Source organism: Erythrolamprus reginae, chromosome 4 (assembly GCF_031021105.1).
Source record: "Erythrolamprus reginae isolate rEryReg1 chromosome 4, rEryReg1.hap1, whole genome shotgun sequence".
Lineage (NCBI taxonomy): Eukaryota > Metazoa > Chordata > Lepidosauria > Squamata > Dipsadidae > Erythrolamprus > Erythrolamprus reginae.
Genome location: NC_091953.1, coordinates 127,985,129 through 128,273,486, shown reverse-complemented (window position 1 = coordinate 128,273,486; position 288,358 = coordinate 127,985,129). Strand labels below are relative to the sequence as shown.

The 288,358-nt window shown below is 39.1% G+C and overlaps 1 protein-coding gene across 2 annotated transcripts; it reads right to left on the bottom strand.

The window, feature by feature from the left end:
- Window positions 1-105,777: 105,777 nt before the first annotated feature.
- KLHL1 (kelch like family member 1) lies at window positions 105,778-270,536 on the bottom strand. 2 transcript variants are annotated; one of them, XM_070751364.1, is made up of 11 exons: window positions 270,016-270,536; window positions 231,131-231,313; window positions 222,724-222,860; window positions 206,191-206,387; window positions 176,873-177,085; window positions 157,744-157,930; window positions 145,824-146,051; window positions 131,320-131,482; window positions 111,109-111,321; window positions 108,103-108,274; window positions 105,778-107,667 (listed from the first exon to the last, which is right to left on the bottom strand). In XM_070751364.1, exons 1-11 carry the CDS (start codon window positions 270,534-270,536, stop codon window positions 107,608-107,610), a joined length of 2,274 nt encoding a protein of 757 aa, XP_070607465.1. In that variant the 3' UTR covers window positions 105,778-107,607. The 2 variants fall into 2 exon arrangements, with proteins under 2 accessions (XP_070607465.1, XP_070607466.1); XM_070751365.1 differs by having other exon boundaries at window positions 145,824-146,048.
- Between the last annotated feature and the right edge of the window lie 17,822 nt (window positions 270,537-288,358).

Genomic DNA, 288,358 nt, shown 5'->3' with positions numbered 1-288,358 from the left:
GACAAGTATATTGAGGCAAGGAGCTATAATTGTGAACAGGTTCTTTTTTTTTAAAAAAAACAGTACTTTCAACATGTAATTCATACTGAAATAATTCCATATAAAGTGTTCATATCCATCGCTATGAAGCCAAATATATCTATGTAAATATCTTGTTCCTTAAAAAAAAATCCACGCAAAAGGTGATATGATTCTGCCACACGAATCCCAGCGACCAGTTAGGTCCCACAGAGTTGGCCTTCTCCGGGTCCCGTCGACTAAACAATGTCGACTGGTGGGACCCAGGGGAAGAGCCTTCTCTGTGGTGACCCCGACCCTTTGGAACCAGTTCCCCTCGGAGATTAGGATTGTACCCACCCTCCTTGCCTTTCTTAAACTTCTTAAGACCCGTCTCTGCTGTCAGGCATAGGGGAATTGAGACATCTCCCCTGGCCTATATATTTTATGCATGGTATGTTTATGTATATGTTTTATTTTTAAATAAGTTTTTTTTTAGTTTCTTAATTATTAGATTTTTTTACCGTATATCGTTCTTATTATTGCTGTGAGCCGCCCCGAGACTACGGAGAGGGGTGGCATACAAATCTAATTAAATAAATAAATAAATAGATAAATTTACAATCCCTTCCTTCCTTCCTTCCTTCCTTCCTTCCTTCTTTCCTTCCTTCCTTCCTTCCTTTCTTCCTTCTTTCTTTCCTTCCTTCCTTCCTTCCTTCCATCCTTCCTTCCTTCCTTCCTTCCATCCTTCCTTCCTTCCTTCCTTCCTTCCTTCCATCCTTCCTTCCTTCCATCCTTCCTTCCTTCCTTCCTTTTTTTCACTGCCAAAACAATTTATTTATTTATTCTATTATCTTGGGGCAGGCAGCTGGAAAATGAAGACTATTTTCTAGATACGTTTTTTTTTCCTGTTTCAGCTTGTAAGTTTATTTGCTGTTTTACTTGGTCCCTAATAGAACTAGCTTGACTTTGTTTATGACCGCAGATGTTTTATCTGATTTGAATTCTGCTAGAGGTAAATTAATAAGATTGATGCAATGTCTCACTTTGGCTAGCCCTATTGGCAATTATGAAACAAATGCTTGCAAAACACTTTCAGATCATTCAACCAAAAGGTATTTACAGATTCCCAAGTTATTCTTGTATTGGAAACAAAGAGAATAAATAATATAAATGCAGAAATGCATTTCTGTCTAGATAACACATTTCAGGAACATCACAAATCAAAATATTTTCTTTTTTAAGTAAGCACTGGCTACTGACTAAGTAGCATCGATACATTGCAAAACAAAGTTATTTCTCCCTCAGTTGAGGAGAACCGAGGTATTCAATGCACAGTATTTCTTATTCAGTTGACTTCGCCTGAGGGGAGAAACACATCAATTGATTTCTCATTACTTGATTATTCAATAAATTGCTGAATACTTGATGATTTGCAGCAAAACTCTCTCAAAAAGTATTTGCATCTATAGGGCTCGATGTAAAAGTTTTGTCTGCAACATTTCAATCTTTGATTCTCAATTCATATGTTCAGGTCATGTACGCAGGCTTGGGGAAATCTATATGTCAGCAATCCCTTAATCATTATTACAAATACATTAGACAGAGGAACAAGTCAATCAATATATTCCTCATATAGGACTATGTTTAGAGATTTTCTCCAGGAAGAAAATCCTGAGGCTATAATTCCAGTTGCGTGCTGGCTGAAGGAAGCCACAATATTTGTTGTTTCTTTTGTTGTCCACTCACCCAGGCTTGTCTTTTAGTCTCTGAAATGCTTCCGTTGACCTTTTCACTCTAACGTATAATTCCTTAGGTGGCTTACAAAAATTGAATCTCAACTAGATAACAGATATAAGTATAAACATGATTATGAATACACGAGTTATTAACCTGATCCTACGTAGCTTCTGCTCTGGCAATCTCACACTACTCACAAGAGCCTACAAAACTTTTGCCAGCCCCATCCTTGCATACAGTTCATCTGTCTGGAACCCATACCACATCTCGGACATCAGCACCCTTGAAAACGTCCAAAGATATTTCACCAGAAGAGCCCTTCACTCCTCCACTCGAAATAGAATACCGTACGAAAATAGACTAACAATCCTGGGTATAGAAAGCTTAGAACTACGGTGCCTAAAACACGATTTAAGTATTGCCCACAAGATCATATGCTGCAACATCCTACCGCTCAATGACTACTTCAGCTTCAACCACAACAATACAAGAGCATGCAACAGATTCAAACTTAATATTAACCACTCCAAACTTGACTGTGAAAAATATGACTTTAACAATCGAGTTGTCGAAGTGTGGAACTCATTATCAGATAAATAGTGTCAACCCCTAACCCCCAACATTTCTCCCTTAGACTATCCACGATTGACCTCTCCAGGTTCCTAAGAGGTCAGTAAGGGGCGTACATAAGTGCACTAGTGTGCCTTTCGTCCCCTGTCCAATTGTCTTTCCTTTATCTCATATATCATATATATTTTCTTCATTTCATATATCTTCCTCTCTATTTTTACATATTATGTTTATATATGTTACTTCATGTCTATTCTCTTCCATATGTATTGGACAAATGAATAAATAAAATAAATAAATAAATAAATAAATAAATAAATAAATAAATAAAAAGGATATGAATAAAAGAGAATATTAGAACATGGACAGTAGGCATGCTGGTACACTTTTTGCACTTATGCACACTATGATCTGATTCAATTGATGAATTCTGTTGAAGGGAAAATATTCTGACCTTTGGTTGTTTCATTGCAACCTCTTTTCCATGGCAGTTGATGCAAGGAATCTCCTACTTGATTCAAAGGTCAATTCCCAATGGATCAATACTCCCAACAGAATTCATCAATTGAATCAGATCATAATGTGCATAAGTGCATAAGTGTACCAGCAAGCCTACTGTCCATGTTCTAACATTCCCTTTTATTCATATCCTTTTCATGTATTCATAATCATGTTGATACTTATATCTGTTATCTAATACATGATTGATGAAATAAAATAAACAAGTAAAATAAAATAGAGCCAATACACACAGGTACGATAGGATAGGATAGGATAGGATAGGATGGGATGGGATGGGATGGGATGGGATAGGATGGGATGGGACAGGATAGAACAGAACAGAACAGAGTAGAGTAGAGTAGAGTAGAATAGAATAGAATAGAATAGAATAGAATAGAATAGAATAGAATAGAATATATATTGTATTGGCCAAGTGTGATTGAATCCACAAAGAATTTGTCTTGGTGCATATGCTCTCAGTGAACATAAAAGAAAAAAAAATATGTTCATCAAGAATCATAAGGTACAGTACAACACCTAATGACAGTCCGGGTACAAATAAGCAATCAAATTATATTAGGAACCAGTAAATATAAATCATAAGGATACAAGCAACAAAATTGCAGTCATACAGTCTTTAGTGGGAGGAAATAGGTGATAGAAATGATGATAAAATTAATAGTAGTGCAGACTTGCATATATCACTTCTCACCCCCAATATTTTCTCAATTTCTTTTTTGTTAGAGGGGATAACATTTTTTTTTTGTTAGAGGAGATAACAATTCCAGAATATGTTTACCTGCTGGATTTATGTATCAGTGAGTGTCTCCGTCTGAAGACCTGTTTCACAGACCATAGCCTAGTCAGTAAGTTCCTGATCAAATCTAACATGTTTTGATATTTACATTGTATTGGTTTGTCTGGAAAGAGTAACTGCAGATTGGACTATGCAGCCTCAAAGCCAAAATGAAAGAATATAGGTTAAGATCAAAAAGCAAGATAGAAAGTTGGTAGCTGAATAATATAGAAATATGACAACACAGCCGGGGAAAATAAATGGTAGTAACTAATATCTCTATAAAAAATGAACCAGAGATGGAAAAATAAATATTAAATGTGTCATAAATTTGTTTTATAACCCCACAGTTAGTTACTGAGTTAACAAAAATATTTCCTTGTGTTCCGATAAGGGGAGCTGCCAGTAAGAAAAATCACTGTAGATAAAGTTGCAACAGGTCATACTATGAATTTAGAACATAAAAGCACAAGGGCAGGAAATATAGGATGCTGCAACATTTTTTAGCTGTTAAATAAAGTTAATAACATTCTCAGCTTGATAAGCTACCCTAGTGCTTTTAAGTAAAGATGTCTCAAATACCAGTGATTTTTCCCATTTTCATGGTGTAAATATCTCCATCTTGGCACTCACAGATAGAACCAGTACAAGTACCAGATTTTACAGTCCCAGAAGCAATTGTGCATATCATGCCCAACAGTGATTTGGACTGGCAGATGAAAGAATGAATGGAGATGAGTGCACAACTGTAGCAAACACATGGGAAGTAATTTCTAATTAAACAAAATATCTGGGCGATTAAATACAAAATGACACCAACTCTGTTCTTTTGAATGGATAACAACGTTAGTTGTTGCTGCCTTTCTCCAATTATTAGTTACTGGGAGACATGATAGCAGTATTCCAATATTTGAGGGTTGCCACAAAGAAGAGGGGACAAGACAAAAAACAATGGATGGAAACTAATGAAGGAAAGAAGCAACTCAGAATTCAGGAGAAATTTCCTAACAGAACAATTAGCCAGTGAAATGGCCTTTTTATTATATTTTTTTCCAACTTCGATCTGATTTTAAAAATAATAATAATGAGTTTTCAGCAGACAAAGAAGGAGAAAGGCATCTTTAGGCATTCTAATGAACTTATGAATGTGAATGTTCTCCCTAAAGCCATTATATGCAAGCTACATCTTTCCTTTATTTAGCATTGGAGCGTTATCAAAAATACCGATAAGGCAACACTTGGAATACTGCATCTAGTTTTGGTCGCCACGTTTTTTAAAAAAGGTGTGGAGACTCTAGAAAGAGTGCAGAGAAGAACAACAAAGATGATTAGGGGACTGGAGGCTAAAACATATGAAGAACGGTTGCTGGAACTGGGTGTATCTAGTTTAATGAAAAGAAGAACTAGAGATGACATGATAGCATGTTGCAATATCTCAGGGGTTGCCACAAGGAAGAGGGAGTCAAGCTATTCTCCAAAGCACCTGAGGATAGAAGAAGCAATGGATGGAAAGTAATCAAGGAGGGAAACAACTTAGAACTGTCAGGATAAATTTCCTGACAGTTAAAATAATTTGTCAGTGGGACAACATGCATCCAGAAGTTGTGAATGCTCCAACACTGGAAGTTTTTAAAAAGAGATTAGATAACCATTTGTCTGAAGTGGTTTTGGGTTTCCTGCCTAAGCAGGGAGTTGGGCTAGAAGATATCCAAGGTTACTTGTAACCTGTTATTCTATTCTATTCTATTCTATTCTATTCTGTTCTGTTCTATTCTATTTCCAAGTAGATTTGGCCAAGTTTCTATTTTCCCACTTCCTGGGGAATAGGCCATTTCAGCAGACTGAACTTTCTTTTGAAAATAGGTTTGTGTGCATAATATTTTTTTCCAGACAAATGTGCTTTATAGATGTTCGCTAACAGGTGTTTCAGCAGCTTGTGGGCAAATGGTTAAATATTCATTATTGCTGGAAAGGAAAATAAAAGGGCTTGTTGTTGTTGTTGTTTTAACTAGCTATGTGGGAAATTGCAAAGTTGCAGAAAACACCTTCTTCTGGGCTCTGTGGTTAATCAGATTGTCTAATAGGGAGAGCTGAGGAAGAAAAGTTGCTGTGAGAATGGTGTCCATCAAGATTTCTTTGTCTTGTGCTTTTAGAAAACAGCCTATGTAGTACCGAAGGAACCAGTGAAGGGCAGCAAAAAAAATTTACTACCAAACTCTGGGCGTGGTTTATTGTATGGGTATGGCTTGATGGTTACTTGATGTGACTGGGTAGGAGTGGCTTACCGACCAAGATATGTACTGTATTTGTACTGTATTATTGTTATGTTGTGAACTGCCCTGAGTCCTCGGAGAGGGGCGGCATACAAATCTAATTAATAATAATAATAATAATAATAATAATAATAATAATAATAATAATAATAATAGGTTGCTCTTAAAATCCCCATTTTTTCCCAGTTATTCAAGTTGTTTATTAATAAGATTTTTGGTCAACAATTATTTTTAACAATAGTTAAAAATAAATGGATTGTTTCTCTCATTTTTAACATTTTCCCCTTTTTGCTTATGATTTTTTGCCTTTCTTCAATTTTTTTTGTTTTTTTAATTATTATTATTATTATTATTATTATTATTATTATCATCATCATCATCATCATTATTATTATTATTATTATTATTATTATTATTATTATTAAGATAAGTTTTCAAATATGTGCTTGGACTCTTTTTCAGTTGATTAAGTCACATTATTTGAATAGCCACAAAAAGGACAAATGATTTTATTTGTTGAGGAGCACAGTAACATTTTAAGGTTTTGTACTGAACTCACAAGGCTCCGTATGATAACAGGTTAGGCAAGTAGCTCAGTTTTCTTTAATTGCTATAAAAATTCAATTCCAGATAATGCTTAAAATGATTAAAGCGTTCATACTATTTAATTATTTCCTATTTTAAAAGCAATTAAGGATCATACCAAGGTAATAGAGAAGGAAGGACAATAAAAAAATTATTAAGTATTCAATAAACAGTACATAAACTTACTGCACCTACTGCGTCTCACCCCCCTGGAGGCAGCAGCCCATCAAGGGAAGGGACTTAAATTCAGAGCAATAAATGGGGGTTGTCTCATGCTGAAATCAGAAGCAGAAAAGAAATGTAATTTGGAGTTTGTTTCGAAGGAAACTGCTTTAAAATGGAAGTCCAGGAGACTCTGAAATTTCAGAACTGGAAACTAACCAAGATGGATTGTTAGAATTTTCTTCTGCGGTCACTGTCAGAACTACCGCCCACTAAATCATAGAACCACGAATGTTATAGATGCCGTACATCATTGTGAAGAATAAAACTATATAATTAGACAACATGAGAAATAATTGGTTGGGACAATGGCACTTTGAACATTGGGAGTTAATCGTTCAAAATCCCAGTCAATTAGCCATCATATTAGCCATTAATTTGAACTGCCATTGATTCCTTCAGTAAGGGAGAGACAATGTATTAGAACTTAGAAGAAAAAAAAGTGGCATGGAATAGGGGCAAAATTTGAAGCTTTTGTGTTCATTGTTGGAATGGAATTAAGACATCTCCCCCAGGCTTTTATATTTTATGTTTGGTATGTATGTGCTGTCTGGTTTTTAATCGTTGGGGTTTTATATATCTTTTTATTATTATATTTGTTCTATTGCTATACTGCTTTTTATTGCTGTTGTGAGCCGCCCCGAGTCTTCGGAGAGGGGCGGCATACAAATCTAATAAATTATTATTATTAAATTATTATTATTGCTGCTTTTTCTTTGTTTCTTTTATGCTTATTTTGATTGCTGTTTTTTCTCATTATTTTCTACTTTATGCTTGTTTTAAGTTTAGTGTTTTGTGGTAAAAGGTTTTTTTAATGTTTATTACATGACTTTTTTTCAACATTTTAACAATGGTTTTGATTATTTTAGTCATCTCAATATTAGGGGTTTTTATATCTCTTTGGGAAAAATCTGAACACAAATGGTTTATATTTCTTCCCCTTTTTAAACTACTCAAGTATTAAAACTTGACAATACGTCTTTTTATTCCTTGTAATGTAAGTTGATTTAAAGCAAAACAAAATGGATCAATAGTATTTTTTTTTCTTGTTAATATCCCACCATTATAGTATTAGTCATTATCCAATGGCTAATACTGTAATGGTGGGATATTAACAAGAAAAAAAATACTATGGTCGAACCTATTTCTCTAATATTTGTAAATGAAAACATGGAAATATTTTTTTTTTCATACTGCATATTGAGCTACAAAAATAACCTTTTTGGGTGTGCATTAAGACGTGGAAAAGAAGCATGTTAATTTATTATCAACGTGAAAAATCTGATTTTTATTGGTAGAGAAAATGCTAACAAATATATATGGCATGAAATTGCCTCACGGGGCAATTGTTTTTTTCTAATTGGTATAATTATAACACTTTCATTTTGTAATATTTGTTCTGGTTCACCAGGACAGATTATATTAAAAACATAGCACATTGCTCTGAAGTGGTACCCAAATTTCAGGTCAGCCCAATGATTGAATCCATGACCTTAGATAAAATTAGATTTAATTGATGCGGATTACCGCTATTTCTAAATCACTGCCTAATAAATAACGATTTAAGCAAACAAACTGGGCAGATTGGAGCAGACTGAAACAGCCTACAGATGGATGGACTGGGGAAAAAACATAATAATTTTGGTCTTTTTATTTGTTTTCTCAAGCAATTCATGAAGTGAGAGTGCCATCTATAGGATTTCTTTAAAAAAAAAAAAACCCATACCTTTCTGCTGTTACTAAAATCTTGGCTTCTGTTAAAAAGAACCATTAAAGATTAATGGTGTTTACTTGTCTGGTTGCCCAGTGTTTTGCATTCTGTTTGTCTGATCTAACCAGTCTCTTTTAAAAAAGACTTCATTTCTCTCTCATTCTCTCATGGGAAGGCCCTTTGTCTATTCAGATGTTTAAACAGCCACCATAATTTGGAGTTCCAGGCAAACAAGGAACAACAGTTTCTTGTTAAAGTTCCACACAGAAAGCTTGTGCCAGCCAAACGACACAGATTTTGGAAACATTGACTGGTTCCCAGTAATACCTGGGGGCTACAAGGAAGTACGGTGGTTGCCATATTGCTCGGCTTGCCTGATTTATGCTAGTTGATTGTGGCAAAAAATAAAAATATAAAAACCAAAGGACAGAGTGGCTCAATGGCTAAGACGCTGAGCTTGTTGATCGAAAGGTTGGCAGTTCAGCGGTTTGAATTACTAATGCTGTAAAATGGGGTGAGCTCCTATTACTTGTCCCAGCTTCTGCTAACCAAGCACGTAACAAATGCAAGTAGAAAAACAGGGACCACCTTCCGAGAAGAAAGCAATGGAGAAAACTCTATGGAAGTTTCTATTATGCCATTAAGGTCAAGCTCTTCTCAAAGGAGGAGTGGTCTTTTTTAGTATTCATAATCAAACTTATTAATTTTTTGAAATGTCAGTTCCTGGACTTGCAGAGGAGTGAGTGGGGGAAGAGATGAAATATACATTGCCATGAAAACTCTGGCTCTTATAATCTTCTGTGCAAATATGAAACGATAGTGACTGCTGACACTAAAATGCAAGTCTTCAATTTTGGTGTCGTTGGGATCTTCCTTCCTTCCTTCCTTCCTTCCTTCCTTCCTCTTTATTCCTTTCTTTCTTTCTTTCTTCCTTTCTTTCTTACTTACTTACTTTCTTTCCTCTTTTTCTCTCACTCTTTCTTTTTCTTTCTTTCTTTCTCTCTCTTTCTTTCTTCTTTTCCTATTTCTTTATTTCTTTCTTTTCTTTTTTCCGTTCTCTCTCTTTCCTTTTCTTTCTTTCTCTCTCTTTCTCTTTCCTTTTCTTTCTTTCTTTCTTTCTGTCTGTCTCTCTCTCTCTCTCTTTCTTTCTTTCTCTCCCATTTAAAACAATAAGCAATGAATAGTGAACGAAGAAACAATTCTGTTTAGAATCTGCAGACAGAAAATTTAATGTTTTCTGGCATTTGATACTAACTAGGTAAAGGGAAGAAAACACCCCCAATCCTATCCTTTTGCATGTTAATCGGATGCAAATTTTAAGAGGGTGGAGCAAAGGGTTTCGTGGGCCATGATCAAATGACAGTGAAACGGAGCCAAGGTTTCCCACTTAGCTCATTGATATTCAGCAAGTTTCTTTGCATTCGGTGATGACATATAAAGCTGAGAAATGAAATATGGACATAATTTAGAAAGCAAATGTGCCTTTCTTTTTTTTATGTTAAATAAAAGCAATCAGTAAAGAAGGCAACATATTTCACAATCAAGAAAAGTATTTCCCAAATAATTATCATGAGACTTTAAGTAAACTGTCACAGATGAGGGTAATGACAATACTAACAAGAAATCTAAGAACTCGATGGTGTGTGCTAACTCTAAAATCTATAAACTGAAAATTCTGAAACCAGTATGAAAAAAAACCCCAGTTCAAACTTGTCTTTTTGGTAGATAGGTGATTGGTGCTCCCCTTTTAATTGCCTGAATAATTTTTCATGGTATTGACATTTCTTTTTGCATTTTTTAAAAATTACTCCTCGATGGTATACATCAATACGTATACCCTAACATCTTAAGTACTAACCTATATTTATACATTATCATAAAATAAGCAAATAATCTTACATAAGTCATTATCAATTTGCTTTTCTGTTTCCCCTATTCCAAATCATAGCACTCCCCTCTCTCACGCTTTCTTTCCTCTCCTGTCCTTTATTTATTTATTAGATTTTTTTATTTATTTGATTATTTTTATGCCGCCCTTCTCCTTAGACTCAAGGTGCTTACAACATGTTAGCAATAGCACTTTTTAACAGAGCCAGCACATTGCCCCCACAATCCGGGTCCTCGTTTTACCCACCTCGGAAGGATGGAAGGCTGAGTCAACCTTGAGCCGGTGATGAGATTTGAACCGCTGACCTACAGATCTAGCAGTCAGCTTTAGTAGCCTGCAGTACCGCACTCTACCCACTGCGCCACCTCGGCTCTTTCTTTTTCCTTCTTTTCCTTCTGCCTACTTCCTACTTCCTTCTTCTTCCTTCCTCTGACTTTCACCTCCTCTTTCTCAACCTCTCATCCCCTCCCTCTTCCTTTTCCTCCTCCTCCTTTTCCTCCTCCTCCCCCCTCCTCATCCTTCTTCCTTCTCACCTTCTAACTTCCTCCCTTCCTTTTCTCCTCTCCTCTCTTCTATCTCCTCTTTTTCCTTCTTATTTCCACCCCCAGAGTACAGTCATTCATACATATCTTGTGAGTAATGGTTTTTGACATCTTATGATGCTCCGAGTCTTTGGAGAGGGGCGGCATACAAATCTAAATAATAATAATAATAATAATAATAATAATAATAATAATAATAATAATAATAATAAATGTGGGACTTCCGACTTCCGACTGACTAAATTCTGAAGCATAACACACCAGACATTGTGATCGTGGAGAAAAAGAAAGTATGGATCATCGACATCGCAATCCCAGGAGGCAGCAGAATTGTAGAGAAACAGCTAGAGAAATTAGTGAAATACGAAGATCTAAAAATCGAGCTGCAACGACTCTGGCATAAGCCCGTGAAAGTGGTCCCAGTGGTACTTGGCACGCTGGGCGCAGTGCCAAAGGATCTCAGCAGACATTTGAAAACCATCGGAATTGACAAAATCTCCATCTGTCAATTGCAAAAGGCCACTTTACTGGGATCGGCAAACATAATTCGCCGCTACATCACGCAGTCCTAGGTGCTTGGGAAGCACCCAACTGGTGATGAAATACGAAATCCAGCATAGTGATCTCGTTTGCTGTGTTGTACTGACATAATAATAATAATAATAATAATAATAATAATAATAATAATAATATAATGATGATGTACATCACTCAGAGTACCTTGTTAAGATGGGTAGGTATCCATAGAGGGTCCCCACCACTATGGCTAATTGGGTGCAGCTCCCTGGCTCTGGTGCATGAGCGCACATTCAAGTGAAATTTTGCTTCCTGCAGCTGTGCAAGTAGCAAAATCTCACATGGGGACACATGTGCATGGGTGTTTTGGTGATGTTTTTTGCTCCTCACCAAAATATGTGCACATGTGCATCCCAGTGCAAGCTTTTGCTACCTGCACAGGTACAGGAAGCAAACTTTTGCTCAAATACACACTCTTGCACCAGAGTCACGGAGCTGCACCAAATTAGCCATACCCGTAAGAACCCACTACGGGTGACTATAGTAATCAATTATATAAACTCACAAAGGAACAATTTACTATTATCTCTACTCCAATTGCTTTTCTTGGTGTAGAACTGCTGGACACAGAAAAATAATGTGGATTGTAGAGATGCTGTGATTATTCAAGAGTGTACAAACAAGGGGGCATGTTCTCACATGCAGAATGGGGTGAAGAGCATCATCATTCTTCAAAAGCTTACAGCTTTGACATTTTAAAAAGTAACATATCTCATATCGGGTAAAATATCAGAAGCCAAGGGAATGGCTAAATATGATTTTGTTGTCTATAGAGCCAGAGTCCTTTGATATTAATCACAATGGAGAGTTGGGACGGTGGAGAAAGAAGATGTTTGATTTGCGCAAGTTGATTTTTATCATGGTTGAATTATCATATTTTTGTGGTTATGGATAGGTGAAAGTTTACTAAAAGAAGTTTCTACTTTGTTGCTGTTTTAAAAAGGATGGCAAATAGAAAGTTTAAATAGGGGGGAAATCCTATCAGAACAACTACGGGCCAAGCAAAGAGAGAGGAGAGGAGAGGAGAGGAGAGGAGAGGAGAAGAGAAGAGAAGAGAAGAGAAGAGAAGAGAAGAGAAGAGAAGAGAAGAGAAGAGAATTTTATTGCCCAAGTGTGATTGGAAACACAAGGAATTTGTCTTGGTGCATATGCTCTCAGTACACATAAAAGAAAAAATAACTTCATCAAGGATCATTCACCACAAGTGGTCAAAAGTCCAGAAAAGTCTAATGTTGTGCCAGAAAATTCAGCAAGTATGATGCATCTTGGCATTTCAAATCTACCAGGGAGGGAAAGATTCCAACTCCAGCATTCAATTCAGAAATCTTTCTTTAGTCCCTTCAAACATGTACTTTACTCTTTATAAGCCAAATTACTTTGAGAACATTTGCCTTTCAACCTTATCAAAATGTGTATTATGCTCTCACAGCAGACTCTTGAGCAAACACATTTTAATTCATTAAGCACTGTAAGATTTCACAATAAGTGCCACCACAGTATGGCTTGATAAGAAGAGTAGACTGTGAAAGAAGACACAGCTTATTGTTATGGAAATGTGCATTTCAAAAAGGTGGATAACTAGCTATTGACATAAGTTCCTAATTCTTAATTTTTGTGAAGAGTGGGTAGTTTTGTTCTATTAATCTGTCTATTCATTAAATGAACAGGTGTTTTTTTTTAATTGCAGAGCTGGACTGAAAGCTGATCTGTGATTTTCAAAGTAATAATATTTTGCCTCTCTCTTTCTTTTGTTCGGAATAGCTTTTCTTTTCTTTTTCTTTAATTTATGTGGTCTATAAAATACATTCACCTTTTTCCTCCCTCTTTTTTCTTTTTATTTGATGGCCTGGAGCCTTGAAGAGTTGAGTAATATTGAGAATTAATCAGGCTCTTTAATCAGGTAATTGATTTCTGTAGGAGATTGTGATGTTTAAAGGGTCATTCCTTGGAGTTTGGTCCCACATTTTAGAAGATGAATCAGAAACCTATACTTTTGAGGATGGTCTAATCCAGTGAAGGGCTACAAAAAGTTTTACTACCACACTCTGGGTGTGGCTTATTTTGTGGGAGTGGCTTGCTGATCATATGGCCAGGCGGATGGCTGAAAGGTCATGTGACTGACTTATAACAATTTTTTTATTATTTTTCATAAAAAGACAAACAAATACAAACAAACAATGAACATAAAGTGGGGGTGTATTTCCCCCGCTTCTTATGAAAGTATAAATTCAAATATAGAAAAAGAATACATATGTGTTAACTATTATAAAAAAAAAGAAAAGATTAATAAATTTGGATTGAAGTTTACAAATCTTAATGTGGGTATTAAGGTTAGTATAACATAGTTACCAGAAAGGAAAGATACCTTTAATATAATCCTAATTACTATAATAAAATAGTGTTAAACCTTCAATCTAAACAGTAAGACTAAATTCAACTATTATACTTCAAAAATCTTAATATATTGTTTATACTTATACATACATAGCTATATCATAATCATCAAAAAATCCTTTTAAACTAATATTACTATTACTATGTGACTGACTTAAAGGCGGCCAACGTGATGTCACTCAAATCAAGAGTTTGGGTTAGGGTGCCTGGCCACTCTTCCCCTCAAAGAGATACAATTTCCCTATCTATTTACTGTTACTGAACATCCAAAATATACTATTTAATTCTATGTATATATGCCATATGTGTACATACATATTACACACAGGCACACAAAAATATGCATTATCTACTATATAAACTGCATGTGTATGTACACACACATATGCACACACAGCTCTTCTAAAATTATACGCATTCAACCTCATTTACTGAGATAGGAAAAACGTACCCACAGCACAGAAAGGAAATTACTTAAGACCCACCTGTATCGCCAGGCATGGGGGAACTGAGACACCTCCCCCAGGCTTTTACATTTTATGTATGGTATGCGTGTGTTGCGTGGTTTTTTTTTTAAATGATGGGTTTTTTAACTCTTTTTTAATATTAGATTTGTTTTTCATTGTAACATTGTTATTATTGTTGTTGTGAGCCGCCCCGAGTCTTCAGATAGGGGCGGCATACAAATCTAATAAATTATTATTATTATTATTATTATTATTATTATTATTATTATTATTATTATATAAATAAAATGGAAGGAAAAAATCGCCCAAATCTCTTTCTCATGCACATCCCCTCACAAGATTCTGTTTCCATGCGCATAAGCAAAATCTCGCTCGGATGTATGCACACCAGAGATGTGGAGCTGTGTACACAGCACACCATTAGTGATGGGAGAAGCAACCCCCACCTGTATACGTTGTATAGTGCAGTGTTTCCCAACCTTGGCAACTTGAAGATATTTGGACTTCAACTCCCAGAGAATTCTGGGAGTTGAAGTCCAGATATCTTCAAGTTGCCAAGGTTGGGAAACACTGGTATAGTGAATATATGAGATTTGTGTTACTTTTCAGTTTTGAACGGGGGTGATAATACCAAGATGGTTGCACCATGTCCAACTTTTTTAACGGCAAAGATTTTAAAATTGGAAAAAACAAATAAGGGTTGTAAGATCACTGGAATTTGAAAAGACTGGCAATTCCAGGACAGTCCAACCCTGAAATTATTTAGCTTATTGTTTTGTACAGGTAATTTATTTTTACAGAAGTGCCTTTTTGTACAGATAATTTGTACAGGTTTTGTACAGATAATCCATTTACTTTTACAGAGTGTCTTTTTTTTGGGGGGGAGGTTTGTCAATTTGTGCTGAAGTAAGAGATTCATCTTTAGACCAAGAATGGGGGTGGGAGAAATGAAAGTGTCAAACTAAAGGCATTCAACTGGATTTCACAAAATCCTAAATAAAATGGGGGGGAAAAGTGATATGGTTAGAGATATATGTCACACTGACCAGCCTTTTCTGGAGAAGTATTGATTCTTTTAAGTCCCTGGAAATTTCAAATAAAGACGTTAAAGGTGTGGAAAGGTGTGAGAAGATTATTTTCTATTTCTGTCTGTCAGGCTTGGAAGAAAGCATGCTTTTTCATGAACAAAAATAGTTCTGTTATATTCTCAGACTGAGATTCAGTCAGATCATCCATTCTGGAGGGGAAAATACTAACTGCTAATTGGCTAGACTGTCTGACAGCTCCAGTGAAGTGCTGCAAACAATTTTACTACCACATTGTGGGTGTGGCTTATTTTGTGGGTGTGACTTGCTGGCCATGTGACCAGGTGGGAGTGGCTTGACAATCATGTGACCAGGGGGTGGCTTGAAGGTCATGTGACTGGCTTAAAGGTGGCCAACGTGACTTCATGTTGTTGTGGTTAGCTCTGGCCCAGCTCCTGCCCCAAGGACTGTGGATGTGGGGGAGACATCCACATGCTACAGGCCTGTTTGGCCCCGGTGGAATCTGATGATGAAGGCTCCTCTGACCAAGAAGACATGAGTGACAGGGAGGAGGAGAGTGTGGCAGACAGCTCAGAAGGAGATCAATTATCTAGCTCCTCCTTGGATTCAGAACAAGAGTTGATGATACAGCCACGCATGTGGAGAGCGATGCATAGACAACAACAACTGAGAGATTATTATCAAAGAAAATGAGGCCACCTGTGGTTGGGTGGGGCTGTGGTAATTAGTGAGGCTGCTAATTAGCAGCGTGTGGATTTGGCCATTGTGGAGGATTATCTGATCGTTATGTTTTGTGACTGCTTTACTAACTTTGACCTTTTGTGTGCTGATTTTTCCCCGCTTTGAAACTAAAGCAGAGCAAAGTGTGTTTCACTTTGTGAAAGAAGGACTGTGAATTGCCTCACAGCTGCAAGTTAAGTATCACAGAACTGATAAGGGACTTGTACAAATTACCAGTTTGTTTGGAGACGAGTGCTCTTTGCTATACCAAAAGAGGGCTTAATTTAAGTGAATTTTCATTATAAAGAACATTGTTTTGAATTTTCAAACGTGTGTGTGTGAAATTTGTATCTGTGCATTTTCGGGAGGAGTCTACCAGAGAGCCCGACAGAACACACGTCAAGGATAACTTCCTGATCAAACAAAGGAAGAGACATCTCCATTTCTCCCTCTCCCTCCCAAATACCTAACCTTCCCCCCACTCCCATTTCTATGGCAGAAAAGCTAGGAATCAGTGTGGAGGCTGACATTGTTATTGGTTGTCCATAGTATTCTCAAGAGTCTTCTCCAAATTGTTGTTGTTACTTGTGAAGTCAGGTCAGATCCATTGGGACCCCAAGGGCAACATTACTCCAACTCTCCCAGTCCTCTACCATCCCTCCAAGTCCGTTTAAGCTCTTCTCCATTATCAAAGTTCAAAAGCATTGATATTCCTACTATCCCACTTAAAAGTGGAGTCCAATCTCCACTTCCAGGCAGTGTTACAGGGAATACATAATTTGCAATGTTTTGATCTTTGTAGGTATGTCGTAATACATATGCATCTAAAAGTGCAGTTTTATAACACAGTGCAAACTTGCTTATCCTAGTAGAACAGGAGGCTTAAATTGTTCATCTCAGCAGAACCTCAATTCTCGTGTGTTCTTAGGCAATTTAGCAGCCTCTGCAGAACATTCCTAAATTAAGTTTGTCTCCCAATTCAATTGTATCTTTTCTGTCTCTCTAGTAGTAAATAGTGAAAGTTGGACAAAGAATCAACACAATTGCTGATTTAATTTAAACAATTTCTGACTTTTTATAACAGTTTATTTCCATTCCTTCTTTTCCTTCACGATGCCTTTCATCAGTAGCTTGGATAAAGATGGAAAAATAAATAGCTCAAGCCTGTAAATTAATATAGGATTAATAATTGAATAACACCAGTGATAATAATGATTGACACACAGATCTAAAATGCCAAAAATCTTTCCCATACTTTATTACTGAAAACTTTAAAATGCTTTAAATTAATGTGCTGTATAATTCACTATATAATTTATATACGGTAATCTATATTTGAGTCACTACATAATTTAGGCCATGTATTTGATAATGCTGGATGATGTGATTTAAGAAGTGATTTAAAAAAGATTGTGCATGTATGAGATCAGAATTTATTGCGTGTAAAAATCAATGACTATCACTGATTTGATGTCCTAGAATCAATGCAGCTTGTATTTTGAGGTCTTTATGGTTGACCAAAGAAATTACGTTTTCTCCATCTTTGAGTCCTAGATAAAGATTAATATTAACTAAAATGAAATTATTGGTAATTGTGAGTCTCTTCTTTCCCATGGATACTCTGTTAAGAATCTATTGCTAATGAAGAAGTTTCTACACATTTCGTAAAGTCCTTGAGTTCTTAGGCTATATTGGCCAGCTTATGTCACCAAAGTGAAGTCTCGAGATAAATGATTATCAGACTATTCATGAACTGGGAGAGCCAGTGGTAACAAAATCAGCCAGGCATAGCAACTAAGTCAGCCAATGGGAGAATCTGAGTCTGTGCAGATAATCGAAACTGAAACTAGAAGCTAGTAAGCCTTGCTCAGCCTACTCTGTAATCTCAGTCCACTCTGACCTGCTGAAATGAAACTAACTGTTATCCATAGTGGCTGGAGGATGGGAAGACAGTGCCTTTTAGCCAATCAGGGACCGAGTCTGAAGTATAAAAGAGCCCCTCTACTGTCACTCCCCCTCTTTTGACTCAGTCCTAGCCATAAAGGACTAGTTTCTCCCATCCTTGAAGGAATTCCACCCATCTTTCATTTATCAGTCTCTGGTTTTCTGTCATCTTATCAAGTGAGTTACCCCTCCCCCCCAGTGATAGCTATCATTCTATTGGGTAGAAGGATGTGGACCAGCCAAAGCAGAATGCAGTATTGCAAGCTAATTCTGCCCACTGCCAGAAGTTCAACCCCAATGGGCTCAAGGTTGACTCAGCTTTCCATCCTTCCCGGGTGGGTAAAATGAGGACCCAGATTGTTGGGCTCAATAGGCTGACTCTGTAAACCACTTAGAGAGTGCTGTAAAGCACTGTGTGTAAAGAAGTAGTATATAGGTCTAAGTTGAATTCCAGTCCCAGGACAGTTAAAAACATATCATTATAAATGTCGTCTCCCTTATTAATTTTCAGAACTGTAAAGTTTTGCAAGTTAAAGATCAACACACTAAGACTGATTTTCTCCATAAAACTCTTCACACTTTGCTAGTTTGCTAAATGTAACATTTGGGTGCATTCATTATACTTAGCAGGAAATAATTCTTGCTGACTGCATCTTAGTGAAGCCCATTATTTATAGATTTCAAATAAATATTCTGGCCATTACCTCATTGGAAAATAGTTAAGAAAGATGTATTGGATTTCAGCATCTGGAAATGTTTGGCAATGATTAGATTTTTTTTAAAAAAAAAAATCCATAGTAATGTGTGTTTTCCAGAATCGAAGGCAAAAAAAAAAGTCTTATAAATGAATCTCTGTAAAAAGAATACGGGGCCAAAGATGGGCTACAAAAATAGTGGAAGGTCTTAAGCATAAAATGTATCAGGAAAGACTTAATGAACTCAATCTGTATAGTCTGGAGGACAGAAGGGAAAGGGGGGACATGATAGAAACATTTAAATATGTTAAAGGGTTAAATAAGGTTCAGGAGGGAAGTGTTTTTAATAGGAAAGTGAACACAAGAATAAGGGGACACAATCTGAGGTTAGTTGGGGGAAAGATTAGAAGTAATGTGAGAAAATATTATTTTACTGAAAGAGTAGTAAATGCTTGGAACAAACTTCCAGCAGACGTGGTTGGTAAATCCACAGTTACTGAATGTAAACGTGCCTGGGATAAACATAGATCCATCCTAAGATAAAATACAAGAAATAGTATAAGGGCAGACCAGAAAATAAGGGACTGTACATAGGCATCAGCGGGCCACCATTCCTGGCACAACTGGAAAAGGCCAGGAGCATGGGAGCAAATGCGGGCACATGAGTGCCCAGACAGATTTCAGCTTCTGGGCATACGCAGAAGCTGAATTTTGTGCAAGGATGTACATGAGAGAGATTTCTGGGGGGGGGGGGGTTTGCTTCCAGGCATGCACAGAAGCAAAGGAGCCCAAAAGTCGGCCAAAATTGGTAATTGACCGCCACTGCTCGTCCGCCACCCACTTCACCGTGCCGCTCGCGGCGACTCCACCACAAGTAGAACACCAGCTCCGCCATGCTGCTCACGGCAGCTCTGTCACGAGCGGCTTGTCCACTCACACACACACCACCGCTCCTATGAATACAAAGATGCTGTTATCATAGCAACATAGTGTTCTGTCTGGGTCACTCCAGAAGCCAATACCAACCCAAAAAGAGAAGCCAGACACACTGGTAAAAGGCAAAGGCAGTTTTATAAAATTCAAGAAAAACACAGGTAACAGAAAATGTCCTTACAAACAGGAAAATGCTGTATCTTCAGATATATCCACGAAGGCAAAAGTCGATGCAGCAATAGAGAATTCTTGCTGCCAAGCCAAGGCTGTAGAGAGTAGACCCACACCTCCCATGGGTCTCCCAAAGCTGCTGGGCCACAAGCCAGGAACAGAGACGCTGAGAAACAAGACAGGATAACGCAACTCCAAACTGATAACACTCCACATGGCTTCAAGGCCTGCTTTTTAAACCCTGCTAAGGAGGACCACACCCAAACCCAGCTGTTCCTAATTCAGTGCTGATAATACTTCTTTAATTGCTCCTTTCTTTGATCTGACCGTCTCTGTCGCATGTCAATGACGGCTTGAGCTTCATCACCTAATGACTCCAAACTACTGGCTGGGGAGAGGGCCCCCCACCCCGGGGCTCTCATGCTGTTCTCCTTCATCCCATTCCTGATTTTCCTCTCCCCCGTCCGACTGTTCAGCCCCCTCCTCTTCGCTGTCATCCTCCTCCGGGCATGGAGCCAGCAGAGACACAGCCGGTCCCTGAGCAGCCTCAGGCTGAACCACAACACATAGTATCAAATTAAACAAAATAATTCACATTTTTCTACAGTTCCACACTCCATAATGTGCTAGAGAGGCTATATTAGATCAGTTCACTTGGGGACAGGCGAAAACACTGTAAGTTTCAATTGTGAATCATGCCAAACTCTTTTCATATAGGCACTTACTCCTCCGTTTTCCAACGTAGTACTGAATTTTCACCTTCTAATGATAATCCAAGGAGGGAATCTCTTCTGCTGCTTGATTACAGTGAACCTATTTAAACCCACAACTCTAATTTGCCAACAATATTTTTCACTTCATTTGCAGCAGCCTCACACAGTTAAATTACATGAAATCCATTTGCAATTTTTCTTCTTCTGGAAAATAATAGTGTTCATTACATTCCAAGCATGATAGATTCCTAGACATTCTAGGAAATTCATTAATACGGAGCATAAGCTAGGATTCTTTTTTTTTTCACATTTTCCTTAATACCGATATGCATATTTGACAATATATTAATATCTCTATATCATCTCTCATTTGCAGGAATAAAAATATAATTTTAACGGTATCATTTTCAAATGATAAAGCTGTACATAGAGTGAAGTCAGGCTAAAAAATAATAATAACCTAGTTTCATGTCAAGTAATTATAGGCAGCCTACAAGTCCTTGGTGCCGAATTTTTCATTTATACTACTGAAATTATATATCTTTTTTTTCCTTCTACCTATACCTGATTTTCACTTCCTCCTGCCTTGAAAATTTGACTTTGTAGTTAGGAAATACTAGTTAAGCTGTCACATTATTTAAAAAAATAAAATAATGATATCCTATTTCCATCGGAAAAAAAGCATAAAATTCAACAGTAGCTGTCATATGGGAAGAATTGATGTTACCAAAAATGGGGTGGGGGCAGTAATGGCCTGCTGCCCCCATAGGGAGGGGATGTAGTGGGGGTAGTAGGTTTATGCACTATCTATTGAATAAATAGGTTTTTTTATTGTCCTTCCTTCTCTAGTACCTTAGTATGTTCCTTAATTAGTTTTAAAATAGGAAATAATTAAATAGCATGTTTTTAATCATAAACACTTTAATCTTTTTAATCATTTTTCTAGAACTGAATTTTTATAGCAATGAAAGAAAACTGAGCTACTTGCCTAATCTGTTATCATACTGAACCTTGTGGGTTCAGTACAAAATCTTAAAATATTTTTGTGCTCCTCAACAAATAAAGCTGTCTATCATTTGTCCTTTTTGTGGCTATTCAAATAATGTGATATAATCAACTGAAAAAGAGTCCAAGCACCTATTTGAAAACTTATCTTGGTCGGTAAGCCACTCCCACCCAGTCACATGACCTTTAAGCGACTCCGGTCACTTGGTTGTCAAGCCACTCTTACCGGGTCACATGACCATCAAGCCACACCCACAAAATAAGTCACACCCACAGTGTGGCAAAAACAATTTTGGCAGCCCATCCCTGGTTCCATATCTTATTCCAAGATTCTTGCCTCCAGAAGTGTTCTGTCGAGCTCTCTGGTAGAATCCTCCCAAAAATGCACAGATACAATTTCAGACACATACAAAACAATGTTCTTTATAATGAAAATTCACTTAAACCAAGCCCTCCTTTGGGATAGCAAAGAGCACTTGTCTCCAAACAAACTGGTAATTTGTACAAGTCCCTTATCAGTTCTGTGATACTTAGCTTGCAGCTGTGAGGCAATTCACAGTCCTTCTTTTTTCACAAAGTGAAACACACTTTGCCCTGGTTTAGTTTCAAAGCGGGGGAAAATCAGCACACAAAAGGTCAAAGTCAGTAAAGCAGTCACGAAACACAACGATCAAATAATCCTCCACAATGGCCAAACCCACAGGCTGCTCTTTATAGCAGCCTCACTAATTACCACAGCCCCATCCAACCACAGGTGGCCTCATTTGCTTTGATAATAATCTCTCAGTTGTTGTTGCCTATTCATCGCTCTCCACATGCGTGGCTGTAACTCTTGTTCTGAATCCAAGGAGGAGCTAGATAATTGATCTCCTTCTGAGCTGTCTGCCACACTCTCCTCCTCCCTGTCATTCATATCTTCTTGGTCAGAGGAGCCTTCATCATCAGATTCCACTGGGGGCAAAACAGGCCTGCGGCATGTGGATGTCTCCCCCACATCCACAGTCCTTGGGGCAGGAGCTGGGCCAGAGCTAACCACAACACAGAAGTTATGAATGTTCCAACACTGGAAGTTTAGAAATGATTAGACAACTATTTGTCGCAAATTATATAAGGTTTCCAGCCTGAACAGGGGGTTTGGGTAGACTAGAAGACCTCCATGTTCTCTTCCAACTCTGTTATCCTTTAATTCTCCCTCTTCTATAAAAAGAAATTAATGAGACACTTGACTAAGGATTAGCTTGTACATCTATTCACTTCTACCCAGATTTAGAATAAGAATACTCTTAAATCTGAACTGAAACTGAGAATACAACACTGGATTTTTCTACCCTGGAACAAAAGAGCATAAAACTTCACAGCATTCCTAGTTATCCATTTTTTGTATGCTGAGCTATTTTTAAAAATAAATTCTCTCTGCCTTTTGAAAGATAGATTATGTATTTTAAAATGGTTTAAAATAAATCCAAATGTTTTTTTTTTCCCTTTGCCATACTTCTGAGGTGCCAAAAAAGATTAGTTACATCTAATTTAAATTGGGCTAAATCTATAAATATCCCTAATTGTCATATTTAGTACTGACAATGGGAGCACCTGTTTGAAATAATCTGACCTACACAACTAGTAGAATTTTTCATCTAGTCATTGGAAATATCATTCACAATTATAATAATCATCCTATGGAGACTCTAGACCAAAAATGAGTTATTGGAAACATCTGTTCAAGCTTCAAAGCTGCAAGTTGCTATTAATATAATATTTCTATATAAATTGGCTCTTTAGGCTACCCTTCTGTAAGCCATATTTGGAATAAATCTGGTTGTGCATGTCTGAGTAGACATAAAAAAGAGTTACCCTATTAGTTAGCAGAATAACAGAATAATATAGGGACTTTGGAGATCTTCTAGTCCAGCCCCTTGCTTAAGCAAGACACCCTATGCCATTTCAGACAAATGGTTATCCAATATCTTCTTAAAAACTTCCAGTGTTGGAGTACAGTGCTGGCTCATATTTAAGTTTCTTAAGAAATTGATCCTTTAATTACCTAACATTACAACATGTACACACAAACACACACACACACATACACACACTAATCAACACCTGGCTAATTGCCTTTGTTTCAAAAGTGGCAAGTATACTGTATATTCCTGCTCTATTGTAAGAAAAAGGAAAGAAGGGAGGGAGGGAGGGGAAGGAAGGAAGGAAGGAAAGAAATGAAGGAAGGAAGGAAGAAAAAGAAAGAAAGAAAGAAAAGAAAAGAAAGAGAGAGAGAGAAGCTAATTGCCTTTGTTTCAAAAGTGGCAAGTATACTGTATATTCCTGCTCTATTGTAAGAAAAAGGAAAGAAGGGAGGGAGGGAGGGGAAGGAAGGAAGGAAGGAAAGAAATGAAGGAAGGAAGGAAGAAAAAGAAAGAAAGAAAGAAAAGAAAGAGAGAGAGAGAAGCTAATTGCCTTTGTTTCAAAAGTGGCAAGTATACTGTATATTCCTGCTCTATTGTAAGAAAAAGGAAAGAAGGGAGGGAGGGAGGGGAAGGAAGGAAGGAAGGAAAGAAATGAAGGAAGGAAGGAAGAAAAAGAAAGAAAGAAAGAAAAGAAAGAGAGAGAGAGAAGCTAATTGCCTTTGTTTCAAAAGTGGCAAGTATACTGTATATTCCCTCTATATTGTAAGAAAAAGGAAAGAAGGGAGGGAGGGAGGGAAAAAAGGAAGGAGGGAAGGAAGGAAGGAAGGGAGGGAGGAAGGAAGGAAAAGGAAGGAAAGAGAATAGGGGAGAGGAGAGGTACAAAGGGAAGGGGAAGGAAGGGAAGGGGAAAAAAGAAAGAAAGAGAGAGAGAGAAGAAAAGAAAAGAGAAAAACAAAACAAAATAAAATAAAATAAAACAGCTTTAGCATTTTTTTTAGTTTTTATCCTCCATTGGTTTAACGTGCTCCTTCCATTCCTCAACTGAAAGATAACTCAAAGATATCTAAAGGTCTTGACTATGTTCTTTCCATATATATACAGTATATTCTATTGATGTTTACTCTGCATTGATCTTAGTTTTTGAGCAATTCATATTTAGCTGTTCCTCAGTTTCTCAGTACAATAAATTTCTATGGCCAAAATATTTCAAGTGTATTATAGTGCATGCATTATCAACGTATAAAGTCTCTGCAATTATATTGATCTGTCACTATCTGGATATGGGTTTGTCTTTTAATCATAGCAGCACTTCAAAGTTCACATTAACCTAATGTAAAGTATAATGAGCCAAACATATTTATTCCTATATATGAGGTTCAGTCAATAGATGGTCTTGATCACTATATCTAATTTGCATTGAAATATTTACTGTAACATCTTCCAGTGAGTATGAAACGTGTTTTTACTTATCCATTTTGCTAATCCCAGAGCTTTTGATATTGATTATGTTATGTACTGCCAACAAGTTTAAATAGAATTTCTCCCTTTCTTTCACTAAAATATTCTCTCTTTTGCAGAATGGATCTTAAAATGTCACATTAAAAATCAATGTGATTCTTAAAGGGTGGGGATTTTTTTTTTTGGGGGGGGGTGTCATTTAATGACCCCGTAATCCAGAGGTGGGCAATTAATTTTGCCATGGGGCCACATGAGAAATTGGGATTTATTTATTTTATTTATTTATTTATTTATTGGATTTGTATGCCGCCCCTCTCCGTAGACTCGGGGCGGCTAACAACAGTAGTACAAAACAGCATGTAAATCCAATACTAAAACTAATACTAAAACAATTAAAAAAAACCTTATATGTAAAACCAAACATACATAAAAACAAACACACCATGCATAAATTGTAAAGGCCTAGGGGGAAAGAATATCTCAGTTCCCCCATGCCTGACAGCAGAGGTGGGTTTTAAGGAGCTTACGAAAGGCAAGGAGGGTAGGGGCAATTCTAATCTCCGAGGGGAGTTGGTTCCAGAGGGCTGGGGCCACCACAGAGAAGGCTCTTCCCCTGGGCCCCGCCAAATGACATTGTTTTGTTGACAGGACCCAGAGAAGGCCAACTCTGTGGGACCTAACCGGTCGCTGGGATTCGTGCGGCAGAAGGTGGTCTCGTAGATACATTGGTCCAGTGCCATGAAGGGCTTTATAGGTCAAAAACAACACTTTGAATTGTGATCGGAAACTGATCGGCACTCAATGCAGACTGTGGAGTGTTGGTGTTACATGAGCATTTTTGGGAAAGCCCATGATAGCTCTCGCAGCTGCATTCTGCACGATCTGAAGTTTCCGAACACTTTTCAAAGGTAGCCCCATGTAGAGAGCATTACAGTAGTCGAGCCTCGAGGTGATGAGGGCATGAGTGACTGTGAGCATTGACCCCCGGTCCAAATAGGACCACAACTGGTGCACCAGGTGAACCTGGGCAAACGCCCCCCTCTCCACAGCTGAAAGATGTTTTTTTGGTGATGTTAGAGGGCTGGACTAATATAATTAACTCAGTTCTACCCAATACTTATATATGTTAGACCAAGGATAGGCAAAGTTGGCTCTTCTATGACACAGGGACTTTAATTCCCAGAATTTTTGAGCTAGCATAATTGGCTCAGGAATTCTGTGAGTTGAAGTCCACAAGTCACAGAAGAGCCAACTTTGCCTACCCCTGAGTTAGACCACAACTTCTTATGTGGAGACAACCTCTTTCATGTCATTGAAAGACAGACCCAAATTCTTTATGTTTTCCAGCACCCTTTCAGCACCAGCCCTCGAGATTCGACTACTGTAATGCTCTCTACATGGGGCTACCTTTGAAAAGTGTTCGGAAACTTCAGATCGTGCAGAATGCAGCTGCGAGAGCAATCATGGGCTTCCCATGTCACACCAACACTCCACAGTCTGCATTGGTTGCCGATCAATTTCTGGTCACAATTCAAAGTGTTGGTTATGACCTATAAAGCCATTCATGGCATCGAACCAGAATATCTCCAGGACTGCCTTCTGCCGCACGAATCCCAGCGACCGAATAGGTCCCACAGAGTTGGCCTTCTCCGGGTCCCATCGACCAAACAATGTTATCTGGCGGGTCCCAGGGGAAGAGTGGCCCCGACTCTCTGGAACCAGCTCCCACAAGAGATTAGAACTGACCCCACCCTCCTTGCCTTCCGTAAACTCCTTAAAACTCACCTCTGCCATTAGGCATGGGGGAATTGAGGCATTCACCCTCCCTCCCCCCGGGCCTATATAATTTATGTATGGTGTGTCTGTGTGTATGTCTGGTTTAATAATGGGGTTTTCTAATGTTTTTTAAATTAGATTTGTTATGAATTGTCTTATTGTACTTTGTGAGCCGTCCCGAGTCTACAGAGAGGGGCGGCATACAAATCTAATAAATAAATAAGGAAGGAAGGAAGGAAGGAAGGAAAGAAAGAAAGAAAGAAAGAAAGAAAGAAAGAAACCAACCAACCAACCAACCAACCAACCAACCAACCAACCAACCAACCAACCAACCAACCAACCAACCAACCAACCGTTGGTCCCAAGAGTCATGACCCCAAAAGTCCCCAAAAAGCCCAGGAAGGCGACCGTGAGGGGTGAGAGAAAGAGAGAGAAAGCTGTAGCTGGGCATAAAAATGAAGAAGCTACATCATTGCCAGGTCACAAGCGCAGGCCTCAGCCCAGCCCGCGCGGAGGGAAGAATGGCGCAGAATCCCAACTCTCTCGCTTCTACACGGGGTGAAGCACTCAGTCCCCTCCCCCCCCCCGCACACACATATACACCCGGGCTAGGCTCGACAGCTCACCTTCTGGATGGCAGCCGGCATTATCTCGCCTTTACTCCGCTGCCATGGGGCCACAAACACCACTGACATGTACTTAAAGCAATGTGCTTTGATAACTTTGTCTACTCAAGCCTGAAACTCCATGGTGAAACATCACAATATATATTTTGTACGAAAGCAAATATTTATAAGTTATAATTACAGCAGCAAGAAAGAATGTGTTGCATTTTAACACACATTTCAAAAACTGCTCATTGCTTTGGTGTTTTATTACAGGATAATGTATCTTGGCTATGATTTCCATCCACTGTGTAATTAAGGCATAGCTCCAGAAAGTGACAAATGATGCAAAGAGCGGGAGTATTTATACTTATTTATTTACATCAGGTTAGGAAGACAAATAGCAGTTATGATCCATATTGCTGCTTGCCAGGTAGTTAAGCAGGAGAAGGGATATCATAAATTAAAATTTATTTTTTCCCATTTATTTTATTTTATTTTTTCCCCTCTGCCCAGCATCAAATAAATATAAAAGGTTCCTAGGAGGATCTAATACTCTATTCACTGGAGGAAACAATTTACTTCTGATGGTACTATGTCAGTTCTTTTCAGGAAAATTACCCAAAGTTGCAGGTTTATTTAACACATAACCACAGACTACATAACCACAAACCACAGTTTTCCAAAATGTTCAGAACACACCTATTTTTAGAAATGGATACATTTCAGTTGTGAATATCTATCTATCTATCTATCTATCTATCTATCTATCTATCTATCTATCTATCTATCTATCTATCTATCTATCTATCTATCTATCTATCTGGCTTTGTTTTTGATATTAAAAAAAAATAGCTTATCTGTAAAGAAACACTTGCCATACTTTTTGGAGTATAAGATGCACCTTTTTCCTCTCTAAAAAAAGGAGGAATATTCAGGTGTGTCTTATACCCTGAATGTCGCTTTTTCTGAAGCTTTTTTTCCAACTCTAACTAGGTGCTAACAATCTCCCCAGCTCTTATATTGCAGGTTCTTTCATTGTTACTCTTTGGAATAATGTTTTCCAAGCCCTAAGTCTTCGCAGGGTATTTTTCATTGCTCTAACTTTCTCCAAATGTATCTTTTCAGCCCTAATCAGGTGCAAACAATGTTCCTAGCCATTACTCACTTGCAAGCTCTTTCATTGTTATTCTCTGTCAAGAATATTTTCCAAACCCTGCCATTGTAGGGTTTTTTAATTGCTCTACTTGCTCCAAATGTTTCTTTCCAGCCCTAACCAGGTGCTAATAATGTTCCCTGCTCTTACCTGCTTGCAAGCTCTTTCATTATTACTCTCTGCAAAGAATGTTTTCCAAGCCCTAAGTCATTGCAGGTTTTTTTCATTGCTCTACTTGCTCCAAATATTTCTTTCCAGCCCCAACCAGGTGCTAATGATTTTCCCAGCTCTTACGGACTTACAAGCTCTTTCATTGTTACTCGCGTTGAATATGTTTTTTTTTTTAAGCCCTAACCAGGGCATAAAATAATGTGCTGAAGCTGACCAGACTAAGGATGCTAGCCAGATGAGTATCTGGTAAGGAAATTATTTTCCCTATTTTCCTCCCCCAAAACTAGGGTGCATCTTATACTCTGAAAAATGCAATATTCAAACAAGCTTATGCTACTGCCACAGCTGGAAATTTTCACCTTGCTTTTAGCCAATAGCATTTATTTCAGGAGTTTATGCTTTTCAAAGAAAATGATTTATATACCGGAGCTAAGATATAACCATAAAGATTGTTTTTTTATTGATTGATTTTGTCCAATACACAATGTGGGTTTTAGTTGGTATACACATAGTAAAATACATAATGAAGGTTATAGAGGATATACTCATAGTAAAATATATAATAATAATAATAATAATAATAATAATAATAATAATAATTTATTAGATTTGTATGCTGCCCCTCTCCAAACACTCGGGGCGGCTCACAACAATAATAAAAACAATGTTACAGTGGAACAAATCTAATATTAAAAGAGAAAAAGACATATAAAACCCTATCATTTAAAACCAAACAACACATACATACCAAACATAAAGTATAAAAGCATGGGGAAGGTGTCTCAGTTCCCCCATGCCTGGTGATATAGGTGGGTCTTGAGTAATTTACGAAAGACAAGGAGGGTGGGGGCAGTTCTAATCTCCTGGGGGAGTTGATTCCAGAGGGCCGGGGCTGCCACAGAGAAGGCTCTTCCCCTGGGGTCTGGCAAACGACATTGTTTAGTCGACGGGACCCAGAGAAGGCCAACTCTGTGGGACCTTATTGGTCGCTGGGATTTATTTATTTATTTATTATTTATTTATTGGATTTGTATGCCACCCCTCTCCGCAGACTCGGGGCGGCTAACAACAATAGTAAAAGACAATATGTAAAAATCCAATTTAATAAAACAATTAAAAGCCCTAATTATAAAAAACCAGACATACACACAAACATACCATGCATAACTTGTAATGGCCTAGGGGAAGGAATATCTTAACTCCCCCATGCCTGGCGACAAAGGTGGGTCTTGACTAGTTTGCGAAAGACAAAGAGGGTGGGGGCCATTCTAATCTCTGGGGGGAGTTGATTCCAGAGGGACGGGGCCACCACAGAGAAGGCTCTTCCCCTTTTCATGCGGTAGCAGGCAGTTCCGGAGGTACTCTGGTCCAATGCCATGTAGGGCTTTAAAGGTCATAACCAACACTTTGAATTGTGACTGGAAACTGATCGGCAGCCAGTGCTGGCCACAGAGTGTTGTAGAAACATATCTAAGAAAGAATAGAAGAGAAGATATAGGAATAAAACATATCAATGAAAGAATAGAAGAAGAGATATAGGAATAGAAGAAAAGTATAGGAGATCTGACCACTTTTGCACACCGATCTCTGAAAGATGAGTATTCTGTTATTATATCCGTATGTCTGTCTATGGAGGTCATGTGATGTTTGATAACACAGTTGTTGTAATGTAACTAACTAACAGAACGATACTCAAAGGCATTTTCTGCTTCTAACCCATTCCACAAAATCCACAGCGCAATAATTCACTGGACCCCCTTCATTTGGCATCTATGCTATGGCGCCATAAAACAATTCAAGGTTGTTGTTGTTGTTGTTTCAATTTTACAGCTGCGTATAAATCCTCCTAATTTTGCCCAAGCCTGCCTTGTAATCACTAGCTAATCCAATTTGTATACTTCTGGGGTTAAAATGTAGAACAATGAGCCTCTTTGGGATATAAAGATTTAGATAAAACAAATGGAAGGTTTTTCACGATAAGCCATGGATCCACCAGCAGGATTTGTGCTGTTCTTTTATGAAAGACTTCCTCTTTTGCCTTGGAGGCAATCGTGTCGATAACCTTAAACCAAAACTAAGAAAGACAAATGCATCTTCCTGAACAGAGTGCACCATCTGGATGTTTTGGCCGGGTAACAGGTGCTGCTGGGGTTTGGAGTTGAATTCTTGGCCCAGATTCTTCACTATGATGGGTGACTCTGTAGCTTTGCGCAATTGTGCATTGCATTAATTGGAGAGATTGGAAGAGGAGAAGAATAGTAATTAGTCAGTTGGTCATGCAGAAAAGAGAACAGTGGCTTCAAGCCATAGAGCTGAAGACACAGATGTGCTGGGCTACCGGCTTCGGCTCTCCAAGGTATCTTACTAATCTATTGCAGATAAAGTAAACAGTCCATCTTCATCCAGGTCCTCAGACTGTTCAAATCAAAAAATATAAATTTCAGAAGCACGGGAGTTGAATGGCTTTAAAGAAAACACATATGAGCCTGATAAACAGGGCTGGCAAAATGCTAAATAAGCCACGATGGGTTTTTTCTTTCCTCCCCTAGATCAGTTCCTGAAGAGTTTTAAGGCCAAGAAGGGATAACGTGGGCATAATTTTAGTGGATCAACTTCAACAGTTCAATCTGGGATCATTCTCATGAATCTTGCAGTTGGTCAACTTCAAGGGTTCAATCCTGTACCATTCCAATGGTCCAGTGAAGGGCTGCAAATTTTTTTTACTATCACACTGTGACCATGGCTTATTTTGTGGATGTGGCTTGCTGGCCACGTGACTAGGTGGGAGTGGCATGATGATCATGTGAACAGGAGTGGCTTAGAGGTCATGTGACTGGCTTAAAGGTGGCCAATTGATGTCACTCACGTCAAGAGTTTGGGTTAGGGTGCCTGGCTCTCCTCGCCTCAAAGAGATCCAATTTCCCTGTCTATTTACTATTACGGAAGATCCAAAATATACTATTTAATTCTATGTATGTATGACATATGCGTACATACATATTACACATAGGCACACAAAATATACATTATCTACTTATATAAACTGTATGTGTATGTAAACACACACATGTATGCACAGCTCTTCTAAAATTATACCCATTCAACCTAATTTACTGCAATAGGAAAAACATACCCAGAGCCCAGAAGGGGGAAAAAGGGAGAAAACCCCCAATTTTTTTCAACCAGTTCTGTATATCTAACCATACCCATAGGAGCCCATCACTGCCATGGTCCCTCCAATTGCTCAACATCAAGGGTTGAGCAACTGGAGAATCCAAGACTGACAATAATAATAGTAATAATAGTAATTATAGTAATAATAATAATAATAATGATGATGATGATGATGATAATAATAATAATAATAATAATAATAATAATAATAAGAAGAAGAAGAAGAAGAAGAAGAAGAAGAAGAAGAAGAAGAAGAAGAAGAAGAAGAAGTAGTAGTTTAAGTTTAATCAGATTTGTATGCCGCCCCTCTCCGCAGACTCGGGGCGGCTCACAATAATAATTTAGATTTATATGCCGCCGCTCAGGGCGGCTCAAAACAACAATAACAATAGCACTTAGCAATAGCACTTAGACTTATATACTGCTTCATAATGCTTTACAGCCCTCTCTAAGCATATTGTCCCCAACGATCTGGATCCTCATTTTACTGACCCTCAGAAGGATGGAACTCTGAGCTGGTCAGAATCGAACTGCTGGCAGTCAGCAGAATTCATTTGCAATACTGCACTCTAACCTACTGTGTCACAATGGGAAGTGGGAGGCTGGGACATTGGAAGAAAAAAATGGCATTCTCCAGCAGAACAAAGTTGTAAGGCTTTTGTGTCTTGTCCTGTGCATAAAAAAACTGTTGATCAAGGGCCTTGAAGAGGTGCCACACCATAGATAATGGGATGTGAGACTCGTGGTGGGATTCATATATTTTCTTTTTACTACCGGTTCTGTGGGGATGGCTTGGTAGATGTTTGTTTATTTATTTATTTATTGTTAGAGTTGGAAGGGACCATGCGGGTCATCAAGTCCAACCCCCTGCCTAAGCAGGAACCCTATAGCATCTCAGCCAAATGGCAGTCCAATTTCCTCTTTAAAATGTCCAGAGTATTGGAGTTCACAACATCCGCTGGTAGGTTGTTCCACTGGTTCATCGTTCTGACCGTCAGGAAGTTCTTCCTTATTTCCAGGTTGAATCTCTCCTTGGTCAGCTTCCAGCCGTTGTTCCTCGTCCGGTCCTCCAGTGCCCTGGAGAATAAAGTGATCCCCTCCTCTCTGTGGCAACCCCTCGTATACCTGTAGGCTGCTATGATGTCCACTCTGGCCCTCCTTTTCTCTAGGCTATCCATGCCCAGTTCCCGCAGTCTCTTTTTGTAAGTCTTGATCATTTTGGTTGCTCTTTTCTGCACCTTCTCCAGAGTTTCAATGTCTTTTTTGAAGTGTGGTGACCAGAACTGATGTAATAGGGAAATGATACTGTAAAATCTCCATTCCCATCCCACTCCAGGGAAAAGTTACTGCAAAATCTCCATTTTTCCCGATTAGCTGGGATTCGAGAGGCAGGGAATAGATAGGGGCAGGGGCAGTCAGAGGTGTTATTTACCAGTTCTCTGAACTACTCAAAATTTCTGCTACCGGTTTTCCAGAACTTGTCAAAACCTGCTGAATCCCATCTCTGTGTGAGACCCATTTTGTGAAGCTGAGCTAAAGAGACTTGATGAGTTCTTACCTGTATTCCATTCCCCTCAACGCATCGCAACATTGTTCCTACACCTAGTTGGCCTCACTGCAGAAGTGGCGATGGAGTTCTCCAACTTTTAGCTTTGGGGAACTTCAACCAACTTTCCCTTAGAAAGGAAGAATGAACTGGTCCAACTGCACCAAATAGAACTACAGCCATTGACGTGACCCAGTAGGTCAGTATAAAATTCATTCTATTATTATTATTATTTGGGACAGGTGTGGTGGAGTTGAATCACACCTGTATACAAAAACAGGTGCACATCTGACACAATAGGGCATAAATGTATTTCCTGGATTAGGGATGTGGCAGATAATTTTGATATTTTAGGTAAACGTCAAAAAGCCAAGTCACCCAGAACACACATTGCCTAATGTCAAGTTGTTCCTCTTTATTTCTCATGTCGACATGTCTCTTATTGTTAGCAATGGACCCGATACTCAAGGATTAGGAAGGAGGCCCATCAAGGAAGAAGAAAGAGAGCATATTATTTTCTGTGCTTCCAAATAGAGCCTAAAATTGCATTTATTGTCTTGCCAGCGACATCAGCTTGCTGACTCATATCCAGTTGGCAATCAAGTGCTACTCCAAACACTTTGCCCAATTACTGTTACAGTAGCCCCATAGCTGCGCATTCGATTTGTCCTTCCTGAGTGAGAAGGTCTGAAGTTTAACCCAGGCAGGTGCAATCAGTTATTTTCAACCCATTTCTCGGGGAGATTATGGCTTAATTTTTTTTTTTACTTCTGTTTTCTACAATGGCCTACTCGATTCTGCAATCTTGATGCCACGTTGAAGATGGAGAGCCTACATGTGAATTACACGTTACAGTGGTACCTCTACCTAAGAACGCCTCTACTTACAAACTTTTCTAGATAAGAACCAGGTATTGGAGATTTTTTTTTGCCTCTTCTCAAGAAACATTTTCCACTCACAAACCTGAGCCTCTGAAACTGTAACTGGAAAAGGCAGGGAGAAGCCTCCATGGGGCCTCTCTAGGAATCTCCTGGGAGGAAACAGAGCCGGAAAAGGCGGGGAGAAGCCTCCGTGGGGCCTCTCTAGAAATCTCCTGGGAGGAAACAGGGCTGGAAAAGACCTGGAGAAGCCTCCGTGGGGCCTCTCTAGGAATCTCCTGGGAGGAAACAGGGCCAGAAAAGGCAGGGAGAGGCCTCTGTAAGGCCTCTCTAGGAATCTCCTGGGAGGAAACAGGGCCTCCACCCTTCCTGTGGTTTCCCCAATCGCACACTATTTGCTTTTACATTGATTCCTATGGGAAAAATTGCTTCTTCTTACAAACTTTTCTACTTAAGAATCTAGTCAAGGAATGAATTAAGTTCTTAAGTAGAGGTACCCAAACCCCTAACACTTTACCCTTAGATTATCTACGGTTGACCTATCCAGATTCCTAAGAGGTCAGTAAGGGGTGAGTACAAGTGCACAAGAGTGCCTTCCGTCCCCTGTCCTATTGCTCTCCTATATCTCCTTTACCTTTCTTCCATTCCTATATCTCTTCTTCTATTCTTTCATTGATATGTTCTATTACTATACCTTCTTTTCTATTCTTTCTTAGATATATTTTACTATGAGTATCTCCTCTATAACCTTCATCATGTATTTATATATATACCCACTAAAACTCTCATTGTGTATTGGACAAAATAAATAAATAAAATAAAATAAATAAATAGGTGTGATTATTATTATTATTATTTTGTAGTCAGCTTTGCATTTATCTAATTAATATGCCACCCAGGCCAGATGTAAGCAGCATATTAATCAGTAAATGTCATGAGATACTTCTCCAGCATTCCTTCAATTTATTAAGATGTTCTCTGATCAAAACAATGCCTGCAATCTGTAAAGATGTGTTGTTTAACAAATCCATGTTGAGTTCTAGTAATTATTGAAATGTTTTCAGCCTGGGTTCCCTTTAAGGTATGCTGTGGTCTTCGAGGTATTGGCATGAGTCTGATTGACCTGTTGTAGATGGAGACATTTACATCTGTGTATTGCGTGAATTCCAGCAACCGAGTATTTAAACAATGGAACTAAATCTCATTCAAATTAATCTTCATAACATTAATATGATTCAATTTATTTTCAGCAGAGAAATTAATTACTTTCCATAAATACATTAGTACATTATCATGTATAATTGGGGGGTTTAATTATGATTAATTGCACTGGGAATTATCTGCTTATTCTTGTGCAAAACCAATACAGGGACAATGGAAATACAGATGTAGGGATTTATGCACAGTTATTAAAGTTTGTCTAGTGATTTGTGTGTGAAGGTGATGGCCTGGTTTGGAAAAGGTCTTCAGCCTTCAATGAGCCCAACAGTTATCTGAGTTTTGCAGAAGTGACATTTGGTGGATTGTGATATGAAAGAAAATAGAAGAAGGACCGAAATATGCTTTGTATGAAATATGCTGCCTCTGGAGTCAACAACCCATCAGCTGTGAAGCAGTATCAGATTTGGTGATCATTGTTGGCCTGGCCAGTTCTCATGTTGCTTTCTTTTATTTATTTATTTATTTTATTTATTTGTTTGTTTGTTTTGTCAATTATGTATAGATATAATAGTTTTTATATACATGATGCTAGTAAGAGAGAAACACTAGGACAGGGGATGGAAGGCACTCTGGTGCACTTATGCACGCCCCTTACTAACCTCTTAGGAATCGGGAGAGGTCAACAGTGGATAGTCTAAGGGTAAAGTTTTGTGGGTTAGGTGATGATACTACAGAGTCAGGTAGTGAGTTCCATGCATAAACTACTTGGTTACTAAAGTATTTGCTCCAATCGCGTTTGGTGTGTTTTACTTTAAGTTTGTATCTGTTGTGCGCTCGTGTGTTGTGGTTGAAGCTGAACTAGTTGTTGACAGGAAGGCATTGTAGCAGAAAATTTTATGGACTATGCTTAGGTTGTGTTTAAGGCGATGTACTGTAGTTCTAAGCTTTCTAAACCTAGAATTGTAAGTGTAGCTGTGAAGGATATTCTGTTGCGAGTGGAGGAGTGGAGGGCTCTTCTAGTAAAGTATCTCTGGACATTTTCTAGAATGTTTATGTCCAAAATGCGGTGTGGGTTCCAGACAGATGAGTTTTTATTCAAGTGTTGGTCTGGCGAAAGATTTGTATGCTCTGGTTAGTAGTGTGAGATTACCAGAGCAGAAGTTACATAGGATTAGGTTAACAACTCTTGAAGCCTTTTTGGCAATGTTGTTGCAGTGGGCTTTGGCACTTAGGTCATTTGACATGAGTATTCCAAGGTCTTTTATGGAGTGAGGGTTGTCTGTAAGGTCTTGTTTGTTCAGGTTGTATTTGGTGTTCTGATTCTTTTTGCCAATATGTAGGACAGAGCATTTTTTGGTTGAGATTTAGAGTTGCCAGATGTTTGATAATTCAGACACAAAGTCAAGGTCTTTTTGGAAAGTAGCTGTGTTATTGGTGGTCCTGGGTTCTTTTTCTCTTTGTGAAGGATCAAAGGGAAAAAGAAAAAAAACCCACCTTAGTTGGGCTGCAAAAGTCCAGAAAAACCACTGGATGGCAACAAAGAAATATCCCAAAAGTGCTTTTTCAAGAGGCAACTTGACTTTGCTTTATTTTCTTTGAAAATGTTTCACTTCTCATCCAAGAAGCTTCCTCAGTTCTGGAGGATGAGAGCTTGGATGAGAAGTGAAACATCTTCAAAGAAAATAAAACAAAGTCAAGTTGCCTCTTTGTCAAGTGTTAAGGAGTGTGCAGAGTGATATTCATTACATTATTGTATTGAGAGAGGCTTATAATATTGTATATGTATTGTGAGTATTGACTGATGTAGTTTTGTATGCCTAGGATTATTCTTGACTAAGCTATTTGCCAAAGTAAATAATATTTATACACTTAATATATCTAGTTATCTCACTTACTACTTGTATCTCTGGGCTATCAGCTGGATATCTCCCACTTCCACGATTCCTCTGTGCATCCAGTGTTACACTGATAGCAGTGTCCAAATATCTCAGGGATAACCACAAAGAAGAGGGAGTCAAGCTATTATCCAAAGTAACTGAGGGCAAGACAAGAATTAATAGATGGAAACTAATCCAGAAGAGAAGCAACCTACAACTAACTAACTAACTAACAGTTAGAACAATTAATCAGTGGAACAATTTGCCACCAGAAGTTTTGAATGCTCCAACAATGGATGTTTTAACAAGGGATTGGACAATCATTTGTCTGAAAAGGTATAAGGTTTCGTGCCAGAGCAGGGGGTTTGATTACAAGACTTCCAAAGTCCCTTCCAACTCAATCTATTCTACTCTACTCTACTCTACTCTACTCAATTTTTATTTACTTATTTAACAATAAATAATGGCCACCTAACCTCATTCAATGTGAGTATGGACAGAGATTAAAAGAATATTATAGCTGCTAAAAACAAACTTTAAAATAGTGCAGGGGAAGAGCATCCATCTAAACACACACATATACAAAAATCATGAAATTTAATTTTAGGAGGCTTTTGGGAAGCTGTTGCATGAAATTGCTGAGTTATGTCCAAGACCTGAAGTGACTTCAATAGATTGCCACTGCCTACTCTATTACGAGGAAATACAAAAACCTTGATTAAATGGAAAATCAGATACTATTCTCCGTAATGATAATAATTGTAAAGAACAGTTATTTTTAATTCCCAGGAACTGTTTACAAAGAAATAAGAGCGATGTTGATTTTTCTCAGTATTCATCATTTTTGCACAGGTGCTAAAGAGTAAAATATGAATACCAGGAACCATTTAGGATGGAATCTTTCAGTTGTTGTTCTGGTTGTTTTAAAAGATCACATTTTTAAAAGGTTTTATTTTTCCAACAAATCTGATCTTGTTTTTCTCCAGTCTTCATCATAATAGACTGACTCACAAACTATTTCAGTGGCTCAAAGGATAGATTTCTCTCCTTCCCTCAATTTATGTGAAGGTTGCAAAGATGGCTCACTTTAGTCTAATAACAGTTTAGGCAAATAAACAACTTATGAATGATCCAACACTGGAGGTTTTTAAGATGTTGGATAACCATTGGTCTGAAGTAGTGTAGGGTTTTCTGCCTAAGCAGGTGGTTGGATTAGAAGACCTCTAATGTTAATTCCAACTCTTCTGTTCTGTTCTGTTCGTTCTCTTCTACCCTACCCTACTGTTATGTATTAGATGATAATATTAGGAATTGTTCCTGGTTAGAATATGACACTTGTTGTTAAGCAGAACTCAGTAGAAGTACTGTAAATGTTTACCTGTTGCTGATTGGCTGTTGTATTCTGGCGCCAAGAATAAGGAGCTGTCAGCCGCCGCTGTTGCTGGGCGAGTTCATATAAATAGCGCGGCTCCCGGTCTTACGCGTCTTCTGTTAGTGAAAGTGCGGCTGAGAGAAAGTGTTACAGCCGCTTGTTAACGCCTGTAGAAATAAAGAGAAATTCATTGGAACCGTGTATTTGCATCTATTACATTGGCGACGAGGGTCTCGAGGTCATTTTTTTTTCTTCGATCATACAGCCTCCTGAGCTCTTTGACCCCGAGAGGTCTACCTGGACAGCCTATATGGCGAAATTTGACATTTTTCTGGAAGCAGCAGGCATGCGTGATGCTGAAGACAGCAGAAAAAGGGCTCTCTTTTTGAATTATTGTGGAACTCAAATTTTTGAATTAGCGGGCACTTTAACAGATCCTGAGCCCGCTAACTCTGTACAGTGGGATATTTTAAAAGAAAAACTGGCGTCTCATTTTAAGCCAACGAAGCCTGCTCGAGTTTACAGGCATCAATTCTCGCGCACAGCACAGGCTGAAGGCGAGTCAATTAATCAATTTGCAACTCGCCTCAGGACAATTTTAGCGAAGTGCCAGTTTGAAAATCCTGAGGCGAGATTGACAGATGCAATAATTTTTGGAATGCGAAATGTTACTATTCGCAATAAACTGCTGGCAACTGAAGAATCAACACTTCAAGATGTCATCAAAGCGGCGCAAACGGCTGAGGTGGCCGAAGCCGCTGCAGCCGATCTTAAAACTAATGACAAACTACCGACGGTCATACCAGCCGTGTGCCGGATGCCGAGGACAACATCCAAGATCCCGGTGCCCTTTCAAGGACGCCTTCTGCCGACGCTGTGACAAGCGGGGACACATCGCTCCTGTTTGCCGGGCCGTCCTTCCAGATGACTTCTCGGGCTCTCAAGATCTCCTGCCTACATTTTCTTCCCAGCGCTTTTCTCGACCCCCGAGACTGCAAGGCAGAGGGAATCGGCGTCCATGGAATCCTCGAGGTAACATTTACTGCCCAAACTCTGGCTCTTCTTTCTCCCCCATTAATAAAATTGTTGTCCCCATTCTACTTAATCACAAGCCATGTCCCATGGAGCTGGACACTGGCTCAAAATATACATTAATGCCTTGGCACAAGTTGCACCTTTATGTGCCAGCCCTCTCTCGGGACTCCTTGCAACCTCTGGACATTTCTATAAATGACTTTCAGGGACACCCTATTCGGGTATTAGGCAGAACCAATGTGCCAGTCACTTTTAAAAATGTACATGTCATTCTTCCATTGCTAGTTGTAGAAGGAGCAAATCACTCATTGTTAGGATTGGAGTGGATGGCCCCGTTAGGCTTAGCTGTCACTGGCCTCCACAAGATTACTGCACAAGGAACACAGGGGGTGCCTAATTTTGTTTGCGAGTTTCCTGAGGTGTTTCAGGAGGGTTTGGGCACCTACAAGGGACCCCCTATCTCTTTTTCTTTGGATCCTAATGTCCCCCCCCTTCGGCTAAAGCCGCGAAGGGTGCCACTTCCATTACTTGAGAAGTTGGATGCACAACTGCAAAAGCTGCAACATCAAGGCATCTTAGTGCCAGTTGAACACGCACCCTGGGAGACTCCTATAGTGACACCATTGAAGCCAGATGGCACACTCAGAGTGTGTGCAGACTATAAATCTACATTGAACAAAGCTTTGCAACATAATTCCTACCCCATACCCGTTGTCCAACAGCTGCTGCACACCCTGGGCTCGGGGTCCCTATTTGCACGCTTGGACCTAGCCCAGGCATATCAGCAGTTAACCGTAGATGATGCCACAGCAATGGCTCAGACAATTGTCACTCACCGAGGGGCATTCAAATGTACTCGTTTACAGTTTGGGGTCAGTGTGGCTCCAGGTATCTTTCAACGATTAATGGAAAGACTTCTCATGGGTCTCAAGGGGGTGGTCCCTTATTTCGACGACATATTAATTTGTGGGGACACCCCTAACCAACTTCATAACCGCATTAGACAAGTCCTCTCCAGGTTACGTGATAAGGGATTGCGCTTAAAGCCTGAGAAATGTGTATGGGAAACTTCCTCTATTGACTTTTTGGGGTTCCGCATAGATTCGCAGGGTATTCACCCCACGGATGATAAAGTGAAGGCCATCAAAGATGCCCCTGCCCCCACTTGCAAAGCTGAGCTACAAGCCTTTTTGGGACTTTTAAATTTCTATTCAGTTTTCTTGCGTCAAAAGGCTTCTGCAGCTGAGCCGCTTCATCGCCTTCTCCACAAGGGGGCAGTGTGGACATGGGGACACACGGAACAAGAAGCATTCCAAGCTGTCAAAAATCTCCTGTCTTCAAACAGTGTTGTCATTCAGTATAGCTCAACCCTTCCACTCAGGCTCACCTGCGATGCTTCGCCCTACGGCGTGGGCGGTGTTTTAGCCCATGTTTTACCTAATGGACAAGAAGCCCCAGTGGCTTATTTCTCAAGAACTTTATCCTTAGCTGAAAGGAACTATGCACAGATAGATAGAGAGGCACTATCACTAGTGGCTGGGGTGAAAAAATTTCACCATTATTTATTAGGACGCCCCTTCCAATTAATTACAGACCACAAGCCTCTATTGGGTCTCTTAGCCACCGGTCGCCCTACCCCTCCATTCATGTCTCCACGAATGTCCAGGTGGGCAATATTCTTAGCGGGGTATGACTATGTCCTTGTCCATAAGGGGGGTTCATTAATCAACCACGCAGACGGACTTAGCCGCTGCCCTTTCGGTTTGCGAGTTGAAGACCCCGCTCCGGTAGCTGATGTCCTGCTTATAGACTTACAAACTGACCCCTTAGTGACTGCACATGAAGTAGCCATTGAAACAAGGAAAGATCCATTATTGCATAAAATATTACAATTTATTCTACAAGGATGGCCACCTAATGGAGAAGACCATGGTGTTTCAGAGTACAAAACCAAACGCTTAGAACTCTCTGTAATGCATGATTGTGTTCTGTGGGGAGACAGAGTAATCATTCCCCCCAACCTCAGGTTACAGGTTATGAAAATGTTACACAAAGGTCACCCAGGAGTGGTCAGGATGAAGGCCCTGGCCAGGGGATATGTATGGTGGCCTGGAATGGATAAGGCTATTGAAGATTGGGTGGCCACATGCCCACAATGTCAGGAATCTCGGCCAAATCCTCCTAAAACCTCCCCTGCAGAGTGGGACTTGCCTAAAAGCCCTTGGTCCCGAGTGCATATAGACTTAGCAGGGCCAGTGGGAAATAATATGTTCCTCATTGTAGTAGATGCGTACTCCAAATGGCTGGAGGTTATGGTATTGGGGTCCACTACATCACATGCGGTTATAAGGGTTTTAAGAAAATTGTTTGCAACTCACGGGTGCCCAGGCGTCCTGGTATCGGACAATGGGCCCCAATTCACGTCATCAGAATTCAGGGAGTTCCTAGCACACTTGGGGGTCAGGCAAGCATTAACATCAGTCCATGCAGCATGGGCTAACGGTATGGCTGAAAGGTATGTCCGAGTGGCCAAAGAGGCCATTAAAAGGTCTGCACCAGGGGAAATACAAGAGAGGTTGGACACCTTCCTTCTGGCTCAACACATTACACCTAGTGTTTCTACCAACAAGAGTCCAGCTGAGCTATTGATGGGAAGGAGATTGAGGTCCCCTCTGGACAGACTGCACCCCTCTCATGTGCAAAATAAAAGTGTTATTATATCTATGCCAGAAAGAGAAGTATACATTGGCCAGCACGTGTTTGTCAAAAATTTTGACAGGGGAAAGCAATGGGAACGTGGCACAGTAATTGACAAAACTGGACCAAAAACCTACAAAATCACTTTACTAGATGGTCGTCTCTGGCAACGTCATATAGACCATATTAGGGGCAGGCAAGAGACACCAGGGACTCCACAACAGGGGGACAATAATAATAATGGGATCTCTACTCATTCACTCCCTGCAGGGAGTTATAACAGGCTGAGCAGGAATCGGGCAGAAACCGAACAAATAGACTGGGACTTACCTGGACCTACTGCCCACTCCAGCGCAGCCCCTTCTGTGCAGCATGCCAGCCGTGGAGATTCGTATTCCTCTGGACAGGAAGAGCCGTCCTCTTCCGTTGATTCACAAGTCTACCAGGAGCCTCGTCGGTCTGACAGAACACCCAGAAGACCTGCGCGGTTAAATGATTACATTACCTATTTGTCTGAATAAATCGTTATACAATAAAGTAACCAGAAGGGGAGGGGTGTTATGTATTAGATGATAATATTAGGAATTGTTCCTGGTTAGAATATGACACTTGTTGTTAAGCAGAACTCAGTAGAAGTACTGTAAATGTTTACCTGTTGCTGATTGGCTGTTGTATTCTGGCGCCAAGAATAAGGAGCTGTCAGCCGCCGCTGTTGCTGGGCGAGTTCATATAAATAGCGCGGCTCCCGGTCTTACGCGTCTTCTGTTAGTGAAAGTGCGGCTGAGAGAAAGTGTTACAGCCGCTTGTTAACGCCTGTAGAAATAAAGAGAAATTCATTGGAACCGTGTATTTGCATCTATTACACCTACCCTACCCTACCCTACCCTACCCTACCCTAGAACTTGGAATAAGCAAATATTGTTCGATAGTATTAAAGGCATCATCCCAAGATGGATGCTGTCCAATTAAAGCTACCTTTTGCAAGGTTTCTAATGGGGATTTTGTCAATTGCCAGTAGTGTTTAAATTGTTCTATGGAAGTTTTGAGATGGCACCCAAGACTATGGCACCCTATGCTTTCTTTAGCCACAATTGTCCTACTTCTATTTGCTAGTCTTTGTATTTTGTTATTTCATCTAGTTCTTATTCTTCTATTTTGTTGTCTCCAGGCAGGCAATAATTGAACAGCAAAGTCCTAGCCTTCAAACTTAAGTGTTTGAGTAGTTGATTGTTGAGAAAAATATGAATTATGTCCCGGTTCTTTTGTTAGCCTATAGAGAAATAGATAATAAATATGTCTAGAGACGATTTCTTTATTTTAATATGTGAATCTAAACACTGTTCTGAAAAGCAAATCACATCTATGAAAAGAACTAAAAATAATATGGTGATTGATAATTATTATCACATTTCCATGATCAGCATGTAAACAGTGTTTAATTTTGAGACTTTCTCTATGTTTTTACAATAGCTCCCTCTAGTGGCAAACAGAATAATTTTGCTAGCAGACTGCCTGTATTTCTATAGGACAAGTTTGTAGGGAAAAACTCTAATTCAAAACCTGACTATATAACTAAAGTCATTCAGTTGCAATCCTAAAGCACGCATTCAAATCCAAAAAAGGAAAGTCCATGGATTTCATTGATCTGGCCTAGTTCTAAAAAAAGCACTAGACTGTTTAACAACCGTGGGAACATAAAACACTTGCATTTTTCACACTTGGAATACTGCATTCTATTTTTGTCACCATAATATGTTTCTATGTTTCAATGTTTCAATGTTTCAATGTTTCAATGTTTCAATGTTTCAATGTTTCAATGTTTCTATGTTTCTATGTTTCTATGTTTCTATGTTTCTATGTTTCTATGTTTCTATGTTTCTATGTTTCTATGTTTCTATGTTTCTATGTTTCTATGTTTCTATGTTTCTATGTTTCTATGTTTCTATGTTTCTATGTTTCTATGTTTCTATGTTTCTATGTTTCTATGTTTCTATGTTTCTATGTTTCTATGTTTCTATGTTTCTATGTTTCTATGTTTCTATGTTTCTATGTTTCTATGTTTCTATGTTTCTATGTTTCTATGTTTCTATGTTTCTATGTTTCTATGTTTCTATGTTTCTATGTTTCTATGTTTCTATGTTTCTATGTTTCTATGTTTCTATGTTTCTATGTTTCTATGTTTCTATGTTTCTATGTTTCTATGTTTCTATGTTTCTATGTTTCTATGTTTCTATGTTTCTATGTTTCTATGTTTCTATGTTTCTATGTTTCTATGTTTCTATGTTTCTATGTTTCTATGTTTCTATGTTTCTATGTTTCTATGTTTCTATGTTTCTATGTTTCTATGTTTCTATGTTTCTATGTTTCTATGTTTCTATGTCAGAGCTGACATGATAGCTGTTTTCCAATATTTGAGAGGCTGCCACAGAGAGAAAGAGGGAGGGAGAAATAGAGGGAGGGGGAGGGAAGGGGAGAGAGAGAGAAATGTGGGGGGGTTGTCAACTTATTCTCCAAAGCATTTGAAAGCAGGACAAGGAATTCTAGATGAAACTAATGAAGGAGAGAAGCAACCTAAAACTATGGAGAATCTCCTGTTAGTAAGAAGAATTCGTCAGTGGAATGGCTTGCCTCCAAAAATTGTGGGTGCTCCATCATTGGAGGTGTTCTGGTCCAAGCTTAGTGTTTTTCTCAGTCAGATAAAACTCCATGCAAATGAGTAAAACATACAGATTACATTTGTTGTCTGGTACCTTCACATCATAGAAGTTACTAAGGAGGTGAAATTCTTTAGGCTGTCTGTCCATAATCTGTCCCATATATGTAGTAATCCTTCAATACACCAGGGTGATTCGACACAAAAATATGTAACCCTTCCCTGGTGCAGAGCTGAAGGGATTGGATACTGTAGCCTAGAGGATAATTCTCTACCTTACAAGGCAAAGGTTGCAGGTTCAAGTCCCAGTGGGTATGGCTAGCTGATGAGGCCAAAATAAGGCCGAAATAGATCTATCCTAGTCTCCCTTAATTTTCAAATTCAGCAAAAAAAAAACATGACACACACACACACACACACACACACACACACACACACACACACACACACACATATATATATATATATATATATATATATATATATATATATATATATATATATATGGTGGTCTTGGTATATTCAGGTTTCTTCCCGTGGCGACGTTTCGACGAGGTCTCACTCGTCATCTTCAGGCTGGTGTTTCTGTACTTGTTCTAGGGCAATTAATCATAATTAAACTCCCCAATTATACATGATAATGTATTTATGGAATGGAATTTACTAATGTATTTATGGAAAGTAATTCATTCATTCATTCATTCATTCATTCATTCATTCGATTTTTATTTATTTATTTATTTTTATTTATTTTATTACTTAGATTTGTATGCCGCCCCTCTCCGAAGACTCGGGGCGGCTCACAACACGTGGAAACAAATCATAAATAATCTAACAAATTTAAAATTAAAAGATTTAAAAGACCCCATATACTAACAGACATACACACAAGCATACCATATATAAATTAAACATGCCCAGGGGAAGATGTTTCAGTTCCCCCATGCCTGACGGCAAAGGTGGGTTTTAAGGAGTTTACGGAAGGCAGGAAGAGTAGGGGCAGTTCTAATCTCCGGGGGGAGTTGGTTCCAGAGGCCCGGTGCCGCCACAGAGAAGGCTCTTCCCCTGGGGCCCGCCAACCGACATTGTTTAGTTGACGGGACCCGGAGAAGGCCCACTCTGTGGGACCTGATCGGTCGCTGGGATTCGTGCGGCAGGAGGCGGTCTCGGAGATATTCTGGTCCAGTGCCATGAAGGGCTTTAAAGGTCATAACCAACACTTTGAATTGTGACCGGAAACTGATCGGCAACCAATGCAGACTGCGGAGTGATGGTGAAACATGGGCATACCTAGGTAAGCCCATGACTGCTCTCGCAGCTGCATTCTGCACGATCTGAAGTTTCCGAACACTTTTCAAAGGTAGCCCCATGTAGAGAGCGTTACAGTAGTCGAACCTCGAGGTGATGAGGTGATTAGACTCAGGGCAGCTTACAACATGTTAGCAATAGCGCTTTTTTAACAGAGCTAGGCTATTGCCCCCACAATCCTGGTCCTCATTTTACCCACCTTGGAAGGATGGAAAGCTGAGTCAACCTTGAGCTGGTGATGAGATTTGAACCGCTGACCTTCAGATCTACAAGTCAGCTTCAGTGGCCTGCAGTACAGCACTCTACCTGCTGCGCCACCCCGGCTCATCCTGTTGTTGGGCACATTCAACTTTGTACAGAACAAAGTATTCCATGAGAATATTTCATTCATTCAGCTGTAGGACGAGTTCTTTGAGCGTTCCCTTAATTTTGTTTTGAGGAGTGTACTTCCTTCTTCTCTCTCTTCTTATAGAACAGTGTTTCCCAACCTTGTCCACTTGAAGATATTTTGACTTCAACTCCCAGAATTCCCCAGCCAGCGTTCACTGGCTGGGGAATTCTGGGAGTTGAAGTCCAAATATCTTCAAGTGGACAAGGTTGGGAAACACTGTTATAGAATATAGAATATAGAATTTTACAAATGAATCACATGAGGATGATTTTAGGATATTTTTCTTTTACAAGTGAAAATAAAAAAAATACTCAGACATGTGACAAATAGTCTAAGAACAATAGAGAAACAAGGAAACATCTAATCAGAAAAGGGCACACTTTTCTTCCAAATAATGTTATATTCAAAGAGCAACTTAAAGTAATTTGCTGAATAGGCCTTAATTATGTGTGTGCAGTTGTCAAAAGTAATTATTTTTGCTAATATACATTTATCCACACGATGGCAGTACAAGCTTAAAAAACATTCTTTGCTCATTCTTTGTACTTGGAGGAAGATATTCTATGTTTAAACATCTCATTGTATATACATCTCATTGTATATACATGAATGAAGCTTTAACAGATTAATAGAGATGGAAAGGATCATGCAGATAATCTAATCCAACCTCCTGCCCAAGCAGAAGACCTTACATCTGCCTCTACCTGGGATTGAACTAACAGCCTTGAGCCACCCCGAGTCTACGGAGAGGGGCGGCATATAAATCCAATAAATCTAATCTAATCTAACCTTCTGTTTGAGAGTTCCCCCATAAGCCACAGCAGGTCTCACTCACATAGAGGGAGAGGGAGAGGGAGAGAGAAAAAGGAAGGAAGGAAGGAAGGAAGGAAGGAAGGAAGAAAGAAAGAAAGAAAGAAAGAAAGAAAGAAAGAAAGAAAGAAAGAAAGAAAGAATATAGACAGCAATCAGATAGGTATAATAAAGCCTTGGTATAGTAAGTTTAAATTTTGCATAGCATATTTTGTCCCAGGTACCACTTCTCTAAATTTCTAACATTCTTTTAAAAATGAAGAAAAGTGAAAACTGGTAAAATAATATAAATTTATCAGAAAATTGTGAAGATTGTTGGAAAGGAGATGGCCCAGGCTATATTAGCATGTATAACATATACTTTGAAAGTATTAAATACAGAGGAAATCATCACATCAATATTCTTAAAAATCATCATCAACTCAGAGTTTTCCAAACCTGCCCAGAAGCCAAGAGGGAAAGAGTGAGAGGGAAGGAGAGAGAGAGGAAGAGAGGAAGAGAGAGAAACAGATAGAAAAAAGAGAGGAAGGAAGAGAGAAAGAAAATCGAAATCTAGTTTGAAACTAGCTCAACTATTTAAGTGGCATTTTGATATTGATAGAGTTGCCCTATTATGAGCTCACTGTTATAGACACACAGTACAGTATTTTATTTTGAAATTCTCTTTATTTATTTATCTATTTATTTATTTATTTATTTATTCATTCATTCATTCATTTATTTATTTATTTATTTTGTCCAATACACAATGAGGGTTTTAGTGGGTATACAGTGTTCCTTTGATTTTCGCGGGTTCGAACTTCACGAAAAGTCTATACCATGGTTTTTCAAAAATATTAATTAAAAATACTTCGCGGGTTTTTTTCCCTATACCATGGTTTTTCCTGCCTGATGACATCATGTGTCATTGCCAAACTTTCATCTGCCTTTAATAATTTTTTTTTAAATAAACATTAATAAATAAACATGGTGAGTAATAATCTAAATGGTTTCTAAGGGAATGGGAAATTGCAATTTAGGGGTTTAAAGTGCTAAGGGAAGGCTTGTGACATTGTTCATAGCCAAAAATAGTGTATTTACTTCCGCATCTCTACTTCGTGGAAATTCGACTTTCGCGGGCGGTCTCGGAACGCATCCCCGCGAAAATCGAGGGAACACTGTATATCTATATACACATAGTAAAATACATGATGAAGGTTATAGAGGAGATACTCATAGTAAAATATATCTAAGAAATAATAGAAAAGAAGATAAAGTAATAGAACATATCAATGAAAGAATAGAAGAAGAGATATAAGAATAGAAGAAAGGTATAGGAGATATAGGAGAGCAATAGGACAGGGGACGGAAGGCACTCTAGTGCACTTGTACTTGCCCCTTACTGACCTCTTAGGAATCTGGATAGGTCAACGGTAGATAATCTAAGGGTAAAGTGTTTCGGGTTTGGGGATGACACTATGGAGTCCGGTAATGAGTTCCACGCTTCGACAACTCGATTACTGAAGTCTTATTTTTTTCAGTCAAGTTTGGAGCAGTTAATATTAAGTTTCAATCTGTTGTGTGCTATTGTGTTGTTGTGGTTGAAGCTGAAGTAGTCGCCGACAGGCAGGACGTTGCAGCATATGATCTTGTGGGCAATACTTAGATCTTGTTTAAGGCGTCTTAGTTCTAAACTTTCTAGGCCCAGGATTGAAAGTCTAGTCTCATAGGGTATTCTGTTTCGAGTGGAGGAGTGAAGGGCTCTTCTGGTGAAGTATCTTTGGACATTTTCAAGGGTGTTAATGTCTGAGATGCGATATGGGTTCCAAACAGATGAGCTGTATTCAAGGATGGGTCTGGCAAAAGTTTTGTAAGCTCTGGTAAGTAGTGTGAGATTGCCAGAGCAGAAGCTACGTAGGATTAGGTTTACAACTCTTGAAGCCTTCTTGGCTATATTGTTGCAGTGGGCTTTGGCACTTAAATCTTTTGTTATTAGTATACCAAGGTCTTTAACCGAGTGGGGATTATCTGTGATAATTTGATTATTCAGTTCGTATTTACAATTTGATTATTCAGTTCGTATTTATATCACAGAATGGCAGGTGCATGGTTAAAATACTTTGATAGCCATCTTAATAGTCCCCTTTTCTAACAAATTGGCAGAGTTCAAACATGAACCAGAGAAAAAAATAGAAACAGCTTCCAGGTCAGTTCTCCCTCTTTAGACTAATTTGCTATTGAAAACCTAAAGAGAAAGACTTGAAGATTGAGAATAATATAAAGTAGGTAGAGATACAAAGTATAAGTAGGTGGAAGTACAAAGAAGGCATAGAAACATAGAAACATAGAAACATAGAAGTCTGACGGCAGAAAAAGACCTCATGGTCCATCTAGTCTGCCCTTATACTATTTTCTGTATTTTATCTTAGGATGGATATATGTTTATCCCAGGCATGTTTAAATTCAGTTACTGTGGATTTATCTACCACATCTGCTGGAAGTTTGTTCCAAGGATCTACTACTCTTTCAGTAAAATAATATTTTCTCATGTTGCTTTTGATCTTTCCCCCAACTAACTTCAGATTGTGTCCCCTTGTTCTTGTGTTCACTTTCCTATTAAAAACACTTCCCTCCTGGACCTTATTTAACCCTTTAATATATTTAAATGTTTCGATCATGTCCCCCCTTTTCCTTCTGTCCTCCAGACTATACAGACTGAGTTCATTAAGTCTTTCCTGATACGTTTTATGCTTAAGACCTTCCATCATTCTTGTAGCCCGTCTTTGGACCCGTTCAATTTTGTAAATATCTTTTTGTAGGTGAGGTCTCCAGAACTGAACACAGTATTACAAATGTGGTCTCACCAGCATTCTATATAGTGGGATCATAATCTCCCTCTTCCTGCTTGTTATACCTCTAGCTATGCAGCCAAGCATCCTACTTGCTTTCCCTACCGCCTGATTGCACTGTTCACCCATTTTGAGACTGTCAGAAATCACTACCCCTAAATCCTTTTCTTTTGAAGTATTTGCCAACACTGAACTGCCAATACAATACTCAGATTGAGGATTCCTTTTCCCCAAGTGCATTACAGACGCCTCCAGGAATATCAACCCTATTGCACACTTTAGAGTCATCGGCAAATATATTAAAAAGAATAGGACCCAGAACAGATCCTTGTGGCACACCGCTTGTAACCTGACTCTGCTCAGAATACTCGCCATTAACAATAACTCTTTGATGTCTACGCTTCAGCCAGCTGCAAATCCATTGAACTATCCAGGGATTAAGTCCAATCTTCACTAATTTATCTATCAGCTCTTTATGTGGAACCGTATCAAAGGCTTTGCTGAAGTCCAGGTAGGCAATATCCATGGCACCACCTTCATCCAACACCTTTGTGACATAGTCAAAGAAATCAATGAGATTAGTCTGACATGATTTGCCTTCAGTAAAGCCATGCTGATTTGGGTCTAATAAGTTATTGTTTTTTAGGTGCTGATTTATCCTCTTTTTGAGTAGAGTCTCCATCATTTTAACTACAACTGATGTCAAGCTAACTGGCCTGTAGTTACCAGCTTCTTCTCTACTGCCCTTCTTGTGAATAGGCACAACACTGGCCATTCTCCAATCCTCAGGAACTTCTCCTGTTAACAAGGATTGGTTAAACAAATCAGTCAGGGGGGTAGCAATGACAGATCTGAGTTCTTTAAGAACTCTGGGGTGGATGCCATCTGGACCCATTGCCTTATTTATCTTTAATCGTTCAAGTTCTTCTAAGACATCGGCTTCTAAGATCACTGGAGCTGAATCCGTACAGCTGGAAGCAATGCTATATCCCTCTATAGTATTATTTTGTAAGGTGTCTTTTGAGAAAACTGAACAGAAGTAGCTATTGAAATGGTCAGCGATCTCCTTATTCCCATTAATGCATGTATTATTCCCGGTACTAAGCTTCGTGATGCCGCAGTGATATTGTAGGGAAAATTAATATTAGACAAACAGAGAGATTTTTTTTGCCAAAACCCACAAATTGCTTTTAAAAAAATAGAGACTTGTAAATAGATTTTCCTGATTTGATCAAAAACTTCAATAGCCTGTGGTATTTAGAAAAGGTGAAATGCACTGTAATGTTTCAGACAGAAAAAATATATATTCTCAGACAAATACACAAAGACACACATTCCTAAATTTAATCAACCCAAATATAAACAATAATAAATGTATTGGCCTTTAAAGGTTCAGTAGACTCTTGGATATTTGTTGCCCTGGACTAATGCTATAAGCCCAGAAAAAAATTCTGAGTTTGATCACTAAAGGAATCAAGAAGAGCAGTTGAACATTTAAGAAAAAAATAATAATCAGTAGAATCTATTATGGTGGTGTCCTTGGCAGTGTTCCCTCTAATTTTTTTTTTATTTTTTTGGGGGGGGGAAGTATAGTGTCTGAGCTGCAGTCCCTTCGGGACTGGGCGGCACAGAAATAATAAATAAATAAACAAACAAACAAACAAACAAATAAAAAACCCACCCTGTTTTGCCTCAGAGAATTTCAAAATAAAATACTGTACTGTGTGTCTATAACAGTGAGCTCATAATAGGGCAACTCTATCAATATCAAAATGCCACTTAAATAGTTGAGCTGGTTTCAAACTAGATTTTGATTTTCTTTCTCTCTTCCTTACTCCCATTCTTTTTCTTTTTCTTCCTCTCTTTTTTCTATCTGTTTCTCTCTCTTCCTCTCTTCCTCTCTCTCTCCTTCCCTCTCACTCTTTCCCTCTTGGCTTCTGGGCAGGTTTGGAAAACTCTGAGTTGATGATGATTTTTAAGTGAGCGATTGCTCACTGCTCAGCTTAGAGGGAACTAAGGTCCTTGGTATTCTTTGATTTTGCTTGTTTTCTTGTGGATGTTTCATTACTCAATTAGGTGACATCTCCAAAGCACCTGAAGGTAAGAAAAGAAGCAATGGGTGGAAATTAATCACGGAGAGAGAAGCAAGTTAGAACTAAGGAGAAATTTCCTGACAATTAGAATATTTATTTATTTATTTATCTATCTATCTATCTATCTATCTATCTATCTATCTATCTATCTATCTATCTATCTATCTATCTATCTATTGTTAGAGTTGAAAGGGATCATGCAGGCCATGAAGTCCAACCCCCTGCCTGAGAGGGAATCCTAAAGCACCCCAGCCAAATGGCAGTCCAATCTCCTCTTGAAAGTGTCCAGAATCAGTGGAACAGCTTGCCTCCAGAAGGTGTGAATGCTCCAACACTGGAAGTTTTAAAGAAGTTTTAAAGTTTTGAAGAAGATGTTGGTTAACCATCTGTCTGAAGTAGTGAAGGGTCTCCTGCCTAAGCAGGGAGTTGGACTAGAAGACCTCCAAGGTCCCTTCCTGTTCTATTCTATTCTAATTGCTAAGATCTCAAAGTTGCTTTTTCAGAAGACAGCTGGACTTTTCTTTGAGGAAAGTTTTGGTCAGATACACAGAACCGATAGAAAAAGTTTGATTTTTTCCCCCTTCTGGGCTCTGGGTATGTTTTTCCTATCTCAATAAATGAGGGTGAATGTGTATAATTTTAGAAGACCTGTGTGTGCATATGTGTGTGTACATACACATACAGTTTATATAGTAGATGATGTATATTTTTGTGTGCCTGTGTGTAATATGTATGTACACATATGGCATAGAAACATAGAAGACTGACGGCAGAAAAAGACCTCATGGTCCATCTAGTCTGCCCTTATACTATTTCCTATATTTTATCTTAGGATGGATATATGTTTATCCCAGGCATGTTTAAATTCAGTTACTGTGGATTTATCAACCACGTCTGCTGGAAGTTTGTTCCAAGCATCTGCTACTTTTTCAGTAAAATAATATTTTCTCATGTTGTTTTTGATCTTTCCCCCAACTAACCTCAGATTTTGTCCTCTTGTTCTTGTGTTCACTTTCCTATTAAAAACACTTCCCTCCTGGACCTTATTTAACCCTTTAACATATTTAAATGTTTCAATCATGTCCCCCCTTTCCCTTCTGTCTTCCAGACTATACAGATTGAGTTCATTAATATATACATAGAATTAAATAGAGTTACTGACTCCCTTAAAAATTTCTATTTCTTTTTTAGGGGAAATTTAAAAAATTAAAAATATTTGCTAAAGTATTACATTCTTCCAGGAGAGGGATAGGTGCTAACTTTCTACATCGTTCTCAGGAAATCTTGCAAGCATTTCTTGTAAATCTGCTTTTCAAAGTAAACTAAAAGATTTGTACTTTGAGGACCAATATAAGGATCAAAAAAGGACCATTCCACAGATTTTTATACTCCTCCAAAGGACAAAGTTATGTCAGGACAAAACCCACAGCAATTAAACAAAAAAACCAGAATGGCCATAAAATGTTTAGGATAAGACATATTCAGAAATGTGTGTTTGGGGACAAATGTGCACTTTACGAGGAAACAGCGTTTAAAAGGACATTCTGTCTGTGAATGTTTTAAATTGCTCATCTGTAATTTGTAAATGAGGATTGTGGATGTGCCAGTGTGTACATACAAGCTCTTAGTGTTAACTCAGGAGAGATTAATGCCCTGGTCAGACCACATCTGGAGTACTGCATCCAGTTCTGGTCACCACACTTCAAAAGAGACATTGAAACTCTGGAGAAGGTGCAGAAAAGAGCAACCAAAATGATTAGGGGACTTGAAACCAAGACTTACGAAGAGAGATTGCGGGAACTGGGCATGGATAGCGTAGAGAAAAGGAGAGCCAGAGGGGACATGATAGCTGTATACAGGTATACGAGGGGTTGCCACAGAGAGGAGGGGGTTACTCTATTCTCCAGAGCACCAGAGGGCCGGATGAGGAACAATGGCTGGAAGCTGACCAAGGAGAGATTCAACCTAGAAGTAAGGAAGAACTTCCTGACGGTCAGAACGATCAACCAGTGGAACAACCTGCCTGCGGAGGTCGTGAACTCTCCAACTCTGGACACTTTCAGGAGGAGATTGGACTGTCACTTGGCTGGGGTGCTTTAGGATTCCTGCTCAGGCAGGGGGTTGGACTTGATGACCTGCATGGTCCCTTTCAACTCTAACAATAAATAAATGAATGAATGAATGAATGAATGAATGAATGAATGAATGAAAAAATACATTTTCACTTGCTGATGAAAAGTTCTAAAGGGGCACCTGAATGCAAGACTGAACTGGATAAACAGAAGCTTTGAAAATGGTAGCCACTTCAAGGAAGTTCTTCTAAGGGTTGGAAAAGGGAAATCAGCATTAATCCCTCTTTTCAGTTCTGCACAGCCTTTAAGGCTGTTTGAAATGGCTCAATTATTGAAATCACAGTAATTGTGATCTAGTTATTAAGCAAATATATATATACGCATGTTGTCAACGCCCCAAATAGCATCTGAGAAATAAATCAGAATCTACTCCAATTCTCGCACAAAAGGTTTGATTTATTAGCAGAGCCATGTTGGTTATGTTTCGTCCATTCCTATACTAATTTCTCTCCAATACTCCACCCAAGTTAAGGTTCATCTCACATCCCCACACCCACAAGTGCAATCACGAGGACCAGTCCGGTGCAGGGATTCACCTACTTCCTCTTTCGTACAGTTGACGCAGAACAAAAGATGACCTTGGACTCTGAGATTCCCCATGCCTGGCTACAGAGATGAGTTTTCAATAACTTACGAAAGGTGAGGAGGGGGGGCAGTTCTAATCTCCGGGGGGGGGAGTTGATTCCAGAGGGCTGGGGCCACCACAGAGAAGGCTCTTCCCCCGGGTCCTGCCAGGTGACATTGTTTAGTCGACGGGACCCGGAGAAGGCCAACTCTGTGGGACCTAATCGGCCACTGGGATTCGTGCGGCAGAAGGCGGTCCTAGAGTTATTCTGGTCTGATACCATGTAGGGCTTTATAGGTCATAACCAACTACCATAAATGACCTCTAGAGGAAGGCTTTGTTTGCCTTATATCCCACTTTTTTGGACAACAGTGTTATCAAAGTTTTGAACATTTCCATACCTATTTTCTCCAGCGGTAAAGCATCATCATTATTTTCACCAGTAGGGGGCGAGGAAGGAAAACATTTGAAGCTTCTTTTCCATCCATGAGGAGCATACAATATATACTTCATTACAGCAAAACTGTAATGAATTTTGAATGAATAAAGACAGACCCTGAAGAAATAAAGGTCGGAATTTAATATTGGACTGACATGTTTTCCTGCAGCTCCTGAAGTCTAAAATAAATAAAAAAAACAAAGTTATTGTATTTGAAAAGAACAGATTTAAAAATAAAGAGTTATTAAAGAGTCAGGAAGCAAGGATATGTTTCTTAGGGACATCTCTTTATTTTTATTTTTTATTTCTTTATTTTGTCCAATACACAATGAGGGTTTTAGTGGATATATATATATATATATATATATGTATGTATGTATGTATGTATGTATGTATGTATGTATGGTAAAATACATGATGAAAGTTATAGAGAAGATACTCATAGTAAAATATATCTAAGAAAGAATAGAAAAGAAGATATAGTAATAGAACATATAAATGAAAGAATAGAAGAAGAGATATAGGAATAGAAGAAAGGAATAGGAGATATAGGAGAGCAATAGGACAGGGGACGGAAGGCACTCTAGTGCACTTGTACTCGCCCCTTACTGACCTCTTAGGAATCTGGATAGGTCAATTGTAGATAATCTGAGGGTAAAGTGTTGGGGGTTTGGGGATGACACTATGGAGTTTGTTAATGTGTTCCACGCTTCGACAACTCGGTTACTGAAGTCATATTTTTTACAGTCAAGTTTGGAGCGGTTAATATTAAGTTTAAATCTGTTGTGTGCTCTTGTGTTGTTGTGGTTGAAGCAGAAGTAGTCGCCGACAGGCAGGACATTGCAGCATATGATCTTGTTGGCTCTTGTATGCTCATCTTGAAGTTTTGCCAAAGAGAGAATGCAGGGGGTAACTCTCCCTGTTTTTTGTGGTACTTGAGCAAGAAAATGACAATGAGTTGTCTTAAATACCACCCCTCACATATCTTATGTGTTACAGTTACACCGATACAACATTTGAAAGAAATGTAAATATTTACCTTTAGAAGAGAATAAAATAACAGAGTTGGAAGGGACCTTGGAGGTCTTCTAGTCCAACCCCTTGCTTAGGCAGGAAACCCTACATTACTTCAGACAGATGGTTATCCAACATCTGCTTTAAAAGTTTCCAGTGTTGGAGCATTCACAACTTCTGGAGAAAAGCTGTTCCATTGATTAATTGTTCTGTTAGCAAATTTCTCCTTAGTTATAAGAGGTTTCTCTCCTTGTTGAGCTTTCATCCATTGCTTTTTGTTCTACCCTCAGGTGCTTTGGAGAATACAGGTTGACTCCTTCTCTTCCCTTCCCTTCCCTTCCCTTCTCTTCTCTTACTTATCTTATTTTTGACAAACAAGTATAGTATTATAGTATGTATTAACATAACATAACATAACATAACATAACATAATTAGAACGTAGTAATAGAAAGGATAATAGGACAGTAGGACAGAGAAAACCCCCTTTTATTTTTTTATTTTTTATTTTCTTTGTGGCAACCCCTGAGATATTGGAACACTGCTATCCAGTCTCCCCTGGTCCTTCTCTTCATCAAACTAACCATGCCCAGTTCTTGCAACCGTTCTTCATATGTTCTAGCCTCTAGTCCCCTAATCATCTTTGTTGCTCTTCTCAGCACTTTTTCTAGAGTCTCAACATCCTTCTTGCATAGTGGCAACCAAAACTGAATGTAGTATTCCAGGTATGGCCTTACCAAGGTCTTACACAGTGGTATTAACACTTCATGTGATCTTGATTCTATCCCTTTGTTAATGCAGCCTAGAACTGTGTGCTACACTGCTGGCTAGGTGGGTGGATGGACAGATGGATGGACAGACAGATGGACGGACAGACAGACAGACGTTGACGCTAATCATCCACCATGAGAAAGAGTTGGCAAAACAGCTGGCTCGGTTCAAATTGGATCTGGCCGAGGAGGAGGCTCAGAAGAAGCCCCTCACTACAAGTATAGGCTTTCCAAGCAGAGAGACGTCCTGTAAGAGTGCAAGGCCAGGTGACAACATCTGGAGGCTCATGGTCAGCCAGTTCCAGTCCATGATACCACCCCACTGGAACAAAGTCCTCTAGTTCTTTGCCATCAGCAGCGCTTTCCTCCAGCCTTCACCCAAAGCCCCAAACACCAAGTTGGAATGTCTGTCCCCCTGTGACTTACACAAAAAGACCCCAAAGGGGGAGATTCTCTGCAGCAATACAAGCATTCATTGCACCTATCTGGCCCAGGGGGTGTAGTTTGAGAACCCCTGATTTAGTGCAATATAAAAAATGCAAATATTCTTTTCTGTGGACCACCAAAATTTTCTATGGGCCCACCAGTGATCCACACACCACCAGTTGGTGATTACTGCTCTAAAACATTGCTTGGAGCATCAAAAACATCTCACATCAAGCCTTATAGTATATTTTCTTTCATGTACACTGAGATCATATGCACCAAAGACAAATTCCTTGTGTGTCCAATCACACTTGGCCAATAAATAATTGTTTCTATTCCATTCCATTCCATTCCATTCCATTTTATTCTATTCTATTCTATTCTATTCTACCCAACTCTATTTTATTCTATCAAGCCTTATAGTCTTCACTATGGAAAACATTTTACTTAATCAATGCTTCCTTACCAAAAGAAAAAAAAAGGTATTACTTTCAAAGATTGGCAGGTGGAATAAGTTATTGAAAGTTTCTCTTTGTATTTTCCCAATTAAACCTGCTCTCTATTGCTATACTTCCACCGCTATATTTCACGTTTTAAATTGGTACTTTATTCCTAGTTTAGTCTTTCCTTGAAGACCTTTAAGAAGATTTCAAATGACATCTCTTGGGGTGGTTATGCACATCAGAAGACCATATGTCTGATGATTCCCCAAAACGACAAACTACCTATCAGTGGACAATATAAGTGAAAGCACCACACAGGACACATATGGTAAAAATAGACATTTCTCAGGACATAAAGGAACATCTGTATTCTATCCGATCTGAAGGTTTAATCTAAGGAAGGGGGAATTATGCATACCCTTCTAAAGAAATATTCAAAAAAGTACCTTTTCTTCTGTGCTCTTCAATGAAACATTTAATTCAAAGTCTCATTTGACTCTCATTTGAAATGGAACGTTTTGACATTTTTGTCACACAAGCATTTAGTTTGCTTTCCATTCTTTACTCAATTGTAAACTTTGAAATAAACCTTAAACTTGAGGATTCAGGACACTTAACAAGACTGGCCCTTTTATTCATCTTGTTTTCTTAAGCTTCACTTGCTTTTCAAAAGAGGCGAACCTTTTAGGGGTATTCCTTCTATGTTCCTTTTCTTGTTACCTTTTGTTCTGTCGGGCTCTCTGGTAGAATCCTCCTAAAAATTCAAAGGTACAAATTTCAGACACACACACGTTTGAAAATTCAAAACAATGTTCTTTATAATGAAAATTCACTTAAACCAAGCCCTCTTTTGGGATAGCCAAGAGCACTCGTCTCCAAACAAACTGGTAATTTGTACAAGTCCCTTATCAGTTCTGTGATACTTAGCTTGCAGCTGTGAGTCAATTCATAGTCCTTCTTCTTCCACAAAGTAAAACACACTTTGCTCTGGTTTAGTTTCAAAGCGGGGAAAAATCAGCACACAAAAAGTCAAAGTCAGTAAAGCAGTCACGAAACAGAACGATCAGATAATCCTTCACAATGGCCAAATCCACAGGCTGCTATTTATAGCAGCCTCACTAATTACCACAGCCCCACCCAACCACAGGTGGCCTCATTTTCTTTGATAATTATCTCTCAGTTGTTGTTGCCTATGCGTCGCTCTCCGCATGCGTGGCTGTATCATTAACTCTTGTTCTGAATCGAAGGAGGAGCTAGATAATTGATCTCCTTCTGAGCTGTCTGCCACACTCTCCTCCTCCATGTCACTCATGTCTTCTTGGTCAGAGCTTCATCAGCAGATTCCACTGGGGGCAAAATAGGCCTGCAGCATGTGGATGTCTCCCCCACATCCACAGTCCTTGGGGCAGGAGCAGGGCCAGAGCTAACCACAACACCTTTTAGAAAACACTAAAATCTTAAGTTGCTCCATCTTCATTCTTGGATTTTACTGACCATATTTTCTTTCCCCATTTAAAACAGTTATTTTTGCTTTCACTGAGCAATCAGAGTTACAGAATGCTAATGACTAGATAATTGCAAGGAATATAAATCCGTCCACCTTTCACCATTCAATCAAAACTGAAGAAGCTTTTTTGGAATAGAAGCAAAATGTTTTCAAGCAAAACAAAGAAAGTCCAGTTGCCTTTTGAAAAAGCATCTTCGGGACGTGACTTGGAAGACTGACAATCTCAATGTTATAGTCTTACATTGATAATTTCTGGCCTCCAAAAGCAGAAAATATACAAATTTTGCTATTAATAATAAAAGCAGTAGTAGCAAGACAGGAAAAAAATACTTCATTCTTAATCTTTTTGTTCAATAAGTACTTAAATAATATATCCCTAAGAAACCATGTATGAAAAAAGGAAAGTATTAATTAGATTTGCTCAGTAGCAAGAAAATTACAGGTTCATTATTTTATAGCAAAAAAAAAAATCCTTCTTGTGGCTAATTGCCAGGAAATGACATATGTGAATGTTTATCATACTGGGATATATTTATGAAATGCCTGTAGGATAGAAATTCTAGACAGTATAAAACTGCATCAAGAGGACCAGTCTGTTAAATTAAATATTACTCTACTGACATGCCAAGCTAAACTGAGATGAGAATGTAGATGCGTCCCTGGATGTTTTGAAAGATTCTAAAGCCCCAGTCTTCAAAGAGATGAATTGACAAAGTGTTTTGTTCAGAATATCATTAAGGAAACTAACGTAGTGGTTTGGGACGATGGCCCGAGATGGAAGTAAACATGGGCTTTGTATCTCCTAACCTACTATTCAAAGCAGAGGTGGGTTCCAATTGACCTCGCTACCACTTCGATTCCTCCTATGCCGTGTGGCCATGCTTTGTGGCTGTGCATGCAGAGTGCAACCCCCCCCCCCAAAATATTATTTTTTAAAAAATAAAAATGACCAAAACAAGATGGCAACCACATGTGCAGTGCCAGAATCTCAGCTTCTGCTCATGCGCAGAAGTCCACTGCATATAAATCTAGTTAAATAAAAATAAATTAAAAACATTGAAAATATATTTGTTTTTAAAAAGATGGCAGCTCCCACAGACCAGTGCCAACCAAAGTGGGTCAGTGACATCATTGTGATGTCACCAACAGGTCACTACAGGTTCGGGTAAACTGGTTCAAACCGGAAGAAACCATCCCTGATTCAGAGTCACTCTCTTCTGAGACTAATTTAAGAGCCGTGGTGGTGCAGTGCTTAAAATATTCTAAAATATGCTAATTCTGCTCACTGCCAGGAGTTCGATTCTGATTGGCTCAAGGTTGACTCAGCCTTCCATCCTTCCTGTGTATTTATTTATTTTATTTTATTTATTTATTTGTCAAACAAGTATAGTATTATAGTACATATTAACATAACATTACATAAGTAGAACGTAGTAATAGAAAGGATAATAAGGCAGTAGGGCAGGGACATTAGGTACATAAGTGCACTTATGCATGCCCCTTACAGACCTCTTAGAAAAGGGGAGAGGTCAATTGTAGATAATGTAAGGTTGAAGATTTTGGGGTTGGGGGAAGCAACAACAGAGTCAGGTAATGAGTTCCAGGTGGTGACCACTCTATTGCTGAAATCGTATTTTCTGCAGTCAAGTTTGGAGCGATTTACATTCAGTTTGTATCTATTATGTGCTCTTGTGTTGTTCTTCTTCTTTATTTCTCTGGGGTGGGGGTGGGGGGAATAAGGAATGTTTCATGAAGTATGTGGCTTTTTCTATTGGCCAAATCTAAACTTTTAAGACTTTGGCCTGCAATTTCTTCCATCACCATGAAGGAACTGTAGTGGTGCAGTAGAAAGAGTGATGGGGGTGCAGTGGTTAGAATGCAGTATTGAAGGCTAATTCCACTCATTGCTAAAAGTTTGATACTCACTGGATCAAGGCTGACTCAATCTCCCATCCCATCTATTCTATTCTATTTTATTCTATTCTATTCTATTTATATGATTGATGGTAGCAATAAGAGTATTGGACATGTAAATATGCCAAGTCAAATCTTCTTTTCCCTTCCAACAGCAGGTTCTAAGAACATAAGAAGAACATAAGAAGAACATAAGAAGAGCCATGCTGAATCAGGCCAGAGCCTATCTAAATTAGATGTTGGGTTCTCTTAAACTATGACTAATTATTTTTATTTTATTTATTAGATTTGTATGCCGCCCCTATCCATAGATTTAAATAAATTTATCTTCCTAATTTTGGTTGAGAATCCTCCCTTATCAAGATTCCTATTTGCAGACCAACCATGAGTATGGCCAACTAAAAATATTAACCGATATCACCTCACATTAAAGATATAAATATGTTGCAAGCAGCAACGGTGGTCCCAACACAGCGCATTTACAACATGCCCCCAACTACCTAAATATTATGGGTAATATTTTGACCTATATCATTCTTTAGTTCTCTGTTTTAGCCTAACTTACTTTATAAAGGACAGGGAAAATTATATTTCTTGCGGCGCACTTTGGAAATGGAGTAGAATTCCTTTCCCAAGGAAGCCCATTCAATCTTCCTTTCCAGAAGTAAGAAACCGAGAAAGAGAACATTGTTTTTCCTCAAGAAAGTAAATTCCAACCTGCTTTAATGTCTGCTTCTTGCAAACAGTCATAAAGACAAATAATGATGACTCTGTGGACAATGTAATATCCACATTGGACCAACTTGGAATAATAATAAAAAATGCCCTCTGCACTTATATGTAAAATAATGCCATCTGGCTATTCAGAAGGAGACAACCCCCTGCAGGAACACAACTGTGTGCCTTTATTTACTGCTTACTGGGGAACAAATGAGACACTGCATCCAAAATGTATAGCACTAAAGGGGGAAAATGTAGGAGGATTGGGGATTGCTTGGATAAAGAATGGAGGTGTGAAAACAGACTATCCAGAGGGTATTAGGATGCAAAGTCAAACTCTTCAAGGGAAGAGTTCTTCTAAGACAACTAAGAAAAGAATTAATTTATAGAAGAGATAATAATTTATTCCAATACGTTCCATTCTGACTATGAAATTCAACTGGGTTTGTAACTCATCCTCTCTTTCTTATCTCCTATAGGTTAAAATTGTAACAAAAAATTGGAAATACAGTAGTCCCTCACCTATCGCTGGTGTTACGTTCCAGACCCGGCCGCGATAGGTGAAATCCGCGATGGGGAATTTATCGACTGATAGTACTTATTTAAGTATTTATATTGTAATTGTTTGGTAAGTTTTCATTGTTTTAAGTGTTTATAAACCCTTCCCACACAGTATTTATTTTAGATACAGTATTTAAATACAGTATTTACAATTTTAGATATATATTTTTTTTGAAAAACCTGCCGATCGAGTTCGGCGGGCTGTTTAAATCTGCCGATCGACTTCCTCAGAAACCCGCGAACCAGCAAAGATCCGCGAATGATTTTTCTCATTAATATTTCTTGAAAACCCGCGATGAAGTGAAGCCGCAGTAGGTGAAGCGCGGTATAGCGAGGGACTACTGTAGACTAAACTAGACTAGAGAATAGGAAATAGAGATTGGAGAATGGAGAATGGAGAATGAAGTAGAATAAAGTAGAGTAGAGTAGAGTAGGGTAGGGTAGGGTAGAATAGAATAGAATAGAATAGAATAGAATAGAATAGAAGAAGCACTACATTGGCCAAACAAGAAGAAAACCACTAAAACTATCAAAGCACAAACACTACCTGGCCATCGAGACATATGACCCTCTATCCCTCATGTCTATCCAGAAAGACTCCAAAGGACACAAATTTGATCTAACTAGAATCACAGTCGTAATCCAGGTGAAGTCAAGGAGGGAAAGAGAATTCCTAGATACCTGGTTTTCCACCAATAAATCAATAAGCAGACACAATGACGTTGATCCAATCTACCAACCACTTAGAATGAAAGGACAACATTAACTACAATCCCAAAGATAGCATTTAAAGACAAACAATCAGTCACCGTGTAAACAAAGTTATAACTCGACAGATCAGAAGAAATTGGATGACATCACATATAACCAATCAAATCAACCCAAAACCAGACCATGACACCATCAGAAGACATACAAACACCAACACCAACATTAATTTACATTCACACGCAAGGTATTTAATGCTGACTATAACTCGGCAACTACAGCCAGCTAATTACACGAAGCGAAATCAGACCAGGACTCAGAAAGGAATTTAAAGGCCAGCATTCTCCCAGACAAGCACAATCCAATTGAAGATATCTCCTCAAGTGGAGATGAAAAGCTTGCAGCCAATTTGCCAAGCTCAAAGCTCAAACCACCCACATAATTACCAACCCAAGCTACTAATATTCAAAGACATTTCAGATAATGAACTGCTGAGTCCTCCACCTGGTGTTTGATGATTGGTCAGCAATCAAGGTATAAATAAAAACCACCACCCCAAATATATCCTAGTTTGGGCCATGAAATATTCAATCTAAAATGGTGCCTCTGTTGAGTTAATTCTCTAGCAGTACAAAAGCCATAATTTGCATCCCACTTACCAATGCCCAACCTTTCTTCTGCAATCTCCAGATAACCCAATGTTAAGCCCCTTTTTTATTAAGGGATCCCCTTAGACTTGAGGAATGTCCTACTTTCAAAGGGTGAGCCAATGGAATTTAAAGTGATCGTTTTTTGGTGAATTCCTGTCTTACGGCTCCACTTGATTTTTCTACTAACTCAGGACAATTCAACACAAAAATAGTTTATCATGAAGCAGTATGTTCTATCCCATAATAGGGTAGACAGGGTTGCCCTGACAGATATGTCGCACCAGAAAATAGCAATGGCAATAGCATTTAGACTTATATACCACGTCAAGGTGCTTTTACAGCCCTCTCTAAGTGGTTTACAGAGTCAGCCTCTTTCCCCCAACAATCTGGGTCCTCATTTTACCCACCTCAGAAGGATGGAAGCCTGAGTCAACCTTGAGCCTGGTGGGATTTGAACTGCCAAATTGTAGACAGTTCAAACCACTCTTGCCATTAGCAAAAGTGGCCTGCAGTACTGCACTCTAACCACTGCATCACAAAAGCACAAAAGAAGAAGACCAATGGCATGGATGGACCGAAAGGAGGACGCCTTCTTAAATAGTCTTTAACCCCCCGGGTTAGGAAGAGGAGGTGGTTGGGGGGGAGAAGGAGGAGGAGGAAGAGGAGGAGGAGAGGAAGAGGAGGAAGAAGAAGAAGAAGAGGAAGAGGAAGAGGAAGAAGAGGAGGAAGAAGAAGAAGAGGAGGAAGAGGAAGAAGAAGAAGAAGAAGAAGAAGAAGAAGAAGAAGAAGAAGAAGAAGAAGAAGAAGAAGAAGAAGAAGAAGAAGAAGAAGAAAGAAGTCTCATTGTAATTGCCTCACAGCTGCAAGCTAAGTATCTCAGAACTGATAAGGGACTTGTACAAATTACCAGTTTGTTTGGAGCCGAGTGCTCTTTGCTATACCAAAAGAGGGCTTAGCTCCAAATTCCATTCCTCATTGATGGTAAGCAGAAATCTACCAGTTTTTGAACAGATACACTTTGCAATGCTGGAATTAGAATGAAAAGTGCTTGGATGCCTTAAAAATTAAAGGCTAAGTTATATAAGACAACTTATTATATATTAATCTTGTATTACAGACCTTGAAAATAGCTCACGAGGTGAGAATATGCATTCTTCCTATAATATTTTTTTTAAAAATGTGACTCTGAACTATTAGATTGAAACAGGAAATAGAACTTGATTTATCAACTCAAAAAGTTGTCATAGCCAGAAAAAAAGAATATTGATTCTGCTCTCGCAACCTTCTATTCCAAAAGATTTCTCTTTTATGAAGAACACTAATTTATATTATCTGTTCAAGCCCAGTATTTTGGCATTCTGATTCCTTGCATGACTTGTATAGAAGGAACTATTGATTTTTTTACTTTGGTGTTATAGATTTGAAGATTGCTCTTTAAAAACTTTCTTTTTATCTTGCTCACCATAGATAGAATACACACACACACACACAAACACACATATGCACAAATACAGCAACTGAGAACTGTGCATTTAGCTATGCAGAATAGTGTAAGTTGCAAGTCTCAAAGGAGGAACTGAATAGATACAGAGAACTTGTTTTGAAAATGATTCCTTTAGGATTTACGTTATGTAAATATAATACAAGCTATCCTAGAATTGTATGCTTAAGAGACACTGTCTTCAAAGATTTCTCTAGATATTTTTTTCAGCTGTATACATTAGGAAGAAACATGGAGGGTTTTTTTTCCCCTTTAAGAAAATAAGTATCCAATGCCATATATAATTTTTTAAGCGGCATTTTCACAACCTGCGTTCCCAGATTTTCTATGATATAAAACAGAACCCAAGAACCTGATATGTATGAAGGGCTTGAAAATATTAAGTTCCCCCACCTACAAGAGAGTAATGGTTGGTGAGGATGACAGAATTGGTAGAAATGGCCAAATGGATTTGATTGATTAGGGAAAAGATGACAACTACATTTGTTAGTGACTGGAAACCATTAAATGGATTTTTTGTTTTTTAAAAGAATACTTGCGACTTGTGGATTTGACAGTTAGAATGGATTGAATATGGAAAGAAAATAGCCACACTACAGCTATAGAGACAAAGGATAAAGTATAAATGCATCTATGTATTTATCGTAAAGTTTCTTTCTTGGGTTTTTCCCCCCATTTTTTTTATATTTACTTATTACTTTCCTTTACATTTTTTTCTATAAATATCTATTCTTTTAGTTTGCTGGGAGTTGAAGTCCACATATCTTCAATCTTCAAATTGTTAAGGTTGAGAAACATTATCTTAAAATATAGAAATTTAGATTTTTGGAAGCTTGACCTCAGTTTACATAAATAAAGGAAGCATCCCTTACAAGCTAAAACATCTTTAGCTTTTGACTGGTTCAGAAAAAAGAGTGATTAAAACTACTTAAAACAAACCTGATCCAAATACTTAAAACTGGTTGATTCATAGATAATGCTGATAAAAATCAAGGCAAGTAAAAGAAAATTATTTTGGTTAATAAACCCAGATTAATCTTAAGTCTATCTATTTAACTCTTTGCCCTTGTCTTCAAAGGTCTTCTGAGATTGTGTCTTAGACTCCTAAACCTAACCCTTGATCCATGCATGTATTTTTTTTGCTTGTTTGTTTGTTTATATTTGTCAAACAATTATAGGATGGAAATTTGTATAAATAAAGGTAATGATAAAAAGTAATGATAGAAGACAATAGAACAGTAGGACAGGGACAGTAGGCACAATGGTGCTCTTATACACTCCCCTTACTTATATTCATCATTTTTAGGGAACTCTAATAATATTTTAGGAAAGAGAGGTATATATAAAAAAATCTCAGAAAAACCTAACTTTTGGTACAAAGCAAAACATTCATCTTTGTATCAATTCACCTAGAAATTATTGGCCACCTGCAAGTTTTTTAAAGTATCTTCGAATCATAAACATGTTTCTCTGTGATAGAAATCAGTCTGACAGATTCACTGTCTTCAAGCATGAAAAGCACATTAATTTGAATCCTTGGCGGACTGATGACAAGGCATACAAAGTGAGAAACCTACCACAAAAATGCAAAAGTGCATAGGTCTGTTTTGTTCAAGTTTTCAACCCACCATAGTCAGCAACTTTATTCAGGAAAGCTGCTAGGACATTTATCCAAAGGCAGTTTCCTGTTATCTGATTTTATTCAATTTATTGAGTGATTACTGATCATGACAGAAGCTGACCAGCTTCTCTAATGCCTTGAAATGTTTTCCCCTTTTGACAGTTGAGCCACAAGATTTCTGCCTCTTACAAACTCCATGCGAAATAGTAGATAATTATAGTAGGTAATTGAACCAGTTGAACTGAGATTCCAAGTTACCTTCACCATATCTAGGCTGCAAGAAATGCAGCTGGACAATTTTCTGGGTCTTGTTTTTGTTTCACCTAACTCATGATTTGCCTGAATTTCTGTAGGAGAAACATAGCATCCATAGTTGGAACAGATTGGAATAAAGTGAACCTGATTTAAGAATAGATTTTACACACAGAGAGACACACACAAAATAGCGGCGATTTAATGTGTTTCACTCCAGACAATATGCCCACCCAAATTCTATTTCAACTTCCTTTCAAGTAATTTACATGAAACATTATTTCCTGGGTCAGGATAGGATAGGATAGGATAGAGTGGAGTGGAGTGGAGTGGAATGGAATGGAATGGAATGGAATAGAATAGAATAGAATAGAATAGAATTCTTTATTGGCCAAGTGTGATTGGACACACAAGGAATTTGTCTTGGTGCATATACTCTCAATATACATAAAAGAAAAGATACATTTGTCAAGAATCATAAGTTACAACACTTAATTTTTGACATAGGGTACAAATAAGCAATCAGGAAACAATCAATATTAATATAAATCATAATGATACAAGCAACAAGTTACAGTCATAAATAGGAGGAGCTGGGTGATAGGAAGCAGTAGCGGATTGCTACTGGAATGGTAAAGGATGCCACACCAGTAGCACCTTTTTGAGGTTGAGCTGTGTGTGCAGCTTTGGGTATCCTGTTCAAGTTTGGAAGACTCCCTCCAGCTTTCTGGAAGAGAATTTAAAAATCACAATTACAATTACTACAAATAGAATACCTTCCCGTGACTTGCTAGGGGTAGCACACAGCTATATAAAATATAATTAAAATCGTTAGCCTTAAATAATACAGAGATTTGTGTTGGCATGTTTGCATGCACACACACACACACACACACACACACATACACTGCTCAGAGATTGCTTGAGATGGATGTTCTCTGATGTCAAGCAAATGTGAAAGATTTTCCAAAGGTCCTAGAAATTTCCTAAAAGCTGAAGAAGTTATCCCTAAGATAGATAGACTGACCTAGCTAAAGGCTGATCTGTCTAACTACATAATATTTTTCTCCAAAGAGACTTTCTTAATGTTGAAAACCTGTTCTGTCTGTGTCCCTCCAGAAGCAAACACCAACCCAAAAAGTGAAGCCAGACACACTGGTAAAAAGCAAAGGCAGTTTATATAATTCAAAGCAAACGCAGGTAACAGAAAATGTCCTTACAAACAGGAACACGCTGGAACTTCAAAGAGGTTTCATGAATGCCATGAAGTAAAACAGGATTCTTGCTGTCAAAAACAACGCTGGATATAACAAACATACGCCTCCCCCAAGTCTTCCAGACTGCTAGGCCACAAGCCAAGATCAGAGACGCCGAGAAGCAAAGCAGGGTCACAGAACTTCCAGTTGATAATGCTCCACAAGACTGCAAGGGCGGGCCTGCCTTTTAAACCCTGCTGAGGAGAACCACACCCAAACCCAGCTGTTGCCAATTCAGTGATGCCAATACCTTTCTAATTGGTCCCGTCTCTGAGCTGCACGTCGCTGTCTCATGTCAATTATAGCCTGTGCGTCCTCATCCAATGAGGCCAGGCTACTGGCTGGGGAGAGCCCCCCCCCTGGGGCTCTCAGGCTGCTCTCCCTCCTCCTCTTCCTGACTTTCCTCTCCCCCGTCTGCCTGTTCCTCCCCCTCCTGTTCACTGTCCTCCTCCTCCGGGCATGGATCCAGCAGAGACGCAGCCGGTCCCTGAGGAGCCTCAGGCTGAATCACAACAAAACCTAGGTTGCCTTGTGATTTTCTGCTCTTTCTGCCCCTAGATATCCAATATAGAGTCTCTTTCAAACTTTCTTAAAACTTGACACTTCCTAGACCACAAACAAATAAAGAAAATAGAGTTTTGATCATTCCATATCCTTTCCTTCTTCCCCCTCCCCTCTAAAATACCATGGTTGTGACTCCTCCTGCCTCTATAATTTGTTTTACTTTGGAAGTTTTTATTTCCAGAAGTCCTGTATTCAGGGATGTCCTTTAATTTCAGCTGCAGCAAAATTGGGGAACCAATTTGAAATAGAACACCTGTTGTGGTTCTGCTGGGTATATTTTTATAGACACAGTCAAATACATGGTGAGCTTTGTGAGAGAAATAAAGCATAGGAAGAGACAGCAAATGCCTTCTTTTTTTTCCCTTTGAATTTCCAACATTTCATCTTCTGTGACATTATTGCACCAAATTGCTGTTTGTTTCATTCTATGTAGATTAACTACACTTAAAACATAGAACTGAAGAACTCCAAATACTACATTGTATCATTTATTTTTGTCTTATTGCAAAGGCCTCAAGGAAGGGGGAAAAAACCATTTGATTTTCTCAAATTCCATCAATTATTTCAGACATTGCCTTTCAAATATGTCTTAGAGTCACAATAGAGCTGAGACAACTTGCCACTTTAAATCAGTTAAACAGCATTTACCATTTAGACTTATAGACTTATTCACAGTGCTTTTACAGCCCTCCCTAAGTGGTTTACAGAATCAACATATTCCTCCAACAATCTGGGTCCTCATTTTACTCACCTTGGAAATCAACCTTGAGCCGATTATAAGATTTGAACTGCTGAACTAAAACTAACAGTTAGCTGAAGTAGCCTGCAATGCTTCACTCTAAACAATGCGCCACCCCGGCTCTTAAATGTCTGTTAGAATGAAAATGCAAATCAGGAAGGAAGGAAGGAAGGAAGGAAGGTGGGGGAGGAAAGGATAGGGAGGAAGGAAGGAAAGAAGGAAGGGAGGGAGGAAGAAGGGGAGGAAGGGAGGGAGGGAGGGAGGAAGGAAGGTGGGGGAAGAAAGGATAGGGAGGAAGGAAAGAAAGAAGGGTGGGAGGGAGGGAGGAAGGAGGGGAGGAAGGAATGAAGGAAGGTGGAGGAAGAAAGGATAGGGAGGAAGGAAGGAAAGAAAGAAGGGAGGGAGGAGAGAAGGGAGGAAGGGAGGGAGGGAGGAAGGAAGGTGGGGGAAGAAAGGATAAGGAGGAAGGAAGGAAAGAAGGGAGGGAGTGAGGGAGGAAGGAGGGGAGGAAGGAAGGAAGGAAGGTGGAGGAAGAAAGGATAGGGAGGAAGGAAGGAAAGAAAGAAGGGAGGGAGGAGAGAAGGAAGGAAGGGAGGGAGGAAGGAAGGAAGGAAGTGAGGGAGGGAGGGAGGGAGGAAGGTGGGGGAAGGAAGGATAGGGAGGAAGGAAGGAAAGAAGGGAGGGAGGAGGGGAAGGGAGGGAAGGGAGGAAGGGAGGGAGGGAGGAAGGGATGGAGGGAGGGAGGGCAGGAAGAAGGAAGGAAGGAAGGTGGGGGAAGAAAGGATAGGGAGAAAGGAAGGAAAGAAGGAAGGGAGGGAAGAAGGTGGGGGAAGGAAGGATAGGGAGGAAGGAAGGAAGGGAGGGAGGGAGGAAGGGAGGGTGAAAGAAGGATTAGTTTGCTTTGCTTTTTGCTTGTTTTATGCTGGCGTTTATGTTATGACTTAACATGCTCATTTGAAGTCTACTATGATGGTAATATAATTGTGAAATATAACAAAAAAAAGGATGGTTGATCAAGTCAAATGAACTGAAATAGAAAACCCAATTTACATGTTTTAAACTTCTATTAGCAACAGAATAATTAGAAAGGAAAAAGAGAATTGAAACCAGCCTGATAAACATCTGTTCCTGATATCGTTGTACGTTCGGTGTCGTAAGATGCTGGTTTTCTTTATATCTGTCATGACTTTTTCTCTGAATAAGTTACTGAGCTGGTGCAGGCTACAATCTGCATTCTGAGGCAGATCTTCTACCATAATCTTATGGATGAAATAGATGGACTAGTTAGAAACTGCTATTTCTCCAGTTCCTCTTTTAATACTATCCTACCTGATTATCACTTCAAGAAGTATTTAGTTACTCTTTTGTGTTGAATTACTCTTAGTGAAGATGTAAAGCACTTATAGATTTTTCATTACTCCCTCAACATACATAGGCCAGTATTGTGGCAATTACTTTTGGATTGAAAACACCTACATATTGTTGAGATCAGTAATGGGCTGCTGGGGAGGGAGGGGTTAGATGCAGTTAGGGTATTAAGTTTATGCACTATTTATTGAATTGTTAATAGTTTTTTTTATTGCCCTTCCTTCTCTAGTACCTTAATATGATCCTTCATTACTTTTAAATTAGGAAATAATTAAACAGTATGTTTTTACCCATAAATCAATTTAATCATCATCTCAAACTGAACTTTTATAGCAATTCAAGAAAATTGAGCCACTTGCCTAATCTGTTATCATACTGGACCTTGTGGGTTCAGGACAAAACCATAAAATGTTAATGTGTTCCTCAACAAATAATGCTGTTTATCATGGGTCCTTTTTGTGGCTATTTCAATAATGTTACTTAATCAACTGAAAAAGAGTCCAAGCACCTATTTGAAAACTTATCTTGGTCGGAATGCCACTCCCACTCAGTCACATGACCTTTAAGCCACACCCGGTCACATGATTGTCAAGCCACTCCCATATGGTCACATGATGATCAAGCCACACGCACAAAACAAGCCACACCCACAGTGTTGCAGTAAAAAAATTGACAGCCCATCACTGGTTGGGATGAACATTATGGAATCCTATCAATACTCATATTGGGTTTCCAGGCAGCAGCTTTTTGTGTCTGTTGCAATGTTCAAAGTTGATTAGATGTCTAGAGTCCAACACCTAAAAACTAATTATCTAAACTTACAACAAAATATGGTCTGGTCTAAAATTGTGGCAATATTGGCCTCTGGAGCCTTTGGGTCATGAGTGAAATGCTACCAGTTCAGCATGGTTTGGGTGTACTGGTAGAAGCGGCCATTTACTTGCACAGGCGCAAAACATTCTGTGGATGAAAAAATATGCCCATGACCCACACAGGGGGAAAAAAACCCCACACCATGTGTGCACTTTTGAACCAGTAGGAAGGGTAAGTAGATTTCATTGCTGCTTTAGAAATCTGGAGAAATCCAAGATCATTTATGAAAAGCTAAATCTGCCAATATTGAAAATATGGAGTAGGATGCATCTGTAACTTATTTCAGAACTCCCATTTGGTCAGCTCTTAACTATGAAAAAAAAAATCTAACAACACATTAGTTCCAGATTTTTTTTAAAAAAATCCTACCATATTTTTCACAGTATAAGATGCACCTTTTTCCTTCCTAAAAGAGGCTGAAATTTTGGGTGTGTTGTTGTGGTTAGCTCTGGCCCAGCTCCTGCCCCAAGGACTGTGGATGTGGGGGAGACATCCACATGCTGCAGGCCTGTTTTGCCCCCCCACCCGGTGGAATCTGCTGATGAAGGCTCCTCTGACCAAGAAGACATGAGTGACAGGGAGGAGGAGAGTGGGGCAGACAGCTCAGAAGGAGATCAATTATCTAGCTCCTCCTTGGATTCAGAACAAGAGTTAATGATACAGCCACGCATGTGGAGAGCGATGCATAGGCAGCAACAACTGAGAGATTATTATCAAAGAAAATGAGGCCACCTCTGGTTGGGTGGGGCTGTAGTAATTAGTGAGGCTGCTATAAATAGCAGCCTGTGGGTTTGGCCATTGTGGAGGATTATCTGATTGTTGTGTTTCGTGACTGCTTTACTGACTTTGACCTTTTGTGTGCTGCTTTTTCCCCATTTTGAAACTAAACAAGAGCAAAGTGTGTTTCACTTTGTGAAAGAAGAAGGACTGTGAATTGCCTCACAGAACTGATAAGGGACTTGTACAAATTACCAGTTTGTTTGGAGACCAGTGCTCTTTGCTATACCAAAAGAGGGCTTGGTTTATGTGAATTTTCATTATAAAGAACATTGTTTTGAATTTTCAAACATGTGTGTGTCTGAAATTTGTACCTGTGAATTTTTGGGAGGAGTCTACCAGAGAGCCCGACAGAACAGTGTGTATACTCTGAATGTAGCTTTTTTGAAGCTTTTTTCCAGCCTTAACAAGGTGCTTATGATCATCCTGGCTCTCAAGCTTGTTTTCAGAAGACTTTTTTTTAGCCCTAATGAGGTGCTAATGATTTTCCCATCTTGCAGGATTTTTTTCATTGCTACTCCAAAGAAGGGGTTTTTTTCAGTCCGAACCAGGGGATAACACTGCAAAAACTGACCAGACTAAGGACACTGAATATCTGGTAGGTAGATTTTTCCCCTATTTTCCTCTCCCAATACTAAGGTGTGTCTTATACTCCGAAAAATAAGAATAGCTTAAGATTTAAGAGCAGTAGACTACAAGGCGATTCCAGTGGCAATTTCTATTCATAAATATAACATCATAGCTTCATTACTTGATTCCGTGCCATACAGAAAAAGAAATCTTTGTTCTGAAGTAGATTTCTCTTATGTCTATTTTGGACATAGGAATTTTAGGAGAAAGCTAATGAGAATTGCCACTGAGTTTTGCCTATAGCAAATCTTGAACTTAATGTGAAGTGTCTTGGTTATACAAAAAGTCTGAAAGAATTCTAAGGGAAGCATCAAAGAATTTCAATGAGATGTATAGGCTGTGGGTGTATGGGTAGGTCTTTATGTTCCGCAATGAAAGTTGAGAAAATGTCCATTGGTTTGGGGTCCCAATTTAGAGTCCTTCATGAATCATGATCAAACATCTGAAAAGTAGAGCCATCCATTTTATCATTTATCTCCTTTGAAAAATCTTCCAGGGGCATGGTTGACAAATGATCCCAGGGTCAATAAAGAAAGAAAAGTGAGCACAATGAAAGTTTGGGTTTAAATTTTGTTTCTGTTTTTATGGTGGCTCAGAGTTCCTTCCTGGGCGATATCGCATGCTGCTTTAGAAGCTGTTCCTATGAAGACAAAGGGGGATCAAACTGTTTTCCAAAGCATCAAAAGGCAAAATAAAGAAGCAATGGATGGAAACTGTTGTGTTTGGGCCTGGGCCAGCTGTTGCTCCCACAGATGGGAGAGACGTGGCACAAAGTGAGCGCGAAAGCCTGGCTGACAGCCAGGAAGACGTGGCAGACAGCCAGGAGGATGAGGCCACTGGTTCGCAGGATTCAGCAGACAGCCCAGGGGATTTGGCATGGAGTCCCTCAGACAGTCTTTCGTCCTTGGATTCTTCTGTAGATCAATATATTGATCTGCATAGCCAAAGAGCTATGCAAAGAAGGGATCGATTGAAGGAGTATTACAAGTCATCAGAGTAGCACCTGGGCTGGGTGTGGTTCTTATACTGAGGGCTGGGTGTGGTTCCCTTAATGGGGGCTAAAGGTATAAAAGGGAACAAAGGCACAAGGCAAACTGTGGCTGTTTATCTGTGTTATTTTGTGGTTCCTTCTCTGAAGTTTCTGTGCCGTGCCTTTGGAGTTTTCAACCCAGCTTTTTCAGACACATGGGAGGTGAAACCTCTGGGGCTTGCTGTTTGCTCCAAAGATTCAAAAGGACTCCTGAAACATCTTTGCTCATTCCAGGTTGTCTTTGTTTGTTTTTTCCTGTGTTTTTGTATGCGGCTGAAGTAAGCCTTGCACTATCATTGTTTCCGGAAATAAGGACTGTTTTGAGTAACCCTTTTTTGTTTATTTATTACAAGTTTGCTGATTAGCAGAGCACGTGTGTGTTTGATTTCTTTTCCTTGGACTGTTACGCATTGCCTGAGCCCAGTCAGGCAGAACAGAAACTAAACAAGGACAGTTGCAATCTAGAACTAAGGATAAATTTCCTAAGGGTGAGAGCAGCTTGGCTTCAAAAGTTGTAGGTGTTTCACCTCTCAAGGCTTTCAAAAAAGAGACTGGACAACCTGAAGCAGTGTAGGGCCGTGATGGTGAACCTATGGCATGCCAGCTGATTTTTGGAATGCATGGGAGGGCTTGTGGGAGACTTGCGCATATTTGTGGGGTCCTGCACAATTGATAATCAATTTCACATGCTGTTGTGCATATTCAACTTTGTACAGAGCAAAGTATTCAATGAGAATATTTCATTCATTCAGATCTAGGATGTGTTCTTTGAGTGTTCCCTTTATTTATTTTTTTGAGCAGTATATATAATATGGGTATTACTGTAAACCGTAGTCTTTAGCGAATGATGATAAATATACAAATGAATAAATACTCTCTTAAGCATTCAACCTAAATGTGCAGGCAGCTACAGCACAAATCACATTTATGTGTTTTTAAAAATGTCCTTTAAAATATGAACAATATCACTATTTGGAATGAGATTAAGGTCAAAACATGTGAATAAATTTATGACTTATCACAGTATGCCTCTCCCTTGTGCCAAAACACACAATTCACATTTTTGTTTTAAAATTCCAAAGAACCTAAGGTGCTTTGAAATTCAAAAGGACAGTGAGATTGTGCAGTTAATATTCCTTATTAGCACAAGTCTACTAGAGCAAAATATGCTTTTTTATTTGCTTGATTACTTCTTGATTGTGCTATTACATCTAGGTCAGCAGTTTTTAAAGATATTTGCACTGACAGCTGTCAGGTGAGTATAGCTACCTGTATGCAAGCTCAGGAAGGATTCAATAGTTTTGAGTCTCACATACTTCATAAAAATCCTTTCAGATTGATTCTAAAAGATGGCTTTCCCTCCAATTTGCTCTGATCCAGGCAACTATGAAAATGAGAAATCTTGAGAAATGAATATCTCCTGTTTTCCAAGGTATCCATGTAGCCTTCAGAATACATGAATTAAAGAATCAAAAACAACTGGCAATAACTTATATATGATCAGGCGTGAAATCCAGCAGATTCTGACAGGTTCTGGAGAACCAGTAGCAGACATTTTGAATAGTTTGGAGAACCTCTGGCTGCCCCCAAAGTGGGGTGGAATGGAGATTTTGCAATATCCTTCCCCCAGGAATGGAGATTTTACAGTGTTCTTTCCCTGGAGTGGGGAGAGAATGGAGATTTTGCAGTGTCCTTCCCCAGGATTGAGGAGGGAATGGAGAATCTGTAGTATCCTTCCCCTGGAGTGGGAAAGGAATGGAGATTTTGCAGTATCCTTCCCCTGGAGTGGCGAGGGAATGGAGATTTTGGAGTATCCTTCCCCTGGAGTGGGGAGGGAATGGAAATTTTGCAATATCCTTCCCCTGGAGTGGGGAGGGAATGGAAATTTTGCAATATCCTTCCCTTGGAGTGGGGAGGGAATGGAGATTTTGCAGTGTCCTTCCCCTGGAGTGGGGAGGGAATGGAGAATTTAGAGTATCCTTCCCCTGGAGTGGGGAGGAAATGGAAATTTTGCAGTATCCTTCCCCTGGAATGGGGAGGGAATGGGAGGGAAGAATTTTGCAATATCCTTCCCTTGGAGTGGGGAGGGAATGGAGATTTTGCAGTGTCCTTCCCCTGGAGTGGGGAGGGAATGGAGAATTTAGAGTATCCTTCCCCTGGAGTGTGGAGGGAATGGAAAGATTGCTATATCCTCCCCCTGGAGTCGGGTGGTAAGAGACACATCTCTTATCTATCTATCTATCTATCTATCTATCTATCTATCTATCTATCTATCTATCTATCTATCTATCTATCTATCTATCTATCTATCATCGTCTATCTATCTATCTATCTATCTATCTATCTATCTATCATCTATCTATCTATCTATCATCTGTCTATCTATCTATCTATCTATCATCGTCTGTCTATCTATCTATCATCTGTCTATCTATCTATCTATCTATCTATCTATCTATCTATCTATCTATCTATCTATCTATCATCTATCCTCAAGAGAGGTTTGAGAAGCCCTTTTAAAACAACAATAACATAAATTTCAGACTACTTGCTAGGTATTGCTACTGAAGCTTCTTCCAATAATAACCCTATCTTAATGAAGAGAGACAATATGGAGAGAAGCAATCACATTCATCTTTTCTTGGCTATTTGGGGTTCTAACTATAGATGACATGATTTACTTAAAACGACCCCATTGTTTTCTCTTTCACACCCTAGCAGTTACTCAACCTATTTCATGTGATGCCTGCATGTCTCCAGAAATTGATAAATTGAATTAATGATGCTGAATTGTTTGCTACCTTCACTATTCTGTTGCTGGTTCAATGATTCAGAGAATTTAAGACCTCAATCTTCTTTTTTTCTCTAATAGCACAAAATCTACAGAGACTACCCAATAAAAGAAAGATTAAAAGATTAAGGATTCTTTTCCACAAGTTCACACTGTCTAAAATTCATTTATATATTTTTTAAAAAATAGGAAGATTAAAAGATTAGATATTCTGTTGCAAAGCATCAGACAATCCTGTTCATTTATTTTCTATTGAATATGATACCTTCTAGATGTATATTTCCCCAAATAGAATCTAGTCCCCAAGGGTTAGAATACAATCAAAGATTTCCCCTCACCCAAACTTTTAACATTCCTTGCAGAAGTGCATCAAGAGTAAACCTGACATGAACACTGGATTTGCCTGAGGCAAACATTAGAACCTGGGCATTTTTTTCTGCTATTTTTATAGCATTCTCTTCTTGTTGTTTGATACCTCTTCAGAAGAAATCCAGCATCATTTGTCTGGTTATGCAGCAAAGTCTCCATGGAATGCTTTCATTTTATCAAAAAGATTTTTTTTTAAAAAAAACTGTGTTATTTAACTTTGGGGCACTTCAGAAGTAGAGTTTCATAGTTAGAATTACAATCAATTCAATTTCTAACAGTTTCTCCAGCTGAAATGTGGATAGGATAGGACAGGACACGTCTGGTTATGTTATGTTATGTTGTGTTGTGTTGTGTTGCGTTGCGTTGCATTGCATTAGGTTAGGTTAGGGTAGGGTAGGGTAGGGTAGGGTAGGGTAGGTTTGACTTGACTTGACTTCTTTATTGGCCAAGTGTGATTGGACACACAAGGAATGTGTCTTTGGTGCATAAGCTCTCAGTGTACATAAAAGAATACATTCATCAAGAATCATAAGATTCAACACTTAGTGATAGTCATAGGATACTAAATAAGCCATCAAAATCATACTAGAAAACTAAACAAAACAATTCTGTACTGTTTTCACACTTAACAATTTAGAGAATAGGGAAAAAAGTAACCTAGAACTGAACAGAAATTTCCTGAAAGTTAGAACAATTAATCAGTGGAACAAGTTTCCTCCAGAAGTTGTGAATAATAGAGCTGTTTTAATAATAAAAGAGTTTTAATAATAAAACTTCCAGCACTGGAAGTTTTTAAGAAGTTGAATAACCGTTTGTCTGAAATAGTGTAGGGTTTCCTGCATGGTGTTGGACTAAAATACCTCCAAGTTCCCTTCCAGCACTATTATTCTGTTTTTATGTTTCCTGGTAAACTCCAAATATGCTCTGTGAATATGGCCTTCAGGATGAAGGGAGATCTTTTTCTTCACCATGGAAGTCCTGATGGCATTGATAGGAGTAGAGGAAAACTATCTAAAACTATATTTGCTACTTGATTTTTTTCTTCTTCAGATGGTAGATGTTGATAGAATAGAATAGAATAGAATAGAATAGAATTTTATTGGCCAAGTGTGATTGGACACACAAGGAATTTGTCTTGGTGCATATGCTCTCAGCATACATAAAATAAAATATACATTTGTCAAGAATCATGTGGTGCAACACTTAATGATTGTCATAGGGGTCAAATAAGCAATGAAGAAGCAATATTAATAAAAATCTTAGGATATAAGCAACAAGTTACAGTCATACAGTCAACATGGGAGGAAATGGGTGATAGGAATGATGAGAAAAACTAGTATAATAGAAGTGCAGATTTAGTAGAAAGTCTGACAGTGTTGAGGGAATTATTTGTTTAGTAGAGTGATGGCGTTCGGAAAAAATCTGTTCTTGTGTCTAGGTGTCTTGGTGTGCAGTGCTCTGTAGCAACGTTTTGAGGGTAGGAGTTGAAACAATTTGTGTCCAGGATGTGAGGGGTCAGTAAATATTTTCTCCGCCCTCTTTTTGACTCGTGCAGTATACAGGTCCTCAATGAAAGGCAGGTTGGCAGCAATTGTTTTTTCTACAGTTCTGATTATCCTCTGAAGTCTGTGTCGGTCCTGTTGGGTTGCAGCACCAAACCAGACAGTTATAGAGTGCAGATGACAGACTCAATGATTCCTCTGTAGAACTGTATCAGCAGCTCCTTGGGCAGTTTGAGCTTCCTGAGCTGGCGCAGAAAGAACATTCTTTGTTGTGCTTTTTTGATGATGTTTTTGATGTTAGGTGACCATTTTAGGTCTTGAAATATGATAGAACCTAGAAATTTGAAAGTCTATACTGTTGATATTGTGTTGTCTAGTATTGTGAGAGGTGGAAGGGTTTCTCCTAAAGTCTACCACCATTTCTACCGTTTTGAGTGTGTTCAGTTCTAGATTGTTCTGGTCACACCACAAGGATAGTTGTTCAACTTCCTGTCTGTATGCGGATTCATCATTGTCTCGAATGATGAGTCTGATCACTGTTGTATCATCTGAAAACTTCAGTAGTTTAACAGATGGATCGTTTGAGATGCAGTCATTAGTGTATAGAGAGAAGAGAAGTGGTGAGAGTACACAGCCTTGGGGTGCATCTGTGCTAATTGTACATGTATCTCATGTGATTTTTCCTAGCTTCACCTGCTGCTTCCTGTCTGTTAGGGATGATGATGATGATGATGATGATGATGATGATGATGATGATGATGATGGGAAAAGAGAGCAAAGGAGCAAAAGTGAATCATATAACACCAAGCTGCTGGCATTTTTTTCTTTTTCAAGAGTAATATTTGATTGTACCCTACTTAACAGAATCACAAGTCAAGCATCTGAGTTGTTGGAGCATGTTGCAAGCATACCTTAGTAGCTAAGCAGGCAAGGCAATGCTGAACTGACATTTTAGTGGAAATCATAGATTTATCTACTCTTGTTATCATTTTAATTAAGCAAGTTTCAGCTGAGTGAATATGAATGGGAAGAAAATTGAGTAAATCTTTTGTCAAAAGACAGATTTACTACCAGGAAAAAAGCAGACATGAATAATCAGGATAACAAGAAGGTAGTTAAAATCCTGTTTGATGAGTTATTTAATAGCCATTGACTTCATGGCATTAGTCATCAAGAATTCTACTCATGAAAGAGGGAGTGGGGAAATATCCTATAGGAGCACATTTAGTTATTGTATTTATTTATTTATTTTTCAAATTTATAGGTCACCCTTCTCCTAAGGCACTCAAGGCGGCTTAAAACAATAAACCATGCCTTTATAAGGAAGGTGTATGAACTATTTTTTTTACATTTTAATTATTTTTTAAACAATACAAACACATGAAAGACATTAACAAATCATTCAAATAACTGTTCACTTGCATTTCTGTAGCATCAGCATAACCATTGTTATGCATTGTTACCCAATGATCTTATCACTATTTATGTATTGACCTTTACATAATATTTACAAATTCTTATAGCTACTAATTTCTAATGTCTAATTATTTATATGCATTATTATTATTATTATTATTATTATTATTATTATTATTATTATTATTATTATTATTTTCAAGCCATGTATACAATTTTTCCCAACACAATATAAAATTCTTTCCTTTGCTCGTTCTGCAATTATATAGTAAGCCTGCTCCTTTTTGTACAATCCAACATTTTCTTTATAACTATTATCTCTGTACGGGAATTTTTCATTCTTCCATGTTTGTGCAAGTGCTAACCTGGCAGCCATTAATATATGTGTTATAAGTAATAATTCATTTTTGTATGTTGTCCTCTCATGATTCCTAGCTTTAGTTCTAATTCTTATCCTAACATTTCCTTTACCCATTTGCTAATCATGTTCCCACATTTCTTAACTATTGGGCATGACCACCATAGGTGGTAATATGTTCCATGATCAATGGAAGGTATATGGATTATTAAGTCTTCTATTGAGATACTTCAGGAATCCCCACTTCCTATCTTGCCTCAAGAAAAAAAAATAACTTGTTGAAATGGAAAAGCATTCATGAGTTCTCTGCTAAGAAATTAAGAAAGATAAACTGGGAAAGGAACAAGGAAATAGTATAGTTATGGTCTCTTTGTGCTCAAAAAAGAAGGAGAAAAATATATCTTATGCAGCTAGCTACTTACCAACCAACCAACCAATCTTCTAATTCTACTGGCTTTGATTAAAAAAAAAACCCACCCAACAACAGCATGAAGCTGCTCCAGAAATATTCTGGAACTTCCTTTCCAGAATTCATTACCATCACCCTGAGAGTCTATAAAACCATAGACAATGGGTTGCCTTTTTTAAAAAAAGGCAATTATATGTGTTATTTACTCAGGGTTGCTGAATTTTTCCATTAAAATTCACCTTCGGGGGGAAAATAAAGCATGATAAGAAAAGGCATGTGTTGCAGATATAGTAGACAGGAGATTGATTGATTGATTCACATGCTTAACATATAACATATAAGTCACCCTGAGTCCCATGGGATTGGGCGGCATATAGGTCAAATAAATCAAACTGCCCAAGGAGCTACTGATACAGTTCTACAGAGGAATCATTGCACCTCTATAACTGTCTGGTTTGGTTCTACCCAACAAAACAAACATAGACTTCAGAGGATAATCAGAACTGCAGAAAAAACAATTGCTGCCAACCTGCCTTCCATTGAGGACCTGTATACTGCATGAGTCAAAAAGAGGGCGGGGAAAATATTTACTGATCCCTCACATCCTGGACACAAACTGTTTCAACTCCTACACTCAAAACCTCGTTATAGAGCCCTGCACACCAAGACAACTAGACACAAGAACAGTTTTTTCCCCCAAAACGCCATCACTCTGCTAAACAAATAATTCCCACAACACTGTAAAACTACACCACTATTACTACTAGTTTTTTCTCATCATTCCTATCACCCATCTCCTCCCACTTATGATTGCATGATTGTAACTTGTTGCTTGTATCCTTAAGATTTCTACTAATATTTGTAGTTTCCTGATTCCTATGACAATAATTAAGTGTTGTACCTTATGATTCTTGACAAATGTATCTTTTCTTTTAGGTACACTGAGAGCATATGCACCAAAGACAAATTCCTTCTGTGTCCAATCACACTTGGCCAATAAAGAATTCTATTTTATTCTAAAATTTAAATTAAATTAAATCTGAGTTTGAATTTTCATGTAGACAAGAAATGCTTTGAAAAGTTCTGGACTGAGCTCAAATTATTTTATTCATTCTCTCTCTCTCTCCCCCCCCCACACACACATATGGGGGAGGGGGGATAAAGGAGGAAGGAGAGAGGGTAGGAAGGAAGGAGTGAATTCCAGTCATCTGAAGCAGGAGAGAATGCTGCTACTATCTGCACAAAAATGAAAAAAAGAAGTTGTAGTACAATTAACTCCATTATCATTCTTCTTGTTCTTATTAGTGCACCACGAAAGCGCACCACATAATAAATCCTTGTCAAAATTTATTGAAGCAGATTGCATACACATTTTAAACAAGCACACACTAATGACTGTGTCACTTTTTTCATTCTTCTGGTGTAAGATCACACAATTCTAATACATTTTCTTTAAACTATGAGCCTGAAAATTAAGTCACCTACTCAATCAGCTTGGCTGAAAGATTTAACGTACAATAGCTGTAAATCCTGGCTAGGTTCATCATTTCTCAAAAACATTGGCATATTTTTTTCTCTCCTGGTGGTTCTGTCCAGTTCCTTCTGTAGTGTCAGAGGCAAACTCAAAAGTATAACAATAATTATTCCTCATTATTCCTCTTATCAATGGTTTCTTGACTCTCTTATCATTTCCTCCCCTTTTCCTCTCCTTTTCTTTCTTTCTTTCTTTCTCTTTCTCTCTCTCTCTTTCTCTCTCCCTCTTCCTCTCCCATTCTTTCTTTCTTTCTTTCTTTTTCTCTCTCTCTTTCTCTCTCCCTCTTCCTCTCACTTTCTTTCTTTCTTTCTTTTTTCTTTCTTTTTTTCTTTCTTTCTTTCTTTCACTTTTTCTCTCTCTCTTTCTCTCTCTCTCTCCCTCTTCCTCTCCCATTCTTTCTTTCTTTCTTTCTCTTTCTCTCTCTCTCTTTCTCTCTCCCTCTTCCTCTCCCATTCTTTCTTTCTTTCTCTCTCTCTTTCCCTCTCCCTCTTCCTCTCCCTTTCTTTTTTTCTTTCTTTTTTCTTTCTTTCTTTCTCTTTTTCTCTCTCTTTCTCTCTCCCTCTCCCTCCCTCTCACTTTCTTTCTTTCTTTCTTTCTCTTTTTCTCTCTCTCTTTCTCTCTCCCTCTTCCTCTCCCATTCTTTCTTTCTTTCTTTCTCTTTTTCTCTCTCTTTCTCTCTCCCTCTTCCTCTCCCATTCTTTCTTTCTTTCTTTCTTTCTCTTTTCTCTCTCTCTTTCTCTCTCCCTCTTCCTCTCCCATTCTTTCTTTTTTCTTTCTTTCTTTCTTTCTCTTTTTCTCTCTCTCTTTCTCCCTCCCTCTTCCTCTCCCATTCTTTCTTTCTTTCTTTCTTTCTTTCTTTCTTTCTTTCTTTCTTTCTTTCTCTTTTTCTCTCTCCCTCTTCATCTCCCTTTCTTTCTTTTTTCTTTCTTTCTTTCTTTCTTTCTTTCTTTCTTTTGTATTTATTTAAATTTGTTGTATTTAAATTTTATTGCCATCTGTTTCAAACCAGACACTAACGATTGTGTCCTTTTTTTTCATTTCTACGGTTTTTCAGATCATATAACTGTAATATATTTTCTTTAAACTCCAAGCCTGAAAATAAGACATCGGCTCAGTCAGCTTATTTGAAAGATTTAATGTACAGTAGCTGTAAATCCTGGCTAGTTTCACCACTTCTCTAAATCATAAACAAGACATTATTTCTTCAAGTTTCTATCCAGTTTCTTCTGTGGTGTCAGAGGCAAAAACAATGGGTTGCAATGATTATTCCTCATTACTCCTCTTATCAATGGTGTTCCTAGTCTCTCCTGTCTCCCCCCCCTCTTCTTTGTCTTCTTCCTTTTCTTTCTTTCTTTCTTTCTTTCTTTCATTCTTTCTCTCTCTCTCTCCCTTCCCTCCTTCCTTTCCTTCCTTCCTTCCTTTCCAGCCATCCTTCCTTCCTTCTTCCCTTTCCATCCTTCCTTCCTTCCTTCCTTCCTTCTTTCTTTCTTTCTTTCTTTCTTTCTTTCTCTCTCTCTCTTCTCTCTCTCTCCCTCCCTTCCCTCCTTCCTTTCCTTCCTTCTTTCCTTCTTTCCTTCCTCCCTTTCCATCCTTCCTTCTTTCTTTCTTTCTCTCTCTCTCCCTTCCCTCCTTCCTTTCCTTCCTTCCTTCTTTACTTCCTTCCTTCCATTCCATCCTTCCTTCCTCCCTCCCTCCCTTTCCCTCCATCCTTCCTTCCTTCTTTCTTTCTTTCTTTCTTTCTTTCTTTCTTTCTCTCTTTCTCTCTCTCTCTTTTGTTGTCACCTGCTTGAAATCAACTCGGTAGGCTCATAGAGCAAAGGTGTTTTGTTTTTTTTTAAAGCCACCCTGGAACGTAGAATCTACTGCATTCATTAAGGCCAAGGTTCTATGAGCACTGTTTATTTTTATCAAATTGCATCTAACATTTAATGTGTTGCCTGTCTTCCCGAACCAATTCACAAATAATGAAATGAAATGAAATGCATTTAAAATGCAAAACTTTTTTTTTACTTACCAGTTAAAACCGAAGAAATTGAATTTCACTGGGGGAAAAAAATAGCCTTAACATTATAGAATCAGCAGGCAACAAAGACAACAGAATCTGCCAGCTCTCATTAAACCAAGGATAGCAGAAATGCTTTAGAAAATATTATGCTTTTCACTTGCTGGCAGAATTCAGCAGTGCATTCCAAATGAGAATATTATGACCATTCTGAGTAAGAAAAAGGTTTTCTAATCTTTTACCAACAGAATAAAATTGCTAATGGAGCATAATCAGATGTTAAGTACATTGCAGATAAGGAAGTTTAGGCTGGAATCTGCCTACAGGAACAGATGGGGGAGGGGAGGAAACAAGAGGATTAATTTTTTTAAAAAAGGTGGCCCAGAACCATGCAACAGACATGGCCACATTAACATTTTTTGTCTCTTCTCTGTCTTCATCCAAACTATTTAAGCGCCATAGTGGTTAGAATGTAGTACTGCAGGCTACTTCTGCTGCCTTCTGGCTACTTCTGCTGCCTGCCTACTGCCTGCGATTTGGCAGATCTCACCAGGTTCAAGGTTGAATTGTCCACTGGTGAGATTTTGCGTCCTGCACATGCAAAGAAGCAAAAACACCCTGGAACATGTGCACATGCAGGAGAACAGTTCTGGTCACCGTACCTCAAGAAGGATATAATGGAACTGGAAAAGGTGCAAAAAAGGGCAACAAGTATGATCAAGGAAATGGAGCACCTCCCTTATGAAACCAGGTTGCAACGCCTTGGTCTCTTCATCCTTGAAAGACGGTGTTTAAGAGGTGACTGAATCAAAGTGTATAAAATTATGCATGGGATAGAAAAGGTGGATAGAGAAAAATTCTTTTCTCTATCACACAATACTAGGACGAGGGGGCATTCCCTAAAGCTCATAGGTAAGAAAGTGTGGACAAATCAAGGGAAATATTTATTCACCCAGAGGGTTGTTGGTTTATGGAATTCACTTCCAGAAGAGGTCGTGACAGCTGTCAGCCTTAATAGCTTCAAGGCAGGATTGGACAGATTCATGGATGCCAAGTGTATCGGTGGTTATTGAAATGGATGTCCATGTGCCGCCTCTATGTTGGTTGAAGCAGGCAGGATTCCCTTGAGTATCATTTGTTGGGGGTCAAGGGAAAGGGAGGGTCTTGCCTCCTCTTTCTGCTCAAGATCCCCATGTACAATTGGTGGGTCACTGTGTGACACAGAATGCTGGACTCGATGGGCTTTGGCCTGATTCAGCCTGGCTCTTCTAATGTTCTTGTGTTCTAACAGAAGTTGCACATGCAGCGCACCAGTAGCAGCAGTAATGGGAATCCCCCCCCTGGTCCACTTGTGCAATTTTTTCCCCATGCATGCTCAATAGCTGGAATCGACCCAAAACACAGCTGAGGAGCTGATCCGCTGTGCTTTGGGTGAAGTAATAAAGGTCAGTATTAACCTGGGGGCAGGTGGGAGGGCCCTTTTTCAAGCAGTGAAAGAGGAGAAGCCATCCAAACAGGGAAAAATTCAGATTTTTTTAAAAAAAGATAATAATAATAATAATAATAATAATAATAATAATAATAATAATAATAATAAACTGTAACTCAATGCCGTATGGACAGTTGGCAAAACAAAGCATTGCATGGCCAGTTCTTGGAGAAGATTGAAGGCAAAGTGGATAAGGAAAAGACCTGGTCATGGCTTACAAGTGGAACACTAAAAAAGGAGACAGAAGGACTAATACTGGCGGCACAAGAACAGGCTATTAGAACAAATGCTGTCAAAGCCAGAATTGAAAAATCAACAGATGATCCAAAGTGCAGACTCTGTAAAGAAACAGATGAAACAATCGATCACATACTCGGCTGCTGCAAAAAGATTGCACAGACTGACTACAAGCATAGACATGATGCTGTGGCACAGATGATCCACTGGAACTTGTGCCGGAACTACCATTTACCAGTGGCAAATAACTGGTGGGATCATGAGCCTGAAAAAGTGGTCGAAAATGAGCAAGCAAAACTACTATGGGACTTCCGACTTCAGACTGACTGAATTCTGAAGCATGACACACCAGACATTGTGATCGTGGAGAAAAAGAAAGTATGGATCATCGACATCGCAATCCCAGGAGACAGCAGAATTGAGGAGAAGCAGCTAGAGAAATTAGTGAAATACGAAGATCTAAAAATCAAGCTGCAATGACTCTGGCATAAGCCAGTGAAAGTGGTCCCAGTGGTACTTGGCACGCTGGGTGCAGTACCAAAGGATCTCAGCGGACATTTGAAAACCATCGGAATTGACAAAATCTCCATCTGTCAATTGCAAAAGGCCGCTTTACTGGGATGAGCAAACATAATTCGCCGCTACATCACGCAGTCCTAGGTGCTTGGGAAGCGCCCGACTGGTGATGAAATACGAAATCCAGCATAGTGATCTTGTTTCTGTGTTGTACTGACATAATAATAATAATAATAATAATAATAATAATAATAATAATAATAATAATAATAATTTATTAGATTTGTATACCACCCCTCTCCGCAGACTCGATGGCGGCATTCATGGACCGGCACCAACTTTGTGACTACTTCACCAGCTGGTCACTACTAGTTTGGGAGGTCCAGTCTGAACTGGGAGGAGCACACTCCTACTCCTGATACATATTCAACCATGCAGGATATGCTTAAGATCCAAAATATATTTTCATTTCTCCTAGTTAAATCAGTTTTTTAGGTGACTGTTATTATCCCATGATCTTGACTTTCTGGTGTTTTTCCTTTTGATTCCACGTGTAATGTTTGAAAATTGGTCATGTTGCTATGCTTGTTCACCACCCAAAGTCAGGCTACATGAGATGGGTGGCCAGATCCATTGGCAAAAATTAATTAGTTAGTTAATGAATCACCCTAAGTTGCTTTCACAGTGTGCATTACTATAAATGTCCGTGACTTTATTTAGCTCCATTGCTACATTACAAGAGCTGAGAAATAATAAGCTATGATAAAAGATAAAGCCCTGGATCCCTGCTTTATCCTACGTCATGTTGAGAGTGGTCTCTTGCTGGTTTTATAGCTGTGTTCACAGGAAACGAATAGAACTTCCCACAAGGGGGAAAGAAACCCACTGAGTTTTTATGAGCAAAGCTCCCTTTAGGAAATTATGCAATCTTTTAGCATACAGGAAGACTAAATAAGGAAGGGAAACCTCATAGTTCACAGGAACTAAAGCCAGCAGTCTGCAGCACCAGCCAAAAAAGCCAATGCAGTCCTAAGTTGCAATTACAGAGGACTGCAAAAAGTTTTACTACCATACTGTGGGTGTGGCTTATTTTGTGGATGTGGCTTGCTGCCCATGTGACCAGGTGGGAGTGGCTTGACGATCATGTGAGTGGGTGTGGCTTAAAGGTCAGGTGACTGGCTTAAAGGTGACCTACTCATGTCAAGGGTTTGAGTTAGGGTTAGGATGCCTGGCCTCTCCTCACCTCAAAGAGATACAATTTCCCTATCTATTTATTTACTATTACTGAACATCCAAAATATGCTATCTAATTCTATATATGTCACATCCTAGACACAAATTGTTTCAACTCCTACCCTCAAAACGTTGCTACAGAGCATTGCACACCAAGACAACTAGACGCAAGAACAGTTTTTTTCTGAACGCCATCACTCTCCTAAACAAATAATTCCCTCAACACTGTCAGACTTTCTACTAAATCTGCACTTCTATTCTACTAGTTTTTCTCATCATTCCTATCACCCATTTCCTCCCATGTTGACTGTATGACTGTAACTTGTTGCTTGTATCCTAAGATTTTTATTAATATTGCTTCTTCATTGCTTATTTGACCCCTATGACAATCATTAAGTGTTATACCACATGATTCTTGACAAATGTATATTTTATTTTATGTACGCTGAGAGCATATGCACCAAGACACACTTGGCCAATAAAATTCTATTCTATTCTATTCTATTCCATTCCATTCCATTCCATTCCATTCTATTCTATTCTATTCTATATGTATGCCATATGTGTACATACATATTACACAAAGGCACATAAAAATAGACATTATCTACTATATAAACACACACGGACAGCACTTCTAAAATTATACACATTGATTTACTGCGATAGGAAAAACATACCCAGAGCCCAGAAGGGAAAAAAAATCAAAATATTTCTACCCATTTTGTGTACCTGACCGTACCTGTAGGAGCCCATTACCCTTCCTAATACCACATGGCTACCTAGAATTGAACTCTCAACCTTCCTAGTGAAAGGCAACCTTCTTCACCACTAGACCACCTGTTATGTCGGGCTCTCTGGTAGACCCAAAAATTCACAGGTACAAATTTCAGACACACACACACGTTTGAAAATTCAAAACAATGTTCTTTATAAGGAAAATTCACTTAACCTAAGCCCTCTTTTGGTATAGCAAAGAGCACTGGTCTCCAAACAAACTGGTAATTTGTACAAGTCCCTTATCAGTTCTGTGATACTTAGCTTGCAGCTATGAGGCAATTCACAGTCCTTCTTCTTTCACAAAGTGAAACACACTTTGCTCTGGTTTAGTTTCAAAGCAGGGAAAAAATCAGCACACAAAAGGTCAAAGTCAGTAAAGCAGTCACGAAACACAAGGATCAGATAATCCTCCACAATGGCCAAACCCACAGGCTTCTATTTATAGCAGCCTCACTAATTACCACAGCCCCACCCAACCACAGGTGGCCTCATTTCCTTTGATAATAATCTCTCAGTTGTTGTTGCCTATGCATCGCTCTCCGCATGTGTGGCTGTATCATTAACTCTTGTTCTGAATCAAAGGAGGAGCTAGATAATTGATCTCCTTCTGAGCTGTCTGCCACACTCTCGTCCTCCCTGTCACTCATGTCTTCTTGGTCAGAGGAGCCTTCATCAGCAGATTCCACCGGGGGCAAAACAGGCCTGCAGCATGTGGATGTCTCCCCCACATCCACAGTCCTTGGGGCAGGAGCTGGGCCAGAGCTAACCACAACAACCACCACACCTCTGTTGTGAATGTGTGAGTCCACAAGGATTTACTACAGACACAACATACACATCCCTTTGCTTAGTAATTACTTAGTAATTACTCACAGGCATAAACATACATACGATATTTGCATCATAACAAGTGATAGGATGTAAAAAATACAACATTGCTCCCAAGCAGACCTTCTTTTAATTCAGAATAATTTTCCCATTTACAAGATAAACAATCTGCTGCTGTCCATAAGGAGAGTCTCTCTTTCCCCGTTTCCTGCTTTCTTTTTTCTAAGATGGACTTTGATGGGTCCATGTAGTCTTGTCCAGCTGGCAACACATTTAATGTCTACCTTCAGTGGGCTCTGACTTTTCATCGTGAGCCACATCTGGATTCTGTTCAAAGGGAATGAAATGGCTCTAGCTGACAGCTGAATTAAACCCTGCTTCATTCGGTTATATTAGTTATATTGTTCTATAGGCAATAACCATTTGTTCAACTTTTCACTGTGAAACAGACTTCATGGGTAGATTTTTTTTTTTAAATTTGGAAAGTTATGTGAGAAACCATGTTCACCTCCTCTCCTCTCTCTTTTTCATCTCTCTTCTGCTGCCTCCTTTTCTTAATTCTCTTTTTTCCTCTAAAGTTGAAAGCTATCTTTAGAATAAATTAAGAATTCACTTAGGAACTAACAAAGCCAAAGCCTGAATTACAGCTGAGGCTCTAGAATAAAACTTTTTAGTAAAGCATTTTTCAATATAATCAATGTTAATCCTTACTTGTAATACAGAAAGCAGAGTTAAAATGATATCTGTCTGTCTGTCAATTATGTACCTACCTACCTACCTACCTACATCTCTCTCTCCCTAGCTCCCTACCCACTTACCTACATCTATCTGTCTGTCTGTCTGTCTGTCTGTCTGTCTGTCTGTCTGTCTGTCTGTCTGTTTGTCCGTCCGTCCATCCATCCATCCATCCATCCATCCATCCATCCACCCACCCACCCACCCACCCACCCACCCACCCACCCAACCCACCCACCCACCCACCCACCCACATACCTACCTACCTGTTTCCCTGAAAATGAAATCCTGTCTTATATTTTTTTAAAACCCTGAAATAAGTGCTTGGCCTTATTGCCATAAATGCAAAAGCCCAATTGGGCTTATTATCAGGGGATGTCTTATTCGGAGGAAAACAAGGTATCTATCTACCTAGCTAGCTATCTACATCTCTCTCTCTCTTTTCCTCTCTCTCCCTACATCTACTGTCTGTCCGTCCATCCATCCATCCGTCCATCTGTCCATCCATCCATCCGTCCATCCGTCCATCCGTCCATCCGTCCATCCGTCCATCCGTCCATCCGTCCATCCGTCCATCCGTCCATCCGTCCATCCGTCCATCCGTCCATCCGTCCATCCGTCCATCCGTCCATCCGTCCATCCGTCCATCCGTCCATCCATTGATTCATCTACTTATCTATCTATCTATCTATCTATCTATCTATCTATCTATCTATCTATCTATCTATCTATCTATCTATCCCTAGGTACCTACCTACCATCTCCATGTGTGTATATGTATCTCCAACTCTATTTGGAGAATATTCCTTTAGTAAAGATAACTGTAAATCCTTTGGTCATAAAAATCCTGCTGCAAGGAAGTTAACGAGGCCTGCCCAACTTATGTGCCTTTAAGTTGAACATAGTTCACCATCCGTGTATGATAACCTGAGAGGTCCTGACATCTTTGTTATCTTTGCAGTTGATTTGATGCCAGACCATCAGATATCTTGCAAACGGATGGGCTTCTGAGGAGACGATCTCAATGTCATTTATAAATCTAAATCTTAGATTTAACAGACCTTCCATTGATGAATAGAACAATTTATTGCTGAATAGAACAATTTAACCGACCTTCCACTGCTAAATAGAACAACCCACCCCTAGGAATTCTACTAAGCTTATTAAAAATAATCTCTTTCAAAATATTTTTGCATGTACCAAAATATCTCCTTTGGCTTTCATTTTCATTCATTTAAATTCATTAATAGTTGTACTACACCTGGCCTCTTGTTTAAAGATCTCTCTCTCTCTCTCTGCCTCCCTACTTCCCTCCCCCCTTTCTCTTTCTCTCTCAACAAGATATATGCTTGAGGATATGAAATCAGATTCAGTTCAAAGAGTAACAGAATGATCTGACTGGAATACCACATAAGCAGGGGTGGGCTACTGCCCAGACGATGGGGAACGCAGTGGGGTAGCAAAAATGGAGCTCCACCCCCCAGAACACCCAATTTCAGATCGTGCAGAACATAGCCACGAGAGTCATCGTGGGGCTTCCAAGATTCACCCACGTTTCTTCAACACTCCGTGGCTTGCATTGCCTGCAGATCAGTTTCCGGTCACAATTCAAAGTGTTGGTCATGACCTTTAAAGCCCTACATGGCAATGGACCAGATTACCTCCAGAACCACCTGCTACCGCACAAATCCCAGCGACCGATAAGGTCCCACAGAGTTGGCCTTCTCTGGGTCCCGTTGACTGAACAATGTCGTTTGGCGGGCCCCAGGGGAAGATCCTTCTCTGTGGCGGCCCCGGCCCTCTGGAACCAACTCCCCCCGGAGATTAGAACTGCCCCCACCCTCCCAGTCTTTCATAAACTACTCAAGACTCACTTATGCCGCCAGGCATGGGGGAGTTGAGATAGCTCTTCCCCCTAGGCCATTACAAGTTATGCATGGTATGTTTGTGTGTATGTTTGGTTTTATAATAGGGGTTTTTAGTTGTTTTTTTATTATTGGATTGTACATGTTGTGTTTATTATTGTTGTTAGCCGCCCCGAGTCTGCGGAGAGGGGCGGCATACAAATCCAATAAATTATTATTATTATTATTATTATTATTATTATTATTATTATTATTTGCATTAAAAGATGAAAGAAAATGCAGGGAATCCGGCATAAACCACACCCACAGTGTGGTAGTAAAACTTTCGGTACCCCTTCACTGCATGTAAGATTTGCAAATTATACATTGCTTCTGTTCTAATAATATGCTATTTCCCATGCAGTATTGCTAATTCCTAACAATATGAAGGAGGAAACTGACTTTTCCTTAGAACTAACAATTCATCTCTACTGAACACAGAAACACACACTGTATTCTTAAATTTGGAGGCACTCCCCAAAATGCTTTCTATCTTCTTCTTCACACAATTGGGTTGCATTGTAATTACTTGATTCAGCCTAGCAGTAAGACCTCCCCAAATTAAGAAAATAAAGAAGTCGTATTTTCATTCTTGAGATTCATCTGCCACACTTAGAATAATACAATGATAGGTAGAATCTCTGCGGGTGTTTTTAGAACTAAATAAAGAGTAGGACATTGACTTCAAGAAATAAGTGATAAGTCATGAGGATGGAAAATGTGATTTTCTGGACGACAGTGACTGGCAGCCCACACTATTGATAGCCCCTGGAGAACTGTTAGCCTTTTACCTGTGTTAGAGGCCATAAATGTTTTGTGTTTTTTTTTAAAGGACTATGCCAAATTGTTCTTAAAGTTTTTCAAATGCCATCACTCTGCTGAACAAATAATTTCCTCACCACTGTCAAACTATTCAATAAGGCTACGTTATCATTACTATTAGTCTTCTCATCATTGCTATCACCCATTTCCTCCCACTTATGAATGTATGAGTGGAACTTGTTGCTTGTCTCCTTACGATTTTTATTGATACTGATTGTTCCTGCTTGCTTATTTGTATCCTATGACAATCAGTAAATGTAGTATCTCATGATTCTTGACAAATATATTGTTTCTTTTATTTACACTGAGAGCATATACACCAAAGTCATATTCCTTGTGTGTCCAATCATACTTGGCCAATAAAAAAATATCTCCTCTCCTCTCCTCTCCTCTCCTCTCCTCTCCCCTCCCCTCCCCTCCCCTCCCCTCCCCCTCCCTTCCCTTTCATTCCATTCCATTCTATTCTATTCTATTCTATTCTAGAGTGGGTATGTGCTGAATATTAATAAAGTATATCATGAAGGCAGGTGACAAATAAAATCCAAAAGATTTACATTTCCAAATTGTTTGCCCTGATTAGCTTAAAGCACCACCAAATGCTAACACTCCCAATACCTGAGCCTCCTCTTTTCCATTTTTATCATTATCCCAAAGAAAGAACAAAGTAGGAAATTCCGTAGAGCGCATTCAGGTTATCCTGCAGGGTTATTGCATTAGCAGTTGTTTGGGTAGGTTATGCATAATATATGCCACTATGCATTTTCCATCCAGAGTATTTGTTTAAAACCATAGATCATTACGAAGACTTTCAAGGTTGCTTTCATAGGCATTTCTATAAAAGTGCAATAAAAATGTAAATAAACCTGCTTGTTCAGCAACACATTTCAATTAAAAAATACAGCATCATAAAAGTCCACCTCCAGACTTCTAAAATAGATAGTGATCGTGGCAAAGGACAGAAGTTGATTGCCCATTCTTTTCCCATTCTGCGGGAACTACTTTTTTTTATAAGGGATGTTTTCATCTTGATTTCAAGGGACATAAATCTTTACATGATTGGGAGACAGTAATAAAATGCCTGCTCCTCAACCTCCACCCTCAATTATTCCATCAAAGATATTAATTTTCAGCTTTGATTTTTTTTTTAATAGACCAAAATCTGCAGAGGCATCATTCGTCTTGTCCTTGTTTACATACAGTTGAATATTCGATCAGTTAAGAAAAATAAAACAACAATGAAGACCCAAAAGTTATGGAAGAGGTGTTTCTTGACTAAGCAACCATGGAGAATGTTGGACCAAGAAGCCCTGAGAACAATAGAATAGAATAGAGTAGAGTAGAGTAGAGTAGAGTAGAGTAGAGTAGAGTAGAATAGAATAGAATAGAATAGAATAGAATAGAATAGAATTATTAATTGGCCAAGTGTGATTGGACACACAATAAATTTGTCTTTGGTGCATTTGTTCTTAGTGTACATAAAGAAAATATATACATTGAGAGCTGAAGAAGATTTTAAGAATTAAAGTTTTGTATATAAAAATGTGTAACCATTGTATGAACTCTGCTTTGGTGACTGATTAAAAGTTTTTCCAGTGACCTTTGCAACAAGAGCAGAAAAGTAAAACAAATAGTTAAAGTATTGTTGAAACTTGTGATAAATGGTAAGCAAAAATATACGATCTATTATTGTTTGTGTTCCTTCTTGAAAGACAGGAAACCAAAAATACCTGCACATAGCTTTTTTAGACAAGGATAAGGGGATAGGAGAAATGCACGTATCGGGAGATGAGTTTAGTTTGTGTTCGGTTCTGGAGACCTCACCTACAAAAAGATATTGACAAAATTGAACGGGTCCAAAGACGGGCTACAAGAATGGTGGAAGGTCTTAAGCATAAAACGTATCAGGAAAGACTTAATGAACTCCATCTGTATAGTCTGGAGGACAGAAGGAAAAGGGGGGGGGGCATGATTTAAATATGTTAAAGGGTTAAATAAGGTTCAGGAGGGAAGTGTTTTTAATAGGAAAGTGAACACAAGAACAAGGGGACACAATCTGAAGTTAGTTGGGGGAAAGATCAAAAGCAACATGAGAAAATATTATTTTACTGAAAGAGTAGTAGATCCTTGGAACAAACTTCCAGCATACGTGGTTGGTAAATCCACAGTAACTGAATTTAAACATGCCTGGGATAAACATATATCCATTGTAAGATAAAATACAGGAAATAGTATAAGTGCAGACTAGATGGACCATGAGGTCTTTTTCTGCCGTCAGTCTTCTATGTTTCTATGTTTGTAACCCAGTACATCAGATTAGATGGAATATCTGGGAGGAGTTTGTTAGGGTATAACTAACCTGCATTTTGTTCCTGTAAGTGTGCATCCTCAGGATGGCACTGCATTTTGCAAATCGCTTGGGGCAGTAGAGAGATTACTGTACCCAAATATACCTTGTTTTCTTACTCCGAAGCCTTCTTTGTCTGATTATTTTTTAAAAGGAATTTCAGCAAACATATATGTCAAGAATCATTAGGTACAACATTTAATGATTGTTTCAAGCCGATGCCCCATTAATATTATTTTATATGATAATATTATATAGATACAATCTTTCTTACATAAGTGCACTAGTGTGCCTTTCGTACCCTGCCCAATTGTCTCTCCTTTATCTCATATATCATATATATTTTCTTCCTTTTCTTTCTATATATTTTTTTCCTGTCATATATCTTCTCCTCTATTTTTATATCTTTTCTTCTATCCTTTTCTTTATATATATATTACTACATGTCTATTCTCTTCTATATGTATTGTGTATTGGACAAAATAAAAAAAATTAAAAAAAAATCTTTTCCTCACTGGTTGCTATGAGTAATTTTCAGACTGGTCCCGAAGACCTAGCCACGCAACAGTTTGGGTTTTTTTTTGCTGAAACAAGTGAAAAATCAAAGCTCCTTTGAGGCTGTCAGACACACTGAAATAAGGTATTAAATAAATGTACAGTTGATAGACTGATGATAATCCCATGCCCACATCTTTCTAAATGTCTCCATATAAATAGCACGGCAGCCATGGGGAAGGAATTCATAGGAAAGGAGAACATATATCTCTCCATGTATGAGCCATGGTGATGTATTGATTAGAGTGCAGTACTTCAGGCTACTTCTGCTGCCTGCTGGCTGCCTGCAATTTGGCAGTTCAAATCTCACCAGGCTCAAGGTTGACTCAGCTTTCCATCCTTCTGAGGTGGGTAAAGTAGAGACCTTCAAATTTCTAGGTTCTATCATATCTCAAGACCTAAAATGGTCACCTAACATCAAAAACATCATCAAAAAAGCATAACAAAGAATGTTCTTCCTGCGCCAGCTCAGGAAGCTCAAACTGCCCAAGGAGCTGCTGATACAGTTCTACAGAGGAATCATTGAGTCTGTCATCTGCACCTCTATAACTGTCTGGTTTGATGCTGCAACCCAACAGGACCGACACAGACTTCAGAGGATAATCAGAACTGCAGAAAAAGCAATTGCTGCCAACCTGCCTTCCATTGAGGACCTGTATACTGCACGGGTCAAAAAGAGGGCGGGGAAAATATTTATTGACCCCTTACATCCTGGACACAAATTGTTTCAACTCCTACCCTCAAAACGTCGCTACAGAGCACTGCACACCAAGACAACTAGACACAAGAACAGTTTTTTCCCTAACACCATCACTCTACTAAACAAATAATTCCCTCAACACTGTCAGACTTTCTACTAAGTCTGCACTTCTATTCTACTAGTTTTTCTCATAATTCCTATCACCCATTTCCTCCCATGTTGACTGTATGACTGTAACTTGTTGCCTATATCCTAAGATTTTTATTAATATTGCTTCTTCATTGCTTATTTGACCCCTATTACAATCATTAAGTGTTGTACCACATGATTCTTGACAAACGTATATTTTATTTTATGTACGCTGAGAGCATATGCACCAAGACAAATTCCTTGTGTGTCCAATCACACTTGGCCAATAAAAATTCTATTCTATTCTAAAATAAGGTCACAACTTGTTTGGGGCAATACACTGACCCTGTAAACCACTTAAGAGAGGGCTGTAAAGTCCTGTAAAGTATATATAAGTCTAAGTGCTATTGCTCTATAAAGGTAAAGGTTCCCCTTGCACATATGTGCTAGTCATTCCTGACTCTAGGCGGCAGTACTCATCTCAATTTCAAAACCAAAGAGCCAGTGCTGTCTGAAGACAATTCCATGGTCATGTGGCCAACATGACTAAATGCCAAAGGCACGGGGAATGCTGTTACCTTCTCACCAAGGTGGTCCCTATTTTTCTACTTGCATTTTTACATGCTTTTGAACTTCTAGGTTGGCAGAAGCTGAGACAAGTAACAGGAGCTCACTCAGTTATGCGGCACTAGGGATTTGAACTGCCGAACAGCCAACTTTCTGATCGACAAGCTCAATGTCTTAGCCACTGAGCCATCATATCCCTTATAGAGCATCGCTAAATGTCTATGGAGATCATCAGTCATCCTGGCAAGTGCTTTTTCAAAAGACAAATGGACTTGGATGAGAAGCAAAATGTCTTCAAAGAAAAACAAGAAAGTCCAGTTGCCTCGTGAAAAAGAAACTCTCTCCATATAGGTTGTTTGGAAATACATTGTCAGCCTCCACACTGCCTACTTGCTTCGGCTGCCAAACAGGAGTGGGGGTGGGAGAAAGTAAACGTATTTGGAAGGGGGAAGAGGAAGTGTGTTGGAGATGTCTCTACTTGTGTTTGATTAGGAAGTTAGGGAAGAAAATTCTCATCATGTACTGCCAAGGTACTGTTGTGAGTGGTCCACGACTGGTCAGTTAGTCACAGATTCTGAGAAGGATGAACTGGGTCCATCTTGGTACCCTCGGTCAGTGTTCTTGACAACTGAGTCAGACAGTGAGAGTGAAGGAGAGTTGGAACCTGAGAAACCTAAGGAACCCCCCGAGACTGTAGAAACCCCAATGATGTTAATGTCCGAGTCCGAGGAGGAGGGAGATAATAATAATAATAATAATAATAATAATAATAATAATAATAATAATAATAATAATAATAATAATTTATTAGACTTGTATGCCGCCCCTCTCCGTGGCTCACAACAATATATGGGAGATATGGGAGATCAGGAGTCCCTATTAGATGCCCGGGTCAGAAGATCAAGAAGACAGGAATATCTTTATGGGGAAAAGTTCAGAAGATGAGTCTTTGAAAGAAACTCTAGACAGTTATATCTCTAGGAAATAGTTGACCATACCCAGGCAGTATATAAAGGAGGATTTCTGGGTAAAGGGGTGTGGTGTTCCAACGTTCGTAATGATGGCAATCCTAGATTTGGGGTTCCAAAAATGCCTCGCTGGCAACCTGCTATTCTTCTTCTAAACTTGTCAGATAGAGATGCATCTGTATGAGCAAAATCTGTAGAATCATGAGTGTGTATGTGTTACCGAAGAAACATTATCTCACTGAGGAATGTGTTAATTATCTTTGACTCTCAGCGGCTGCCTGGACTTTCATATCTTAGCCAATTTAACATGGAAAGCAGCCAAGATGAACTGGAATGCCTGAATTTGCTTGTATAAATACTGCTTCTCATATAAAAGTGTTTTATTTCAAATCTCAGCACGTCAATTCTCCCTTTGTTCTGATTGCGCAGGCCAGAGTAGAACAGGTCCATGGGCATGTTTATAGCCTACTCAAGGTCAATGGCTTCGACGGACAAGATGTGGAAGCCCAAGCAGTTAGCACACCTAGATGACATCTTGGGACATGGGGATTGGATGGTTTGCCCAGGAGGGTTATGAGGGTTTGGGGATTCTTTGTATAGATTTATATTTATATACATGCACCTTTATATTTATGCATCTTTTGCCTTAGAACTTTTGTCACTATTAGTTCTTGTCTAGTAAAAGTACTCATCTCTATCAAAGGGAGTTGGGCTTTTTCTTTATGACAGAGAAGGCAGCCCTGAAGACTACAGAAATATCCAGGTATTTGAATGCATACAAAAGCTGTTATGTATTGAAAAATGTATAGGAGAAAAGTGTTAGGGTAGCCTGAAGCTTGTCTAATGGGATTTAATCAGCATACATTAGCCTGGGAATTCTCTTGCTTGAGAATAACTGAAGACAACTGAGACCCCAGGCAGAGTATTGAATATATTTCTAATTGTATATCCATGTTTTCAGTATTAAAGCAGAGTAACTTTTCTTTGAGTTTCTCTGACCATTTAGCTCTCGGATCTCTTTTTGACTTCTGCTGAGACACCTACTCTTCAGAGTATATCTGGTGGAGCAGATCGTGCTGACAAAGCTAATGTACACCACATCATTGATTTTAGATGCCACTTCAGAGAAACCTAATTTTAACAAATGATTTCTAGTGTAAAGAGAGAGAAATGTGCTACGTTAAGCAAAGATACTTTAGGGGATGTTCCTGTGCAAGTTATAATGTCCCGTTGACACATTTCTCTTGATAAATTGATCACAGCCTCACCCAACAGAAACATACAAGAGGCCGGGAACTGAAACTATATCCTCTAGGGATCATTTGGGGAATCATTCCATAGCAGCATGCATAGTTTTTCTACGTACTGTACATGGACCCATTCAACCCCAAAGGATGTGTGTTATATTAGTTCTGAACCATAATTTCTTTCACCCATCATGGCTCTGATCTACCGCTTTTAGAGGACCAAATCCAAGCCTTTTCAAGGTCCTCCAGCTATTTGAAATACCTGTGCAGAATTTGGCCACAGTTATGTTGAGTACTTAATTTTCACAGTACAGTCTTATGTCGAAGTATATTACCCATGTAGTATGGCTATATTACTTTTACGCTTCTCATCAGTTGCACTACATTCTCTATTGGTATCATTATGATAATTATTATTACTTCTTGTTATTGTGATGTGGGTTTTTTTTAGATGTACACTAAGAACTTATGTACTGAAGACAAATTCCTTGTGTTTCCAATCACACTAAGCCAATAAATGTTCTGTTCTGTTCTGTTCTGTTCCATTTCATCCCATCCCATCCCATCCGGTCTCAACCCATCCTGTTCTATTCCATTCTATGTGTTGTGGTTGGCTCGCATCTGGCTCCTTTGATTATCTCCGGGACCGCCTTCTGCCGCACGAATCCCAGCGACTGGTTAGGTCCCACAGAGTTGGCCTTCTCCGGGTCACGTCAACTAAACAATGTCATTTGGCGGGACCCAGGAGAAGAGCCTTCTCTGTGGCAGCCCCGACCCTCTGGAACCAGCTCCCCCCAGATATCAGAGTTGCCCCCACCCTCCTTGCCTTTCGCAAGCTCCTTAAAACCCACCTCTGTCGTCAGGCATGGGGGAATTGAAATTTTCCCCCTTGCCCCTAGGCTTATAGAATTTATACATGGTATGCTTGTTTGTATGATTGGTCTCTTAAATTGGGTTTTTTTAAGATTATTTTTTAATATTAGATTTGTTACATTGTCTTTTTTATTGTTGTTAGCCACCCCGAGTCTTTGGAGAGGGGCGGCATACAAATCAAATAAATGAATGAATGAATGAATGAATGAATGAATGAATGAATGAATGAGTAAATTTGATGAGAATGAACTGGATATCATAGGCCAGTGTGTTTATCAGAGGAATCAGAAAGTGAGAATGAGGGAGGGTTAGGGTTTGGGGACCTAGCTGGTTTGAGTTAGAAATGATGCTTAACTATCAGGCACTACCCAACATTTGGGGTAAAGAATAGTTGGGATGTAGCTCCATAAACCCCATCTAGTAGCAAAGTAGGATCGCCAGAGAGAACAGAAGTTATTTTGAAATCTACAAAGAAATCTCCAGATCAGTTTCAACTCTGTTTTTCCATCCAAAACAATAAAAAACAGTTATGAATGATGTTCAAATCTATGGAAAATTGCTTTGAGCCATATACTGTTGCAGTGAATGGCTCTGTAGAGCCTAACTGTTATGAATATAACAGTACGGAAGTTTAGAGAATCCGACAGTAAAAAGTGTTTCATTCAAATATGGTCTCTATTTTATTTTATTGATCAAATTATATGCCTCCCATCACATTCACAACGACTTTAATTCCAAGAACACAGTTTTTCTTAGTCTTTCTTTTAAACAAATATTTTTATGGATAGAAATAGCTTACATAAATGTTCGCTTTTTCAGTATCACACATATATTCACGTACCAATAACCTTGAATTCTGTATTTGCTCTTGTTTGCGTAAAGCAAATATATTATAATAATAAGTAGCAGAAGTAGAATTATTCTTCTATGCATATAAACTGAAATTGAAGTATTTTTTTATTAATGCACAGTAGAATACATGGAAGTTCTCTTAACATTTTAAAAATTAATTCCAAGGCTGGATAATGTTTTAATCTGAGCGTTTGACTTTCAAATGCACTTAAGTTAATAGTACCTGCAAGAAGAAAAACAAAGTAAAACTTGGTTTCAGTCTCATTGTTGGTCTTGTTGTGGGCTTCCGTGTACATTGAATAGTTCAATGAAGGAGCTCTTTGGGTTATATTGTTGTATTAGTAGCTACCCATGCTTCACTACAAAACCATGTAATCGGGCTTGATAAATTGACATTTAAAACTTGAAAGTTTATGTGTAACTCCTTAGCATAAGGCAACTGACAGTTGGAACAAAGTTCTCTTCAGGTGTGGGGGGATTAGAACGACTAGCTCCTTAGCACCAGAGTGTCTTAATTAATATAATATTGTATAAAAAATATTAATGATCCAATAATCATTTCAATAAATCCTTTCTTAGCAAGCACTTAGAAGCCAAGAGGAACATACATTCCAAGTATCAACTTTGTAGGCTTTACAGTTCTGGAGATTTCATGATGAGTGAGTGGCAATTTTCCTTACCGGTTCTGTGGACGTGGTTTGGTGGACATGATTTGGTGGGCATGGCTTGGTGGGTGTGGCTTGGTGGGCATGTGACTGGGTGGGCATGGCCAACTTGAAAAATATGGTGAAACTCACTTAACAATGCTCTTGCTTAGCAACCAAATTTTGGGGCTTAATTACGGTCATAACTTTTTTCTTTCTTTCTTTCTTTCTTTCTTTCTTTCTTTCTTTCTTTCTTTCTTTCTTTCTTTCCTTCTTTTTTCTCTTTCTCTCTTTCTCCCTTTCTTCTTTTTTCCTCTTTTTTCTTGTCTATGTCTCTCTTCCATTTCTCTCTCTTTTTTCCTCCCTCTTACTGCTTCCTTTTGGCTTTCAGCACCACTCAAGGGACCATACAGGCTACAAGCCATATTTTCAAATCAATCAATCAATCAATCAATCAATCAATCAATCAATCAATCAATCAGTCCATCCATCCATCCATCATATATATATATGTATGTATGTATCAAATGTTTTTAGCTGAAATTTTAAAATTAAGGGAGACTAGGATGGCACCATTTCGGCCTTGTTATGGCCTCATCAGCTAGCCACATATATATAACATGGGTTTTTTTTGCTGAATTTGAAAATTAAGGGAGACTAGGATAGATCTATTTCAGCCTTATTGTTATTATTATTTATTCGATTTGTATGCCGCCCCTCTCCGAAGACTCATTTTCAGCAAATCTCTCTCTCTCTCACACACACACACACACACACGTGTGTGTGTGTGTGTATCATATGTTTTTGCTGACTTTTTAAAATTAGGGGAGACTAGGATAGCACTATTTCGGCCTTATTTTGGCCTCATCATCTAGCCATACTCTTACTGGGATTTGATCATGTGATACATACCCACCAGTATTTATAGAGGGGAGGCAGCTCAAGTCACGCTATGTTCACCCTAGCACAAAGCCAAAAGCACCAGCCTGAAGATGACAAGTGGGACCTCATCGAAATGTCACCAGGTATCTCTGAAACCTACACTGGAAGAAACCTGAATATGCCAAGACCTTCATATACCGTGTTTCCCCGATAGTAAGGCAGTGTCTTACTATCTTTTTACCCCCAAAAGCCCCACTGTGTCTTACTTTGGGGGTATGTCTTATATTGTCCCGGGCACCGGGGCCGGCTCGTCTTCAGGCTTCGGCCCGGGCGAGGCCTCTTCTCCTCCGGGCGGGCGGCGTTAGGCGGTGTTGCGCGGCAGGCGCGGCTGCCCATTGGGCCCGGCCTCCATCCCTCCTGCGCCGCGGCGGGGCCGGTCCGCGATGCATGTCCTGGGGGCGCCCGGCTGGCTGGCTCCGGAGGCTGCGGCTCATCTTCGGGCTTCGGCCCGGGCGAGGCCTCTTCTCCTCCGGGCGGGCGGCGTTAGGCGGCGTTGCGCGGCAGGCACGGCTGCCCATCAGGCCCGGCCTCCATCCCTCCTGCGCCGCGGCGGGGCCGGTCCGCGATGCACGTCCTGGGGGCGCCAGGCTGGCCGGCTCCGGAGGCTGCGGCTCGTCTTCGGGCTTCGGCCCGGGCGAGGCCTCTTCTCCTACGGGTGGGCGGCGTTAGGCGGCGTTGCACGGCAGGCGCGGCTGCCCGACAGGCCCGGCCTCCATCCCTCCTGCGCCGCGGCGGGTCCGGTCCGCGATGCGCGTCCTGGGGGTGCCTGGCTGGCCGGCTCCGGAGGCTGCGGCTCCTCCCGCTGCTGCCCAACGCCGAGGATGCCCCACGCCCAGCCCGGCTACGGCAACAGGCAGGCAGGCAGCCCCAGGCGCGGCGGGGAGAGCAAAGCTGGCGGCGAGAGCGGCGGCGAGACCGGCGGCAAAGCGGCGGGGTCCAGCCCTCTCGCCACCTATCCGCCGCTTCTTTCTTCTCCGGAGCCTGCCGCTGCCGCCATGCTTCCTCCGCCGGCCGAGGAGTCCTTATCCGCGCCGGGTTTGGGAGACTCTCCTGGGCGCGAAGCTCCCTCGCCAGCGCCACGAACTGCTCCGATGCCTCCCTCGCTTTTAGTACCATGTTTCCCGGAAAGTAAGACATATGTCTTACTTTCGGGGTATGGCTTATATTAGCCAACCCCCCTGAAACCCCCCATATGTCTTACAATCGGGGGGGGGTCTTACTATCGGGTCCCGTCGACTAAACAATGCCATCTGGCAGGACCCAAGGGAAAAGCCTTCTCTGTGTGTGTATGTGTGTGTGTGTGTGTGTGTGTGTGTGTTTGTGTGTGTATCTGAGTTGGTACCTCATAAAGACTTCTTGGCAAGTATTTCCTTGTACAGCATCACACCTGGAAGCTATTGACCTGGCAATGTCCAAGGACTGAAAAGGTCTGTTGTTGCAATTCACCATTGAAAGACTATTTGCCGGGACTTTGCTGACTGTGAATATTAGAAATTCACATTAGCCAAATAAAAAGAGGATTTTCTGGACAAGGAGTCTGTTTCATGATTTGGTGAAGCCTAAATCAGAACACATGGGAAAATATTTTACTTCTTTTAATGCATTTGGTAAATATAATGCATTTCATTTTAATTTTTTTAAAGTTATTTTTAAAATTATAGCATTTAAAGTTTTTTTAAATTCTAATTTAATTCTAATCTTGGTTCTTAGAACAACCCTTAAAGGATGATGATGTAGAAATGGTAAGTTTGTTCTATGCACACCTACAAAATGGGGACATCTTACTTGTATATTGAATTAAATGATGACTCTACATATCAAGTTTTTCTATGTTTTCCTACATGAGTTCTTTGCATTAGTTTCCTTAATTTGTTAATGTTTTATATTTTAAAGAAAAAAAGTAAAAAACTTCTAAGCAGTAAAGATATCCCTACAATCACAAATTATTCATCTGTGTGGAATCAAATTGATGGTTTTATCATCCAAGTTTATGTTCTCCTTACAATGACTAAAGCAAATTTTTTTTAATCCTGAAACCCAGAGCCAATCCACAGTTCACTTCCCTGAGCCCTAAAATGCAATTTTATTTCCCATTTGCTTCTCATTAATTCATGGCATTCAAATTATGGATAGATCATAGAATTCACACCAAGCTACCAATTATAACTGAGGACGAAATGAAAAGGCTGAAAGATCCAAGTCATTTGGACACCAATGTTTTATTTAATTAGCAAATTAGTCTGGATGGGGAAAGGCAAGCCAAAAAAAGGACTCCACATTAGCCAAAATTTTATTCTTGCTCCAGTTGAAAATACCCTTGAAATCAGATTCTTCTCCCTCCCAAGTAGCCGTGGAAATCAACATCATTTTGGTACCTTAATAAGAAAGTTCAACCATGCTTAGGATATAATACAGCCAAGAGTTACACCCATTTATGATCCAGGGCACTGACCACAAAGATGACTTCTGCCTCTCATTCGTATACAAAGCAGAATTTTTACAAAGGCAACATGACTCATTGACATATTTTTTTTCCATACATGCAAAGCAGATGCTCTGCTGGCAGGGCACATCATTATGGTAAAACATCTGGGCTCCCGCTCCTCTGGTATATGAATGTTTCATTCCTTACAGCCAAAACAGATATCACACAGCAGCCTTATGCAAAAAGCTCCCCAAAGTTATTTTTAAGTTTATTTTTAAATTAAAGATCAGATATATATATAAAAAAACTATCAACTCAATCTGAAGAGAGATTGGCTTCTTAACACATTTCTTGCATGTTAATTCTTGCCAACTTCAAGCGTCTTTCTTGCTTTCAATCCTTCCACATTTTGCTGTTGGTAGAGAAAGCAATTTGGAAGTATCTTAACCATGTGCCTGGACATTCTTTCTCCCAATAAACAAGCCAATCTCTCTGATTTTTTTCCAAATGAACAAGCCAATCCCTCTTATTATTATTTTTAAGCAAGAGGGCTAGGTCTCCCTTTGAAAAATTGGGTTAGCCCTTGTGTTCAATGATCATCAGCAGTAAGAGTAATACAAGTTAAAGTAAATCCCAGCACAGCAAATATGCCTTCTGAAAACATAAAAGGCATTAGACCCTCCTTATCTCTCTTACTACACACCTAGGTCCCATTGAGTCTCTTCCTCGCAATGATATCTCTTAGACGATGCAATGGTGGACAAACTGCCATTTTCCCCATCTTCTACATACATTTCACATGCAGGAGAAGTTCAAAAGCTTTGAAAGAAAGAAGGCTTTGCATGCTCGAGTAGGGTAAATTTGGGGTCGTATTCCTTTGGCTCTCCTTTACGGCGTCGAACCTCAATTGTCTGAAGGGTCATTCTTTTTTTCTCTGACAAACATTTGCTCCACAACACTCGACAGAAACACAATTCCATCCAAGCCATTCAGGGGAAGGACCAGTCATTGATTAGAAAAACAATCATGGTTTAATGTCAAACCGTTTTCAATGATGAAAAAGAACTGTGCCTTTGTACTTTATTACAGGAGGAATTTTGTCCTGTCTCATTATTGTCTGTGTCGGTAGCAAAGTGCTAAAATGTTTGAAGATAAGGCCTTAAGCGAAAAAGAAGAATGCAAATAAATAAAATAGAACTTTTTAAGAAAAAAGCTATGTTTTACAAAGTGACAGTGTGCTGTGATGGGGTTAAAATATCAAGTGCTATGAAAACCATCCATTTCTTTAAAAAAAATTGGTCTTTTGCTTGGTTTTTTTTAAAATAGCCAATAGATCGGTAACTGAATTTCTTCTTTTTCACATAAACAGATTGGCTTCTAAAACAGATATTTTTTTTCTTCCTTGTTAAACCATAAAGCAGTATCTACTGATAAGAAAGGGCATTGAATCCTCATTTCATTCTCTTCATTTTAATGTTTGTGAGTTGTGATCAACAGAAAGCTGAGGGTATCTATTGACCTTGTGGCTTGACAAAATTTTCGTTCTTGTTTGGCAGAAAAATCCTGCTTAGAAGTCAATAAAATCCATTACAGATCGTGTCATGGCTGCTTTATGACCACGACACAGGCCCCAGCTCTTCCAATATTTAGAGATGCCATCTGCAGAAAATAAATAAATATTAAGTTTAAGTTCCAAAGTTGAAGATGAAATGCTAATAGTTTGTGGTACTGTATGTACTTCTGAAGAGTTTAAATGGATTTGCTCATAAATTCATAATTCATGAACTTTCTAAAGTTGATAAAATATTAGCAGTAGTCAAATTCACCCTATCCAGAATTTCCACATGGATATTAAATCATGACAAGCTTATTCAAACATCCCTCCCTCTCTTCTTTTCCTTTCCTTTCCTTCCCTTCCCTTCTCTCCCCTGATATCAGTATCCCTAGGGCCGAATGTGAGCCATGGGCCTTGAGTTTGACACCCCTGCTATAGAGTAAATCATTGCCATAATTGCAGTGCTGTGAAATCTCAGCTTTCCACCAATCCCTCCAAGCCTATTATCAGCAGCATGCAAAGTACACAACGAGGGGTACCTGTGTCCATTCGTTGGTCTGTGGATCATAGGACTCCATTGTGTTTAGGTATGTCTGGCCATCATAGCCACCCACCGCGTATAACTTATCGCCAAGGATGCAAACGCCAACAGCATCCCGAGGCATGCTCAATGGGGCCACCATCGTCCAGGTATCAGTTTTGGGGTCATACCTATACAACAAAAGACAAAGTATACCATATGAGAATATGTTTAGGAATCAAAACGACTTCTAAAATAGTACATCTTTCTGTCCCAGAAGTCTAATAGTTTCCTTGGAGACATATTCCCAAAATCAGTTTGTTTAGCCATAAAAAGTATGGCATTGGGTAGGAGCCTGGGAAGGGCGAAAACGGCCTCTGGGGGCCCTCCAGAGGCCAGAAATCGCCCAGGTCAAGTTGAGAAAAGGGCCGTTGCCTTCAGAAAATTCTTTTCATTCATCAGGGTGCTTAATAACATAGCTATTTTCTTCTTAGACCAAGCTGAAATATGCTTTGAGTATTGTCTTGCAGGGTGAAGTAGAAACATATAATTGAAGCATTCATGCTGTAGAGATGTCATGCCTATATGTGAATATATGTGTTTATGTTTTAACTGCTTAGTAAAACATTGTTTTACTATGAACAATGCGATTAGAATATAAGGCAATATTTACAGTGTAACCATTTCAGGTTTTTTATTCGGTTTTACATATCTATGTATCTGTATATCTATATATCTATATAGATATATAACTATATATCTGTATATCAATTCTGCTCAAAAAAATAAAGGGAAGCACTCAAATAACACATCCTAGATCAGAATGAATGAAATATTCTCATTGAATACTTTGTTCTGTACAAAGTTGAATGTGCACAACAGCATGTGAAATTGATTGTCAACCAGTGTTGCTTCCTAAGTGGACAGTTTGATTTCACAGAAGTTTGATTTATTTGGAGTTATATTGTGTTGTTTAAGTGGTCCCTTTATTTTTGTGAGCATATCTATAGATAGATTATCTATCTATCTATCTATCTATCTATCTATCTATCTATCTATCTATCTATCTATCTATCTATCTATCATCTCCACCCACCCATCCATCCATCCATCCATCTCCATCCATCCATCCATCCATCCATCCATCCATCCATCCATCCATCCATCCATCCATCCATCTATCTATCTATCTATCTATCTATCATCTTGGATTTAATTTTATTATGTAAAAAGAAGTAAAACCTCTCTTCATTTTTAACTGTATTATATCTTAAGAGAATATTGAACAGTATTATCAGTCCCACTGATTCAAAATGCATATTTTTTTCACACAACACAGCAATTATTTCACTCTGGCTGAGGTTAAAAGGCTTTAGGTGATGGAAAGCTGAAAAGCTTTTCTTCCTAACTTCAGCTCAGGACTAGCACATTGATTTCTTTTTGTATGCAAAAAAACTTTATGGTATCTCCTGGTTCACCTTGGGGCACATCACGTTATTATGAAGATTAAGCACATGGCCGGGGTTTTTTTAGGAGATGAAATAAAACTATAAAATGAAGGCAGCTTTTCAGTCTGTTTGTTCATTTCTTTCTAGGTCTGTCTGGGGTAGTTTTAAGTATTCTATTACTCCCCTGCTACTCCTTTAGAAAACAAAAACAAAGAAAAACGAAATACAATTTCTATTCACTATGGCTGTGTTTTGTTTTCTGTGCGGTGATGGGCATTCATCCAGATTCTTTGAGTGAAAAAGAAAATAAGGACAATTTTGATGCGAATACTATACTGGGGTTTATTGTCCTAAAGCCTGTGAAATAAAGCTTACGCTTGCTAGGTATGCTTGTAAAATAAAACACATTTATCCACACAAATCCATCATCCACAGGCTCACAGTTGTCTTGAATCTATGATCTTTCACCAGGTTTGAAAAGAATAGGACTTATGGAAAAGCTGATTAAGGTGGAATCTATTTAGTATTTGGTAGGGAGGTAACTTCAAAGATTGATTGTAAAGTCAGACAAATATCCCAGATGAAGACAGTGCAAGCTATGTTGTTGTCTCTGCCCAGGCACCTACCCATGATGTAATCAACAATTCAGTTCAAGGGAGACCGGAACATTGGAACATTGCAACATTTTTAATTTGAAATATAAGACAACAAAGACACAGAAAAGATGTGAGTCAAGGAGAGAGGAGAGAGGCACAACTTTTAACATTTTAAACTTGAACTCCCAAAATGAATCGAAAATATATTTATGTCAGCGTTTCAATTAGTGTCCGAATAATAAATTAGAGTCCAAACCTTGGCCTTCTTCCAAGTCCTAATTTACAGAACCACGTTGGTTCCAAACTGTAGCCAACCAGAAATTAACTTTTCCTACATTTCTCCACCCAAGGGAAGGTTCATCCGTCATCCCCACACCCACAAGTTCATCACATGGACCACTCCCATTTTCTTAATGTCCATGATCCTCTCCTGTACTTCCGGTTGGTGCTGAACAAAGGATGACCTTGAATCCCTGGAAATAATTTGTTGTTTATTTTTTCCTCTCATCAAACCACCCCTTTCCAATTCCCACAGTACTATTCTACTTGTAGCTCTAACGCAAAACAATGGCTTCAGCCTGACAATTTTGATTAGAATGGCCCCCACCCTCCTTGTCTTTTGCAAATTACTTAAGACCCACCTTTGTCGCCAGGCATGGGGGAGTTAAGTTATCCTTTCCCCCTAGGCTATTACAAGTTATGCATGGTATGTTTGTGTGTATGTTTTGTTTTTTATAATAAGGATTTTTTAGTTGTTTTTATTAATTGGATTGTTCATGTTGTTTTACCACTGTTCTTAGCTGCCCCGAGTCTGCGGAGAGGGGCGGCATACAAATCTAATAAATAAATAAATAAATAATAATAATAATAATTTCTATACCTCTAAAACCCATGCATTTTTTGTGTTGATAAGAATATATCAAATCAATGGTTTTGTTTGCCTTCAGACCCATTGAAAGTAAACTCATAGAAGATGGATACCTCTCAACATAATCCAAGAGTCTGGAGCAATGATTAGAGGCAGGGGCATCATGGCCTCCGACAGCATAGAGAAAACCATCACAGGTGGCCACTCCAACTCCTCCTCTTCTTTTGCACATGGGAGCACACATGTTCCACTTATTGGTGTGAGGATCATAATACTCCATAGAACTCAAGCAGGAACTTCCGTCTCGGCCGCCAACTGAGTATAACCTAAAATAAACAGCATAGAATTGTTAAGCATGAAAAAAAAACCCTTAGTCTTAGTTACATTACCCTGCTTGTATTCCCATCTGTATTCTGGTAAGGTCAATATATAACATACAGACACTCTTGAATAGATTTTGAACACTAAAGCACTTAATCTGCTGACAAATCATTTCATAGAAAGTATCTAATCTCATTTTTATACCCAATTTATATAGCCAACCATTTGTTTTTGCTGAATTTGAAAATTAAGGGAGACTAGGATAGATATATTTTGGCCTTGTTCTGGCCTCATCAGCTAGCCATACCCTCACTGGGATTTGAACTTGCAGCCTTGGCCTTGTAAGGCAGAGAATTAACCTCTAGGCTACAGTATCCAATCCCTTCAGCTCTGTACCAGGGAAGTGTTACATGTTTGTTTTTTTTAATCGAATCACCCTGGTATATTGAAGAAGCATCACAGCTTCCTATTTGCCTCTCAGCCCAACCCAGGGCCATTTCCAAGGCAGTTAATTTATTAATAGCCGACAAACTATATTCTTTATGTGTATTTCAAAAAATCATGTATCACATATTTTTTTGCTTAATTTTTAAAATTAAGGGAGACTAGGATGGCATCATTTCGGCCTTGTTCTGGCCTCATCAGCTAGCCACACCATTACTGGGATTTGATCCGGCAGAGAATTAACCTCTAGGCCGCCAGATCTGATCCCTTTCAGCTCTGTACCAGGGAGAGGCTATATGTTTTTTATGTTGGATCACCCTGGTATATTGAAGGAACGTCACAGTTCCCTTTTGCCTCTAGGCCATTTTTGCTATGAATAAATTAACTGCCTTGAAATGGCCCTGGGTTGGGCCTAGAGGCAAAAAGGAACTATGATGTTCCTTCAATATACCAGGGTGATCTGACATTAAAAACACACACACACACACACACACACACACGCACACACACACACAAACACACACATACATATTCATTATCAGCAAAAATATGTTACACACACACACACACATACACACACAGTATCATCTCATGTGTCATCAACTTCAAATTGTAAATAATGAGGCATGTGTAGCATATATCATGTATTATTAAAATTGTTGAACGCCTCCTCTTCTTCCTCCTCCTCCTCCTCCCACCCAAATTCCAAGCTTTTATTTCTTTCCTAATGGGTTTGCACGCATTATTTGCTTTTACATTGATTCTTATGGGAAAAATTGCTTCTACTTATAAATTTTTCTACTTAAGAACCTGGTCACGGAATGAATTAAGTTCTTAAGTAGAGGTACCATTAGACTCTATTGCACTTCTCCTAGGTGATATTTGAATTTTTGCGAATATCTTAGTTTTAATAACTTTGTGAATATTTCCAAACATGCAAATATCTCTTCACAGTGGAAGCTTTCTTTCTTTCTTTCTTTCTTTCTTTCTTTCTTTCTTTCTTTCTTTCTTTCTTTCTTTCTTTCTTTCTCTCTTTCTTTATTTTCATGCCGCCCTTCTCCTTAGACTCAGGGCGGCTTACAACATGTTAGCAATAGCACTTTGGTTCTCTTTCTTCAGTCAAATCTAAAGGACAATATTTTGAGACACACACTCTCTCATCATCTCATCCTCTTTTAATGATGCCAAATCCCTTGCAAGGTAGAGCCTGGCCAAATGAACAGAGCTGAGTGTTCACTGGCTGGATGCCCTTCCTGTCACCAACGCGGAGGTTTTTTCCCCAGCAGATATATTCTCAGTGTGCACAGAGAGATAAATATCTGCCTCTACCTAGAGGTATAACAAGCAGGAAGAGGGAGATTATGATCCCGCTATGTAGAGTGCTGGTGAGGCCACATTTGGAATACTGTGTTCAGTTCTGGAGACCTCACCTACAAAAAGATATTGACAAAATGGAATGGGTCCAAAGATGGGCTACAAGAATGGTGGAAGGTCTTAAGCATAAAACATATCAGGAAAGACTTAATGAACTCAATCTGTATAGTCTGGAGGACCGAAGGAAAAGGGGGGACATGATCAAAACATTTAAATATGTTAAAGGGTTAAATAAGGTCCAAGAGGGAAGTGTTTTTAATAGGAAAGTGAACACAAGAACAAGGGGACACAATCTGAAGTTAGTTGGGGGAAAGATCAAAAGCAACATGAGAAAATATTATTTTACTGAAAGAGTAGTAGATCCTTGGAACAAACTTCCAGCAGACGTGGCTGGTAAATCCACAGTCACTGAATTTAAACATGCCTGGGATAAACATATATCCGTCCTAAGATAAAATACAGACAATAGTATAAGGGCAGACTAGATGGACCATGAGGTCTTTTTCTGCCGTCAGACTTCTATGTTTCTATGTTTCTACCTAGGATCAAATCCACACCCTTCTGATTGTGAGATGAGAGTTCCACCTCTAGGCCACTGCACCAGTCTTGAGACACACTGTCTAATGGGGCTTTTTCAACTTGAAGGATGGTGGTAAGATATTCACAGAAGAGAATTGTAACCACACCATCTATTCACTTAAAAAATACAATAAGATTAGAAGCAACACATGGTTAAGGTTACAGATCTGTACCTGGCTTAATCCTCCTTGACAAAATTGATTTCTCTAAGGAAAAAAAAACCCCTTGATTTAGTCCCTGGTAGATTCTCATCTGATGTTTTGATAAGCTCAAGGTCTGAAAGTATTTACAAAAGGTGAAGGAACTTGTCCAGGATTTACACTGGCAGGATGGCAGGAACTGAAATTCTGCTGCGCTATTACATCAGCCTTTGAAATGGATCTTTTTTCTTTTCCATATTTTCTATAAAATATTCACTATCCATCACAGATGGGTATTTACAGTAATCTGGCTAATCTTGATGTTCTACCAACAACAGTTAATGAAGGAAGGCAAAGGACGTCCCTGTCCAAGATGAGATCAGCCTGGTGCACAAGCTGTAACAGGGGTCCCTAAATTTGGCAACTTTAAGACTTGTGGACTTCTTGAAGTCCACAAGTCTTAAAGTTGCCAAGTTTGACATAATGACATAGTGTAACATAATCAGCATAGATTGTCATTGGGAGCTGTCCATGGTACCAAACATGGCACTATGAACTACCCCATCCATCCTCATTTCTAAGCCTAGCAGAGAAATATTTGGAAATTTAGGGGGGGAAATGAACCAAAAAGGTCACAAAATATTGCCCAGTCATGATCTTTTCTTTAAAATGACAATTACTTAGAATCTAATAGAATATCCCAATGCTACAGAGCAATTAACTTTGTATTTAAAATTTTGATAGTTTAATTTAGTTCCCTGGCTCTATCTTTTATTGCAGTCACTGGTCAGAGTTAAAATTTTAAATGTTAAAATAAAATTAAGGAGAGAAAAAGCAAAGCAAAAAATAATATTCTATTACAGTTAGTGGTGAGGTTACCAATGGGTGACCAAACTTTTACAGAAATCTAGCAAAATTTTGCTGTATTTCAAGAAATTGTATTATACTGATCTGACAGCAACAGCTATATGTAAAAGAGGTAAGAATTTCCTGGATATTTTATCAAGTGAGGAATCATATAATGAGTTGGTGAATCTTGATAGAAGAAAAAATATAAGAAAAGCTGGAGTTTCAGTGGCTCTTTGTCTACAGAGACAAAAATCTCACTCATTTTATATATTGACTCTCTAGACCTGCTATAAGAAATTTACTCACTCATATAAAATCTATATAAAATCTCACACATTTTATATATTGACTCTCTAGACCTGCTCTAGACCTGCTATAATTACTTGTTTTATATTGTTGTTTATATAGAAAATATTATGATACATCAATCAATCTGATACACACCAAGTACAGAAAAAAAATCTAAATAATATCTATGTTACTTCCTACTGTACAAGTGTAAAAAAGTGGAATACTTTAATTTGCAATGCATTTATTTATATAAGTTAATTTATTATATATTGTAACTTCCCCAGTCCCTTAGAATGCTGAAATAAGTGATATATTTCAACTATTCAGGAACATGCTCACTGCTCACAGTCACTCAAGCCCTCATCACCTCGAGGCTCGACTACTGTAATTCTCTCTACATGGGGCTACCTTTGAAGAGTGTTCGGAAACTTCAGATCATGCAGAATGTAGCTGCGAGAGCAATCATGGGCTTTCCTAAATATGCCCAGGTTACACCAACACTCCACAATCTGCATTGGTTGCCGATCAGTTTCCGGTCACAATTCAAAGTGTTGGTTATGACCTATAAAGCCCTTCATGGCATTGGACCAGAATATCTCCGGAACGTCCTTCTGCCACACGAATCTCAGCGGCCAGTTAGGTCCCACAGAGTCGGCCTTCTCCAGGTCCCGTCAACTAAACAATGTCGCTTGGCGGGGCCCAGGGGAAGAGCCTTCTCTGTGGTGGCCCCAGCCCTCTGGAACCAACTCCCCCCAGAGATCAGAATTGCCCTCCCCTCCTCGCCTTTCGTAAGCTCCTTAAAACCCATCTCTGTCGTCAGGCATAGGGGAATTGAGATATACCTTCCCCCTAGGCCTATACAATTTATGCATGGTATGTTTGTGTGTATGCTTGGTTTTTAATAAGGGCTTTTAGTAATTAGATATTAGATTTGTTTTTATGCTGTTTGTTATTATTGTTGCTAGCTGCCCCGAGTCTACGGAGAGGGGCGGCATACAAATCTAATAAAAGAATGAATGAATGAATGAATGAATGAATGAATGAATGAATGAATGAGTGAGTGAGTGAGTGAGTGAGTAAGTAAATAAACAAACAAACAAACAAACAAACAAACATCATGTTCACCTCTGCAGAATTAGAGCTAATGCAAGAACAGCTACACCATAAATATTGTGTCACCAAAAGAGAGTTAATGAAAAATGCTTCTGTTTTAGATAATATAACTACTGAAGCATGGCATTCTATATGCAGCTAACAAATTATATTATGTTTGCTGGCCACAAATTGTACAAACCGGCATTCCAATTTACTGATAGATACATAAGCTGATTTATGTAGGATTTGTCTAAGAGATACACGAATTACCATCCAGAAACTTAAGATAATAAAACAATAGTAAAATGTGGTCTTTGATGTGATTCAGTTCTTTCTAGGCATATATGTACTTTGTCAGGATAATGACTATTAGTAAGGATGTAAATCATTACTGTAAATGATGACTACATTTGACTTCACAATAATGGGCTCTTACAAATGTGCATTTAGAAATAAATATTTCTGTACCTTCATAAACAGAATCAGTTGGGTCTAATGCAGGAGTGTCAAACTCAAGTCCCAGGGCCCAGATCTGACCCATGGGGTGTTTAGATCTGGCCCGTGGGACCATCAAGAAAACAGTAAAGGACCGACTCACAGTGTCTCAGCCAGTGAAAATAGAGCTCAGAGGGGCCACATGCCTCCTGAGCTCCATTTTCACTGGAAGAGGGTTGCAGGAGGCATTTGTAGCTGAAAACAGAGCTCAGGAGGGAAGTTTTCTCTGGCAGGGGGATTGCAGAAAGCCTTCACAGCCAAAAATGCAGCTCGGGAGCCTATTCTTTCTGGTTGAGTACTCAGGCCACCACAGAGCCCCCTGACATGAGTGATGTCAAGTGAGCCACCCCCACCGCCACCCCCGAGATCAAACCAACCTTGATGCAGGCCTCAATGAAATCAAAATTGACACCCCTGGTTTAATAGTTGAGGCATTAGGCTAAAAAATGGAAGACTGAGTTCTAGTCCCACCTTAGCATTAAAGCCTGCTGGGTGACCTTGGGTCAGTTACTCTCTCTCAGCCCACCTCATTTAATAGGATAGTTGTTGTGTGGAAAACAAGAGAATGAAGGGAGGACGAGATATGTTTGCCATCTTGGGCTTTTTGATAACAATATTTACGGGATTGCCTTCTGCCGCATATGACTGATGAGGGCCCACAGGGTTGGCTTTCTCCGGGGTCCCATCAGCTAGTCATTGTCATTTGATGGGCCCATTTGATGGGGTGGAACCAGCTACATCCAGAGGTCTGTACGGCCCCCACCCTACTGGACTTCTGGAAGGCAGTGAAAACCTGGCTTTGCCAGCAGGCCTGGGGCTGTTGAGCAATAGGTTACCATCTAGATCCGGCCAAAAAGATATGAATGTTTTTTTAAAAAAATTACGGGTTTTTAACTGTCTTTTATATTGTTTTTAATTGTTGTACGCTGCCCAGAGTCTGGAAGGAATTGGCCAGCCTATACATTTGATAAATAAATAATGACTAATGAATATAGTTTATAGTTTATAGTTTATAGTTTATAGATTATAGTTTATAGTTTATAGTTTATAGTTAATTAATTTATAATAAATTCATAATTAATTTATAATTTATTAAATTTATAATAATTTATAATTTAACTTATAACATCTAATTTATTAGATTTGTATGTCGCCCCTCCCTCTCCGGAGACTCGGGGTGGCTGTTTAACTATTTATAATTATTTATAATTTATAATTATTTATCATTATTTATAATTTATAATTTTAGGATATAAATAACACAGCAAATAGATAGATAGATAGATAGATAGATAGATAGATAGATAGATAGATAGATAGATAGATAGATAGATAGACAAACAAATAAATAAAACAAATAAAAGAGGAGGAGCAGAACACCAGTGCGATTCATAAAATGATTGAGAATTCAGAGGATGAAAAGATCAATCATTTTCTTCAGTCCGGGATCTGTCTCTTTGCTGGTGGAACCAAAGCAACTGGAGATAGATCCAATGTAGTATTTTTTTTAAAATTGCTCCATACAAATTATAGCAGTTATGAGGCTCCTTGCCAAAAAATGAAAAAAGCTCCAACAAACCAAGGTTACAAGTTTTATGCGTACAGTTTGTTTTCGTTACATCGGAAAGAGGAAGGAAACACTTTAAATCACTGTATAACCTCCAAATCTGAATAGCTTTGACAAAACATTGTGGGTGACCTGGCAAGACCTCCCACATAACATTCTGTATGATTCTTCCTGTGAGATGCTAAAAGTCAGTTCTACAAACAATAGCAGTTATTTGGTCCCTATATTTCCTCCTTTTATACCATCCTGTTCACATGCTAAAGAAGGACAAAGGTCTTTCCCCCCATCTTTTCCTGAATCTATTCCAAGGTTGCGTATATGTGGTTTTACTACAGTCCTGCTTTCACCAAGGTGTAAACCAGAGATGGGATTCAGCAGGTTCTAACCAGTTCTGGAGAACTGGTAGCAGAAATTTTGAGTAGTTCAGAGAACCGGTAAATACCACCTCTGACTGGTTCTGCCTCCCTCTATTCTCTGCCTCCCCAGTCCCAGCTGATCGGGAGGAAATGGAGATTTTTCAGTATCTTTCCCAGGAGTGGGGAACACAGCAAAAATGGAGCTCCAACCCAGAGCACCCAATTTGCACCGAAAGATGTTGAAAGAAAATGCAGGGCGTCCTGCATAAACCACACCTACAGTGTGATAGTAACAATTTTGGTAGCCCTTCACCGATCCTTCCCCTCCTACGCTCACCGCCACATCCATCAAGCCACACCCACAGAACTGGTAGTTTAAAAAAATTGAATCCCACCACTGGTGTAAACTATCCCCAAGCAAGGAATAAAATTCTAGCTACAATAAAATGAAGCATCAAGCAAATGAAATCTCCTCCATGCAAAGATTCATTTGGCAAAATTCTGGTCTTGTTAGACAACCCACTGTTGTAAGCAAGCATACCAAAAGGTAAACTACCTAAAGGATTACTATTCAGTGGATTATTTTCTTACCCCACTCTGCTAAGTGTACTTAACGGCGGCATTTTTCTCCATCTCGTTTCACGAGACATAATTAACTCAGAACATTTTGTCGCACAAGACTTGAGATTTCATGATATTTATTTTTTTAAATTTATTTTATTTATTGGATTTGTATGCCGCCCCTCTCCGTAGACTCGGGGCGGCTAACAACAGTAATAAAAAACATCATATAAATCCAATATTAAAACAACTAAAAAACCCTTATTGTAAAACCAAACATCCCTACAAACAAAACATAACATGCCTAAATTGTAAAGGCCTAGGGGGAAAGAATATCTCAATTCCCCCATGCCTGACGGCAGAGGTGGGTTTTAAGGAGCTTATGAAAGGCAAGGAGGGTGGGGGCAATTCTAATCTCCGGGGGGAGTTGGTTCCAGAGGGCTGGGGCTGCCACAGAGAAGGCTTTTCTCCTGGGCCCCGCCAAACAACATTGTTTTGTTGACGGGACCCGGAGAAGGCCCACTCTGTGGGACCTAACCGGTCGCTGGGATTCATGCGGCAGAAGGCGGTCTCGTAGATACCCTGATCCGGTGCCATGAAGGGCTTTATAGGTGATGACCAACACTTTGAATTGTGCCCGGGGAACTGATCGGCAACCAATGGAGACTGTGGAGTGTTGGTGTTACATGGGCATTATCCTCACCATATTGATCATTAGGGGAAAAAAATAGTATCCACTATGTTAATTCAGCAATTATTAATCAACATTTTTCTTCAGAAACTGAGCATACACTTCTCTGGAAACTACAGCAGCCTTTGAATTGATTTTCATAAAATGTTTCTTTTTTTCTTTGCTTTTTAATCGTTCCATTGAAATAGTGGAACAGATCTATAATGTGGTGAGACATATCCATAATGAATTTCAGGACTTCTCTTTACTTTTCAAAGAATTGGTGTTGGACAAACAAAGGCTTTTACCTACTTTAATATCTTATCCGGTTTAATATTTGTTACATTTAAGTACAATTCTCTGTAGCTGTAGTGTTCCGAATGTATTCACTCTTCAATTAATTACTTTTGGGGGAATAGAATGAATCAACCTTGCAATGGCCAAACTGGTACATTTTGGGAGAAAAATGGAACATTGCTCATTGGTTCCTCTCATTTTATACACAATTAATCATGGTGTCATCATGACAAGATGAAAGGACACAACAGATCTAGGCATGTTGACTTTAATTCTATTGAACACAATGTGACTAATTTCCTGAAACCTACAATGACGACAACTTAACAGCTAACAAAAGATGGATAAAGGAAATGTTAAAATATTAAAGATGAAATATATTTTTCATTCTGTAAAACAAACAAGCCTCCACAAAACTGGTATTTAAAACAAATGAAAAACAGATTTCCAATTATTCTATTTGCTGTTGCTATGTAAAAAGCTCTATGTGCAATGATTTGCAAGTTTTACTTCTACACAAAATGTTCTTAAACCTTCCTTCTTTTCTTCCTCCCTCTGTCTCTCCCCTGCCAACCTTCCTTCCCTCCTTCTTTCCTCCCTCCCTTCTTCCCTCCCTCCCTCCTCCCTCCTTCTTTTTCCTTCCTTCCTCCTTCCATCCTTCCTTCCTTCCTTCCTTTTTCTTTCTACTGAGTTGCTAAATATATACACACCAGTCTGTGCTCATGCACTGATGACCAATAAAGCTTTTTGGGAGCTTTACAATTATGAGAATAGGTGTCGAAAGATCAGGCTCACATACTGAATTATGAATGAAGTCCCAATGACTCAGTAGGAAATAAATGTCAACTCAAGCTTCAGCGCGTTATGTATTTAAACCTCACATTTAAAGAAAAAAGCAAAAGTCTTTAGGGAGCTAAATTCATCCTGAATGAATGTGCTTATAAATATACCCTGGTTTTCTTTAATTAGTACAGCTAAAAAAATCTACAGTGATTTCCAAATGTGGCTGCATGAGATCTCTAACAAAAAACCTGAAATGGAATAATAAAATAATAAAATAAAATTAAAAAATGAAATGAAATGAAATTGTAATGTAAAATAAAATAAAATGACGAGATGATAAAAAATAATAAGATAAGATCAGATGGTGATAAGTTTTTATTCTATTCTATTCGATAGGATAAGATAAGATAAGATAATTATTTCATTTCATTTCATTTTATTGGATTTGTATGCCGCCCCTCTCGTAGACTCGGGGCGGCTAACAACAGTGGTAAAAAACAACATACAACAATCCAATACTAAAGAAGCTAAAAACCGTTATTTTAAAACCAATCGTACATACAAACATACCAGACATAAATTGTAGAAACCTAGGGGGAAAGAATATCTTAATTCCCCCATGCCTGACAACAGAGGTGGGTTTTAAGAAGCTTACTAAAGGCAAGAAGGGTGGGCGCTACTCTAATCTCTGGGGGGAGTTAGTTCCAGAGGGCTGGGGCTGCCACAGAGAAGGCTCTTCCCCTGGGCCCCGCCAAACAACATGGTTTAGTTGACGGGACCCGGAGAAGGCCTACTCTGTGGGACCTAATTGGTCGCTGGGATTCGTGCAGCAGAAGGCGGTCCCGGAGATAACCTGGCCGGGTGCCATGAAGGGCTTTATAGGTCATAACCAACACTTTGAATTGTGACCGGAAACTGATCGGCAACCAATGCAGACTATTCTATAAGTTAAGACAAGATAATAAAATAATAAAAATCAAATCAAAGAATAAAACTCTTGTTTTCAGGTACAAAGACTCCAGAAAGGGGAAAAAAAGGAATCTCTTTCTATAACATTGAACTTTGTTGTTTGAAGAAAAAGAAAGCAGGATTTGATATTACACCTACAATTACTGTAACTGGATCAGATAGAAGAGAATACTCGTAGCTCAGGGCAAGCCACAAGTTTATAAACCACAGAGTGGACAAGCCATTAGTATATAAAAAGAAAGCAGACCTTACTCCTTCCCAGTGAAACTTTTTGCAAGAAAACACACTGAGAGGACCAAGGATGCTTTCCATCACATCAACGTCTTGTTTAGGATCTTGATGGAAATGATATCAAGACGGAAAAGCCATCATGCAGAGCTGGACAGCGACAACTTGTAAGACAATTCTGGGGAGCCATTCCAACAGGACTAATGCTTCAGGGCTTTGAGGAAGAAGCTTCATTTTAGACCACTGTGCCTTGAAATGCACCTAAAATACAATTACATGACCACAATGTGTGTGTGTATATCTATCTCTCTCTCTCTCTCTCTCGAGTGTGGGCCTATTATGCGTGCAATGACTAAATTGATTGGCATTACATAACAGTAAGCTTCTCCTCAATGGGGATTTTATACTCTGACAAACTCAGTAGAGATGATGAAATCTTAGTACTCTTTTAGTAGTTTTAAATAAATTTTTAAATGTTTTGGAGATTGTGATGACTTCCATTTATCTGTCTGTCTGTCTGTCTGTCTGTCTGTCTATCTATCTATCTATCACAGAGAGAGAGAGAGAGAGAGAGAAAGCAAAAAAGGAGAGAGAGGGAGGGAGAGAAAGAGAGAGAAAAGATAGAGAGAGAAGAAATAGACTACATGTCAATGAATGACAGAAGATATATTGTCATTCTGCTAAATAGACATACAGCTATCGAATCATGGGAAAAATAGGAATATATAATATATGAAAAGTAAAAATAAAGTTTATTTTGATATAAACTAGACTGCTAACGATTTTCATGGACGCCACCAAGCTAGGCAAAATACCTAACATATACAAAAACACTAAAAATGAGTTTATTGCTGAGATTATTCATGAGTTTCTGACAATAAATATATGCATATATGCAGACATAAACAAGAATGTTTAAGCAGTATAAAAATTAACAGCTTGATTCTAGCATACATCACAATAAATCTGTCCTCCATGTGCTAAAGGCCCATTTTTATAGCTTACATTTTCTGTATAAATGAGGGTCAAACCTAGGTTACATTAAATATGTAGCATGCAGCTGAACCTTGAAGGAGATACTGTAGTTATAAGAGAAAATATTAATAATAATAATAATAATAATAATAATAATAATAATAATAATAATAATTGAAATATTAAGTAATACCCCCCAAAATACAAATAGAAATGGCATCCCATTGGTTGAAAATATTGGGAAGATTTTAAGTAATGCAAAAGAGAATGAAAATATTGGTGAAATAAGCTTGACAGCCAAAGATCTAAATAATTCAAAAGGGAGCAATGAGTCATTGTCTAAAGAATAAATCCCAATGGACCATGTCATGCCATCTTCAGAATCAGGGTTGGGAGATAGCTTGAAAATTGAACTCATCCTTGTTAGCACAGCTTTCTCTTTATGTTATCAGTTAGCATAGCATAAAGAATAAATGAATAGCTTCAGTCCCTTCCTCTAAATCAGTTGTCTAGGTGGGTGACCTTTGCTTGAATAAATCAAATTGCATTGTAATTTTAACTTGATAAGGCTGCCAGAATGAGAACATGGATGAAGAATTGGACAATTCATCCGAAATTTAGCAGTTCACTGGTTGGTCAACTATTGGGACCGACATTTTAAGATTATGGTCATGGACAGTATAAATCCTCCATTTGGAATAAGTTTTAAAGTTTAATTATAACTATTTGTCGCTGTGTTATGTAAAGGCATGATAATATATTAGAGTTTTGACATATCTTTCAGCATTTAGCCATTAAAAAAATGTTTAATATTGGATATATTTGGTGTTTGGGGTTGGAGTTGTGGGATTTTTTTTTGTACACATGGTTTTCCTCTTTTATGTTGTTAGTGTTAGATGTTTGTTAGCTTGCTTTTTTCTCATTTTCTGTGTTTTATTTGCTGATAAAAATAAATAAACATGTTGGAGCAAGTTTTAAATTGCAGCCACTAAATATTTCCTTCTCTGTATTTATCCCTGTAATCTCCCTCCCTCTCTCTCTCTCTCTCCCCCAACATAATCTATCTATCTATGCATAAGTGCACCAGTGTGCCTTCCGTCCCTTGTCTTTATTCTTTATTTTTGCTAGTTGCATTTCTAATACTCCTTTTTTCAATTTTTTTACTTTTACTAGTATCATGTATCTTAATATTATCATATATTCACACACTTGGCAAAACAAACAAATCTATCTATCTATCTATCTATCTATCTATCTATCTATCTATCTATCTATCTATCTATCTATCTATCTATCTATCTATCTACTACCTATCTATCATCTATCCATCCATGTATCTATGTATCTATCAATCATTTATCTATCTAGCATATTTAGGAAAAGTAATCTAAGTTATAAGATTTTCACACTTGTTTTATTCAGAAATAAATCTAACATTTCTGTTGTGGTTAACTCTGGCCCTGCTCCTGCCCCAAGGACTGTGGATGTGGGGGAGACATCCACATGCTGCAGGCCTGTTTTGCCCCTGGTGGAATCTGCTGATGAAGGTTCCTCTGACCAAGAAGACATGAGTGACAGGGAGGAGGAGAGTGTGGCAGACAGCTCAGAAGGAGATCAATTATCTAGCTCCTCCTTGGATTAAGAACAAGAGTTAATGATACAGCCACACATGCGGAGAGCGATGCATAGGCAGCAACAACTGAGAGATTATTATCAAAGAAAATGAGGCCACCTGTGGTTGGGTGGGGCTGTGGTAATTAGTGAGGCTGCTCTAAAGAGCAGCCTGTGGGTTTGGCCATTGTGGAGGATTAACTGATCATTGTGTTTGGTGACTGCTTTACTGACTTTGACCTTTTGTGTGCTGATTTTTCCCTGCTTTGAAACTCAACCAGAGCAAAGTGTGTTTCACTTTGTGAAAGAAAAAGGACTGTGAATTGCCTCACAGCTGCAAGCTTTAAGTGAATTTTCATTATAAAGAACATTGTTTTGAATTTTCAAACGTGTGTGTGTGTGTGAAATTTGTACCTGTGAATTTTTGGGAGGATTCTACCAGAGAGCCCGACAGAACAATTTCCACACAATTGTACAATTACTACCCATGTTAAGTATCTACTCCTGTTCAGATGTTCTTCACATTTAGTAAATGAATGAATGAATGAATGAATGAATGAATGAATGTTCAAACACCGAAGGAAGTTTTCTCTGTCTCCATGTCACTTACTCACATACACATACACTCCTTAATACACACACACACACACACACACATACAGAGAGAGAGAGAGAGAGAGAGAAAGAGAGAGTTACACACACACTTATATCTACACAAAGCTATTTCTCCACTTTGCACACCATCTGTCAAGGGCTAATGAGTTTCTGCATAATTGTGGCACTTTGCAATCCACTTATCTTTAGAAGCATCATAAAGAGATTTCTTTTTCAAAAGTGACAAAAGGTTGGTTTCACAATCCCAAAATATCTGTTATAGAATATTAGTCTGCTATGCTGAAATAACGTTCCCAAAACTGTCATATAACAGCTCAGCTTGTGGTATTACATTCCGTGCAACAGTTGGTGTGCACCGTAGCCTTGGTATTTAGAGAGTGTTAAAGCCTATTTCCAGTGAACAACTTCTACCAAGGCGAGCCAAATGGAGGTTCCCAAGACTCAACTGAAAATTGCGGAAGATATGAGGATCTGTTGTTTGGTTTCTCAAGACGATATACAATGTGGAACTATGATGCTTTAAAACTTCCCGTGTGCAGATAATATTAATTCTTCCAAAGGAAAAAGAAAAAAAGAAAACTGACAACATTTTATAATGTTCTCCATTAAAGCCACAACTAGCAAACAGATGTTATGTTACAGGGCCATAATTCACTGTGATCAGTTGGGCAGGAATTATCTGTCCTCAAATATCTATTAAGAAAATAAGCCAATGGACAGCAATGCTACATTCAGGTTTGTTTTTAGTGGATTAGCTCTTCATGCTAGACCCTAAACCAGTGATGGCGAACCTATGGCACAAGTTCCACAGGTGGCACGCAGAGCCGTATCTGCTGGCACATGAGCTGTTGCCTTAGCTCATCTCCAACATGCATGTGTATGACGGCTAGCTGATTTCAGGCTAGCACAGGAGCTCTGGGAGGGCACTTTTGGCTTCCAGAGAGCCTGGGGGGGGATTTTACCCACCCCTGGCTCCAAGGAAGCCTTGGGAGTCTGGGGAGGGCAAAGTACGAGCCTACTGGGCCCAACAGAAGTTGGGAAACAGGCCATTATCCGACTTCCAGAGGGCCTCTGGGAGGTGGGGAAAGCTATTTTTGCACACTCCTAGGCATTGAATTATGGGTGTGGGCACACACGTATGCGCTATCTATCTATCTATCTATCTATCTATCTATCTATCTATCTATCTATCTACCTACCTACCTACCTACCTACCTACCTACCTACCTACCTACCTATTTATTTATTTATTTATTTATTGGATTTATATGCCGCCCCTCTCTGAAAATTCAGGGTGGCTAACAGCAATCATAAACAGCGTACAATAATAATCCAATACTAAAAGAGAATTAAAAACCCCTTAATATAAAAAACCAAACATACTTACAAACATACCATGCATAAAATTGTAAAGGCCTAGGGGGAGAAGGAATCTTAATTCCCCCATGCCTGGCGGCAGAGGTGGGTCTTAAGGAGCTTACGAAAGGCAAGGAGGGTGGGGGCAATTCTAATCTCTGGGGGGAGTTGGTTCCAGAGGGACATGGCCGCCACAGAGAAGGCTCTTCCCCTGGGTCCCACCAAGTGGCATTGTTTAGTTGACGGGACCCGGAGAAGACCCACTCTGTGGGACCTAATTGGTTGCTGGGATTCGTGCCGCAGAAGGCGGTCCCTGAGGTAATCTGGTCCGGTGCCATGAAGGGCTTTATAGGTCATAACCAACCCTTTGAATTGTGACCGGAAACTGATCGGCAACCAATGCAGACTGCAGAGTGTTGGTGGGACATGGGCATATTTAGGGAAGCCCATGATTGCTCTCGCAGCTGCATTCTGCACGATCTGAAGTTTTCGAACACTTTTCAAAGGTAGCCCCCTGTAGAGAGCGTTACAGTAGTCGAGCCTCGAGGTGATGAGGGCATGAGTGACTGTGAGCAGTGACTCCCGGTCCAAATAGGGCCGCAACTGGTGCACCGGGCAAACCTGGGCGAACGCCCCCCTCACCACAGCTGAAAGATGTTTCTCTAATGTGAGCTGTGGATCGAGGAGGACGCCCAAGTTGTGAACCCTCTCTGAGGGGGTCAATGATTCTCCCCCCAGGGTAATGGATGGACAGATGGAATTGTCCTTGGGAGGCAAGACCCACAGCCACTCTGGCTTGTCTGGGTGCATGCCCATGCTCTCTTGGCACCTGAGGAAAAAAAGGTTCACCATCACTGCCCTAAACCATGCTTTTTAAGTCCCATATAATGGGGACAAGAACACTGACCAAAGTACATATTGCCATAACAAATATTCAGAATTTTTAAACTGGATAAGTTATTGGGTGAGCTTAAACAGATTAATCTGTATTTAAAAAGTACCATAAAAATACGCCTTATTGTGCTCAAAAAGCGAACTATGGGGATAAACTGATGCTTACTAATTTAGAAACAATCTTTGCCTAATATAACTTGGCTTCAGAGGAAGTTTTCTTAAAATGCTTGCTTTTATTTCAAATTCCTCAACATTCTGCTTGAAGCCTTTAATTGGTTTGGCAATTAAAACTACCAAATGGTTGCATCAATGCTTCACAGCTTGTAGGCTCTCAAACTCATTCGAGGGACAGAATAAATAAGTATACAGTGATCTCTCGATTAGCGCGGGGGTTACGTTCCAAGACCTCCCGCGCTAACCGATTTCCGTGTTATACTGGATGCGGAAGTAAAAACCACCATCTGCGCATGTGCGCCATTTTTTCATGGCCGCACATGCGCAGATGGTGGAGTTTGCATGTGGGCGGCGGGGAAGACCAAGGGAAGGTTCCTTCAGCCGCCCAACAGCTGATCTGCTCCGCAGCGCGGAAGCAGCGAGGATCCGAAGATGGGGTTTCCCCGTTGCCGCGCTGCGGAGCGGATCAGGTGTTGGGCGGCTGAAGGAACCTTCCCTTGGTCTTCCCGCCGCCCAGGCAAAGGGGAAACCCCTGGGTGGTGCTGGGGCCATGCGGAGCCACTCATCTAGGGGGGCGTGGACCGGCAAGGTGCCCTCCGCTCTCTCTCTTTCTCTCCCTGTTACCGGTGTGGTATAAGAGAGAGAAAGAAAGAGAAAGGAGGGCGACTTGCCAGTCCACGCCCCCCTGGATGAGCGGCCCCGCATGGCCCCAGCGCCGGACTCCGTTGCCGAACGCCGAAACCGGAAGGGGCGAGGTGGGGGGGGGGAGAACGGGAGGCTCAGCATTCCGTCAGTCGCAGCGCTGGCTGTCAACTTTTCTTTTTAGCACTGGGGAGGCAAGTCAGCTCCTGCCCAGTTTTAAAAAGAAAAGTTGACAGCCAGCACTGCGGCTGACGGAATGCTGAGCTTCCCGTTCTCTCTCCGCCCCCTCACCCCTTCGCCCCCCTGTGTTCCTAGGAGGAGTGCTGGTGAGGAGCAGAAGGTCTGTCTTGCCTCAATCCCCAGCACTTCTCCTAGGAACACAGGGAGGCGAAGGGGCGAGGGGGGGAGAGAAAACGGGAGGCTCAGGAAGGGAGCTCAGGAAGGAGCCCACGGTCATTCGGCTGCGGGCGGGAGGAAGGCGATTGTTCCGCTGCCGCCAGCATGGCCTGGCTGGCAGCGGAAGATGTAACGGAGCCCACGGGGGATTCGCCTTCCTCCCACCCGCAGCCGAGACTGATCGTGGGCTCCTTCGCAACCTCGGAGAGCTTCCAGGGCATGAAAGCTCACGAAAACCAGGAAGCTCTCCGAGGTTGCGAAGGAGCCCACGATCAGTCGGCTGCGGGCGGGAGGAAAGCGAATGCCACGGGGCTGGGCTCGGCTCCCCCCTCGGCTCCCCCCCTTACCAGCCCCGCCGCGGAAGGCTCCATTCTGTTCCCTGCCAGCCCGATTGAGCGGCCGGCCCCCCCTCCTCGGTGTCCCTGGCACCCAGCGTCCCCACGCCGCCTCCACCTCCCGGTAATGCGCCCGACCTCTGCCTCTCTCTCTTTCTCTCTCATATACCACGCCGGCAACAGGGAGAGAAAGAGAGAGAGAACTAGCGTGGACTTATTTTTTATTTTTTAATATTTTATTTTAATATTTTATTTTTTTAATTAATATTTTTTGAAAAACCGCGTTGCAGCGTTTCGCGCTAATCGAGACCGTGCTAATCGAGGGATCACTGTATTATCTATGACCCATAGTGGCACAGTGGTTACAGTGCAATATTAGAGTTTGACTCTGCCCACAGTTTGGAGTTTGATCATGACTGGCTCAAGGTTGACTCAGCCTTCCATCCTTCTAAAATTTGGACCCATACTGTTGAGGGTAACATATTGTTATTTGTAAATTGCCTAGAGAGGATTGCAAAGAACTATCAAGCAGTATATAAGTCTAAGTGGTATAGTTATTGCTATTGCCATATTATAGAATATAGAAGTACAGTGTTCCCTCGATTTTCGCGGGTTCGAACTTCGCGGATAGCCTATACCACGGTTTTTCAAAAAATATAAATTAAAAAAATACTTTGCGGTTTTTTTCCTATACCACGGTTTTTCCCACCCGATGATGTCATATGTCATCGCCAAACTAATAATTTTTGCAAATAAATAACAAAAAAAATAATTATTGTTAATAAATAATTATGTTTATAAATATCAGGATCACTAAGTGACTTATTCAATGGTGAGTACCAGTAATAATGGTAAGTAAATGGTTGTTAAGGGAATGGGAAATGGTAATTTAGGGGTTTAAAGTGTTAAGGGAAGGCTTGTGATACTGTCCATAGCCAAAAATGGTGTATTTACTTCCGCATCTCTACTTCGCGGAAATTCGACTTTCGCGGGCGGTCTCGGAACGTATCCCCTGCGGAAATCGAGGGAACACTGTACTAATAATTGGGCATTACTAGCCAAATGTCTTTAACCAACTCTTCAAATTTTATACAACTCCCCATGCCTGACTGTGATTTTAAATCGGTAGCAATAATAGAAAGGAAAGGGGAGAATTTTAAAGAGAAATAGGTCTAGAATAGGTCTCCAGGTCCCGTCAACTAGAGGTCAGTTGGCATGGTCTAGGGGAAGAACCTTACTTGTGGGGACCCTGTCCCTCTGGAATCAATTCCGGGGTGGCGCAGCAGGTAGAGTGCTGTATTGCAGGCCACTGAAGCTGACTTGTAGATCTGAAGGTCAGTGGTTCAAATCTCATCACCGGCTCAAGGTTGACTCAGCCTTCCATCCTTCCAAGGTGGGTAAAATGAGGACCCGGATTGTGGGGGCAATATGCTGGCTGTTTTAAAAAGTGCTATTGCTAACATATTATAAGCCGCCCTGAGTCTAAGGAGAAGGGCGGCATAAATATCAAATGAATGAATGAATGAATGGAAAGAATGAATGAATGAATGAATAAATAAATTCCCCCTGGAAATTTGTACTGTCCCCACACTCTTTGCCTTCTGTAAGAATCTTAAGTGAATCTCATCATTCCTATCATCCTTTTCCTCCCACCTAGGACTGTATGACTGTAACTTGTTGCTTGTATCCTAAGATTTTTATTCATATTGATTGTTTCTTCATTCCTTATTTGACCCCTATGACAATCATTAAGTGTTGTACCTCATGATTCTTGACAAATGTATCTTTTTCTTTTATGTACACTGAGAGCATATGCACCAAGACAAGTTCCTTGTGGGTCCAATCGCACTTGGCCAATAAAATTCTATTCTGTTCTATTCTATTCTATTCTATTTTATTCTACTCACTTATGTCACCAAGCTTGGGTCCATTAGATTCTTGCCCCCTGGATGATGAATGGACTGAGAGAAACTGATTTAATGGGAATGACTGGTTTTTTATGGTTTTTAGTTTTAGATTTTATATTTAATTAATTGGACCCAAAATGTTATATATTGCTTTATTATATGTTGTGAGCATAAAAGTCCAATTAATAAATAATAAATAAATAAAAATTGTAAGGAGAAAATCATTGGGTTAAAAAAAAAGTAATAGTCCATCACTTGCCTTTCTCATTGATGTTTAAACAGCTTGGGAGGAAAAGCTACATGCAACATGTAGAGTGTTCTTGCAGATAGCCATTCTAGCATGCTGATGCCCAAAACTCTGCATGTCTCCCAGTTGCTATTCTCAAGTCCCCCTACTCACTTGCCATTTAAAGCTGCTACCCCAACGGTGCTTCTGGCAATGGACATATTGGCCACAAAGGTCCACTGTTGACTTTGTGGATCCCACCTCTCGACTGTATTCAAATAGCTCCAGCCATCATGACCTCCTACTGCATAAATGGGCCCTTCAAGAACAGTAACTCCTAAAAAGAAGAGGCAGAGAAAGAACGTGAGAACAGAACTAGCAACAGAAGGAAAGACTTCTAAAGGCTTAACGAGAGGTCCTTGGTGCTCTCTGAGCTTGGTTGTTTTCTTACAGATGTTTTGTGACCCTAACTGGGTAACATGATCAGTAAAAAAATAGAGTAGGATTTTTCGGAAAGAGGAGGAGGAGGAGGAAGAAGAAGAAGAAGGAGAAGGAGGAAAAGAAGGAGAAGGAGAAGAAGGAGAAGGAGGAGAAGAAGGAGAAGGAGAAGAAGGAGAAGAGGAGAAGGAGAAGAGGAGGAGGAGTAGGAAGAAGAAGAAGGAGAAGGGGGAGAAGAAGGAGAAGGAGAAGAAGAAGGAGAAGAAGGAGAAGAGGAGAAGGAGGAGGAGAAAAGGAGGAGGAGGAGGAGGAGGAGGAAGAAGGAGAAGGAGAAGAAGGAGAAGGAGGAGAAGGAGAAGGAGGAGAAGGAGAAGGAGAAGAGGAGAAGGAGAAGAGGAGAAGGAGAAGAGGAGGAGGCGGAGGAGGAGGGGAGGAGGAGGAGGAAGATAAGACAACTGGTGCTCTCTGAGCTTGGTTGCTTTCTTACAGGTGTTTCATCACCCAAATGAGGTAACATCATCAAAGCTAAGGAGAAATGCAAAATATATCATAAGCCAATGTGGGGGAACATGGAATACTGGCCATCATCCACCCAGAGTTTTAAAGAAGGAAGGAGTTAAACATTAAATCTTTCCTTCCTGAAATTTTACCATCAAGCCAGCAGCGGGGCAGAAGGATGGGTGGAAGGAAAGGGAGTGATAAAGTTGTGTGGTCTCAACTGGGGCACAAAGCTGGACCGTTTCCTTCCTCTGTGCATTTTCAACATCTGGATATGAACATAGAAAATACACTCAACTCTCTTGGCTCCTAACATTGGGATGGTTTATCCTGCTTTTCCAGGCTACCAAAATCAAGCTCAGTGGAATAGTTGTAAAGCCGGATGGCATCTCCCCCAGTAGACCACCTGTCCGCTAAATGACAGCTTTTCATTCTTCACTATTGCTCACATGGGGACCATTAGATCAGCAGACAGAATGAATCCTGAAACTATATGGCTTATTTTCAGACTTCAGATCTCTTAATCATCTTAAGGAATTCTAAGCTTTATGCCGTTAATGGAACACGTCATTTTAAGGGGCTCTTATATCTTGTTGAGATGACTGAAGATGGATACTTCTCAGATAGAACAGAAAGATTAAAGAGATAACTAGTCCAAACGTACCTAAAGCTAAAATATTTTTTCCTCCAGTGACTATTTAACTTCCTTCTTTTAAACTTTGTTTAATTCAAGCAACATCTTTCTCTCTCCCTCTCTACCCCCCTCTCTCTTTCATCTATCTATCTTTCTTTCCTGTATCCCTCCATCTATCTATCATCTATGCAACTATCCTTTCTTCTTTAACCATGAGGATCAAACTAGCTTAACCATAAGTGGTATTCAGCTGGTTCCGGCAACCGGTAATAGCAACTCTACAGGTGAGCCCAACCCCACTCACCACCCCAGCACTATGTCATCCTATTTAGGCATGTTTTGAAGCTGTGTGTAAGCAGAGAGTATGCACGAGTAGAGAAAGTAAGTGAAAACTATGTCTGAACCTAAGCACAGAGCTTTGACTTTCTGACAATAGAGCGCCCATTCTCTCTCTCTCTCTCTCTCTCTTTAAATTGACTTTTATTAAACATTTTTAAAATTAAAAAAAGTACAAAACACACACAAAGAAAAAATGTAAAACACACAAACAAGTTTTGCTCATTGCAGTGAGTTCGTACCAGCATCACTGATAGCAGTTACTTATCTATGTTCTCGTTTTTAATATATTCTACTCTATTGTTATTTTATTATTTACATTATTACTATTTACACACATATTCCTTTTTGCATTTTCTTACATATGTATGTATAACTATCATATGTTATTATCTAATTTTCATTTCTATTTTCTAACCATATATACTACTTTGTATATATATATTCATCTCTTTTGTGTAGCTCCATTATCAATTTGTCTATTTTGGTGCATTTCAGTATTTTACTAATAATCTTTACATCTGATGGGCAGTCAACCTATTTCCAATATTGTGCCAAGATAATTCTAGCAGCTGTCAGTATATGCAGTATTATATACTGCTCAAAAAAATGAAGGGAACACTCAAATAACACATCCTAGATCTGAATGAATGAAATATTCTCATTGAATACTTTGTTGTGTACAAAGTTGAATGTGCACAACAGCATGTGAAATTGATTGTCAATCCATGTTGCTTCCTAAGTGGACAGTTTGATTTCACAGAACTTTGATTTACTTGGAGTTACATTGTGTTTTTTAAATGTTCCCTTTATTTTTTTTGCACAGTGTATATTGGATTTCTTCATCCATTTTCACCTCTAGGATACCATGATGGAATAATTCTGGTTTAATCTGTATTTTTTGTCCTGTTATTTCTTCCATCCATCTCTTTATTTTGCACCAACACTTCTTTGATTTTGGACAGGTCCAGCACTTATGGTAATAGGTGCCCTGCTTATAGCCACATAACCAACATTGTTGGGGCACCCATTCACATAGGTATGAAGAAGTCTTCAGATAATACAAGATTAGACTTCAATTTACAACCAAAATTGGGACCATAATTTCAGTTGCTAAGTGAAAAAAATGAAAAAAAAATCAGCTTTTTGGATATTCTTGTATGTTTTAGATATCTAAAGGAAAATTTTTCAATTAATACAAAAAGATAGTAATCCAACAAAATAATCTAATTGTGTATACAAATTCCTGCAAGATACTGCATATACACATACATACATACATACATACATACATACATACATACATACATATGTTTTTGTAGATTTTCACGGGTACAGGTATGACGGTTTTGGTATATTCGGGTTTCTTCCTATGTAGGATTTGGAAATTTCTGGCGACGTTTCAACGAGGTCCCACTCATCATCTTCAGGCTGGTGTTTCTGTCCTTGTTCTAAGGCGAACACTGCCTTAGAACAAGGACAGACAAGCAGTGTTCGCCTTAGAACAAGGACAGAAACACCAGCCTGAAGATGATGAGTGGGACCTCATCGAAACGTCGCCAGAAATTTCCAAATCCTACACGGGAAGAAACCCGAATATACCAAGACCGTCATACATATATATGTAAATATTTAAATATGTAAATATTTACAGCAGCACGAAGCTTACAACTTCAGCCTGATGATGGTGAATGTGATTTCACCGAAACGTCACATAGACACTCAAAATATTACACGGGGCAAAACCCGAACTCAGAACAATCTACACACACACACACACATACATATATAGGGATTGGATACTGTAGCCTAGAGGATAATTCTCTGCCTTACAAGGCAAAGGTTGCAGGTTCAAGTCCCAGTGGGTATGGCTAGCTGATGAGGCCAAAATAAGGCCGAAATAGATCTATCCTAGTCTCCCTTAATTTTCAAATTCAGCAAAAAAAACATGTGACATATATATATATATATATGTAGATTGTTCTGAGTTCGGGTTTTGCCCTGTGTAATATTTTGCATGTCTATGCGACGTTTCGGTGAAATCACATTCACCATCATCAGGCTGAAGTATATATATATATAAACACGGGAAAAATTTTAAAACTACAATCCTAATCCAACAAATAGAATTTTTTTTTAAAAAAGGAACGACACTCCAACGATTAATACGAACTTTACGTCGTAAGGAAACGATACACTAGCCTATTGCTGGTCTCATCTTCTGTCTTTTTTCTATATGTTCTTGCTCTTTTCTTTTCTCACCTAGCTGTTTTATTTCTTTTCCTTCTTCATTTCTTTCTTTTTGTTCTTCTCTCTTCTCTTCCTCCTTTTACCCCCTCTCTCTCCTCCCCTCCTGCTCTAACTTTTCTTCTCCCTTTTCCTCCCCCATGTAAATATGTATATTATTTTAAAATTGCATACTTTAAAACCACACAAATTTGTACCAATGTCTAAATAGACCTTTTGTTTTTTGTATTCCCTTCCCCCATTTATTTGAAATAAATATTATATTTTTTTTTTAAAAAAACACTAGATATCTAAAGCAAAGTCATTAAGCAACTCATCGCATGACCAGATCTGATTTTTTAACCATCATTTTTATCATGGGCATTAAGTAAATCACATGGTTAAATCTGGATCCCACCCATTCACTTTGCTAATCAGAAGCTGGTTGGGAAGATTGCAAATCACGATTCTATGACCTCAGGATTGCTGCAACCATTGTGAAAGCCAGCTGGTTACTAAGATTCAAATTGTAATCATGGGACCACGGGTCCACGGGAGTGATACAATAGTTATAAGTTCAAGAATAAGTTAAAAGTATTTTTCCCTATTGTTAAACAATTGGTCATAAGTTGAGAATAGCACTTACACAACTTCCATGATAAGATGAAAGTGTTGGTTATGACCTATAAAGCCCTTCATGGAACCGGACCAGATTATCTCAGGGACCGCCTTCTGCTGCACGAATCCCAGCGACCAGTTAGGTCCAACAGAGTGGGTCTTCTCCGGGTCCCGTCAACTAAACAATGCCGCTTGGCGGGACCCAGGGGAAGAGCCTTCTCTGTGGCGGCCCCGGCCCTCTGGAACCAACTCCCCCCAGAGATTAAAATTGCTCCCACCCTCCTTGCCTTTCGTAAGCTACTTAAAATCCACCTCTGCTGCCAGGCATGAGGGAACTGAGATACTCTTTCCCCCTCGGCCGTTACAATTTTCTGCATGGTATGTCTGTATGTATGTTTGGTTTTTATAATAATGGGTTTTTAATTGTTTTTAGTATTGGATTATTATTGTACACTCTCTTGTTATTGCTGTTAGCCGCCCCGAGTCTCCGGAGAGGGGCGGCATACAAATCCAATAAATAATAATAATAATAATAATAATAATAATAATAATAATAATAATAATAATAATGGCATCAGAATTAACTGAACTTTCTTTCTTCGGTCCAGGAAGAAAGTTATTCTTTGTTTCCAACCTAATTCTGCCAATGTATGCGCATATATCCAATACTTGGCCCAATAAACAGACAGTGTGAATCTATTTGATGCATTTTACAGCCTGGATGTGCAGAGAATATAATATAAGACACCACAAAGCCCTTTTGTTGAAAGGAAATAATAATAAACAGGGGGATCGTGTTTATTTCTTTAGCCGAGGAGTCTCATTATAGAATTTCCAAAATCTTACTTTCTATCAGTCCTTTTGAATCCATTTTTAAAGGATATTACTAGCATGTATAAAGGAATATTTGAATTTTAGGGTCCTGTTTAATTTAAAATAAATGAATCTCCGGTAAAAATGTAAATGTGTTTTTGATTGTCAATAGAAATACATACTCTCATTCTCTCTCGCTCTCTCTCCTGCTCTTTCTCTCCTTCACTACTTTCACTCTCCCTTCTCTCCTTCTCACTCTCTCTTATACACACAAAGACACACAAACTCAAATAAAAGTTCATTAATGGTACCTGAATGTATCTGAGAATTGGGAAAAGCAATATTTTTTTATATAAAATGACTATGGGACCCTCAGGGCACTGAAAATAAATTGAAAAAGTACCACCGTTACTTAGAAAGTAATAAAGCTGTGGAAGGGGTACATAAAAATCATCAACTCTTTCAAATATACTAACCAATTTTTTTTTTACACACCCTTGGAGCTGATCAATTGGACATTTAGCTTTACTGCTATGTTTTTATATAAGATATAAAATATAGAAATTGAAGGGGTACTTAGGATGTTTGTCTATAATCTCTGACAAAGTGTTGCCAAGGTCCGACAAGAGAAAAGTCTCCTTCCGCAAATCTCTATTGGAGAGATATCATCTCAAGGGTGATCTTTTTAATGCCACATTTTGGTGGTTATTATCTCTTTGATATAAAGATTTCACGTGGTTAGAGCTAAAAGAGAGAGAAGGTGTCAACAGAATCCAAAACTACTTCTGAAAATACTGTAATGGTACTCTATTTAACCATTACTATTTAAGTGTTAATTGTAAACTAAACTATTAAGTTTATTAAGAGATCAAAGACCAATTAAGTATAGCCCTTTAAAGTTATTTAATTGAGGGTTGCCTGGTGCTCTACGAGCTTGGTTGTTTTCCTGTAGATATTTCATTACTTAAACTAAGAGCCATTGAGATGATTAAAGGCATGGAGACTAAATAGATAGATAGATAGATAGATAGATAGATAGATAGATAGATAGATAGATAGATAGATAGATGATAGATAGACAGACAGACAGACAGACCGTCCATCCATCCATCCATCCATCCATCCATCCATCCATCCATCCATCCATCCATCCATCCATCCATCTATCTATCTATCTATCTATCTATCTATCTATCTAACTATCTTAGTTCAGCTAAGCATAAATCCCTAACTCACAATGAAATATCAGCCACTAATAAAAAGACTTTGTAAGTCTCCTGGAGTAAATAGTCATAACAGCAGCAGCAATAATGTTATGTCTACTTCAGTAAATACTCGTATCTCTGAAAACACTATAGTTCCATATATCATAACTAGGTTCTGTTAGGTTAAGTGGGGATCAAATTCACATAAGTGAAGTTGGATAGAATCTTCACTTAAGATACAATACTTATGCAGCACAAGAATTATGTAGCACCTTTCTCTCTGCAATGTTGGGTGATAAATACCATCAGACAATTTTTGAACTATCCCTCCTATTAGAAGATATCCCTTTCTCCCTAGTGAAAATAAAAAAAAACAACCTTAGAATATGCCTTCTTCAAGTCTGGATTTTACAAGAAATGCTATCCTTAAAAAAATAAAAATATAAGCATCCTGAAATACCAATACAAGAATTAAATTTTGTGCCCAAACAATAAGACTTCCTTATGTCAGATCCAACATACTTACTAGGTTGTTTACTGAATTGAAAAAATCCAATCACATTTTAAAATCGCATTAAGTTGTTTTAACTTTTCTGATTGACCTTAAAAAAAATAGATGTTTCTTGGTGTCTTTCTGTATTCATTCTTCCTTCTGGTCTAAAGACTCCTTTAACCAATAGTTTTAAATTATTATCATGGGAAGTTGGGAAATTATTTTTCTGCCTCTAGATATAAAACAGTGGAAACCTTCTCTTCTTTTAAACAGTACCTATCTCCTATTTACCATGTGGAGCTACACACCTTAAGCCAAAATCCAATATTTTCTATCACAGTGTTTCCCACCCTTGGCAAGTTAAAGATATCTGAACTTCAACTCCCAGAATTCCCCAGCCAGCATTTGCTGGCTGGGGAATTCTGGGAGTTGAAGTCCAAATATCTTCAACTTGCCAAGGGTGGGAAACACTGCTCTATCATATATATTCTCATGTTGTAGGTCTGTGATGATGAACCTTTTTTTCCTCGGGTGCCAAAAGATTGGGTGTGTGTGCTATCGCGCATGTGCGATTGCCCACCACCCATAATTCAATGCTTGGGGAGGGTGAAAACAGTTTCCCCATGCCCCTGAGGCCCTCTGGAAGCCGGAAACGGCCTGTTTCTCAACTTCCGATGGGCCCAGTAGGCTCATGTTTCATCCTCCTCAGACTCCAAAGGCTTCCCTGGAACTGGGGGACAGTAAAAACGCTCACCCCTGTCTCCTCGGAGGCTCTCTGGAAGCCAAAAATGTCCTCCAAGAGCCTCTGTATGAGCCAAAAATCAGCTGGCCAGCACACACATGCACGTTGGAGCTGAGCTAGGGCAACAGCTCATGTGCCAGCAGATATGGCTCCATGTGCCAGCTGTATCACCCGTGCCATAGGTTCGCCATCACTGTTCTAGCTGGTACAATAATTAGTCTCATGAAATCACTATGATATGTGTTTCAGTGAGGTTCTTTTATTTTTCTTGGTTAAAGTTCACAATCTGTAATAGTTGAGTCAGTTTAATGAACCAGGATTATACTCTCACGTCTGTTTTTTTTCTTTTAAAGTTTATTTAAGCTTTTATTATTTAAAACAGAAAGTCAAATCGTTGTTCTTACAGATCCAATACCGCTTCTGTTATCTCATATTTATTACAATTCCTTTCATTGTGTCATGTGCAAACCAAATACTGTACAGTACAAATAAAATCCTTATATCAATATACAGTGATCCCCCGATTATCACGAGGGTTCCGTTCCAAGACCCCTCGCGATAATCGTAAACTCGCGATGTAGCGGCACGGAAGTAAAAACACCATCTGCGCATGCGCGTCCTGTTTTCCATGGCCGCACATGCGCAGATGGTGGAGTTTGCGTGTGGGCGGCGGGGAAGACCCCTTCGGCCGCCCAACAGCTGATCTGCTCCGCAGCGCGGCAGCAGCGAGGAGCCGAAGATGGAGTTTCCCCGTTGCCCAGGCAACGGGGAAACCCCAAGATCGCTTGCCGCTTGCCCGTTTGCCCGCCCGCCCGGCTGCTCGCTTGCAGCGCCGCAGCAGCGAGGAGCCGAAGATGGGGTTTCCCCATCGCTGGAGAGCAAGAGGGGGAGAGATAGAGAAAGAGAGAGAAGGAAAGAAAGAGATGAGAGAGGGAGGAAGAGAGTGTGAGAGAGGAAGAAGCAAGATAGAGAAAGAGAGAGAGAAAGAAAGATGAGAAAGGAAGGGAGTGACGTCATCGGGTGGAAAAATCGCGATATAGCGATTTGCAATGATCGGGATCGCGAAACTCGGGGGATCACTGTATAACAAAATGTTGATATTTCTTAGTCTTTTTCATTTACACCTATACTCTATATTGTCAATTTTGGTTTTTTATTGCGGATCCATCTATACCATTTTTCCCATATTTCTTTATTTCTTACTCCTTTTATTTTGTTTGTCATTATGTCCATTTCGGCACAACTGAATTTTTTTTCAATAATTAAGTTTTCAGATGGGGTATATTCTTTCTTCCATACTTGTGCTATTGAGATTCTGACCGCGGTAACTATGTGCGTCTGTTTTATTTTATTTCTTTATTATTCAGATTTTTATGCCGCCCAACTCCCAAGGGACTCTTGGCAGAACACTGCTGAACTTTAAAGGAATTGCTGATGAAAATGGGAAAGATTAGATTTTGTATCACTTCCCTGTAATTTAATCCACTGCAAACATTGACAGACCCCATTGTTAAACTGCTCTAGACAATGAACAAAAGGGTATAAAGAAAAGAAATAAGAATGCTGGTAATGAAAATTACACCTTGATTTAAAATGCAATGAAAATCCATCTTCCACAATGCAAAGGTTATCCATTGCTGTTTTCACTGAAGTAGACTTACAATGGGAAGAAATTGATGAGATAGATAAAAAAAATTGTTCCACGGTTATTCTGGAAGACTTCAAACAGCTCTAACCCTTTGCCAAACATAGCTTATACTCATATGAATGCTGAAAAAATGGTGCAAAACTATGAATGCCATGCCTTTTAAAATTGTGTTTATTAAAAAGCATCACACAATAAATTGGTTAATGTCCTATGCATAGTCCTTCAGATCTGTCACTCTCATCTAGCAAAACCTCTCAAATTTGAACCACTTAGAGAACATCTGCCATGCATTCAAGCTGAGCTGTTTGGTTCACATCTGACAAGTTCTGAGCTTGAAAAAAAACTTTCCTTGAAATCTGAAGCCTTGTGTTTCAAACACGAAGTGATCCAAAGATCATTGAAACAGCATGTTCCAAGTTCAGGTAAGAACTAGTGTTGGGCAAACCCAACAAAGTTCAGGCTCGGCGATCTCACCCGAACTTTGCCGTGAAGTTCGGGTGAGTTCGCCGAAGCCAAACCCGGACAGCAGCAAGCCGCTGTGGTGCCCTTTTCTGTAAAAATAAACAAGGAGGTGGGGAATTCCTCACCTCCTTTTGCTTCCTTTTATTTTTACAGAAAAGGATGCTGCAGCGGCGCTGCAAACAAAAGTAGGTGGGGAATCCCACGATTGGATTCCGGGGGCAGGGCTTTGATGTCACGGAGACTTCTTCCTCCCTGTTTCGGCTGGCCAGGAAGTAGTTTCTGTGACATCAAAGCCACGCCCCTGGAATTCCGTCGCGGGATTTCCCACCTCCTTTTGCTTGCAGCGCCACAAGCAAAAGGAGGTGGGGAATCCCCACTCTCCTCCCGGGAGGCAGCGTTTTGCAGTATTCAAGCGAATGCCGAACTCGAACTTTACCTGAACTTTTTAAATAATTCGGGTTCGGGTTTGACATGCTGAACACTGCAAAGTTTGGCATGAACCCGAACTTTGCAAGTTCAGTTCGCCCTACACTAGTCAGAACATTTCAAATTTTAAACATTTGCTCTGTGTCGCCAAACAGGCAAACTTTCTGTTTAGAAGATCTATGTAAATGAAAAAGAAACAATCTGTTGTTATTACCTCGAATCTCTACTTATTAGGGATACATCAAGCTCCCTACATTTCTCTTGACTCATCAGTTCTGATGTATTCTACGTGACAAGAGTAAAGTGTCATCCATAGAAAAGAAACTATTGTTGTGCTCTACTGAAACAAAAATCTATTCTCATTTAAGAATGGAATGTAGAAAAGCCAGGAAGGATAATTTTGCTACCACCACCTTATTAGTTCTAATGTTAGCTACTTTTAAGGAAAAAAAATTATGATGTTCATCTATTGTTTTTGAAGAGGATTTCTTGGGGAGGATTTCAAGACTTCCACATGAATTGGATTAAAAGGAGAGAGAAGTACGCATAGTCAGCCTCATTCTCTCTTCCCATATTCCATCTTGCTCCAATTGCAGGATAGAGTCAAGAAAATTGGAGATGGGCTGGGCACAGTGGTTGACCAGGGCGTTTTTCATGTCTTGCCATGCTGTTAGTATACCACTTCGCTTGCAGAAACTGGCTTCATGACTATTGTCCTAATCTACTAGATTTCATCTGCTCAGTCCATCAAAATCTGTCTTCATATACTTGAGATAGACAAGTCCCTATCTCACTTAAGGTTAATAATAGTGATGGGCGAACCGAACTCGCACAATTGGGGTCCGTACTGAATTTTGCAGTGTTCAATATGCTGAACATGAACCCGAAAGTTTTTGAAACTTCGGGCAAAGTTCGGCATCGCGTTCAGCATTCGGTTGCCTCGGCTGGCCAGGAAGTGATGTCTCTGTGACGTCAAAGTGCCGGCAGCGACCATCTCGTAAAAATAAACATGGTTTATTTTTACGAGAAAGGACTGCCCTTTGCTTGCAGCACCGGTGCGGTGTCCTTTTTCGTAAAAATAAAGATGTTTATTTTTACCTAAAAGGACACCGCAGCAGTGCTGCAAGCAAAGGGTGATCCTTTCACGTAAAAATAAACATGTTTATTTTTATGTGAAAGGACCGCCCTTTGCTTGCAGTGCCGCTGCGGCATCCTTTTTCATAAAAATAAAAATAAATAAAAATAAAAAATCTGTATAATTAAAAAACGATGGGATTCCAGGGGTGGAGCTTTGACGTCAGCATTTGGAGTTCGAGTTCAGGTTCAGTTCGGGTTCGGCCAAATTTTGCGTAAAGTTCAGCTGAACTTGCCGAACCCGAACACCGTTGGGTTCGCCCATCACTAGTCAATAACCTAACAGCTATTCTCAACCTAGTTTGGCCAGCCTGTTGGAGGTGTTACCCAGGGTGTGGTCACTGTGTATGCTACAGCTACTGGGAGCCACAGGTGAGAGCTGAGTGACAGGTGGGGACCAAAGGTGAGGGAGCAGCCCTACAATGAGCTGCCCTAAAAGGACATGACATGCTCCTACACCAGAGATGCTACCCCTCCCTGAACACCCCATATGAATACTCCAGATACAAATGCATTCTAATTCAGAAGACATGGAAACTTTGGGAGAGGAAGACAAAGGTTTAATGGTTTTAAAAACATTACTTTACATTATAGAGGAAGAGCTAAATTCATTTTCAGGGTAAGGAGTTATGACAAAATATTGATTGAATCTTGATGAAAAACAATTTTGTCTTCAATTTCTTTCTCTTTTAGCTTACCATTTCATTAAAAAGTAGAGGATTCTTGTTGTTGTTTTATGCTTTAAAATCAGTGTTAATTGCTCTCAGGTAAGAAAAATATTAGCATGGCCACCTTCCAAATATGGTTTGAAACATCTAAAGGCTCATCTGAAGAACCAGTATGATACAACTTGCTATGGCAGGTTGCCACGGCTAACTCGTTACAACCAAGTTGCTATGGGACAACTCACAATAGCCAACTCACCATGAGATAACTCTCCCCAGGACAATTGGACAAATAGAAAAGTTAAATTAATTTCAACAGAAGCATGGTCAACGATAGCTTAATAAAGAAATTTATTAAGCTAATAAATTTAAGATAAACTAATTCACTCCAGAATTACAAGAGTTGCAAGAATTACAATCGTTTTTGACAAAATCATGGTCACCAGTAATAAAAGTAATTGAATGAAACAATTAATACAGGATTGAATTGTCCAGCAGCAAGTTTTTCTTTGGGAAGTTGGCTGTAGTAAGTTGTTCTGTGGTGAATTGGCCATGATGTGTTGACCATGATAGGTTAGCCAAGGCAAGCTGTCCTAGAGTCCAGGGGTAGGCAAAGTTGGCTCTTCTATGACATGTGGACTTCAACTCCCAGAATTCCTGAGCTAGCATGATTGGCTCAGGAATTCTGGGAATTGAAGTCCATGTCCTAGAAGAGCCAACTTTGCCTATCCCTATCCTAGACCCCTGAAGAAAAGATCAGGACATAGTCATAAGATCACTACTCTATCCTGAACACTACTAACCTTCAAACAACAAAGCAGGAGCTCACTTCAAACATTTCCTGTTATGAAAAACTGTGGAACCTCTTGCAATTTGGAGACTGAAATGATGATGTCTCTATATGAGTGGATTCAGTCACTATATTATAATTACAAGTACGGTTCTTGCGGGGGTGGATATGATACGTTTGTTGCTAGTTGAAAATGAAAGAAGTGTATTCTGAAGTTTATTTACAAATCATATGATATGTTACTTGGTGGTGCAATAGTTAGAATGCGGTACTCCAGGCCTACTTCTGCTGACTGCTGGCTGCCAGTAATTTGGCAGTTCGAATCTCACCAGGCTCTAGGTTGACGCAGCCTTCCATCCTTCTGAGGTTGGTAATATGAGAGCCACTGTAAACCATTTAGAAAGGGCTGTAAAGCACTGTACAGTGGCATATAAGTCTAAGTGCTTTTGCTATGGCTATTTTAAAATCATAATAAAGTGCAGATTTTCAATCACTCTTTGTGCTCTGTTGATATTTCCTACCTCTATGAATAAAGTAATGTTACATTTACTCAATTTACTCTTAACTTACATTTTCTCTAAGTTACAGTAGATATGGAAGCTACTCTAAGTTTCAATGTCCTTTTGTTGATGGACCAGTTTAAGAATAGAGAATTATTTTCCAAAGACAGGCTACAAGAATGGTGGAAGGTCTTAAGCATAAAACGTATCAGGAAAGACTTCATGAACTCAATCTGTAGAGTCTGGAGGACAGAAGGAAAAGGGGGGACATGATTGAAACATATTATTATTATTATTATTATTATTATTATTATTATTATTATTATTATTATTATTATTATTATTATTTTAATTGGATTTGTATGCCGCCCCTCTCCGTAGATTGGGGGCGGCTAACAACAGTGATAAAAATAACATGCAACAATCCAATACTAAAACAGCTAAAAACCCTTATTTTAAAACCAATCATACATACAAACATACCATACATAAATTGTAGAAGCCTAGGGGGAAAGAATATCTTAGTTCCCCCATGCCTGATGACATAGGTGGGTTTTAAGAAGCTTACGAAAGAAAAGAAGGGTGGGGTTTATTCTAATCTCGGGGGGGGGGGTTGGTTCCAGAGGGCCGGGGCTGCCACAGAGAAATAAGTTAAAGGGTTAAAGGGTTAAATAAGGTCCAGGAAGGAAGTGTTTTTAATAGGAAAGTGAACACAAGAACAAGGGGACACAATCTGAGGTTAGTTGGGGGAAAGATCAAAAGCAACATGAGAAAATATTATTTTACTGAAAGAGTAGTAGACCCTTGGAACAAACTTCCAGCAGACGTGGTAGATAAATCCACAGTAACTGAATATAAAACATGTCTGGGATAAACATATATCCATCCTAAGATAAAATACAGAAAATAAAATAAGGGCAGACTAGATAGATCATGAGGTCTTTTTCTGCCATCAGTCTTCTATGTTTCTATGTTTTGACACATTAATTTACTTGCGATATTTTTTTAATCGCTTTTGAGACAGACATATTTCATAAAGGAAATGCTTACCTAAGCCATGTCTGTGAGTAGCCATTGGAGGCAAGACCGTCCAAGCTTTTGTCTTTGGATTATAACATTCGACCGTGTTTAATGTCTTTAAGCCATCACGCCCTCCAATAACAAAGAGCTTGTCATCAATAACAGCCACACCAAACTGTAGCCTCCTTCCATTCATTACTCCAGCCTGGATCCATATATTGGTCCTAAGATCGTACTTCTCAATGGTTGTAGCGCCTGCTGAGAAACATCAATAATGAAATTAGTGAGAGCACAGAAGGACTTGCATGATTAATAGCATATATATGGTGTTACATTACACACACACACATGTTTACCCCACCCCCATTATTTATCAGCAAACACATTCATTCAACACATTTCTTTCCATTGTTGCTAAAAACAAAAGCCCAGTGATCTTGGCAAACGTGCAGATCCTTGAATCCAGTTACTAAGACAGAGTGTATCTGTGTAATTCTCACTGTTCCTAAGCAGCCGTTGCAGGTTTTACTTTCCTATTATTTTGGCAGCTTATCATATAGTAAGCCCAGGGGAACAAATTAATTATTTTACCATTCAGATGAGAGAATTCACACCTCATTAAAATGCTCGGTTACTGCATGTTGTGTAAGTTTGCGTTGGAATTTCTCTTACTGCTAGTTGGATCCACATATTGTGTGGCTTAGATGTAAGGATTATTCTTCCTGTATTTTCCATCAGGTTTTTGTCTTCCATAGGGTTTCTTACCCATAGGATACAGAATGAAAACTATACCATGTTCAACTTCTTTTCAATGTAGGATTCCAAGCTGAAGCATACTGGATAAAGCCTTCAACAACCTACCAAAGAGGAGTGATCTTCCAGTCTGTGTTAATGATCCCTAATTATTTACTTATTTATTTATTTATTTATTTGGTTATTTATTTGTTTGTTTGTTTGTTTGTTTGTTTGTTTGTTTATTCGATTCGATTCGATTCGATTTGTATGCCGCCCCTCTCCGAAGACTCAGGGCAGCTAACAACAATAAAGAAGACAATGTAAACAAATCTAATATTAAAAATAATCTAAAAAACCCCAATTTAAGAAACCAATCATACAAACAAGCATACCATGTATAAATTCTATAAGCCTAGGGGGAAGGTAAAAATTTCAATTCCCCCATGCCTGACGAATCAATGCCTTGCATCCCCTGTCCAATTGTCTCTCTTGTCTCTCCTATATTTTATATATCTTTTCTCCCATCCATATATCCTTTCCTCTACTCTTCATTGACGTATTCTATTCTCATATCTTTTCTTCTGTCCTTTCCCTGATATTTACTACTACATGTTTTTATTCTCTTTAACTTTCAATTTGTACTGGATAGACAAACAAACAAACAAACAAACAAACAAACAAACAAACAAACACTTGGATGGATGGATGGACGGATGGACGGATGGACGGATGGATGATCCTCTACATTGAACTGGTGTCATTCTTAGAATAGAAGATTGTAGGAAGTGGCTCATAGAAATATATACTTGCGGGATCGTCTTCTGCTGTTTGAATCCCAGTGACCGGTTAGGTCCCAAAGAGTTGGCCTTCTCCAGGTCCCGTCAACCTGACAATGTTGCTTGGTGGGGCCAAGGGGAAGAACCTTCTCTGTGGGGGGGCCGGCCCTCTGGAATAATCTCTCCCCAGAGATTTGCACTGTCCCCACCCTCGTTGCTTTCTGCAAGAGTCTTAAGTCTCACTTAGGTCACCAGACTTGGGGCAATTAGATCTAGACGTCCTGGCCAATAATTATAATAATTACAATTGTAATTATTATAATTGTGATGTATGGCTACAATTTGAATTTGTTTGATTGATTTTTAATATATTGGGGTTTTTAGCTTACGTAGTTTTTAATTAATTAGATTTGTCTCTGTATTCACTGCTTTATATTGTATACTATGAGCCACCCAAAGTCTTTGTAGAGCGGCGGCATACAAATCTAATAAGAAAAAAAGAAAAAAGAAAAAAAAGAGTTGCTTTAACCAACAGAATACAAAACAATGCAGCTCTGTTTTGCTTTTTATTCTAATTCAAAATCAGAGTGAAAGAAAGTTTATTATTTTTAACCTTTAAATATTTTTATTTTATTTCTCTATAGTTATGCTGTTTTGGTAAAACTGTTTCAAACTAAAGGTTTTTCTGAAATGAAATAGCTACTCTCCTATTAAAAAAAACCCAAAGAAAATACACATTAAACTCAGTTGAAATGAAAGTGTTTAATAATAAAAGTCATTGTATAATTTGAATTCTATTTGAATCTCAGTATAACAGAATAATTATAATTAATGCAACCGTAGATATTAAATTTTCTTCTAATTTGCTCCTTAGTACAAGAAATATGAGCTAATGCCTGCATTCAATTATATTTAAATGTTTTTTCCCGTACTTGTTAATTCAGAACAACTTATACAAATGAATTAACCCTCTAATTAGAATGAGTTACATTCAACATTCTTTCTCCTGTATTACCAAGCATATTGCTTGAAAATATCACGGATTTTGGATTGGATTGTGGTTGTAACTTGTGGTTGTAACTTGGCTAATGAGTTTAAAAAGCTTTGGGACTAATTTTGCAATAAAAGTTGATACTAGAATCTTTTAGAAATTGCTAGAAAGAAATTCCCTGAAGATGGGCTCCACTATGAATCTGAAATCTTGGAAGACAAAATCTCTGGTCCTGGGATGGGTTCTAACATACCTCACTGAATGTTTTGTTTTTCTGAGAGTAAACAATAAAAGCCTTAAATGACAGTGGATTCTTTGGTACCCAAAAATCTATCTTTGGATATCTGTATATTCATTTTTTAAAATTTGGCAAGAGGTTATTATTTTTACTGGACACATGATTTCAGGCAAGCAGTCCGGTCTGTTCAACATTGTTTAGTACTATTTCTCACATATCTTCCTATAAAATTATTTTTAATGTAAATCAAACTGAAAATTGTAGAAATGAGAGCTGCCATTCAAATTTTACGTAAGTTCAAAGGGAACTGGAAATTTCTGTTGTAGAAGCATTGGGTTAAATAAAGGATTCCTAAATTAATTTTTTTGTAACAGTAGATAGGATTAGAAAATATGTCTCTATGGAACTCTGTAATTAAGTGTACGCTTCTGTGCTACAGATAAGCAGTTTATGAGATTTTACATATTTAACAGTGAGTTTGCTCTTAATTCTTTGCATAGATGTCACCAAATTACCCACTGTTTTCCTAAGGTAAAACTCTTATTGGTTAGAGACTCCATAAGAACATAAGAAGAGCCATGCTGAATCGAGCCAAAACCCATTGAGTCCAGCATTCTGTGTCACACAGTGGCCCACCAATTGTATATGGAGATATTATTATTATTTATTAGATGTATATGCTGTCCCTCTCCGAGGACTTTCTTGAGCAGAAAGAAAAGAAAGATAAATGGATAAAGATAAAAGCAATAGAAACTGCAGTTTAATGTTTCCAAAGGTAAAATAATGCACTTGGGGAAAAGGAATCCTCAATCTGAGTATTGCATTGGCATTTCTGTGTTAGCAAAAATGTCAGAAGAGAAGGATTTAGGGGTAGTGATTTCTGACAGTCTCAAAATGGGTAAGCAGTGTGGTCGGGCAGTAGGAAAAGCAAGTAGGATGCTTGGCTACATAGCTAGAAGTATAACAAGCAGGAAGAGGGAGATTGTGATCCCCTTATATAGAGCGCTGGTGAGACCACATTTGGAATATTGTGTTCAATTCTGGAGAGCTCACCTACAAAAAGATATTGACAAAATTGAACGGGTCCAAAGACGGGCTACAAGAATGGTGGAAGGTCTTAAGCATAAAATGTATCAGGAAAGACTTAATGAACTCAATCTGGAGGACAGAAGGAAAAGGGGGGACATGATCGAAACATTTAAATATCTTAAAGGGTTAAATAAGGTTCAGAAGGGAAGTGTTTTTAATAGGAAAGTGAACACAAGAACAAGGGGACACAATCTGAAGTTAGTTGGGGGAAGGATCAAAAGCAACGTGAGAAAATATTATTTCACTGAAAGAGTAGTAGATCCTTGAAACAAACTTCCAGCAGACGTGGTTGGTAAATCCACAGTAACTGAATTTAAACATGGGATAAACATATATCCATTGTAAGATGAAATACAGTAAATAGTATAAGGGCAGACTAGATGGACCATGAGGTCTTTTTCTGCCGTCAGCCTTTTATGTTTCTATGTTTCTATTTTCAATGAAAATTTTAAATAAGAATGAACTGCTACACATTTGAACATCTCTGTGGAGGAAATGCCAGATAAATATTCCTATCCTTTCTGCTGCCTAGGTTATTTTCTACCTTCTAATGGAATTCTCCTTGATATCTGTGTCAATAACTCAGTTTAATAACATTTGTTCCACTTCAATAGATTCATTTTTAAAATTTCAATACATACAGTTGCAGGCCAAGGTCATTAGCTTACACCTACTTGAAGCAACATTACTAAATCTTGAGCAAGTGGTCAAGATATATGTCAGCAGCAGCTTCAATAGGACAAGAATCAGCCAAAAGAATTTTCCAGGAAATATGATTAGCAGGCTTACTGCAATAACAAGATAACCTCAAAGAGGGTTTAATATTAACATATGTCTATAACTTTGGGTTCAGACTTAGTCATGTTAAATTAATCAGGTTTAGCTTAAGTCTGATGAATATACATCTATCTCATAGGTTCTTTGCAAAAGAATAGTAAAATATGGCAGGATTAATTGACAACTAACATAATAAACTTACAGTACATATTCTAATAATATATGCATTTAAATGCAAACTATATGATGATGTTCGTCCATCGTGTTTGAAGAGAACCTTGATGTGGGTGTGGTGAGACCACACTTGGAGTACTGTGTACAGTTCTGGTCACCACACTTCAAGAAGGTTATAATGGAACTGGAAAAGGTGCAAAAAATGGCAACAAGGATGATCAAGGAAATGGAGCACCTCCCTTATGAAACCAGGTTGCAACACCTTGGTCTCTTCAGCTTTGAAAGACAGTGTTTAAGGGGTGACTTGATCGAAGTGTATAAAATCATGCATGGGATAGAAAAGATGGACAGAGATAAAAATCTTTTCTCTATCACACAATACTAGGACAAGGGGGCACTCCCTAAAGCTCATAGGTAAGAAAGTGAGGACAAATCAAGGGAAATGTTTCTTCACCCAGAGGGTCATTGGTTTATGGAATTCACTTCCAGAAGAGGTCATGACAGCTGTCAGTCTGGATAGCTTCAAGGCAAGATTGGACAGATTCATGGAGGCCAAGTGTATCTGTGGTTATTGAAAAGGATGTACAAGTGCTACCTCTATGTTGGTTGAGGCAGGTAGGATTCCCTTGGGTACCATTTGTTGGGGGTCAAGGGAAAGGGAGGGTTTTGCCTTCTCTTTCTGCTCAAGATCCCCATGTACAATTGGTGACACAGAATGCTGGACTCGATGGGCTTTGGCCTGATTCAGCATGGCTCTTCTTATGTTCTTATGTTCTTATGTGAGCCTTTTACAATAGGTACACAGGTGGATGGTAAGGCCTATATGGTCACGAAATGTTCTGCCACATGTTGGGCAGACGTGTGGGCACCATTGTCACAGTATTTGCAGCTCTGGCTTTGCTGTTATTCTGTCCTCAGATATCTGGCAGCCTTGGTGGATCAGCATGTGCCATGTTGATCAATCTTGTGCCAGGGTTTCCCAGGATGTGGTATCAATATTGAGGGACTTGAAGGGGGCTTTCAATGGGTCTTTGTATCACTCCCTTTGTCTCCCGTGAGTTTTGTTTCCTTGAGATAGTTCAGCATAGAGGAGGTGTTTAGGGATGCGAAATTCGGGCATCCATGCAACGTGGCCTGCCCAGCATGTCTGGGCTTTCAACAGAAGAGTGGGAATTGATGGCAGGGCTGCTCTACAAACTATATACAGTACATAGTAATGTAAGCAATATAAATATACTGCACGAATCCCAGTGGCCAATAAGGTCCCACAGAGTTGGCCTTCTCCAGGTCCCGTCGACCAAACAATGTCGTTTGGTGGGCCCCAGGGGAAGAGCCTTCTCTGTGATGGCCCCGGCCCTCTGGAATCAACTCCCCCCAGAGATTAGAACGGCCCCCACCCTCCTTGTCTTTCGCAAATTACTCAAGACCCACCTTTGTCACCAGGCATGGGGGAGTTAAGATATTCCTACCCCTAGGCCATTACAAGTTATGCATGGTATGTTTGTATGTATGTTTGTTTGTTTTTATAATAAGGTTTTTTAGTTGTTTTATTAAATTGGATTGTTACATGTTGTTTTTTATCATTGTTGTTAGCCACCCCGAGTCTCTGGAGAGGGATGGCATACAAATCCAATAAATAATAATAATGATAATAATGATAATAATAATAATAATAATAATAATAATAATAATAATAATAATAATAATAATAATAATAATATACTAATACAGGCAATATACTTATTATATATAAATAATATAGGTAGTCGTTGTGTTAGATCGGGAACACAAGCTGGACACGTTGTAGTTGAATTGGTTTTATTAGCAATTAATTGGAACGGCAACAAGTGAACACTAACAGGCTATGTAACAAAAGACACGCATAAAATAAACAGCACTCTATTTATATACATTTCAACTGGGCAGGCGCGGCTTTGACAGCTGTTTAAAACTGGCGGCAGCTGCTGTTATCCAATCAGTGGCCAGTATGCAAATTCCTGGGACAGAACACCTTGGGCTTACAACAGTTTATTTAGTGACCGGTCAAAGTTATAGTGCCACAGAAAAATAGCCATTAGAGCTTTATAGGTAATAACCAACACCTTGAATTGTGTCCAGAGACTTATTGGCAGCTCACGGAGTATCGGTGTTATGTGAGTGTACATAAGCACATCCACTATGGCTCTCGCCTAAGCTTAAGACGTTGTAACTGTGCAAACCCCGTGTTTATTAAAATTGTAAATATATCCCAATGGCTCTTACTTTTATTGTTGTGTAACTTTAATTGGTGTTTAACTTTTATTACTATTATTATTCTTTATGGTGGTCGGACTATCCCCCAAAGGAGAGTGTGTTATAAACAAACAGTTTGTCGTGTTGAAAAGAAAATTAAAATTTCCTGAATTATGTGTGCCACACTGTTCTTTATCCAGAAGATATGCACTTATTTATCCAAGCAATAAAGAAAATCCGAATCCAAACACAATTAACTTGTTTTTCCTGGATAGGTCAGCATTTTGATTGTACTTTGCTGTTCCAAATTCTGTCTTGTTTTTTGGTCATAAAAGTTACTAAATCTGGTCCAGAATTTTTTATTTTTAAAAAAAACCCCACCAACTTTTATCAAAGTTCAAAGCTCTTCCTTTTTCAGAACTTTCTTCTCTGGGGAGAAATTTGGGATTATCGCCAACGTTCCTGCTGAAACTTTGCAAAGCTCTAATATTTAGTACTTTGTCAGGAAAATATGTATGGTTTTATTACTTATTTTTATATTGAGCTGGTTCAGAGAGCCCTTTAGAGTTTCTTCTTTTTTTCTTTTTCATTCTTTCATGCCTGTGAAACACCATACTGTAATTCTTTTGGTCTTCGTTTTCAAACAGTGAGCATATCAGGATGTCATTCCGAGGAGTTTTTAAAAGGATACCAGATTTAAAAAGCAAAATACAGTGATACCTTGTCTTACAAACTTAATTGGTTCCGGGACGAGGTTCTTAAGGTGAAAAGTTTGTAAGACGAAACAATGTTTCCCATAGGAATCAATGGAAAAGCAATTAATGCGTGCAAGCCCAAAATTTACCCCTTTTGCCAGCCGAAGTGGCCGTTTTTGCACTGCTTAGATTCTCCTGAGGCTCCCCTCCATGGGGAACCCCACCTCTGGACTTCTGTGTTTTTGCGATGTTGCAGGGTAATCCCAGCAGGGGAATCCCAGCATCGCAAAAATGAGTGCTTCGCTGGCAACGGAAGTCCGGAGGTGGGGTTTCCCAGTGAAGGGAGCATCAGTGAAATTGCAGCATTGCAAAAAACACCGAAGTCCTCAATACCCCACCTCCGGACCTCTGTGTTTTTGCGATGCTGCGATTTCACTGAGGCTCCCCTTGCTGGGAAACCCCACCTCCGGACCTCCGTTGCCAGCGAAGCGCCCATTTTTGCGCTGCTGGGATTCCCCTGCTGGGATTCCCCTGCAACATCACAAAAACACAGAAGTCCGGAGGTGGGATTTCCCATGGAGGGGAGCCTTAGGGGAATCCCAGCAGCGCAAAAACAGGTGTTTCGCTGGCAACGGAAGTCTGGAGGCAGGGCATCCCAGTGGCAGCAGTGGGTTTGTAAGGTGAAAATAGTTTGTAAGATGAGGCAAAAAAATCTTAAACCCCGAGTTTGTATCTCGAAAAGTTTGTATAACGAGGCGTTTGTAACGAGGTATCACTGTAGTTTCTTCAGTTAAATCACATTTTTTTTTCTGTGGGATCATCACTTTTGATCCACAAGGGGCAAATTGTCTTCAAACATGTCACTAGTTTTATCAACTTTCCTGGAAACCTTCCCAAGATTATCCTTAGTCGAGCTTCAAGGTGAATTTATTCTCAGCGCCCATAAACACTAGTGCATTATTAATGTTTATGTAACTGTTAATTTTATATCAGCATGAAAGCAGATTGTTGATTTCTTTCTGTATAGGAAGAATTGACAGTCTAATAATAAAAACTGGAAATACATTAGCAACTATTGCTTGGCAGTTTTTCCGTCTCGGCGTCTGATTCAAAGACCATAGGGGTTCACCAAAATATTTATTTCACAACTACATAAAGAAGTTTTTTAATTTTCACAGGGCATAATATGTAGGAACAGGTCAAATCTGCCAAAATGTAAACCACATGTGTACTTAAAGCAAAAAGAAGTAAATTAACCTAAGGTGCCATAAACATCAAACACTGTTCTTTTTTCTTTTTTTTTTTGTCCAACGGACTGTACTTTTTCACGATCAGATTTAGAAGAATACACTTTAAAAATGTCAATTTTAATTATTGTAGAGAAAATATAATATATGTAAATTACAGTGCAATTATAAATTCAAAGCCGTTGGCTAGAAATGCTAGCTGTTTTTAAAGTGTTTTGTCTAACGTTCAAAAGAAAGAAGACAATTATGCCTCTGAAAATTGTTTAGCAATCTATATGAGCGTGAAGCTGATATGTTACATATTTTTAATTTAAATGTTCCATGCTGTGGCATTTTTCTACAGGAAACCCATAATAGCTCCAACTTGGATTACTGTCCAAGCAGAACACCACAAGAGAATTTGGTTTTTGACTATGTTCTTTCTGGTCTTCTGATCAACAATGGTTACTGGCTTCAAAATGGCAGGTAAGACAGCCAAAGCAAAGTCCCACCCCTTTTCACATGTATTTATTGTGTGCAACTCACATTGCTTTGTATATACATTGCATGTATTGCTTTGTATATACCCAAGGATGGGCAGCAAGCAGGACGAGGTGGAACACAGTTCCACCAGTGGAAATGAAGATGCGTGTGCAGCTCCAGCTGATCGGCGGCTGTCACTTCCTGGATTACTGGTCCCAGCTCGGCTCCCCCTTTCCCCCCCTGCTGCTACTGCTGCTGCTGCGCTCCTTGCTTTTTTCCTCTTTCCTCCTTCCTGTTGTGGTTAGCTCTGGCCCAGCTCCCGCCCCAAGAACTGTGGATGTGGGGGAGACATCCACATGCTGCAGGCCTGTTTTGCCCCTGGTGGAATCTGCTGATGAAGGCTCCTCTGACCAAGAAGACATGAGTGACAGGGAGGAGGAGAGTGTGGCAGACAGCTTAGAAGGAGATCAATTATCTAGCTCCTCCTTGGATTCAGAACAAGAGTTAATGATACAGCCACGCATGCGGAGAGCGATGCATAGGCAACAACAACTGAGAGATTATTATCAAAGAAAATGAGGCCACCTGTGGTTGGGTGGGGCTGTAGTAATTAGTGAGGCTGCTATAAATAGCAGCCTGTGTGTTTGGCTATTGTGGAGGATTATCTGATCGTTGTGTTTCGTGACTGCTTTACTGACTTTGACTTTTTGTGTGCTGATTTTTTCCCGCTTTGAAACTAAACCAGAGCAAAGTGTGTTTCACTTTGTGAAAGAAGAAGGACTGTGAATTGCCTCACAGCTGCAAGCTAAGTATCACAGAACTGATAAGGGACTTGTACAAATTCCCAGTTTGTTTGGAGACGAGTGCTCTTTGCTATACCAAAAGAGGGCTTGGTTTAAGTGAATTTACATTATAAAGAACATTGTTTTGAATTTTCAAACGTGTGTGTGTGTGAAAGTTGTACCTATGAATTTTGGGGAGGAGTCTACCAGAGAGCCTGACAGAACACTACCTGACCTCGAACGAGCTTCCCTCTCTTCTGCCCAGCTCCCCTCCAGCCTCATGTGGCCACCTCCCGCCTGAGGTGCAAGCAGAATGTGTGGGTGGAAGTGGCACTGGCAGCATTTAGACTTCTGGCAGCCCCTGTTCGCCTAGCTACCCCACCTGAGGTGAGGGGACGACCCAGGAAGGAGAACGCGGGAAACACGAAACAAATTGTCAGCCCAGCGAGTGACACTGGTAAGATTGTAAGTCGAGGACTTAACAGTTCACTTGAAAGATGATGATTGTTCAATCCATTACCACCGGATCACATGGCCGGCAAGCCACTCCTACCCAGTCACATGACCATTAAGCCACACCCACCAAAATAAGCCACACATCCAGTGTGCCAGTAAAATTTTTGGCTGCCCATTACGGCATATATCCATTTTCGGATGCTCGTAGCTGTCACTGCAGATGTCACTGGTAAACACTTTAGATTTCTGTGGTTCAACAAATGACCTATGGGATATTTATTCAGCTTTCTTTCAGGGCTCCACCTGCCAGAAACTATTTTCGACAATCTAGATAAGACAAGTTTACTGAACAAATAAGCTGAAGATTTTGGTCAAAGGGAACACTTTGTTTAAAATCACAACAAGAGAGATTGAATTGAAAGCAATAGGAGATGAGTAGATATATTTTTCCCTTCCATCAATTTGCTACAACTGTCAACAACAGTAAAAAACCACAAGATATTTAGACGGTCATTCACTCAGCACATTGTGGTCAACTTTGAACTCTTTATTTGTTATTTCTTTATGTAGTTATTTCTTTATGTAGTTGTAGGGTAATTGATTAGGGTAATGATTAGGGTAATTTATAATACAATCTTGCAGACACTATGGCAGTGATGGCGAACCTTTTTTTCCCCAGGTGGGGAAAGAGCATACAGGTGTGCTATCGCGCATGCACAAGTGTCCACACCCAAAATTCAATGCCTGGGGAGAGTGAAAACAGCTTCTCCTGCCCTCCTGGAAGCCCTTTGGAGGCCAAAAATGGCCTATTTCCCAACTTCTGGTGGGCTCAGTAGGCTCGTGTTTTTCCCTCCCCAGGCTCAAAGGCTTCCCCATCACCCCCAAAGCCTCCATGCAAGCCAAAATTCAGCTAGTTTTATATTATTGCTGTTTTACTATGTTGTTTATTATTGCTTCTCTGTATTGTATTATTTTATTTATGACTGTATGCCACCCAGAATCCGCAAGGAATTGGGCGGCTTAAAAGTTATATAAATTAAATTAAATATATTATTATTATTATTATTATTATTATTATTATTATTATTATTATCATTATCATCATCATCATCATCATCATCATCATCATCATTACCATTATTTGATTGATTGATTGATTGATTGATTGATTTGTATGTCACCCCTCTCCGAAGACTCGGGGCGGCTCTATTTTATTATTTATTAGATATAGGTAGTAAATGAAAGAAAAGTAAACCTTTCCCATTGCCTCTCTAGAAAACAACTATTAACTGGTACCTTTATTGTTGTCCATTCCTCCAACTGCATACAAGGTCCCAACCGTAGATTTCCTTGGCTTTGTCCTTGGACTTTGCATAAGTGTTCGTCTTTCTGGCAAAAGATGGTACTTCATGGCTTCCAGAATCAGCTTCTGACATTCCAAGTCATCTTTAAAAAGTGCATGGTTTTCAAGGTCCGCTAAAATCTGTAAATTATACGAGTTGCGATTTAATAGTGGTGTTCTACTTTTTATGGCCTGATCCTCATATCTCCTTGCACAAGCTTCAGTGGTGTTGAAAACGTGGACTTACAAAAGGACATTGAGGAGGCCTCTTGTTTAAGTAAATAAAAAGGATAAAAATCCACAAGAACAACAACCCAGATGAACAGACAACAAGATGGCCATAGACTTATTTGGAGCAGTAATCGGTGAAAGAGTTATACACATTTTAGATTTATTGGATTTATATGCCGCCCCTCTCCGTAGACTCGGAGATGGGCGGCATATAACTTTTACAATATAACATAACTGTTACTCATCCTTCTTCTCAAAGAAAGCAGTACATTACCATGAAATTGTGAGAATAGGAGACAGAACAATACTTTTGTGCATGGGTAAACATTCCTTTCAATAGAAGTCCTAGAAAGTATAATATTCATTCCCATTTATTTTTTCCTCAATAAATCCCAGTATTTCAAGAGTTGATTTTCCCCTCTTTTCTCTATGTAAACATCTTTTTCCCTATGAAAAGATCCCTAAATCAGAAATGATACCTAGTTTTTCTTCGCCAATTCCATGAAAAGAAATGTCTAAATCCAAAATCTCTCTAAGTTTTTTTCTTTTTTTCCCTGAGGGAAAAATCTTGTTTTTATGTGAAGTTCTCATTCTTTACTCCTCACAAAATCTGCAGGACAAACACAGGATTAGAGAGCTCTGTAACAATTGGGATATATGATTTGTTTTTAAACAATGCTATATTGACTGAGGCATGTATACAAGTAGCCTGCTTAATATGTTCCATAGCCATGTCTCCAAATAGTGGTTGACATTCAAATGGCCATAATCAACTCCAACCAATAGCCAGCTTGGACAATGCAAGACCAAGGAAACTTTAAAGACTTGTAAAGAATCCTGTCTGGAAATAAGAAAATTAACATTGTCATAAAGTTTGTAAGTTGTTATGCAATAGCAAATGGCACTTAGACTAATACAGTGTTCCCTCGATTTTCGCAGGGGATGCGTCCCAAGACCGCCCACGAAAGTCGAATTTCCGCGAAGTAGAGATGCGGAAGTAAATACACTATTTTTGGCTATGAACAGTATCACAAGCCATCCCTTAACACTTTAAACCCCTAAACTGCAATTTCTCATTCCCTTAGCAACCATTTAGATTATTACTCACCATGTTTATTTATTAAAGTTTATTTTAAAAAAATATTTATTAAAGGTGGACGAAAGTTTGGCGATGACGTATGATGTCATCGGGCGGGAAAAACCATGTTATAGGGGAAAAACCCGCAAGGTATTTTTTTTTGTGAGTAACGGTTCTTTATTAACGAGTAGTAACAGTTTACAGAACTGAACAAAGCAAGGTATTTTTTAATTAATACTTTTGAAAAACCGTGGTATAGCCGTTTCGTGAAGTTCGAACCCGCGAAAATTGAGGGACCACTGTATACCATTTCACAGTGCTTTTACAGCCCTCTCTATTGCCCCCAACAATCTGGGTCCTCATTTTACCCACTTTGGAAGGTTGGAAGGTTGAGTCAACCTTGATCCTGGTGAGATTCAAACTGCCAAATTGCAGTCAGCCGGCAGTCAGCAGAAGTAGCCTGCAGTACTGCACTCTAACCACTGTGCCACCTCGACTTGGCAATCACATAAAAATGGTGATGACCATTTATTAAACTTGAAAATGGTTAATGGAAAGGGGCTTTCTTAAATATCAGGAATCAAAATGACACTTGCTAAGATTTCTTTGATCACTACATTCTGAAACATCTGTTCACTTTATAAGTAACTTCACAAAGAAGAAGAAACTGTGACAGATGCAAACAGATGCTTCTGGCCACCTTCTAAAAAGATGATAGAGAGAGCACCACAAGGGAAATGTTTTAGGAAGATGAGTTCCAGAGATAATGATTACGATCATAAAAGTGAAAAGGGGAAGACTGGATGGGAATTATATTCTTAAAGTTCCCACAATGGGAATGCCTTTATATATAAGAAAGAAAATGGAGGCATGCGATGAGATGCTAATAACTTCAATAGAAATAAGTTTACCCTTGACTGAAAAGGAAACAAAAGGTAAAACCGAGGAGACTATAATAAGAAATAATTCCAATTGACCAAATATTCTGTAGATATCTGAGCAAAAATTAAAGACATGGATAGAAAGATAACCAATTTCAGAAATTGCAAGTTGTAGATAAAATATTATTTTTTAGAATGTACCTTATAGTTTAAAGCTTCCCTTTCGAACAATATTTTAGGTGAAGTTTTGTTTATTTTGTCTTTTGTCTGTAGCTTTTTCAGGAACTTTTAATATGGTAGACTTGACCCTAACCCAGTGAATTTAAATTTCTTTTTTTAAAAAAAATATATTTTTTATTAAGTTGCAAAGACAGACAAAACATACATTACATGTAACATTTAGTGGAGCAACAATTGCTCCTCTCAAAGTAGAAGTCATCTTTATATTTATAATAAGTAAAAAAGGGGGAAAAAACTAACTCTATCATTGTTTATAAGATACTTAGAAATATTAATTGTAAGATGATAAGCAAAAACACCCCATGCCCAGTCAACGAAGTGGTGGAAGTGATGTGCCGGTGCCTGGAGGCTGTTGGGACCTGGATGGGTGTCAACAGACTCAAGCTCAACCCGGATAAGACGGAGTGGTTGTGGGTTTTGCCTCCCAAGGACAATTCCATCTGTCCGTCCATTACCCTGGGGGTAATTATTGACCCCCTCAGAGAGGGTCTGCAACTTGGGCGTCCTCCTCGATCCACAGCTCACATTAGAAAACCATCTCTCAGCTGTGGCGAGGGGGGCGTTTGCCCAGGTTCGCCTGGTGCACCAGTTGCGGCCCTATCTGGACCGGGATTCATTACTCACAGTCACTCACGCCCTCATCACCTCGAGATTCGACTACTGTAACGCTCTCTACATGGGGCTACCTTTGAAAAGTGTTCGGAAACTTCAGATCGTGCAGAATGCAGCTGCGAGAGCAGTCATGGGCTTACCTAGGTATGCCCATGTTTCACCATCACTCCGCAGTCTGCATTGGCTGCCGATCAATTTCCGGTCACAATTCAAAGTGTTGGTTATGACCTTTAAAGCCCTTCATGGCATCGGACCAGAATATCTCCGAGACCGCCTTCTGCCGCACGAATCCCAGCGACCGATTAGGTACCACAGAGTGGGCCTTCTCCGGGTCCCGTCAACTAAACAATGTCAGTTGGCGGGCCCCAGGGGAAGAGCCTTCTCTTTGGCAGCCCCGGCTCTCTGGAACCAACTCCCCCCGGAGATTAGAACTGCCCCTACTCTCCCTGCCTTCCGTAAAGTTCTTAAAACCCACCTTTGTCATCAGGCATGGGGGAACTGAAACACCTCCCCCGGCCACGTACAATTTATGTATGGTATGTTTGTGTGTGTGCTTGTTAATATAGTGGGGTTCTTTTTAAAACTATTTTAAATACTTAAATTTATTGAATCTATTTGGATTTGTACGATTGTTTATATTTTTGTTGTGAGCCGCCCTGAGTTCGCAGAGAGGGGCGGCATACAAATCTAAATAATAAATAAATAAATAAATAAATAAATAAATAAATAAATAAATAAAACATTTAAAAATATATAGAAATTTTAAGATTATAACTTAAAATGAACTATGAAGAAAAAAAGAGAGAAATAGTAGAACAGGAAAGAAGGAGTTTATCTTTATATTGTAAATAATCACTATCTAATACAATATAACTATTTGGTACAAATATATTTAAAGTAGTGTAAAAATAAGGTTATCTCTGTTTCTTTGTATCCCACCAGATATATACCTTTTGCCAAACCTCATAAAATTCTGATTCTTCTTGGTTTTTCAAGTGAATTTAAATTTCAAAGAAACCCATGAGATGGTAAACCTGAGACAAAAGCAAACTAGATTCTCATTTTACAGGGTAGACTGAATGCTCTAGCTGATGTATCAAAGTCCTCGGATGACCGAAAGAATTTATGATTGCACCAAATTCAGAAATCCTATCTCTCAAAATCGCATCCAGCATTGATTAAACTGATATAAATAATGTCACTCGATATATCCTGGAGATTTATCCGGGAACTAATGTCTAATGTCAGTTTAAACAACAATAATAGCAATAAAAAAGCTTAAATATATTCTTGGATAACAGTCAAAATATATAACTAGTTTTACTGTCTAACGGGGATGAATTTAGAAATTATGGCAGTTGCTGATGTTGTAAAAATCTCCCATATAGTAAATTAACCCATAACATTGGTTCAATAAGTCTGCAAAGCAAACATTAAGCTTGTGTCCCTGTGCATTTCATCTTCCCAAAGTGTTACACAGAATAACTAAAATTTAATTAGCTGCTGCCCTTGTGCTATCATAAAACTTACTTCCCTGCCATGCATCCCCAGGGGAATTGTACCGGAGTTTGTTCAGAAATAAATAATGCATCTTATGTATCTGTGACAGTTTCTCCATCAAGGGACAGGCAATATTTTCCGTAACATCTTTCCGTAACATCTAAGCAACATATGCACGGCCTGACATCACAATTTTATGTGTTTGCCAACACAACCTGTGTGTGGAGACAATCTGTTTGCTAGGAAAACGGCCCAGAAAAATGTTAAGGATGTTGGAAAGTTGTTGCGACAATAGCAAAGAAGAAGTAGAATATAAGGCTGTCTTTGATACGCCAACCCTAGCTTTAGTTTGTAGTTCAGCCTCAGCGAGTGTTATGTCATCACTATTATTTTAAATAGAAACATAGAAGATTGATGGCAAAAAACGCCAACCCTCATGGTCCATCTAGTCTGCCCTTAAACAGTTTGAGTTCATTTCTGATACGTTTTATGCTTAAGACCTTCCACCATTTTTGTATCCCATCTTTGGACCCGTTCAATTTTATCAATATCTTTTTGTAGGTGAAGTCTCCAGATAGAAACATAGAAACATAGAAGACTGACAGCAGAAAAAGACCTCATGATCCATCTAGTCTCCCTTATAATATTTTTTATATTTTATCTTAGGATGGATCTATGTTTATCCCAGGCATGTTTAAATTCAGTTACTGTGGATTTACCAGCCACGTCTGCTGGAAGTTTGTTCCAAGGATCTACTACTCTTTCAGTAAAATAATATTTTCTCATGTTGCTTTTGATCTTTTCCCCAACTAACTTCAGATTGTGTCCCCTTGTTCTTGTGTTCACTTTCCTATTAAAAACACTTCCCTCCTGAACCTTATTTAACCCTTTGACATATTTAAATGTTTCGATCATATCCCCCCTTTTCCTTCTGTCCTCCAGACTATACAGATTGAGTTCATTAAGTCTTTCCTGATATGTTCAATTTTGTCAATATCTTTTTGTAGGTGAGGTCTCCAGAACTGAACACAGTATTCCAAATGTGGTCTCACCAGTGCTCTATATAGCAGGATCACAATCTCCCTCTTCCTGCTTTGATTCATTGAAGATGCAGGTACCTGATTTTGGTTCTAACCAAAAGAGATGCCTAGGAAAAGACAGAGATGGATTTGGGGATGATGAATGTTAGAGGGTTGAGATTGACTGAAAGATAAGGTTGACTTCATACAAGCCCAAATTCAGAATTAGAAAGCTGAGTCCACAACAATATTAATTGGCACACAAATCCAATAAATAAATGAATAAAATAAATAAATATGGCGAGGTGAATTGGGCTGAATGAGACTGGCTGGCCAAAAGTCACCCAGCTTTTTGTGGCTAAGACATAACTACAACTCATAGTCTCCTTGTTTTCAGCCATTAGACCAAACTGGCTCTCAAATAGCACAGGTTAGAAGAAAACACAAATGTTTTCTTCTAATCTTTTTGATTACATGATACTCAGTCTTCTGTCTTTCTGGATCTTAAAGCCTGACCATTGTTAAAAGGATACTAGCTCATGCTCTTACTGGGACATTTGGCCTGGTATAAAAAGAGGGTAATTTAATTGCAAATTTTCAAATTGACCATAGAATTACCGTATTTTTCAGAGTATAAGATGCACCAGAATATAAGACACATCTTAGTTTTGGGGGGACGAAAATGTGCGTAAAAATCTACCTATCTGATATTTATCTGGCTAGCATTCTTAGTTTGATCAGCTTCAGCACATTATTTTATTCCCTAGTTAGGGCTGAAAAAAAACTTCTTCGGAGGGAGTAGCAATGAAAACAAGCCCGCAAAGACTTAGGGCTGGGAAAAAAACCCTCTTTGGAGTAGCAATAAAAAGAAGCCTGCAAACTGGGAAGAGCTGGGAAGACGATTAGCGATTTGTTAGGGCTTTGAAAAAGCTACATTCGGAGTATAAGATGCACCCAAAATTTTAGCCTCTTGAGGGAAAAGGTGCATCTTATACTCCGAAAAATACGGCAATTTTAAGAATAACCTCTGACCAGTCTCTCTGTTCAGTCCAACTTACCTCAAGCTGTGGAAATACACAGGTAGTCAGGCTGAAAGAGAGGATTGGCTCAAAGTCACCTACTGAACGTCTGCAGTTGAGGATGAACTTGAACCCATCTCTCCCCAGTCCTAGTCCACTGCCACATTGATGATGGAGATGAGGATGGAGATGATGATTTTGAATCAACCTGATGCAAGAAAGGGAGAATTGATTAACCTAAGCAAGATTTCAATAATTGAATTTTTCAGAGTATAAGATGCAGCCCCCCTCAAAGAGGGTGGAAATGTTGGTGTGTCTTATAGACTAAATACAGCCATTTTTGGCCTCCCAAAACCCTGCCCTATCTCATTTTTTGTGAAAAACAGCCTCTTTTTTAAAAAAAAATATGGGGTTTTTTTGCCTTTTCCCAGCCCCCTGAAGCACTCTACAGGCCTCCCAAACCCTCTGTGTGCCCTATTTTCTGCAAAAGGCCCCATTTTTCACCTATTTTGCAAAAAACAGGATACACAGAGCAGAGATGAAATTCTCCTGGTTCGCTTGTGCCTGTTGGTCTTTAGAGGGCCAGTCACAAAGGGAGTGCCCAGCTGCCCTGCGGCAGAAGGCGGCCCCTGATATATTCTGGTCCAATGCCATGAAGGGCTTATGTCCTCCCCAGGCTTCAAAGGCTTCTCTGGAGCCAGGGGAGGGTAAAAATGCTCTCTCTATCCCTTTGGAGTCTCTATGGAAGCCAAAAATGCTCTCCTAAAGCCTCTATGCAAGCCAAAAATCAGCTGGTCAAAAATCACATGAACATTGGAGCTGAGCTAGGGCAAAGACTCACGTGACAACCAATATGGCTCCGTGTGCCACATGTGGCACCCATGCCATAGTTTCGACATCGCTGTCCTATACAGTACAGGGGGAGTAGTAGTTATTCAAATTCCAGGATTTCCACACGTTAACTCAATTCATTCATTTTTCACAAAGCATTCTGTGCATGAGCAGGGGATAAAAGAACCCAAATGGTGGTCTCCGGGCAGGTGGGCGAATCCTCACGCTGCCTTCACAATTGGCTCTCTGATGACCGATAGGCACACCTACACAAGGAGCATTTCACCCATGGGGCAGAGGATTTGGGAGGCCTAAAGTGTGTTCCTGGGGATCAGATAAGACAAACACATTTTTTCTTACTTATCTCTTCAGAACCTTGGTGCGGCTTATACATTGGTGCGTGTTATATCCCGAAAAATACAGTAATAAAGGGATTCTATTAAAAAAAAACCTGAAGAAAGATGTCCTGCTTTCTTCCCCTTAGGGAAGTGATGGCGAACCTATGGCATAGGTGCCACAGATGGCACATGGAGCCATATCTGCTGGCACGTGAGCCATTGCCCTAGCGCAGCTCCAACATGCATGTGTGTGCCGGCCACTGATGTTTGGCTCACACAGAGGCTGTGGGAGGGTGTTTATGGCTTACAGAGAGTCTCCAGGGGGATGGGGGAGGGTGTTTTTATCCTCTTCCGGCTGCAGGGAAGGCTTTGGAGCCTAGGGAGGGTGAAAAACACAAGCCTACTGGATCCATCAGAAGCTGGGAAACAGGCCATTTCTGGCCTCCAGAGGTCCTCCTGGGGGCCAGGGCAAACTGTTTTCACCCTCCCCAGGCATTGAATTATAGGTGTGGGCACTTGTGCATGTGCAATAGCGTGTGCACACACTCTTTCGGCACCCGAGGGCAAAAGGGTTCGCCATCACTGCCCTAGTGTCCCATGATATGCTGTAATCATAATCATAGTAACACTCTCTACATGGGGCTACCTTTGAAAAATGTTTGGAAACTTCACATCGTGCAGAATGCAGCTGCGAGAGCAATCATGGGCTTTCCCAAATATGCCCATGTCACACCAACACTCCGCAGTCTGCACTGGTTGCCGATCAGTTTCCGGTCACAATTCAAAGTGTTGGTTATGACCTATAAAGCCCTTCATGGTACTGGACCAGATTATCTCAGGGACCGCCTTCTGCTGCACGAATCCCAGCAACCAGTTAGGTCCCACAGAGTGGATCTTCTCCGGGTCCCGTCAACTAAGCAATGTCGCCTGGTGGGACTCTGGGGGGAGTTGGTTCCAGAGGGCTGTGGCGGCCCCGGCCCTCTGGAACCAACTCCCCCCAGAGATTTGAATTGCCCCCACCCTCCTTGCCTTTCGTAAACAACTTAAAACCCACCTCTGCCGCCAGGTATGTATGTATGTATGTTTGGTTTTTATATTAATGGATTTTTAATCATTTCTAATACCAAATTACTATTGTACACTGTTTTATTGTCGCTGTTAGCCGCCCCGAGTCTCCGGAGAGGGGCGGCATACAAATCCAATAAATTCATGATCATGATCATGATCATGATCATGATCATAATCATAATCATAATCATAATCATAATCATAATCATAATCATAATCATAATCATAATCATAATCATAATCATAATCATAATCATAATCATAATCATAATCATAATCATAATCATAATCATAATCATAATCATAATCATAATCATAATCATAATCATAATCATAATCATAATCATTTATTAGACTTGTATGCCACCCCTCTCCAAAGACTGTAATGTAATTTCTTCAATTTTAATATCTAAATGTGCTAGCGACAAAATCTCGATTACCATTTTATGCATTCTCATTCTCAGACCAATATAGATGTTTGGTCTCTGCTAAATGGGAATTTAACCAGCTTTATGCTTCTTGGGGGAAAAAAAATTATATGACACAAGCAGTGATATTAGAAAGCGGGTGAGAAATTAAGTTATTAGTTTCTAAACTCAAACGAGTTGAGCTATCTAATGTTGCGTGAGAATGCATATAGAGATTTCAGATTATAAATACACACACAAACACATACCACACATATATATGTGAAAACATATGAAATTAAAATACAGTTTAGCAGCCTAAGACACTTAATGAATAAAGAAAGAATCTGCAGTTGTAGAATAATTGCTGGTCCATTGACCATGAAAGCTTTCTACTATTAGAGGTTGAAGACATTTTCTTTGGCTTCAGTCTGGATATTATACCTTTCAAACATTTTTCAAATAGTGTGAAGGGTTTATCTCTATATCTTAATTCACTATATATGCAAACTATGAAACCAGGAGATTGTAATGAGAATAGGTCATTAATTTAGGCCATTGAGTCTCTTCTTAACTGTGGTTATTGAAATAATTATATAATTATTATTTTACTTATGGTAACCTCACTGTAAGGCATGTATTACAGTAGATATATTTCTGAATGCTTGAAAGAAAGATCAGAGTGTATCTATCTCTTTAGACCAAATTATTAAAACCATGAGAAGTAAAAATGACACCAGTTCACATTGAACATGCATTTCAAATTTAAATAATTCATTCTGTAATCATTTTACTAAGTCTTTAACCAAATTCAACCACTTGCAGACATAAATGTAATTACACTGTCTCATTTAACTTCCTCCCCAGACAGAGGTAGTCCTGAAAACCATCAAACCATCGAAAAATGATAGCTATGCTCTTAGTACATTCTACAGTTTAGTAACAGATAATTATCCTGTTAAGAAAATATGTTGTATTATTTTATTCATTGCAATGAAGTTTAGAGAGGCAGAATATTAATTCAAGAGTGGAACGTGATTTAATCTTTTGGAGTAAAAAAGTAAAACGATAACAAATATGTAATAATATATTACCCTTATTTTTGTTGTATAATGTTTAAAAAGATTTATTTTTACTTCTACCTGTCAAAGACTAGCTTCTTGATTAAAGAACAGGGTTTATTAATAGGTTTAACAACCCATAGTACTAGTTATTTTTGATTTTAAAAACTTGAATGATAACATGTCCCTAATTTGATCCTGTAGGTCAGCGGTTGGCAACCTTAAATATTCAAAGAGCCACAAAGTTCCTAAAAAATTCTTCATTTCTGAAGCTGGGCAGAATTCCGGTTACTCTACCATAGAGTCTTCTCCTGGCATGGCATCCTTTTTACTCTGCCAACTGAAAGTCCAGTTCCCTCACCTTAGAGTCTCCTCCTAGTCATTGATGGGCTACCAAAACGTTTACTGCCCACTGTTGGCGTGGCTCATTTTGTGGGTGTGGCCTGATGGTCATGTGACCAGGTAGGAGTGGCTTACGAGCCATGTGACAAGGTGGGAGTGGCTTGACAATCATGTGACCGGGCTGGCTTAAAAGGTCATGTGACTGGGTGGCAGTGGCTTACCGATCAAGATAAGTTTTCAAATACTGGCTTGCAAGCTTTACTGGCTTGCAAGCTCTTTCATTGTTACTCTTTCAGAATAAAAGTTTTTTAAGCCCTAACCAGGGGATAAAATAATGTCCTGAAGCTGACCAGACTGAGGACGCTAGCCAGATGAATATCTGATAAGCAGATTCATTTCCCTATTTTCTTCCTCAAAAACTAAGGTGCGTCTTATATTCTGGTGCATCTTGTACTCTGAAAAATGTGGTACTTTCAAGTGAATATAAGATTGTATATTCTACATGTTCTATCTTACCTATTTCTCCTATTGCCCCACAGCTTTCATGAAATGCAGAAGATTCTCCCAGCAACCAATATACAGTATTTGGTAGAACTTTGTTGATTTAACAAGAAGTGCAACAAATATGGAAAGGACCTCCCCAAGACCTTTGCTTTATGTTCTTGAACTTGGCTGCATATCAGTAATCTTTCTTTTAATTCTCCAATTCTCTTTTAAATCTCTTTCTTTCTTTCTTTCTTTCTTTCTTTCTTTCTTTCTTTCTTTCTTTCATTCATTCATTCATTTATTGGATTTGTATGCCACCCCTTTCCGTAGACTCGGGGCGGCTAACAACAATGATAAAAAACAACATGTAACAATCCAATTATTAAAACAACTAAAAACCCTTATAATAAAACCAAACATATACACAAACATACCATGCATAACTTGTAATGGCCTAGGGGGAAGGAATATCTCAACTCCCCCATGCCTGGTGGCATAAGTGAGTCTTGAGTAGTTTACGAAAGACAGGGAGGGTGGGGGCAGTTCTAATCTTTGGGGGGAGTTGGTTCCAGAGGGCTGGGGCTGCCACAGAGAAGGCTCTTCCCCTGGGGCCCGCCAAATGACATTGTTTAGTCGATGGGACCCGGAGAAAGCCAACTCTGTGGGACCTTATCGGTCGCTGGGATTCGTGCGGTAGCAGGCGGTTCTGGAGGTAATCTAATCCAATGCCATGTAGGGCTTTAAAGGTCATGACCAACACTTTGAATTGTGACCGGAAACTGATCGGCAGCCAATGCCAATTTTAAGGAAGTTCTGTCCTTCCAGAATTGTGCTGCCATATTGTTATTTCTTATTTTAAAACTCTGTTCTGGGTTGTTATTTTTTTTTAATGTGCCAGTCAATTTTGCTTTTAAGAAGTTGGATGTGAATTGTCCCAAGAGCACATAGCATTGACAGATTTACTGTGAAACTGCTGCTTCTGAGGGTTTTTTTTTCCAAGACAGCATATTATTCTTAAAAGGCTTTTACAATTTTTAAATTCACAATAATGCCAATGCCACGAGAGCCTCTATTCCAGACAAGTTGAAAGATCCATACAAGCCAATCTTTGCCCAATGATTAGACATGCATTAGAAATGCAAATTACCTTCACTATCCTAATTGATCCAGTCTTACCTTAACCAATATCCTGATTTAGTTTGCTAGCTGTAAAATAAATCCAGTGTAATTATTCTTAAACCCTGCCTGAATCTATTTTAATTAAAACCTGGCACTTTTCCACTGAAAGCTTTAAGCGGTTTTATCTTGGATAAGGTTTTAAAATGTAACACTTTACATATGTAATCTCACATAAAAGTAAATCTGTTAAAATTAGAACAATAATTTATCTGGCTTAGCTCTAGGGTTTTCATTTCCACTGATCTATTTTGCATTCTGTTTCCTTGCTTGTAAACAAAATATATCAAGGGAAGCCACTCCAAGTCACAAAGCAGGAGTCATCAGAAAGAAAGGAGAGAAATTAATTCTACTTTGCTCATCAAAAACGAATGTCATGAGGGCAGTGAGCTGATTAGGGCTGTATGGTACACTTTGCAATGTGCCCTGGATTGGACAAAGCATATCTACTATGTGTAATGGCTTAATCTGTCCAGTTGTTGTGGTCCATTGGCTGCCATCAGAGCTAGCTGTAGATTCAAAGAGGAGATGTAGGGAGAGACTGGGACATTTTTGGAGCCTTTGAAAGGCTCTGATAAGGAAACAGCATCAGAGGGAGTAATAAAAGGCTTGACAAGATGCTGGCAAAATGATTTACAAATAGATGAAAGTGAAATGAAAGAAATAGTAGAAAATATATATAAGATTAAGAGTACAAGAATTAAAGAGATGAGAAGAAAAAATTTGCATAAAAGGTATTATACACCAGCACAACTTGCACACTTCCAGGGGAAAGGGAAAGGTAATTGTTGGCATGGTTGCCAAAAGAAAGGAATTTTTATGCATATGTTCTGGGAGTGCGTTGAAGTTCAGAAACTTTGGAAGGAAGTGCAGAACGAAATAAATAAAATGCTAAATATTAACTGGATAATTACAAAAGAAATAGCGATATTAATTAAACAAAGAGAACTAAGAGATTTTAAAGAAATAAAAACTGCAGCATTGGAAAGCGCTCAAGCAGTAGTGGTATTGGGTTGGAAAGAGTCTATAAAATGGACATTACAGAACTGGTACTGGTACATGGTGGATCACATTCACTTTGAAATCATGGAAATAAGATTAAACAAGTTTGATGAAAATAAATTGGAGAAGCTGATGGCACGATGGCATAAGGTGAAAGATTATATGCTGTGTGGAATTTGTGACGAAAATGTAAAAAATAAACTCCAATCACTCCGCAATTGGTGGTGGTGGTGGTGGTGGTGGGATTGTCAGTCGGGTGATGTGCACATGCACTGTGCACTGTTTTATGTTTGTTTTATGTAACTTTATGTGCAAAACCAATAAAAATATATTTTTTAAAAAAAAAGGAAACAGCATCAGAGACAGAGGCAGAGACAGGGTCTTCTGTCCTCCCCCAAGTGGAGAGGTACCTGTTAGAGAAATATATACATGATACTAGTAAAAGAGAAATATTAGGAATGGGGATGGAAGGCATGCTGGTGCACTTATGCACGCCCCTTACTGACCTCTTAAGAATCGGGAGAGGTCAACAATAGTCTAAGGGTAAAGTTTTGGGGTTTAGGTGATGATATTCAGATTCAGGTGGTGAGTTCCATGTATCAACTACTCGGTTACTAAAGTCGTATTTCCTGCAGTCGAGTTTAGAGCAGTTTACTTTAAGTTTGTATCTGTTGTGTGCTTGTGTGTTGTTGTGGTTGAAGCTGAAGGTTGACAAGAAGGATGTTGTAACAAATGATTTTATGGGCTATGCTTAGGTTGTGTTTAAAACGACGTAGTTCTAAGCTTTCTAAACCTAGGATTGTAAATCTAGCTGTGTATTTTGTTGCAAGTGGAGGAGTGGAGGGATCTTCTAGTCAAGTATCTCTGGACATTTTCTAGAGTGTTTGTGGGTTCCAGAGAGATGAGCTGCATTCAAGGATTGGTCTAGCAAAAGTTTTGAATGCTCTGGTTAGTAGTGTGAGATTACTGGAGTAGAAACTACATAGGATTAGATTAACAACTCTTGAAGCCTTTTTGGCGATGTTGCTGCAGTGGGCTTTGGCACTTAGGTCATTTGATATGAGTATTCCAAGGTCTTTTACGGAGTGAGTGTTGTCTGTAAGGTCTTGCTTATTCAGCTTGTATTTGGTGTTCTGATTCTTTTTGCCAATGTGTAGGACAGAGCATTGTTTGGTTGATCAAATATATTCATATATTTTAGCACATATATGAATATATTTGATTATGGGAAAGAAGGGAGGAAGATGTGAGTGCATTGTTACAAGAGAGAAAAAGAAGGGGAAGTTCAGGTTTAAAAAATGGAGATTTAAAGAAAATGGTTGATTGTTATCTGACTATTTGATTATTATTTGATTACTGTATAATGGTTTATCTCTTTTTTCTTTTCTTTATATCTAATGGAATACATTTATGAACACATTACCTTACTAATTAATATTTTTGTTTTGTGTTATACATATAATTTAGCACACATATGAATATATTTGGTTATGATTGTTACTTGATTATTTGATTATGATTTGATTACCTTATAATGATTTCTTTTTTGTTATGTAATGAATTTTTGGAAATTTGGGATTCTGAATGATTAATATCGATTTAAAAATATACTTGGTGACAATTAATTTGATACTGCCAATGAATAAGTTTTACTTAAGAATTCAAATCTAATACAGTTATTTAAAAGCAATTAAATATATAGTAAGGATGTCTTTGGAGAAGGGTGGCATACAAATCCAATATATTATTATTATTATTATTATTATTATTATTATTATTATTATTATTATTATTATTGTTGTTGTTGTTGTTGTTGTTGTTGTTGTTGTTGTTGTTGTTGTAATTTAGGTTATGGTATTACTATTTTTAAGTGATAATATATGCATAGTAGAGTATATGTGATGTTATATATGTTTCTGATGTGGAGAAAAATAATTAAAAAAAACGTTTACAACAAATTCTAAGATGCATCCAGTCAGAGCTGAGGAAGCTTCTTGGATGAGAAGTGAAACACCCTCAAAGAAATCCCAGAAAATCTAGTTGCCTCTTGAAAAAAGTACCTTTGGGACAACCAGGTCCTGCATGAATGATAATCTCCATCGACAGACACGTTATATTTTTAATTATTCTTTTTTTAAAATTAGTGTGGTTTTCTAATCCTTATTTATTTTCTTATAGGCATATTGATGATATGCTAAGAATGGTAATCAATGAGCTTATTTATTAATCTGGTAGGTTTATCATTATGCAGGCTAATATCTTTACTTTCGTATGTATATGCTTAATCATGTTTTGAAGAGAAAATCTATGAAAAAGATTCACAGGCAGGGAAAATAATTTTTAATTTATTTTCTGTATAATGCAATCCAGCCTTTGGTGGTAGGGAAGAGACACCCGGACGGTTTTTCAAGTGATAGTCCTCCAAATCAGAAGCAGATCATGATGTTCCAGATCAGTGATGGTGAACCTATGGCACGGGTGCCACAGGTGGCACGCGGAGCCATATCTGTTGGCACATGAGCCGTTGCCCTAGTTCAGCTCCAACATATACAGGGGTGGACAAAAAAATGGAAACACTTGACTTTTTGGCATCATAATGTTTGAACATGTTCAAATCAATCAAAACTTGACATATTTTAATGTTTTGTTTAATTCTGTTATTTGATATGTATTTTTTAAACTATCCTCTTTTTTTTTTTTTACAGAAATTTAAGGAAATTGGTTATAACCTTCTAGAAATGGCAGACCTCTGAGACTTTCAAAGAGGCCAAATTGTTGGTGCTCGAATGGCAGGCGCTAGTGTAACAGAAAGTGCCCGAATGTTTGGCGTTTCAAGATGTCATGTCTCAAAAGTAATGACTGATTCTGAAAGAGAAGGGAAAACATCCTCAGCCAAGCACAGGTCTCGTCGAAAGTCGAAGCTGTCTGAGAGAGACTGTCTGACTCTAAAGTGAATTTTTAGAGCGGATCACAAGACGACAGCTCCTAAAATCACTGCAGAGCTCAATAGACACGTACAGAACCCAGTTTCCACAAAAACTGTTCGAAGGGAGCTTCACAAATCTGGATTCCACGGAAGAGCTGCAAGGTGTTTCCATTTTTCTGTCCACCTCCTGTATGTGTCTGCTGGCCAGCTGATTTTTGGCTCACATAGAGGCTCTGAGAGGGTGTTTTTAGCTTCAAGAGAGCCTCCAGGGGGATGAGGGAAGGCATTTCTATCCTTTCCCAGTTCTAAGGAAACCATTGGAGCCTGGGGAGGGCGAAACACAAGTTGGGAAACAGGCCATTTCAGAGGGCCCCCGGGAAACAGGGGAAGATGTTTTTGCCCTCCCTAAGCACACTCTTTCCACACCTAAGGAAAAAAAAGGTTGGCCATCGCTGTTCTAGATACTGCCCTGCTCCAAAACAGAACTAAAGCACCCACAAAATGTTTCCGGTTCAAAAAATTAACTTCGAAAAACCCATAGGTCTATTTCCAGAACAGCTGGATAAAATATGCTGGATCATATGCTGCAGCGTCCTTCCGGTCAACGACTACTTCAGTTTCAATTGCAACAACACAAGAGCACGCAACAGATTCAAACTTAATATTAACCACTCCAAACTTGACTGTAAAAAATATGACTTTAACAATCGAGTTGTTGAAGCGTGGAACTCATTACCGGACTCAATAGTGTCAACTCCCAACCCCCAACACTTCTCCCTTAGACTCTCCACGATTGACCTCTCCAGGTTCCTAAGAGGCCAGTAAGGGGCGTATATAAGTGCACTGATGTGCCTATCGTCCCCTGTCCAGTCACAATGTACTCTTTCGGAACATTTTTTTTGTGTGTGTGTTCCTTAAGTTCTTTTTTTCCACAATTTTGTACACACCACCAAAAATGCATATTTAATAGTTGAGGAAGATATTGAGTTTGAAATCCAAACACAACCGGGGGGGGGGGGAGAGAGAGATCCAGAGTAGTGGTAGGTTGCCACCAGTTCTGACTACTTCTTGCAAACCGGTGGTGGAAATTTGGCCCCAGTCGCCAAACTGGTAGTGAATTCTGGCTTGCCACACTCCTGAACTGTTTCCCTGGATCACCACTGCTTGAAAGTGGCTGGCAATTAAACCTTTGCGCATGAACAAAGGCTTCTGCACATGTATAGCGGGTCGGTACTTGGATTTGATGCACATGTACACTTGAAACTCAAATCCTACGGCATCTCTGGATTACTACACAATTGGTTAACAGCATTCCTATCTAACAGATAACAAGTGGTCAAAATAGGAAGTGCCACTTCTCTTCTTGCTCCTGTTAACAGTGGTGTCCCTCAAGGTAGTGTTTTAGGACCCACACTATTCATACTATACATAAATGATCTTTGTGATTGCATCACTAGTAATTGTGTTCTCTTTGCAGATGATGTCAAATTATTTAATACCACCGACAATGCTGCTACCCTTCAAAAAGACCTTGACCACGTAGCAGAATGGTCTAAAACCTGGCAACTTCAAATCTCCACCACTAAATGCTCTGTCTTACACATTGGGAAAAAGAATCAGAATACTAAATATAAACTTGGATGAATTGAACTTATTGATAACCCTCAATCTGTCAAAGACCTTGAAGTACTCATATCCAATGACCTAAGTCCTAGAGCCCACTGCAACAACATTGCCAAAAAGGCTTTAAGAGTTGTTAACCTAATCCTTCGCAGCTTCTTCTCTGGTAATTTTGAACTGCTAACAAGAGCTTACAAAACATTTGTCAGACCAATCCTAGAATACAGCTCGCCTCTATGGAACCACATTGCATATCTGACATCAACACAATTGAGAGAGTCCAGAAATATTTCACAAGAGTCCTTCATTCCTCTTCTCACAACAAAATACCTTACTCTGCCAGACTTGAAATTCTTGGTTTAGACAATTTACAACTCTGTCGTCTCTGTTCCGACTTAATTATAGTTCATAAAATCATATACCAAAATGTCCTACCTGTTAATGGCTACTTCACCTTCAACCACAACAACACACGAGCACGAAATCGATTTAAACTAAATGTCAACCGCCCCAAAGTTGACTGCAAAAAATATGACTTTAGCAACAGATTAATCAATGCTTGGAATGCACTACCGGATTCTGTGGTTTCTACTCCTAACCCCAAAACCGTTAACCTTAGACTATCTACAATTGATCTCTCCTCCTTTCTAAGAGCTCTGTAAGGGGCGTGCATAAGCGCACCACTGTGCCTGCCGTCCCTGTCCTATTGTCTACTTTTTATCATTACTTATCAAATATTTAATATGTACAAATTATCAGTCTATAATTGTTTGATGAAACAACAAAGAAACAAAGAAACAAAGAAACAAAGAAACAAAGAAACAAAGAAACAAAGAAACAAAGAAACAAAGAAACAAAGAAACAAAGAAACAAAGAAACAAAGAAACAAAGAAACAAAGAAACAAAGAAACAAAGAAACAAAGAAACAAAGAAACAAAGAAACAAAGAAACAAAGAAACAAAGAAACAAAGAAACAAAGAAACAAAGAAACAAAGAAACAAAGAAACAAAGAAACAAAGAAACAAAGAAACAAAGAAACAAAGAAACAAAGAAACAAAGAAACAAAGAAACAAAGAAACAAAGAAACAAAGAAACAAAGAAACAAAGAAACAAAGAAACAAAGAAACAAAGAAACAAAGAAACAAAGAAACAAAGAAACAAAGAAACAAAGAAACAAAGAAACTTCTGAACTAGTAGGGATGATAAGAGAAGCCCACCCCTGATCTAGAGATAACTAAACATTTACCTGGGGAGGAAGAAGTGGTAGTCGGATGTAGGCAAGTAACAAACTCAAGTCATTGCATCTCCTTTGAAGGTCATATTTGACCCACTTCATTAAGGCATGGAAAATGGTTTCTTCATCAGGAACATTCACATCGTCACTGGCAAGAAGTCTGTGCAGTTCCTCCACTGGCAGCAGCAAAAATTCTTGATTCCTTATTACCTCCATGATGTTCTCCTATGTAAAAATAACCAACAACAAAAGCAACCACAAGTCATTTAGGATGTTTTACAATGTAAAAAGCGAACTGTCAATTGACCAAATCTAGAACAAAATATACAGTGTATTACACTATGCAAAAGCCTGGGAAATCCATCCACTCTCAACAGATATAAAAATGGCACAAGAGTAATCTTTAGAAGTCTAACTGAATACATGAGATTTTGAAATCAATGTTTCACCTGCAGCCTCTCATCTTTTTGATTAGTAAATTCTAAGTGTGTGTGCTCTTCTTGTGTTCAGTTGCAAGCAGTATTGTACTCCATCTCAACTGAAATTCAGTTCTGGAATAGTTCCAGATCAGAGGAGATAAATTCAAGTCAAATCTTATTTATTTTATTTATTGGATTTGTATGCCGCCCCTCTCCGTAGACTCGGGGAGGCTAACAACAATGATAAAAACAGCATGTAACAATTCAATCCAATACTAAAATAACTAAAAAAAAACCCTTATTATAAAACCAAACATACATACAGACATACCATGCGTAAATTGTAAAGGCCTAGGGGGAAAGAGTATCTCAGTTCCCCCATGCCTGGTGGCAGAGATGGGTTTTAAGAAGTTTACAAAAGGCAAGGAGGGTGGGGGCAATTCTAATCTCTGGGGGGAGTTGGTTCCAAAGGGCCAGGGCTGCCACAGATAAGGCTCTTCCCCTGGGTCCCGCCAAACAACATTGTTTAGTTGACAGACTTGGAGAAGGCCCACTCTGTGGGATCTAACTGTTCGCTGGGATTCGTGCAGCAAAAGGCGGTCCGTGAGATAATCTGGTCCGGTGCCATGAAGGGCTTTATAGGTCATAACCAACACTTTTAATTGAATTCTTAAAGCAACCCAACTGAATATCTGAAGAACATAATATAATGCATTATAGTATTAGAATCTATGAAAGTTATGGATATTAGTGATACCAAATATGAATTCACTGTAATGAGGCAAATTTTTCATTTTGTGTGTTTTTGTGTTTTTAATGTTGAAAATGTTCAATACAAATATTATTTTTAAATAGAACAGAACAGTACAGAACAGAACAGAATAGTACAGAATAGAATTCTTTATTGGCCAAGTGTGATTGGCCACACACAAGGAGTTTGTCATTGGTGCATATGCTCCCAGTGTACATAAAAGAAAAGTTACATTTGTCAAGAATTCTTTTTTTAAAGAAAGAATATATAAAGAACAAAGGTGAGGCCTTCTTCTCTACTCACTTGGAAAACTACATCCAGACTGTTAACTATAGATGTCTAAAGTTATGCAATCCATACTTTTTCTAAGATCATTCGCAAAAGCAGAACTTGAACTGCATCAGTAACATCAGGATCAAATCACAAATGTTTATATATTTATGTGAAATGCAGAGGTTTATTATGGTAGAAACAGAATGCGGGAATTAACCTTTTTTTTAGAATTAGAGGGCTATAATTTATGGATTAATCCAGCTATTGTAACATTTTTATTACATTCATAGACCACAGACCAGAACAAATGAAAACACCCAATAAATGTTCAATTAAAAATTCTAGAATAAAATAATAAATAACAGATAAAATCTATCATAAAATCCAGTCTGTCAATTATACATGGTCTGACTATACTAAAATCACAATCCATAAACTGTGTGGCCCATAGTTAGTTTATTACTAAAAGGGGAAGGGATAAGCAGTACAAAGAGTTTGCCACATTTGTTATATAAAACAGTAATGGTGGATCAAAATGTATGTTGAGTTTGAATAAAAATGAATGTTTCCTTTTCTACTGTAAACAAAAAATGTATGAAAAGTATTATCATTTTATTCTGAAGTTTTATAAATCTTTGGATTCTTTGCTGGATGGAAAGGTGAGAAATTGCCAAATTGTAAATTTTTAATGGATCATTATAGCTAAAATCACCAGAAGCCTGTCACATTAAATTGTTTTCCCCTAATAAAACATTTGCAAAACTGCTCGCTAAAAATTTGCCAAAGGTTCTCCAATCTCCCACAGAGATTGGAGAAATTTCAGATTCAATGGCAATTGAAAAGCCTTTTTGTGTGTCATATTTTTATTGATTAAGCTGACAGATTTTCTTGTTTTTATTGGTGTTTTACATATATATTTATTAATTTTTTCCTTTAAAAAAAAAAGTACATAGTCATATTTACAGATGAATCTACATCGCATATACATTCCTATCAACATTGTCTTCTAATTACTTTTAGATTTCTTGATATTTTATTCCAATGCTTCTTTTAAGTTTCTTTTTTTTGTCCATTGGTACCATTTTGTCCAGGTTTCATAATAGTCCGATTCTTTTCGATTATTAAGTTCCATTGTCAATCTGTCCATCTCTGCACAGTTGTATATTTTCTTGATAATCTCATTGTCTTCAGGTATTTGCGGATTTTTCCAGTTCTGTGCAAATACAATCCTTGCAGCTGTTGTAATATGCAAGCTTAGATATTTTTCATTTTTAGAATAGTTACCTCTCATAATACCCAATAGAAAAAATTCTGGCGTATATTCTATTTTTGTATTTGTTATTTGACACAACCAATTATTTATTTTTTTCCAGTATTTTCTTGTCTCTGGACATAACCACCATAGGTGAAAGAAAGTGCCTTGAGTGTTTTTATTGGTGTTTTACAAATAGCATCCAGGAATCGACTTTCTTCCCTATTTGTCAGATGCATCAAAATGTCCTCATGCTCAATATATCAGAGATGTCACACTTAAGGCCCATGAGGGCCAGATCTGGCCTGCAGGGTGCTTAGATCTGGCCCATGGGACTGCGCTGGAAAAAGCAAAGGATTGGTCCACAGTGCCTTTGCCAGAAAAAATGGAGCTCAGGGGGGGCTACACGTGACTCTCCCGAGCTCCGTTTTCACTGGCGGAAGGTTCCAGCCAAAATGGAGCTCATGAGCCAGTTTTTGCTGGCAAAGCACCGGTCCACCCATAGGTGCTCCTGACATGAGTGATGTTGAGTTGGCCACGCCTACCTTGGCCATGTAAGATCAAGTATTAGCAAAAACTTCAGCAGAGAAGGATTCAGGTGTAGTGATTTCTGACAGTCTCAAAATGGGTGAACAGTGCAGTCAGGCGGTAGGGAAAGCAAGTAGGATGCTTGGCTTCATAGCTAGAGGTATAACAAGCAGGAAGAGGGAGATTGTGATCCCGCTATATAGAGTGCTGGTGAGACCACATTTGGAATACTGTGTTCAGTTCTGGAGACCTCACCTACAAAAAGATATTGACATAATTGAACGGGTCCAAAGAAGGGCTACAAGAATGGTGGAAGGTCTTAAGCATAAAACGTATCAGGAAAGACTTAATGAATTCAATCTGTATAGTCTGGAGGACAGAAGGAAAAGGGGGGGCATGATCGAAACATTTAAATATGTTAAAGGGTTAAATAAGGTCCAGGAGGGGAGTGTTTTTAATAGGAAAGTGAACACAAGAACAATGGGACACAATCTGAAGTTAGTTGGGGGAAAGATCAAAAGCAACGTGAGAAAATATTATTTTACTGAAAGAGTAGTAGATCCTTGGAACAAACTTTGGGCTTGACACCTCTGCAATAAATGATACCTTACAATTATTTTTCAGTGCAACAATCAGTAAGTAACCTGCTAAGGAAACCTCCTTTATAACAAACTGAGATTTAAACAGTTAATATTTTCAAATATAGGAAGAATGCTTCCCTAGAAAGCTGAGGTATGTTAAACATTAGAAACTTTCTGATCTTATGTCCAACAAGATTAGTTGAGCTTTAAATCTTTTAAATCTTTAAACTTTCAGCACAAACAATTGTCCTAGTGTTCCATGATTTCTGCCGTGTTTGAAATGGTCTCTCTAAAAGATACCACCACAAATTTATGTAAACACATTAAATAAGTCTACAGATCTATTTGAAGCAGAAGAGGAAGACTACTGATTTTTTTTTAAAATCAACCTTTGGTTTGTGTAAAGAATATCATGGACAGTGCAGACAATAAGTCAATAGATCACTGAACCTAAAACTCAGAAATCTCATTCGAAGTTCAATTCACTACTAATCAAATTAATCTACTTTGGACACTTTATGCCAACATAAACATAATTCTATGGGGAGAGCAATAAATCTTGGGAATTTAGAAGGATAAAATGATCACCAGCATGGTGGATAGACTCAGATTCATAAATGATAAATAAATACACCATTCTAAGGGCAGAAGGACCAAGTTAGGAACAGATCTTCACTAGTGATGGGCGAACCAAACCCATACAATTTGGGTCCGTACTGAATTTTGTGGTGTTCGGTATGCCAAACACGAACCCGAAATTTTTTGAAACTTCAGGCAAATTTTGGGGTTGCGTTCGGCGTTCGGAGCTTTGACGTCATCCGCAGGTTGCTAAGGACGCCAAGGTGATCACTTCCTGGATTCCATGGAATCCCGGAAGTGATCACCTTGGCGTCCTTATCAACCTGCCGGTATATGTGACATCAAAGCTCCGCCCCCAGAATCTCTTGGTGGGATTCCATGTTCGGGTTGGGGTTCGGTTCAGGTTCAGCCGAATTTTGCGTAAAGTTCGTCCTAACTTGCCAAACCCGAACACCGTTGGGTTCGCCCATCACTAATCTTCACAGAGAAAATCTGTCTTTTTCGCTGCCAGGAATCAATGCCATCTTGATTGTACATAATTGTCCAATGTTTTTGTTTATCTATTATGGTATAGTCTTTCCCTTCTCTATCAGTAAGCTAGAAATAATAGTTTGATTGGTTATTTTATTGATTTTTAATGCATTCTACACAAATACAAATATAAATAAAAAAAGAATGCCTTCTAAACTGTTTTTTCCCCTTCAAATAGTGCATGTTTTCTTCAAGTAGTGCAATTTTATATAGTGATTTACACTATATAAAAATGCACTACTTTGTTGTGGTTAGCTCTGGCCCAGCTCCTGCCCCAAGGAATGTGCAGGTGGATGTGGGGGAGACATCCACATGCCGCAGGCCTGTTTTGCTCCCGATGGAATCTGCCGATGAAGCCTCCTCTGACTAAGGAAGCATGAGTGACAGGGAAGAGGGGAGTTTGGCAGACAGCCCAGGAGGAGATCAATCATCTGTATCATCCTTGGATTCTGAACAAGAATTAATGACACATCCACGCATGCGTAGAGTGATGCATAGGAGACAACAACTGAAGGATTATTACAAGAGAAAATGAGGCCACCTGTGGTTGGGGGGGCTCCAGTAATTAGGGCTGCTGCTATAAATAGCAGCGTGTGGGTTTGGCCATTGTGAAAGAGTATCTGATCGCAGTTCTTCAGGAATCGTGTGTTGCTGTTTTCTGGACTTTGTTTGTTGATTTTTCACGGCTTTGAAACCAAAGCAGAGCAAGGGGTGTGGGTGTGGGTGTCTCACTTCGTTGGAAGAAGAAGGGATGTGAAGTTTCTTCACAGCTGCTAGCTAAGTACTTAATGACTGCTTAAGGGAAATTGTACAGACTACCTGGTTGTTTTGGGACGAGTGCTCTTTGCAATACAAAAAGAGTGCTTAGTTTATTTTGAATTTTGTGATAAAGAACACTGTTTTGAATTTTCAAATGTGTGTGTGTCTGAAATTTGTAGCCTTGAATTTTTGGGAGGCTCCTACCAGAGAGCCTGGCAGAACATACTTGAAGAAAAAAAACAATTTAGAAAACATCCTTTTTTTCCTGTCATTCTTTTTTTTTTTTGGCCCTCCAATCTGGGTATAGTTTCTCAGAGCTATTCTACAAAGCTATATCAAGGTTAACAAGCCAGAGTAAACAATTTGATGCAATTTTGTACTAATCCGAAAAGGGAGAAATACGCCCTGCTCAACTTGAAAAATGCACATTAAAGTCCGGTATTATTTAAAATGCCAATTAAAGTAGACAGAGGCTGACTCAGCACTAAGGGGCTAGATAAGGTCATTTTTGTATATGATTAAAACAAAGAAAATCTTTTGTGCATACAGTATATTATGATGTGTGCCTTTTATTATGGAATTTCTGAGTTAGACGAAGCAATGGTGATTATTCCCTGTCACAATGCTGTTAAGCACATACTGTATATCGTGATACAATTATAGACAGAATAATACCTTTTTAAAGGGCAGTTAAATGACAGGTGCATGGTTTGTTTATTTGCTTCTTTCAAATAGCCAACCTGGTAGAAAGTATCAAGACATAGTTAAAGAAGGTGAATTAGGCTCAAGATAATCTGGGCTAAAAAGTTAGGTGACATATTTCTGTGTTTCTTTGTTGTCATGTAGTGATGATGAGCAGCATATTGGCCTAGTGATGAAGACTCCTGCCTCCCATTTGGAAGGCTGAGAGTTCAATCCTAGGTAACAACAGATATTTATCTCCCAATACGCAAAGAAAAAAAAAGTGCTGTAAACCCTGTGTGTCAACAGGAAGGGCAGCCAGGCAGTAAATGTTCAACTCCATCCAGTCACTCCAACTCTACTCTGAAAACAGATTACCGCCATGGTTCTCAACCTTTCTAATGCTGCTGTGACCCCTTAATACAGTTCCTCATGTTGTAGTGACTCCCAACCACAAGTCTAGTGCCAATTCTTACGACTAAGACGCCTTAAACATGATCTAAGTATTGCCCACAAGATTATATGCTGCAACGTCCTGCCTGTCAATGACTACTTCAGCTTCAACCACAACAACACAAGAGCACATAACAGATTCAAGCTCAATATTAACCGCTCCAAACTTGACTGTAAAAAACACGACTTTAGCAATAGAGTTGTTGAAGCGTGGAACTCATTACTGGACTCTGTAGTGTCATTCCCTAACCCCCAACATTTTACCCTTAGACTGTCCACGGTTGACCTCTCCCAATTCCTAAGAGGTCAGTAAGGGGCGTGCTTAAGTGCACTAGAGTGCCTTCCATCCCCTGTCCTATTGTCTCTCCCATATCCCATATATCTTTCTTCTATTCTCTCATCGATTTATTTTATCCTATATTCTATCTTCTCTTCTTTCTCTAATTCTATTTCCTCTATTACCTTCATTGGTCATCTATTACTTTCATTGTGTATTATTGTGTACAGTATTGGACAAAATAGATAGATAGATAGATAGATAGATAGATAGATAGATAGATAGATAGATAGATAGATAGATAAATAAATAAACAAACAAACAAACAAACAAACAGAGTTTTAAGCTGATTGGCAGGAAGGTCAGAGGGACACCCCCACTGCAAATGCCTGATTGGTTGGATTGTAAAAATATGTTCCAATGCACCAGAATAGAAGGTTTAGTTCCTAACACCATGGGAAATTTGCCTTTTTCCATGGTCTTAGGCGATCCCTGTGAAATGGTCATTCGAATCCCCGAAGGGGTTCTGACCTCCAGATTGAGAACCACTGGATTACAGGGTTGTAAAATGGGTTTGGTGTCATGTAGTGATTATGTGGAGTACTGCACTCCAGATTTATTTAGTAACATTATATGAGTGGACAAATGAGAACCATCTAATTCTTGCCAGCTAGATGGACTATCAAAAACCCCAGGCTGGAGTCTGAGAAAGTATAATATCCATGGCAAAGCAAGGCTCCTCTTTATTAAGCTTTCTATCATTAAATGCTTGGCCCAGAAGGGGGAGGAAATGGATTTTGTGAACTATCAGCAGATGGCCGACAGTTTCTCTGACATAGCAGATGTACTGTTGAAATAGGCTTAAATACACTGCTAAAAAAACAAAAGGAACACTTTTAAACAACACAATATAACTCCAAGTAAATCAAACTTCTATGAAATCAAACTGTCCACTTAGGAAGCAACACTGATTGACAATCAATTTCACATGCTGTTGTGCACATTCAACTTTGTACAGAACAAAGTATTCAATGAGAATATTTCATTTGTTCAGATCTAGGATGTGTTATTTGAGTGTTCTCTTTATTTTTTTGAGCAGTGTATATTCATACTGCTTAATGTTTCACAGTTAGGAAGGCAACAAGTTAGCACTTAATAAGGGGACATAATATGAGGTGCAAACTGAATTAAAACATAAAATAACAAAATATTTGTATTTTTATTATTACAAACAATAACACAATCTATTTTGTTCAACCTCAGCCTGATTTTTCTTCCTCTTCCTCTTCCTCTTCCTCTTCCTCTTCCTCTTCCTCTTCCTCTTCCTCTTCCTCTTCCTCTTCCTCTTCCTCTTCCTCTTCTTCTTCTTCTTCTTCTTCTTCTTCTTCTTCTTCTTCTTCTCCTGCTTGTACTATTCTTACCTTGACCTTGCTGGCTTTACATCTACAACTATTTGTTATGTATTGAAATTTCAAGTGTTGGGGGAAATAGTACATTATTTTATTTCTCAGCTTTAGTGTGTTGTTCAACTCAAGTTGTACAATAATTTCTTAACCCTAGACTAATATAGCTTCAAATTATCTCCAAGTTCCTGCTATGGGCCCAGTGTGTGTGTTTTTTTTTTAAGTTTGGAAACGGGTATGACTCAATACTTTCAAATGTATGTTAAGGATAATTCCCTCCCATCCTTCTCCTAAGGCAATGCCCTCCCCTCATCCCAACCCCTGTCCTCATGCAGGCTTCATTGAAGTGTCTGGACTTCCGGTAGGCCCATTGGGCCTGTTTTTCACCATCCACAGGATCCAGAGGTTTTTTTCAAAGCCTGGAGAGGGCAAAAATGACCTCTCCTACTCTATGGAAGGCCAAAATTCAGCTGATCAGCACGGACATGCATGATGGAGTTGATTTAGTGCAACACCTTACATGCCCTCAGATATAGCTACACCTGCCACCTGGTTCGCCATCACAGCTATATCCAGACCAGATTGACTCAAAAGGAGTTGGTCACCCAATCCACAGCTTTCTTTCCTATCTATTGTCCTTTCTGTTAGGACATTTAAAATGTCCCATGAAATCATTTAAAATGTCCCATTCATGTTCTGGTGCCACCTGATATATTTTATCTCACTATTGATTGTCTCATCAAAATAATACAGCCTCTTCAAAAGTGGGCTCCGAATTATTTTGCCTAGTTTGAAATTCAAGCGCCCACCCTTTGCACCGTGGTCTATTCCGTTCATCATTGTGCTTAATTGTAAACAATTATTCCATCGTCTTAATGCAGCTCGGATCCATTGCCTCTGTTTCAAATCTCAGCTTGTAAACTAAACAGATCTTCTTAACATCCGACGCTGAATAAAATTAGAGCTGATTTGTATAGGCCTATAAACTGCGCTCCCAGTGTGTAACAACAGCACTGTTTAGGAGCTCACGCCATGCACTAGTAATGTTGACATTTAAATTGGACGTAAATTAGGAGGGCTAAACGAAGATTTGAGATCCTGTTCTGTAAACATTACACCAAATTTTTATTTATTTATTTATTCTTATTTATTTATTTAGTTTGTCAAGAATGTACGAGGAAACAATTGTAAGTATGAACATAACATAGGACCAGAATACCTTAGGGACCGCCTTCTGCCGCACGAATCCCAGTAACCGATTAAGTCCCACAGAGTTAGCCTTCTCTGGGTCCCATCGGCAAAACAATGCTGTCTGGCAAGACCCAGGGGTAGAGCCTTCTCTGTGGCGGCCCCGGCCATCTAGAATCAACTCCCCCTGGAAATCAGGACTGCCCTCACCCGCCTTGCCTTTTGCAAACTCATAAAAACTCACCTCTACCACCAGGAATGGGGAAATTGATTCCCCTCGGCCATTTTATGTCTGGTTTGTTTGGGTTGTATGATTGTTTTTAAATTAAGGGTTTTAACTGTTCTGTTTTTAATCATTGGATTTGTATTGTGTATTGTTGTTGAGAGCCGCTCCGAGTCTTCGGAGAGGGGCGGCAAATCAAATCAAATCAAATCAAATCAAATCAAATCAAATCAAATCAAATCAAATCAAATCAAATCAATAAATATATAAAGTACATGCATAAGAAATGAGTACAAATAAAGTGAGCAATAGGAAAGGGACGGTAGGTACATTGGTGCGCTTATGCATGCTCTCTTATAGACCTCTTAGGAATAGAGTGAGATCCACGGTAGACAGTTTTAGGTTAAGGTTTTGGAGGTTTGAGGATTTAACAACAGAGTCAAGTCATGTATTCCAGGTATTGACCACTTTGTTGCTGAAGTCATATTTTCTGCCATCGAGTTTGGAGTGGATTACTTTGAGTTTGTATCTATTGTTTGCCTGTATATTATTGCAGTTGAAGCTGAAATAGTCATTAACAGGTAGGATGTTGCAGCAGACAATGATAATTATTTATTTATTTATTTATTTATTTATTTATCTTTCTTTCTGTCTGTCTGTCTGTCTGTCTGTCTGTCTGTCTGTCTATCTAATCTATCTATCTATCTATCTATCTATCTATCTATCTATCTATCTATCTATCTATCTATCTATCTATCTATCTATTTGATTTTTATGTCGCCCTTCTCCTTAGACTCAGGGCGGCTTACAACGTGTTAGCAATAGCACTTTTTAACAGAGCCAGCATATTACCCCCACAATCCGGCTCCTCATTTTACGCATCTCGGAAGGATGGAAGGCTGAGTCAACCTTGAGCCGGTGATGCAATTTGAACCGCTGACCTACAGATCTACAGTCAGCTTCAGTGGCCTGCAGTACAGCACTCTACCTGCTGCGCCACCCCATACTTTGTGTAATAAGTTTACATTGTCTACTAAGACCAGAGGTAGCATAGTTCTAGGTTGCCCAGGTCCAAAATTTCAAGCCTTGTGGCATAAGTTATAAGAATTCAAGAATGACAAAAAAAAAACCTTTTGTCCATAGGATAATCCTGACATTTAAAAGGGAGAAAATATTATTTTCCCAGTTCCCACACCAATTTGATATTGGAAATGGAGTGATTCTTTTGAAAGAGTCATGGGAAAATTTGAGGAAATGAAAAAAAATGGGGAAAATAGCTCTCTTGCTCCATTGTTAGAATCAGCCATAGAAATATTCTTGAAAAAAAAAAACTTGTTCTCTGCCTAGAGACAAACAACAGAACCAAAATATATAAAAAAGCAATATAAAATCTTCCCACATTCAATGTTTAATACAGCAAGTTTCCATTTTGCTCAAAAGGGAACAGAATGTAACTTTTGTACTTTAGATTTAAAATCTTTATTTCCGCTGAAGGTTGCTAATCCCGTAAGTAGGCACTACAAGGTTCCATAGCGGAGAAATAAAAATGAAACCAGAGAGAGGAGAAATTGTTTTTGCTATTAACTGTAAAAAGAAAAAAAAACCTATTGGATATTTCATAAGCAAGCAAGTTTTTGTCTTGTGGCGAGGATATGCTTAAGATCTACCTGGGCCTAGAAAGCCTAGAACTAAGATGCCTTAAACAAGATCTAAGTATTGCCCACAAGATCATATGCTGCAACGTCCTGCCTGTCGGCGACTACTTCAGCTTCAACCACAACAACACAAGAGTACACAACAGATTTAAACTTAATATTAACCGCTCCAAACTTGACTGTAAAAAATATGACTTCAGTAACCGAGTTGTCAAAGCGTGGAACTCATTACCGGACTCCATAGTGTCATCCCCAAACCCCCAACACTTTACCCTTAGATTATCTACGGTTGACCTATCCAGATTCCTAAGAGGTCAGTAAGGGGCGAGTACAAGTGCAGTAAAGTGCCTTCCGTCCCCTGTCCTATTGCTCTCCTATATCTCCTATACCTTTCTTCTATTCTATATCTCTTCTTCTATTCTTTCATTGATATGTTCTATTCCTATAATTTCTCTTCTATTCTTTCTTAGATGTATTTTACTATGAGTATATCCTCTATAACCTTCATCATGTATTTTACTATGTGTATATAGATATATACCCACTAAAACCCTCATTGTGTATTGGAAAAATCAATCAATCAATAAATAGAATAGAATAGAATAGAATAGAATAGAATAGAATAGAATAGAATAGAATAGAATAGAATAGAATAGAATAGAATAGAATAGAATAGAATAGAATAGAATAGAATAGAATAGAATAAAATAAAATAAAATAAAATAAAATAAAATAAAATAAAATAAAATAAAATAAAATAAAATAAAATAAAATAAAATAAAATAAAATAAAATAAAATAAAATAAAATAAAATAAAATAAAATAAAATAAAATAAAATAAAATAAAATAAAATAAAATAAAATAAAATAAAATAAAATAAAATAAAATAAAATAAAATAAAATAAAATAAAATAAAATAAAATAAAATAAAATAAAATAAAATAAAATAAAATAAAATAAAATAAAATAAAATAAAATAAATGAAATAAAATATAAAATAAAATAAAATAAATATTTTTTTGGAAACATTTATTAAAAGCAATTAGAGTTTACTTTTGGAGTTAATTTTGCTAAGGCCAATAAACCAGAATATTGATATGTGTTTCTGAATTTTATCTAGATAAATAGCTTGCTAACTTAATATTTACTCTCTCTCCCTCTCTTGTCTCTATCTTTCTTCCCCATCTCTCTCTTTCTCCCTCTCTCTCCCTCTTACTTTTCATCTTTCCTCTCTCTTTCCCTTCTCTCTTCCTCTCTTCCTCTCGTCTCTCTTGTTATCTCCTTTCTCTTTCTTTCCATCATCTCTCTTCTCTGTCTCATCCATCTATTCCATAATTTATAAATACATATGCCCAAGAATAAGACAATATGTCAGTTATGCTTTTTCCAGGCGCCGCACGGTGTAGAAACATTTGCATACTTCATAATTCATTTCTACTAACCTTGGATTCTCAGGAAATTTTCTACTTAGGCGCCCATTAAGCGAGTACCTGCTTAAGCATGATGCTCAGAACTAATGAAGCATGCATACATTGCACAGCATGTATAGGAACACAAGCCATATCTGCATGCTGGGATGTGATTTGCTGGCTCTTATGAGCTGCATTTTAGTGCACATCCAGTGGCCGAAGGCTTCAATCGTTTTCAAGATATTAACATTTGGAAAGGAAATTAATTTAAAAAAAAAAATAAGATTTCATCTTTATTGGTTCTCATACTGTAAAAAAGGGTTCAGGATGACCACATCCATGATGTTTGCAGTTTTGGTAGAGTATTTCCACTCAACTATTTTTATTTATTTATTTTGGATTTAATAACCACACGGTTATACAAGGAAGCTATCCTGCACTTTTTATACAAAGGTGATGGAAGAGAATGTGCTTCTGAAACACTTTTGAAATACAGTGGTACCTCTATTTACGAACTTAATTCATTCCGTGACCAGGTTCCTAAGTAGAAAATTTTGTAAGAAGAAGCATTTTTTCTCATAGGAATCAATGTAAAAGCAAATCATGCATGCGATTGGGGAAATCACAGGGAGGGTGGAGGCCCTGTTTCCTCCCAGGAGATTCTGGAGATGCCCCGCAGAAACTTCTCCCCACCTTTTCTGGTCCTGTTTCCTCCCAGGAGATTCCTAGAGAGGCCCCACGGAGGCCTCTCCCTGCCTTTTCTGGTTACAATTTTGGAGGCTCGGGTTTGTAAGCGGAAAATGGTTCTTGAGAAGAGGCAAAAAAATAATTAACACCTGGTTCTTATCTAGAAACGTTCGTAAGTAGAGGCATTTGTAGGTAGAGGTACCACTGTAGATAATAAGGCCAGATCTATGATAGCAATGGCACTTAGACCTATATACTAGCTATATATATAACCACCCCGAGTCTTCGGAGAAGGGGGGCATAAAATTAAATTAAATGTAAATAAATAAATAAATAAATAAACAAACAAACAAACAAACAAACAATCTGGGCCCACATTTTACCCATCTCAGAAGGATGGAAGGCTGAGTCAATCTTAAGTCTGGTGAGATTTGAACTGCTAAATTGCAGACAACTGTCAGGCAGCAGAAGTAGCGTGCAGTACTGCACCACTGCAAGTCATATGATGATGTACATCACATGACATATCACAACTTCTCCCCCCCTTCATTAAACTAGGGGTGGGTGTGACCAGCATGTGACACATCTAGCCCATGGACCCCAAGTTTGACACCTCTGTCCTAGATGATAAAATTAGTTTATTTCCAGGAAGCTGCATATAGAGCCATTACCAAGAAGAATCTAAAAACTTATCAAGATAGAGTTTTAAGAAAGTTCCATGACACTATTGTGACGTCACCAGCAGGTCGCTATCAGTTTGGGCAAACAGGTCCAAACTAGAAAGAACCCTCTCTGAGTCCTTGGAGAGGGGCGGCATACAAATCTAATAAATTGTTATTGTTATTGTTATTGTTATTGTTATTGTTATTGTTATTGTTATTGTTATTGTTATTGTTATTGTTATTGTTATTGTTATTGTTATTGTTATTGTTATTGTTATTGTTATTGTTATTGTTATTGTTATTGTTATTGTTATTGTTATTGTTATTGTTATTGTTATTGTTATTGTTATCCCACCAGGAAATTAAAAAAAAAACATAACATATCAAGGAGACTAACACTTTTTTCCCCTAGAAGGCAAATACTGAGAACTTAGAAAGAGCTACTTATTCCTTTTGTATCTGAATGAGTTTAAATGATTATTTAGACATTTAGTGATTTCTTTTTCACAATTTGTACAGTCAGGAGTACATGGACTTCTTCCCATTAGATAATAAAGCTATTTCCCCCTTATAAAAGTGAATATGACCTATTCTTGTGAGAGAATAAGTCGGTGCTGCTATATAATGGGTGTGAATGAATAGATTCCCCACACACATACACACACAAAGTCATCTAAATTCAATTTTATGGCACTTTTCGATAGGGTTGCATCTCATTTCCATCTTAAATATAAAATCATTCAGTTCTAGCAGCAGGCGGACTGTTGCTCATGTTGTAATTTAGCCTTATTTTATACAGTTGGGGGGGTTTTTTAAAAAAAAGGAAAGAAGGATGCAAATCCTTAGGGTTAAATTAGGCATTAGATGGCAGATTAATTAACCACGGGCTATTTACTTAACTACTTTTTAGGATAGGATCTGAAGCATTTCACTCTCCTCAGTTGTCTTCTTTGCATGCCTTCCAATTGACTGGCTGCACCTCTATGAGTCCATAAATGTTCACCTTAGTTTTTCCTCCCCACTAAGCCACAATAAATGTGGTGCCCTAGTGTGCTATGGAAAAAAGTGTTCCGAATGGCAAAGCTTGTTATAAAACAGTTCCACCTTGGGATAAGTACTCTAATCACACCCATTGACTTCCAAGAAGCAATGCCAGATAGCAAAAAAAAAAAAAAAAATACAAAGCAATGATTGCACAAAGAGCAACTGTTTACAGCAAATACATGAGTGGAGGAAAAGCAAATTCGAAGCATTGTTGGAGTACCCCAAAAAAATAAAATACAATTTTGGCTGGTGTCTTTAGCTTTCTGTTACTTTGTAAAGTCTTTCTCTGTCCTACAGAGGGTGACTTCCTATTTTGCTTTGTTATGTGAAAGTCTAGAGTCACCTTGTAGGGGAGATAGTGTCTTAGAAAATTAATCAGCAAACAAAGCAAGCAAGCAAAGAAATCTTTGAAGTTTGAAAACTAGTTAAAGTGAGAGGCCATTGGTGTTCTCCGACCTTAGTTATTTTCATGGAATAGAGTAGAGTAGAGTAGAGTAGAGTAGTGTGGAGTGGAATGGAATGGAATAGAATAGAATAGAATAGAATAGAATAGAATAGAATAGAATTCCATTATTGGCCAAGTGTGATTGGACACACAAGGAATTTGTGTTTGGTCCGTATGCTCTCAGTGTACGTAAATGAAAAGATATATTTGTCAAGAATCATGAGGTACAACACTTAATGATTGTCATAGAGTACAAATAAGTAATCAGGAAACAATCAATATTAATATAATTCTAAGGATACAAGCATCAAGTTAAAGTCATATAGTCATAAGTGGGAGGAGATGGGTGATAGGAATGATGAGAAGACTAATATTAATATAGCCTTTAGTGAATAGTTTGAAAATGGTGAGGGAATTATTTGTTTAGCAGAGTGATGGCGTTTGGGGAAAAAATGTTCTTGTGTCTACTTGGTTTGGTGTCAAGTACTCTATAGCATCACTCTGAGGTAGAAGTTGAAACAATTTATATCCAGGATGTGAGGGGTCAGTAAATATTTTCCCCACCCTCTTTTTTTGACTCATGCAGTATACAGGTCCTCAATGGAAGGCAAGTTGGCAACAATTGTTGTTGTTGCTTTCCATGAAGCTCTGATTATCCCCTGAAGTCTGTGTCTGCCTTATTCGGTTGCAGAACAGAACCATATAGTTATAGAGGCGAAGATGACAGACTCAATGATTCCTCTGTAGTACTGTATCAGCAGCTCCTTGGGCAGTTTGAGCTTCCTGAGTTGGCGCAGAAAGAACAATCTTTGTTCTGGTTTTTTGATGATGTTTTTGATATATAGGTGACCATTTTAGGCCTTGAGATAAGAGGGAACCTAGGAATTTGAAGGTCTCTACAGTTGATATTGTGTTTATTTTATTTTAGTTATTTATTTATTGGATTTGTATGCCGCCCCTCTCCGTAGACTCGGGGCGGCTAACAACAGTAACAAAAAACAGCATGTAAATCCAATACTAAAACAACTAAAAACCCTTATTGTAAAACCAAACATCCATAAATACAAACATACCATACATGAATTGTAAAGGCCTAGGGGGGAAAATATCTCAGTTCCCCCATGCCTGATGGCAGAGGTGGGTTTTAAGGAGCTTATGAAAGGCAAGGAGGGTGGGGGCAATTCTGATCTCCGGGGGGAGTTGGTTCCAGAGGGCCGGGGCTGCCACAGAGAAGGCTTTTCCCCTGGGCCCCGCTAAACGACATTGTTTTGTTGACAGGACCCGGAGGAGGCCCACTCTGTGGGACCTAACCGGTTGCTGGGATTCATGTTGTCTAGTATTGTGAGAGGTGGTAGAATGGGAGGGTTTCTCTTCAAGTCTACCACAATTTCTACAGGAGTTTATTCAGTTTCAGATTCTTCTGGTTACAACTTACACCACAATGTATTTGTTCTCGTCGCACCACAATGTGTTTCATTACTGAAACTAAGTCACATCATCAGTTCTAATCTTGTCTAACACTGATGAGGTTATCTAGTCAGGTAATGCAATGTATTCAAAAAACAACCAAAACTTACAAAATACCAAGAACCCCTCACTTCAATCCTGAAAGGCAAATATTCTCCTTTGTGTGTGGTTCTAACAATGGAGATACTAAGACATCAGAAAGTCTTTTGAGTTGTCAGAATCATGGTGGGCAATGGAAGTCAAGGTTTATTGCCCATGGGTGATAATTAAGAACATAAGAAGAGCCATGCTGAATTGAGCCAAAGCCCATTGAGTCCAGCATTCTGTGTCACACAGTGGCCCACCAATTGTCCATGGGGATCTTGAGCAGAAAGAGAAGGCAAAACCCTCCCTTTCCCTTGACCCCCAACAAATGGGACCCAAGGGAATCCTGCCTGCCTCAACCAACAAAGAGGCGGCACTTGGACATCCTTTTCAATAACCACTTGGCATCCATGAATCTGCCTAATCCTGCCTTGAAGCTATCCAGGCTGACAGCTGTTACAACCTCTTCTGGAAGGGAATTCCATAAACCAATGACCCTCTGGGTGAAGAAATATTTCCCTTTATTTGTCCTCAGTTTCTTACCTATGAGCTTTAGGGAGTGCCCCCTCGTCCTAATATTGTGTGATAGAGAAAATATTTTTTCTCTATCCACCTTTTCTATTTTCTATCCCATGTATAATTTTACACTCTTTGATCATGTCACCTCTTAAACACTGTCTTTCAAGGCTGAAGAGACCAACTGTTGGGATAAATTTTATGAATGGCTAGGAAGAAGGGGAAGAGGGAAAAAGAACAAAAGAGTTAATAAGTGATAGGAAATTTGGGGAATAAAGATCAGAGTTTTCGGACATAAAAGGGGGAAACTTAATTTACCTAATTAAGATCATTACCTAGATTTTATCTGTATGATGTAAGTATGTTTTGTGTAATAGAAAAGAACCACTATTAGAATTGTAACGAAGGCACGTCACAAAACTGTCCAAATCTTTTTTAGTGTTTTGTTTGCCTTACTGTTTATGTCTGTGTTTTATAAATAAATAAATAAATAAATAAATAAATAAAGGCTGAAGAGACCAAGGTCTTTCAACCTGGTTTCATAAGGGAGGTGCACCATTTCCTTGATCATTCTTGTTGCCCTTTTTTGCACCTTTTATTTATTTATTTATTATTTAGATTTGTATGCTGCCCCTCTCCGCAGACTCGGGGCAGCTCACAGCAAGATACAACAAATCATGACAAATTCAAATAAATTTAAAATATTTAAAAAGATTTAAAAAGAACCCCATTTACCAACAAACACACACACAGGCATACCATGCATAAATTGAATGTGCCCGGGGGAGGTGTTTCAGTTCCCCCATGCCTGATGGCAAAGGTGGATTTTAAGGAGTTTACGGAAGGCAGGGAGAGTAGGGGCAGTTCTAATCTCAGGGGGGAGTTGGTTCCAGAGAGTTGGGGCCACCACAGAGAAGGCTCTTCCCCTGGGGCCCGCCAACCGACATTGTTTAGTTGACGGGACCCGGAGAAGGCCCACTCTGTAGGACCTAATTGGTCGCTGGGATTCGTGCGGCAGAAGGCGGTCTCGGAGATATTCTGGTCCAGTGCCATGAAGGGCTTTAAAGGTCATAACCAACACTTTGAATTGTGACCGGAAATTGATCGGCAGCCCATGCAGACTGTGGAGTAATGGTGAAACATGGGCATACCCAGGTAAGCCCATGACTGCTCTCCCAGCTGCATTTTCCAGGACTAATTACGGAACATAGAAAATTATGACTTGATGTGCAGCAGGAATCAAGGCTCATGGGCATGAATGGAATGCATTTGTGTGTGCCTGTGAAACTAAGAGACCACAAGAGTGCACTAAATTTGAAGGAAAGTGGAACAGATGAAAACATGCTTGAATGTGAGGATGCAGGTTGAATAATGAATTTAAAATATATATTTTAAAAAAAGAAAAAAGAAAAAGCAGTTTGCTTAAGGAAAAGTGGTGAGAGTTATTTAATGAACACAGAGATTGTGACTGGGTCTAATGACTGCAGTAGCATTGTTAGTGCTCTCCTCTACTAAAAGAAAGATTGCAAGGAGGAATATAACATCACCAAGAGGGTTTAGGTTGTTAATTAGGCTGCCCAGGATTTCGACTGAAAGAGAATAAGAAGCGAAAATGTGAAAAATTGGGACACAAAGTGCAACTTGGTACTGGTGGATTTTCCATATGAGATTTTCATCAAGTGATTGAGAAACACATGTTCTTTAAAAAAAAACCAATATTTATTGTTGTGGTTAGCTCTGGCCCAGCTCCTGCCCCAAGGACTGTGGAGGTGGGGGAGACATCCACATGCTGCAGGCCTGTTTTGCTCCCGGTGGAATCTGATGATGAAGGCTCCTCTGACCAAGAAGACATGAGTGACAGGGAGGAGGAGAGTGTGGCAGACAGCTCAGAAGGAGATCAATTGTCTAGCTCCTCCCTGGATTCGGAACAAGAGTTAATGATACAGCCACGCATGCAGCAACAACTGAGAGATTATTATCAAAGAAAATGAGGCCACTTGTGGTTGGGTGGGGCTGTGGTAATTAGTGAGGCTGCTATAAATAGCAGCCTGTGGGTTTGGCCATTGTGGAGGATTATCTAATCATTGTGTTTCGTGCCTGCTTTGCTGACTTTGACCTTTGTGTGCTGATTTTTCCCCGCTTTGAAACTAAACCAGAGCAAAGTGTGTTTCACTTTGTGAAAGAAGAAGGACTGTGAATTGCCTCACAGCTGCAAGCTAAGTATCACAGAACTGATAAGGGACTTGTACAAATTACCAGTTTGTTTGGAGACGAGTGCTCTTTGCTATACTAAGTGAATTTTCATTATAAAGAACATTGTTTTGAATTTTCAAACGTGTGTGTGTGTGAAATTTGTACCTGTGAATTTTTCCATACCGCCTGACTGCACTATTCACCCATTTTGAGACTGTCAGAAATCAGTACCCCTAAATCCTTTTCTTCTGAAGTTTTTGCTAACACAGAACTGCCATTTGTCATTTAGTGTCTTTTGGAAGAAACATCTTGGCCTGGTTTGTGGCAAAGGGATGTTGGATTGGGAGGACATGAACATGTCTATTTCTGTATGCAGATGAAGCTGCATTGCTGATGGAGAACCTGAATGATTTTCAATAAATCACGCCAGGAAATGGATCCGAAAACTAGTGCCTCAAAGATGAAGGTATTTTCCATCAGCACCAAGGTGTTTCTGTTTGAAAAGGAAAATGGAATATGCAATTGCAATCGAAACATAAATAGTGAAAAGCCGGAACAAATAGACGGATACGTTTAGGCCTTGCTAGAATGCTTATAACACTGGAGAAATAAATATTTAGATGTTCAAATTCCGGTAGAAAGCTTGTGGCAGGCATGTGGTCAGTTAAATAAATATTTGTTCCACTATACAAAAGTGGCTGGTCGGAGAAGTTATAAAGAATGGAGAATTGGAAATGCAGCAGAATTGCACTTCGGAATAGGGAGCTTCAAACGTGTGCTGTCAAATGACAAAATAAATTGCTAGGAATGAATATTGAAGCAGGTAGAGGTGGGCTGTTGATAAAAAGAGGAAGAAAGAAGATGGGATTGCAAAACAAATAGGCAAAAGAAGAGTAAACAGAGAGGAAGGAGAAGAGCTCTGGAGTTGGTGAGATCCTGATAAACAGAGGCAAGAAGTTTAAAGAACAAAAAGAAATATGCACTTTCATTATGCAAGGAAAAATAATAATTTGCAATGATAACGGTAGTACAGAAAGGCGCCGGGAATGTCATTTACACAAGTCTACTTCATGATTTCATTATCCTGATGGTGCAATGGTTAAGTGAAGTACTGCAGGCAAACTCTGCCCACAGCCTGAAGTTCAATCCTGATGGGGCTCTAGGTTAACTCATCCTTGTCATTCCAAAGTTGATAAAATGGGGACTCAAGACTATTGGGCGCAATATGCTCAGAGTGTGCAGTAAAGTTTATGTCTACATACTGTTGCTCTTATCTCCAATTTTCTCCTTAAAATTTAAGAGTAGAGTAGAGTAACAGAGTTGGGACATTGAAGGTCTTCTAGTCCAACCCACTTCTCAGAAAGGAAACCCTACAGCATATCAGAAAGGAAACCCTACAGCAAATGGTTATCCAGCTTAGAAACCTCCAGTGTTTGAGCATTCACAACTTTTGGAGACAAGTTGTTCCACTGATTAATTGTTCTGTCAGGAAATTTCTCTTTAGTTCTAGGTTGCTTCTCTCTTGGTAAGTTTCCATACATTGCTTCTTGTCCTGAATTTATTTTATTTCTTCCTCTTCTTCTTCTTCTTCTTCTTCTTCTTCTTCTTCTTCTTCTTCTTCTTCTTCTTCTTCTTCTTCTTCTTCATCTTCTTCTTCATCATCTTCTTCTTCTACTTCTTCTTCTTCATCTTCATCTTCTTCTTCTTAGTCTTCTTCTTCTTAGTCTTCTTCTACTTCTTCTTCTTCTTCTTCTTCTTCTTGTTCTTCATCTTCTTCTTCTTAGTCTTCTTCTACTTCTACTTCTTCTTCTTCTTCTTCTCCTTCTTCTTCTTCTTCTTCCTCTTCTTTGTCTTCTTCCTCTTCCTCTCCTCCTCCTCCTCCTCTTCCTCTTATTCCTTCTTTCTATTTGTTATTTTCTATTCTACATATTTTTAAGTACAATGTTCCCTTGACTTTCACAGGGGATACATTCCAAGACCGCCCACGAAAGTCAAATTCCTGCGAAGTAGAGATGCTCCCTTCCTTCCTCCCCCTCCCTCCTCCATTCCTGGTTTTACTTAACCCCAGAATCTGCAGGGGCAACAGGGCAGCAAGCTCGAAGCTTTGCTGCGCTCGCTGCGACAGTAAGGCTCAGCTTCAATTGGAGCATACCAACGCTCCAAGAATTAAAGGGGAGGGATTGGGAGGCTGGGGCGAAAGCTGAGCTTTTATTTAAAGAAGCAGGATGGCTGGGGTGGTTGTGGGGAGGATGAGAGTTAAAATGCACAGTATTGAACAACCAAGAAGAATCAGATTTTATGAAATTTGGCAGATGATCTATATCTGGTGGAATAAAAATAATACCTAATTATGTTAAAATAAATAGTTAAATGGATTAGATTGGAATATGCTATGATAGAGTTTTGTTATGAATGTGTTTATTTCTCTGAACTGATCTAATCTATAATAGTTTTCCCTTTTTGTATTAATAAGACTTCTATTCTGAACGGAGCAATTGTTGCTCCTATTCATGTTTTGTGTTTTGTATGGTCCTTTTATGTTCGTTTGTAATATTCTGTCTTTTTAATTTGAAAATAATAAACATATATTTTTTTAAATGCACAGTATTGTATATCACGCGGCCCCAGAAAACCCTTGGTGTGCAAAAAAAACCCCACAGAGTATTTTTTTTAATAATATTTTTTTGAAAAACCATGGTATAGACTTTTTGTGAATGTCGGACCCGCAAAAGTCAAGGGAACACTATAACTATAAAAAACTGTTCTGGACATCTTTGCCATTTGTTGATAGACCCACTAATATACTGCTCAAAAAAATAAAGGGAACACTCAAATAACACATCCTAGATCTGAATGAATGAAATATTCTTATTGAATAATTTGTTCTGTACAAAGTTGAATGTACACAACAGCATGTGAAATTGATTGTCAATCAGTGTTACTTCCTAAGTGGACAGTTGGATTTCACAGAAGTTTGATTTACTTGGAGTTATATTGTGTTGTTTAAGTATTCCCTTTATTTATTTATTTTTGAGCAGTGTATTTCCTACGGAATTACAAGTTTTCATTTTTAAAAAGAGGGACAGCTTCTACCACCCTCAGTTGATTTGGATTAAACATCTGGAGCTATCTTCAGAGCAGATGTTAACCAGGTAATGGCTCAAGCTTCATTCCTGGGATCAACTCTCAAAATAACACATGATACAGCATATGTATATAGAACAGGAATACAAATATATAATTTCCATTCAATATTTCTGGACAGTGTCTCATTAATCTTCCTGGAAATTAAAATTTGCACAAAGTGCTGCTTAACATTGTTTCTTGAACCCTGTGTGAAAACATTTATTCTAGAAGGCTGTATCTGTCAGATGAAAACACGATCTTCATAGCCAACCAAGAATGCAATTTTGTGCTAATAGAAAACTGACTGAGCCAAAGTACAGCAGCTGCGTCTAAGGCATAGTTCATTACTAAAGGAGTAATTTAAATCTAGACCAGAACAGTCAGATACCTCTCTAATCATGCAGTGTCTATCAGCCAAATATTGTAATATTGTGTTCAACCATACAGATCAAATTGGGTGCAACAAGCGTTGAATATGTTTTATCTGGGAAATCATTGTTTTGTTCTTTCTCTCTTTTCATTTACTTTTTAGGAAATGACTTTTGATTCCTTACGCTTAAATGTTATGCAAGCATATAAGATACATCTGTTTCTTAAACACAATCCAGAAACCCTATTAAGATAGGAAGGAACTTGAATCCTAAATTGAATCCCTTAACTATACAGTCTACGTTCCCAGAAATATGAATTCCACTTTTGGGGGCAATTCATTGCACTATGTTTGACTCTGCTGTCAAGTAATATAACTAGTGTTGGGCGAACCCAACAAAGTTTGGGTTCGGCGAGTTCGGCCGAACTTGCCGTGAATTTCGGGTGAGTTCACCAGACCTGAACCCGAACCCTCTGTGATGTCAAAGCTCCGCCCCCGGAATCCCATCGTGGGATTTCCCAGCTCCTTTTGCTGAAAGGAGCTCCCTTTGCTTGCTTGGAAGAGAGTGCAGAAGCGTCACCAGTTTCATGGTGTAATTGTTAGCACTGTGGACTTTGAATCTAGCGATCCAAATTCAAATCTTGGTGGAACCTCCTTTTTATTTTTTTATTTTTTATATTATTATTATTATTATTATTATTATTATTATTATTATTATTACTATTATTACTATTATTACTATTATTACTATTATTACTATTATTACTATTATTACTATTATTACTATTATTACTATTACCATCACCATTACCATTACCATTACCATTACCATTATCATTATATTTTCATTATCATTATCATTACCATTATCATTACCATTATCATTATTATTTGTTGTTGTTGTTGTTGTTGTGGTGGTGGTGGTTAGCTCTGGCCCAGCTCCTGCCCCAAGGAATGTGCAGGTGGATGTGGGGGAAACATCCACATGCCGCAGGCCTGTTTTGCTCCCGATGGAATCTGTCGACGAAGCCTCCTCTGACCAAGGAAGCATGAGTGACAGGGAAGAGGGGAGTTTGGCAGATAGCCCAGGAGGAGATCTATCATCTGTATCATCCTTGGATTCTGAACAAGGATTAATGACACATCCACGCATAAGAGACAACAACTGAAGGATTATTACAAGAGAAAATGAGGCCATCTGTGGTTGGGTGGGGCTGCTGTAATTAGTGCTACAGATAAAAGTGCAACCTGTTGTTTTAGCCTCATGGCAGTTTATAGAAACATAGAAACATAGAAGTCTGACAGCAGAAAAAGACCTCCTGGTCCATCTAGTCTGCCCTTATACTATTTTCTGTATTTTATCTTAGGATGGATATATGTTTATCCCAGGCATGTTTAAATTCAGTTACTGTAGATTTATCTACCACATCTGCTGGAAGTTTGTTCCAAGGATCTACTACTCTTTCAGTAAAATAATATTTTCTCATGTTGCTTTTGATCTTTCCCCCAACTAACTTCAGATTGTGTCCCCTTGTTCTTGTATTCACTTTCCTATTAAAAACACTTCCCTCCTGGACCTTATTTAACCCTTTAATATATTTAAATGTTTCGATCATGTCCCCCCTTTTCCTTCTGTCCTCCAGACTATACAGATTGAGTTCATTAAGTCTTTCCTGATACGTTTTATGCTTAAGACCTTCCACCATTCTTGTAGCCCGTCTTTGGACTCGTTCAATTTTGTCAATATCTTTTTGTAGATGAGGTCTCCAGAACTGAACACAGTATTCCAAATGTGGTCTCACCAGCATTCTATATAGCGGGATCATAATCTCCCTCTTCCTGCTTGATATACCTCTAGCTATGCAGCCAAGCATCCTACTTGCCTTTCCTACCGCCTGACCACACTGCTCACCCATTTTGAGACTGTCAGAAATCACTACCCCTAAATCTTTCTCTTCTGAAGTTTTTGCTAACACAGAACTGCCAATGCAATACTCAGATTGAGGATTCCTTTTCCCCAAGTGCATTATTTTACATTTGGAAACATTAAACTGCAGTTTCCATTGCTTTGACCATTTATCTAGTAAAGCTAAATCATTTACCATATCACAGATGCCTCCAGGAATATCAACCCTATTGCACACTTTAGAGTCATCGGAAAATAGGCAAACCTTCCCTACCAAACCTTCCCCTATGTCACTCACAAACATATTAAAAAGAATAGGACCCAGAACAGACCCTTGTGGCACACCGCTTGTAACCTGACTCTGCTCAGAATACTCGCCGTTAACAATAACTCTCTGATGTCTACGCTTCAGCCAGCTGCAAATCCATTGAACTATCCAGGGATTAAGTCCAATCTTCACTAATTTATCTATCAGCTCTTTATGTGGAACCGTATCAAAGGCTTTGCTGAAGTCTAGGTAGGCAATATCCACGGCACCACCTTCATCCAACACCTTTGTGACATAGTCAAAGAAATCAATGAGATTAGTCTGACATGATTTGCCTTCAGTAAAGCCATGCTGATTTGGGTCCAATAAGTTATTGTTTTTTAGGTGCTGATTTATCCTCTTTTTGAATAGAGTCTCCATCATTTTAACTACCACTGATGTCAAGCTAACTGGCCTGTAGTTACCAGCTTCTTCTCTACTGCCCTTCTTGTGGATAGGCACAACACTGGCCATTCTCCAATCCTCAGGAACGTCTCCTGTTAACAAGGATTGGTTAAACAAATCAGTCAGGGGGGGTAGCAATGACAGATCTGAGTTCTTTAAGAACTCTGGGGTGGATGCCATCTGGACCCATTGCCTTATTTATCTTTAATCGTTCAAGTTCTTCTAAGACATCAGCTTCTAAGATCACTGGAGCTGAATCCGTACAGCTGGAAGCAATGCTATATCCCTCTATAGTATTATTTTGTAAGGTGTCTTTTGAGAAAACTGAACAGAAGTAGCTATTGAAATGGTCAGCGATCTCCTTATTCCCATTAATTCATGTATTATTCCCGGTACTAAGCTTCGTGATGCCGCAGTTTTTCTGATTCATTGTTTCATCAAGATTGTGGGTTTTGTGCTGTTCAAGATTGTGTGTGGACTCTCTGGACTTTAGAATTGGACTCAATTTCCCAGTTATTGGGTGAGCAATTGGATTGCATTTAACCTGTGCCTTGTGTGTACCAGAAAATCCCTTTGACATTTAAAAAGGGAGCTGTTTTTGTTTTTCTGTTTATAAAACTTTTGGGTTTTCCTTTTATCGTGTGGTGTGTGTCTTCCTGGACTAATTACCCTGCAAGATTTTGCCAATTTTTTGCTTCTGTGCATGCATGGAAGCAAAAATATTGGTGAAAATCACCAAAATCTCGCTCACGCGCCAAATCTCATGCTGATGGGCATACTTCCAATGGCCTTGGAGGGTGCACCAGTAGTGCTAAAGATGGCAGGTCTTTTCTGGTAGGTTCCTTCCAGTTTGGACCAGATCACCCGAACCATTAGCGACCTGCTCATGATGCAAGGATGGTGTCACAGATCCAGTTCGAGCAGTCCTGGTCCATAGTCGCCACCATCTTTTAAAAATAACTTTTGGCTAATGGTTTCTGTCTTCTGATGGCTTTTCCTCTTCTTCTACTTGCAAAAAGCCATCCTGCCTGCCTGTGGGTTAATCCTGAGCTTTATTTCTTCACCCAAACTCAGCTGACCAGCTCCTCAGCTGTGTTTTGGGCTCTAGAGGGCTAGAGTGCATGCACAAAAACAAAAATGCACAATGGGACGTGCACAACATCAAAATGCAAAACGTTAAGTGGAACCCATGAACAGTAAGAGTATTTCTCACCATGCTGAATGATGACTCAAATCAAAATTCATGGAACAAGAGAAATGATAATAAAATTAAACAGTAATGTACTTGAAATGTAAATTTTCTCATATATTTACAGTGTTCCCTCGATTTTCGCGGGTTCAAACTTTGTGAAAAGTCTATACCACAGTTTTTCAAATATATTAATTAAAAAATACTTCGCGGGTTTTTTCCCTATACCATCGTCAAACCTTTGTCTGCCTTTAATAAATATTTTTTTAAATAAACTTTAATAAATAAACATGGTGAGTAATAATCTAAATGGTTGCTAAGGAAATGGGAAATTGTAATTTAGGGGCTTAAAGTGTTAAGGGATGGCTTGTGATACTGTTCCTAGCCAAAAATAGTGTATTTACTTCTGCATCTCTACTTCGCAGAATTTCAACTTTTGCAGGCGGTCTTGGAACGCATCCCCCGCGAAAATCGAGGGAACACTGTACTAGTTAAACATTATTTTGTTTAGATATCCTAATGCACATCTTTATGTAGGAATCCTAACACAAAAGTGTACATTTCTGTAAGAAGGCAGAAAAATATCTTATAGGAAATTGGGTTCAACTCCTTCTGAAGTTTGTAATACACAACAGCTTGAATCATTTGGCAATTTATTTTTTCCACCAGATGTTGTAATATTTATGCCTGATTTATGTAACAGCTGGTCCTGAAGTAACACCTGTTTCCATCTGCCAAATTGTTTTCATTCTCAAACCAATCTGTGATTTTTTTTCATGTAAATGTCTGGCATAGGTATGTTGCACATATTTATTCAAATAAGAGTCTCTATAGCTAATGGATTAGTACTTACACTATGATTTCATAATTACACTATCTAATACAAGCTTAATACCTTCACAAAAACATCAGGGGATAGCAACCCAAAAATGCAAGGGAAGTTTTGAAATGCTATCACAATGCCGTAGTAGCCAGTTCAATCCTTTTATTCATAATATTGCTTTATCAACACTGAAAGCTCTATGTAACCTTCGTTATCTACTTCCAAGAGTTAATGAGTTAGTTAGTTAGTTAGTTAGTTAGTTTGTTTGTTTGTTTATTTATTTGTTTGTCAAAACTGTATAGGATAGTAGTAGTTGATATAAACAACATAAGTAAAAAGTAATGAAAAAAGAGGACAGTAGGTCAGGGACGATAGGCATGGTGGTGTGTTTATGCATGCCCCTTACAGTCCTCTTAGAAATAGGTGAGACTGACAGGTTAAAGTTTTCCGGGTTTGGGGAAGAAACCATATAGTCAAGTAATGCATTCCAAGCATTGTTCACTCTATTGCTGAAGTCATATTTTCTGCAATCAAGTTTTGAGCAGTTTAAATTTAGTTTGAATCTATTACATGCTATCTATCTATCTATCTATCTATCTATCTATCTATCTATCTATCCATCCATCCTTCCTTCCTTCCTTCCTTCCTTCCTCCCTCCCTCCTCCTCCTCCCTTCCATCCATCCATCCCTACCTACCTACCTACCTAGCTCTATCTATCTATCTATCTATCTATCTATCTATCTATCTATCTATCTATCTATCTATCTATCTTTCCTTCCTTCCTTCCTTCCTCCCTCCCTCCATCCATCCATCCATCCATCCATCCCTACCTACCTACCTACCTACCTAGCTCTATCTATCTATCTATCTATCTATCTATCCATCCATCCTTCCTTCCTTCCTTCCTTCCTTCCTTCCTTCCTCCCTCCCTCCCTCCATCCATCCATCCATCCATCCTTCTTTCTTTCTTTCTTTCTTTCTTTCTATTTTTATTTGTTGGTTCATTTGTTTTGTCAAGTACGTACTGGTATAAAATATACAAAGATATAATGATATTTAGGTATATGATACTAGTAAAAGAGAAACATTAGGACAGGGTACGGAAGGCAGTCTGGCAATAAGGCATATCAGGATTTCCTTACCATGGTGTAACCGTGAGCCACCTTCATAAGTTCTGTGCATCCTTGAGCATCCGCAAAAGCCCGGATTCCCAAACAGTTGGATGGATGTAAAAGCTTCATGAGGAAATGACAACAGACTTCAACTACTTGAGGGAGCTGAAGAAGACACGCAGCTGCTAAGAGGTTTTCAATGGTATCTTCCTTAAGTTCCAAGCAACCTGGACAAGAGATTAAGAAACATGATACCAATAAATGTATACATACCGTAGAGCAGTGCTACTCAAATAGTAGGGTCGGCTCATTTTGGGGGGGGGGGGGGCACAGAGCAATGCTGCAGGGGTTGGGGATGTGGCCAGTACAATTTTACAAAGTTTTAGTAAGACCATACTTGGAATACCTCATCTAGCTCTGGCCACAAGATAAAAAAGAACACTTTGGAAAGAATGCAGAAAAGAGCAACAAGGATGATTAGGGGACTGGAGGATAAAACAAATGATGAATGGTTGCAAGAATTGGGTATGTCTACTTTGGTGAAAAGAAGGGGAAAAATGATAGTAGCGTGCCAATATTTGAGGGGCTCATGCAAAGATAACAGGGTCAAACTATTTTCCAACGCACAAAAATGCAAAATGAAGAACAATGGATAGAAACTAATCAAGGAGAGAAACAACCTAGAACTAAGGAGAAATTCCAATGGAGTGGTTTGCCTTCAGAAGATGTTGGAAGCTTTCAAAAAGAGACTGGACAATCATTTGTCTAGAATGGTATAAGGTCTCCTGCTCAAGCAAGGGGTTGAATTAGAAGACCTCTAAAGTCCATTTCAACTCTATTATTCTATATTGCAGTTTCCCTTTTTTTAAACCCCACCTTTCAGTCTCAAACAAATTATGACTTGATTTTGGAATGTCTTTCCTTTTTAGGCTTAGGATAATTAAACAAAAAACAAGTAAAGTCATAATTTGTTTGAGACTGAAAGGTGGGGTTAAATAAAGGTAGGATAACTACTAAACATGTAATATGTTTTTTTATTTATTTATTCATTTGTCCAATACACAAATACATAGGAAGAAAATAAACATGAAGTAATATATATAAGCATAAAAGTGAAAATAGAAGATATATGAAAGGAAGAAAATATATATGATATATGAGATAAAGGAAAGACAATTGGACAGGGGGCGAAAGGCACACTAGTGCACTTATGTACGCCCCTTACTGGCCTCTTAGGAACCTGGAGAGGTCAATCGTGGAGAGTCTAAGGGAGAAATGTTGGGGGTTAGGGGTTGACACTATTGAGTCTGGTAATGAGTTCCACGCTTCGACAACTCGATTGTTAAAGTCATATTTTTTACAGTCAATTTTGGAGCGGTTCGTATTAAGTTTTAAGTAGTAGAGAACTGGCTTGTACAAAATTACTTTGCTATTTCCATCTGCTTCACCTACCAGACTTCAAATCAAGTCTACAGTCCTTTGCTAACTTGGTTTTATCTTGTGGAGCTTCCAAACTCAAATGAGGAGAGAGAGCTCTTGTGACCTACTGAAACTAAGCAAGGTTGGCTTTGCTGCAATTCCAAGAAATCAACCTCAATGGATTAGATTAGAACAAACAGAACTGAAACGTAACCAATATTAAACAAGTCTTGTTGAATTCAGGTGGATTTAAATCATAATCAAGTTAAACGCCTTGATTCACAATACCTAATATATCTAAGTATTATTACTTTGGATCTAGCTCAAAATCAATAAGTAAGAATGAGATGTTAAATCCCAGGGCTTCCAAGTTTGAAGCAGGAATTGATTAAAGGGAGCACGAGAAAAATGCATTAAGTAAGGTGAGAAGATTTATTGGACGTAATATGAAAATAAAGGCTATTGAGTACTTGCAGATGTTAATAAATTTGCTTCAATTTTTGTCTATCTCCGAGTAAACATTTTAATTTAATCTGGCCAGCAAAGCATAAATTAAGTTAATAATCAGAGTAATAAATATTTCAGATGTTTCCCCCTTTATTTAAAACTAATCGGGTAGGATAATTTTAGGATAAATTGGCCACTGGAGGGGAAACAAAATAAAGCTCTGAGATTTAAAACTGTTATGATATTCCAGGCCTTAAAGGCCAAATTCTAATGGAGATTACGCTTGACATTGACGCTGTCATATTAATTTTTATATTTTGGTTTAGAATGACAAGCAATATATATGTTATATTTTATGTTTGATATGTATGTGTTGTATGGTTTTCAAATTGTTGGGATTTTTTAATGTAATTTTATTATTAGATTTGTTCCATTGTTATACTGTTTTTATTGTTGTTGTGAGCCACCCCAAGTCTTCGGAGAGGGGTGGCATACAAATCTAATAAATTGAATTGAATTGAATTGAACCTCAGAGAAGAATGAAGTAGAGGAGATTCCACGTTTCTTCAACACTCCGTGGGTTGCATTGGCTGCCAATCAGTTTCCGGTCACAATTCAAAGTGTTGGTCATGACCTTTAGAGCCCTACATGGCAATGGACCAGATTACCTCCAGAACCGCCTGCTACCGCATGAATCCCAGCGACCGATAGGGTCCCACAGAGTTGGCTTTCTCTGGGTCCCGTCGACTAAGCAATGTCATTTGGCGGACCCCAGGGGAAGAGCCTTCTCTGTGGCGGCCCTGGCCCTCTGGAACCAACTCCCCCCGGAGATTAGAACTGCCCCCACCCTCCATGTCTTTCGTAAACTACTCAAGACTCATTTATACTGCCAGGCATGGGGGAGTTGAGATAGCTCTTCCCCCTAGGCCATTGCAAGTTATGCATGGTATGTTTGTGTGTATGTTTGGTTTTATAATAGGGGTTTTTAGTTGTTTTTTATTATTGGATTGTACATGATGTGTTTATTATTGTTGTTAGCCGTCCCGAGTCTACGGAGAGGGGCGGCATACAAATCCAATGAATTATTATTATTATTATTATTATTATTATTATTATTATTATTATTATTTGAGAAAAAGACAAATATTCTTCACAGAGGTGGAAAAAAGGTAAAGGTAAAATTTGAAATTTGTGGCTTCAGGGTACAAATGGGTGTGGGGCTTTCGTGGAACCGTTGAAAGGACTGTGTTGTACTATCCAAGTGGCCCGAAGACACAGATAATAAACCTCCAAGTGGCTTCAACAATTCTCAGAAAGAATCCTAATGATCAGATCGGGGCGGATTCCTGATTCCGCTCCTACCAGTGCGGATGTGTGACCAGTGGGCACATGTGTCTAGTATGTGCGTGTCACCTTATTAACTGATAAGGCGGAGGGATGGATTTAAAGGAGACTCAGGCAGTAGTAAATCAAAACAAACATTCTTTATTTTAAAACAGAAAATAAACTGTGCCGTGAGAGACACGCTATCAAGCAGCTTAAAAACATGGCGTAGAGAGGAGGAATGTGCTTATACGTAAGCAGACGGAAATGATATGTAGGATATGATGTAAAAATGGGAGTGACAAGAGGGAAGGCACACATTAACTCTTTAAGTACTGAATGTCTCTGTGGCTGGCAATTTCCAGCGTGACAGTGCTGAAATGAATCAGAGCTACATTTGGTTTCTGCGCATGCTCAGGAGACAAATCTTGCAAGAAGATGCATGGGCAAGCAAGATTTTGGTGATTTTTTGGCTTACGTGAAATCACCAAAATTGCAAGCGCCCGCGCATCTTCTCATAACATTTTGCTTTCTGCACATGCTCAGAATCCAAATCTTGCTCTGACACATGTGTGCGCCCACGTGTCACCTGGAGTTTCGTGCACAGCTCCATTTTTGCTACCGGAACACACACACACCCCGTCCAGGTAAGAACCCAATACTGGATCAGATGATTGGAAGGAATATAAATCCTTCCACATTCAACCATTTAGTAAGAATTAAAGAAGCTTCTTGTATGAAAAGGAAAAGCATCTTTAAGGGAAAACAAAGTCCAGTTTCCTTTTGAAAAAGCATACCGAACACCGCAAAATTCAGTACGGACCCGAATTGTGCGAGTTCAGTTCGCCCATCACATGGTGCTGCAGTAGTTAGAATAGAGTGCTGCAGCTAATTCTACTGATTGTTGGCTGCCTCCAATTTGGAAGTTCAAATCTCACTAGGAACTAGCCTTCCATCCTTCCAAAGTTGATAAAATGAGGACACATATTGTTGGGGGATATATGCTGACTCTGTAAACCACTTAGAGAGGGCTGGAAAGCACTGGAAAGCAATATACAGTGGTACCTCATGATACGAACCCCTCGTCTTACAAACAACCCGAGATACGAACCCGGGGGTTCAGAAATTTTTTGCCTCTTCTTACAAACTTTTTCCTTCTTACGAACCCGACGACGACGACGAGAAGCCCCGCCGCCTGGCTGTCGCTTTTTGAAACAGCCAGGGGGCTTCTCAGCGTCCCCCTGAACCCGAATGCCAAACCCGAACTTCTGGGTTTTGCGTTCAGGGGTTCCCTGGCTGTTTCAAAAGGTGACAGCCAGGCGGTGGGGCTTCTCGTCAGCCACCCGAATGCCGAACCTGGAAGTTCGGCAAAAGTTCGGGTTCAGGAGGCCGCTGAGAAGCCCCGCCGCCCGGCTGTCACCTTTTGAAACAGCTGGGGGGGCTTCTCAGTGTCCTCCTGAACTCGAACGCCAAACCTGAACTTCCGGGTTTGGCATTCGGGAGGCCGCCGAGAAGCCCCCTGGCTGTTTCAAAAGGTGACAGCCGGGCGGCAGCGTTTTTTTGCCGGGGGGGGTTTCCTTGCACGGATGAATTGATCTTACATTCTTTCCTATGGGAAACAATGTTTCGTCTTACAAATTTTTCATCTTACGAACCTCCCCCGGGAACCAATTAGGTTCGTAAGACGAGGTATTACTGTATAAGTCTTAGTGCTAGTGCTATTGCCTTGGTCTTCTCTCCTTCAGAGCTGGGTAAAATGGGGACCCAAATTCTTGAGGGCAATATGCTGATTCTGTAAACTACTTAGAGAAGACTGGAAAGCACTATGAAGCAGTGTATAACTCTAAGTGCTATTGCTACTCTCAAATAACTTGAAGAAACCTTGTCTTCCCATCAGCTCCTCTTCCTAGTTTTCTAGTAGGGATTCTTGAAGTAGATGAAGACTTAAACTCATAGCTTAGCAATTACGTACCAACATGCGAAAACTATCCATTTCCTTCCTAACAAGGTTAAAACATTCTTCTCTTTCTATCACATTACTCATTTGATGTTGTATAACAGTGTACCTCGGGTTTACAGAGGATAATAGCTTTACACAATGCTTTGATTACTACACCGTGCTTTGGAATAATTTGATTCAGAACTGAAAATTGCCAAAGATGCACAATACAGCAACAGTAAGAATGATTGTTTTGCTTTAATGACTTACATAGAAGGATGGAAGATAAGGTGAAGGTAAAGGTTCCTTCACACATGTGTGCAAATCATTTCCGACTCTAGGGATGGTGCTCATCTCTGTTACAAAGCCGAAGAGATAGCGCTATCCGAAGACATCTCTGTGATCATGTGACCAGCATGACTAAAGTTCGAACACACACAGATTGTTGTTACCTTCCCACCAAAATGGTCCCAATTTTTCTACTTGCATTTTTTACCTACTTTCAAACTGCTAGGTTGGCAGAAACTGGGACTAGTTAATGGAGCTCACACTATTATGTGGCATTAGTGATTTGAACCTCTGAATTGGCGAACTTCTGATCAACAAGCTCAGTGTCTCAGCCAGCCACTGAGTGTTGCCTTGGATGGAAGATACTTGAGTTTGAATGTTTGAATAAATATGGCTAAATCCAAAGAAAAGAGGGGTTTTTTTCTTTTTAAAGAATAGAATAGAATAGAATTCTTTATCGGCCAAGTGTGATTGAACACACAAGGAATTTGTCTTGGTGCATATGCGCTCAGTGTACATAAAAGTAAATAGAGATTTGTCAAGAATTTATTTATTTATTTTTATTTATTTATTTTGTCCAATACACAATGAGAGTTTTAGTGTGTGTGTGTGTGTGTGTGTGTGTGTGTGTATACACACGCACATGCACACGCACACACATAGTAAAATACATGATGAAGGATATAGAGGAGATACTCATAGTAAAATATATCTATGAAAGAATAGAAAAGAAGATATAGGAATAAAACATGTCAATGAAAGAATAGAAGAAGAGATATAGGAATAGAAGAAAGGAATAGGAGATATAGGAGAGCAATAGGACAGGGGACGGAAGGCACTCTAGTGCACTTGTACTCGCCCCTTACTGACCTCTTAGGAATCTGGATAGGTCAACCATAGATAATCTAAGGGTAAAGTGTTGTGGGTTTGGGGATGACACTATGGAGTCCGGTAATGAGTTCCACGCTTCGACAACAAGGTTACTGAAGTCATATATTTTACAGTCAAGTTTGGAGCGGTTAATATTAAGTTTAAATATGTTGTGGGCTCTTGTGTTGTTGTGGTTGAAGCTGAAGTAGTCACCGACAGGCAGGACGTTGCAGCATATGATCTTGTGGGCAATACTTAGATCTTGTTTAAGGCGTCTTAGTTCTAAACTTTCTAGGCCCAGGATTGAAAGTCTAGTCTCATAGGGTACAATCATGTGGTACAATACTTAATGATTGTCATAGGGGTCAAATAAGCAATGAAGAAACACTCAATATTAATAAAAATCTTAGGATACAAGCAACAAGTTACAGTCATACAGTCCTAAGTGGGAGGAAATGGGTGATAGGAATGATGGGGAAAAACTAGTAGAAATAGAAGTGCAGACTTAGTAAAAAGTTTGACAGTGTTGAGGCAGAACTAAAATCATGGACAAACCAAAAATACATATTGCCTTTTGCAATATTTTTTTAGGTCATTAACCACAGAAATCAAATCATTTTATTTCTGTTCTTAATAATATCCTGCTTTTGGCATGATGTTGAAGAAAACAATAGACTAAAATCAGAAGCACACTTTATGAATGATTCTGTTCCTTTCAAGAACCAAAAAAAAAAGAAAAAGAAAGCAAAATTGCATTATTATTAATATTATTATTATTTTTGCATCCCTATAGAAATGGAAATTCTGTGAAACTTACTAATTTCAACAACTAAACATTCTTTGCTGAAAAGGACTCTTGTTTCTCTGTCTAGTGTTCACTTTAGGGCTCTTTTGGATCCACAGTAAGATTTTAAAATTCTTGTAATTTCAGTTATTCTATTTTTTAATGCCAGCTCAGTTCCTGCAATTGCTAGGTATTGTTAGTGTTGAATTGTTTTCCTAAAGTTGAGTGACAGTGTTTGTTTTTTTTATAGTACCACCAAGATGGTGTAACTTACCTTGGATGGTATAAAAGAATTTCAATAAAAATAAGCTCATCGATGCTCTGATCAGAGGGGGGCTCTTTGTGTAATTTGTTAAGCATTTGTGAGGCATGGATCAAGTTATATATTTACAGAACATCTTTGAGAATTCTACAAGATGCCTATGGGCTCCCTTGGATGTAACCTTAAACTTTTCACCCCAGGTGTTAAAAGGAACAAAGTGAAACGCAATGAAATGTGAAGCCTGCAAGACCTTTTATCATAATTCTGGTGGATTACTCTGTTTATCAGGAGATTTAAGAGCACAGAAAACATGTATGTCATATTTCGATCTAAACTTGCAAACAAGATGCCGTCCTTTTTGAACCTCTCCCTCCTTCCTTCGCTCCCTCCCCCCCTCTCTGTGTGTGTTTGTGTGTGAAGAGAGAATAGAATTGAATGGAATAGAATGGAATGGAATAGAATAGAATAGAATAGAATAGAATAGAATAGAATAGAATTCTTTATTGGCCAAGTGTGATTGGACACACAAGGAATTTGTCTTCGTGAATATGCTCTCAGTGTACATAAACGTAAATATAGATTTGTCAAGAATCATGTGGTACAACACCTAATGATTGTCGTAGGGGTCAAATAAGCAATGAAGAAACACTAAATATTAATAAAAATCATATGCTCTCAGGGTACATAAAAGAAAAAGATACATTTGTCAAGAATCCTGAGAGAGAAATGAGACAGAGAGAAATAAGGAGAGAGAGAAAAAATAAGGAAAGAGAGAAAGAGAAATAGGGAGAGAGACAAAAAGAAAAGGGAAAGGAAGGGGAATAGAAAAAAGAGAGAGAGAGAGAAAGAAATTTTTAAAAAGTGTGTGTATGTGTGTGAGAGAGAAATATGGAGAGAGAGAAAATATAAGGAGAAAGAGAAAATATAAGGAAAGAGAAAATATAAGCAGAGAGAGAAAGAGAAATAGGGAGAGACAGAGAGAAAAGGGAAAGGAATGGGAATAGAAAAAGAGAAAGAAATTTTTAAAAAGTGTGTGTACGTGTGTGAGAGAGAGAGGTAGCAAGGGAAGACAGAGAAAGAAAAAGAGAGGGAGATAAAAGAGAGAAAGAAAATGTGGAGGGAGGGAGGAGAGAGAGAATTGTGTATTGATCAAAATGCCCAAAAAACATTTTCCCCCTGCTACCTCTTTTTTATTATTTCTTACAGAAACAAAATGAATTATGAAGTATAAGCTCTTCAGATGCTGTTTTCAAAATATCACTTCTGGAATAGTGAGGCAAGAAGGGGGGGGGGGAGTGATCATGGTTTTAAAAAATCCCAACTGTTTACACCTATTGCAATTTTGCCTCTTATTTTTTGTCTTTTCAAGGAAGCGTGCATCTACATTTTGCTATGCATCATATGGATTGTTGCAGTCAATTCTCAACTAGCATGGAATATAGAAACATAGAAACATAGAAGACTGAAGGCAGAAAAAGACCTCATGGTCCATCTAGTCTGCCCTTATACTATTTCCTGTATTTTATCTTACAATGGATATATGTTCATCCCAGGCATGTTTAAATTCAGTTACTGTGGATTTACCAACCACGTCTGCTGGAAGTTTATTCCAAGGATCTACTACTCTTTCAGTGAAATAATATTTTCTCACGTTGCTTTTGATCTTTCCCCCAACTAACTTCAGATTGTGTCCCCTTGTTCTTGTGTTCACTTTCCTATTAAAAACACTTCCCTCCTGAACCTTATTTAACCCTTTAACATATTTAAATGTTTCGATCATGTCCCCCCTTTTCCTTCTGTCCTCCAGACTATACAGATTGAGTTCATGAAGTCTTTCCTGATACGTTTTATGCTTAAGACCTTCCACCATTCTTGTAGCCCGTCTTTGGACCAGTTCAATTTTGTCAATATCTTTTTGTAGGTGAGGTCTCCAGAACTGAACACAGTATTCCAAATGTGGTCTCATCAGCGCTCTATATAAGGGGATCACAATCTCCCTCTTCCTGTTTGTTATCCCTCTAGCTATGCAGCCAACCATCCTACTATAAGCTCTTCAGATGCAGTTTTCAAAATATCACTTCTGGAATAGTGAGGCAAGAAGGGGGGGCGGGGAGTGATCATGGTTTTTTTTAAAATCCCAATAATTAATAATAATTTAGTAGACTTGTGTGCCGCCCCTCTCCTGAGTGTCGGAGCAGCTCACAACAAAAATGAAAACAATATTGGTACAAATCTAATAATTAAAACTATGACGAAAACCCATTATCTTAAAAAACAATTGATATTACACAATCAAACAAGCGATATTAACAATCATATCCACTCATAACTTTTTATCACCACACATAACTTTTAATGGAAAGAAGGGGGGGCATGTGTTGCCCCATGCCTGGCGACATAGACAGGTCTTAAGACTCTTGCGGAAGCAAGAAGTATCCCTGTAGTAGTGCTTGGAATCTGGTCGGGCACAATGCCAAATCTGGTCCACAGGGTGCTTAGATCTGGTCCATGATGGCAAAATCAAATGGAGATTTCTCTCTTCTCAAATAATGTGAAAACCAACAAAAAGCCTACTACAACAACCTTAATGAATTAGTGTGGGTGTAGATGAATTGGTGTGTGTATGTGTGTGTGTGTAATATGTAAAAAAGTAGGCAGAAAATATAAATTTCTGCATACATGTTTGAAGGACTTCAGCTCTGTTAATCCACAAATGCAATCTTGTTTCAACATTCAGATAATATACAGTCAAACGGGGAACGTTTTACTTCCTAGTACAGATAGAATTCCCTTTTCTAAGCCAACAGAGAAAAAACCCATCTGGGTCTAATGATATGAAAGGTTATAATATTAATACTCTGGCCAAAACATGCGTAAATTGCAGCAATGTGTTACTTGTGTATTTGCATAATGCATACTATTTGAATTAAACCAGTCCTAATGAAACATTTCATTTCAGTAATTTCATTTTTGCTGTAACGAAACCATGTATTGAGTTCATATAACTACATTACGTCTAACATTCCCATTCAAGTTTTCATGTTTCTTAATATTCAATTAAGAGATTTAACAAAAGGAAAATAGAGAGAGGGGGAAGGGGAGGGAGGGGGAGAGAGGGAGGGAGGAAGAGAGGGAGGCAGAGGGAAAGGGGAAGGGGGTTAGTAAGAGAGTGAGAGAAAAAGAGACAGACAGACAGAGACAGAGAGATAGAAGCAGAGAGAGACAGAGTCAGAGAGATTATCTTGCTTCTATAAAGTTTATGGATCTAATTAACCATGCTAGTCAAGTGCTAGTTGGTGGAAAATTTTGATTGATTGATTGATTGATCAAGTTCTTACTTTCTAGTCTGGGGCTGAATGATTGGCAGTGTTGATTTCTCCTCTTTCATCCCCCCCCCCCCCCGAATACAACATGTTGTAGTTTAAGATATTCCTTGCCAACTGGCTAAAGACATTCTTCTGAGAATACTGTGTTGCCAAAGAAACATTATAGCTAGTGATATGAGCGAACCCAACAGTGTTCGGGTTTGGCAAGTTCGGATGAACTTTACACAAAATTTGGCCGAATCCAAAGCGAACCCGAACTCGAACTCAAACCAGAACGGGGAATGTTTATTTTTGCGTGAAAGGACCGCCCTTTGCTTGCAGTGCTGCTGCGGTGTCCTTTTTCGTAAAAATAACAATGTTTATTTTTACGTGAAGACCTCCCTTTGAAGGAGCTGGGGAATCCCTCCCATGAAGAGATTCCAGGGGCGGAGCTTTGACGTCACCGGCAGGTTGCTAAGTATGCCAAGGTGATCACTTCCTGGGTTCCATGGAATCCAGGAAGTGATCACCTTGGCGTCCTTAGCAACCTGCCGGTGGCGTCAAAGCTCCGAACGCCAAACACGACCCCGAACTTTGCCCAAAGTTTGAAAAAAAAATTGGGTTCGTGTTTGGCATACCGAACACTGCAAAATTTGGTACGGACCCGAATTGTGCGAGTTCGGTTCACCCATCACTAATTATAGCTTCTTAAGACATATTTACAATTTTGCAGTTTTATTCTTCCTCTTATACTACCTATCCTGTAAAACTAATTTGCTTTATCCTGTTAAGGGTTTTAAATCAAAACCTCAACATTTCAGTATTGGGCTTGCTATCTTAGAAATAAGAATGGAAGTATATAAAGCTAGGTTTAATCTACATTTTTCCCTTAACAAACTGCCTTTTTCTGGATTGTTTGGCAAGATCAGTGATTAAATAGCTAGATATAAAATGTAACTCTAGCTCTCTACATAGAAATTCACACATACACATTCAAACAGGTTGCATTATCTGCTTTATGAAAAGTGTTATATTTTCCATTAGTTTGCCTTGCCTATTGCATACTATCTATATTGTATCAAGATATTATTGCAATATGAAACCTAGACATTGTGTATGAAGCAAATGTTTATCCAAATATGGTCTATGATTATGCAGTAAATGTACATCCATATACAGTGGTACCCCTATCTAAGAACGCCTCTACTTACGAACTTTTCTAGATAAGAACTGGGTGTTCAAGATTTTTTTGCCTCTTCTCAAGAACCATTTTCCATTTACAAACCTGAGCCTCTGAAACTATAACCAGAAAAGGCAGTGAGAAGCCTCTGTGGGGCCTCTCTAGGAATCTCCTGGGAGGAAACGGGGCTGGGAAAGGCAGGGAGAAGCCTCCGTGGGGCCTCTCTAGGAATTTCCTGGGAAAAAACAGGCCCTCCACCCTCCCTGTGGTTTCCCCAATCACATGCATTATTTGCTTTTACATTGATTCCTATGGGGAAAATTGCTTCTTCTTACAAACTTTTCTACTTAAGAACCTGGTCAAGGAACAAATTAAGTTCGTAAGTAGAGGTACCACTGTACTTCTTTATTGTGGGGAAAATGAGAAAAATGACAATCCACTATGTAAGTCCAAGTATGTTTTAGTTCAACACAGATAAGGGAAAAAAAACACAACTGGCTTTCTGAACTAAATTCCAGGTCAATTTCCAAATCCTCACATATTTGCTCTCCTGTTTGAAAGGGAAGTCTTCCGCATGGAGAGAAAGTACTGGTAGTCTTCAACTTCTTATCAGTTGTTGAGTGAGACTTTGGCTAAGTCAGTTTTGTACCATTTTATTACCTTTCTTGCCACAGTTGCTAATTGAATCACCAAAGTTGACAAACGAGCAACCTGGTTGTTAGGTGAATCTGTCTTCCCCCATTGACTTTGCTTGTCAGAAAAAGGGATCCCATGACATGGCCTGCTACCGGAATGGTAAGATGTTACATTCCAGTAGCAATTTTTGGGGTGTGCATGTGACTGTGTGAGATTTGCACATAGTCAGCTTCACCCTCTCTTCCCAGATTCCATCTTACTCCAATAGCAGGACAAGAGTCAAGATAGTTGGAGATGGGCTGGGTGCAGTGGTTGACCAGGGTGTCTTTTGTTTCTTTCCATGCTCTTAGCACACCACATCACTTGCAGAGACAGCCTTCATGATCATGATCTAGTAGATTTCATCCGCTCAGTCCACTGGAACCTGTTTTCATATGGTTGGGATAGACAATTCTCTATATCACTGAAGCTGAATAACCCAACGGCTACTCTCAACCTAGTTTGGCCACCCTGTCGAAGTTGTTGCCCGGGGCATCGCTGCTGTGCATGCTACAGCTATAAAGAGCCACAGCTGAGAGATGAGTGACAGGTGGGGACCAAAGGTGAACAAGCTGCCCTAAAAGCTGGCCTAAAATGAGCTGCCATCAAAGGACATGACATGCTCCTACACCAGAAGTGCTAACCCTCCCTGAACACACCGTACAACCTAGAATAGAATAGAATAGAATAGAATAGGTTGGAAGGGACCTTGGAGGTCTTCTAGTCCAGCCCCCTGCTTAGGCAGGAAACCCTACACCATTTCAGAGAAATGGTTATCCAATTTCTTCTTAAAAACTTCCAGTGTTGGAGAATTCACAACTTCTGGAGGCAAGTTTTTCCACTTAGTAGTTGTCAGAAAATAAATGGATAACATCATATACATACTGTACATAATGTCAATTTTTGACCAAAAAACTGATGATTGATGAGTTGCCTCCTTGAAGAAGCCATTAGTTCTCTAGACTAGTCTGACAGAAGAAGTCAGAAAATGAAGAGCGAGAAAAAGGATTGTCCATTATTTGGCATGGCTGTCTTTCGTTTCCTTTAATGGAGTTTTGTCTTCCCACAGGCAATCTGAACATTAACAACTGCGTGGCACATTTCCTGAACTTCAAATTAAAACATAAATATTGCATGTTCACCTGGCTGAATAGTTTTTGTTAAAGCTAAAACAAAACAATTGGAGGTAAACACTAAGTTAAATGGAGCTTACATGCCCATGTAATTTATGCATTGGATTGCGGCCACAAGCTGAAATATTAATTTAAAACGTTTTATTTAACGTTCCTTTAGTTTTGAAGCATCTGTAGTATTTAGAATAGAATAAAATATATATTTTTATTGGCCAAGTGTGATTGAACACAAATCATATTAATCAATATGTTAGTTCTTTTTTGGGGAAGGAAGGGAAAATATGAAAGACAAATATAGAATATTTGTTTTGATCACATACTCTCTTGAAAAGATTAGTATAAACTTTTGGTTTATTGGAAATTTGAGAGCGGCACAAAAGCCCATACAGTTTCCTACCATTCCCCCTTTAATCCCGGTCATCTGGGCTGCCAGAGGAGCCTTTGGGTGGCACTTAAGGAGGGTTTGGCAGTCCAGAGTGAACAAAGCATTTTCCTTTCTCTGGGCGCTTGGAGAGGGAAGAAACGCTCCCTTTGCTCTGGGCAGTCGAGGAGTCACCACAGTGAAGGAAAGGTGCCGGCTACAAAGCGAGCGGGTGAGAGGAGAGGGGAGCCCTTCAGCATGGGAAGGAAGAGGAAGCAGGTAGCAGCAGCAGCAGCCAGTGTATGTGATGCAGTATATGGGAGGCAGGTTCACGCTGGGTGTATTGGAGGCATGTGCTTCCACTCGCGGCCTCAGAATCCCTCTTTTTTTTTAAGCCTTAAAGTTTTGGGGTTTTTTGATTCACCTAATCTCACCTTCTTCCTCCGACAGCAATTGTCCTTCTCCTCTACTTCCTCCTCCTCCTGCCACCCAAATTCCGAGCTTTTATTTCTTTCCTAGTGGGTTTGAACGCATTATTTGCTTTTATATTGATTCCTATGGGAAAAATTGCTTCTACTTAAGAACATTTCTACTTAAGAACCTGATCAGGGAACAAATTAAGTTCTTAAGTAGAGGTACCACTGTATAGTCTTGCGGCTTCAGCACCACAAGGATAACACAAGAAACCAATTTTAGTACAGTACTTTTAAGCCCAATAGAATTTTAAAAACCACGGAAGAGGCAGGAAATGTTCTTTATTGATCAACAGGATAAACTAATACAGAGTAGGGTAAAAAAAATAGTCAAGATGACTAGAATATTGCAGACAACGATCTGCCTGTATTTTTATATGTCATCATCTTGTCTTTTGGATTGCACCCCGAGGACATGCTGCATTAATGCATTCCCATTTACAATCTGTTCCTTAACCACCGAGCTATATTACTCATAACGATGAACTTCAATTGTGTTTTTTTTTCATTTTAAATTCTTGCTAAAAGCACAAATTTAAGATAAACTAAATACAGAACTGTCTATTTTTACAGATGAGGTGGTGGAGGAAATAATGAATACAGTGGAGTGGTGGAAGAGAAGAGAATGGAATGGAATAGAATGGAATTCTTTATTTGTGGAAGTGTGAGTGGACACATAAGGAATTTGTCTCTGATTTGTCTCATTCAGAGTAGACTATAGAGTACAGTAGAAGAGATCAGAAGAGAACAGAAAAGAATTTTTATTGGTCAAATATGATTAGACACATAAGGAATTTGTCTCTGATGAATAAACTTACTCAAGGTAGAGTAGAAGGTGTTGTGGTTAGCTCTGGCCCAGCTCCTGCCCCAAGGACTGTGGATGTGGGGGAGACATCCACATGCTGCAGGCCTGTTTTGCCTCCGGTGGAATCTGCTGATGAAGGCTCCTCTGACCAAGAAGACATGAGTGACAGGGAGGAGGAGAGTGTGGCAGACAGCTCAGAAGGAGATCAATTATCTAGCTCCTCCTTGGATTCAGAACAAGAGTTAATGATACAGCCACGCATGCGGAGAGCGATGCATAGGCAACAACAACTGAGAGATTATTATCAAAGCAAATGAGGCCACCTGTGGTTGGGTGGAGCTGTGGTAATTAGTGAGGCTGCTATAAATAGCAGCCTGTGGGTTTGGCCATTGTGGAGGATTATCTGATCCTTGTGTTTCCTGAGTGCTTTACTGACTTTGACTTTTTGTGTGCTGATTTTCCCCTGCTTTAAAACTAAACCAGAGCAAAGTGTGTTTCACTTTGTGAAAGAAGGACTGTGAATTGCCTCACAGCTGCAAGCTAAGTATCACAGAACTGATAAGGGACTTGTACAATTTACCAGTTTGTTTCAAGATGAGTGCTCTTTGCTATACCAAAAGAGGGCTTAATTTAAGTGAATTTTCATTATAAAGAACATTGTTTTGAATTTTCAAATGTGTGTGTGTCTGAAATTTGTACCTGTGAATTTTTGGGAGGAGTCTACCAGAGAGCCCGACAGAACAAGAAGGTAGAGTAGAGCAAAACAAACCAGGAGAGAAGAGAAGGGAAGGGAACAGAATGGAACAAAATTGAACAGAACAGAATTCTTTATTGGCCAAGTGTGATTGGACACACAAGGAATTTGTCTCCAGTGCATAAACTCACAGCATACATACAAACAACAAGTAATAAGTAATATATCATAAATCACAGTTACAATCATTAATTATAAGTTATAAACTGGTACATATTTTCTTGTTTTCCTAAAACCAATGGAATGAAACACTACCTTTTCCCTTTTAATATTGATAAAGGAAGCTCCAGTTTGAAGGCAACAGTATTCAAAAACTATGGATGCCAGATAAACAACTTTGGGGAAAAAATCCATCTGTAGAAGAGCAGCGATGAGATTTTGTCTAAATTTCACAACTTTAGCATTATATTTTTGCCATTTCCTACCATCTGTTAACCCAGATTATATAAATTACTGAAGGATTAATATACTATTGTTGTTAAAGAATGATGAGCACAAGAACCAGGGTTTATTCCAGAAAGTAGAATTCAACAGACAAGGCTTACCTGTATATGCGAACTGAACGAGATCCCAAAGTGCCCCAGGATCAATGCCTTCCATTTTGATTTCTTCTTGCTTGGCTTCACAAACATCATTCGTAAACATGGCAGCAAAGTAATCCGAAACTGAGCTGAGTACAAGCCTGGCGCAGTAAGAGGAGAGAGAAGGGTATAAGGAGAAAGAGAAGGAGCGTATCTATCTGTTAATGTACTGTACTGTATTTCAGGGCAGTCTATTTCTGAGAATAATCAACCCAAGGGTTGCAAACTTTCAAGAGTCAGGAAAACTTTTCTCTGGTCTGAGAAAATGGAAACCTTATAAACATTTATTCAGAAACAGGTTCTACTGACTCACATTCTCTTCCAAGTAAAAGTACAAAGAAGTCCTACTCTGCTGGCATTTAAACAAAACTCAAGAATAGTGTTGGGTGAACTGAACCTACAAAGTTCGGGCTCGTACCGAACTTTGCGCGGTTCGGTATACTGAACCCGAACCTGAATTTTTGCAAAAGTTCGGCAAAAGTTTGGTTTCGGGAGAGCGCCAGGAAGCGCCACCGCCCAGCTGTCACCTTCTGAAACGGCCAGGGAACTGGCGGCTAGTCAGGAGGCAAAAAAAAGAGGTGGGAAATCCCACGAGGAGATTCCAGGGGCGGAGCTCTGATGTCACTGAGACATCCTTCCTGGCCGGCTGAAACAGGGACTCCAGGAAGGACATCTCAGTGACGTCAAAGCTCCGCCCCTGGAATCCCCTCGTGGGATTCCCCACCTCCTTTTGTGCCACCCGACCGGCCAACAGCTCCCCGGCTGTTCTGGGAAGTGCCGCCGCCCAGCTGTCACCTTCAGAAACATCCGGGGCGCTTCTCGGCAGTCTCCCGAACGCCGAACCTGGAAGTTTGGCAAAAGTTCAGGTTCGGGAGAGTGCTGGGAAGCGCCCCAGCTGTTCCCAAAGGTGACAGCTGGGCAGCGGTGCTTCCTGGCGCTTTCCCAAGTGCCGAACCCAGAAGTTCGGCAAAAGTTCAGGTTCGGGTTTGGGTGCAGAACCCAAACTTTTTTAAAAATTTGGGCGCCGAACGCGAACTTCGTTGGATTCGCCCAACACTACTCAAGAAACAAACTCACACAAACATTGTGCACTGAAGCATCAAGTAAGCAGCCAAATGTTTATTTTGATGAAGGTTGCCTTTTGAAAATAAATAAATAAATAAAAAACGAGGTCACATATTTATACACCTTGCAGGGGGGGGGGATCTTATCTTCTGCTTCTTCCACCCTTAAGTATTGTGTCATCACTTGGTTTACTTCTCTCTATTCTTAAAGCCATGCATAATTTAGGCACTTAGCCATATCTAAGTGCCTAAATTTATTTATTTTTGTCAAGTACGTATTGGTAGTGTACATAGATATACCACTGTTTATATACAAAGTATGATACTAATAAAAGGGAAATATTAGGACAAGGAGGTTAGGCACACTGGTGCACTTATGCACGCCCCTTACTGACCTCCTAGAAATCGGGTGAGGTCAACAGTGGATAGTCTAAGGGTAATGTTTTGGGGGTTTGCTGATGAAACTACAGAGTCAGAAAGTGAGTTCCAGTTATTAACTACTCGGCTGCTAAATCCATATTTTCTACAGTCAAGTTTGGAGCGGTTTACTTTGAGTTTGTATCTGTTGTATACACATGTACTGTTGTGGTTAGAGCTGAAGTAATCATTATTATTATTATTATTATTATTATTATTATTATTATTATTATTATTAATTAGATTTGTATGCCGCCCCTCTACATAGATTTGGGGCGGCTTACAGCAATGATAAAAACAATATATAATAACAAATCTAATAGTTAGAATCTAAAATAACAATAATACATTTAAAAAGTCTAAAAAACAAGAAACCCCAATATATATTAAAAACAAAAAGGAAGGATGTTGTTGCAGATGATTTTAAGGGTTATGCTTAGGTTGTGTTTGAGGTGACATAGTTGTATTTATTATTTATTTATTTATTTTATTCAACTTCTATGCTCCCCAATCCCAAAGGATTCAGGATGTCTTAAAACAACATAAGTAAGCTTTCTAGGCCTAGGATTTCAAGACTGGTTATGTAAGTTATTCTGTTGTGAATAGAGGAGTAGGGGTACTTTACTTCTCATAAAATATCTCTGAATGCTTTCTAATGTATTTATGTCTGAAATGTGGTGTGGGTTTTGTACTCATGTGATATGAGTATTCCAAGTTAAATTAAATTAAATTCCTTGGTTGTACGTCTCTATTGGATAAATCTGATGTATATTTTATTTTATGTACGCTGAGAGCATATGCACCAAGACAAATTCCTTGTGTGTCCAATCACACTTGGCCAATAAAATTCTATTCTATTCTATTCTATGTGATGGCCCTCAAGGATTTGATTATATAGGTCAGGAAATCAAGAAAGTTCCTTGAAGTCCATTTCCACTAGACTTCTACTCCATTTCCCCCCCTGGTTTGCCTTGGGAAAAATAAAAAATAAAGACACAGCTGTCATTGGCAAAAATGAAAGGAAGGCTAAGTGCTTTTTCTCTACAAATAGACTCAGCCATTAAGGATGTTCATGGCTAGTGGGGGGGAAAAATCTAAAATCCCCTCTCATTATGATCCATAATGGAATCAGTCCCAGTGGAAAAATGTCTCCAGATTTTTCTTTTGCATTCTGATCACTCCTCTGAAAACAGGTATATACCTGAAGTTTTTGAACTATGTATTTTTATAACTTTATCTCTTTTTTGACAAATGAAGCTGCAATTGTCAGGCATTACTTTTTTTTTCTGGTATAAGATTTTTATTTTTCTCCACCATAAAGTAAAACAATATATAGTTATAAACATAACAACAATGCTTAAAATCAATCATATATAAACTTTCTTTTCTTATTACTCCCTCAATGGAGGCTCTTATCACTCCTCGTGTAAAATTTATAAAAGAATCAATTCATAATATATCACCTATGTCGTAAAATAAAGTTCTATAGGTTTAAAATCTAAACAATAAGTACATTTTGTGTTATATCATCGTATAGTGCTACCACCATTTCTCATCTTTGCCATCTGGCTTGCAAAGTTTAAATCAAATTCTCATGTTTCAATTTTTCCAAAATTAACCAATTAGTAATACATACCTATCTTTTAGTTTTCTATCCAATCATAAAACTTCCCCCAAATTTTATAATAATCTGAGTCTTGCTTAACTTTGTTGTGTTTGGGCCTGGGCCAGCCATTGCTCCCACAGATGGGAGAGACGCAGCACACACTGAATGCGAAAGCCTGGCTGACAGCCAGGAAGATGTGACAGACAGACAGGAAGACGTGGCAGACAGACAGGAGGACAAGGCCACTGGTACGCAGGATTTAGTAGACAGCCCAGGGGATTTGGCATACAGTCCCTCAGACAGTCTTTTGTCTCTGGATTCTTCTGCAGATCAATATATTGATCTGCATAGCAGAAGAGCTATGCAGAGAAGGGTTCGGCTGAAGGAGTATTACAAGTCATCATAGTAGCACCTGGGCTGGGTGTGGTTCTTATACTGAGGGCTGGGTGTGGTTTCCGTAATGAGGGCTAAAGGGATAAAAGGGAACAGAGGCCCAAGGCAAACTGTGGCTGTTTATCTGTATTATTTTGGGGTTCCTGCTCTGAAGTTTCTGTTCCGTGCCGTTGGAGTTTTCAACCCAGCTTTTTCAGACAAGTGGGAGGTGAAAACTCTGGGACTTGCTGTTTGCTTCAAAGATTCAAAAGGACTCCTGAAACGTCTTTGTTCATTCCAGGTTGTCTTTGTTTGTTTCTTCCTGTGTTTTTGTATGCGGCTGAAGTAAGCCTTGCACTATCATTGTTTTTGGACACTAAGAACTGTTTTGAGTAACCCTTTTTTGTTTATTTAATACAAGTTTGCTGATTAGCAGAGCACGTGTGTGTTTGATTTCTTTTCCTTGGACTATTACACATTGCCTGAGCCAGTCAGGCAGAACAAACTTTAAGTTTCAAAGTCAATCTACTCTGCACAATCCATAATTTTTCTCAAAATTTTCCGTTGGTTTTCTATTCAATTTCCAACATTGTGCATATACAATCCTAGCTGCTGTAATTATATGTATAATTAAATATGTCTCTTATTTATGAAAATTATATGGTAAAATACCCAGAAGGTATATCTCGGGTCTAAGATCAATTGTCTTCTTCATGTGTGTATTGTTCTCTCCCAGTTCAGTGAGTGGGGGAAATTCCCATTACCAGTTCTAAAGAACAAGTCCAAACTGGGAACAACCCATCTCCAGACAACCATGACCCGATGACTGAGAATCACTACAGATCATGTCAACAGTATTTTAAACATTATTTTCCCCCTACTAATTAGTATTACTTCACTAGAATAAATTCTACAAGAAATAAACTCATTAACCCTGCTTCTCACGTGGATTGCTGTATAATATGTGGAGCCCAAAGCTTTTGACTTCAAAATTTAATTAGACATCAATATAACTGCTTTTAACTTTTCCAGTACATGTTTAATCAAACCTTCTGCTTTCACATATGCTTCTTGATTAGTTCTCAAAATGAAGGGATTTGTGCCCAAATTGGAACAATACGAAAACCATAATTTCTTCCTAAACTCAAGTTTATCATATCCCCCCCCCCTCCGGCCCTTTAAATGAAGGTGGAAATGTTGGTGCATCTTATACACCGAATACAGCCATTTTTGGCCTCCTAAAGCCCCACCCCTGCATCCCATTTTCCTGAGACATGGGCCCGTTTTACACAAAAATGGAGTGGGCAAAGGACCTGGGAAGCCTACTGAGAGCTTTGTGGGACTGGGGGAAGGAAAGAATGCCCCCATTTTTGTGAAAAATGGGCAAAACACAGCTGTTTTTCAGAAAAAGGGGGCATTTTTGCCATCCCCCAGCAAACAGGAGCTATCTGCAGGCTTCTCAGACCCTTTGCCCACCCCATTTTTTGCAAAACACGAGTGAAAAACGGCCTGTTTTTTTGCAAAGAAATTTAGGTGTTTTTGCATTCTAATTACCCCATCTAGCATGACTGGAGAAGGAATTCTGGGAGTTGAAGTCCACTAAAGCTGTCAAGTTTGAAGTCCCATGAGTTAGGTGTTAGAGGTGTAGGGCTCTTCAAACTTGGCAAATTTAAAACTTGTGGACTTCAATTCCCATTCCTGAGCCAGCATGACTGAAGGAGGATTCTGGCAGTTGAAGTCCACAAGTCTTAAAGCTGTCAAATTTGAAGTTTGTAAAAAAATTTACGTGGTTGTAAAAAACTATACATGGTTGTAAAAAGTATTCTGCTACACTGGTATTTTATTAAATAATATATTACTACAACGTTGGGTTCAGAATACTTTTTTCCTCTAAAATCTGTGTCTTATATTCTGAAAAATGCAGTATTACATTCAAGGATTGGCATGATAACAGGTACAGGACACAGGTAGCTTTTAACTTATAATAGTTCATTTAGTGACCGTTCAAACTTAGAACAGCACCGAAAAAAGTGACTTATAATTTTTTTCACTTATAACCAATAAAACCATCTTCTGCTGCCTCATAGTTGCCACAAACTCTGAGAGGGGGAAGAAAGGTGGAGTAGAGACTGGCTACCAGTCAAAACAAAAAGTTTTCTTGTGAGAATCAAGGTCATCCCAACCGGTGGCAGTAGAAGAAAGAGAGCGGCCTGCCAGCTATTTTCATTGGATAATGACACTGGGGACAAACTAGGGAGGGAATTATTTGTTCTTCTAATTAGGGGAAAACTATGGGAACCTTTAAAGTTGGCTTTCACTAGCTTGGTTGATATGATATATCCAACAAACCTGTCCTTTGAGGAGGCTACCAGCCTCAGAGTTCTACTTTCGATGGGTGTTAATCAGAATGCTGATGTTGAGTTTGACCCAGCACACCATGCTCTGCTTCACTGACTCACTGAAGCTGCCTGCGCAGAATACCAGATATGCTTTTGGAACCTTGGGAAGTCTCATTGAGACTGAAGAAGCATGATACTGTGCTAAAAGCTTTTGCAAATGGAGGAAAGGCTTCGGGGGAGCAATCTTGTGTGGCTTCAAACTTTCAGTCATTTAGCAAAAGCTTTTGCTGCAGAAAAGCCTGAAGGAGCATGAAACTGTGACCCAAAGTCTTCTCTTCTCTTTTGTGTAAGTGAAGCTGCATGCCCTCTTGCACTCATAGGGACCAGTTCCCACCCAGGGGAAGAGCCTTCTCTGTGGCGGCCCCGACCCTTTGGAACCAACTCCCCCCAGATATCAGAGTTGCCCCCACCCTCCTTGCCTTTCGTAAGCTCCTTAAAACCCACCTCTGTCATCAGGCATGGGGGAATTGAGATTTTCCCTCCCCCTAGGCTTATAAAATGTATGCATGGTATGTCAGTATGTATGATTGGTTTCTAAATTGGGTTTTTTTAAATTAATTTAAATATTAGATTTGTTTATATTGTATTATTATTGCTGTTAGCCGCCCCAAGTCTGTGGAGAGGGGCAGCATACAAATCTGATTAATAATAATAATAATAATAATAATAATAATAATAATAATAATACAGTGGTACCTCTACTTAAGAACTTAATTCGTTCCATGACCAGGTTCTTAAGTAGAAAAGTTTGTAAGTAGAAGCAATTTTTCCCATAGGAGTCAATGTAAAAGCAAATAATGCATGCAAACCCATTAGGAAAGAAATAAAAGCTTGGAATTTGGGTGGGAGGAGGAGGAAGAGGAGGTGGACAATCGCTGCCCAGAGCGAAGGGAGTGTTTCTTTTCTCTGGGCGATGGCAGAGGTTTATTCTTTCTCCAAGCACCCAGAGCAAGGAAAATGCTTTGTTTGCCAAAGCCTTTGTTTGCCAAAGCCTCCTTAAGCACCACCGAAAGGCTCCTCTGGCAGCCCAGAAAAGCTGTAGGTGGCAGGAATTAAAGGGGGAATTGCAGGAAACTGACCAGGTCTTCGTGCCGCTCTCAAATTTCCTGGGAATTTTTTCCGGACTCAGGTTCTTAAGTAGAAAATGGTTCTTAAGAAGAGGCAAAAAAATCTTGAACACCAGGTTCTTATGTAGTTCTTAAGTAGAGGCGTTCTTAAGTAGAGGTACCACTGTACTATATATGTGTCAGCTATTCCAAAAGGAAAACATGGTTTCAACTAGCCTGGAAATCTGAAACAGAGCATGCATACATTTGCATCTTTAACTGTGGCGATGAACTCTGATTCAGCTTTATTTCAGGGGCAAGCTTATGACATTTATTGGTCTGAAAAGTTCTGATTGCTACCCGCATTGCAATAGCTGTTAAATCAAACTCAGTCAAGATATAGGTGAAAATCCATCTTCCCATTTAAATGCCAACTTTGTGCTAAGAGAACAGAATTTGCATTTTTCCTAGAGAACTTATTGGGCCAAATAAGTGTATATGGTAGAGCTTAAATGCTTGGGTTGGGGGGGTGTTATATGATACATAGAGATGGGATGAAAGAACTACATAAAAAAAATATTTAAGCCTCCTTTGTATGACAATCAGTGTGGCCTCAAATCTGTTGGGTCTTCAAACCCAAATAAGTAGAAAGAGCTACATAAATTCTATTACATAGTTTAAATCTTTCTCTCTCCAATTTTTAGCTAGAATTTTGTCCTCTACCAATCTACTGGCAGCAAACTTCCTGTTGTGGCTACTGCATGAATCCCAGCGGCTGATAAGATCCCACAGAGTTGGCCTTCTCCGGGTCCCATCGACTAAACAATGTTGTCTTGCGGGCCCCAGGGGAAGAGCCTTCTCTGTGGCAGCCCAGCCCTCTGGAATCAACTCCCCCTGGAGATTAGAACTGCTCCCACCCTCGTCTTCCATAAACTACTTAAGACCCACCTATACCGCCAGGCATAGGGGATTTGAGACACCTTTTCCCCAGGCTTATTATAATTTATGTTTGGTATGTATGTGCTGTTTCGTTTTTAATTATGATAGGGTTTTGGGGTTTTTTTTAATATTAGATTTGTGCCAGTATAATATTGTTTTTATTGTTGTTGTGAGCCGTGCCGAGTCTTCGGAGAGGGGTGGCATACAAATCTAAGAAATTATTATTATTGTTAAATTATTATTAATAGAGGACCATTAATAAACATTTAACCTTAGTTACAAAAGCACAAATAGTTAAATAAAATGTCAAGTTAGGAACTAAAACTAAAACTATTCTATCAAAAATCAGATCAATGCTTTTCATAATCATAAGCTTACATCATTGAATATTTCATTCATTCAAATCTAGGATGTGTTATTTGAGTGTTCCCTTTATTTTATTTTTTGAATGAAGTGTGATTGCAGTTGGTATTTTTTTCCCTCCTGCTTAACAAACGGTTCGTATCACTCTTTTACTTTCATACATACCTGTGTGCAGGTATCTTCCGGTTCCCAGCAATCAGAATAACATCACAGAGTTGCTGTTGCTTCAGGTAGCTTTCCATCTTTCTGAAGGTTTGCTCAGCATGGTGAACAGCTTGGTAGAATTCTTCAGAACTGCTAAGGTCCATGTCGCATTGAGGAGTCAAAGGATGATTGGTTGCTGAGAGCCTATAAATCACAAAAGGAAGGAAGGAAGGAAGGAGGAAGGAGGGAGGAAGGAAGGAAGGAAGGAGGAAGGAAGGAAGGAAAGAAGGAAGGAAGGAGGAAGGAAGGAAGGAGGAAGGAAGGAAGGAAGGAGGAAGGAAGGAAGGAGGAAGGAAGGAAGGGAGGGAGGGAGGAAGGAAGGAAGGAGGAAGGAAGGAGGAAGGAAGGAAGGTAGGAAGGAGGAAGGAAGGAAGGAGGAAGGAAGGAAGGAAGGAAAGAAAGAAGGAAGGAAGGAAAGAAGGAAGGAAATGATTAATAGCTTTCCAGAAGCAATGACTAAATCAAAAGCATTTTGAAGCTGATGAGAATTCAATTTGCCTCTCCTCCCCTCATTACTTAAAATCTTAATAGACAAAGTCTTAGGTATCTAAATTAGGTACAAAATCAGTATGTCATTACTGAGAAATGTATCCTCATTTACACAGGATTATGAAGATGTTCAGTCAGTAAGGGGTGTACATAAGTGCACTGGTGTGCCTTTCGTCCCCTGTCCAATTGTCTTTCCTTTCTCTCACTTATCATATATATTCTCTTTCTTTCATATATCCTCTCCTCTAAGTTCACTTTACCCTTATATATATTACTACATGTCTATTTTTCTTCCTATGTATTTGTGTATTGGACAAATGAATAAATAAATTAATAAAGAAATCTAGGTCATGGTTGACCCAAAGTGCTTTTTTCAAGAGGCAACTGGACTTTCCCGTTTTTCTTGAAGATAATAATAATAATAATAATAATAATAATAATAATAACAACAACAACAATAATTTATTAGATTTGTATGCCGCCCCTCTCCGAGGACTCGGGGCAGCTCACTACAACGAAAAAAACAATATTCTAATGGCACAAATCTAATATTAAAAAACTAAAAACCTTATCATAATTACAAACCAAACAGCACATACATACCAAACATAAATTATAATAAGCCTGGGGGAAAGATATCTCAAATCCCCCATACCTGGCGGTATAGGTGGGTCTTAAGTAGTTTACGGAAGACAAGGAGGGTGGGAACAGTTTTAATCTCTGGGGGGGAGTTGATTCCAGAGGGCCGGGGCTGCCACAGAGAAGGCTCTTCCCCTGGGGCCCACCAGACGACATTGTTTAGTCGACGGGACCCGGACAAGGCCAACTTTCACTTCTCATCCAGGAACCTTCTTGGATGAGAAGGTAAACCAAATTTTTCTTCCAAGAAAAAACAGAGAGTTGCCTCTTGAAAAAGACCCTTTGAGTCAACCATGACCTGGATGACTGAGAATCTCCATAGACAGTTCTTCACCTTGTCACTTGTAAAGGAGCCTGGAATTTGTAATGGAGCCTGCAAAAGGCTCCTTGGATGAGAAGCAAAATATCTTAAAAGAAAAACCAGAAAGTCCAGTTGTCTCTTGAAAAAGCACCTTTGGGACAAGTTGAATAACTATGCCTCTCTAAGAAACTGTTTATGGGGTTACTCTATTCAATAGTCAAACCTGATCAACCAAAATAACTGGCCAATGCAATGGAAATGGTCAATGAAAAGCATTGAGAATCCACAAAATTACTGGGAACAACCAATTTTGGAACAATTATTTCTCACTGTCATGTGAAATACATCACTATTCAGAAAACAGAGGGATGGGTGAGTGAGTGGATAAACTGGATGTGCTATAACTTTCTAAACAGCCAATTACTTTAAAAGTGCATTTATTTATTCATCTGAATAAACGGCCTTATTGCTTAATATCTTTTGATTCAAAGTTGAAGAAAACATATGGCTGAACTTGCTTATTTCAAATTAAGTAACCAGTTTCCCAGGCAACTAGATAAGTTATATTTGGAGGGTGAAAGAAATGGAAATTCAATTGGATCTTCATTGGCTAGAAATTGATAAAATAAAGTATGATTTAATCTGAACAGGATTAAAATTAGAAAACCAAGGAGCTCTGTGAGTGCTTTTTTTTTTCTTTTTTTAGTGTGAGATTTAATTTTAAAAATGTAGTTTGATGTCTTCTGGAGATAAGGAAGCTCTCTTAGGAAGGTGTTGACTACTGTTTTTAATAATAATAATAATAATAATAATAATAATAATAATAATAATAATAATAATAATAATAACAACAACAACAACAACAACAACAACAATAATTGTTATTAATCATTATTATTAATCATTATTATTATTTATTGGATTTGTATGCCGCCCCTTTCCGTAGACTCATGGTGGCTAACAACAATGATAAAATCAACATGTGACAATCCAATAATAAAACAACTAAAAACCCTTATTTATAAAACCAAACATACACACAAACATACCATGCATAACTTGTAATGGCCTAGGGGGAAGGAATATCTCAACCCCCCTCCCCCATGCCTGGTGGTATAAATGAGTCTTGAGTAGTTTACGAAAGACAGGGAGGGTGGGGGCAATTCTAATCTATGGGGGGAGTTGGTTCCAGAGGGCCAGGGCTGCCACAGAGAAGGCTCTTCCCCTGGGGCCCACCAAATGACATTGTTTAGTCGATGGGATCCGGAGAAGGCCAACTCTGTGGGACCTTATCGGTCGCTGGGATTCGTGCGGTAGAGGTCGACCTCTGACCTACAATTAACACCGACTGCGACTGACTGGAGAGGTAGGAGGAGGACCATTGAAGAACAGTGCCTCCCACTCCCAACCCCTCAACAACAACAACCACAACAATAACAACAACAACAACAATGAGTTGGTAGTGACCTTGGAGGTATTCTAGTCCAAACCCCCGCTTGGTCAGGAGACCCTACATAACTTCGGACAAATAGTTATCCAACATCTTCTTAAAAACTTCCAGTGTTGGAGAATTCACAACTTATGGAAGCAAGCCCTTCCACTGATTAATTGTTCTAACTGTCAGGAATTTTCTCCTTAGTTCTAAGTTGCTTCTCTCCTTGATTAGTTTCCACCCATTGCTTCTTGTTCCACTCTCAGGCGCTTTGAAAAAATAGCCTGACTCTCTATTCTTTGTGGCAACCCCTGAAATATTTTATTTCTTCTGAATTCTTATTTTTCTCACTTTGCTCACATGGTGGGCCAGAACTTACCAACACTGTATGGACAGTTAATGAGACTCTAATCAAACATTACATTTATTCACTTTTCAGAATCCTACTGGGAATTGTTCAGGAAATTATGTCCATTTTTTTGCCCCATTTTGTCCATTTTGAATACTTCTGTGCTTCTCTTAATTTATACAAGAAGAAGAAGAAAGAAGAAGAAAGAAGAAGAAAGAAGAAGAAAGAAGAAGAAAGAAGAAGAAAGAAGAAAGAATGAGGAGGAGGAGGAAGAGGAGGAGGAGGAAGAGGAGGAGGAAGAGGGGAAGGGGAATAAGAAATAGAAGAAGCAAAAGCAGAGGAGGAGAAGGAAAAGAAGAAACAGAAGAAGTGAAAACAGAGAAGGAGAAGAAACAAAAGAAGTGGAAACAGAAGGAGAGAAGGAGGAGAAGTAGAAACATAGAAACATAGAAGACTGACGGCAGAAAAAGACCTCATGGTCCATCTAGTCTGCTCTTATACTATTTTCTGTATTGTATCTTAGGATGGATATATGTTTATCCCAGGCATGTTTAAATTCAGTTACTGTGGATTTACCAACCACGTCTGCTGGAAGTTTGTTCCAAGGATCTACTACTCTTTCAGTAAAATAATATTTTCTCATGTTGCTTCTTATCATTTCCCCAACTAACTTCAGATTGTGTCCCCTTGTTCTTGTGTTCACTTTCCTATTAAAAACACTTCCCTCCTGAACCTTATTTAACCCTTTAACATATTTAAATGTTTTGATCATGTCCCCCCTTTTCCTTCTGTCCTCCAGACTATACAGATTGAGTTCATTAAGTCTTTCCTGATACGTTTTATGCTTAAGACCTTCCACCATTCTTGTAGCCCGTCTTTGGACCCCTTCAATTTTGTCAATATCTTTTTGTAGGTGAGGTCTCCAGAACTGAACACAGTACTCCAAATGTGGTCTCACCAGCACTCTATATAAGGGGATCACAATCTCCCTCTTCCTGCTTGTTATACCTCTAGCTATGCAGCCAAGCATCCTACTTGCTTTTCCTACCGTCCTCAGAAGAAGCGGAAGCAGAGGAGAAGGAGGAGGAGGATGAAGAGGAGGAGGAGGAAAAGAAATTGAAATTAAATGTTTTACCTATACATCAGAGGTGGGTTCCTCCCACTTTGGACAGGTCCTATGCAATTGGTAATAACTTGGTGGTCTGGGTCACTAGAATCAGCAATAACCTAGACCTGCCAAGCTCCCAAACTGGCTCTCTTGTAGGCACCACGGGCACCACCATTTTTGCTTCTGCACATGCACAGAAGCTGGGTTTTTACCTGGGGCACATCAGGAAGTGAACCGGCAGTGAAGTAAGCCAGAACCCAGCCCTGCTATACATGATTCCTAAAAAAAAATAAGCCAAAAGAAAAACACAAACGCAATGCCGCTTGGTGAGCTGCCAAGTAGGGTTATTAGATGCAAGGTGAATATTTGATCAGCTGTTAGACAAATAGTCTGAACTCCACAGTGTCTTGTCTGGCTGCAGAGCATATTTTTGGAAGTAACAAACTCAAACAGTGAGACACCAGTGACAAGACGGATTAGGATTCCATGCGAAGCACCCAGTCTTTTGAAGAGCAAGCTTATAAAATTATATCCTAAATGCCAACTTCATTTTTCAAGATCCCGGGGTGGATTTTTAAATATATATATATATCTGGACCTTTTTTAAAAAAGATACTAAATGATAAAGAAACTTCTTTGATTTAAAAAAAGTCATCTTTCGGCTGTGGCGAAGGGGGCACTTCCCTAGGTTTGCCTGGTGTTCTGCCTGACTGGCTCAGGCAATGCATAACAGTCCAAGGAAAAGAAATCAAACACACACGTGCTCTGCTAATCAGCAAACTTGTATTAAATAAACAAAAAAGGGTTACTCAAAACAGTTCTTAGTGTCCAAAAACAATGATAGTGCAAGGCTTACTTCAGCCGCATACAAAAACACAGGGAAAAAAAACCAAAGACAACCTGGAATGAGCAAAGATGTTTCAGGAGTCCTTTTAAATCTTTGGAGCAAACAGCAAGTCCCAGAGTTTTCACCTCCCACTTGTCTGAAAAAGCTGGGTTGAAAACTCCAATGGCACGGGACAGAAACCTCAGAGCAGGAACCACAAAATAACACAGATAAACAGCCACAGTTTGCCTTGGGCCTTTGTTCCCTTTTATCCCTTTAGCCCTCATTAAGGGAACCACACCCAGCCCTCAGTATAAGAACCACACCCAGCCCAGGTGCTACGATGATGACTTGTAATACTCTTTCAATCGATCCCTTCTTTGCATAGCTCTTCGGCTACGCAGATCAATAAATTGATCTGCAGAAGAACCCAGGGATGAAAGACTGTCTGAGGGACTGCATGCCAAATCCCCTGGGCTGTCTGCTGAATCATGCGTACCTGCGGCCTCATCCTCCTGGCTGTCTGCCACATCTTCCTGGCTGTCTGCCACATCTTCCTGGCTGTCTGCCACATCTTCCTGGCTGTCAGCCAGGCTTTCGCATTCACTTTGTGCCGCGTCTCTCCCATCTGTGGGAGTAACGGCTGGTCCAGGCCCAAACACAACACCTGGTGTACCAGTTGCAGCCCTATTTGGATAGGGAGTCTCTACTCACAGTCGCTCATGCCCTTATCACCTCGAGTTTTGAATCCTGCAATTCTCTCTATATGGGGCTACCTTTGAAGACTGCAAATCATGCAAAATGCAGCCATGCAAGCAGTCATGTGCCTCCCCAGACACGCCCATGTTTCTCCAACACTCCGCGGACTGCATTGGCTGCTGATTGGTTTCCAGACACAATTCAAAGTGTTGGTAATGACCTATAAAGCCCTACATAGCATCGAACCAGATTAATTGCAGGACTGCCTTCTGCCATATGAGTCCCAGCGACCGGTTAGGTCCCAAAAAGTTGGCCTTCTCCAGGTCCCATCAACTAGACAATGTTGTTTGGCAGGACCTAGGAGAAGAGCCTTCCCTGTGGGGGCCCCGGCCATCAGTGTTCCCTGTTTTTTAGTGCTCAGCTAAAAGTGGTACCTTGTCTTACGGATGCCTCTTCTAACGAACTTTTCAAGATACGAACCCGCTGTTTAAGATTTTTGTGCCTCTTCTTCCAAACTATTTTCACCTTACAAACTCAAGACGCCACCGCTGGGATGCCCCACCTCCAGACTTCTGTGTTCTTGTGCTGCTGGGATTTCCCTGAGGCTCCCCTTGCTGGAATTCCCTTCATTTTTGCTGGTGCTGCTTTGAATCCCAGGGAGGGGAGACTCAGGGAAATCCCAGCAGCAAAAAAAATGGAGCTTTGGCTTGCAAAGGAAGTCTGGAGGTGGGGTTTCCCAGCAAGGGGAGGCTCAGGGAAGTCCCAGCAGCAAAAGAGCGGAGGTTTGGCTTGGAAAGGAAGTCTGGATGCCAGGATTCCCAGTGGTGCAAGGCAAAAGGGGTGAGTTTTGGGATTGCACGCATTATTCGCTTTTAAATTGATTCCTATGGGAAACATTGTTTCATCTTACGAACTTTTCTACTTACGAACCTCGCCACGGAATGAATTAAGTTACTAAGACAAGGTACCACTGTATTAGGATATTTTTAGTAGATTCTGTAATTTTGACACCATCTAGGGATAGGCTGCTTTGGGTCTACCCATGTTCAAGTGATCCTCTAGCAAAGATTCTGCGCAGTTTGGTGAATCCCCAAATCTCACTCTTGATTGGCCCCACCCACCCACCCTGTGCCTCTCAGGATTCTCCACGTGGCCTGTTTTGGATGCCAGATAAGTGTAGGGCCCACATAGAGCAAAAATGGGACTACCAGAGGCTTTGGAAGGCCAGAAACAGGCCCATTTCTGGCTTCCAGAGGGCCCTGAATCATCTGGAGGATGAAATGGCCTTTCCCAAGGCCAAAACCCAGCTGCCGCGTGCTGGACCTGAAACATTGAAAAGCTTCAAGTGTTATCACATGCCACAGGTTCTCCACCACTGTACTAAGGTATACAATAGCAACCTCACTTGGACTTATATATTCAGCATCACAGTGCTTTACAGCACTGTTAGGTCAGTTTACAAGGTAGAAGCATTATTCATGTATTGCCCTCCAAATATCTGGATCCTCGGAAGGATGGAAGGCTGAGTCAACCTTGAGCCCTGTCAAAATCAAACTCCTGATGGAGGTCGTACAATGATATATAGGGTTAGATAAATCTCTACTATCAAAATAAATCAGGGAAGCTTTTTTGGTCTTTTTTAGTGTGACTGCAAGGCACAGCTGGCGGAATCTGCAAGTGTTTTTTTTTTCTTTTCAGACTAAAACATTTTATACACAGGCATAAAATCTTTCACAAGATTTTGCAGGAAGACATGAAAGGGGGAAAAAGTCAGCAAATGAACTAACCAGGCTCCTGTAGTTCTCTCTCTCTCTCTCTCTCTCTCTCTCTCTCTCTCTCTCTCTCTCTCTCTCTATATATATATATATATATATATATATATATATATATATATATATATATATATATATATATATGACGGTCTTGGTATATTCGGGTTTCTTCCCGTGTAGGATTTGGAAATTTCTGGCGACGTTTCGATGAGGTCTCACTCATCATCTTCAGGCTGGTGTTTCTGTCCTTTTCTTTTCTTCGCCTGAGAAAAAGGACAGAAACACCAGCCTGAAGATGATGAGTGAGACCTCATCGAAACGTCGCCAGAAATTTCCAAATCCTACACGGGAAGAAACCCGAATATACCAAGACCGTCATACCTGTACCCGTGAAAATCTACGAAAACATATATATATATATATATATATATATATATATATATATATATATATATATATATATATATATATATATATCTATCTGAGGGTTATTCATAAATATTAGAGAATCCCTTCCATGTCTTGAATTCAGCTTGCAAGAAACAGATCCTCTTTTTTTTTCAATTACAGAGGGATTACCTCAAGGCTCCACCAAGCTTTCCTATGAACTGAAATGACAATCTGGATTTGAAGCATTTGTGGATCAAATACATTGAGGGTAGTAATCATGTTCAGGTTTTCAGTAGAGATTGCAACTGAAATGGTTGCATGGAAATAGCTCACTGCAGCCAACTCACTGTGGCTAACTGGTCGCAGCCAATTTGCTGCGGGACAACTGGCCACAGGATAATTTAATAATTCAATTTAATTACCATATTTTTCAGTGTATAAATGCAATGGAGTATAAGATGCACTTTAGTTTTGGGGGGAGGAAAATAGGAGAGTGGGGAAATCTACCTACCAGGTATTCATCTGGCTAGCATCTTTATTCTGGTCAGCTTCAGGACATTATTTTATGGGGTGGCGCAGCAGGTAGAGTGCTGTACTGCAGGCCACTGAAGCTGACTGTAGATCTGAAGGTCAGCGGTTCAAATCTCATCACCGGCTCAAGGTTGACTCAGCCTTCTATCCTTCCAAGGTGGGTAAAATGAGGACCTGGATTGTGGGGGCAATATGCTGGCTCTGTTAAAAAGTGCTATTGCTAACATGTTGTAAGCCGCCCTGAGTCTAAGGAGAAGGGCGGCATAAAAATCGAATAAATAAATAAATAAGTAAGTAAGTAAGTAAGTAAGTAAGTAAGTAAGTAAGTAAGTAAGTAAATAAATAAATAAATAAATAAATAAATAAATAAATAAATAATTTTATCCATGGAATACGGCTAAAAAAAACCCCCTTTTTGGAGGGATGCTTGAAAAGAAGCCTGCAAAAACCTAGGGCTAGAAAAACAACAACAATGATGGAGTAGCAATGAAAAAATCCTGCAAGCCAGAAAGATTGTTAGCGCCTCATTAGGACTGAAAAAGAAAAAAGAAAAAGCTTTTGAAAAAGCTACCTTCAGTGTATAAGACACCCAAATTTTCAGCCTTGTTAGGGCTGAAAAAAACTTTTTTTTTGAGGGAATAGCAATGAAAACAAACCTGCAAATATTTGGGACTGGAAAAAAAAGCTTTGGAGTAGCTATCAAAGCCTGCAAGCACAGAAGATTGTTAGCAAATTAGGGCCAGAAAAAAAGCTTTGAAAAAGCTACGTTCAGAGTATAAGATGTACCCAAATTTTCAGCCTCTTTTAGTGGGGCTAAGGTGCATCTTATACTCTGAAAAATATGGCATTGGAAATAAATTTTAAGATATTTTATTTCTGTTCATTCTGATCTCATCCTGTTCCTCCTTTTACATCCTTTCTTTAATGATTCTATCCCACCATTTATTTGATATTTGTCTTTGATATTTGATATCTTGTCTTCCCATGCTAAGTTGACCGTGGTAGGTTGGTTATGGGGAGGTGGCTGTGGTGAATTGTCCACAATGATGGATTGTCATAGCTCCCATGAATAGAACATGGAAACCAAATTCTAAAGGCCTAAATGAATTATAAGGCCAACAACAAGTAAAAGAAGGGCATTGAATGTCTCCCAAATCAGCATTGAGATGGTCTCTCTGAGAAAAAAGGAACGAAAAGAAATAAAAACTCAAAGAACATCAAAAAGGAGAAAATAGGTAATAAAGGAGAAAAGGACGTTAACAATAATCTTCCAGATCCAGCTGCTGGCCAAGTGAGAAAGCTATATTTTGATTACAACCTAAAAATTTAATCTTAGTTCAATTGTAGAAGTTTTACAAGCGCCATCGATCAAATGCTCTTGTTTTAATCAGATGCTATTTCTTCCGCTACTCATTTAAGTATTCATAGCTTATACTAAGTTTATGTTTAGAATATGTCTATCTTTATGGTAAGTTATTGTATAATATTGGAATGTGCATTTTGATGAGAATCTGGGGGAAAATGTCTTGTTGAATATTGCTCAACAGACTGCCTCTTAAATTTAAATCAAAGAACAGAAAACATATCCTAAACATATCCTTTATTCTTTGGAAACATATCCAAAACATATCCTTTATTCCTTAGAAGACACCCAGAGTCCTCTGGGAGTTGGGCGACATACAAAAATGACAAATAAATAAATAAAAATAAATAAATATATAAGAGCACTTCTATTTTCTCTTTAGGGCAACTAATAGCAATAGCACTTAGAGTTGTATACCACTTCATAGTGGCTTACAGCACTCTCTGAGCAGTTTACAGAGTCAGAATCTTGCCTGCAACAATCTGGATCTTCAGTTTACAGTAGGATGGAAGGGTGAGTCCACCTTGAGGCAGTCAGAATCGAACTACTAGCAGTGAGCAGAGTTGGCCTCCATACTGCATTCTAACCGCTACACCACCATGGCAACTCAACTCAACTCACTGGATGCAGAACCTAGATCTGTTTACTATAAAACTCAAAAAAAGTAGAATATTGTGCAAATGTTTGTTTATTTCAGTAATGCAACTTATTGATGGCATGTAGTATTCTGATTTTCTGAGATTGTGGATTTGAAGTTTTCCTGAGCTGTATCCAGTGGTGGGCTCCTACGGGAACGGTCAGGAATGCGGTTCTGGTAGCAAAATTTGGAGCTCCACCTCAGAGCACTCACTTCGCACTGAAAGATGTTGAAAGAAAATGCATAAGTCACGCCCACGGTGTGATAGTAAAAGTTTTGGTAGTCCATCACTGGCTGTATCCCATAATCATCACAATTATTACAAATCATGGCTTTATCTATCTATCTATCTATCTATCTATCTATCTATCTATCTATCATCTATCTATCTATCTATCTATCTATCTATCTATCATCTATCTATCTATCTATCTATCTATCATCTATCTATCTATCTATCTATCTATCTATCTATCTATCTATCTATCTATCTATCTATCTATCTATCTATCTATCTGTTCTGTCAGGCTCTCTGGTAGAATCCTCCCAAAAATTCACAGATACAAATTTCAGACACACACACGTTTGAAAATTCAAAACAATGTTCTTTATAATGAAAATTCACTTAAACTAAGCCCTCTTTTGGTATAGCAAAGAGCACTCGTCTCCAAACAAACTGGTAAATTATACAAGTTCCTTATCAGTCCTGTGATACTTAGCTTGCAGCTGTGAGGCAATTCAAAGTCCTTCTTTCACAAAGTGAAACACACTTTGCTCTGGTTTAGTTTCAAAGCAGGGAAAAATCAGCACACAAAAAGTCAAAGTCAGGAAAGCAGTCATGAAACACACCAAATGATCAGATAATCCTCCACAATGGCCAAACCCAAAGGCTGCTATTTATAGCAGCCTCACTAATTACCACAGCCCCACCCAACCACAGGTGGCCTCATTTTCTTTGATAACAATCTTTCAGTTGTTGTTGCCTATGCATCGCTCTCCGCATGCGTGGCTGTATCATTAACTCTTGTTCTGAATCCAAGGAGGAGCTAGATAATTGATCTCCTTCTGAGCTGTCTGCCACACTCTCCTCCTCCCTGTCACTCATGTCTTCTTGGTCAGAGGAGCCTTCATCATCAGATTCCACCGGGGGCAAAACAGGCCTGCAGCATGTGGATGTCTCCCCCACATCCACAGTCCTTGGGGCAGGAGCTGCGCCAGAGCTAACCACAACACTATCTAATCAATCTATCTATCTATCTATCTATCTATCTATCTATCTATCTATCTATCTATCTATCTATCTATCTGCCGCTCATTCCAAAGCGGACTCAGAGCGGCTAACAAGTGGGATAAATACAATCTTGCCTTGCATGTAACGAGTCTTTCTCATATATTAGGTTTCACCTTTTAAGTTGCATTACTGAAATAAAGGAACTTTTGCACAATATTCTAATTTTTCAAGTTTCACCTGTACTTCATGCTTAATATTTACTAAATGACTGGCTTTGGAACTTAAAAAGGAATGACAAATGCTAACCAAATGGCAATATGTCTCTTTTATAAAGCCGCAGCAGTCAGGCCAAAAGAAATAATGCACGTATCCATCACACTTACATTGATAAACATCTATAAATGTGAAGTGATTTTTTATTTCCAATCTGTTCACTCACTCCAAATGCTTGATCATTATCCATAATATGAACAATGTTAATACTGGGTGAAAATTTCAGATAGTTGGGCAAATTAAACTTTTATTCCAGATTTTAAATTTTTCATAAGGTTTAAAGTTATAAAATGTTAATTTGGAAACGAAGGTTCTGAAACATTCGGCTTCAAAAGGGCATCAATCATCCAGATGAAGCGTGCACATTTATTCATGAGCCTGATTTATTTGAAGCCTCTCACTCTTTTTCTCCTCCTAATTTATGACTTGCAGAAACTTTGCTAAAAATCTAGTAACAGAAAATGAAACACGAGATTTCATCAAAATATTCCTCTATGGCCATTAAAATGATAAAACAGCACTAATCAATATTTATCCAGACAGGAAATTCAACAAGAATGGAACAGGATAATTCTCCCTCCCCCTCCAATCCCAGGTTTCCATTCCATAATATGAAATTTCCAGGGAAGTCTCAACTCCTTCTAAATTTCTCTGCACATCTTTATGTTAAGAATTGCATTACTTTTCCAGATATATGCATTTATATAAAAGATAAAGGATGGGCTGCTCTGGGTTCGCCCAGGTTTGGGTGATCCTCTAGTGAAGATTCTGTGCGATCCGGTGAACCCCAAAATCCCACTCCTGACTGGCCCCACCTACCCACTATATCCCTCCTAGGAGTCTTCACATGGCCCATTTGGGGTAATGACCTTTAAAGCCCTTCATGGCATTGGACCAGAATACCCCCGGAACCGCCTTCTACTGCACGAATCCCAGCGGCCGATAAGGTCCCACAGAGTTGGCCTTCTCCTGGTCCCGTCGACCAAACAATGTCATTTGGTGGGCCCCAGGGGAAGAGCCTTCTCTGAAGCGGCCCCGGCCCTCTGGAATCAACTCCCCCTGGAGATTAGAATGGCCCCCACCCTCCTTGTCTTTCGCAAGTTACTCAAGACCCACCTATATCGCCAGGCATGGGGGAACTAAGACATCTCCCCCAGGCTTTCTTATATTTTACGTTTGGTATGTATGTGTTGTATGGTTTTTAATTGTTGGGGTTTTTTATACAATTTTTATTATTAGATTTGTTCCATTGTTATATGTTTTTTTATTACTGTTGTGAGCCGCCCCAAGTCTTCAGAGAGGGGTGGCATACAAATCTAATAAATTGAATTGAATTGAATTGGGATGCCATGTAAGTACAGGGCCCATGCGGAGGCTCACGGAAGGCAAAAACCTGGCCTCCCAGAGGTTCCAGAAGGCTGGGAAAGGCCCATTCCCAGCTTCTAGAGAGCCTCCAGAGTGAATGGTAATCTTGCAGTATCCTTCCCCTGCCACGCCCACCAAGCCACGCCCAGCTAGCTACACCATGCTCACCGAGCCACGCCCACAGAACAGATTATTTTTTTTAAAAAAAATGGATTTCCCCTTTGGTATGGATCATCTTTAGATGTAAGTTACATACAGAAAAATACTATATCTGTGTTCTGAGGTGCCTTTTGGTAATTGAATCTAAACCAGTTGAATACTGGATGGGAGATGGGAGATTTATGTATGTATGTATGTGTGTCTGTCTGTCTGTCTGTCTGTCTGTCTGTCTGTCTGTCTGTCTGTCTGTCTATCTATCTATCTATCTATCTATCTATCTATCTATCTATCTATCTATCTATTTATTAGATTTGTATGCCGCCCCTCTCGGTAGACTCGCGGCGGCTCACAACACAATAAAACAATTAATGACAAATCTAATAATTTAAAACATTTAAAAAACCCCATTTTTAAGCAGACATACATACAAACATACCATACATAAATTGTATAGGCCCAGGGGAGATATCTCAATTCCCCCATGCCTGGCGGCAAAGGTGGGTTTTAAGGAGTTTATGAAAGGCAAGGAGGGTGGGGGCAGTTCTAATCTCCGGGGGGAGCTGGTTCCAGAGAGTCAGGGTCACCACAGAGAAGGCTCTTCCCCTGGGACCCGCCAGAGGATATAACCTCCCTGGCAATTTTAAAATTTAGTATCAAATTAAACATACAAGTTGTGTATTCAGGAACTCAGCCAATGTCCATCTGAACTTAAAAGCAACATCACAATATCATATCACACATTCCCAACATAAATGATGATTAAGGGATTGGAAACCAAGACTTATGAAGAGAGACTGAGGGAACTGGGCATGGGTAGCCTAGAGAAAAGGAGGGCCAGAGCAGACATGATAGCAGTCTACAAGTATACGAGGGGATGTCACAGAGAGGAGGGGATCACTTTATTATTCAGGGCACCAGAGGGCCGGACGAGGAACAACGGCTGGAAGCTGACCAAGGAGAGATTCAACATGGAGATAAGGAGGAACTTCCTGACGGTCAGAGCGATCAACCAATGGAACAACCTACCAGCGGACGTTGTGAACTCCAACACTCTGGACATTTTTAAGAGAAGATTGAACTGCCACTTGAGTGGTGTATTATAGGGTTCCTGCTTGGGCAGGGGGTTGAACTCGACGGCCTTCATGGTCCCTTTCAACTCTAACAATGAATGAATGAATGAATGAATGAATGAATGAATGAATGAATGAATAAATGAATGAATGAATGTTTATAAGGCCTTTTAATGTTGTTACATGAAGGAGGAGTTGAATTCCTTCATTTCATGAAGCTTCATTCAAGAACTGAGTGAAGAAACTTATTGGATGAGAACCAAAATATCTTCAAGAAAAAACAATGCCCAGTTGTCTTTTGAAAAAAAAAGCACTTTTGGGACAACTATGACCTGGATAACTGAGAATCTCCATAGACATCCTTCAAATAAATCCACATCCCTGTGATAATTGTCAGTTTTCCACCAGGACTTTCCACCTAGCAAGGAAAATCTCTGTCCCTTTCACAACATGACAAGGGACAGTCCCCCAAAATCAGTTTTCTTTGAAGCTTTTAAAATATTCAAAATCTGTGGCTAACATGATTTGAGCATTTCTCTAAATTCCCTTCCTTTAATTTCTAATTTTCTTGTAATATTCTGGCAGTTAATACATATGTCTGAAGCATTCACATCTTTTCTTAGAAGAACCTACTGTAGCTGTTTGTGTAACTTATTATGCATTCTATTCTTGTAGGTCATTTTTTAATACAAAAAGGAAGCAAAAAATCATAAGTTTAAAATGCAATTTCATTGAAAAGGTCAAACAGTAGTGGTGGTGCTTGCAGATAAGAATATACAAACTCCTTTTCAAAGTCTGCTTTATATTGAAATTCTTATAACACCCTCTCAAACCTAAGCATGCTGTACTGTGAGTCCCCATGGCATTAAATCCTATTAAACATGGATCAACAGAAAAAGTGTAACAAGGTTAAATTGTGTTCATTGAAGAGCCCTAATATGTTCATTCAGAAATAATTATGTACTTGGTAATCAGGTCAACAGCTACAGTTTACTTACCCATCTAAGGGTAAATCGTGTTGAAATCCTCAGCAGCTTTTAGGGAGAATTGTAAAGCTACAAGCATTGTGTAACGTGTGCTATTGTACAGAATGATAAGTACAAATTAAGCAAGCCAGTGTTCATAGAAAAACAAAATTACACAGTTGAATAACATGTGTTTATTTATTGGTTGATTAGTTTGGTTTGGTTTGTAGTTTGGTTTAGCTATCTATCTATCTATCTATCTATCTATCTATCTATCTATCTATCTATCTATCTATCTATCTATCTATCTAGCTAGCTAGTTAGTTAGTTAGTTAGTTGTGTCAATCCAATTTTTATGGCTGCCCATCTATCTCAGAAACTATTGGTGGATGGCAATCAAAAGCAAAATGGAAAAGAAACAGAACATCATCAGATTTGGAAGGGACTTTGGAGGTCTTCTAGTCCAACCCCATGTTTAAAGAGATCTTATACCATTTCAGACCAGTAGCTATCCAGTGTTGTGGTTGGCTCTGGCCCAGCTCCTGCCCCAGGGAATGTGGAGGTGGAGGCAGGGGAAACGTTAACATGTCCTAGGCCTGTTTTGTTGCTGGCAGAGTCAGGGAGTGCAGTTTCCTCGGACGAAGAAGAAGGTGGGGGTGATTTGGAAGAGGGGGGCTTGGCACACAGCCCAGGATTCCAATCACCATTATCTTCGATCGATTCGGATGACAAAGTATTAGACTCACGCAGGTGCAGACTTATGCATTGAAGAGACCAATTGAGGAAATATTACAGGAGATAAGAGAGGCCACCTGTGTTTGGGTGGGGCTCCAGTAATTAGAGCTGCTGCTATAAATAGCAGCGTGCTAGTTTGGCTGTTGTGGAAGATTATCTGATCGCAGTTCTTCAGGATCGTGCCTCGCTGTGTCTGAACTTTGTGGATTTTTCACGCCTTTGACATCAAAGCAGAGTAAAGTGTGTGTGTGTTTCACTTCGTGGGAAGAAGGAGGGCTGTGACGTTTCTTCACAGCTTCTAGCTAAGTACTTAAGGATTGATTAAGGGATTGGTACAGCCGACAAGGTTGCAATACAAAAAGAGTGCTTTTTTTCTTTTGAATTTTGTAATAAAGGACATTGTTTTGAATTTTCAAACATGTGTGTGTCTGAAATTTGTACCTGTGAATTTTCGGGAGGCTTCTACCAGAGAGCCGGGCAGAACATCCAGTCTCTTCTTTAAAAGTCTCCAGTGATGGATCATCCACATTTCACTGTTTAAGAAGCCGTTTTTAAAAGAAACATATTCATCATGCTAGTTTTGCCTCCAAATTATTTTGAGAACAGCTGACAATTCTTTCAGAACCTGGCAAAGTCCCTGGTATTTTTTTAAATTAATTATCTTAGTTATTGAAACACCATCTTTTCTGGTCAATTGTCATTGTTGGCTTGTTTTGTTTCATTCTACTTGAAAGCCAAACCTATTTAGCAGTCTTTTATTGGATATTATTTGTTATTTCCTGATTCTCAGTTTAGGGGACCTACAATGGTCAATCTATCCATTTATTTCCAAGCCATTTCTTCATAAAATATAGTCTGGTGGCAATGAGATTTTTCCTTTCAGGTGGATTTTATTTAACTCTATAGTATTGCTTCAATCATTGTGAAGTACTTATTGTAGGCTTCAGGCTGTATTTATGTTCAGGATTATTCTGTATGTTTATACCCGAATGCTCTGTCAAATTTGTTAAGGCTACACGAAACAACTCTATGCTACAACACAGATGGAGAGTCAGAGCTCATGTCTGTGATGAATCTTATCAAGCTGTTCTCATGCATGGATTTTGGACATGTAAGCCATTTCCTTATCTCTTGGCTACTTTTAGGAGGACCTAAAATGTGTTTGGCACTCTAAAATTCTGTGCAACAGCATGTAGAACATGCCGGACACAAAGAGACTCAGTTTGACTATTTACATCTATGCAGCCTGTAGTTAATCCTGTGCCAATTTCAAGATGTTGACAGAATCTTAGTTTTATAGCCCTCCATATTTAACCAATGCCTAGAATGGTGTTATGCATACATGAGCCTCACGCCAGTGTGTCTATGCCCAGGCTCATAAACATTTCAAGTTGTTGAATCTGAAGCAGGTATATTTATCTCCTAAACCCTAAATTTAACCTCTGTTTTCTAATTTGATAGCTCTTAATGTTTGTTGGTTATTCCCTACTTAGATTTAGGGTTAATTTCAATTATTTTATGGAGCAGGATTGTACATGTGCAGTTGTTAGCAAATTTTTTCTTCTGTATAACATTGCATTGTTTATTTTTTGGTACTTACACTTCTGGTTCATTCTGCACTGGATTTCCCCTACAGTTAGTTTAATCTTTCTTTCTTTCTTTCTTTCTTTCTTCCTCCCTTCCTTTCTTCTTTCTTCATCCTTCCATCCTGCCTTCTTTCTTTCTTTCTTTCTTTCTTTCTTTCTTTCTTTCTTTCTTTCTTTCTTTCTTTCTTTCTTTCTTCTTTCCTTTCTCTTCCTTCCTTCCTTCCTCCCTTTCTTTCTCCTTCCTTCCTTCCTTCTTTCTTTCTTTCTTTCTTTCTCTTCCTTTCTTCTTCCATCTTTCCATCTTTCTTTCTTTCGCCCATTCTTTGTTTGTTTCTTCTTTATTTCTTTCTCTTTCTTTTCCTTTCCTTTTCTCTTTCTTTTTTTTATAAGAAGAGTGACAAAACCTCTGGTCCCAGTGACCAACCAACATTCATCCTTGCAAGAATATATAGGAATTTATTTTGTGGTCCTGGACTACAAAAATTAAGCATCCTATTTGTTGCAGCATAATATTTGCTCAAAGAAAGATAAATGGCCAAATCACTTACAGGGCATGACTCCCAACATAACCATCACCATTGGATACAAAGAAATTGAATAGATGCCAGTCAAATCTAATGCAAGGCTGGCTTTGATTCCGGTCTGGTCTGGAACTGAATAAAATACATGTTTACTTGGGCCCAGCCCATGTAAACATGTTACTTATAAGACAGCAACCCAAAGAGCATGGATATAAACTTCAAGTTCCAAGCTTTGGACTGGATGATCTTTTCAGCAGTAGGCTTTAGGTCAATGGTACTCTCCTTCTACAGAAGAGCTCTCATCTGGGCTTCAAACATCCAGAGGTCCACTTGATAGAGCAGAAAGAAAGAGTAACACACAACCTTAGCCATCTGCTAGCATAGAAGGAGTAAAGGCAAAACTAAAAAGCAATGTCACTGCTGGCATGGAGACAGGAAGTTTCCAGTAGTGAAATCTGTGAACGTAGTCCTATACTGGACTAAATTCCATTGAAGCCAACCCTGGGAACCCTGGGAATCCTTGAACCATCTCTATGGGCAGACAACTGCTTTTGCCTTACTTTCTGTATAAAACCTTTCCTTCTTTTAAATGTGGACAGCTTTCTGAGTTCAGTATCAACGCCCTCTGCAATTTCCAGTCTTGAACGATTAAGAAACCTGTTAAACCTTTGGAGACCAGGGCATAGTTCCTCTAAAGACACGGATGCAACCCCCCTTCTGCAACAAGTTCTATATTTGCATATTCTGTTTCAAAGACCAAAACATTTTTCATTTTCTTTCTGTGAGGAAGACAGTAAAACCCTCTATAAGCATTCTAGTCTTTTCATTCTTTTCGATTTAGTTATTCAGATTTAGGATCAAGGGTGAAATCCAACATGTTTTGGAGCAGTGATTTTCAACCTTTTTTGAGCCGCGGCACATTTTTTACATTTACGAAACCCTGGGGCACATCGAGCGGGGGGGGGGGGGGGGGCTAAAAAAAGTTTGGACAAAAAAATTATCTCTCTCTCTCTTCCTCCCCTTCACTCTATTTCTTTCTCCCTCCCTCTTTCTCTCCCTTCCTTCCTCTTTCTTTCTCTCTCTCTCCATCCCTCTTTCTTTCTCTTCCTTCCTTCCTCTCTTTTTTGCTCTTTTTCTCTCTCCCTCCCTACCTCCCTCTATGTCTTTCTCTCTCTCTCCTTCCCTCCCTCTTTCTATCTCTCTCTTGCTTTCTTGCTTTCTCTCTCTTGCTCTCCCTCTCTTGCTCTCTCTCTTTCTTTCTCTTGTTTTCTCTCTCTTGCTTTCTTTTTCTCTCTCTTGTTCGCTTTCTCTCTCTTTCTCTCTCTTTCTTTCTCTCTCTCTTGCTTTCTTTCTCTCTCTCTTTCTTTCTTTCTCTCTGAGCTTCGCGGCACACCTGACCATGTCTCGCGGCACACTAGTGTGCCACGGCACACTGGTTGAAAAACACTGTTTTGGAGGACCAATAGCAGACATTTTGAGTAGTTCAAAGAACCAGAAAATACCACCTCTTGTTGGCCCTAGAGTGGGGTGGAAATGGAGATTTTGCAATATCTTTCCTCCAGGAAGGGGGAAGAAATGGGGATTTTGCAATATCCTTCCCCTGGAATGGGGTGGGGATGGAAATTTTGCAGTATCCTTCTGCCATGTCCGTCAAGCCATGTTTCTAGAGTGGCTAACAAAATGAGGATGAAATAGGTAGCTTTTTATACATTCTTTGGGGCTTTGGGATTGAGATGCCTGTTCATTGTAAAATGTACTTTCACCTGGGCTTCAGTGTGACCTTTTAGTATTCTAATTATTGTTGCCTGGTTCCCATTGTGGCTGGGAGGTCATGCCCTGTCCTTGGAGCTGAGTGGGGGAAATGTAGATTTTAGGAGTCTTTATTTTTCTTACTTTTCTAAAATCCCATTAGCTCCAGCCTTCTATAGGGGCTGTGGCTGAAGATATTTTGTTTATGAATGAGGTGGCCTGGCTTTCTTAATGTTCTGTCTAGGTCACTCCAGAAGCCAATACCAACCCAAAAAGAGAAGCCAGACACACTGGTAAAAGGCAAAGGCAGTTTTATAAAATTCAAGAAAAACACAGGTAACAGAAAATGTCCTTACAAACAGGAAAATGCTGTATCTTCAGATATATCCACGAAGGCCAAAAGTCCATGCAGCAATACAGAATTCTTGCTGCCAAGCCAAGGCTGTAGATAGCAGACCTACACCTCCCACAGATCTTCCAAAGCTGCTGGGCCACAAGCCAGGAACAGAGACGCCGAGAAACAAGACAGGATAACGCCACACCAAGCTGATAACACTCCACATGGCTTCAAGGGCTTGCCTGCCTTTTAAACCTTGCTGATGAGGACCACACGCAAACCCAGCTGTTTCTAATGCAATGGTGATAATATTTCTTTAACTGCTCCTTTCATTGCTCTGAACGTCTCTGTCTCATTCAATGACAGCTTGTGCGTCATCACTTAATGACTCCAAGCTACTGGCTGGGGAGAGGGCCCCCCCGGGGCTCTCATGCTATTCTCCTTCATCCTAATCCTGATTTTCCTCTCCCACGTCCGACTGTTCAGCCCCCTCCTCTGCGCTGTCAGTCTCCTCCGGGCATGGAGCCAGCAGAGACACAGCCAGTCCCTGAGCAGCCTCAGGCTGAATCACAACACTTAATAGGTACCAAATATTTATTTATTTTTATTTACTTATTAGATTTGTATGCTGCCCCTCTCCGTAGACTCGGGGCGGCTCACAACATATAATAAAACAATTCACAACAAATCTAATAAATTAAAAAAAAATTAAAAAACCATTATTAAACCAGACATACACACAGACATACCATACATAAATTGTATAGGCCCGGGGGAGGGGGGAATGCCTCAATTCTCCCATGCCTGACTGCAGAGGTGAGTTTAGGGAAGGCAAGAGGGTGGGGGCAGTTCTAATCTCTGGGGGGGAGCTGGTTCTAGAGAGTGGGGCCGCAACAGAGAAGGCTCTTCCCCTGGGACCTGCCAGACGACATTGTTCAGTCGATGGGACCCGGAGAAGGCCAACTCTGTGGGACCTAAATGGTCGCTGGGATTCATGTGGCAGAAGGTGGTCCCGGAGATATTCTGGTCCGATGCCATGAAGGGCTTTATAGGTCATAACCAACACTTTGAATTGTGACCGGAAATTGATCGGCAACCAATGCAGACTGCGGAGTGTTGGTGTAACATGGGCATACCTAGGGAAGCCCATGATTGCTCTCACAGCTGCATTCTGCACGATCTGAAGTTTCCGAACACTTTTCAAATATCTATCTCTAAAGACTTCAAGCTTCTGCATGAGGCTGCTTTCCTGTAGCAGAAAGACTGGGGTTTTCTTTCCTGCCTTTAAGAACGTGGGGTTTTTTTTGTCTCATTTTCCTTTAAGGTAAATGTATTATTCTGCTTCTTTTAATATTCCCCATAATATTTCATTCTTTAAGAGGTGAGGGTGGGGTTTCCCACAAAATGTACTCTTGTCAAATGTGGTTTGTGATTTTACTAATCCCCAGAAGAGCTCAAGTAGCTCAACTGGCTTTTGCTAACTCTGAGACTGCAAAGAGAGACGGATAAATTACACTTCTTTTTAACCACTTTATTTTAAGGATTTATGCTGGTTTTGTACTCACTCATCACTCAAAATTATTCATAATGATCACATCCAATTCTCATTCTGCCTTTCCTCTATCTGACTCCAAACTGACAGAGGCCTGGAGCTTCCCTCCTCACTCCCCTACAATGAATTTCTATATATTTTTATAGCTTTAAACTCATCTTCCACTTCAGAGTAAACCTCAATTACTTATATGGCTCTCAGAACGAATGTTTGAGCATTTTCTTTCTTACTGAAAAAGGCATAATAAAAAAACCCTGAAAACTGTTCTAAACTGTATTATTAAAAATGTATAGACAGAATAATGGTTATGCCATGAGTCATGTTCACTTCAATGGAATGGGAAGCTTGGAGGCTGAACTGAAATGCCAAATACATCATCTTCACGCTGGTATTCTCTTTTTCTGTGGACTGAAAGTGGAGTCATAACCTCCTATTTATTATACTTAGATGATATCCTGAGAGTATCTGCCCATCTCAGCAGATTGGATAGTGTAGGCATTTTCCAGGACTCTTCTCTTTAAGCGCAAGAAAGTTAATGAGACCTCAATCTACCTCTAATTAACTGGACCCTAAACAAATGCACGACCGAACCCATCCATACAACCCTATACAATGCTGTCACCAATCTGGGACTCGACCAACTAGGAACAAACAATACAAGACTCAACAGCTGCCTCAAACTCATATTCCACAAGAGCCAAAACATAATTTATGGACTACAAATAAAAGAATTATTTTCCAACAGCGACCACAGCATGATAGACTTTCATTCCTTCTTTCTCAGACTTTCATCATTGCTGAACTGAACCTCAGCCTCTACTTTACAGCAAAGTTTGTCAACTTCAGCAGCTTGAAAGGGAGTGGTCATCCTCTCCTAAAATTCCCCAGCCCATCATATATATTTTTAGGAGTCCACACGAGTCTGCGGAGAGGGGCGGCATACAAATCTAATATATTATTATTATTATTATTATTATTATTATTATTATTATCATCATCTTGTGTGCAGCAGTGTGCAGGAACTGCTAAAAAAAGGCAACACAGTTCTAGGCTGCATTAACAGAGTGATAGAATCAAGATCACATGAAGTGTTAATACCACTTTATATGGTCTTGGTAAGGCCACACTTGGGAGTATTGCATCCAGTTTTGATTGCCACAATGTAAAAAAAAAAAGATGTGGAGACCAGAAAGAGTGCAGAGAAGAGCAATAAAGATGATTAGGGGACTGGAGTCTAAAACATATGAAGAACAGTTTCAGGAACTTCTTACTGAAAAGAAGGACTAGGGGTGACATGATAGCAGTGTTCCAATATCTCAAGGGCTGCCACAAAGAAGAGAGAGTCAAACTATACTCCAAAGCACCTGACGGCAAGACAAGAAGCAATGGGTGGAAACTAAACAAGAAGAGAAGCAATTTAGAACTAAGGAGAAATTTCCTGACAGTTAGAACCATTAATCTGCGATATAGCTTGCCTCCAGAAGTTGTTATTGCTCCAACATTTTAAGTTTTTAAGCAGATGTTCGATAACCATTTGTCTGAAGTGGTGTAGGGTTTCCTGCCTAAGCAGGGGGTTGAAGACCCCTAAAGTCCCTTTCAACTCTGTTGTAGTTGTTGTAGTAGTAGTTGTTGTTGTTGCTGCTGTCAAGTTATGAAGCACCACTCTACCAGCTACAGAGACGCCACATAACAAAACATGCTTACAAATGTATAAATTCACTTTCTTGCATTTTCAAAATCTTTAGATGATGGGAAACTAGTCTCAAATTATTCTTAAAGTTGCTAATAAAAACATAGAAATTATCAGTACCCTGTTTCCCCGATAGTAAGACACCCCCGATTGTAAGACATATCGGGGGTTTCAGGGGGGGTCGGCTAATATAAGCCGTACCCCGAAAGTAAGACATATGTCTTACTTTCGGGGAAACACGGGGGTATTGCCACCTCCCTCTCATCTAGCTGCGCGCCGCTAATCTGCGCGCCGCTAATCTTCGTGCCGTTAATCTGCAAGTAACCCAAATTGATGCCGTCGATTTCCTGATAACCAGCTTTGTAATCCATTGTAATCCATGGAAGTGGCAGCAGAAGCCGCAGCTGGAGCCATCCCGCAGGTCAGAAACATGTTTAAAATAAAAGGGAGGTAGGGAGGTCGCCAGTGGGGAGTTTTCCAATATAAGACATACCCCGAAAGTAAGACATAGTGGGGCTTTTGGGGATAAAAAGAAAGTAAGACACTGTCTTACTTTCGGGGAAACATGGTATTTTTCCCCACAGGGAAAAAAAGTCTCTTTTTCATGAAATTCCTTATTTTTTAAATGGCACCTGTGTTGAGGCTGTCTTAGTAACTCAGCAGGTAATTAGGCAGATGGTGTATACGAAAAGTGCCTTTCTTTTTCTTAAATTATTTCCTTATTCATCTATGAATTCGAAGGAGATATTTACAGTCTTATTTCTAAGCATCTTTTCTTGGAAACAAATTAAAGGAAAAGGTTATAATGGCTGAGATAACACTATAAATAATGTCACAGAAATAGCATAGTTGCATTAATTTAAAGAAATGGATAATACTCAACATGGAGAAAAATTACTTGGGGGAAACAATGATAATGTACAATGAAATGATATTATCAAAGAAAAGAGAGAAATAAAAAGGCAATTTTGACTCAGATATGAAGTGAAAAATGATCATTCATATTTTTTTTCCTTCAATAAATTTTATTTGTTTTGGGTCTTTCAACATCTCATATAGTGAGCATTTATTTTCTGAGTTTCATACATCCATATAATATTTTTAATGATGAATTTGAATTCATTGTTCAATTCATATGAATTAAAGGTGAAATCATAATGGATGATAATTATTTTTAACAATATTTTTTGTTTTTAAAATAATTACAATCCATTACCATTTCATTTTCAATACATCTTTCTCGTTTCATTTCCTCTTAATATACGTCTTTAGTCTTCTTTCCCTCTTATTTTAGCTCAATTTTAATGCCAACAAATGAAGATGTGGTCATTTCCCAAATTATATTTCTAATATTAGTATATTTTACTTTACCTATTTCCTAAACATTAATTAAAAAATCAACTTATACTTTATCCGCTTGTCCACATAATTACTTTTTCCTTACAAAATATATTTCAAAATTACATATTCCAATATTTATATTTTCTTCCATTTTTCATTATTCATCTTTTCTTGTTATTTTATAACTTCATTTCTACTTGTTAGTCAATGTATTACAATGAACAATTTATTTACACTTACGTAATACTAGTAAATTGATTAAACTATACAAATTAATGCTAACTTTTTATCTCTTATATCCCAGCACCTATTACTTCCTTTCTACATGCTTCTATCATCAAACCTTTATTCAAAAATGTTTTTCATACAAAACATATTTAAACGTTACATATTTCCAAGCTTCATATATTCTATTATAGAATAGAATAGAATAGAATAGAATAGAATAGAATTTTATTGGCCAAGTGTGATTGTACACACAAGGAATTTGTCTTGGTGCATATGCTCTCAGCGTACATAAAATAAAATATACATTTGTCAAGAATCATGTGGTACAATACTTAATGATTGTCATAGGGGTCAAATAAGCAATGAAGAAGCAATATTAATAAAAATCTTAGGATATACGCAACAAGTTACAGTTATACAGTCAACATGGGAGGAAATGGGTGATAGGAATGATGAGAAAAACTAGTAGAATAGAAGTGCAGATTTAGTAGAAAGTCTGACAGTGTTGAGGGAATTATTTGTTTGGTAGAGTGATGGCGTTCGGAAAAAACTGTTCTTGTGTCTAGTTGTCTTTGTGTGCAGTGCTCTGTAGCAACGTTTTGAGGGTAGGAGTTGAAAAAAAATTTGTCCAGGATTTGAGGGGTCAGTAAATATTTTCCCCGCCCTCTTTTTGACTCGTGCAGTATACAGGTCCTCAATGGAAGGCAGGTTGGCAGCAATTGCTTATTATCAGGCTTATATTCAAATTGCCGCTCCTGTTTCCTCCCAAGAGATTCCTAGAGGGGCCCCATGGAGGCTTCTCCCCACCTTTTCCAGCCCTGTTTCCTCCCAGGAGATTCCTAGAGAGGCCCCACGGAGGCTTCCCTCTGCCTTTTCCAGTTACAGTTTTGGAGAAAATGGTTCTTGAGAAGAGGCAAAAAAAAATCTTGAACACTCGGTTCTTATCTAGAAAAGTTCATACGTAGAGGCATTCTTAGGTAGCGGTACCACTGTATTATGCTGCTCCAGCCCTCAAAGAAATACAATTTGACACCCCTGCGATAGAAATATGTCAGATGAAGTAAGGCATGGAATGACACACACACACCCGACAATTCCTTTTACTCACACTCCAAAACGAGTGCCATACAAATTAAAAGGCACTTCTGAACAATCCAGGGGAATCAGACATATAGGCCAAATGATTGGGTCTCTGTTGTCCAAATCTTAATTCCTTGTTCTAAAAGGTAGTTTGAAAACATTACTTTGAACCGGCAATTTTCTGTTTCTTTCAGGTGTGTGCCCATTTCTATTGTTTATGTGGCTCAGTTCCTGGGAAATGAACTGAGCTCATTGCTAAACACCATGAAAGCTTATTTCAAGTAGATTAAATATTATGTTCTTTCCACAGCTGAAAACATTACAAAATTTGAAAATAGTTTCTGTCAGTCTAACTTTCATCTAACGACATTCCTGTCTTAGTCTGGATATATGGCTCTATTGAAATATTTATCGTAATGTACCTTGTTTATAAAATAAATAAATTTTAAACACCCATACAAAAGAGTAATTGTGCTTGCTTTTATTTACAAATTCTGTTTTAGATTCACCAACAAGGAAAATGATGAAGCAGCAATAATTATATTTTATTCAAGGACTGAATTAAAGCCAAGAAAGATTTAAAAAGTTCTGTCTTGAGGAACCTATAAAAACAGCTTAAATTTAATCAATGTTAGTTGCATTCCAATGCTTATACAATTATTTTTAAAGTATGATTTCACTAATTATCTTCTGAAAATTAAGACTAGGGCCACTGATTGCTGTGAGTGATACAGAGAACTTTAAAAAGTGTGTGCTACACACACACACAGATACAGAAAGAGAGAGAGAGAGAGGAAGGGAGGGAGGGTGGGAGGGGGAGAGAGAGATGGATGTGATTGCTTATTTGTACATGGACTATCATTAAGTGTTTACCTTATGATTCTTGAAGAATTTGTATTTTCTTTTATGTACACTGAGAGCATATGCATCAAGACATAGTGTTCAATCACACTTGGCCAATAAAATTATGTTCTGTTCTGTTCTGTTCTATAAGATGTATTTACAAATTCAGTCCCAGGCTATATACCATGATATACCAATCCAATATAGGATTACAATCTATGTGGTTGATCGAGGTAAAACTACCTTATTTTAGTCATATTAGAATAGAATAGAATAGTATAGAATAGAATAGAATTTTATTGGCCAAGTGTGATTGGACACACAAGGAATTTGTCTTGGTGCATATGCTCTCAGCGTACATAAAATAAAATATACATTTGTCAAGAATCATGTGGTATGACACTTAATGATTGTCGTAGGGGTCAAATAAGCAATGAAGAAGCAAGATTAATAAAAATCTTAGGATATAAGCAACAAGTTGCAGTCATACAGTCAACATGGGAGGAAATGGGTGAGAGGAATGTTGAGAAAAACTAGCAGAATAGAAATGCAGATTTTGTAGAAAGTCTGACAGTGTTGAGGGAATTATTTGTTTAGTAGAGTGATGGCGTTCGGAAAAAAACTGTTCTTGTGTCTAGTTGTCTTGGTGTGCAGTGTTCTGTAGCAAAGTTTTGAGGGTAGGTGTTGAAACAGTTTGTGTCCAGGATGTGAGGGGTCAGTAAATATTTTCCCCGCCCTCTTTTTGACTCGTGCAGTATACAGGTCCTCAATGAATATTGTGCAAAGAACTAGATATATTGTTCCAATGTTTGAACAATATATATATATACCCCTTCCAAATGCCGGGGGGAAGTTTTCTTGTCCACTAAATACACCCAATTGAGAATGCCCAGCAAAAAGCTAAGGCCAACATTTTTGGGTCCATTCCCAATAGTTATAATTATCAAACTAGTTATTGTGCAGCTTGCATTGCCTAGAATATTGGGGAAAATACACCCAGTATTTCATCGCAGCTTATTAAAATGAGTGATGGGGTCAAATATAAGACCACAAACCCAACCACCACCTCCCCTGGTAGTAATGTAGGGAGATACACACTATGAAGGGGAAAAAACTTTAGAGTTCAGAATGTTTAGGGGTCAATTACAACATCTAATCAATTGGAAGGGGGTATCCTTTGTCCAAATCTATATGGATACAAAGTTAGAATGTAAAAACTGACAAGCTAGTTATACAAATCCACGATAAATACCCAGACAAACCAAAGGATCCTCCGGGTGGTGGTGGTGGTTAAGAATGTTGTATTGTTATTTTATATAACAAATAAGTATATGTATGTAGTGAAAGAAAATATTAATTGATGATAAGCAAATAATTATCTATGTACATATATTGAACACCATTGAAACTGAACGCTTTATATGTTCTATAAGGTTATAAGCCGATTTGTCTGTCTACTTTCTTTCATTTTTCTTTGTATGATTTGTTTGTTTAGATTGTTTTTTTATTATATGTAGAAACTTAACAAAGATTTTTTTTTAAAGGAATGCTGTATTAACCCCCTTTGTTATTCTCTTTTTTTTTTCTTGTCGGACACAATCTTTTCCTGAGGGGAGGCCGCCAGTCAAGCCAATACCATTTTAGATGGGGTCTTTGGCCTACTACACTTTATGCTATTTTATATGATATTCTTAGCTGTGGGAAATTGGAAGAGGGAAGTCTGCATGCAACCATAACAAATTCCTTCTAGATGTTCAAGGTCATCCTTTGTCTTCACACTTCTGCACCTGAATGGAAGAAGATGGGAGTTGCGGCCAAGTTGGCAAATGAAGATGATGGACTTGAGGGTGTGGGGACAAGAGATTGAACTTTCAACTGGGTGGAGAAACCCCTGGGACTTCAGATTTGGGTTTCTACCAGAAGTGCCAACATGGGTCTTGAACTTTGGAACTTTGAGGAATACTTTGCCTCGGACTCTGATGTAATTTTTGATGTTATTTGGAACCCTGACAGATAGATAGTGATGGAGAAAAGACATCTATGGGATCTCTAATAGCTGACATCAATTTGATGGTACACAATTAATCAACCAACTGTAAGTTACTGATGGGTTAAGAATCTCCCTCTCTCTCACACACACCCTTAAAAAGGCCAAAACGAAGCATATGTTCTATACAACAAAGCAACAGCTTGAAGCATTTTTATTTATAGAAAAGACTTTGGCTTCATAAATCATATACTGGAGTGCATGTTGACTTTTGGATAATCTTCCAGTTAAGGAGGCAGTTTGTGACTTGCCATGGCAAAACCCTCCTGCCAGACATTTTTATTATTATTATTATAAACTTTATTAATTTTCAATTTAAAAAGACATACAAACTTACAAAGATTTAAACACATATTAGGGGTTACAATTACCCCTCTTCTTGAAGTCAATTTTTAATACAGAAAAAAGGATAAAATCTTAAATCTTTAGCTCAAACTAATATTCTAATTGAAAAGAAGAACTATTGTTTACATATTCTAATAGACATAAAGTTAAATTGATAAAATAGAAAAGCCAACAACACTAAAAAAAATCAATAACATTTAATTATATTCATACCGTTCTCGTTACCTTATTTTCAACTTTATTCTTATCTATCCATGTATAAACTTTATCCCAAATAATATAAAAGTCAGATTCTTCTTGATCATTCAGCCTTCTCATCATCATATCCATCTCTGCACAATCCAGAATTTTTTTTAACTACCTCCTCTTTTTTGGGGATATCTTCCCCTCTCCAATTTTGTGCATAAACTATCCTAGCGGCTGTTAAAGTATGTACAACCAGAAAAAAAATATCTTTTTTATATTTCTGTTTAGCTATGCCTAGGAGATAAAATGCCAGATATTTTTTTTAAAGACTTCCCATCACATTTTTTTAAAACACAAATGGTCCTTCTTTCTAAGATAAGTCTGGGGGGGATACGGACGGACGGACAGAAATATGTGAGTTCTATGGAAGAGGGGAAGGAAAAACATATCTTTCCATTTTTTCCCCATTGCAATATCATAGGGGAAAAGTATCATTTTGTTCCTTATTTGTAACTGGGAATGATAATTTGTGTTCTTAAAGCTTGTTTTGTAACTGAATGTGGATTCGGGTTTGGCAAAAAAACCAAAATTAAACAATTATCTTGAGAGCATGTTATTTATGGAAAAATTATAGTTGTTCCGTAGGCTGTTAAATTGAGATCTGTTTTGAGATGGCGGAAGATAAACATTAATCAGTAATAACAGAGCATTATTGAGTTTTAACAGCACAGAAATTGCATAGCGTTCTATTGGATCTAAGAGTGCGTAATATTTGAACATAACTTAGTTGATATTTAAACCAGCGCACAATCTACCATGTCTTGTTCCAGGCACTGATGGAAGCAAAGGGGATTTATATCCTTTTTAAATGCAAGCTGTTTTCAAGGTTTATAGTAGTTGGGACACATTCTAAGTTGAGAGAAACCGCCAGTGATTCCTGGTACATAATGCAGCTGTAGCACATAAGATAGATTCCATTTTCTTCCCCTTGTTTCAATGTCTTTATTGATACCACCACAGAGAGAAACACCCAAACACCCAAACAGTCACTCATGCCCTCATCACCTCGAGGCTCGACTACTGTAATGCTCTCTACATGGGGCTACCTTTGAAAAGTGTTCGGAAACTTCAGATTGTGCAGAATGCAGCTGCGAGAGCAATCATAGGCTTTCCCAAAAATGCCCATGTAACACCAACACTCCACAGTCTGCATTGGTTGCCGATCAGTTTCCGGTCACAATTCAAAGTGTTGGTTATCACTTATAAAGCCCTTCATGGCACTGGACCAGGGTATTTACGAGACCGCCTTCTGCCGCACGAAAACTAGCGACCGGTTAGGTCCTACCGAGTGGGCCTTCTCCTGGTCCCATCAACAAAACAATGTCATTTGGCGGGGCCCAGGGGAAGAGCCTTCTCTGTGGCGGCCCCGGCCCTCTGGAACCAACTCCCCCCCGGAGATTAGAATTGCCCCCTCCCTCCTTGCCTTTCATAAACTCCTTAAAACCCACCTCTGTCATCAAGCATGGGGGAACTGAGACATCTCCCCCTGCCTATGTAGTTCTAGTGCATGATATGACTGTATGTATGTTTTTTTATATTGGGGTTCCTTGCTTTTAGATTTTTAAATGTACAATTGTTACCTTAGATTTTAATTATTAGATTTGTCAATATATATTGTTTTTATCACTGTTGTGAGCCGCCCCGAGTCTGCGGAGAGGGGCGGCATACAAATCTAATACATAATAATAATAATAAAAACACACACACAAACCTCTTTGCTCTATCAAAAGACCAAAGAAGTTGGATCTTCTGGAAACATTTCTAAGTAAAGAGATAAGCAGTCATAAGAAGTCAGGAATCAGAAAACTCTGGGAACAGAAACAGCGCCAGTTCTAAAATGTGACATCCTTTGAATCTTGCAGCCCCACCTCAAACAGATCTGGCTGTTTTTGAAAGGAAGGCAAAAATCCACAGTGGTTCAGCCAGAAACAGCAAGGCAGGAAAAAAATGTGCAAAACTACAAGCGCCTTTAGTCTGTTGTGTCACGCTGAGGACTTTAAAAAGTCTACCCAACACAACGGCCATGTTCTTGGAGACATCTGAAGAAGAGAATAAAACAGAACTGAATGGTCCTAAGATTGATTCCCTTCGCTTTCAAGCATCTTATTGACCCCCAGGGATGCCTGGAGCAAACGTACAACACATACTTCTGCATGTTTACTTAAAAGAATCAAGTTTCCTGATAAACCTTTTCTTTTCCCTATCCGGAATTCCCCCCCACCCCCTAGAAAGTGAAACACACTTATAGATCTATGCCAGTGATGTCAAGATGTCTGATCCTTTGGGTCTTCCTTAATCTTAATAGATAAATTAGTGAAGATTGGACTTAATCCCTAGATAGTTCAGTGGATTTCAAGCTGGCTGAAGTGTAGACATCAGAGAGTTATTGTTAATGGCGAGTATTCTGAGCAGAGACAGGTTACAAGTGGTGTGCCACAAGGGTCTGTTCTGGGTCCTATTCTTTTTAATATGTTTGTGAGTGACATAGGACAGCGTTTCCCAACCGGTGTGCCGCGGCACACTGGTGTGCCGCGAGACATGGCCAGGTGTGCCGCCAAGCTTCAGCTGGGCGGGGCGCTGCCGGTACTTCCGTCCTGGGGCTCCCGCTCGCAGCTGTCTCCTGCTCGATGCCGCGGTTTTCGGCGCTCTCCTGCTGGGCCCCAAAGAAGGAAGGCAGGAAGAAGGAGAGCTCCATTCTTCGCATCTTTTTCCCGCCTTCTTTCTTTGGGGCCCAGCAGGAGAGCGCCGAAAACCGCGGCATCGAGCAGGAGGCGGGGGACAGCTGCGAGCGGGAGCCCCAGGACGGAAGTACCGGCAGCGCCCCGCCCAGCTGGAGCTCCTCTTTCGTCAACGGCAAGTGTCCGATGGGAGCGGCGGGGGGGTGGCCGCAGCGGCCGCAGGCAGTCGGGGGAGATGGCGGCGGCGAGAGGGATCGCTCGCGCTCTCTCTCTCAGCTGACTGCAAGTGGGAGCCCTGACGGTGGCGGTTGGATGTTCTGCTGGACGTCGTACATGCTGGCGCTGCGTGCCTGGCATATACGGTGTCCATCACCACGTCCAGCTGCCGCCGTCAGGGCTCCCGCTTGCAGTCAGCTGAGAGAGAGAGAGAAAGAGAGACATATAAGAGGCAGAGAGAGAGAGAAAGAGAGACATAGCAAGAGAGATAGAGAAAGAGAGAGAGAAAGAGAGACATAGCAAGAGAGGCAGAGAGAGAGAAAAAGAAAGAGAGACATAGCAAGAGAAAAAGAGAGACTTAGCAAGAGAGGCACAGAGAGAGAGAGAAAGAGAAAGAAAGAGAGACATAGCAAGAGAGACAGAGAGAGAAAGAGAGATAGCAAGAGAGGCAAAGAGAAAGAAAGAGACATATAGCAAGACAGTGAAAGAGAGAGAGAGAGCAAGAGAGAGAGAAAAAAGCAAGAAAGAGATAGCAAGAGAGACAGAGAGAGAGAGTAAGGGAGAGAGAAAGACATAGAGGAAGGGAAGGAGGGAGAGAGAAAGAGAGCAAAAAAGAGAGGAAGAAAGAAAGAGGGATGGAGAGAGAGAATGAAGGGAAGGAAGGAAAAGAGAGAAAGAGGGAGAAATAGAGCGAAAGGGAGGAAGAGAGAGGGTTTTTTTGTCCAAACTTTTCTTTAGCCCCCCCCCCCCTTTCAGTGTTCCCCAGGATTTTGAAAATACGAATAATGTGCCGCGGCTCAAAAAAGGTTGGGAAACACTGACATAGGAGAAGGTTTGGTAGGGAAGATTTGCCTATTTGCCGATGACTCTAAAGTGTGCAATAGGGTTGATATTCCTGGAGGGGTCTGTAATATGGTAAATGATTTAGCTTTACTAGATAAATGGTCAAAGCAATGGAAATTGCACTTTAATGTTTCCATATGTAAAATAATGCACTTGGGGAAAAGGAATCCTCAATCTGAGTATTGCATTGGCAGTTCTGTGTTAGCAAAAACTTCAGAAGAGAAGGATTTAGGGGTAGTGATTTCTGACAGTCTCAAAATGGGTGAGCAGTGTGGTCGGGCAGTAGGAAAAGCAAGTAGGATGCTTGGCTGCATAGCTAGAGGTATAACAAGCAGGAAGAGGGAGATTGTGATCCCCTTATATAGAGCACTGGGGAGACCACATTTGGAATACTGTGTTCAGTTCTGGAGACCTCACCTACAAAAAGATATTGACAAAATTGAACTGGTCCAAAGACGGGCTACAAGACTGGTGGAAGGTCTTAAACATAAAACATATCAGGAAAGACTTAATGAACTCAATCTGTATAGTCTGGAGGACAGAAGGAAAAGGGGGGACATGATCAAAACATTTAAATATGTTAAAGGGTTAAATAAGGTTCAGGAGGGAAGTGTTTTTAATAGGAAAGTGAACACAAGAATAAGGGGACACAATCTGAAGTTATTTGGGGGAAAGATCAAAAGCAACGTGAGAAAATATTATTTTACTGAAAGAGTAGTAGATCCTTGGAACAAACTTCCAGCAGACATGGTTGGTAAATCCACAGTAACTGAATTTAAACATGCCTGGGATAAACATATATCCATTGTAAGATAAAATAGTATAAAGGCAGACTAGATGGACCATGAGGTCTTTTTCTGCGGTCAGTCTTCTATGTTTCTATGTTTCTATCTACTATTCTTTCAAAACAATATAAAGTCACTTTCCATCCTATTTTTAATTGAAAATCTGTTTTTTTTAATGCAACTAAACAAACCTATCCTAAAAGGCTTTGACTTTATGACCGTTGTTCTATAGAATCACCAACCCATTTATGAATGCTCTGATGCTTCTGCAATTTGCAAAAAGAAAATTAATGAATATCCACGAAAGTTTTCAATAAAAAAACTCAAACTATCTTATTTTTTAAAAAATCAGCTTTTCAGTTTCACCTCCTTGAAATTGACTTGTGTATCATTATATGCATGAAAAAAATTGTTCAACGAAGACTTCTCACTCGCATAGCGTGGCAAAGGAGCTGAGATTTTTCCCATAGACTCACATGGGGCTTGTATACTCAGCTCAACAAAATAAGCCTTTTCTCCCCCTGTTTTCTGAACGGAACAGCTGATCAAACCAGAACAGCTAGTGTAATAGAAAGGATCATTTATACATTTTTTTAAAAAAAGAAATCTCACTAGTTACTTTTCCAGGAAGCAAGGAAAGAGTTAATTTCCAATACAGGACCATTATTTAGCCTATTCTGCATAAGCAAACAGAGGTAAGCCATAAGGTGTGTTACAAACTATGTGCGTCATACAATAGAGGGAACACACACATTGCAGTCACAGGTTTGGTATGGAAACCTGGAAGACTGGGTTATAATATTGGAAATAAGTAACCCATAAATGAGCTAAATTTCATAACCTAGTTTTCATTAAAATGAAGCACATGAAAGTTGAAGGAAACTTTCCCATAACTTTGTCCCACTGTTTTGCTGATTGGATTACATTCTCTCTCTCTCTCTCTCTCTCTCTCTCTCTCTCTCTCTCTCTCTTGTTTGATGGTTTTAAAATATTAATTATTTTTTTTCAAAATGTGCTCTGTGCAAAGGGGGCAAATGGTGGATAAGAAAGACAAATGAAGTAATACAGATTTTTTTCTTCTACTTCTATTCATTTGGAACAGTGCCATACAAGTTTTTTAAAAAAAAATTAAGCAGTTTTCAGTGAGTTGAGCATCACTGAACTTCAGGGACACCTGTTCACTTGAATTTTTTGAGAAATGATTGTGGATGATATGTCTTAACATCATTGAAAAGTAGCTAAATTTCTAAGTATTAGAAACTTCACTAGGCAACTTAGAAAATATGATTCAACACTCTCCAAAGCTTAATATTAGATCTATAAGGAGGAAGGGAGAGAGGAAGGAAGGAAGGAAGCAAGGAAGGAAGCAAGGAAAAAGAAAAGAAAGAGAGAGAGAGAAGGAAGGGAAAAGGAAAGAGGGGGGAGAAAGGGAGGGAGGGAGGAAAAAAGAAAGAGAAGAGAAAGAGAGAGAGAAGGAAGGAAGGATAAAGAAAGAGAAGAAAGGAAGAAAAAAGAAAGGGAGAGAGAGAGAAGGAAGGGAAAAAGAAAGAAAGGAAGGAATGAAGGAAGGAAGGGAAGAAAGGAAGGGAAGAAGGAAGGAAAGAAGGAAGGGAGGGAGAGAGCAAGGAAGGATTTGAGCCTGTAGATATAGACATTATAGTGAAGCAAATTCAATGCATCTGAAATGTCATAATTCTAAATAAAATATTTCAGGAGATCAATGATCATTTAAACAACTGAATAAACAGTTATAAACAAGTCAGTCAGGGTTTGGTTAGCTGTATGACAGGTGCTAGACACATTTCAGCTAAAAAGTACATAGGTCAGCAAAATCCTAATGGCATTGCCAAAAATTCCTTTATTTCTAGCAACATAGAAAATTGTTCCCACTATACTTGGCTTGTTTTTCTTTTGATATGAGATCTAGTCAAGAATCTTTAAGTCTCTTGGCTTTTAATAGGTGAGATTGCATGTCAATATTCGCTGAAGCAAACAGGTCTCAATATGCTTAACTTTGATCAAATCAGCTGGTGGGAATCTAACAAACAGAAGTGCTTTCTAACTTTGAAATTCAAGCCATCCCAGGGGTAGATTAAACGGAAGAGCAATTTAATAATTAGTCAAAATAGATTTTCAGCTCTGTTCAGTGTTATCGGGAAGAAAGGAAGATACTACTTTTGAAATAATGTTTCAAACTAAATTTTAAAACTGCAAAAATCTTACCAGTCCAAATTGAAAAATTTTAGGCAAATTCATATGAAACTCTATACCAGCACATCTATTCAGAAGCAATTAATGGAGCTTTTACTCCAACCTTTTGGGAATAACAAAAGATCTCCAAATACTTTGTATAAAACTGGATTGGACTGGTTCCAAGTGGGGCTATTCAAATCTGTAAACTCCCCCCCTTTCCCCCCTTCTGTTTTTATTTTTTATTTTTTTTATTAAATATACTGTATACATTAAAAACAGGGTACAGAAAGGCAAAGGGAATATATATAATGTTACCCCCTTCTGTTTTAAATGACCTTCACTTTGTTTTATCCCATTTCTAAATCCGTTTGGATAAATCAACCTATCAATAAAATTGGATGCAGAAATCATAGGCAATTCCATGCATAATTCTTATGAGACAAAAAGCTTTGCATAGTTTCCTGTTACACATTTTTAATCAGCAACTTTTGACTACTAATAGGGAATTTTCCATTTTGTATAACTATCTTGAGTACATAGAAGCATGAATGTCCACGTATAACAGTAGTCCCACTTATACAAAAATCCACCTCTTTTAGTCCTTCAAATTTTGACTAGAAACAGAAGCAATGATAAGAGGGACATTAATTCCAAAGCTGATCTAATTAATAATAATATTGGATTCTTTGTAAGAGCTTGGGAGACAAGATGTTATTAGCTTTCTGGGGAAAAGTAGTATATAAACACAAACACAAAAATTAAGAATTCTCTCTCTATGTCTGTCTGTCTGTCTGTCTGTCTGTCTGTCTTTCTCTATCCATCCATCCATCCATCTATTTGCAATCTCAAAATAGTGCCTGTGGCAATAATTTATGATAATTAAACTATGTATTTAAGTAAGGAAAGCCACATGTAATCTTACAATGTTGACATTTTGGGTCATGCAATCCTTTGATTGCAATGGTTTACAACATAATATTTAACCTTCTGCACAAAAATCCAATTTAAGACCAAGGCATCTCAAGAAATTGGATCCAGAAAAAAAATATTTATTATTTTATTTATTAATTAATTGGATTTATGTGCCACCCCTCTCCGAGGACTCGAGGCGGTATGAAAATTGCATGAGTACTAATATACACTATTAAAGCCGAACACTGTTGAGGAATTAATTTAGACAGGGCACATCAACTTGTGTTGAAAAAGTTAGAGCAAGGAGAGTTTTTTCACAAAAAAGCCCAGTTTTCTTGCAGCCTTAAGAAATCTGTTTACTCTAGAACTCCCAAAGAGAAATACGGCATTCCTGGGCACCAGATCTATAACTTAAGGAAAGTTTGAGCTTGGAAATGCTGTAGGTGCCAGTGAGAATGATTGAAACGGGACTTAACTGTCCCTTGGAGCGATTTAAAGCACAGCGTCATCTCTGCTTCATAGCCGTCTCTATCTACCAGTTCGGTGATCAATTCGCTACGGAATAACCTAGAAAGTTGTTTTAAACCCCTGATGTACCTAACGTTGCTAAGCATCTGCTTAGATAGCACGCTTGCAAAACCCAACTACGCCACTGTGTTGTTGGAGTGCGTAAACGAGTTAGTGGCTTCCCCCGCCAGATTGGCAGGCGACCCTGCGATTTCTTCTCCGGCGTCCGAAGTTCAGTCGCGGCACGGACGGACCGAAAGGAGGACGCCTTCTTAAATAGTCTTTAACCCCCGGGGGAGGAGGAGGAGGAGGTTGGTGGGGAGAAGAAGAAGGAGAAGGAGGAGGGGAAGAGGAAGAGCAGGAGGGGAAGAGAAAGAGGAAGAATAGGAAGAGGAAGAGGAAGAAGAGGAGGAGGAGAGGAAGAGGAGGAAGAGGGAGAAGGAGAAGAAGCGTCAAGCTGTTTCTTGGCGCAGTTTACTCAAAAGTCAACGCGAAGAGAAGGAAACCTGCACGCAGGTGGAGGGGGGGGGCATGCTAGAGAAACGACCGGCTTAACCTAGGAATCCCAACTTCGAGAGTCCTCGGTTTCTTAAAAGCCAACTCACCACCCGTCATCGCGCCAAATCCCGGGTAAAGCTAGCGCCCAAACTTGCCGGGCTTCAAAGGTTTTCTCTCCCCATAACTGAGCAAAATAAGGCAAGGTTGGGCAGGGCAAAGCAAGGCTAGGAAGCCGCGCGATGTTGGCCTTTCCTTGGCGGATCAGGGGCGCTTCTCCGGCCTGGCAACGCTCGCTGGCTCGTTTGGGTAGCTTACCTGTGCGCGGCGCCTTCACCTGTTGCCCGGCCGCCTCCATCGGCGAAGGGCAGCGGCTCCCCCTTGACTTCTCGCAGGACTAGCGCCTTCTCCTCCGGGCGGGGGAACTCGGCGAAGTCCCCCCCGCTGCTTCCTCCTCCTCCACCTGGCCTTTCGTCCAGAGACTCGACGTAGAAGATGGTGCGGGGAGCCGGCGGGGGACCTTGCGGCTCGGCCAGCCCATGGAGCCGGGTGGCCGGCAGCGACGTCCCGTTGAGGGGCAAGGGGGAGACTGCGCAGGGCGGCGGGCAGGCGGCGGCCGAGGACTGCGAGGGCGAGGCGGAGGAGGCTTTCTTCCAGAAGGCGCCTCCTCCGCTTCGCTCCTGGCTCTTCAGCAGCCGGCTCTGGCTCGGGCCCCAGTGCTCGAAGCTGCCGTCCGGTTGCAAACAGCCGCCCGCGGGCGCCGCCGGGTGACTGAACAGTTTCCAGCGGAGGCGCAAGATGTGCTTCACGTCAAAGTCCTTCCTGCTCGAGTTCGACATCCTGCGGAGCCGGAGGCGAGGGGCTGGCGCTGTTTTCTCCCGGCTCGGCCGGGACGCGCTGCTGCTCCGGCGGCTGAGCCGAGGCGAGCCCCGGAGGGGACAAGGCGAGCCGCGCCGCGCCTGGCAGGGCCTCCCAGCGCCGGAGTGTCCGCAGCGCCGGAGGCGCAGGAAGCAGCCGGGCTGCTGCCGAGCGACTGAGATGGGAAGGAAAGCACGCTACGCGAAGTAGTAGCCCCCTCCTCCCCTCCTCTTCCTTCTCGCTTCCCCCCCTCCCCAACCACCACCGCTCGGCTCAGCAACGGCGGAGGTTTCACCTGGAGCGCCCGGTATTTTTGCGCTCCGATGGAGAGGAGGAGCCGAGGACCCGTGCGTAAAGTTGCCGGGCTTTTAAGCTCTGGGTTAGTAGCTGGGGAAAAAGACGGGAGGGGAGCTGGTGGGCGGACGAGAGGACGAGCGGGGGTCTTTCCTGAGCAAGGGGAGGGGGGTGCTAGAGCTCCCTGGCGCCCCCAACCGGGCTGGCTTCTCCAACGTTGATCTCGATTTTCTTTCCATCAGCTTCATTAGGATTCCCATGGGCTGCCTCAGTTTCCCCTCGTGTTTTTCCCCACTTCCCATCCTTTGAGGTCTTTGAAAATAAACCTGGAGAGACCTCATCCAAGAAATAAACTCTGCGGTTTCTTCCCTAACTCCCCAAAACTTTAACCTAAGACTTTCTATTATTGACCCCATTCCTAAGAGGTCTGTAAGGGGCATGCATAAGTGCACCAACGTGCCTACTGACCCGCTCAAGGTTGACCCATCCTTCCATCCTTCCGAGGTGGGTAAAATGAGAACCAGATTGTTGGGGGCAATATATACTAAGCCTGCACTACTATTATTACTACTTTTTTTCTCATCATTCCTATCACCCATTTCCTCCCACTAATGACTGTATGACTGTAACTAGTTGCTTGTATCCTTAGGATTTTTATTAATATTGATTGTTTTCTCATTGCTTATCTGACCCCTATAATCATTAAGTGTTGTACCTCATGATTCTTGACAAATGTATCTTTTCTTTTATGTACACTGAGAGCATGTGCACCAAAGACAAATTCCTTGTGTGTCCAATCATACTTGTTCAATAAATAATTCTATTATCTATCTATTTATCTGTCAATCCGCCCATCCATCCATCCATCCATCCATCCATCCATCCATCCATCCATCCATCCATCCATCTATCTATCTATCTATCTGTTCTGTCTGGGTTTTCCCAGACCTCAACACCAACTGAAAAAACAGCCAGACACTCTGGTAAAAGCCAAAAGTATTTTATAGCTGGAAAAAATAAGCACAAAGGAAAACCTGTCTTCACAACAGACAAGCTATAATAGGTTACAGCAGGGTCCTGATGTCCAGTCAATACCACAAGCTTCTTGCTGGCACCCCCCCCCAAGGTTTCAATAGTCCAAGGCACAAACCAGGATTGTAAGCCACCAAAGTTCACAGACAGGTCTCACGAATCTCCAAGATAAAACTCCACAAGCCAGGAAGGGTGGGTCCGCCTTTTATCCTTTCCCAAGAGCACCACACCCAAACCCAGCTGTGACCTCTAATGCTGGAAATACTTAGCCAATTGAGTCCGTCTCTGATTAGCTCTCCTTTGTCGCATATCTATGATGTCTTGAGCATTTTCCCCTAAGGAATCCAGGCTGCTTGCTGGGGAGAGCTCCCACTGGTGGGACTCTGGCTGTCCTTCTTCTTCAGCCTGGGATTCCTCTTCCTCGTCAGTCTGCACCTCCTGTTCCTCAGCCTCTCCCTCTGAGCTGGAAACCGACAGAAGGTCAGCCATTCCCGGAGGGGTCCCAGACTGAACCACAACATCTATCTATCTATTATCTATCATCTATCCATCCATCCATTTATCCATCCATCTATCTATAATTCATTCATTGCGGTATTTCAATATTTCCTTATATCATTAGTTTTTTCTCATCATTCCTATCACCCATCTCCTCCCACTTATGACTATATAACTGTAACTTGTTGCTTATATCCTTAAGGTTTTTATTAATATTGATTGTTTCCTCATTGCTTATTTGACCCCTATGACAATAATTGAGTATTGTACCTCATGATTCTTGATAAATGTATATTTTCTTTTATGTACCCAGAGAGCATTTGCACCAAAGACAAATTCCTTATGTGTTCAATCACATTTGGCCAATAAATAATTCTATTCTATTCTATTCTATTCCATTCCATTCCATTCCATTTCACTCCACTCCACTCCACTTCATTCCACTCCACTCCACTCCTTTCCACTCCACTCCATCCTTTGGTACAACACAAACAGTAGTGAGAAAAACATTCTCCCCTCCTCCCAAATCAATTCACCACCAGCAAAACAAAAAGCAACTGTGTCAACCATATTCAAACAACTTGAGTTTGAATAGAGGTTGCCTGAACCATTAAGCAATCTTCTCTTTCTAACTGGGAAAATATGAAATGCTTTACATTGGAAAGGCAGAGCAAGCTTAGGGCTGCCCTTCCACTACACAGACAATAGAGAACATTATATTCAACTCCGATATTGCCAGTAGCCTAGGGATATTTATCTACCTGGTGGGTGAAAGGAGTGCAAAGATTGAAGTGTTCAATTGGAATGTTATTACGGGAGGAATGGCTTTGTGGTTAGATGCTATGAGAGGACTGGTAAAACCATGTTACAGTGCATTGGCTTCTAGCTCATAAATCATCATCTAAAATGCACGAATGACTAGAGGCAATAAAATGGTAAACAGACTAATGGCAAATCACTTTTCATACTATGTTTGAAGGTGGGGAACATGTCTCTCCTTTTGAATGAATGAATGAATGAATGAATGAACAAATCAATCAATACATTGGTACAGTAAATATAAAGGTGTTTCTTGTCCTAAAATGCTGTCCAATTAAACACCATTATAAGTTGCTGTAAATGCAATTGATGGAACGTACAGAATATCTTTCCCAACTCATAGTGGGATATTTTTGATCCATTACTTTTTAAAAAAAATCCCATCATATACAAAAAAAAAAGAATTCAAAGCATAGATATTGATCCTTGATTAACAGTTCAAGTTCTGTTTGATTTAGTACCAAACTAAATTAACTTAGTTAGAAGCTTTAGTTCAAGGTTGGTTTATTTCTCTATTTATAGAAATGTACATGTGTTTTAGCATAATAAAAACTCAGGACATTCCGATTTCACAAAAGAAAATGCACCATTCCAACTTTTAAATTGTTAGTGTATGCTAAAGGCTGATCAATAATTATCCATCTTCAAATTTTTCAAGGCAAAGCATGACCAAAAATACTTAGAAATTAATACTTTTTTCAGTCACTTTGTTCCAAGACTTCAATTAGCTGTTCAGGACAAATATATGAGGCCTATTTAAAATGAAAGACAGCTTGAAAAACAACAAAAACAATTGATTGCAGCTAATTTCATTTGAATGGCAGAAAAGAGAGGAAAGTTGTTTATTTAGAAGACTAAAAAGATTCAGAAAAATGCAATGCAAAAATATTTCTATACCGTTGCTACGAAAAACAGCATACATATGTTTGTATTCTCACCAGTAATCAATTTAACTATTTCCATTAATGTTAACCTAAATATTTTTTCCTTTAGTGGAAGGTTTAAATTCTGAACACTATCATAGAATACTAGCTAAAAGTGTAGAAAGAAATAAAATTCATTCAACTCCAGCAGCAGAATTAATGTTGGGCAAGAAAAAAATCTAGACTGAACAGAATATAAAGTTTTGTTGCCAGTTATAATTTATAAATGGGGGGGGGAAAGGCAATAAACTCTCTTCACACAACAATGAAAATAGAGAAATGGAATACTGTACATTAGAAAGACGGCACCTTTCTATTTTAAATTGTACATAGTCCTACTCTCTCTCTCTCTCTCTCTCTCTCTCTCTCCCTCTCCCTACATTCATTCATTCATTCATTCATTCATTCATTCATTCATTCATACATACATACATACATACATACATACATACATACATACATACATACCCGTGAGCTCAAAAACCAGTACTACTGAGAAAATGTATACATGATTGCAGTATTAAATGCTATTACTCCTAGTAGTTATAAGTCTACAGTTTGACTGTTTCCAAGTGACACTTCTAAGTCACAGGTACACAAAGCTGGGCAATACTAGATAATTTGAATGTGGTGTTATTTAATATCAATATTGATATTGATCCTCCCCCTCCTCCTCCCCCTCCTCCTCCTCCTCCTTCTTCTTCCACATCTGTTATCGGACATTGGAGATCATGTTGGCGATCCTATTGTTATCAACAGCCACATGAAAAAGTGCTTCTGAGTTTTGTCCAAACCAGTCTCTTAGATTTTGAAGCCATGATATTCTTCTTTTGCCTGGACCTACGTTGCCCTCAACCTTTCCTTCAATAAATAAACTAAAGAATTGCAATCTTACAAGAGCTCCAGCATTTGTGTTGGTGACCTGGGGTCATTTTGACAGACATATTCAAAAATGAAAATGGCAAAATAAGCCTGAGCAACATAACCTGAGTGACATAATACTTTGCCCTTTTCGAAATGTAAAAAAGGTTAAGGCAAAAGTTTCCTGTTCCGATCATTTCTTAGCTGAGAGAGTCAGCATTATCCAAAGACATTTTTATGATCATGTGGTCAATGCTGTAAACTTCCTATTCAAGTGGTACCTATTAATCTAGTCACATTTGCTTGCTTTTGAACTGCTAAGTGTGCAGGAACTGAGGCAACTAATGGTGTCCCCTTAAAATATAATGAGAGTGACTGTATTCAATATTTTTCTTTAAACTCCTGGGACAGGGGGTTGAAGGAGAAATTTAATTTAAAAAGAAATTTAAATGATAATCTGGAAAAATAATAAAGCACGGTTTAAATTCCTGACTCTTGTTTCCAGCTAATCAGTTTCAAAGCAGCTTTGATTTTGATTCTGATGTTTGAACTTTCAGATTTCTGTCTTTTTTCTAAAAATAATTTTAAAAAAATCCAGGAAATGAATTCATGTTAATTTGCCTAGCTCTTTATTTTGAGCTCACTCAATTATGAAGTTTCTGGAATTATTTCTTATCTAATTACATGCTTCACCCGCCATTATTTTGCTCAGAGGGTTTAAGACTGTGGTAACTTTCACAAGGGTTCATTTGGAACCAGAATATGTTTGTCCTTCAGAGCAAAATTAGGTTGAGCGATAGAGTCCGTGATCCTATTGAAAAACATTTACATATGTCCATTGGAAACACTGGATACTTGTAATAAATATTGTAATAAATTGGATTTGTAATTGTCTTATTTCTCTGGATAATGAGGTGGGGGAGATATTATTTAAAATCTACTGGCTATTGAGAAATTGTTTAATGAAGAAAAGTTTAGAGGGCAATGCCTCCATAAAGCACCACACTATAGTAGTGCTTGGCCAGACAAATTAAACCAGTAATATTTCCATTTGTCAGAGGCCTTTGCAGACATTACAAGGAACAAGAAAAAATTCCTACTTGCTATTCAGGTCATTCTTTGTCAAGTGGACCAGGTGTCCATTTGATTGATTTTTGCAGCCTTATTTAAAAAGAAACCATCACAAAAACAACAAATATGAATAGGAAAATAATGTGCTCTTTCTAATGAAATAAAATGAAGATGATTCAAGGTAAGAAAACAGAGACCTTTTTTCCCCCACCTTCAATCACCTTCATTAGAAAGAGCATAGTTTTTTCTATCACTCTCTGTTTTCTCACTTACAATCATCTTCATTTTAATTTTATTAGAAAGAGCACATTTTTTCTATCATATGTGTTGTTTTTATGATGGTTTCTTTTCAAATAAGCCTTCAATTTCACCTGGTCCACTTGACAAAGAATGACCCATTCCCTATTTCATGCCTCAAAGATTACTTGCATTCAGTTCTGCAAATGCGCTGGCAAATTTAATACATGAAATAATTTCCAATATTATTCTTTTAAGCCAGGTATCAACAAGAATCCCTCCTAGGACTAGCACTCTTGTTTGCATAAAAATATCTGAATGAAGAGAGGAAGAGACTATGTATCAGATTTACAGTTGACATGAGATTAGATAGGATGGCTAATAGGCTAGAAGATGTAAATAAAACTAAGCTTGATTGCTTAGAGAACCAGCTGAAACTAAGAAGATGAAGAGGCATAAAAGGTACTTGCTTAACTAACAGAAACCAGTATCACATATATTGGATCAGGGGAAGGATAAATTAAAAAAAGGAGTATGGAATAGTGGTTGACTAAAATTGCACATGTAATGTGTCTGCAGAAAATTGGCATCAAATCACAGTCTGCATCAACAGGAAGGTAGCTCCCCCATGACAGATGTAACAAAGTTACGGTACTTTAACATAGAAACATAGAAACATAGAAGTCTGACGGCAGAAAAAGACCTCATGGCCCATCGAGTCTGCCCTTATACTATTTTCTGTATTTTATCTTAGGATGGATATATGTTTATCCCAGGCATGTTTAAATTCAGTTACTGTGGATTTATCTACCACGTCTGCTGGAAGTTTGTTCCAAGGATCTACTACTCTTTCAGTAAAATAATATTTTCTCATGTTGCTCTTGATCTTTCCCCCAACTAACTTCAGATTGTGTCCCCTTGTTCTTGTGTATACTTTCCTATTAAAAACACTTTCCTCCTGGACCTTATTTAACCCTTTAATATATTTAAATGTTTCGATCATGTCCCCCCTTTTCCTTCTGTCCTCCAGACTATACAGATTGAGTTCATTAAGTCTTTCCTGATATGTTTTATGCTTAAGGCCTTCCACCATTCTTGTAGCCCGTCTTTGGACCCATTCAATTTTGTCAATATCTTTTTGTAGGTGAGGTCTCCAGAACTGAACACAGTATTCCAAATGTGGTCTCACCAGCATTCTATATAGCGGGATCATAATCTCCCTCTTCCTGCTTGTTATACCTCTAGCTATGCAGCCAAGCATCCTACTTGCTTTCCCTACCGCCTGACTGCACTGTTCACCCATTTTGAGACTGCCTTTATAATGGATTTTTTCCCCACTCCATAAGCATTACTTTAATATCTTCTGGGCTTTTTACAGATTATCATTTAATCTGGCTAATCTTGATGTTCTAGCAACAGCAGTTAATGAAAGGGGGCAAAAAATTTCCCTGTTCAAGATGAGATCAACCTGGTGTGGAAAGTACTGTATAATTGAATTAGCATTGATTGTCCTCTGGAGCTGTCCATGGTACCAAGCCCAGCATTACGAATGACCCTCCAGTCTCATCTGACATTGTGTTTTCTTTTTTAAAAATAATATTTATTAATTATTTACATTAGGAAAAATACACAAATACCACAAAACAAACAAAAACAAAACACAACCTATACAAACATATAAATATCATCATTCATAGTTACAATTATATATCAAGTCTTAAACACTTAAACGCTCATTTTATCAGCCTACTAGTTTTACATTGCTATATTATATATTGTTACCTAAATCTTAATCTTTTTTAATTCTAATCATATTACCTAAATCATAAATTGTCCAAAGTTAATTGCTAGACAACAATGAGATTGTGTTTTCTTATAAGCAGATCAACACCCCCCCCCCCAAAAAAAAGGGAAAAAACCCTCCTCTAACCCTAATAACTTAACCTCGATGACTCTAAAGATACTTTTGATGTAAATAAAATTTGATGCCATGCAGGGGTTACAGTGCAGTATTGCACTCTACGTCTACTTATCACTGGCTGACTGCAGTTTTGCAGTTCAAATCTCATCAAGCTCAAAGTTGACTCAGCCTTCCATTCTTCCATTCTTCTGAAGTGGGTAAAATGAGGACCCCAATTGTTGGGGGCAAGATGCTGATTCTGTAAACTAACCAGAGAGGGCTCTCTAAGCAGTTTACAGAGTCAGCCAGCAACAATCAACTGCCCCCAGAGATTCGCCTGGAATGCACTACCGGATTCTGTGGTTTCTACTCCTAACCCCAAAACCTTTAACCTTAGACTATCTACAATTGATCTCTCCTCCTTTCTAAGAGGTCTGTAAGGGGCGTGCATAAGCACACCATTGTGCCTACGGTCCTTGTCCTATTGTCTACTTTTTATCATTACTTATCTAATGTTTTATATGAACAAATTATCACCCTATAATTGATTGTCAAATAAATAAATAAACAAACAAGCAAGCAAGCAAGCAAGTAAAAATAAACAAGTAAATAAGTAAGTAAGTAAGTAAGTAGCCTGTGGTAGTGCACTCTAACCAAGGTCCCACCATGGCTCTGATAAAAAGCACTTATACCTAATACTTCTTCCTCCTCCTACTATATACCTAATACTTCCTCCTACTACTACTACAAACAAGTAAGTAAGTAAGTAAGTAAGTAAGTAAGTAAGTAAGTAAGTAAGTAAGTAAAAATAAACAAGTAAATAAGTAAGTAAGTAAGTAAGTAGCCTGTGGTAGTGCACTCTAATCAAGGTCCCGCCATGGCTCTGATAAAAAGCACGTATACCTAATACTTCTTCCTCCTCCTATTTTCCCTATAACAAGAACCCTCTGAAGCAGGTTGGGCTGAGAGGAGAGCGACTGATCCAGGACAACCAACTGGCTTTCATGCCTAAGCCAGGACTAGAACTCAAAGTCTCCTGGTCATTAACACAAAGTCACCCAGCCATCTTTTATACCTAATGTGGGACTAGAATTCACTACCCATTGGTTTCTAGATCAGCAACTTCACCCCTACACCAAAGTGACTTTCTCATGCTATATGAAGACACTGGGGATAGTGTTGCCTCTGTAAAAGTACAGGTGTGACTTTCCAAAATAGCAAGTATTTGGGAGTGAAGAAATCAAGATACATTTTTTTAAATCTGTTTAGGATTATGAACAATGCTAGTTTGGAATCTACATGTTTTTCTTCCAGACCTGATTTTTCCTGTTGTGAAATCTAAATGTTCTCATTAATCCAAATGAACAACTTATTCTTTCTGAAATTGCTTTTGTTTCTTCTTTATTTATTCCTACTTTTCACTGGGAACAATAATGCACGTGTTCTCCACTGGGAAAATGTTATTTCCTTTAAATATTATGTTATAATTATTTTTTTAATCATTCTCTCCACAGCAGCCTGCCTGGTTGTCAGTAGGCAACAATTTTCTCCCCATGCTTAAGTATGATTCTATCCTTCTTTGATATTTAATGCCAGCAAATAAGATTGGACAAATGGATAATTTGACAGAGTTCTCTATATCTCCCACTGCATTTTTTTCCCCATTGGGCATACATTAAAACATTTAAAAGAAACTAGAGTCATGGAGAACACTTTATGAGGTTGTAAAGTTGTAGAAGATGCAGAGCTGGCACACTGTTTTAACTTTCCAGGCAAAACTGATGCTTCTCACAAATCAGGGAAGCAATAATAAATAAATAAAATCCTTAGAAACAGGTCAAAGCATGACTTTTAAGAAGTAATGAAAAATAGAAAGCTCTGCAAAGATTGGTGTTTTAACACATGCAATGCTTGAAAATGTATTGTAGAAATCAATAAGGGGAGGGATAGCTCAGGGGTGAATGTCCAGAATCAGCAACATTCGCCGCAGGCCTTTTTATCCTGGGCAACGGCTGAGCCAGTATAGACTTGGTTTTTGTTTGTTTCTCCATAATGCATATGGGTTAGGTGCTTTTAGTTCTATTCCTCATCTGAGACCATTCCGACTTGGTTGGACCTTCTGATAGTTACACTACTGTAAGCACAGCTCTCAGCATCATTGGAGTACTTAAGCCCCCCTTGGCAAGGCGGCACCCATCGGGGGATGATGATGATGATGACTATTATTATTATTATTATTATTATTATTATTATTATTATGTCAATACAACACAGCAAATGAGATCACTATGCTGGATTTCGTATTTCATCACCAGTTGGGCACTTCCCAAGCACCTAAGACTGCGTGATGTAGTGGCGAATTATGTTTGTTGATCCGAGTAAAGTGGCCTTTTGCAATTGACAGATGGAGATTTTGTCAATTCCGATGGTTTTCAAATCTCCGCTGAGATCCTTTGGCACTGCGCCCAGCGTGCCGAGTACCACTGGGACCACTTTCACTGGCATATGCCAGAGTCGTTTCAGCTCGATTTTTAGATCTTTGTATTTCACTAATTTCTCTAGCTGCTTCTCCTCAATTCTGCTGTCTCCTGGGATTGCGATGTCGATGATCCATACTTTCTTTTTCTCCACAATCATGATGTCTGGTGTATTATGTTTCAAAATTCAGTCAGTTTGAAGTCGGAAGTCCCACAGTAGTTTTGCTTGCTCATTCTCAACCACTTTTTCAGGCTTATGATCCTACCAGTTCTTTGCCACTTGTAGATGGTAGTTCTGGCACAAGTTCTAGGGCATCATCTGTGCCACAGCATCATGCCTATGCTTGTAGTCAATCTGTGTGATCTTTTTGCAGCAGCTGAGTATGTGATCGATTGTTTCATCTGTTTCATCATCATCATTATTATTATTATTATTATTATTATTATTATTATTGTTGTTGTTTCACAAAAAACAGTAATACACAGGAAACAAGACTGATATGCTGGATTTCATATCACAATATCACAAGTCAAATACTTCTCAAGCATCTAGGACTGTATGATGTATGATGTATGATGCATGATGCATGATGTATTATTATTATTATTATTATTATTACTATTATTATTATCATTATTATTATTATTATCATTATCATTATTTCACAAAAACAGTAATACACAGCAAATGAGATTGATATGCTGGATTTGGTATCACAATATGACAAGTCAAACGCTTCCCAAGCTCCTAGGACTGTGTGATGTATTTTTGTATGATGCATGCAGATCAAAATATCGTAGACTTTTGCAAATGACAGATCATGGTTTTGTCATGTTTATTGTTTTCAAATGCTGGCTATCATCATCATCATCAGTCGCAAGATCAGCTAGATGTTTAGACTGGATTTGGCATTTTTATCCACCTGTCGATTCCTTCCAAAGAACTTGGGATTGCTAGATGCTGTTTAATTATATTTAAAGGTATTGTTGCGAAATGTAAGCTATTCCAAGGAATTCTGCCTTCTGCAATTGATTGATTAGTATGATCAATGCAAACGATATTCAAGTGATGCTCCAGTTCTTTGGGGATTTATTGCTATTATTAGCTTGCTTACCATTTCAACCTTCTCTGGCCTATTTGCACTTTGTCCCAATGTGTCTTTAATTTCATGACAGATGCTGGGCTTTAATTTCTAAAGTAGCCTTCAATGTTTTAATGACTCAACTCAGCCCACATTCCTTAATGTCTTAAGGCATGGAGACATTTGGCTTTAATCTTGCAGCCTTGGTCACTGTTACCATCAGACCATCAAATAACTCCATTTTGAAGGGACTTTTAATTTCAGAATAAATAAGATCAGGACACTTAGAATAGATTCCCGCATAATTGAACATATCTGTGCATTTTGTAATAATAACTAACTACAATCAAGTGCTTCCCATATTATCCTTTCTGAATATGCTTCGTGTCTTCAGTGGATTTAAGTAAATTCACTCCTTTAACTTTCATATCTTTAAATGAAACTGTAAATCTTTTTAATCTCCCTAAATTCATAATCTGATCCTGCATTTAATAGCTTAGGTTGGAAAATTAAGAATAGACTAGAAATAAATCGTACACCTTTTACAGGTGATTAAAGGAAAAGCTTCAAAATGTCAGTGTTTCCCAAGGGTCAGTGTTAGAAAGTTAGTGCACATAAGCGCGAATACATTATGGTTCCTTGAAACCCTTGTAGAAATGATGATGAAACTTGACTTTAAATGTATAATGCAATGTGCAAAATTCAAGGCCCCTTGGTCAAATTGTATGTTTCAGTAAATCGGTAAAATGGTAGATCGGTAAAATGCACTTTCGGCATGTACACATTTTAGCCCAAATATCTCTCTAAAAATTCTGAAATGTGAATGCATAGCTAATGTGAATTTATAGATAATCCCCACTCGGTTAAAGACCTTGATATACTAATAACAAAAGATTTAAGTGCCAAAGCCCACTGCAACAATATAGCCAAGAAGGCTTCAAGAGTTGTAAACTTAATCCTACGTAGTTTCTGCTCTGGCAATCTCACACTACTTACCAGATGTTCTGTCTGGGTTTTCCCAGACCTCAACACCAACTGAAAAAACAGCCAGACACTCTGGTAAAAGCCAAAAGTATTTTATAGCTGGAAAAAATAAGCACAAAGGAAAACCTGTCTTCACAACAGACAGGCTATAATACGTTACAGCAGGGTCCTGATGTCCAGTCAATACCACAAGCTTCTTGCTGGCACCCCCCCCCCCAAGGTTTCAATAGTCCAAGGCACAAACCAGGATTGTAAGCCACCAAAGTTCACAGACAGGTCTCACGAATCTCCAAGATAAAACTCCACAAGCCAGGAAGGGTGGGTCCGCCTTTTATCCTTTCCCAAGAGCACCACACCCAAACCCAGCTGTGACCTCTAATGCTGGAAATACTTAGCCAATTGAGTCCGTCTCTGATTAGCTCTCCTTTGTCGCATATCTATGATGTCTTGAGCATTTTCCCCTAAGGAATCCAGGCTGCTTGCTGGGGAGAGCTCCCCCTGGTGGGACTCTGGCTGTCCTTCTTCTTCAGCCTGGGATTCCTCTTCCTCGTCAGTCTGCACCTCCTGTTCCTCAGCCTCTCCCTCTGAGCTGGAAACCGACAGAAGGTCAGCCATTCCCGGAGGGGTCCCAGACTGAACCACAACACCAGAGCTTACAAAACTTTTGCCAGACCCATCCTCGAATACAGCTCATCTGTTTGGAACCCATATCGCATCTCAGACATTAACACCCTTGAAAATGCCCAAAGATACTTCACCAGAAGAGCCCTTCACTCCTCCAGTCGAAATAGAATACCCTACAAAACTAGATTTTCAATCCTGGGCCTAGAAAGTTTAGAACTAAGACGCCTTAAACAAGATCTAAGTATTGCCCACAAGATCATATGCTGCCTGTCGGCGACTACTTCAACTTCAACCACAACAACACAAGAGCACACAACAGATTTAAACTTAATATTAACCGCTCCAAACGTGACTGTAAAAAATATGACTTCAGTAACCGAGTTGTCGAAGCGTGGAACTCATTACCGGACTCCATAGTGTCATCCCCAAACCCCCAACACTTTACCCTTAGATTATCTATGGTTGACCTATCCAGATTCCTAAGAGGTCAGTAAGGGGCGAGTACAAGTGCACTAGAGTGCCTTCCGTCCCCTGTCCTATTGCTCTCCTATATCTCCTATTCCTTTCTTCTATTCCTATATCTCTTCTTCTATTCTTTCATTGATATGTTCTATTACTATACCTTTTTTTCTATTATTTCTTAGATATATTTTACTATGAGTATCTCCTCTATAACCTTCATCATGTATTTTACTATGTGTATACCCACTAAAACCCTCATTGTGTATTGTACTAAAAAAATAAATATAAATAAATAAATAAATAAATAAATAAATAAGTTATTCAAAATAAGAAAGATCATCATGTAGTACAAGCCATGAGAAATCCTTCTGTGATGAGAAGAATTAGTCTCTCTCCACCCCTTTGAAAGAAATAGGCATGTTTCCAAAAATTCCATATCCCTGCTTAGTTTCAGTTTCCTGGTGTTTTACGTGAATAGTTTCATTCCTTTTAAAAAAACCAAAAACCTTCCGTATCAAAGATGTAGATGGTCTCTGAACTAAATGCTTAGTTGATATACTGTGATGATCTCTAGCAAAATTACAACCTGGACAAGAATGTGTGAAGTGTAGACAATGTTGTTAAATCTAAATATGAATTATATGAAGTGCATTATAAGCTGTGATCCAGAGCTATGGTGATGCAGTGGTTAGAGTGCAGTACTGTAGGCTACTTCTGCACACTGTTGGCTGCCTGCAATTTGCCAAATCGAATATCGCCAGGCTCAAGGTTGATTCAGGCTTTCACCCTTCCAAGGTGGATAAAATGAGGACTCAGATTGGTGGGGGCAATATGCTGACTCTTTAACCCACATAGTGTTGTACATACTCTTGACCAGTTGGAGGATGATGAAGATATTGAGGACTCAGATACAGACAGTGTTTATGAAGTAGTGGGGCCCCCGGGGTAGAACAGGTGAGAAGCCAGCCACAGGATGGGGCTATGAGTTCAGGATCTAGTGAGGGAGAATCAGATGCTTGCTGGGTTAATCCTAAATTCAGAAGGATTCAGAAACGTAGAGAGCAAAGGTCTGGAAGAAGATATTAAGGAGAGGAATGGGTTAAATATTGTAGTGAGGTAATTGGCACATCAGGGGGCTAGTGGAGAAGAAGGGTGGAGTTTCAAGGTTGCCAAAAAGAAATATGGAGGGAGTTTTCTCGCCACGCTAAAATAAGCCAAAGTATTTTGTATTGTATTTAGTCAGTGTGACTATTTTTTAAAGCTATGTAATTAGGAAATAAATCTTGTCTAAGTTAAGCAGGAAAAGGAATGTGAGGAATGTGGCTAGAAGAGAGATAATGGACCGATTGATGTCAGAAATGTGTTGAAGTACAAAAGAGCAGAGAAATAAATGGAATTGCTTTATTCATGAAATGATGCATTTAATGAGAGTTATTTGTAATTACTAAACTTCTACCAGAAACCAGAACACGTAGAGAAGGCTGTAAAAGTACTGTGGAGTAGTATATAAGTCTAAGTGCTGTTGCTACTGTAGTGATTATAAATTGGTAATATTTATTTTATTTATATCCTGCATTTATTATTTTTACTATAACTGAAAGGGGTGAACATACCCAACACACTCTGTTCCTTCTGTTTTCTCCACAATGAAACCCTGTGGGGTGGGTTAAAATATAATAAGTGGACCAAAGTCATTCAGACAGCTTTCTGGCCTAGGGAAAGACTTGAACTCACAATCTTCTGGAGATTGGGCTAAAGTCTTAAGCTTTGGTGGGCAGTTGATGTAGATGACCTACAAGTACCTTCAAAGTTTGTTATTCTTTTTTATTTCTCAAAGTTTCCAATGCAACAGCTACTATCTATCCCTCATTCTTCTGCCTACCAAGGTCCTTTAGAGATGAGCTTCTGCAGAACTAAGTTAAGGCTCTACGACAAATTTGCAAAAATATGCATTAGAAACCAAGGTTGCGTGAGGCTGAAATATTAGTACCCCCATTCCTAGTTCATAATTTTTCCTGTCACCTCTTTTGGTCTAGAGCAAATGAGATCACTTGCTGAACACAATAATGAATAAAATTTTGGCAGCAGCACTCATTTGTAATTGTAAGAGGGTTGATAGGGTCCAGAATAATGCCATCACTGGGGGGAAATGAAAATGAGCTGCTGTGAACTTGAGAAGGTAATGTTTTCTTAATTTGTATTTCACACAGGTATCCCCCAACTTACAACAGTTCACTCAGTGGCCCTTCAAAGTTACAATGCCACTGAAAAATGTGACTTAGGACTCCTTTTTACACTTATAACTGTCACAGCATCCCCTGACCATGTGATTTAGCAATAGCAATAGCATTTAGACATATATACCATTTCACAATGCTTTACAGCTCTCTCTAAGCTATTTATTTATCTATCTATCTATCTATCTATCTATCTATCTATCTATCTATCTATCTATCTATCTATCTATCTATCTATTTATTTATTTGACTTCTGTGCCACCCAATCCCAAAGGACTCAGGATTTACAGAGAGGAAGCTTATTGCCCCCAACATTTTCTGACCTTGGAAGGATCAAAGGCCAAGTCAACCTTGAGCCTATTGAGATTTGATCTGACAAACTGCTGCCAGCCGGTGATCAGCAGAATAATAATAATAATAATAATAATAATAATAATAATAATAATAATAATAATAATTTATTAGATTTGTAGGCCGCCCCTCTCCAAAGACTCGGGGTGGCTCACAACAATAATAAAAACAATATTATAGTAGAACAAATCTAATATTAAAAAACATATAAAACCCTATCATTATTTAAAAAACCAAACAACACATTCATACCAAACATAAAACAAAGTATAAAAGAGCCTGGGGGAAAAGTGTCTCAACTCCCCCATGCCTGGCGGTATAAGTGAGTCTTGAGTAGTTTACGAAAGACAGGGAGGGTGGGGGCAATTCTAATCTCCGGGGGGAGTTGATTCCAGAGGGCCGGGGCCGCCACAGAGAAGGCTCTTCCCCTGGGGCCCGCCAAACGACATTGTTTAGTCGACGGGACCCGGAGAAGGCCAACTCTGTGGGACCTTATCGGTCGCTGGGATTCGTGCGGTAGAAGGCCGTTCCGGAGGTACTCTGGTCCAATGCCATGTAGGGCTTTAAAGGTCATAACCAACACTTTGAATTGTGACTGGAAACTGATCAGTAGCCAATGCAAGCAGCCTGCAGTACTGCACTCTAACCATTGCACCACCAAAGCTCTATAATATTTATGTTCAGATGCTTGACAAGTGGTTCATATTTATGATGGTTGCAGTATCCTCAGGTCATGATCCCCTATTGCAATCTTTGGATTAGCCAAGTCAACAGGAAAGCCGGATTCATTAAACAACCGTGTTGTTTTAACTTAACAAGTGCAGTGATTCACTTAACAAATATGAAAAGAAAATGCTATAGGATGTTGACTATCAGATGAGTCAGAGGAGATGGAGGGTGTGACTAGATTACCACCAGGTCCTGCGGAAGGCTGAGAGGAGCAGGAGGTCTCAGAGCCAGGGCCCATCTACTCATGCTCAGGTTGAGAAACAGTTGTTTTCAGGGCCTGAGCTGAGTGATGGAGAGGAACAGCTGGACCCTGTCCCAGATGTGTGTATGTGTAGAGAGGTGAGAAGAGGAGAGCAGTGTAGGACTAAGGGCCATCTATCAGGGAAATATAATCAGATATGCAGATGACACCACTCTAATGGCAGAAAGTGAAGAGGAACTAAAGAGCCTCTTCATGCGAGTGAAGGAGAGTGCAAAAAATGGCTTGAAACTCAATATTAATAAATGTGTATAAACATTGCTATATCTTTGTATGCTACCAATATGTACTTGACTGACTGACTGACTGACTGACTGACTGACTGACTGACTGACTGACTGGATAGATAGATAGATAGATAGGTAGGTAGGTAGGTAGGTAGGTAGGTAGAGAAATAGAGAGAGAGAGAGAAGGGGGGGGTGAAACCAGTGAAGGGCTACCAAAATTTTTACTACCACACTGTGGGCATGGCTTATACAGGATGCCCTGCCTTTTCTTTCAGCATCTTTCATGCAAATTGGGTGTCTGAGATGGAGCTCCATTTTTGCTACCCCACTGCGTTCCCCTCCATCCAGGCAGTAGCCCATCCCTGGGCAAAACTAACTTAACAAGTGAGTTCTCACTTAGCAACACAACATTTTGGGCTCAATTGTGGTGGTAAAGATGTAAAAATTTAAACCTAGAGGACTAGATTTTTTCCTCCAGAAAAGACTAGGACAGAGATGTCAAATGGCTGGAGATGTCATGTGCAGGCCAATGTGCAGACTACTGCAATGCTGTCTACATGGGGCTACCTTTGAAGAGTGTTCGGAAACTTCAGATCGTGCAGAACGCGGCCGCGAGAGCCATCGTGGGGCTTCCAAGATCTGCCCACATTTCACCAACACTCTGCGGCCTGCACTGGCTGCCGATCAGTTTCCGTTTACAATTCAAAGTGTTGGTTATAACCTATAAAGCCCTACA

Excerpts from the sequence above, each read along its gene's own strand:
- KLHL1 (XM_070751364.1), bottom strand. The coding sequence starts at position 270,536 with ATGTCGAACTCGAGCAGGAAGGACTTTGACGTGAAGCACATCTTGCGC. Across the intron at positions 231,314-270,015 it reads GGTGAAGGCGCCGCGCACAG|GCTCTCAGCAACCAATCATC; the intron begins GTAAGCTACCCA and ends TGTGATTTATAG. Across the intron at positions 157,931-176,872 it reads TACCACTTCTTCCTCCCCAG|ATTTTAGCGGACCTTGAAAA; the intron begins GTAAATGTTTAG and ends TATAATTTACAG.